Below are 288358 nucleotides of genomic sequence, written 5' to 3'. Positions count from 1 at the left end.
CCGAGTGAGTCAACCAACAACCTTTCCATTCCCTGTCCTTATATTTATTTACCTTAGGCTGTAGAATCATGCCAGATGTTAGTCATGTCTCCGTCTGGAATGTATACAGAGAGACATACAGCACTCAGAACTCCTAAATTCTAGACCACCTGTTTACACAGGCAGTCCTGTAAAATGAGCGGTGATGCCCAAATCCCGCTGTTTACTCCTTCTCCCCACTGTGGCCCTTCCAAGGGAATGATTCACATGAGGATCTGCAGCCAATGGGAATAGCACGGGGTCAGGAGAGCTAGAGATAGCAATCTTCCCCAGCCCCACGAGATGCCAGGATGCCCCCATCGACACCGAGTTAGAGGATGTGGCTTAGGAAAGGTGCCCCCACCTCACACTCTTTGTCTGTAGAGGAGACTTGAAGTCCACCTGGCCAGCTGGGAGGCAGAACTGTGCAAGGGACCCAGATCTAAGCCACTGATGTTCTTGACTCCCAAGGCAGGAAGGCAGAGGAGGAGTGAGGCGAGCGGAGCCTGCCCACCTCTACTGACCCATATTGTCTGACTCAGTGTGGGCTTCTGTAACAAATACCATAGGCTGGGTGGCTTAAACAACAGAAATTTGCTTCTCATAGTTCTGGAAGCTGGGTCAAGGTGCCAACAGTCAGTTCCTGGTGAGGGCCCTATTCCTGGCATGCAGATAGATGCCCTCTTTCTGTATGCTCACAGGGCAGAGAGAGAGAGGACACGTGCTCTCTCTTCCCATACGAGCACTAATCCCATCATGAAAATTTCACCCTCATGACCTAATTAATGCCCAAAGACCCCATGTCCAAACACAATCATATTGAAGATGAAGTGTTCAACGTGGAAATCTGCGGGGACACAAACATGCTACCCTTAATACCTCATCATATGACAAATGTGTTCAAAGATAGTTGGGATCTGACCCAGTAGGTGATCCCTCTCCAGTTAAAGATGAGCTAGCGAGGGAACAGAGAGGGAGAATACTTCCTTTCTCCCACTCCCAGCCCTTGACATTTCCAATGAGGAGACAGAAACAGAACTTACTGCCTCCATGGATGAAGAGAGAAATGTGGGGAAAGGAAGAGAGAGGTTAACCTTTCCTGGTGGCCCCTATACTCCTCTGATTCTGGTCTCTTGCCACCCACTGGGCTCAACAACAGCTTGTCAGAAGGCTACTACTGAACTTCCTTACAGGTGAGTCCACATCACTATATCAGACCAGACCTGCTCCCACCTGAGGGGTAACTGTTTCACTGTCCTCAGAACCTTTTGAAATAAGTCAAAACAAGGTATTAATTAAGTCTATGTCCAAATAATACCCCAAGTCAAAAGTTTATTCATTTTCTCTTTCTTTGCCATGTCCTTCAGCATACATTGGGATAGGCAGTATACTGGATGCACTGTGCCCTGCTTCACACCCTCTCAGCCCACCTCTTAGTCACCCTCTGTGGCATCTCTCTCCCTCCACAGATACATCACATTTATTGTTTTTTTTTTGTTGTTGTTATTTTGTTTTGTTTTTTTGCCACAGGGCTAAGGTGTGGGTGCCTGGCATTCACCTTTGCTTCAACCTGGAAGTGCAGATGAGTTAACATCCCCAGGAGGAAATCTTGACCCATAGGGAATGAAAGCTGATGCATAATACCCCCTATCCATCTATTCAGCAGACAATCCTGAGGCCCATTCTAATGGCTTCTCAGAAGAATCTAGTTAGATCAAATTCTAATTACCCATAATGGTGAGCAACTTAGTAATCTCACCTGTATTGGTTTTCCCTCTTTCTCTGGTTCACTCTACTCTGTTATCTATTATTGCTACCTGGGATCACATCTCTGATCTAACTATTTGCATACAAGCCTTGTCTTAGCTCTGTTTTCTGAGAGGGACTCAGGTTAAGATGTATAGTGATGTCAAATAATCATAATACAATAAAGAGTGTTCCAAATTTGAGTAATATGAACCTTCTCTTACTATTCTCCTCTGGGAAACAAAATCCAAATAAAATATTCTTCACTTTATAAATTAAAAAGCAAAGAAATGTCTGAAATTCTCTTTTCTCTGTTGTTGTTGCATGGAAGACTCACTTAGGGAAGAGTGTGAATTTCTTCTTTAGCAAGTTTATTCTAAACCATCATCCAGTAGGATGGGTATGATTTTGTTAACAACTCCAGAGTTGAATTAATCCAACATTCTGCTGTAGTTACTTCATATTTCCTTTAAGTAGAAAAATAAAATATAACAGATATAGCCAGAGGACACTCATTCTTTCCTCTGCATTCCTTCCCTCTCCACAAGTAACCCATTTCTGAAGTTGTTGTGAATTCTACCCATAAGTAAATAGTTTATATGTAAACGATAGGAAGAATATCAGTGAAAGGTTTTTGCAGGAAACAGGATGATGAGACATTATTAAGTGTTTGCTTTTCCTAGGTTTCAAAGAGTCCAAAATAACAAATATGAAAACAATACTATAAATGTTGACTATTTCATTACTACAAATATTAAAATTCAGTATGAATACTGAATATTTCAAAATGTGAAACCATGGGACAAATACTAAACCCTCATGATTTATAACTAAATTTGTACTGTGCAGCAACACCATTTCTCCCAAGAAATGATAGTCCTTTATTGTTTTGCCAGATATGAATACTAGCAGAGACCTATGATTATTAGAAGAAACAGGATAGAAGTGAAATGAAAGAATAAAAAGAATCTTGATTTGAGCCTCCCTTGGAGGTCAGTTGTTCACAATAAAACTCAGAGGGAAGAAATATACCATCAAGAGGTTGGTTTTGGATACTATGCCCCCTAGATCCTTCCAGAACAAAAAATTATGCCCTCTCTTTCAGATAGTGCCATGTGGAACAGAATTTGAGGCTACTTTCTACCAACTTTTTGACGTAGCCAAAATCTCATACATTAGCATTCTGTAGCTCTTTCAGAACTGAGGTTTGTTTTTGCTTTTGTTATCTAACACTGACTCTGTATTTTGGTTAAGAAATATTACAAATCAACCAACCAACCAAGATAAAACATGTCAGCAAGAACTATGTCAATCCAACAATGCCATATGAACTGTACATAAACTCTAAATTTTGTGAAATGAATCTTAACTAGAATGAAAAGTCTGTCTCCCTAAGACTCTCATACCAAGCTTGGCCAAGAAGATATAACTGTGATATACATTTACATACTTAATGGTAGACCACTAAAGCATATGAAGCAAAAACTGACAGAATTGAAGGAAGAAATAGACAGTTCTACAGTAATAGTTGGAAACTTCAAAATCACACTCTCAATAATGGATAGAATGACAAAAAAGATAAAGAAGGAAATAGAAGACTTGAATAACACAGTCAACTAGCTGTAACAGATATACACAGAACAATCTATTCAACAACAACAGCATACACATTCTTCCCAAGTGCACACGGAACATTTTCTGGGATATGCCATATGTTAGGCCACAGATTAAGTATAAATAAATTTAAAAATTGGACAGTTTGATCCACTTACATTTAAAGTAATTACTGTTAAGTGAGGACTTCTGTCATTTTGAGATTTGAGATATCATGCAAAATATATTCTCCGATGTCAAAATGATGAAGTTAGAAATCAGTAACAGAAGTAAATTGGAAAATTCACAAATTTGTGAAAATTAAACACCACACTCTTAAACAACAAATAGGTAAAAAAGAAATCACCAAAGAAATTAGAAAATACTTAAGCTAATAAATATATCCATCACCTCTCATACTTATTTCTTTGTGGTGACATTTAAAATCCACTATTTTCAAAATTTTGAAATATATGATACATTATTATTAAAGTATGGTTACCATCCTGTGCAGTAGATCACCAGAATGTATTTCTCCTGTCTATTATCATTTGTTAATTAAAAATAAACTTTTAAAGAAGAAAATACTTAGAGACAAATAGAAACAAAAATACAACATAACAAAACTTATGCAATGTAGTGAAACCAGTGCTAAGATAAATTTGTAGAATACCACCCTGCTCTCTTCTGATTACTGTTAACAAACAATGTCTTTTTCCATCCTCCACTTTCAAACAATTTGTGTCTGTGGATCTGAAGTGAGTCTCTTGTAGATCATGTATAGTTGAATCATGTTTTTCCCCCTAATTTTGCCAATCTGTCTTTTGATTGGACAGTTTAATCCATTTACATTTAAAGTAATTACCGTTAAGTGGGGACTTCTGTCATTTTGAGATTTATTTTCTATATGCCTTTTTTTCCATCATTTACTATATTATAATCTTAAAACTACAAAGCTTTAATTTAAAAAATGAAAGAAGACATAAGTATATCCATGGGATATACTTAAGTATATTCATGGATTAAAAGACTTAATGTTCTTAAGATGTCAATAATGTTGTTAAGATGTCCATACTACCCGAAGTGATCTACACAGTCAATGTATTCCCTATCAAAATCTCAATGACGTTTCTGAGGAAGTAGAAAAAACCATCCTAAAAGTTGTATGAAATCTCAGGGGACCTTTAATAGCCAAAGCAATCTTGAAAAAGCAGAACAAAGCTGGAAGACTCACAGTTCCTGATTTCAAAACTTGCTACAAAGCTATAATACTCAAAACAGTGTGGTACTGGCATAAAAACCAATGGAATTGAATAGACAGCCCTGAAATAAACCCTGTTTGTATGGTCAAATGATTTTTGACAAGGGTGCCAAGATGATTCAATGGGGAAAGGACAGTCTTTTCAACAAATGTTGCTGTGAAACTGGGTATCCACATGAAAAAGAATAAAGTTAGACCCTCACCTAACACCATATACAAAAATTAGCTCAGAGTGGATCAAAGACCTAAATGTAAGACCAAAACTACAAAAATCTTAGAATAAAACATCAGGAAATCTTTATAATATTGAATTCTGTAATGATTTCTTGGATATGACACCAAAGGCACAGGCAGCAAAAGTAAAAGAAACAAATTGAACTTCATGAAAGTTAGAAGTTTGTGCATCAAAAGACAATATCAACAGAGTAAAAACGCAACCAACAGAGTGGAAGCAAATAATTGCAAATATATCTGATAAGGGATTATTACCCAGAATATATAGAGAACTCGTAAAACTCACCAATAAAAAAACAAATAGATTTAAAAATGAGCAAAGGGCTTAAGTAGACATATCAGCAGTAAGCACATAGAAAGATGTTCAATATCACAAATTATAAGGGAAATGGAAATCAAAACTACAATAGGTTACCACCTCACACCCATTAGGATGGCTACCATTAAAACAACAACAACAACAACAAAAAATAACAAGTGTCAACAAGGATGTGGAGAAACTGGAACCCTTGTGCATTGTTGATGGGAAAGTGAAATGATACAGCTGCTGTGGAAAAGAGTGAGACAGTTCCTTAAAAATTAAAAATAGAATTACCATATGGTTTAGCAATTCCACTTCTGGGGATACACCCAAAAGAATTGAAAGCAGCGTATTTAAGAGGTATTTGTACACCCATGTTCATAGTAGCATTATTCACAATAACTGAAACATGGAAGCAACCCAAGTGTCCAATTATGGATGAATGAATAAGCAAAATATAGTATATGCATACGATGGATTATTATTTAGCCTTAAAGAGGAGGGGAATTATGACACATGCTACAAAATGGATGAACAACATGTCCATGGTGGACATTCTGCTAAGTTAACTAAGCCAATCACAGAACGACAAATACTGTATAACTCCACTTATACGAGATACTTAGTCAAAATTAGACACAGAAAGTAGAATGGCGGTTTTCAGGGCTTGAGGGGATAAGAGAATGGAGAGTTGTTTAATGGGAATAGAGCTTTAGCTTTACAAGATGAAAAGAGTTATGATGATGGAAGGTGGTGATGATTGCACAGTGTTATTAATATATTTAATACCACTGAAATGTGAACTTCAAAATTTTTAAGATGCTAAATCTTATGTGTATTTTACCACAAAAACATGAAAAAGTAGACATGCTAAGGAAAAAGAAAAAAAATAGTATAGTTATTTTGGAAAACAGCTTGGCAACTCTTAAAGTTAAAACACACTTACCAGATGACCCAGTAGTGAATATCTATTCATCAAAGTTATATTCATAATTGCCCCAAACTGGAATCAAAGTGTCCCTCAACTGGTAAATAAATTCTGATACATCCATATGACTGAATACTGGGTAACAATCAAAGGAATGAATTCTTGATACATTCATTCCTTTGAGAAGAATCTCAAAGGCATTATGCTAAGTGCAAGAAGCCAGAATTGAAAGGCTACAAATCTGATTCCATTTATATGATATTCAGGAAAAGGCAAAACCATAAGGACAAAACAGATCAGTAGTTGCTAGCCCTGGGGATGGGGAGAGGGGATTGAGCAGAAATGGGCTTGAGAGAAATTGAAATATTTCTATGGAGGAATATTTCTATGGCAATAGAAATACTCTATATCTTGACCATTGGTAGTGGTTAGTCAACTGTACACATTTGTCAAAACACATAGATTTACTGTTTTTTTAAAGTGGTAAAATGTACAAAAAAAGAGTAGTGATGAAAACAGTAACATAAATACGGCAGTTCAGAAGAAAGTCATAAATGTAAACTGTGGGCAGAACTTCATTGCTGGCTGCAAAATATGAAGCTATATATGGGCTGGATGAAGATAATTTAAATTGTGATAATGCTCTACAAGTGTAAACAGGAATAAAAATGCTCAGTATGATTTTTATTAGACATTCCAGAAAGTGGCCTATTGTAAAATATTTTCAACTACTGGCGTGAAGCCATTCAAGTTTGAGGTTGTTTTCCAACAAAGCACAGTGACTTTTCTTAAAAATTAATGACTTTTGAGGTTCTAGGAAACAAATAGTAAACAATTATTTGGGGTGTAAAATACATTTTGAAGTTACAGACAGAGAAGAAACTAAAAGCAGGGGGGTATTATCCAAAGCTGCAGTCTTGTAGCAACACAGATGCTGTTTTCTCAATTCCTGAGATTCTTGCACAATCAGTCACAAAGTCAAGGCATTTCGCTTAGAGAGAAATCTGAGATTTCTGTTAGCAAAATTCTTTGATCAAATGACACCATCTGGTGTTGCATGATATCAGTGGTGGATACCAGTTAGAGTTTTGTTTTACAACTCGACAAAGCCTGTGATACGCGGAGCATCAGTTGGCTCCTGGTTGCTGTGTAGGAGGGAGAAGTCCAGGAAGACTGCTGGTTCTGTTCCCACTGAAAGCCAGAGGCTGTGCAAGTCTTGATGTGGCCTGAAAATTGTACATGGCCACAGTACTGAGAGTAGAGTCGATATTGGTCTGCAGCAAGGGAGGTACAGATTTATTAATACAGGAGGGGAACCCTGGATGGCCAACCCACACGCTCCTGAGTTCATTCAGCCTCTGGCTCCTAATTCGGTGTTGGATAAACAAGGGTGAAAATGGAAAAAAAAAAATCAAAGTCCAGCTACTGAATGTAATATCAGCACAACCGTCTGAAGAAATAAGCAGAGAACGTCAGAATCTGCTTTCTTATGCTAAATTACAATGATCTTTCAAGAAGAAAATTGTCAACAGGAATTTTTGAAATGAGAGATATTTAAAACCCCATTTGCATTACCCTAGTTGTGCCCACTCAAATCATTCTAGGATTTCAAGCGGCTTGATCAGATAAAATGGTGTATTTAAGCAATATCTAATGTCTTGGATATCCAGAATCTAAAACTGTGGGTAGGGCCTTTTTTTTTTGAGATGGAGTTTCACTCTTGTTGCCCAGGCTGGAGTGCAATGGCATGATCTCGGCTCACTGCAACCTCTGCCTCCTGGGTTCAAGCGATTCTCCTGCCTCAGTCTCCTGAGTAGCTGGGATTACAGGTGCATGCCACCGTGCCTGGCTGCTTTTTTATATTTTTAGTCGAAACAGAGTTTCACCATGGTAGCCAGGCTGGTCTTGATCCCCTGACCTTCTCCGTTCTCCTTAGCCTCCCAAAGTGCTGGGATTACAGGTGTGAGCTACCATGCCCGGCCAGGGTAGGGCTATTTTTAAAATAAGATACCAAGGTTTGTTAAGGAAAGCCACCTGTGGGCAGATGGTTGGAATGCTGATAGTTTGACTCTTCTTTGCTTGGGTGCTTTACTGGTCAGAGAGCAAAATTAATGAATAATCATTAAACACTCAAAACGACGTCCAAATGCTGCAACCAAAATGAAGAAATACTCCCCAGAAACAAATGTATCTGTTGAGTGGATGTGAAATTATTGCAAAAGTAATACATGTTCTTTGGAAGTGTTTTAAGCAGAATATAAAATATAAATTAAATCCCTTCCCCAACCCCCAACCACTCTCCTGAGATAACCATTCTTAATAGTTTCAAATGTTCCATTCATGCTTTTCTTCCGTGCATATGCAGATACTCACATACACAAACTCTCACACACAGGCATGAAAACCAGATGTCAGATGAAGAAATTTTTCCTTTGGGATTCAAATAAAATTGGCTGGGGCCTCTTCCCACATGTGTTGGGAAGTCCATGTTCCTCCCAGCCAGTCTGGGAGTTTGGTGAGAAAGGGGGATGGACACCATGTTTCCTTCTGCTTCTAGGCTTCAGTTTTCACCTAATTAGTTCAGGGAATGACTGCTTTGTTATCCCAAATATTTTAATATTTCTCTTAATCCTCAGGTGCAAAAGTTTGAGTTAATTACTCTTTGGTTTATGGACCACCATTATAAGTGGTCTATGCTGGGTCCTCAGTCTTTCTGTCTGTCTGTCTGTCTATCTATCTATCTATCTATCTATCTATCTATCTATCTATCTATCCATCCATCCGCTTATTTAATCTGTCTACCTGTCTACCCATTTTTTTCCTGTCTACCCATTTGTCCATCCATCCACCCATCCCTTTTGCTTCACTAAAAAATTTATCTTATTCTCCTGCCCTGTTTGTTAAGCTATTCTGTTTTCCCTAATCTGCATCCTCTAGATTATGTGTGTTATTCTACAATGTGTAATTGTGCATTGCAAGTGCATTTTTAATTTACACAAATGTTATTGTGTCAAATATCTCACAGCTCTTTCCCCTTGGTTTCCACTCACCCTTGTCACTGAAACAGCACCCAGATTAGCAGATGTGCTAGTTATCAGACAACTGAGGAATTGCATATCCTGTTGCTTAGCCCTCTCTCTTCTTCAAAGACTTTAGCATCTACTATTTTGAGGTCCCCCCCGGGTTCTCTACAAAAGTTCTGTACCCTCTCCTGCACTTGGACTCACATGTACTGCATAGTTGATAGTGTATATTTAAAGTCTCATTCATGCTGTGCTAAACAATGGCCTATACAGGCCCCTTTTTGACATTGGTGAGAAGTAGTGATGGGTGTCTGGAAGGTTTCCTATCCACTTACTCTCTGTCCCAATCTCTGTAAGTGGAAGGGGCACTGTCCGAATAACTGAGGCAATCCTAAGCAAAAAGAACAAATCTGGAGGCAACATATTACCTGACTTCAAACTATACTACAGGGATACAGTAAATAAAACAGCATGGCACTGGGACAAAAACAGACACATAGATCAATGGAACAGAGTAGAGAGTCCAGAAATAAGGCCACACACCTATGACTAACTGATCTTTGACAAAGCTGACAAAAACAAACAATGAGTAAAGGACTCCCTATTCAATAAATGGTGCTGGAATAGCTGGCCATATGCAGAAGATTGAAGCTGGACCCCTTCCTTATACCATATACAAAAATTAACTCAAGGGGATTAAAGACTTAAACGTAAAATCCAAAACTATAAAAACCCTCAAAGACAAACAAGGTAATAACATTCTGGACTTAGGAACAGGCAAAGATTTCATGATGAAAAACCATCAAAAGCAATTGCAACAAAAGCAAAAACGGACAAATGGGATCTAATTAAACTTAAGAGCTTCTACACAGCAAAAGAAACTATTAACAGAGTAAACAGAAAATCTAACGAATGAGAGAAAATATATGTAAGCAACACATCTGACAAAGGTCTAATATCCAGCACCTATAAGGAACTTAAACAAATTTACAAAAAAACAAACAACCCTATAAAAAAGTAAGCAAAGGACATGAACAGACACTTTCAAAAGAAGACATACATGTGGCCAATAAGTATATGAAAAAAAGCTCAATATCACTGATCATTAGAGAAATACAAATCAAAACCACAATAAGATACCATCTCACATCACTCAGAGTGGCTATTATTAAAAGTCAAAAAAATAACAGATGCTTGTGAGGTTGCAGAGAAAAAATAACACTTATACACTGTTAGTGGGAGTGTAAATTAGTTCAACCATTGTGAAAGGCAGTGCAATGATTCCCCAAAGAGTTAAAACAGAAACCCCATTCGACCCAGCCATCCCATTACTAAGTATATACCCAGAGGAATATAAATCATTTTACCATAAAAATACATGCATGTGGATATTCATTGCAGCACTATTCACAATAGCAAATACATGGAATCAGCTGAAATGCCCATCAATGACAGACTGGATAAAGAAAATTTGGTACGTATACACCATGGAATACTATGCAGCCATGAAAAAGAATGAAATCGTGTCTTTTGCGGGTATGTGGATGGATAAAGAGGCCATTATCCTTAGCAAACTAACACAGGAAAAGAAAACTAAATATTGGATGTTCTCACTTATAAGTGGGAGCTAAATGATGAGAACTCATGGACACAAAGAGGAGAACAACAGACACTGGGGCCTACTGGAGGGCGGAGGGTGGGAGGAAGAAGAGGAGCAGAAAATGTAACTACTGGGTACTAGGCTTAGTACCTGGGTGATGAAATAATCTGTACAACAGACCCATGTGTTGTGAGTTTACCTACATAACAAACCTGCACATGCACTCCTAAACCTAAAATAAAAGTGTTTTAAAAAAATGAAATTTATCTCCCTACAGATTTGGATGTTGTTGCTGTTACTAAAAGGAATGAGTGGCTACAGACAAGTTTTCACATTAAATAACAATGTCTCTCTCTGTTCTACCTACATATAGACATATTCATTTTTTCACAAAAATGAAATGTATAGTTTATGTGCATTCTGTTTCTGAATATATTTAGAATTACAAAACCCTCAAACCCAGTAGGGAGTACTGATGGGAAGTAGGGAGCACTTAAGTGCTGAAAGTATCCTCTCATATGGAAATAATATCAATTACCAATAGCGCATCCTTAGACGAAATGAAGAAGTAATCAGCAGACACCTGTGCAAAGATATTTATGACATCATTACAGTGGATATTTGTTACTGAGGCTATTCAACATCTAACCACCACATATTTTGGGGGAAATCTTAAGATAGTGGCAGGCAGGACTCCACCTTGCACCCAGACAGCAAATGAATGCAGCGAATCAGGTGGCTTCACTTGGAACTTTGCATTGTGAGCCGTTCTGGCCACAACAACAAAAGGTCGCTGCAGCAAGGCCAAGCCAAACATGGTGGTGCCCACTGCCCCCAGCCCCATGCAAGTACATATCCCCTATTGAGATGCTGGCAGTGGTAAACCTCTCCTGGTTTCTGCCTGAGTCTGGTTCTGCAGATCTTTATAGGATATCAGAGCTGCCTGATAGCCTTTCATTTTGCCAGAGTGGGTTTCTAACGTAACTCCTCCAAGCACAAACTTTGGAAAACTGGATTAAAAGAGCAAAAGGCATCTGATTAGCCAGGAGATAAAATGATGAGAAGAGAATAAAAACAGGAGTTAAAAGTCTCTAAAAGCGAGATTCTGGTTCCCAGACCATGAGCAATCACTTGGTGAACGTCAGGACTTAACATAAGGAGGTAAAGATGAGACGGTAATCAGAAAGTGGCAACAGCAGGACACATCCAAGTCAGAAGAAAGAGGCCTTCTGAGAGCGTAAGAGCAGATGGTGTGAAGAGTGTGTGCCTCCAAGGAGGTCAGAGCTCAGGAGAGAGCTTGGGCTGTGGGCAGAGAAAGGAGAGAGTCCTTAACTGCCATGTAGACATCCCCATGGCACAAGATAGAGGGTGTGGATAATTCAACTCTCACATCAACCTCCGAACATCCAGATCGAGAGATAAATGTCCAGAGAGAGGCTGTAAGGGAGTGGAAACAGTACCCACCAGACATTTGCTGGAGCCTTGGAGATTATGTCAGGGAACCGCAGCTCTGCCTGAATTCTGACCAAAAAGTCCATTAAACGGGTTTACAAAACTTAGAGAAAGAACAAAATGAAAAATCATTGACCCATATACTCAACTTAACCTTTTTGTTTTCTTTTACCTTATTTTTTGTTAGGATGTAATTCTAGGAGCCATGTCTTTTTGCAGAGTTTATGTATCTGTAGACGGCTTCACAATGAAAATATTTCTTACAATTATCAGAAATATTTAGGTAGCTCTTGACTATTTTTGTGCCATTTAGAAAAGAAAAGGAATCACTGGACTCTCTGATACTGTCAAGAGGTCAGGTATTAGATAACTGGTAGAGATGAGTGAGCTCTCAAAGGAAACTAAGCAAGATCAGCCACCAGGACTAGAGGAAAATGAGGGCGTGTTGTGGAAGTCCTGAGAAAAGTGTACTCAGAAGAATGGGAGCCACCATCTGGAATGGTGCTGAAAGGCCGGCCACCAGGAGGCTTAGCACAGGGCTGCTGAATTTAGTGGCTGGGAGTCATTGGTGTTTCGGGTCTGCAGCCACTTGGACAGAATGGTGCAGATGGATACAGGTTCTAGGATGTTAAGGAGTGAATGGAAGGACGTCTGGAAGCAAGGTAGCTCAGCCTGATGTGTTCTCCTCCACTATTGCACACAAGGATTTTGGATCAGGAGAAGAAAATGCTCATAATAAATGCACAGCCATGCTTAAAAGCAAGAAGGGGCAGTGTCCGATGCCCCAAATGTAAAGAGGGCTCAAAGCTAAGATGACACTGTACAGCCAATGCTGGGGCAGTGTGACTAAGTGGCTTGAGCACTGTGCTTGAGTTTTCATGCCCATACAGGGCAGGAGACAGGACTGTGGGTGCATTCCAGCTGGGGAGACAGGAGTGATATACCTGCATGAAGCAGGGGCCCTTGAATGGCTGTTCTTATGTAAGAAGGGACCTAGAAAAACTTAGCTCCCTATGGAGAGGGCAAGGAAGACTGCTCTCCAGTGGAGGAAATCTGTCCCTCTGGGAAATCACCTCAAATGCTGAGCCTAGAAATGAACAGAATAATGGGTCTGGGCCCAGTGAATCCTCTTAGATCCTGAAGCAAATAACATCCTGTGCCAGGAAAGCTTCCTAGCTGGGGACTCAGAGATGCAGCCACATCCACCGACCATGAACTCACAATTAATAATACAAAATACATAAGGAAATTCACCACCAAGGATGGATCAGTACCTGTGATGAATGGTTAAGAAATAAAAATCACAGGACAACCTATTAAAGATGACCCAAAATGGCATATTTATAAACATTACAGAGATAAAAGAAGACACACAAATCATAAAGGAAAAGCTGGTAGTTTATAAAAGAAGTCAAATAATAAACCTGCTGAAGTTGAAAAACATAGTCATTCAAGAGAAAATTCAATGAGAAGATTAAGCTATAGACTAGAAAAAGGGGAGCAAACAAAGATTTAAGGAAATCATTCCAAATGTAGCACAGAGAGAGGGGGAGGTGGAGTCGATGAAAGTGTGAAAGTATAAGAGAAGCGAAGACTTAAATGAGAACAATCACACACACACGTGCTGTGCTCGATAAAGGCATGAAGGGAAGCACAAATGTGGAGGTAGAAAGGGGAAAGGCAGATCCCATCCATCCCACAGCAGTCAGGAAAGGGATGAGCGGAAGAGGGAAGTTAGGAACCCAAAAACCAGATGATAGGATTAAACGGGATCAGTGTCCATAAACATGGATCAAATTCACTTTTAAAAGAGGCTCATACTGATTTCGACATTAAAACACAGCACGAGAAAAGAAATACACAGGCCAATCTCACTTTCAACAATTTTATGGGAAGTTATCTCAAACAGAAAGAGAACAGACTATCCATGTCTTCTGAACTGTTCCAGAAACCAGACGGAGTGGGAACATGTTCTAACTCATTTTATAAGTTAGGTCACTGAAATCAGATGAGTATGATACAAAAGAAATTATCTCACTTATGAACATGAAAACAAAAACTCTAAATGACACATTAGTAAACCAAATCCAGCAATGTGTTTAAAAGATTTTTTAAAGTATAATTAAGTGATATGTATACCAATAATACAAGGGTAGTGAAACATTACAAAATTATTAATATCATTCACTACATTATCAGATGAAATGAGAGGATCATATGATCAACTCAATATATATAGAAAATACATTTAGTAAAACTTATCACCAGGAATACAAGAAAATTTCCTTAACCTGGTCAAGGCTTTAGGAGATCACAAGAAACCCCATATTAAATAGTGAGGCTATGGAAATACTCTCTTTAATTCCCTTAAATGTCAGAGACAAAAAAAACATTAACCTATTGTCTCAGTTTCTATTTATCACTTTACTGTAAGTTCCAGACACTGAAATAGCAAAAGAAAAATTAAATAAGAGGTAAAGAAATTGAAAAAGAAGAAACCAAATTGTCATTATTGGCAGAAGAAATAATAACTGACATATGAAATCAAAAGATTCTATGTACTATTATTCTTAAAAGATGAATTCAGCAAGCTCTGGGATAGCAGATCAATATTCAAAAAGCAACAACATTCCTGCACACCAGAAAAGACAAATCACAGAATGTAACAAAGTTAAATACTGATTGCACTCACGGTAACATAAAGTTCAAAAGCTTCAAGGAATAAGTAAAAATAAAAGCTGTTTGGCAAGAAAATAATAAAATTGCATTGGAGGATATAAAACATGCCTTAAATAAATGGTGAGAGGGAGAGAAAACCAGAGAAGGAGAAAAACTATATTCACGGATAGGAAGATTCAAATTATCTCCCAGATTAGTGTGTAAATTTAATGCTAGGGCAATACAACTCTTAACAGGGTTTTTAATAAATGTGACAAGTTGATTATAAAGTTTGCATGAAAAAGTAAATAGGCCGGGCATGGTGGCTCACGCCTGTAATCCCAGCACTTTGGGAGGCCAAGGCAGGTGGATCACCTGAGGTCAGGAGTTCAAGACCAGCCTGGCCAACATGGTGAAACCTGTCTCTACTAAAAATATAAAAAATTACCTGGGCATAGTGGCAGGTGCCTGTAATCCTAGCTACTTGGGAGACTGAGGCAGGAGAACCACTTGAACCTGGGAGGCAGAGGTTGCAGTGAGCCGATGTCATGCCATTGCACTCCAGCCTGGGCAACGAGAGCGAAATTCCGTCTCCCCCCACCAAAAAAAAAAGTAAATAGCCCCAAATGGCCAAGCTATTTAGAAAAGAATGCGAAGAAAGGACTCACCCAAATATTGAGACCTAGTATAAAGCTCTAATATTTCAAACAGTGAGTTTCTGACTCCAGTAAATATAAATATTGCTGATGGAGCAGAACCAAGAGCCAAGAAAGATACCCACACACACACAGGAACTTAGATATGACCACGATGGTATTTGAAGATCAGTGAGAGAGGAACAGAAAGTTTAGAAAATAGAGTAAGGACAATTAGATCAAAGACTTAAATGTAAATCGTATAACTTGAAAACTTTTAGAAGAGACTAAAAGAAAATATTGTAACTTTAGAGCAAAAGAACATTTCTTAAAGAAAACACACATGGAGAAAAAGAAACATAAATCTGACTAACTAGAAATTGAAAACTTCTTCACAACAAGGAAATGCCAAAGTTAAGTCACTGTTTAAGGGAAGCTACATAAAACATTTATGATCTAATCAAAGATTAGTGTTTGGATTCTATAAAGAAATCCTTCAGGCCAGGTGCAGTGGCTCACACCTGTAATCCCAGCACTTTGGGAGGCCGAGGTGGGCAGATCACGAGGTCAGGAGATTGAGACCATCCTGGCTAACACAGTGAAACCCCATCTCTACTAAAAATACAAAAAATCAGCCAGGCGTGGTGGCGGGCACCTGTAGTCCCAGCTACTCGGGAGGCTGATGCAGGAGAATGGCATGAACCTGGGAGGCAGAGCTTGCAGTGAGCCGAGATCACACCATTACACTCCAGCCTGGGCAACAGAGGGAGACTCCGTCAAAAAAAAAAAAAAAAAAAAAGAAATCCTTCAAAATAGGTATAGATGGATAGGTGGATAGATAGATAGAAATAGATATACTGAAAGATAAACACTCTAATAGAAAAACAGACAAAAAGCATCAGTAGTCAGTTGATAGCAGAATATACCAACATGGCTAACAATCTTTTGAAAAGATATGCAGCCTCACAAGTTGTTAATTAAAACAAGCTGAGATACTACTTCTCATCTTTCCAGATGGCCAAATTTTAAGACGGGGCACTAAAAAAAAACAGAACAATCAAACAAAACTAGTTTTGCAAAGGTTTTCGACTAGTTCTCAAATATCATCAGACCCACAAATACTGTATGTGGCCTTAGTGTACCCGCCGCTGAAATTGTTGAATAGGATGCCCTGGATCTACCACTGCTCCTGTTTTTACTCCTTCCCTGACATGCCCTGTCCCTCCCTGAAGCCCCACAACTACCAGCCTAGGTTCTCAAAACAAAGCTTTTAAAAAAAATATCATGCCCTGTTGGGGGCAGGTACTAACTTGTTCCATTTTGGGACAACCACCCTTCTCCAGATGAGGACAGATGACCTTCCAGGTGGCATGGTCACAGGCAGAAGGGCTCTCCAGTAACCTCATTCAAAGGAATGTCTAGAGTGGGGGTTTCAGACCCTAGCACCACCCGTGAAGCAGATCTTTGAAAGACAGGAGATTCTTTGGGAAAACCTCTTAAATCGCACACCTAAGCTGAGGGCTGTCATGGAGCCTGGCCTCCCTCCTCTGGCAGCTGCTGTCCACGTCGCAGAGCCACAGAAGGTCTAGGCATCACCAGGCTCCCATCCCAGCTCCCATTGTTCATTAGTAAGGGACTCCTGGGTGTCCTGCCCACCTTCCTTCCTAAAGCTCCCATTACAGAGGGAGAAGACGTTTTTGGCTTTTCAATCTAACTTTGCTTCTTTCCTGCTCCTGCCCTGCCAGATGCTGTCATCCCTCTGGACACATCACGCCTCTCCTCCAGATCCTAGCCTCTTGGGGGAGGTCTTTCATCATTTGGACACACTGAGGAGGCTCCAGAAGGAAACAGTGTGCAGCATTTGGACCCTGCGGTGAAGTTGCTGGGTCAAAGCTGGATCTGCCGTTTCCCGATTCCTCCTGATGACTTCTCATGTGATGTTGGCTGGATATTCATCGTTTATTTGTTCCAAGTTTCTGTACTAAACTATATGGGCCAGTTCTCAATTAAAATCAGCCGTCATGTGGCATGTCTTCTTCCAGTTTTCACAGAACCTAGGGATGGGCCACCACAGGGGTGTGGGAAAGTGGTACAAAGGTGTCTGTGATTAGTCTCCATCGGGAACCTCCCTCAGGAGCCCATATCCTTTCCTCCAAACCTCTCTCTTCACTCAACAAATGACTCTAACTTAGTCCTCATTTTGGTTGTTTACAAAACAGTCTGATAGAAGAGAATATAAAATGAAGGAACTAACGATCATCCATAATTCAAAATAATCAAAGGAAAACGTTTTAAATCTTTTGGAGCATTTTTCTTTCTCTGTGGGAACTGTCCCACAGCGTGTATGAGAACTGCACCTCACATTTCTCTTTATGAGCCTGAAGTTCTCCTCTACACCCCTAGGCTCCCCACACCACAGCCCCCTCCGCATCACAGCTATTGGCTTAGCCTCTGGGCCTCACTGCTGGCCTTGGCCCGTGGTGGCACCGGTCAGGACCTTGGATCTAGGCCCCACCAAGGCTTGACCAGGGGCCTCCCGCCAGCCTCAGCAACCTGTGCCAGCCTTTCCCTAGTCAGCATGGAGTTCTTTATTTTGTCTCCCAAAGGGGAAGCCATGTCTCTCCATCTCCTTCCAGCCCACACTCTGAGGGAACCTTGCCAAGGCCGCACAGAAGTGGTCTGGAGGATCTTGAGGGCCTGTGGATAATCAGGATTGGGCCCAAACACCTGGACTCTGCTCTCAGGAGGAGTTCTCTAGCCACTCCCAAGGAGTCCAGGTGGCCAGGCCTGGCTGCTTGTATCTACTTCCTCTTCCAGCCATCTTTGCCTTGCCCCACCCTGGTCTTGGCTGTACACCCTGAGTGCATGCAGACAGCATTCTCCTCCTCCCTCACTCCCCTGGGACTCCCCAGCACCTTGTAAGGCCTCTGTGACTTTCTTACACAGGTCGGGTCATCAAGAAACACCTGAGAATTTAGAATGAGGCTTTGTTAAATTTGGACTTTTCTGGACAGGCACAGTGGCTCATGCCTGTAATCCCAGCACCTTGGGAAGCCAAGGCAGGACTGCTTGTGCCCAGGAATTCGAGACCAGCCTGGGCAATATGGTAAGACCCTGTCTCTACAAAAAACACAAAAATATTGAGTGTAGTGGTGCACACCTCTAGTTCTAGCTACTTGGGAGGCTGAGGCAGGAGGATCACTTGAGCCTTGGAGGTCGAGGCTGCAGTGAGCTTTAATGGTTCCACTGCACTCCAGCCTGGGCAACACAGTGAGATCCTGTCTCAAAAACAAAACAAAACAAATTGGGCTTTTCTCAAAACAACAAAAGCTGTGAAGAAGGGCACCTTGAAAGAACTCCAGTCCTATTATCTAGCATTTTTCTCTTTAAAAAATAATAAAAAAAAATAGGCAGCCGTCTTGTACTCAGAAAGCCCCGGGGGCCTGGCCTCACTTCCTGCTCCCAGCTGCAAGCGCTACTCTGTCCTCATTTATCTCTTTGCTCTTGCATTAGAGAGAATTGTCTTCATCGCCTTTTCCAAGGTGGCCACATACTTCTGTGTGCCCAGTTTCCACCAACTGGGTGAGTCTTATGACTAAAGCCCAGTGATGTCCAGAGTGGAGGCAGGAAGCCCTTCAGGGTGGCCCCACAGAAAAATAATTTGTAATTTCCTCTGGAGCCTTTCAAAGGGACAACCCCAGAACCCGGTCCACTTTCTTGCTAATGAACACGATGTACCTCTGGTCTGATTCATCTGCGCTGAGGAAGTCTGAGCCTCTGAGAGGATGCTGCTGTCATACCCAATTTGGGGCTCACTCAAGAGCCCTTTGAGAGGGTAGATCTTGTTGACCTAAAAGGAAGAGGTTGAGGTATAAAATGTCATTGAGAGTTGACTTGAGCCAAAGCGGGGACAGCTGCCAGGGAAACTCAATCACAAATGACCTTGGATGAGAGCTTCACGAGGCCTTTGTTACAAGCAGGTTTCTAAAGACAAAAAAAAGTGGGGGGGTGGACAGGAAGTGGCCTGATGCAAAGTCATTTGTCTGACATTATCATTGGCTTACAGAAATCACACCGATGAGTTGATTGGCTATCCACTGTTCAGCTATAGCGTGTGGGTTGTAGTGTCTGGTGCAGCATTATTAGGTTAATTTACAGCCACCTGTGGCAGTGCCAAGCAGTTTCAAGAGGCGAAGACATAGCTCCAAGTGGGGAGTAGGACATGATTGCTGTCTCATCTTAATGTCTCTCTGGGTCTGATAATTTAAGAGGACTCTCACTCCTCAGATAAAAGTTCTTTTCTTTTCTCATTCACTTCCCAAGGTTAATTGTAAGAATGCTGTGAGGATTATTTATTTTCCCAATCTTCAATTACAATTCTATAATCTTCAGTTAGACTTTCCAAAAGTCTAGATTTCCACATTTAAGAGTCATCTTTCTATCCATGTTTACTTACGTGGATGATATTGTAAATGCTGTTTTGAATACAAAAGACACTGCGTGCACGTTATGTCCATCGGGGTGCTAATAAATGTTTAATAACCAGCTCTCCAGGAAAAATGGAAAAAAGACCCACCTGATCTGTAGTGTTTGCCAATTTCCATGGTGTAAATACTTCCACCGTGGCTGATTTTAAGCTACCAATGTGTATCATTGACACAGAGTTGGGAAGAGACACACCATATCACACCATTATATAGTATTTCAGCGTTCAGATTTAATACATAAATAATAGACAGGGATGTGTCCTGAGAAATGCATTTTAGGTAATTTCATCATGGTGTGAACACTAGAGTGTACTTACACAAACCTAGGTGGAATAGCCCAGGGTCTGCAACCCTGGGGTTGGTACCAGTCTGTGGCCTGTTAGGAACTGGGCCGCACAGCAGGAGGTGAGCAGGGGGTGAGCGACATTACCTCTTGGGCTCTACCACCTGTCAGATCAGCAGCAGCGTTAGATTCTCATAGGGGCATGAACCCTATTGTGAACTGCGCATACAATGGATCTGGGTCGTGCACTCCTTATGGGAATCGAATGCCTGATGCTCTGAGGTGAAACAGTTTCATCCCAAAAGCATTGCCCCACACCTGCCCTGGGCCTTGGAAAAATTGTTTTTCACAAAATCGGTCCCTGGTGCCAAAAAGTGGTGTAGCCCACAGCGTACCCAGGCTATCTATTGCTCCTACACTGCAAAGCCCTACAGCATGTTACTGCACTGAATACTGTCGGCAACTGTAGCTCCGTGCCCTGTGTGTGTTTATCTAAACATATCCAAATGTGGAAAAAGTACCATAAAAATATGGTATAGAAGATAAAAAATGGTATACACTTACCATGAGTGGAGCTTGCAGGACTGGACATTGCCCTGGGTGAGTGAGTGAGTGAGGGGCTGGTGAATGGGAGGGCCTTGGGGATGACTGTACACTACTGTAGATTTTAACCCAACCACTGTGCACTTAGGTTAAATTAATTTAAAAAATACAGTCATTGTGCTACAATGTTACAATGGCTCTGATATATAAAAAAAAAAAGGCAGCCTTCTTGTACTCAGAAAGCCCCGGGGGGCCTGGCAATAGAAATGTTTTAGTTCCACTATAATCTATGGGACCACCTCCGTATATATGGTCTGTCACTGTGTGGCACGTGACTGTGAATTGTGCCAAGTCAAGCAATGAACAGCCCCGTGGAAAAGCAGAGCATGGTGTGAGAGCGCATTTATGCAAAGGCAGCTCAGTGTTCTCTGCCACAGGTGCAGGCAGCCTTGGAGGGTCAGAGGAGGGAGGAACGCCACAATTCAGCAGGACTGCAGATCCTGGAGCCACCAGCCCTCTGTTCAGATCCTGGCCCTGCCACTCAGTAGCTGAGTGATCACGGCCCGCTCACTTATCCTTTCTGATCTTCAGTCTCCTCACTTGTAAGTGGGGATAGCGAGCCTGCCCATCGCCGAGGGCTGTTGTAGGACCGGAGGTGACAATATGTGCAAAGTACAGGCACAGACCTGGCAGTGGCTCCCGAGGGAGGTGGCATCCTTCCCTCTCTAAGGAGGGCACGGGGTCTGGGAACGCTAGGAAGCCTGTTCCAGGTTGGAGGAACCTTGTGCTCCTCTGCCCTGGGCTGAGTGGGCACTTAGCCCTTCTGCTGCGTTCAGCAGTGACAGCACTCGCATCTCTGTGGCCATCGCCACCGGAAGAAGCTGGGACGTGTGCGGCATACGGCCGTTTGGGAACTGCGGTCGGTGAGCTGCTGGGGATGCGATGCCTGACGCGACCCCGCTTCAGAGCGTGGACTCCGAGGGCAGAGCCCTGGAAGCTGATGAGCGGCCGGGCCAGAGCTGTGACCTTGCTTCCTTCATGTGTGAAATGGGTCTGCAAGGCGCCCTCTTCTAGGGGCTGTGCTGAGGACCAGGAGTTACTCCGTGTCCCTGATTTGCAGGGACCTTGTCCCCTAAGCTGTGCTCAATCAGCCTTCTTCAGTGTTAGCGGCAGCAGGAAAGCTGTCATCTCACTGCGGGCACAGGGAGCCCTTGGACACAGTCTGAGCAACGTCCTGGGGGAAGAGAGGACTGAAAAAACTGAACGTCCAGTGAGAAACTGTTCCCTGGACAGAAATGTGAAAAACAGCGCTGGCAGCACAGCCTGTGACTCACCGGCGTGTGCCCCCACACTGCAGCTGGGCCAGCGCGGGGCCGTCCTGATTCATGTTTTCCGTGGTTATCCGGGGAAATGGAAACCGTCTGGACGCGGCACCCACTCGCACGCCGGCGCTCACGCTGCGCTGATCAGCTTGGAAGTGCGGAAGGGCCTCCTCCCAGCCTCCTCCCCTACCTGCAGCCGCAGACGCTGGAGTGGGGAGGTGGCTGTCTTCACACCCCAGACCCACTGCCCAGGGCATGCTTCCCCGTAGGAAGCAAAACAAAGACCCGGTTCCCTGTCTGTGGGCAGGGGCAGGGGCCACTTTGAGGTCTTTTCTTATTTTTTGTTCCCTTGGGTAGTTCCCTCTGCACACAAACCACCGCGTGCTCTTGATGACTGAGCGCATGCCCTCAGTGAGGCATCCTAGGGCTGATGTGGTAAGGACGGTTAGGAGCCTACTCTAATGACATCTGAATTTCATGAAAGGGGGAGGGAGGGGACATCACAGTGCCGTGCTTGTGAAGTCACTGAGTGTCTTTTATCTTTGGAAAATTGTTCTCTGGGACATGCAGCTGGTGGCTAAAGTTTTCATTTTTCTGTGTCTGCAGATGTGCACAGAAGTTTCCAGTTAAGTTCCAGTTAGGCCCTAACCTGCATTAGGAAAAAAAGGAAAAAAGAATGTGTTTGCATGGCCTACAGAAGTGCTCAGTATGACCTGAAGCCGAATCACAGGCACTTTTCTCATTAGCTCCTGGGGCTGCGTCCCCTGGGCTTGTGTTCTGATCCTCTGGGCTGGCTGTGTGACCTTAGGGAACTTCCTTGCTTCTCTGAGCCTCGGTTTCCTTCATGGTAAAATGGGGAGGGTAATGATGCCTCCTGAGGTTGCTGGAAAGACTGACTGAGACAGTCCTCAGAAAGCACTTCACAGGGGCCAGCCCAGGGTAAAGGCACAGGAAACGCCACCCACCGCGCAAATCCATTGCTGTTGAGTCCTGGGGGGACTTTCTTGCCTGTGCTGGCTGTGAGGCAGCCTGTGCGCTACCCCCTCCAACAGCCACACAGTGAGTTTTATTTTCGAATTGCATTGCTAATCCCTGAGGGGAAACACAAAGGCTAAGCAATAAGGCAGGTGTGTGAAACTCTCATTGCCATAAGAAACCTCCAGCATTCTCCCCGTCTTTGTGCACAGCCTGAACTGTTCAAGTCACACTTCCTGGCTGCACTGTGGGCTTCTGTTCAGCCCCAGGATAGAGTTCCTCATACCTCCCCGCTCTTCTGACTCCTTCAGGCTGGCCCATCCCGAGGAAGGCGACCCTTCTCTTTTGCTTGCCACTTTCTCATGACCTTGAGCAGACAGCCCCTCTTGCTAGGATCCCGCTGTCTGGGTACATGGAGATACTGTGATCTGAGCCAGGGTCCCTGTCTCTCAAATGGCAGATGAGGACTCTGATGGGCATGTCAAGAGGCTGGGGTAGAGTGTGGGTCTGCAAGTCCCATTGCCTGGGGCACCTGTGTGGGGAACAGAAACCCAGGGACACATGATTGGCAGCTAGTGGAGGGAGGATGGAGCTGAGGGACTGATGGGGAGAGGCCAGATGTGAGCGGATATAGGGAGGAGCCAGGACCTGAGGCCAGATGAAGCTGGGAAGACCCAAAGTTTCTGAGAAAGTGGTCAACACCATGCACAGCAGAGAAGTCACAGGAAGAAATTGGAATGAAAATGTGAATTTGCAATTAGGAGGCCATGAAGAAAGGAGCTTCCGTGTGTGGAATTGTGGGTTGAAAGTCAGAGTCAATAAATGGCAGAAGCAGAGGCAAGAGTGCCCTGCTCCTTCTAGAAATCTGGTGGCAGAGGGAAGGAAGAGAGGTAGCGATTTTAAAATCAGGTGCACTGGCGGGTACCTGTAATCCAAACTATTTGGGAGGCTGAGGCTGGAGGACTGCTTGAGCCCAAGCGTTCGAGTCCAGCTTGGGCAACATAGTGAGACCCCATCTCTTAAAAAAAATAAATAAAAGGTAGTAACTCTGAGTGCAGGGACCAGGGTTTTCTGTTTGTTTTGGGTGGTGGGAGACTGAACGTTTTGGAAATTTGGTGGAAAGAACCAGGTGAGAAAGGGGCTAATTGACCCAACATGGTCCAGGGCCAATCCTTTACTTAGGGACTGTTTATAATGATGTGTAGCTGCTCTGAGGACTGGAAAACGCCTCTTTGGCAAAGAGCTTGCCTGTCAGGAGGGGATTTGCCACTGGAAGGGAAAAGGAAATCAGATCAATACAGTCTTTTCACGAGACGACCCTTCATGTGGAGACCTTGGCCCTTTAAAGTTTGAAATACATGTCCCCACATCCTCAGCACCTTTTTCTAGCTGCCACAACAGGCCACCTGCAGCCACCTCCCTGTGTTTCAAGGATGCCATCGTGTGGAAGGCGAAGGGAACAGCAAATATAAGACCCCTTTTATTCAAGGCAATTCACTTCTCGAAGACTAACCACACTAACCACCTTGCCTGACATTTGTATGTCTCCAGAGAACTTTCACAATTTTTTTTTTCATTTGATCATTACAACAACCCTGTTTTTACAGTCCAGTAAACAAACTCAGAGAGGTTAATTGACTTACTGAAGGTCACACAGCAGAGGGAAGGCATGGTCAATTGCCTCACTCCAAGTTCTCTTCTATCTTCACTGGGTCACTCTAGGCAATGTCATTCAACAGATATTCTACAGCCATGTTTTTCCAAATTTGCCCAACCTTTAGCTCTGGAACCCTGTAGACACATTTGCTTGGGTATGTAGACCTGTAGATGAGTATTCCTGAGATAAATTTCACAAGGCAGCACTTACCTGTATCAAATGTGGTGCCTCTAATTATTCTATTATTCTATTCTATCACATTTTTATAAAAATGCTATTTATGATCCATCAAATTGCTCTCATGACCCATTAGCAGTCAAGACCTATGGTTTGAAAGGCTGAATAATGACCCCCCAGCCAATGATGACTACATCCTAATCCCAGAATCTGAATGTCACCTTACATGGAAGAAAGACTTTGCAGATGTGATTAAGTCTCTTGAAATGAAGAGATTGTCCTAGAATATCTAAATGGGCCCTATGTCATCACAGTGTCCTTATAAAGGGGGAAGCCAGAGGGTCAGAGTCAGAGGGAAAATGGGACCACTGGAGCAGACATTGGAGTGATGCTCTTTGAAGATGAAGAAGGGGCCATAAGCCAAGGAACACAGGTGGCCCCCAGAAGCTGGAAAAGGCAAGGAAATGAATCCTCCCTAGAGCCCCCGGAAGAAATCAATCCTGTCGACACCTGGACTTCAGCCCAGTCAAACTGTTATCGGAAAGGGGTCCGGATCCAGACCCCCAGAGAGGGTTCTTGGATCTCACTCAAGAAAGAATTCAGGGCAAGTCCACAAAGTAAAATGAAATCAAGTTTATTAAGAAAGTAAGGGAATAAAAGAATGTCTACTCCCTAGACAGAGCAGGGCATTCCTGAAAGCAACAGGAGGAAGGCACCCACCTTAGGTACAGTGCTTATTTATACACAAGACAACAAAGTCAAGGAAATTATGGGGGGATGTGCTCTACTATGAGAGCTTGTGACAAAGGATTGTTCGTCTTTGTGTAACTATTGTCATCTGCAAGAATCTATATTAATATCTTTAAAGTAAACTTATTCTTTTTTTTATTATACTTTAAGTTTTAGGGTACATGTGCACAACGTGCAGGTTAGTTACATATGTATACATGTGCCATGTTGGTGTGCTGCACCCAGTAAATCATCATTTAACATTAGGTATATCTCCAAATGCTATCCCCCCCACCCCAACCCCTAAAGTAAACTTATTCTTAAACTAAGAATGCTTTTGTACTTAAGATATCGGGCCACTGGGGCAGTTCCTGGGTCTGTGAAGTCCTGGGTCTGCTGGGTAAACATTATTAACTTGTTCCCTTAACCATAAACATCCTGTGGCTAAGAATCCCTAACTTCCTGGGAGTGCGGCAGAACAGATCTCAGCCTCAAGCGGATCTCGGCCTCATTTCACCCAGCCCCTCTTCAAGATGGAGTCGTTCTGGTTCAATGCCTCTGACAAAACTAGTTTTGGACTTTGGGCCAGCAGAACAAGTGATTCGATCTGTGTTATTTTCGGCCACCAAGTTTGTGGTAATTTGTTGCAGCAGCCCCAGGAAACTAATGTGGATGTTGTCTCAGCATGACTATTAGAGGCGTTACCCTGGCACCCTGAGGGGCATATGGCCCGCAGACCTGGGATGTTTGTTTGTGGCCTTCACGTTCTTTTAAAGTCTCTGTTGAATTATTGGCCACCATTTAAAAATCATGATGTTTCATGTGTAAATCAGAATTTTTGGCTTGTCTTTGTCTATCCAAGGCCCATGTTTCCACATGGCAGCGTCTGGCTTTGACCGGTCAGAACCTTCTTCTAAATCCTCTTCTCTTCCAATTCACTTCAAGAATGAATTTGAATTCTGGTAATATGTCACATGCACAGAATTTAGAGACACCGGGCAGTTCTACAAGGTTTGAATGAAAACTAAGTATCCAATCACCCAAACCTTTGAATACTTCTATTCTTCAATTTCCATATAATTTGCTCACTTTGGTATCTTGTGGGTAACAACACTAGACATCATCTTTCCACCGAGTGTCTAGAATGAAAGATAAGGGTTTAGCTCTCTGAGTCCCACCCCAACTCCATTTCCTTTCTCATCTTCCCAATGGGATTCAGTCACAAGATTTGGACTTTAGAAAGTCTTTGCAGGGTAGTTAGAAAGGAGGGCATGGAGGCACACCAAGGTCAGGCCCAAGGTCTCAGAGTCTGTGGGCAGTGGGGAGCCTCGGGCCCTGGGGCTGGGGACTAATTCACAAGGCCATGTTGCATCTGACTGAGAAAAGGGATAGACCAGGAGAAGGTAGAGAAAAACTGGGTAGACATTTAAGGGAGGACAAAAAAGGAGGAGCCAGCGAAGGGAGTATTTTCAGGAGGGTGAGCTATGGAAAGGTGGGGCAGGCAGGCTGTGAGCAGAGAACTGTGGAGATTCAAAGGATCTGTGAGCCTGGGGAGAAGGTTCTTAGGAGGGTGGAATCCTCTGGGAGCCTACAGGTTGCTGGCACAGAATATGAGCAATCTCAGTGCTCCCAAATAAGTTGTGTAGGGTCCTGAAATGAGCCACATCCGGGGGTGAGGGTGCGGTGGAAAGAAAAAAGAGAAGAGCTAGTGATTCCAGCCTGGGAGCCCTCTCAGTTCTGGAGAATCCCTGGGAGTCCAGCCAGGTCTCCCAGCTCTTCCTTGAAAGAAGGCGCCCACCCACCGTGGAGGGTGGCAGTTGCAGCCTCTCTGCCCTGCCCTGTCCACCCTGCTCTGAAGCTCGGACTCCCCCTAGCACCAGGCTGGAGCACTCAGGGACAGCCACTCTCCCTGGCAGCTGCTGCTGCATGGCTTTTGTGCCCTGAAAGCAGGTTAATTACCTGTAACAAAAGCGTGTGCTCTGAAGCTCACAGCAACAAGCTTTCTGGGTAACTTTCTGCCTGTCGTTGTAATTAAAGATGCAGGAGTCACTGGGCTACATGTTCAAACTGGAACTGGGGACAGAAGAGCAAGGCAAACCCTGTAGAACCCAAGAGTGTCTAATTGCACTCCCCACCCCCACCAGTTGAGTTTCAGTGGAAGAGAGGTGATTATGGAAGGTGGAATGGAGAGATGAGAATGGGCCTTATGCTACAAGGTTGTCCAGACAGAGTCAGTTCCTGGTGGTGCCGCTCACTGGCTCTGTGGCCTCCCGCAAGTACCTTCCCGTCTCCTGGACTCAGCCTACTCATGTACAAAATGGGAGTCATAAGCACTGCCTACCAGGCGGTTGTGAGAATAAAAGAAAAATACTGTGCTTTGGACGAGGGCTCTTTAGGTTGCAAGCTAACTCAGGAACCCGGGGAATCTCCCCCACATGCACGGACACAGCCCAAGACTGCTGGGTCCTGGCGCATGGATCTGGAGTTACCTGTCCATTTGTCCATCTGGTTCTCACGCAACATGGTCATGGCCTCTTTTCTCCAGCCTCTCTTCCATTCTCCTCTTTTTCCCAGACGACCCTTATACCCCCATATCCCTGGTTTTCTCAGGATCAGAAGTACCTGGCCTGGGCCTCTAGGCCTGGACTCACAGCCCTTTCCTGAGGTGCCCATGATCCAGTCTCATACCCCAGGTTTCTCTAATTCACATTTAAAGGGAAGCACTTGTTGGCCAGCTCAGGCCTAGGAGCCGGGACAGGGTCAGGTCACTGGCCTATCCATGGATGGGCTGCCCTTGCCCCAGTGTCTACCCTGTGTTCAGTCATTTGCAGGAGCCCTATTGGGGTCTCTAACCCTGGGAGGAGAGGCTATGGACAAGTGAGGCATCCCTGGCAGGGGCCACATGCAGGTTGGATGGTGACCACAGCCCTGAGACATGGATATGTGAAAGTGTTACTCCTCTTCCTCCCAGCCAGTCACAGGACTCCCAGGATGGGAGAAGGATTTCCTTTCCAATTGGCTCAGCTTTCCTGGGAAGGTTTTCAGTCTGTCCCCTGAGTTTCCTGCCCCAACACACACTGCCTAAATACATTTTCTAAAGTTCCTCTTAGAGAACTAGTCTGGGAAACACAGGCCACACAATGGTGGTGGAGAAGACATTTGCTCTGAAATTAGGAAGTGCTCTGGAAACAATACCAAATAAAACCAAACAGAAACATCTTCCTGCATAGACCTGCATTGACAGCCTGCCTGAATGGGCTCTCAGGAGAAGGTGAGCGCTGCCTTGAAGGAGTCATTCTTGGGGTGGGGGGTATTTCTCTTGCTCCCTCCCCCTCTCACAGTGAGGAGCAGCCGGGTAAGGCATGGGCATGCATGTGTGTGCACACACACACAAGCGCACACACATACACACACACACAAACATGGCCCTCTTAGAGATGCCAGCAAAGGGTGGGGCCCAGCACCCAGCCCCACTGCTCACTGCAGAAGCCATGCTGTGGCTCAGTCTGATTCAGACATTCTAACCCACTGTCCCCAGACACCTCAGAGTCTTACCCACACCAGCCCACACACTCTCTCTCTTCTCAAGAATTTCCACACCCACCTCAGCAAACACTCAGAGCAAATCTGCCTACTTTCCAGTGCTCTCATAAATCAACTTGTTCTTTCAAAACGGTGAGGACAAGAAGAGGAGCTAAATGCATGTATTTATGTTGAGAGAAGAGGAGTGACACTTGCTACCTTCTTGCTCCTCAACTCTGTTTGTTTGTTTAAGTCAGACTTGCCCAGAAGTCAGTGTCAGCTACTAAGGAACACTCTTTTCCATTTCTCTTACCCTGTCAGACACTGGAGGCCTAGTAATAAGCTCAAATGCTTCTACCTGAGTCTCCCCATGCAGTCTGAGAAGGCTCTTCTGTTCCCATAGAGTCATGGTGGGCTGGTGACCAGCCCATGGAAGTTGGTGTGGAGGATGGGGAACACATGGAAGCAGCTCAAGAAAGATGAAATCTGCACAGTCCCTTCCTCCACAAGTCAGTGAACTCAATGATTTATTCCACTTATATTTATTCTGGAACTTTCCTACAATGCCAACTACTATTAAATAGCCATTCAGCTTAGCCGATTAACAAATAATAATAATATTAATAGAAATGTGAAAAGTGGCCTCAACAGGAGCCAGGGCACAGACTTACAGGTGCTGCTGTCAGAGAAGTGAGCTCCCCACCCTGACCCTGTGCCTCTGCTCAATGTCAAACCCTCAGAAAGGATAACGTGATTGGACCCCGGGTGTGGCAGGAAGTGCAGATGGCACACAGGGACAGTCTCTCCAGGAGCACATGGCATAGGAGAGCTTCCCAAAGGAAAAGTAGGGAGCTGTTAACAAAAGAAAGGGTATGGGTTGCAGGAAGCGCAAGTGTGCTCCCAGGAAGGCCTTCCTGTGTGTGTGGGAGGAGTACATGCTGGCTGGCCTGGCTGAACCCACCCATCTGCACAAAGGAACATCTGATCAGGAAGATTGAGACCTTGCTTCACTGCACATGGGATTAAGGTAATGGCTGGTAGAGCTGGGCTGCCTCATGAGCTGAGACACTTCCCTGCCCCTCACGTACCTCACAGCAGAACTGCAGATGTCATAACCCATGGGGCTTAGCACTGTGCCAGGTTCATAGTAAATGTTTTCACTGACATCAGCTGTTGATGACAATAAAGCCTTAGTACAAAGTAGACTTTTGTTCATTTCTCTTTAGTGGATAGGGAGTCTGCTTTCCTTTCTGCAGTCAGTTTGGTGGAGCAAAGTGGTTTCCAGAGATGGACTATAAAGGAGACAAGATCTGTAAGGAGATAGGAGGCTCAGCCTGCTCCTTGGGACCACCAGCGGGTCCTGATTAGTGGTCTTGGGAGAAGAATAGCCAGAAGCCCTACACTGAGGTGAGAGAGGAGAATCTGCAGGAATAGAGTTTAGGGCCTTGGACTTTGGAGCCAGGCTACTGTACTTAGTGGTGAGAGTGAGCAAATCACTAATATCTAGAAGATTCAGCTCCCTCTTCATCAATGAGAGATAACAATAGCGGCTTCCTCTTAAGGTTGTACAGTTTTAATGTAAGAATGATCCAGAGGGCAACATGGTGCAGTGCTTCTTGGGCTGAAATTTCATGGAGCACTGATTTATCATCCCTCTCCTCTGTGGCCCTGTAATCAGTTGGTAATATAGACCCCTCTCTAATATTTCCAATGCTCTAACATGTACATTAATAAGGCTGAGAAGAAGGACAGTAAAGAGTCTTTTAAGTTATATTTAACCCAGTATTCCCCATAGTTCCTTAGGACCCCATAGGTCCTTAACCAAGGACCTCTTGAACTCTTAGAGAAAAACATAGGGGAAAATCTTCATGACATAGGATTTGGCAATGATTACTTGAATATGACATCAAAAGCACAGACCAAAAAATAAAAATAAAAATAATTTGGATTTTATCAAAATTGAAATCTTTAGTGTAACAAAGGACAATTGCAACAGAGTGAAAAGGATAGTTTTGCTGGATACAGAATTCTTAGTTGACAGGCTTTATTTGTGTGTCAATCTTTTGGACCTGTCATCCCATTATCCTGTGGTCTCCATTGTTTCAAATGAGAAATCTGCTGATAATCTTATAATTTTTCTACACATGATGAGTCAGTTTTCTCTTTCTGTTTTCAAGATTTTCTCTTTGACACTGGCATTCAAAAGTTTGACTATATGTCTAGTTGGGGAACTTTGTGTTTATCTTACTTGAAGTTCATTGAGCCTCTCTAGGTAGATTAAGGTTTTTCATCAAATTAGAAAGCTTTAGACCATTATTTCTTCAAATATTTTTCTGTACCTTTCTCTCTCTCCTTTTCTTGTAGAATTCCCATTGTGTGTATGTTAGTACACTTGATGGTGTCCCACAGGTCACTGAGACTCTGTTCATTTTTCTTTATTACTTTTTATTGGATAATTTCTATTGATCCATCTTCAAGTTTGGTGATTCTTTCTTCTTATATTATCTCATCTCTGCTGTTGAGCTCCCCTAGTACATTTTTAATATTAGATACTGACATTTCCAACTCTATAATTTCTATGTACCTCTTTTCAAAAATTTCTGTCTCTTTATTGATAATCTGTATTTGATGAGTCATTGTCATCATACTTTCCTTTAATTCTTTAAATATGGTTTACTTTAAATTACTTGAACATATGTATAATAGCTGTTTTGAGGTCCTTGTCTGCTAACTCCAACACCTGGGCACCTCAAGAGATAGTTTCTACTGACTGCTTTTTATCTTATATGTGCAACACATTTTTCTGTTTCTTTGCAACTCGCATATTTTTGTGGAAAACTGGGTATTTTAAATAATATATTGTAGCAATTTTGGATTCTGGTTTTCCCACAATCTTGGGTATTGTTCTTGGTACTGTCTTTGTTTTTTTGTTTAGTGGTTTTCCTGGACTAATCCTTTAGTTTGTCTCCCCATGAATGTGGCTGCTAATGTCTCTGCTCAATTTTTTAAAAATTATTGTTGTTGTTTTTATTTTGAAGCCTGACTTCCTCAGAGTCATCCCTTGTTCAGCAGAGCACAGTGATCGTGTAATTATTGGTCAGAGTTTGCGCTCAAACATCTTGATCCAGTAAGCTTTCCAACCTTTGCTGACAGATCTGTTTATGGGTTTGAGATGCACTCAAAGTTCAGGCAGTTTACCTGTTTTCTTGGTTGTTACTTTCCTCAGGACCATCTCATGTTCTGTCTGTATGTGTTCCAGCTTCTTGTTCAACCAAGGATGTGTAGATAGCTAGGGCCCTCTCTGTTCTTTCCTGAACATGCTCATACCTTTGCACATGTGCACACTCTTCCATACTTTCAGGTATATGGAAAAGCTTATCAAAGTCCACTATGAATATCTCATGATTTGGACCTCCTTGTTAAATTTCTGGCTAGTCTGCCAGTCTTGGTTGCTCCAAGCAGTATCTAAACTTTGAGCTAGCCATGACATTTCCTTTCTTGTTCATTTGCCACTGAGATTTCTACTTATTTTCAGCAACACAACTGAGCATGGGGTCTTTCTGTGCACAGCTTTTAACCAAATAAGCCACCTCTAGCAGGTGAGGTGCTGGTTTTTAAGGTATGCTTTCCCTGGTAGAATTACTGCATTGACTAAGCTGGGGGATGGGAAAATGAAGTAGCCCCAGGCTTAAAAATACCACACACTATTTTTCTTACCTGAGGTTCAGTAGTTTATCTTGAGTAAATGCTTCTCAATTTGTTGTATGGCTTTGGTCAATTTTCAGTCCTGAGATGGTTGTTTTTGATAATTTTGTCCAGTTTTAGTATTACTTTTTGGGGAGAGGATTTGACAGTCTCCTCATTCTGCCATTCTGGAAATGGAGAAGCTGACAAATCTGAAAATTACTGAGCACACTGGCAAATCTCTTAATTGTAGATTTATTTTAAAACATTTCATATAGATTCAGTTGCATACCCAAGTTGTATAACAATTATTGAAACACCAGGACTTAGAAAAATTGTTATTAATATTAGAAAAACTTCTCTTTACATCCTGAAAAATTTATTAGTTCAATGGCTCTCAATCTCCATTGTTTAATCTCTCTCAGACTTTAATCCCTAACTTTAAAAGTGGGTCTGGGGAAGATGGGAGTGCAGAATACTATTACGGTAAAAATTACATGCAATATTTATGCAAATGTGTTTTGAAAATTGAAATATTCTATACAAGTGTTACTGTCTTAAATGTGTTGGGGGCTATGCTTGGTGCTGAGGAATCAGAGTGGACAATACAGAGATAGTCTCTGACCTCATGGAGTTGACTGCCTGGTAGGGCAACCGGACAGTAATTATGTATGTTGGAATTTGAATACAACCATAAACAATAACTCGTTCTTCTCCTTTAAAATTTAAGAGATAAGGCACAGGTGTCAGATGGAAATAAAAAAATATGTTTTATTATTGATAAAACTGGAAAGGCTGACTCAATCTGTGCCCACAATAGGGATCCCTAATATGTACTCCTACTATCCCCCTCAAATGCTCCCATTCAGCCAACTCAGGAAGAGCTGGTGAAGGGTGAGTAGAGGAGGAGAATGCCCATAGGAGGAGATGCCCCAAAGACAGGAATACTGTTGGGGTCTGAACTGCTTGGATGCATTTTTTTTTTCAATCCATCTCTCCTCAGACTATTGGAAGTGAGAGGAGAAGATTCCGTTAAGAGGGTGCCTGAGAAACTGCAAAGCTTAACGGTTAAGCAGAGGAGGGAGGAGTCTGTCTAAAAGGCAAACCAAGAGTGTTTAGTTCCAGAAGCCTAGATAAGAGATGGTTTCTACACACAAGAGTGTAGTCAGTAGTGCAGACTGCCACAGAGAGACCCAGCATGATGGGAAGGACCACAGGTGTCCACTGGATTGACTGAGGACAACAGTGGGAGCAATTCCAGTGAAGTTATGTAGGCAAATACTAGATTGAAGTGAACTGAGGAAGGAGTGAGATATGAGAACGTGGGGACTGTAAGTGAAGACAATTGTTTGGGGCAAGTTTATCTGTGAAGGGAGCAGGAAGACAGGACAGTACCTGCAGGGAATCAGATGGGAGTGGTGGGGGGTACAGCCTGTGTAGAGGATTATTTGTACTGGTGTTGGTGGTAGTTTTGATTGGTGTTGTTGATGGGGATTTCTTAGGTGCTTTTAAATATGGGAATGGCATGAACTGTTGAAAAGGGGAAAATACAAGCAAAATGTCAAAGACAGATAGCGGTGGGGGTCGACATGTTAGTGGTCCTTGGAATGAAGAAGTGGGATGGGATCCAGAGCAGGCAAAGAGGAGCTAGCCGCAGTCAGAAGAGGGACCACTCTTTCATTGTAATGGGGAAAAGGAAGAGGAGATTTTAAAAAAGACACAAGGGGGAGTGCCGATTTGGTGGTGCAAAGGTGAGAGTGCTCCATGTGACGGTTCCTATTTTCTCTGAGAAGGATGCAAGGTCATACGTTGAGAGTAAGGGGTTGAACAGGGTCAGAGGATGGAGTAGACTGGAGACCATAAAGCCAAGTGAGGGAGATTCCCTCCAGACACTCTAAAGTCTGTGCTTCCACCTCTGTTCTTCTTTAAAACCACATATCATGGGTACCTATGACACTGATTTTCACAGCCAGTTTTTTTAAGTGCAAGAATTTTGCAATATGATATAAATTTGATGAATCATTGAATAGTTCTTTGTGTTCTGTTCTCATGCTCCATCACTAACCCAGCCAAGATTTTCATTAAAAAAAAATTTCCAGACGTTGTTTATCAATCCAGGAGCTTGGCAAGAAAGGTCCACCTCTGTTCACACATGGGACAGACAAGACCAGTTTCTGACTGCCAGTAACTTTTACAAAAGGTGGGTATGAAGCTTCTCTCTCAAATTCTAATAATAATAAGAACAATAATGTGTCAGATTTTATGTTCCAAGGACACATATTTGTACTCACATGTATTTATCCCATTTCATCCCTCCCAATGGGATGTGGGGTCTAGTTTCCCCCACTCAAATCTGGGCAGGGACTGTGATTGCCTGACCAATGGAGTATGGCAGAAGCTTGATGTTCCTGCTGGTTCTCTCTCTCTCTTTCTCTCTCTGGGTGTCAGGATGCTCACCTTTGGAACCAAGACACTATTATGTGAGGAAGCCCAAGCCACATGGAGAGACCCACACGGAGGAACAAGGCCTTTGCCAACAGGCAGCACCAATTAGCTAACTATACAAATGAGCCACCTTGAAGGTGACTCCTCCAGCCCCACTCTAGCCTTCGATGACTGCAATCCTGGCTGACATTTTACTGAACCTTCCTCAGAAAGCTCAGGCCAGAGCCACCCAGCCAAGGTGCCTGGGATTCCTGATCCACAAGAAACCATTTGTGGTAATAGTTATACTTTGTTGTTCTAAGCCCCTATGTTTTGGGGTAAGTCACTAGGATTTGTTTTGTAGCATCAGATAACTGAAATGAATGATAATAACAAATTTAACAAATACTATTTAAACATCTACCTCTGCCTGGGTTCTCAGTGCCTAGCACTGAATCTAGGGGAACCAGTTTGAAGTAGTAATCCTGAAATCACTAAGCTACGGTGCCTTACACACATCACATGTAATCCTCACAAAAATCTTATGCAGTAGGTGCTGAGATTAGACCTATTTTAACAGATGAGGAAACTGAGGTCCAGAAGTCACACAGCTGGTAAGTGGCTGGCCTGGCACAAGAACGGATGCATTGCTATCTCTGAGTCACATCTAAGATGATCTTCAGGATCTAAAGATATCCTTTCCCATTCCTCAGACTTCTTACCACAATCTGTCCCAGCTCAGGATACATACAGGTGAAGGATGGCATGTCACCAACTAAGGGGGATTATCCTATGAGCTTCTGGATAACTTGCCACCTTTGCCCTTGCCCTGTCAACTAACTGCCCCACTGCCAGTCCACCTCAATGTTGCTGTGCCTTTGAGGGTGTTGTCTGTGTCTGAATTAAGAAGGTAGACTGTGGGAAGAAGAAGACAGCTCCTATAGGGAGCATCATGCATTAGGAAACAGAACACAGCTCTCAGGGTCCCCCATTGGTGATTTGTGCTTTAGCTGATGTAAGCTGAGCCACTCAGAGCACCCATGGCTTCCACCCACCCATGTGCTAAACCCCACTGCCCTTTCCAAAATTGTTCCACAGCCCCATGCCCTTAGGAGCCTAGCATTCCAAGCTTGAGGCTCTTTGGGGCCTCCACTTTCTTCCCAGGAGGGGTTTTCCAATACATGCCCAATATGCACGAGTTGGTACATCCTTCCTTCCATCCAACCCATCTATGCAGTATGTTGAAGACACTTTCTGAAGTTTCTTGCCTGTGGAGATCAACCTTCTCTGTTTCCCAGCACTAATTCACTTTTCAGCACTCTTCCTACATTTGTTCATTTTCCATGGGAATTTTGGAGAGAGAAAGTTTGACTTATGGGCTTGCCATCTTGAACCATGAATTGTAGATTTTTAATGGTAAAAGTATCTCCTCTGATGAGTAAGTTAATTTGGGATGGAGACCAGGGTTTTGGGCAGCCTGGCACAGAGAAGAGAAGCTGGGAGCGGCCCTGCCCAGGGCCTTTCTGACCTCACACCAATTTTCCACTTGGCTGCAAAGTAGCAGCTCTCCCAAGAGAACATGAGGACCTGGGGGCAAAGACTTGGGGTGTGGCCATGGTTGGAAACTCTAGCTCTCTAGATGGTTTTGCCTTTCACTGTGGTTAGAAAGGATACATAAATAAAGAGTACTAAGTATTCTATGTCTTGAAGATGCAATTTTCCCGCCCACAGCTAAGGGCTACTAGCCAACAGCAGTTCCCTGAAACCAAGGAAAAGATGGCCTGTGGGAACATGAGTCAGTGGCCTTGGCCTTGGGGAGGGCTCCAGTTAGGATCACTCAGCCTGTTCTCCCTCCCACCTCAATCTACTGGAACCTGCGTGTCAGGAAACCCATGATGATACAGCATTTATGGAAGAGCACGTAGGTCTCTAAGGAACTACAGTGACATTCTGGGAGTCATGGTCTGCTCTGGGAAGTTTCAATGTGAATGAGACCAGTCTCAGGCTCAATCCCTACACCAGCCAGTTCACTCTTCCCTGATCTGTGACCGAAGGCTGTACTGTATCCCCACCCCAACGGCCATGTGCTACTGGCCTAATCATCTGTTGCCTCCCCCAGCCCATGGTCTTCTCAACCATGCAAGGAGACCCCATCACCACTGGGGCCAGCTCAAAGAGGCAGAGTAGGTCTGGCCTCCATAGCCCTCTGGCTTAAAGAGGAGTAGGATCACTGGAGGTCTTGCTAATGACCATTTTGGACAAATGACTTGTTTGTAGGCCTTGAAGCTGAGCCCATACTCTGGCCCGTCTCTCAGAACTAGGAATTCCAGAGCCTGTCCAAGGAGTCCTAGAGGCCTCTACTGTGGACCATCCCCTACAAGTCAGGCTTCTCCCAGGTCCACTTGGAGTGGTGGGCTGCACCTGGGACCTGCTCTGGTCTTGCCTGTGGCCCCAACCCAGCCCTGTCCTCTTACACTCAGCTCCCAATCTGAGATGAACTTCTCAACCAGTATCTCCACTGTTGCTCCCTCAGCTAATAGCATCCTTGGCTGTCCACACTCAGCACTAACTTGACATTGTGCAGCTGCCTGACCTTCTGGACTAGACCTTCCCTGGTTTTTATAAATCAAAGAGCATCTTTCGGTAAAGGGATGATGGTGAACATTTATAAATGTCCCACAGACACAGGCCATCAATAGCAATGACGGCAGTGGGAGGGCAGCCCAGCTCCTGCGGGTTTCCACCGAACAGGAAAACAGGCTCAGGATCGTCAGATGCTCACAGTATTTCAAGAGCCATGAGAAATCTGGAATTTTCTGTGAAGTCTCCTGCTTTTTAGTTGTTAATTCATTAATATTTTAAAACACGGTGAGAGGCCCAGGCGTGGTGGCTCACACCTGTAATCCCAACACTTTGGGAGGCCGAGGCCAGTGGATTACCTGAGGCCAGGAGTTCAAGACCAGCCTGACCAACATGATGAAACCCTGTCTCTACTAAAAATACAAAAAAATTAGCTGAGCATGGTGGTGCACACCTGTAATCCTAGCTACTCAGGAGGCTGAGGCAGGAGAATCACTTGAATCCAGGAGGCCGAGGTTGCAGTGCGCCGAGATCGCACCATTGCACTGCAGCCTGGGCGACAGAGCGAGACTCAAAAAACAAAACAAAACACGGTGAGAGCCAACCAAAACATATCTGCGAACCTAACCCAGGACCACCATTTGTGACCTCTACTAGGAGTACAGCCATTTGTTTAGTAATACTAATGAAAGGGATGATGTTAATAATAAAAGGTACTGAGTGTTCACCATGGGCCAGACATTATTCTAAGTGTCTTATATGGGTATCTGTTTTCAACCTCACTACAATATTATGAGGTCTATAGAAACTATTATCATCATATTTTGTTCCAAAAAAATAGTGACAAGTAACCTGAAAAAGGCTAAGGAATGTGTCCAAATTCAGACACCTAAAAAATGTCAGGACTGGACCCAGCCCCAGCAGCGCATGGGGCCACGACCAAAGCACCATGCCTCATTCCTCACGAGCACAGGAAGGAATGGGGAGGGGGTTTGTTTTAAGGGCTAGGATATATTTTTTTCAAAAACACTGCTATAAAATACACAAAAATGCAAACTGGCCCCTCTAGACAGGTAGGACTCTAAGTAACTTCTTTCTTCTCTTTTGTTTCCAAATATTCCTTTATATTTTTTAAACAAATGTGGTAGGATTATTAGTAAAGGCCTGCATAAGCCCTGGTCTGTCTCTGTGTCCCCCGACCCTGGGAGGAAGGTCACCCTCTCAGCTGAGTTCCCCAACTCCTTGGTGATACAACCTTGCAGTGAGGAACAAGCACTGTGGGTTTTAGTCCCATTGACTGTGTGTGTGCACGTGCATGTGCCTTTGTGTGTGTGTGTGCATGTGCCTTTGTGCGTGTGTGTGCATATGTGAGCGTGTGTGCATATGCGTGCATGTGTGTGCGTGTGCATGTGCGTGCATATGTGCATGTGTGTGCGTATGTGTGCATGTGTGTGGGATCATGTGTGCGTGGGTGCATGTTTGTGTGTGCATACGTGTGTGCGTGTGTACATGTGTTTGCACGTGTGCATGTGTTCATATATGTGCATGTGTGCATGTGTGCATATGGGTTGCATGTGTGTGCATATGTGTACGTGTGTGCATGTGTGCATGTGCACGTGCATGTGTGTGTATGTGCATGTGCACGTGCATGTGTGTGTATGTGCATGTGCACGTGCATGTGTATTGGGTGTGCATGGGGGCTGGATATGCAGATGTGTATTTTGGAAAGGTGTTCCAGATAATTCTGCTAGCCAGATGGCATTTTGGCTGAGAACAATTATTTTAAAAGTAAATATTAAATCTAATCTTTAATACCCCTAAGACATCTATTCTTACAAGAAATGAAAAACCTTATTTTATTCACTCTGTTATCAAAGTAGTTTGGGCTCCTTCAAGAAGATTTACAAGATACAAAATGTAGAAGGAAAAGAAAAATACACAAAACACCATAACATAACTACTATTTATACTTTGGTTCTTTCTCCCTTGGTCTTTTATGTATTCATAAATAACTGTGTGTGTGTGTGTGTGTGTTGTCCAAATGTACAACTAACCTAGTATCTTCCTTTTAAAATTTAATATATCATAAGTGCTTTTCCATGTTGCTAATATTATTTATTGGGAAAATTGTTTAATGACTCTATAATATTCTATCAAGTGCATTTGTAATAATTTTTCACCTTTCCTATGATTGACTATTTCAGGGTTTTTCTACTCAAGTTGATTATTATAAAAATGGCAAAATAAATCTTTGCCTATTTTTTCATATTTTTTGTTTAGTTTTCAGAATAGATTCCAAGAGAAGAAATTAATGAGTGAAAGCATATGAACATTTTTCATCTCATAAAACGTGCTGCAAAATGTATTTCCAAAAAAGTTGAAGAGATTTCTTTTCCCTCCAACAATGTATGAAGGTGCCTATTGTATATACCCTCACTAGCTTTGGGCAATCTCACCTAAGCACAGCGGGGAGAAAAGAAAAAACAAGCTGCTATTTTAAAACTATTCCACACAACAAGATGTACGGTGTGATGGTACTATCCATCCACATATTTCAACAGGAAATCTCCTTCCCAAGCCCAAGGTTTATAGTTGTTTAATCAGGTGAACTGAAGCAAATCAAAGAAACAAAAAACCTAAGGTTCACTGATAGTTGAGCCATCCTAAATCCTGTGGATTAGGACAGCTTTCCCTCAGCATGACGAATCCTTTCCCTTCCTTAGAGCTGTGTCTGAGGCTGGCACTGAGCCGCAGGCACAGGGGCAGGTGGCCGTCTGCTGGGCTCTCAGGCCACGGCCTGCGGTCGATGGGCAACCCCAGCCTGGGGGCAGCCTGTCACTGGGACCAGGCCCCACTCAGCTCCCATGAGCTGCATGAGATTTGTCAAGTGTACTTTGTACTCTGGACCTAGAGTGGCAGGAACGCAAGAAAGTGGGGAAGAGGGGCAGGAGGGGTGGCACTACCGGACTCTGACTACAGTGGACAGAGGTAAAACGCAGCTTCGGTAAAGGCACTGGAGCATGTCTCGCCTTTCCCACACAGGCAGAATGTTGAGGGGTCCAAGGCAGAACACACAGTGACAAATGGACCTCAGGGTCAAAGGGGAGGGCCGAGTAGCAGTGACGCCCTGGCAGCAGCGAATGCACCTAGTGCCCAGGCCTTGGACTCTAAACAACGATCTCCAGTGAAAGGAGCCAGGGCTCCTGGGAGAAATGGCTGACACCAGGGCTGACACTGGGAATGAGCAAGATTAGCCAGGAATATTTTGTGGTGCTAGAGAGTAAGAAAGGGAACCAAAAATGACAGGGCCATGCCAGAACAGGGGCCAACCAGAAGGCTCCCCCAGTGACTGAGCCTGGGATACGCAGAGCAACAAAATGTATAATGATGGCAACAGATGACAGTTCCTAGAATCTAGAAAACACCCCTGAGTCCACATGGATACGAAGAATAACTGAATAAATAAACAGGAGGGGAAGTTCAGCTCTAACTTCCAGTAGAATTCTAGTAGAAAGAATGATGGAAATAGAAAAATCATTACTCGGCAAACACCGTAGTACTCATTATTGCAGGCAAAGGTCGTTTGATGGATGCTAAACTTAGTGAGTGAAAGACTGATGAAGAACAGAGTATTTATACAGCCTCTAAGTATCCCCCAACCAGATACTTACTGATTACAAAGGGAAGAACAGAAACTTTACAGTGGAGAAACCTAGCGGACACCACTTGAACCAAATCGAGTTACCATTACTGGTAATAAGACATATTGACCTCACGTACCCACCAAGCACAATGCACTGAGAAGGGCACAGCGTTGCTCCTGGGGTACCCTTGGCAAAAATGCATAATTTCAGCGTCACAAAGAAAATATCCGCAAAATAACAGATGGGCTTTCATCATTGGTGTGAAGATTATAAAAGGCAAAGACTGAGAACTGTCCCAGATTAGAGAGGACCAGGGAGATCTGACAACTAAACGTGGGCTTCTGGATTGGATCTGGGACCAGCAAAAGGCCACAGGAAGGACACTGATGAAATCGGAATGAGGCCTACAGATTAGTTAACAGTGTTTTATCAGCTTTAATCTCATGTTAATAATTGAACTATTGGTTATCTTGGTATTAACATTTGGGGAAGCTGGCAGAAGAGTATAATACAATTTTTGTACTACTTTTGTAATTGTAAGTCTAAAATTATTTCAAAATAAAAAGCCAAAAAGGAAAACAAAAAGTGATAGAAGCAATTAATTGCTGCCACAACCAAATACTGTGTTTAGCTTTACTTCTTCCCCTCCCTTTTACAAGATACTATTTTTTTCAATAAATTATGTATTAAAGACATTTTAACATCGAAAACCATCAAAGACATCACTCCTCACAAGGCTATGGCCTACAGAAACTGGCTGTTTTCCTTTCTCTCCATGTCTATCTTGAAGAGGCGACAGGTTTTTAAGGCATATTTTGGACGGGCATTTAAGGAAGTCCTGTGCCCTCTCAGGGCCCCGGTGGGCAGCATTATAGTGGTCAGTCGGTTTTTCTGACTGCCAAGATCTTTTACCTGCTTAACAAATAATGTGCTTATTTGTTCCTTCGTTTTTAACTTTGTATAAAAATCACAAATTCCAAATTATCTCCACCTGTAAAAAGAATTAACTATCTCCTTTTTTTTTCAGAAATTTCTTCACTTGTTTTGTTTTGCATCAATCAATTAACGTTCTATCTGTCTATACACATGGTTCTTTTTCTTCCTCAAAAATGTCATTGGAACAAACAATATTGACTGCATAATGGTTCAAAAACACAGAAAAGCACAAAGAAGAAAATTAAAATCCCCTGTACTGTTTCCCCTGGAGACATCCATAGCAATACTTTATTGAAAACGTATTCCCACGTCATTAATCTAAAACGTGACTTTAATGGCTGCATATTGTTCCATTTTACAGATTGACAACTTGACTTACTCAAACTTCTATTGCTGAACATTTAAATTGTTAGAAATCTTTTCCTACTACAGATAACATTCTAAAATGACTGTTTCTGGTTTGTAGATATTTTCACATCTCTATTTAGATGGAGTCTTATAGTTGTAATTATAGTATTAATAAATATTTACTTGTTTAGGATATCGACACCCTTCAGAAAGATGGTCTTTTTTGAGTCTTCATTCTTGGTACCTTCACCAAATTAATTACTATTTTAAATCCTTGTCAAATTTATTTGCTATGGCTATGTTATTTAACAATTTACCAAGCACCCTTTATTGAATAGTATTTCTTTTCTCCACTAATTTAAACTATTATTTCTGTCTTGTCCTAAATACATATGTGTACTTGATTTTAGATTTTTCTCTTCATTTTCTCTTGTTTTTTTTTTGCACCAGTATCACTATATTTTAATCAGTAGACCTTTGATATATATAGTTCAGTATTTGACAATGCCAATATCCCCTCATTATAATTTGAGAAAATATCACTTTCTTGACTATTTTTATCTTTTCTTTCCTAAAGATAAATACTGACATGATTTTGTAGTTTCAGTTTTTTTCCACTGGGAATCTGCTTTTGTTAATCACTTTGAGAAAACTGATATGTTAACAATACTTTGTCCTTCCTCAGGTCACGTGGGTTGGTCCCTTCCTTAAAAACTAACAAAATGGAGTTTATTTTAAAATCTCGGGAGTAAACTTAGCTTGAAGAGACTACATTTTTCTCGGGGTAAACTTAGCTTGGAGGGACTACATTTTTCTCGGGGTAAACTTAGCTTGGAGGGACTACATTTTAGTGGTGAGCCTTAGAACTAATAGTCATCTAAAGTCAACAGGATTAACTAGAGAAAGGTCAAACTGAGCTAATTATATAAATCTTTGACACGCTGTATTGATTAAAAAAGAACTTAAGCTAGCATTTATAGGCACACTTAGGAAAGTTAGTCTAGAATCTCACAAGAGTGTGCAATCAAGACATTTTCAGAGATTTGTCTTTGAGTTCCTACAGCTGAATTAGGAGCTGGTCAATTAGTTCTCCCAGCTGAAGGTCAGCTTCAGTGTCACGAACAATTAAGCCAGGGCTGTTGGACCACTTGAGTAAAATATGAAGTACAGACAATTTGAGAATGAGCTAATAAGGGAGAAGCTCCAACTGGCTATGGGTTTTATCATAAGATGAAGCAATGAGCAAAAGTCTAGATGTCAAGTTGGATTTTAATTGCATTTAGTCCCTAATCTCTGAATTTACTGTTTGGCATACACTTAAAACTACAGATGATTTCTATCACTGAGTTTCCACTTAATTTTCTTGCTCATTTACACTCTCTAGGGGTGCTGCAGATTACTGTGGTTCAGTTAATGGGGACAAATTTCTGTTCAACTGCAGCCCCAGGCCTGAGGCAACCTCAGCCTACAATAACCACCTGTAGAGAAAGGTGGGGAGGGTGCCTCAAGTGGAACACAGCAAATCTGTTGTGTCAGCTGCAGCTGAAGTCTGCCCCAACCAGGTCAGCTGGCAGTGGGAGATAAAGGCTCATCACCCCAGCTGGCTACAGAAGTCCAGGGCCAATGGCAACCAGAGAGGAAACTGCTCTGGCACAAGACTTCCAAGTCCTTGCTCCTGCTGACTAATTGCAGTTCCCACCTTGCACATCAAATTGCATTAAATATACCAAAAAGAGAGGTCAAGAATTTTTGAAGCTGCTTATTCTTTTACCTGAGATGAATTTCCCTTTGTAAGGCTAAAAGAAGCATTGAAAACTCATCAGTTTTGGCAAATGGAACGATGGCAAACAGCCCATTCGGGAAATTTGAACCTGTGTGAAACAGAGCTCTTTCAAGAAACAAAAGAAAACTTACAGAAAAGAAATCAAGGTTAAGAAATTTGAACTGTATATTCTAAATGAGATTTGAGGAGATAATATTCTTTCTTCATGACTGTTGCACTGATGCAATCTGAAAAAAAGAGAATTCTTAAAGTATTACATACCCAACTAAACTACCAATAAAGGAGGAAGGCAAAATAAAGACCTGTTAGCAGTCAAAAAATCAGAATATTGTCTTCTATATGTAAATCATGAGAAGAGAAAAATGTGGTTAGCAAAAATTCCTGCAAAAAAAAAAAAGAGGAAGCTAGGGAAAAGGAAGATATCAAATTCAAGAATCAATGGAGATAAATCAAAAATGCAATGAAAAGAAACTCCAGCATATAAGCATTAAGATGAACGACATATGAAGAGTAAAAAAACAACCCACAGGGTGGGAAAGGATATTTGCATTCCATATATCTGACAAAAAAATATTATCTAGAACTTATGTAGAGCTCTGAAGAATCAATAATAATAAAATGCTAGAAACCAATCCAAAAGTAAAATGGGCAAGAGATTTTACAAAAGAGAGTGTCCAATGGCAATAAACATTTGAAAAGATGCTCCAATTTATTAGCTGTTAGAGTGGTGCGAATGAAAATCATTGTGATGTTACACTGTACATCCCTCAGAATGAATAAAATTTAAAAAACAAAATAGACAATACTAAATGTTGACAAGGATGTAGACCAAGTGTAACTTTCATCCACTGCTCATGAGAATGTAGATTGGTAAACCCACTTTGGAAAACTTCCATAGTAGGATGGCAACCCTTAGATCAAGGATTTGGAATCCCAGATCTGGCCTCTTCCTGCTGTTTAACAGAAATGTATTCTGGTGCTCTGTGCCTTGGGAACAGCTCTGTGAGAAGTTTGGCTTAGTGTCAGTCGGGTTCTTGGGAGGAAAAAGATGGCACACACAGGCTCTGCCTCCCTGGCAGCCCCATATGGGCCAAGCCTACAGCTGAAATCCCATTCCATGTCCTTGGCCTTTGTCCTTCTCGCCACCACTCAGGGAATTTGCGTTTCCTGTAGAGTTGCAACGTCAGTCTCTACTGGACTGGAGGTTCTGCTTCCACTAGAGGGCACTGTAAGAGTTCCACCCAAGTTGAGGCTCCCGTCATTTTGGGTTCCTCATGCCAGCCAACCAACAGACAAAGAAAGGAACTGCCCTAGTGATATTTTGAGCCAGATAATTCTTTGTGGCAGGTTCTGTCCTGCACACTCAACAGCATCCCTGGCCTCTACCCTCTAGATGCCAGTAGCACCCTCCACCTCCAACTGGGACAACCTAAAATGTCTCCAGAAATTGCTAAATGTCCCTTGGAGGACAAAATTGCTTCTAGTTGAGAACCACTGATTTAAAGACATTGTCCTCAATGGTGGAGAGATCACAAGGCTTTGGACAAATAAACTCTAGTTATGATATTGCAGAGTTTCGTTGGATCTGTTCTATAATAAGGGGCTGAGCAACAGTGAGGGCAGGCAAAATGAGGATTTCAGATCGACCTTCCCATAACTGCTTCCATAGCCCAAGGCTATTTCACCAGATAAGCTTCGGGTCATGCCTTAGTGCTAAAGGTAGTTTTTCCTGTAAAATTTATGAAAAAGATAAAGCTATATATTTTCTTAATACTTTAAATATATTTGAAACCACTTGGTATTAGGGAAAGAGAATGTACTCGAATCTGACAGGGGGAGTTTAGAATCCTGGCTGCACTGTTCCCCAGCTGTGTGAGGTCGAGTTCCTGACTTCTAGGGGTGGGGACAGGGGTGGAGGCAGCTTCCTCCGCCTGTAAAAGAATACCTAAGCAGTGGGCTTCTTGGAGGACTCAGTGACAGAACACTTGGAAGCATTCAGTAATGCCTTCACTAAACACCTTTCCCTAGTTTAGGGTGTGGGGTTTCTTCTTGCCCTCTGTTCTTCATTTTGTGTGTCCATCTCTCTGCCTTACCATGGTAGATGAGAAACATAACCTCCCAGGCAATGAAATCATTAGTCCTCCTGACCAAGGCAGAAATGACAGCTTCACCCAACTGGAAAATAGAACTTGAGACTTTTATAAACATCTCCGGAATTAGCAAGGAATAACCCCTGACAAACAAGTAGGTGTGGTCCCCTGAAAAAAAGACGGTTTTGTGGAGTCTCACAACCCACTCGGACCAGGCTGGCAGAGGAGGCAGGGCTGAAGGTGGGGAGGGGAGCAGGGCCAAGGTGACCACTGATTCTGCAGAACTGATGGAAATTGGGAGCCGGGTGAAACAGTCTTGTTTCAAAGCCTCTCCCTGAGAAAGCAGTTTGGGAGAAGGTAAAGGAAACAGAAGGAAGCATGTGTGTGTACATACACACATGTACACATGCACACAGACATACACGCACACAGACTCTCACAAAGACACACACATGCTAACACATCTGTTCATACTCTCACACGTGCACACAGGCACCCATACTCTTACACTCATGTACGTAGGCTCTTACACATAAATTCTCACTGATTTTCATGCACACTTGCTCACGCAGATGCTTTGACACCCATATACATGCATACATATCTGCACACATAAATGCACATATGCACACACACACTCATATGCACACATACACCCATCACTCTCACAAACTCATGCACTCATATCACACAAGCATGTTCACTCACACACATCACAGATTCACATGCACTCACATACTTGCGCACACATCACACACAGACATGCATTCACACACATCACATGCACACTCAGAATCATACTCACAGACTCACACTCGTGCATTTGCTCACACATCACATGCACACTTAGACTCACATGCACTCACGCACTCACAAACATCACATGCACACTCAGACTTACAAGCACACACTGACATTCGCACATATGCACAGACTCATGCACTCACACACACTTGCATATCACATGCACACGCAGACTCACATTCACTCACTTGTTCACATATCACGTGCACACTCAGACACATGCACACAATTACACTCACATCATATGCACACTCACAGACTCACATGCACTCACACTGGCCCACACACATCACATGCACACTCAGACTCATGTGTCTTCACACACTTGCTTACACTCACAAACATCACATGCACACTCAGGAAATCACACAAACACATCACATGCACACAGACTCACATGCACTCACAAACTAGCTTACACACAAACATTGCATGCACAGACTCACAAGCACTCACTGACACTTGCACATCACATGCACACTCAGACTCACATGGGCTCCCACACACTTGCACATCACAGGCACATGCAGACTCACGTGCACACACACTCTCATTCACACAAATCACAGGCACACACATGTGCTCACACAATTACACTCACATCACATGCACACTCAGACTCACATGCATTCACAATCACTGACACATCACATGCACATTCACTCATGCACTTGCTTACATTCACAAACCACTCACGTTCACGAACATGCACTCAGAAACTTGCTTACACTTACATCACACTCAGACTCACATGCACTCATTTAAACTCACACAACACATGCACACTCAGACGTAGATGCAGTCACACACACATTACATACACACGAACACTCATGCACTCACACACTTGCTCACACACACTGAAACATTCACTTACACATCACACTGAGACTCACATGCACTTGCTCACACACATCACATGCACACTGACTCATGTACTCAAACTTGCTTACACTCACACATCACCTGCAGACTCGTGCACTCATGCTCACTTACACACACGCCACACACAATTCACACTTGCTCACACATATCACATGCAGTCACAGACTCACGTGCGGTCACAGAATTACTCATGCACATTACATGCACAGACTCACATGCACTCACACACTCACTAAAACATCACACAGGCATTCACTCACACAATCACATGCACACACAGACTCATGCACTCACACACACACTGCATGCACAGACACATGCACTCACTGTCGCTTACACTCACACACCATAGACTCATGCACTCACAGACACATCACATGCACACCCACATGCACTCACACACTCGCTTACATATATCACATGCACACTCACACACACACTCAGATGCACATGCACTCACAGTCATACACACACATCACATGCACACTGACATGCACTCACCCACTCATACACATCACACACACTGACTCACATGTGCTCACAAACTTATATATACATCACATCCACACTCAGACACATGCACTCGCTAGCTCACACACATCACAGACCCACATGTACTCACACACACACAGATCACATTGACTCACATGCACTCACATGCTTGCTCACACATATCACATGCACACTCAGATGCACATACACTCACACTTGTTTACACACAATCACACTCACTCATGCACTCACACACATCGCATGCACTCACACACATAAATTACTTGCACACTCACACATGCACTCACAGACATCACATGCACATTCAGACATGCATGCACTCACATCACACCCAAATACATCACACACACTCAGACTCATGCACTCACACTCGCTTACCCTCACATCACATGCACAGACACATGCACTTGGAAACTTGCTTACACTCACATCACACACACTCGGACTCACATGCACTCACACTTGCACATCACATGCAGACTCATGCGCTTACACACATCACACAGACTCGCACTCAGTCACATCACACAGACACATGCACTCAAAAACTTGCTTACACACATCACATGCACACTCACAGACTCGTACTCATGCTTGCTTACACGTACAAACCACATGCACTCACACATGCTCTCACACATCACAGACACATGCACTCACAAATTTGCTTACACTCACGAAAATCACACGCACTCAGACTCCCATGCACTCACATGCATCACATGCACACTCAGACACATGCACTCACGCATCACATGCACAGACACATGCACTCATGCTCACACATCACCTGCACACTCACATACTCATGCACTCACAAACTCACACGTGCATCACACACATGCATTCACAAACTTCCTCACACACCACATGCACACTCAGACTCACATGCACTCACACATTCGCTCACACACAATCACACCCACTCAGATTCACATATACTCACATTTGTTCACACATGCCATGCACACACATGCACTCGCACTTATCACACACACGCTCATATATTCACACTCACCTCACATGCACCCTCATGCTCACTCTCACAAATATACACGCACTCACACACTTGCTCAGAGACTCGCACTCACAAATTTGCTTACACTCGCAAATGTCACACACTCATGCACTCACATCACACATGTGCTCACAAACTTGCTTACACCCACACATGCATACTCACACACATTTGTTCACACAAATCACAGACTCATGCACTCATACTTGCTCACACACATCACACTCACAGGCTCACATGCACTCACACACAATCACACGCACACTCACAGACTCACATGCACTCACTCGCTTACAGCCTCCTCAGCTTTCATCCCTGAGGACGCCACCCCTGCTGCCCTGTGACTCAGAGGCTCACAAGGAAGAGGCACCACATGACGGATCTGGCAAGGTCCCTCCCCCTCCCGCCACCCCATGCTGAATGAATCACAGCCTCCTGTTTATTTAACCACTTCAAGAAGCTGGGTTTCTTCCAGGGGCTTTCTTAGGCAGCAGGGGGCATGCAGGGGAAAGGGGTGGAAAGAAAGCAGGGTCCTCTCTACTAGTGATGTAGAGAGGGGAATGCAGGGAGGTTGTGCAAGGAGCGTCCGTGGGGAGCTGGTGTCCCCATGTTGTGCGTGGGCCTTGGGCATACAGGGCCCATGTCGCAGCCCTCAGGGTCCCGATGGGGCCTCCTACATCCAGGACTGGAGAGGGGCTGCCACTTACACAGGAGTGTGAGGCTGCACTAGACTAGGGTCCTGGCCCCAAAGAAAACAAGAAACTGGTTCAAGCCTGTTGCCAACACAAACCCTTTATCTGCCCTAAAAGTGAAGCTGAGGCCACGAGGCTTTCAGGTGGGCTTCAGCAGCCCCCAATGCTGATTCACACCTGCACCAGGTCTGCTGAGGGGGCTGCTGTCCCAGAGAGGGTGCGGCTTCGGGTTGTGCTTTAGTGCACAGACAGCAAGGGTACAACAGGAAGAAAAGACGCTGTAGGGAGAGAAAGAAGACAGGGTAGGGAAAGAAGATTTGATTCATGATTTCTGCCATGCAGTCAGTGCTTCCATACACAGATGTGTGCACACGTATATGTAAGTAGGTCTTGATTTATTTGAATATGAGCACATTTAGAATTTGGATGACACCAGAGTGGCTCAAGGCTTGCACTCCAAACTGGAAAGAAACAAATCTTTTTTTGTGCTAGAAAAATTTAGCCAATTAAACAAAAACACCAGTTCTATCTTTTTTTCTTGTAACGCTGAGGAAATCCATTTTGAGACTTGGGCATTTTTAATTTTCAATTTTCCCAAGTGCAGCAAATTTCTTTTCAGGGATTGACATTAAGGATATGTGGAGTGTCAAAATTCACATATGCAATGGTTCTTCAATTCTATTATGAAGTTAGAAAACAGATGAAGTACTTAGTGCCCCTCCCAATATTTGTCTAGACCAAGCTAGACACAAAAAATGACAACAAAATAATTCAATTAACCAATACTTTTGAACAATGGAAAAATCTTCAGTTATTTGTGTTTTTAATTACAGGACGGATTTGTAAATGCCAAAGGTTCTGAATGTATTTTGAAGTTAATTCAATGATTAGTTTCTCCAATAAAACTTTTGCTCCCCTGGCAGACAGGAGCACAAGGAGAAAGAGGACCCTCGCCTTAGGGGTGACAAATGCTGGCCTCTATGCACAGCCATTTGCTCTCATTGTCCCTGAGTTCTGGTTTCTCTTACCAATGTTTGCACATCTGAGTTACAGAGAGAAAGAAAGGAAAGCGCTGTAGCAGGAGCCGGGCTGTGATTTAGGCAGATCATATTCAGGTTGGTGTTAGCCAAATTCCATAACACGCAGACCCCTGGAGATAGGAAAAGGAGCACAGATTCCCTGAACAACTGATTCAACACACCAGCTCTGTTTGTAAAGCATTTCTATGCCCATAAACAGACCTGTGGATCCAGCATCCCAGCACTTTTACTTAGATGGAAAAAGTCTATGCTCTCATTCCAAGCAGGCACCTCCCTTCTTTCCTGTCCTCTGAGAAGACACACAGACAAGGGTGCTGGGGTAACAGTACAGGAGAGGTCGGAGTGTGCATGGCTGGCACGTAACCGTCAGTGACTCTGAAAGGATATCTCCTGTCCGAGCCTTCAGCCTTGCCAATGTGCATGGGGCAAGCCCAGGGACTCTGCCAGCCCCTGGTGAGGGTCTGTGGAGACAGGGCCAAGAAACGGCTAGAATAGCCTCTCAGCCTGGCTGCTGAGCCTTGGTACGAGCAAATGTAAGGGGCGTGTGGCTGGTCCTGTCAGGTCAGCAGCCAGGGGACTCCAGGAGCCTTCCACAGCCAGGCCAAGCACCTGCCCAAAGTAGAAGACAGAACAGCCTGCAAGTCTCCTCAGCAGGCAGAAAAGTTGCTCATGGGCCTCATAGCAAAAGAGAAGATGCTCACCAAATGTGCTGTTTTGGCTGAAGATATGAAAGCAAACCCAGTGTACCTTTGGAGGGAGAATATAGCTTCATGTAAATAGCCAGTAGCTTTCTAAATGTGCTCTCCAGAGCTCTGGGTTTCCTGAAAGTCCAGGAACGAGGCAGGAGCTTGGAGGAAATGTTCTTTGGTTTTCTATGCATGCATTGGTCTCTGAAGGGGCAGAGCGGCTCTGTGGCGCTGGACCCAAGACCTTTGGACCGTGGGTGGGGAGCGCCTGAAAAACAATAGCACGGAGCTGGGCAGAGCTCCCCTGGCCCAGCCGCTGTCTCAGGCTGAACATCTGAGACCTTGTGAAATGTTTGTAGGTAGCCAGATGGCCTTTGAAAGGATCTGGAGAAAAGGTCCCTTACATCAGTGTAAGGTAAATTCTGGGATGTATTTTTCTACCATTATCCCTGAACTCTCAACAAAATTGTATTAAAATATGTAGACTGGTTTCTGCTGTACTATGTTGGATTTGGGAAACAGGAGACGAGGTAGATCAATGTATCTGCCAAGGCCAGGGTGACGGCAGGACCAATGTCACTGAGAGAGCACAGCTTCACAGAGGAGCACGGTTTCATGTCAGGACAGCAGGGCAGCAGGTGATGCTCCAGACACCACTGGGAGACCTCTGTTAGGGGTGCTGTGCTTACAGCAGGCTGGCTTAGTTAGAGCAGTTCAAGGTAGCTCTGGCAGCAAGAGTGATCTGTTATATACAAAATGCGTAGAGATGGAAGGGCAATTAAGATTAAGATGATGGCAGGCAAGACAGTTCAGATAGTGATTCTTTTGCTTTAAAGACATTGAAAACAATGGGTTTCCTTTCTAGATATCTTTCTTCCTACTCTAAGTTAAACACCAAAGAACAAATTCAACTGGAGAAGTGCGCCATCAAAGCATGCCTGTCTCTTTTCAGACGTCTGGAACTGGTTGGGGAATCAGGGCTCTGGGGGAGTATGGATGGAAAATCATGCGAGGAGTCATCGGGTGTCTGAGGCTGTTTTTCTAAAACCATAAAGACTTGGGTTCCCAAAGATGGTTTTGGAAGTTGAAGTATAAACCAGCCAAGGCTGTTAGAAGCCATGCTTCAGAGACTAGAAGACACTGTAATTTTTCTGCAACATTTTATAAACACATGCACATTGATTTTTAGGTCTGTCATACACACAGCGGGAGTCAGAGGACCTGATGTCCCCACACCAGAAGGCCAACTCTTCCCACTCTGAATGTCCCCGCATTCTCAGGAACAAACCTGCAGCAATGACCCCGAATGGTTTATCTCAGAGGTTTATTTTGGAACCTGAAGACCAGAAACTAGTTCAGTCCCTGCTCATCTTTCTCGCCCCGAAACCCTCTCCAGAGGAAGAAGAGCCCCCACTCATGTCATCCCCGCACACTGAGGGAGGCTGGGTTGGACCCATCCCTCTAAGATCCACTCCACCCGTGTGGACTCCTCCAGGAATATTCTTCACAAGAGCAGTAGCTGCTCCTGGGAGTGCATTTTCTCTCAGATGTACCAGTGAGGGTCACCTGCATGAGTGGAAGCAAGACCATGAGATGCAGAGGAGGCAACCAAAGGGCTGCCCTTTTTCTGCACTGGCTCCCTGGGCAGCCTGTGGTGCAGCCCTGCCCTCAGCGGCAGCTCTGAGACATCGGACATTGCCTCTGTCACTTTCCAGAGTCCAGACTGATTATAGTTCAGGACTTCTCCCTTCTCTCCAATGCAAACAACACACAGAAAAAACGAACGGACTTGCTAGTAAGTAAGAAGGAGGGGCACAGATGTAGCTCCCAGAATCAAAGAAAGGGATCTGCATGAGCTTCCAGTGCTGCTGTAACAGCTACTACAAATGCAGTAGCTTGACAATATCACATTTATTTGCTTAAAGTTCTAAAGGGCAGAATTCAAAAATGAATCTCACTGGGCTAAAGTCAAGGTGTCAGCAGGGACATTTCCTTCTGGAGGCTTCAGGGGAGAATCAGCTTCTTTATCTAGCATGGTTTCGAGAGGATGCCTGCATTCCTTGGCCCATGGCCCCTTTTCTGTCTTCGAAGTGCATTGCTCTGACCTCTACTCCGCTCCCATCATCACGTGGCATTCTCATTTCTCTCTACCTCTTCCTGCCACCTCTCATAAAGAACTCTGTGATTATGCAGATGACCCATCTGGATAGCCCAGGGTCTTCCTTTTTTTAAGACCCTATCCTAGTCCATTTGTGCTACTGTAACAAAATGCCACAAACTAGGTAATTTATAAATAATAGAAATGTATTTCTCACAGTTCTGAAGACTGGGAAGTCCAAGATCAAGGTGCTGGCAGATTCAGTGTCTGGTAAGAACTTCCTCTTTGCTTCTAAGATGGCATCTTGCTTCTGTATTCTCACTTGGCAGATGGTGGAAGGGAAAGAGGGACAAACACTGTGTCCTCAAGTGGCAGAAGAGATGGAAAGGCACTTTTGTAAGGGCATCAACCCATTCATGAGGGGCTCTGCTCCATGACTTAATCACCTCCTAAAGACCCCATCTGTTAATGTTGTCACATTGGTGATTAAGCTTCAACATATGACTGTTGAGGGGGCACATTCAGACCATGGCAGATCCTTAACTTAATCACATCTGTAAAGTCTGTTTTGCCATGTAAGGTCTCATAGTTATAGGTTCCAGGATTAGGATGGCGACATCTTGGTGGGCCACTGTTCAGTTAACCATAGGTTCCAAGGTCAGAGATTTCAGGGACTGGACTCAGACACAGATCTCAGAGTCCCTGTTGGCAGGGGTCCCTCTCTTTGTCCCCAGTTTGCTGTTTCTCTGTGCGCGTTCATGATTTACACAGTTCTTGTACCCATTTCAGATTCTCCTGGTCTCATCTGTCCTTGCCGCCAAGATGGATTATCTGCAGGAACTTGGACCAACTTCACGGAACCTTCCTTATGTTCTGTTCATACTGCCCAGACCTGCCCTGGCTTCCCTGTTGCTCCTGAGGCAGAAGAGGCCTTTGGACTCACTCGGCCCCACATCTGTACAGTCCAGAGATGCTGGGGGAATTAACACCACAAAAGGTTGACTTTAGATCAATGTGAGACAAGTATTTCAACTATGATTGCGTATTTGTCAGTGCCTCTTTGTAATTCTGTGAGTTTTTTCCTTCATTTATTTGATAATATACTGTATAATAATGCACATTTTAAATTCTCATGTCTTCCTGGTTAACATTTTTATTTAGTCCTAATGTCATGGGCTTCTTTGCTGGGGATTATGGTGTCAGCATCCTTTTAGGGATCATTTTTCTGCCTATCACAACTATGATTAACTTTTTGCCAACAATTTTGAGAATATAGGTGAAGTGTGTATTTTCTTGGGAAAAATCTGGTTGCTTATTTTAATTGGTAATACAGTAACACTTCCTTTTTGTTGATTCTTGATCTGGGATGTAAACATTTCTTCTTTCAGTGTTCAAATTTTCTTGTCATTTCATGTTATGTGTTTCTGTTGTAAAGTGTATATATATTTGAATTTTGTTTTATCATCCAATATGAGAGTCTGTTTTGTGAGTTTAGTTTCTTTATATTTATTGAGTGCTCATTAGCTTTGATTACTTGATACTTCCTTAAGTTGTGATTTCTAATGGCCATGTTTCTTCTTCCACATTTTTTGTTTCCTTCTTTTTTCCTTTTACTCCCTTAATGGTTTCAGAGTCACACACATTCTCTTGTCTACTGTATTATGTTCAGTATATTTGGTTCCTCTCTCTGCAGAGCTTCTGCTTCAGGAGGATTAGACTTACTGGCTCTATTGAGCCAGCCATAGCTGACTTTCTCTGGCCAATGAAACATATGTGAAAGTGACGGTGTCACTTCCAAAGAGAAGCAACAAGAGCCAGCACGTGGCTCCCCAGGTCTCTTCTCCCTCTGCTGAGTGGCACAGAGAGGCTGCTGGGTGGCCGGCATCCTAGAGTGATGCTGACAGAGAAGACGGCCTCTGCTGACCCCCAGTGGACAGGCAGCAGAAGCGTAAAAGAAACATTTGCTAGTAGTGTAAAGCACCAAGATCTGCAGGCCATTTGTTAGCGCAGCGTGGCTTAGCTTATCCTGACTAGTATGGTAGTTCCGATAAGCAAGTAGGAGGATTTTAAATGCCTTTATTTCACAACCATCTTAGATTGCTAGTTTAGACCGCTAAACTTTTAAATATAATTCAAGTGCTCTACAATGACTTTTCTGCTTCTAATAAATGTTTGACTATATTAAAATTGTTTATCAAAAATAAATTTGAAACTGTTCAATAAAAAGAGATTGATAGTTTAGATAAGGGTAGGGTTCTAGATTTACAGTGATTTTCATTCATCCTGAATCTCAAATACCTTTCCAATAGCTACCACTAATATTAACTGTTATGATTACTTATTGGCTGCTTCCTAAGAACCCATCACTTTGCTAAGAGCTCCACATGTTTTCTCATTTAATCCTCACAACAACCCAATTTAGCAATTGAGGAAACTATGACTTAGTGGCAGTTAAGGAACATATATATGAGCACAGCTAGTCAATATTAATAGCAGAGCAAGAACTCAAAGTGAGGGATGCCTGATTTCAAAATTGTGTGCCATGCTGTTGTACCAATAAGCCCCTTCCATGGTACTCCACTGAAGAACAATGTGTGCCAATGCAAAGCAAATCTAGATCACAGTTTTTATTTCTATGATCACTCATCAAATATATACTTGCCTCTGTCTCCCATTATGAGTGGAGTCTACTTCCCTGCCCTGTGGGTTTTTCCCTTGTTCCTGTGCTTACACAGAGCATGGGATGTCAGCAGTCTTGTGAGGGGAGGATTGGCACAGGGCTGTGAGGTTTAGCTTGCCCTCCAGTGCATGGCTGATCCACTGGGAGAAGAATGTGGCCAGACAGCTGTGGAGCAAAACTGAACCCAGAATAGAGCTCAGAGTCAAGTCCCCCTGAAGGTTAGGCTGAAGTTGAGCCATCCATATCCTGCCCCATCAGCCAAGCCGTGGCTCTTGTGCTCACCCATGAGCAAGAGAATACAGCTTTTTGTTGTAAGCCATTGAGTTTTGCCTCCTTTACAAATGTTATTTTAATTTTTTAAGTAGCACAGTAATGATTATTCCTGTTCCCAAAATATTTTGTCACATCCTAGATTACTTCTTTAGAAAGATGACTAAGAGAAAAATTACTGGGCCCAGTGAATGGGATTCTTGAGGCATTTAATATGCTCCTTTCATCTGAACGTTTGATACTAAGGATTTCAAGATGTCTCTGTTTTCTTTCTGAAACTTCATGTCTAAGTGATCATTATTATCCATGGCCTCAGGCTCAAGGAAGCTCTCTGATTTCTTTCCTCTGTGTCAGCTGGTGAGAGAGCTAAGACCACTAAGGTCACTGGCTTTGCCTTGATGCATCCACCATGGCACTGCGGGAACCTAGGCAAGCAAACACCTCACTTACGCCATTTACAAAATGGAGACACCCAGCCCCATAGTTTTGCGAGGACGAAGTCACATATATTGAGAACACAGCAGTGTACTAAACTAAAATAAAGAACTTAATTCAAGCAATACATACACAGGCAAAAAATCACCAGCTCTCAGAGTTGGAGTCTCTCTTCCCCTTCTGATGACAAAAGGACTAATGACCACAACCTACTGGTGCACCTGGCATATTCACACCTGACTCCCAGCAGCTGCTGTCAGGGTGGACGTGAAGGCCAAAGGCTGGGGCTGAGCAATTTAGCATGTGGTTCTTTGAGAAATCTCACAAAAGCTTCTTTTATCACTTGAGGACACATCACCATCATCACCATCAGAAATGACCATTAGTTTTCATTAATGGCATTAATATATTAATATATTTCCCCACTTGCTTTACAAAAAATATGGAAGGTAGTTACCAAAAAACATTCAGGAGAAAGAGAATTAAGTACAAGAGCTGGGTGTGTGGGCAGTAAGTAGAGGGAAAGGGGAGCTGGCAAGTTGAACAAGAAGGAAAATGAATGCCACGTGCCTGTGAACAGCTGCTGGGCTCTGTATTCAGTTTGAGCTCTCTACAAGCCAAGGCAAAATGATGGAAGTAACCAATTGTAAGATACACAGTATCCACAAGGCCCTCTCTTGACACCCATATCAGAGAGCAATTTCTCACTTAAAACATTACTTGGTGATACAGGGCACAACCCTTTCCATATTTCAACAGAATACACAAGTCGTTTTCTCTGCCTCCTTCTCATACTGCCGCCCCAGAGGCACAGGCCCCAAGCAAGTGCACAGTGAGGGTTGAAATGGAGAGACTGTAAATCCTCAGAGCTGCTGCCCCAAGCATCAGGGTGCTCAAGAATCACTGGGGTCTTGTTAAATGCAGATTTGATTCAGTGTGTCTGGACTGGGGCTTCCAGGCGATGCCCAACTTGTGGTCCAGGAAGCACACTTTGAGAATATTTTTCACAACTGAACCTTTCATAAAACCTGGATACAGAATGTTTGGGGTTAATTTTCTGATGAGAGCTGGGTGCTCTCACATTCTATGCGGCAGTCAAAGGCAGGGCCACATGGTTTGAATGTGCAGGGCCAACCTAACGGTCTCTGATGATATTAACAGGCTGGACCAGGGCTGGAGCTTGCAGCTAAAGCCACTGCACTTCTCCAAGCAGAGGGGCCATGGCGCTGCTCACCCCCCAGCCATTCCCTTATGCCAACACTGCAGGTAACCGGCTTTTATTCTTAGTCGATGTCCAGGATAATTTTGTTAGGTTTTGTACATTTTAATTTTTGCTTAAATTTAGCATACATGTGGATTTGATCATTTAAACTGGTGAGTGACAAGTGTGTGACAAGCCCCTAAAATAACGCCTTGGCTGGGTCTTTTAAATAATTTTTGTTCTCTTCATCCTCACAAAATAACTAATGGGTACTACGCTTAATACCTGGGTGATGAAATAATCTGTATAAGAAACCCACATGACACAAGCTTACCTATGTAACAAACCTGTACATGTACCCCTCAACTTAAAATAAACGTTAAAAATTGTTCTTAATTATTAGGAATTCAGCCTCTAATTCCCCATAGATTTTCTTCCTTGCCAAGTCTTAGTAAACTTATCCATTCCACTCATATGACAAAAGAACTGACGACTCAAGGGCCAAACAAACTATTTAAAAAGCAAGAACATGAAGAAAACCTTTTTTTCAAAAATATCTAATAACTCAAGAGCACTTCTTTGGCCCTTAGAAAAGACTTATTTAAGCCTTTGCAGGGACTGCGTTTCAGCCAGCAGTGATGGTGATCGGACATTCAAGGAATGAAATGGTAGGAATGACCCTACACACCAAGTGAGTTATGGCAGCACATTGTAAACAACAAGACACCGGGTGACAGCGAGGAGTGAGAATCAAGCAGATGTTTGGCTCTGGCTAAGCACATGCTTTACACATCTCAACTCAAGAGGGTTTTCAAACACAGCATCAACCCCATGTGTTTGGTTTTCCTTGTCAGAGCCCTTCTGCTATCTTGAGGAAGGGATGGGTGGAAATACAGAAAAGCTGCCCTGAACAGATTCCTGCATCTACATCCACAGCTCCAGTCACATGAAAGACACCAGACGCAGCATCAAAACATTTAGCCAAGATAATGTTCACAATGTAAGATAATGTTGAAAACTAAAGCTTCCTAATCTTTTGAAGTTGGTCCATATCAAATTGCCTCAGGCAAAGTTAAAGCAGTTGAGGCCACACTTCCATATTTCCATTTACATTCTTTGTGTTTTATGACAGAAATACATTGAAAATCTTGTTCACCAGTCTGCTAAAAATCAGGGTTATAAGGGGAGGCATCCAACAGGCTTAAGGCTCCCAAATGGATTTGGAATTTTTTGGACCTTACTCGATTGACCTCATTCACTGCCCAACCTCACAAACAACCTAATTCAGTTTTCAAATCATGTTATTTAACCGACACAGGATAGCCATGAAGAGGTTCTTATTACCTTATGCATTATTATGCATTGGGCATTTTGCCCTTTGTCCTGAATTGCTCTTCTTAGAGAGCAGGTGCAGGTGCACAATTAGGAGAATATTATTCAATCAAAACTGTTTTTGGCAATTCCTCTCATCATGTGACTCACAGGTTAAAAATGGTCCAGTTCCTCCTTCATTTAGAATGAAATCTTTTCCTGCAGCTCCACCCAGGAGAAAAAATCATGATTCACATTCAGGATGCACATATGCTGGTCAGGTGGGTGCACACAACATGCTCATTCAAGTCCACTCATTTCTTAAAAAGATGTCCAAAGACTCCTGGCTTCCCACTATCTCAATCGACCCAGGAGAATGTCATCAATCATTTACATGAATAAAATGTCCACCCTGGTTTTAGCTTGTCTTTAGATATTTGGATAAAACTACGCAATCTTTTCCACTAATTTTGAAAGCTTCCTTTAGAGAAGCAACAAATTCAGAGGAAAGTTACTACTTTGCTCAACCACAAATGTGACGCAGATTACTCAAAAGTTATTGACTCTAGCAAAACCGCAAACCCTTACCTTCCTCCAACTGCAGTGATAGCAAGGGTTCTCAGGTGAGAGGAAATCCAGGCATGGCATTTGTTAACAAGGAGGTGCTTACTCCACTTCATAGGCTGCTCAGCTAAGAGGCAATAGATGCCTTTCTTCCCTCTGCTTTTCAATGCAGAGTTTAATTGTGGGTTGTTGTAAAAATCCCCCAGACACACTAAAAGCTAGAAGACTCCTGGAAAACTGCTAATCTCTCCAGGAGGTGTATTTGCCCTTGCTGCTATCATTTGGGTGGATGGGGGCAGAGGGGATGGATGCTATCAGGTGAAATTCTGTTCTTCCTGCTTTTGCTATAAAAGGTGGAGACAGGTAAGGGGAAGGGAGTCCTGGTAACTGTCCTAACATAACCAGTGCCTGAACATTCCTTCAAAACAGCCTTGATCAGTGGTTATTGAACTTGGCTTCAACGGTATCTGACTGATGGGATCCTCACGCTATCTGAGACCATCTAGACCATCACCAACTGATACGCACAAGTCGTGTGGCTACTGAGCACTTGGAATGTGGAAGTCCAAATTGGGCTGTGCCACAAATGTAAAATACACATGGGATTTCAAAGATGTAGTATAAAGAAAATAATGTAAACTATCTCATTAATATTTTTGTATTGATGACATGTTGAACTAATAATATTTTTGATTGGCTAAATAAGATTGTTGTTAAAATTAATTTTATCTGTTTTTCTTTTTCACCTTTTTACTGTGGCATCCAGAAAATTTAAAGTTACATATGTGAGGTGTGTCTTCTAACTCTATTAGACAGTGCTGGTCTAGGCAGTTAAATAGCTCTTCTTTGTGTTGAGTCAAAACTGGTCTTTCTAACCTTCTTGATTTTGCCTTCTGAAGCAATAAACAAAATTCTTCCACATGATGGTCAGTCCAATATCTGAAGACAATCATCATCCCCACCCATCTTTTCTTCTCATGCTGAATAGCCTTTCCTTTTGCAAACATTCCTTCTATGACATGTGTTAAAAATTATTTATCCAAAACTTGGAAAATGTCAAAATGATTGTTGTTATCTTTCTGAACGATTTCTTTAATAAGCCCAGTTGACCCTCATTGAGCTCTCTCAGGGAGTGTAACTTTGATTTTACAGGGCTGTAAAACATCTGGTTCCTTATCAGTTATGGATAGTTGCTCTGAGTTTAACTTGCAGAAAGTAGAGAGTGAGAAATGTTCTTATAACCTGAGATGAAAGGCAAAAATTCTGCAAATAGATTTCTGGGAATTATGTGAGGACATTAAACTGAGCTTCTTCTCATGCTCCTGCATCTAGCTGTTGGGGACCTAACTCCATATTGGTTGTGGCTCAGTTTAGTGCATATTACACCTCTTGGAAGAAAGCATCCCAACCCGTCATGCTAGTACAATTGCTGAGCCTTGAATAGGCCATTCCATCATTCTATTAAGCTAGATACTTCTGTGTAAGGAGAACTTAAAACCAATGAAATGGTCATGCACCCATTGTCACATCTCCCTGTTCATAAAATGGGTCTCTTGGACTGACGTGATGCTCTGTAGGATTTATTGTTAATAGATGAGACTTTTGTATGTTCTTAGAAGGTGGTGCTGGAGAAGGCACTCACAGTGCATGTAAGGCAAACCCATACTTGGAGTAGGTGCCATTTCCAGTAAGGATGTGACGCTGTTCTTCCCATGGTAGAAGGGGCCAATATAACCAACTAATGGTATCTTCAGTGCTGCCAAGTGGTATCTAGTTTCTTTCTGGAACAGTCATAGTTGACGGCTTCACATCACTCTGCACTGACTCCAGGTCCACAGAGGAAGAAGCAAGATCAGCCTTGGTGATGGAGAACTCACGTTGCCTGGCCCATGTGTAAACCCCATTCCTGCTACGATTATGACTCTATTTATGGACACATTGTGCCAACACAGGGATGAGTGAAGACAGCCTGGCCCACAGGCAAAAGACAAGTTAACTTGTCCACTTGATACATGACTTTTTCCGGTCTGGTAAGTGTTCTCTGGTGGGCATTAATGTGAAACACATAGATTTACTTACTGTGTGCCCACTCCTACAAGTCCATTCGTGATCTCTTTCCCAGACCTCTTTGTCTCCAATTTTCTGATCTTTCTCCTTTCAGGCCTCTGATCCACAAGCCTAGCCACTTGCCACTGTCTTATACCTAATGCTAAATGACGAGTTAATGGGTGCAGCACACCAGCATGGCACATGTATACATATGTAACTAACCTGCACATTGTGCACATGTACCCTAAAACTTAAAGTATAATAATAATAATAATAAAAAGAAACAGATGCAAAAAAAAAGACAAAAAAATAAATAAATAAAGTTCATTCTGCTGGCTGCTGCTATCTCTGTTCAAAGTGAATGGCCAAATGCACGGCTCAAAAATCTGTCCACTTGGAGTATTTCCCCTCACTGCTATCCTTTATGTCCACCACTGAGTGGGCTTGAAATATGGCAGCAGTGCATTTTTAGGCTTGTATCAACATGTCAAGCTGACCTGTTTGTGAATCAGGCCTGGGTTTTTGCTTCCTCCATCAGCAAGTCAGAAGAAACCTCCGATAAAACTATACATGTGAATTGAGAGAGAGGTGTTGGTACAACAGAGGTAAGAGCTATGAAAGTCTAGGTCACCTGATTAGCTATTTGTAATTGTACGTGCTTGGACCTGCCATCAAATTTACCATTTTCACCGACCAATAAATTTCTGCTGTACCCACAGACTTTTAAATCTGAAAATAGGCAGTTATAGCCCACCCATTGAAATCCTAATTTTGTTTTTCTTTTGGAGAAATTCTAGTTAATTCTTTTTCATATATGCCAGGCATGTTTTGATGTCTCTTGCTCACTCTTCATATTTTAATGTCTTGACTTTTAAAAATATTTTTAAAAATTATTTAAACATACACTTAAATAGTTTCGTAAAATAAACATGTTGTTAAACATGCTTTAACATACTTAAACATATAAAACATTTTCATTTTATAATTATAATTTCACACCCAATGTCTTTGAGGCTTTAATTCTATGGCTTTTAATTTATGCTGATTCCTATTCATAATGGCTTATTATGCACTGTTTAGTTTTGGATTGTGAACTCATCTTTCTTGGAACCCTATCTATGGCAATTCATTCAGGCATTGAGCTAAATACATTGCCAGGTATTTGCTTTTGTTTCCAGACAACCTTCTGAAGACAGACTTGTGTACTCACATCCCCTTCCCATTACTTCTTACTTGCTCCCCTACTGCAGAATCTTCTAGAGTGGAAGGATTTTTCTCTAGTTCATCTTTCCAGGGCATTATCTTTAAGATGTCCTACTGTATGTGAGTTGAATGATCTTACTTGCCTCATCAAACATAAGGTTTTGTCTCCTGCGCCCTTCATATCAGTGGCCCCAAATAACAGAGGTTCTAGGCCATCAAGATTGGTGGCTCCAGTGCTAGAGTATAGTTGTTTCTGGCCTTTGAGAATGTCCCAATTTTACTGTCAGCTCATCGATGTATATTTAAAAATAACTTTAATACTTTAAATAGCATTTTAGTTGTTCTAGACTGGGAGGTTTTCTCCAGACATTTAATTAACTATATTAGCAGAAATAGATGTTAACCTTATATTTTAGCATGCACATTTAACTTAAAGTTTAAAATTAATTTGTATCTTTTCCCCTACATGAACATTTCAAAGATTTAGGATTAACATACTGGACAATAATAGTTACAAGTTTGGAGGCATCTTATTTTTAAATGGTTCTAATTTAATAACTCTCAATCAAGGGTAGGGACGATGAAAATCTTCAGAAGACTTTTTCAAGTGTTACTACATGTAATGAATGTGTCGTATATGTTAATAATATGAAGGCCAAACAATGTTGAGAATTAAGTGTTCTCATTGATGAAATCATCTTCTTATAAAATTGGCTCTAGTGTTTATTACTGACCTATACATCCAACAAAAATATATATAAAATATATACAAAACTATATATATGTATATATTCCAAATTTAGTTTATGTTCTTAAAAGGAAACTTTCTTTTATAACCACAGTAAAATCAACAAAATCAGGAAAATCAGTGTACTATAAAATGATCTCATCCAAAGGCTGGAAAACTTTCTACATAGGGTCAGGTCAAATAGTAAATATCTTAGCCTTTAAAGAACATACAGTTTTTGTTACAACTACTGAATTCCACTGTTGTAGTGTGCAAGTAGCTACAGATGATGCATAAATCAATGGGTGTGGCTGTGTTCCAAAAACACATTTGTAAAAATAAGCATTGACCTGGTTTGGTCCCACAAGCTATAGTTTGCCAACTCCTGATCTAATCTACAGAATTAATTCTGATTTTGCTAATTTTCCAATCATGTGCATTATAGCATTGCATTGAGTTGTGCCTCTTTAGTTTCTTTTGATCTGGATAGTTTTTCAATCTTTCTTTGTATTTCATGAAATTGACATTCCTGAAGAATGCAAGATAGTTGTTTTTGTAAATTATCCCTCATTTTGGGTTTGTGTGATGCTTCTTCATTATTAGATTCAGGATTTACATTTTGGACATGGATACCACAGAACTGATGTGTTCTCTTCAGTGGTTTGTAGCAGAAAGCACATGATGCTGAAGTGACTCATTACTGGTAAAGTTAACTTGGTTAAAAGGGTCATCCACTAAAATTTTAGTATATTCTTCTTTAGAAAATACTTGTGGGAAGGGAGTTTGGGTCTGTAAATATTCTTAATTCCCAAGCTTTAACCCACTAGTTTAACGTCCATTGATGAACCTTTCCTGTATTAATTATTATCATTATGTTTCCCAGTGGTGATATTACAAGTTCATTCATTCTACATCTGTTAGTTGGAACTGTCCTTCAGTGCTATTTATTTGTTTATATCCATATGGAATAATGAATTCTTATGTAATTGAACAGGTTATAATCCTTAACTATCATTTATTTTGATGCTCAATCTGTCCCTAATTTGGCCAGACAGATCCCCTTTCAAGCTGGCTCTAGTGTCCTGTTAGCATGTCTTCCAATTCTTTAAGTTCCTCCTTGCTTTCTGGCACAAGCTGTTTTAAGCGGTTCTCTACTTACAGACCTGAAACCAACTATTTCTCCAAGGAGTCCTGTGTCCTTTTAAAGAAATAGCCTTGGTTTCATTGATTTTCTTTATTAATTGTAAGGTTTTTATGTTGCTTATTTCTGTTCGCTTCTTTTCATTTATCTGGGGCTTAATTTGCTCTTCTTTTTCTAAGTTCTTAAGATAGAAGCTTAGATAACTGATTCTAGATTTTATTTTAATAAAATAAGCATTTTAAAACATGAATTTCACTCCAAGTAGGGCTTTAATCCCACAAATTTTGTTATGGCTGTTTTGATTTTCATTCATTTCAAAATATTTCCTCGTTATCCTTGTAATTTCTTCTTTCACCCATGGGTTATTTAGAAGTACATTTTAAAATTATCAAATATTTGGGGATTTTAAATATATCTTCTGCTATTGATTTCCAATTTAATCCTGTTACAATCAGAGAACACATAATGCATGATTTCTAACCTTTTAAATGTATTGAAACTTGCTCTGTGGCCCAGCATATGGTTTATCTTTGTGAATGTGTTATTCCGCTGTTGTTGGGTGGAGTGTCAATTAGGTTTGCATGGTAATAGTGTTGATCATGTCCTCTATATCCTTATGTATTTTCTAATGTTCTGTTAATTACTGAAAAAGAAGTATTAAAATATCCAACTGTAATTGTGGCTTTGTTGGTTTCTCTTTTCAGTTCTATCAGCTTTAGATTCATGTATATTTGAAGCTCTGTTGTTGGGGGCTTATACATTCCGGATTATTATGTCTTCCTGATAAACAGACCACTTTATCATTTTGAAAGGTCTCTCTTTATCCTTTGTAACATTCCTTATTCCAATATTGACTTCATCTGATATCAACATAGCCACTCCATATTTCTTCTGTTTATAGTGTTTCCATGACATATAATTTCATTTATTTTACTTGTAACCTCTTTTTAAGTATAATAGGTTTCTTGTACACAGAATATAATTGGGTCTTGCATTTTTAGTCAGTATGACAACCTCTTTTTGGTTAGAGCGTTTGTAATTATTCATATGATAGTTTTAAATCTCTCATCATGCTATTTGTTTTCTGTTTGTTTCATCTTAGTTCCTTTCCCCCTAATTTCTTGCCTTATTTTGAATGGAATGTTTTTTAAATTATTATTTCATCTATATCCACTATTGGACTTATTTGTTATATCTATGTTTTCTTTATTGGTAGTTATTCAAGAGCAGTGAGGTCCAGTAGAATTTTCAGTAATGATGGAAATGTTCTATATTTATGCTCTCAAATATGGTAGCTACATGTGACTACTGAGCATTTGATATGTAGTTGGTGCCACTGAAAAAGTGAATAATTAATTTTATTTCATTTTCATTAATTAAAATTTAAATTTAGTCAGTTGTGGCTAGTGGCCACCATATTGGACATTTCACGCTAGGCTTCAATATCTTTTCCTTATTATAATTTAACTTTACTGTATTTTACCACTTACTATATAAGACCATTACAAAAGTATATATCCATTTCCCTCTTCAATTCTTTGCACTATTGTTGTCATATATTTTACCTTTACATATTAAAAATCCTACATTATTTTTGCTTCAAATAGCTATCTTTTAAAGCAATGAAAAAATAAAGACATTTTACCCACATATTTACTATTTCTGATGTTCTTTATACCTTCACATAGATCTAAATGTATCTGATATGATTTTATTTCAGTTGGAAGAACTTCCTTTAACATGTATTTCAGTGCAGATCTCTTGTTGATGAACTCTTTAAGTTTTCATTTGTCAAAAAAAAAAAGCTGTTTTTTTCCTTTGACCTTAATTTTTCAGGACATTTTTACTGGCTTTAGAATTCTAGTTTGACAGTTGTTTTCTTTTAGGCCTTTAAAGATGTCATTCCATTATCTCATTGCTGTAAATTCTTATCTTTCTTTTTATGTAATGTGTCTCCACCTACTCTAAGATACAGCAACTGCTTTAAAATTTAAAAAAAATTTTTTCTTTATTGGTTGTCCAGCAATTTTATGATGTATTTTGTACAACATATGTGTGTGTTTATTCTAGTTAGCGTTGATTGAACTTCTTAGATCTGTGAGATTATGTACTATTCATCAAATTTTTGGCTAATTCTTCAAAAAGCTTTACTTCATCTTAGCTTGTGGGGACTCTAATCACACTTGCATTAGACCTCTTGATATTAATCCACTCATTTTTAATTCTTTCTTTTCCTCTAAACTTCCTTTTAGATATATCCTGTTCCTTATAATTCATTGATATTTTCTTCTGTAGGGTCTATTCTGACATTAAAACAATCCAGAGAAATTTTCATTTCAGATCTTGTATTTTTTTAATCTGTAAAAGTTTCACCTTGGTCTTTTATATCTCTTCTATTTCTCTACTCATTGTGTTTATGTTTTCCTTTATATCCTTAAACACTTAAAGTATATTTATCATATCTGTTTTATCATCTCTGTTTGCTATTTCCATCATTCCCTTCATTTCTGTGTCTGTTTCTAGTAAGTGATTTTTCTCCTAGTTATAACATTTTTCTTATTCACATAATGTCTAATAATTTTTTATTGGTTGTTGAGCATTGTGAGGTTAGGTTGTAGAGTGCTGAATTTTGAAGTATGTCTTCAAAGAGTGTTGTACTTTTTCTGGCAACCAATTATGTAATTTGTGGATGTAGCTGTTTTGAAGCTCTTTTAAACTTTTGTAGAGAAGATCTATATTTACCTTTAATTTAGGGCTAATTTAGCCCCACTACTAAGGTGTGGCCCTTCTGGAGTCTCTAGTGAACACTCCATTTAGTCAATGAGGTCTTCTTACTATAGATGAAGGGATCTTGAATGATTTCTAGCTCTTTGTTAATTTTTTTTCTCATAGTTTTCCAGTAATTGTTCTTTCCTTGGAAGCTATTCTTGCCCACCTCATGGGATTTCACCCTACACATGAGCAGACTGGTACTCAACCAAAGACTCAAGCAGATGTCTATGCAAATATATACAACTATTTCTCTGACTAGTCCCCCACCCTTTGTCAAACTCCACCCTACAAATTTTAGCTCCCTCAGCCTTTTGAATCTATGCTCTTCAATTAGTAAGATTGCCAGGCTCTATTTGAGCTCCACTTTGCTGAGCTGCAGTGTTATTTGCCCCTAGGCAGAAAGCATAGTAGACTTTAAGGCTTACCTTCTTTGTTCCTCCTCTCTCCAGAATTACATCTAGTATTTCCAGTTGTCTGATGTCGGAAAATAATCATTTCCTATACTGCATGCATTTTTTAAATTTACGATGGGAGGATAATTCTGAATCCTATTAGTCTGTCAAAGCCAAAGTGGAAGTCCCTAATTCCTTTTAGTGGAAAATGCTTCTAGAAGCAAGGATCTGAGGGTTAGGTGTGCTTTTTGCTACACAGTCATCATTTTTGTGGTGATAGCACATAACATTGCTCTCTTTACATTTTTCAAGAATACAATATACCTTGCTGTACAACAGAGCTCTTGATATTTATTCCTTCTATCTAATTGTAATTATGCATCCTTTGACCAACATGTCCCCAGACTACCTTAACCTAACTTCCCCAGGCTCTGGTAACTGCCATTTTACTCTCTACTTCTATGAGATCACCATTTTTAGATTCCACATATGAACAAAATTATGAGGTATTTGTCTTCCTGTGCTTGTTATTTCACTTAACTTGATGTCTACCAGGTTCATCCATGTTGTCATAAATTTCAGTTTTTATGGCTGAATAGTATTCCATTCCACATATATACCACATTTTATTTATCCATGCATCCATTGATGGACACTTAGGTTGATTCCATATCTTGGCTATTGTGAACAATGCTGTGATCAACAAGAAGGGCAGATTTTTTTTAACATACTGATTTCATCTCCTTTGGATATGAACATACATACTATTTTACATAAAGCTGTACCATTTTACACTCCCACTAACTGTTTTTAAGCATTCACTCTTCTCCTCATCCTCATCAACACTTGTTAGCTTTTGTCTTTTTGATAATGGTCATTTTAATTGGGGTGAGGTGACATCATTTTGTGGTTTTGATTTGCATTTCCCTGATAATTTGATAATTAGTGATGCTGAGTATTTTTTCATACATCTGTTGGACCTTGTATGTCTTCTTTGAGAAATGTTTATTCAGATCCTTTGCCCATTTTTTAAATGGGCTATTTGTTTTTTGTTAAGATCTTTGCATATTTTGAATATTAGCCACTTGTCATATGTATAGTTTATAAGTATTTTCTCCCATTTCTACAGGTTGTCTCTGAACTCTGTTGATTGTATCCTTTGCTATACAGAAGCTTTTTAGTTTGATGTAAGCCCATTTGTCTATTTTTGCTTTCATTGCCTGTGCTTTTAAGGTCTTATCCAAAACATCCTTGCACAGACCAATGTCATAAGGAATTTCCCCTGTGTTTTCTTCTAATAGTTTCATAATTTTAGATCTGACATGTAAGTCTTTAATCCATTTTTTATTTTTTATACAGTGGAGATAAGGGTCTCATTTCATCTTCCACATGTGAATATCCAGTTTTCCCAACACCACTTATTGAAGAGAATGTCCATTCTCCAAGGTGTGTTCTTAGAATCTTTGCCAAAAATCAGTTGGCTGGTCTCTCTGTTCTGTGTGTCTGTTTTTATGCCAGTACTATGAGTTTTTGGCTATTACAGCTTTGTAATATACTTTGAAATCAGATAGTGTGATGCCTCCAGCTTTTTTTGTTTTTTTCTGTCAAGATTGCTTTGGCTATTTAAGGTCTATTGTGGTTCCATATCAATTTTTGGATTCATTTTTCTATTTCTGTGAAGAATGTCATTGGTATTTTGACAGGGATTGCACTGAGTCTGTAGGTCACTTTGGGTAGTATGAACAATTCAACAATATTAGTTATTCCAATTCATTAAACACAGTATATCTTTCATATATTTGTGTCTTCTTCAATTTCTTTAATCAACGTTCTGTAGTTTTTATTGTAGAGGTCTTTCACTTCCTTGGTTAAATTTATTCCTAAGCATTTTTGTAGCTATTATAAGTGGGATTGCTTTCTTGACTTCTTTTTCAGATGGCTCACTAATAGTGTACAGAAATACTACTGATTTTTGTATGTTGATTTTGTATCATGTGACTTTACTGAATTTGTTAGTTCTAACAGTTTTTTTAAGTGAAATATTTAGAGTTTTCTATATATGAGATCATGTCATCTGCAAACAGGGACAACTTAATTTCCTTCTTTCCGATTTTGGTGCCTTTATTGCTTTCTCTTGCCTAATTACTCTGGCTAGGATTTCCAGTATTACGATGAATAGAAGTAGTGAAAGTAGGTATCTTTGTCTTCTTCTAGATCTTAGAGGAAACGTTTTCAACTTTTCCCATTCAGTATGCTGTTAGCTGTAGGTTTGTGGTATATGACCTTTATTGTGATGAGGTACATTCTTCTATACCTAATTTGTTGAGAGTTTTTATCATGAAGGAATGTTAAATTTTGTCATGCTTTTTCTGCATCTATTGAAATGATCATATAGATTTTGACCTTCATTCTTTTAATGTGATGTATCATATTTATTGATTTGCATATGTTAAACCATCTTTGCATCTCTCTTGCATGAATCTTACTTGATCATGATCTTTACAATGTGCTTTTGAATTTGGTTTGCTAGTATTTTGTTGGGAATTTTTGCATCAGTGTTCATCAGCATATTGACCTGTAGTTTTCTTTTTTTATTGTATCCTTGTCTGATTTTGGTATCAGGGCAATGCTGGCCTTAATAGAATGAGTTTGAAAGAAATTTTTCCTCTTCAATTGTGTGAAATAGTTTGAGTACAATTGATACTAATTTTTGTTTAAATGTTTGGTAGAATTCAGCAGCAAATGCTCCTTAGTTTTGCCAGGTGACAGGATCACAAATATTAACTCAGTGTATTTTTCATTTGCATTTATCTTATTTTATTGTAAATGAAGTTGAACATCTTTTTCTATGTTTAAGGACCACTTCTGTATAGTGTGTGTGTGTGTGTGTGTGTGTTTGTGTGACTTATCTGTTAAAATCTTTTGTCATTTTTTCCCATTGGTTTTTGTTTTTTAATTCCCTCAGTTTTTGACTTCTTTTTATATTAGAAATATTACTAGCCCTTTATGTTGTAAACATTTTCTCTCAGTTGCTAGATTTCTATTTAAATTGCTTGTATTTTTGGCCATGCAAAATTTATTTTTATTTAGTCAAATGTATTCTTTTAAAATTTATTTTTTAATTGACAATAATTATACATATTCATGAGGTACACAGTGATGCTTTAATACATATAATGTATGATAATCAGATCAGGGTAATTAGTATCTCCATCATCACACACATTTATCATTTCTTTGTATTGGGAACATTTAATAAACTCCTTCTAGCTATCTGAAACTATGCAATATGTTTTGTTAACTATAGTCATCCTACAGTGATACAGAACACTAGAATTTATTCTTTCTATCTAGCTGTAATTTTGTGTCCTTTTATAAATATCTCCTTATATCTCCCTTTCCCTTACCCTTCCCAGCCTCTAGTATCCTCTGTTACTTTTTTACTTCTATAAGATCTTTTTTTTTTTTTTTTTTTTTTAGCTTCCACAGAGGAGTGAGAATATAGAGTGATTAACTTTCTGTTCCTGGTTTATTTCACATAACATAATGTCCTTCAGTTCCATCCATGTTGCTGTGAATAACAGGATTTCATTCTTTGTTGTGGCTGAATAATATTCCATAGTACACTATACCACATTTTCTGTTGTTGAACACCTAGGTTGATTCCATATATTTGCTATTATGAACAATGCTGCAATAAACATGGGGGTGCAGATGTCTCTCCAATGTAATAATTTCCTTTCCTTTGGATAAATATCCAGTAGTGGAATTGCTGAATCATATGGTAGTTCTATTTTAGTTTTTTGAGGGACCTCTATACTGTTCTCCACAGAGGTTGCACTAGTTTGCATTCCTGCCAACAGTGTATAAGAGTTCCCTTTTCTCTGCATTCTCACCAGCATTTTTATTTTTTACCTTTTTGATATGAGCCATCCCAACTGGGGTGAGATGATAACTCCCTGTGGTTTTGATTTGCATTTCCTTGAAGATTATTGATGGCCAACATTTTGTTTTATTTATCTGTTGGACATATTTAAATCTTTTTGAGAAATGTCTGTTCAGATTATTTGACCATTTTAAAATCAGATTGTTTTCTTGATATTGAGATGTTTCAGTTTCCTGTATATTCTGGATATTAATCTCCTGTCAAGACGACTAGTTTGCAAATATTTTTCCCATTCTGTGGGTTGTCTTTTCACCCCACTGCTTTCTTTGCTGTATAACAGCATTTTAGTTAGATATAATCCCATTTGTTTATTTTTGCTTTTGATGCCTGTGCTTTTGAGGTGTTACTCATTTTTCCCAGACTTATATCCTAGGTTTTACTCTCCTAGACCAATATCCTGAAGTGTTTTCCCTCAAGTTTTCTTTGCCTAGTTTTGTCATTTTGGGTCTTACATTTAGGTTCTTAATCCATTTTGAGTTGATTTTTACGTAGGGTGAGAGGTGCGGGTCTAGTTTCAGCCTTTTGCATACGGATATCTAGTTTACACAGCACCATTTTTAAAAGAGACTATCCTTTTCCTAAAGAGTGTTGTTGGCACATTTGTCAAAAATCAGTTGGTTACAGATATTTGGATTAATTTCTGTGTTCGCTATTCTGTTCCATTGCTCTATATGTCTATTTTTATGCCAGTATAATGCTGTTTTGGTTACTACAGCTTTGCAGGATATTTTGACATCTGGTAGTGTGATACCTCCAGCTTTGTTCTCTTTGCTCAGGATTGTTTTGGCTATTTGAGGTATTTTGTGATTCTATACAAACTTTAGGATTAATTAAATCCAGATTGGGAGCCAGAGAAGCCTTTCCTTTGCCTAGGTTAAAGAGGAATTCACCCATTTTTCTTCTAGTACTGGTATGGTTTCATTTTTGTTTGTTTTAACATTTTCTTCAAATTTTATTTTTTATTTTCTTCATCTTTTAGGTTAAGGGGTACATCTGCGATAAATAGTTATTATGATTAATATAGGCTAATTTAATCTTTGCTTGTATGGTCAATGTTTTTACCATTTATCCTAAGTTTGGAAGAATATTCTCCTATGTTTTCCTTAAAGTGTTAATAATTTTATGTCTATAATGCATTGGAGTTAAAAAAAACCTGTATTATTCTGAGAGATATCTAATTAAATAGCACAATTTATTAAAATAAATAATCTTGTCCCTCCCTGCTCCCTGTATTGCAATGTTACCTTTGACAACAAAGGTCAATTCTGGTGTGACTTTATTTGGGGTCTGTTTGGATCTTTCTATATTCCCCTGGTCCCTTTGTTTATCCTACATATGTCTTCACTAATGTAGCTTTAAAAGTCTTGATCTCTGGTGATGTAAGTCATCTAACGTCCTTTGTAAAGATTGCCTTGGCTATTTGTGGTCTCTTATAGTCATCAATAAATTTTGAATTCAGCTTGTCAGCCTCCCAAGTAGCTGGGACTACAGGCGCACGCCAGCATGCCTGGCTAATTTTGTATTTTTTCTTTTATTAGAGATGGGGTTTCGCCATGTTGGCGGGGCTGGTCTTGAACTCCAGGCCTCAGATGATCCACCCACCTCGGCCTCCCAAAGTGCTGGGATTACAGGCGTGAGCCACCACACCCAGCCCTATTACCAACTTTTTTGCTTTTTCACTACTGCTGTGTATAATTTGTGTTTTCTCCTTATTATTCTTGCTAGAGACTTAACAATTTTCTTCCTTTTCAAAGCCCCAATCTGTGGTTTTGTTGACTTATTTCTATTGTATTTTTATTTACTATTTCATTGATTTTTGGTCTTTATGTTTCCCTCCAACTTTATTTGTATTTGATTTGTGATTATTGGTTTTCAGCCTCTTTTCTAGTAATTGCTTTTAAGTCTATACATTATCTCCAATCTTAGCCTTGGATGAAGTCCTTAAATATTTCTAATTTATGTTTTCTTTTGTGTCTCTTAGGTAACTGAGAAGTATACTACATCATTTCTTTCTTTGAGAGATGTGGTCTTACTCTGTTATCCAGGCTGGAGTGCAGCGGCATAATCATGGCCCACTGCAGCTTTGACCTCCCAAGCTCAAGCGATCCGCCTGCCTCAGCCTCTCAAGTAGCAAGGACCACAGACATGCACCACCATGCCCAGCTGACTTTTTAAAATTATACTTTTGTAGAGACAGGGGTCTATGTTGCCCAGGATGGTCTTGAATTCCTGGGCTCGAGCGATCTTCCTGCCTCAGCCTCACAAAGTGCTGGGATTACAGGTGTGAGCCACTATGCCCAGACAACTACATAATTCCTAAGCAGTTAAGAGATTTCCTAGTAATCTCTATGGCTTTATTGATTTCTAGCTTAATCCCACTGTTTTCAGAGAAGGCACTCATTTAGATTTCTACTCTTTGTAATGTATTAGGGCTTTATGGTCCTTTATGTGTTCAATTTTGGTAAATGGTTTATACAGCATAAAATGAAATTATATTTTGTCATTGTTGGTTAGTGTTTTATGTATCCCAATTAGATCAAGTCTGTCACCTTTGCTATGTTCTTCGTGATATTGTCTGTTCATGCCATCAGCTAATGAGAGGTGTATTATGTCTTCCAGTATGATTATAGATGACTCTTTTCTCCTTTTAGTTCGGTAAACTTCCACTTGATTATATTTTGAATATAAAATTAGAATTGCTACATATTCCTGTTGCCTTTTGGACTGATCTCTGTAGAATGATGGACATCCAAAAATGTCTATATTTGAATCTGTAGAATCTCAGGTTATATGAGAAAAGGAAATTAAGATAGCAGACAGAACTAGATTGCTAATCAGCTCACCTCAAAATAGACTGATTATCCTGAGTTTCCAGGTGGGCCCAATATAATTACAAGGGTCCTTCAAAGTGGAAAAAAGGAGGCAGAAGAGAGAACCAGAGAGCGAGCAGTGTGAAAATAACTCTACCCAATGTTGCTGGCTTTGAAGGTGGAGAAAGAGGGGCATGAGCCAAGAAATGTGGGCAGCCTCTAGAAGCTGGAAAGGGCAAGGTAAGCTTGTCCCCTAGAGCCTACAGAAAAATATGCAGCCCTATTGACATAAGCCCAGTGAGACCCATTTCAGATTTCTGGACTGCAGAACTGTAAGATAATACATCTGTGTTGTTTTAAGCCATTAAGTTTGCGGTAATCTGTTACAGAAGGAAACTATATGCAACCTTTTTCATTAAAAATTACTTTCTATCTCTAATAATGCTTCTTGCCTTGAGATCTACTTTGCCTAATACAATCACCCTTCGATATTCACAGGGGATATACTTGGCTTCAAGACTGCCAAGTATACAAAATCTGTAGATCAGAGTCCTTTATATAACATAGTATTTGCAAATAACCTATACACATTCTCTCATATACTTTAGATTTAATACCTAATACAATGCAATGTATAATTGTTATGCTGTATTTTTTTAGAAAAATTTCAAATATTTTTGAGCCACAGTTGATTGAATCACAGATGTAGAACCCACAGATATGGAGGGCCAACTCTTACTATCAAAGATGCACCAAGTTTCTTTTGGTTAGTATTTGCAATGGTATATCTTTTTCCAACTTTTAAATGTAAGAACACGGAAATATTAAAAGAGGATCTTTTGTATATAGCAGTTAGGATTTTATTTTTCTTTCAACATGTTAAAAATGCCATTTCACTGTCTGGCTTTACCACTACTTCTTTGAAGATAATGTCCCCCGCGGTCCTCCCTCTGTGCTTTTAATATACTCTCTTTGTCTCTGGTTTTCAGTAGTTTTACTACTGTTGTCTGGGTGTGGTTTTCTTTGCATTTATCCTCTGTGGGGGTTTTCTGAGCTTTTTGAATCTGTGGATTGATTTCTTTCATCAGTTTCAGAAAATTCTGGGCTGGTACTTCTATTTTTCCACTCTATATTCTCGCTCTTCCTTGGATTCCAATTAGATAAATGGTAGATCGCTATGCTGTGTACCACGTCTCCAACCCAATTGCCAGTTAAGTTCCACTGTTTCATTTCTGTACTTCAGCTTAATATTTTATATTGACCTGTCTTCCAGGAGCAGTTTTACTAATATTCTACTTCTGGTTTATATTCATAAGCAAACACCTTCCCCCACCCAACAACCTTGTTTAATGGAGCACTGACATAGCAAAACTCCAGGAAAACGGAACTGTTTCTCAAAGGTTTTTGACTTGCTTTTTGGTCTCCTACCCTACGCAGCTTAAAAGTTCACCAAATGTTTTGAAGGGTAAACAGTGTGGTTTAGCCCTCTCAAGTCTCCATTGTTATCACCCCAGCCCTTTCAAAGTGCCCAAATTCCACAGGTGGTTAGGTTATTCAGCAGCAGGCCCCTCACCAGGCAAAGCGTGAATCTTGCTGTGCCCTGTGGAATCAGCAAACACCTGCCACCGACCCCGCAAAGAGCTGCTGCAGATGACCTCATTGCAGTACTCTCAAATCTTAGCTCCACATTCCTCATTCATTTAGGGGCTGATGCCTCTCAAGGGATAAATGTGGGTATTCACCTATTACAGTTACTGACACAATTCTGAGTTGGCCTCAAGGTACTTCAACCCAGGAACAGACATTTTCATACTTACTACCACCCCCTGACTTTTTGTCATTTATTTTTCAAGCAAACTCACTAATCCTGTTAAATTTCCCACATTCTGGAACTGGCTGTTTCTTAGTGGGATGTTTAACTTGTTCCATTAATTCTCACATTTTATGTAAAGTAGCAGATCTAAACCTTTAAAAATATACATATGTACATGTATATATTTATATACTATATATGCATATACGTATTACATATATACGTATATATATACACATATATGTATACAAAATTAAATTCAGGTGCTTTCAGTCTGATTCATGTATTACACACTTCCCTTTGATTTGACTAGGTCCCCGATCCCCGCCCCAAGGCAGAATAGCATAGGTATGTAAAGATATGTAGACAGATCACTTCTGTTGATCTCCAGGAACAAGAGACAGGGAACCAGGAAAAGTAAAACAAGGAATGAGGAAAAAACAATTGAAGGCTGCATTAGAGAGCTTATGACCACGGGACACCACAGCTCAATTTTTTGGGGGTTCTTTTTGAGGATCTAGATACAGAACACATTGGAAATAGTCTGCCCTGAGACAAGGAAGAGAGTGTTTATTCACCATGTCATGTTCACAACTGCTGATGGGCTGCCCAATCAGGTTTGTGTGGGCATCCTGATAGTAGTGCTAGGGTAAGTCCCAGAGCAAATTTTAGAGATATCCAATGTATCTGAAGCAGGGTGCTGTCAGGCTACACTTGTACACAGATGGCTGGCTCAGCAATAGCCAGAGCACAAAGACAGGCTGATGGATGTACTGGACATATTTCATGCTCAATCTCATTTTCTTACCCTGTGGTCTCAACAGCATTGATATATATTTCCATGATCCCTTCTTTGTTTCATTAAGGGCTGCAAGTACCGTTTTTCTAACTTTTATCTTTATTAGGTGGAATTTTCCAGCATGAGCTTTTTGACTACCCTACAGGTTCAATTTTGTTGCTTTAGAGATTGGTAGCATATCAATTTGTCCTGAAAACTGATAATAAAGGGAAGTGAAATCAAGCACTTATCCTGCCTTTCTTGTACAGTGATGAGGTTAAGAGTTAAAAATAGACACATATACAAATATTTCATGCTCAAACTGTCTTTTTTACATGGCCTGTAGAAATCCCTTCAAGTTGGCTTGTATAACCCTTTGACAGAATCCCAAGTCTTTAAGAGCCTCCTTGAATCCTGGACATCTTGTACCAGATATGAACTTGTACACTTACTGCCCTGGACCTATTAGCTGTTTTGCAAATAAGTTCTTATTCCTTTCAATTGCAAATGAAAATGAAAGAACACCACCTGGGTACTAGTGGTGCTCATTGTTACTGAACTGTAATTACTCTAGACCTTTTCATGTAGACAGGAGTGGAAAATATTTACTGTTTACAAAGAAAAATAAAGCATATAATGAGGTTTCCATGTCAAATTTAAGATTACCGGGGTCTAGTGTTACATGATTATTAATTTAATCTATAATATACTTTTAATAAAGATATAAAGATTTTGTGAAATTAATCATGAAAAACCACATTCACTAGTCTAAGATTTTTTTCTGTCCTTAGTGTATATCCTGACAATGTAAAATTGAAATATTGTGTTTGATCACTTGAGATTATTTTTTCTCTATGTAGTAGTTCACTGTCCTCTCCTTCCTCTTTAGGGAACTATTTTATTCATTTTGTATATATCCCCCAATTGCTTATTTTGAAATATAAGGAAATATGTACATATATATAATTGTAATCATTCTCCTTTTGTTACCCTCAAAATAACCATATAAACTACATGTGCTATGTTCTCACTCTGGAGATCATTCCAGTTTAGTATAGAGATCTTCACTCCTTTTACACCTGCGTAGTCTACACTGCTGTTTATTCAAACAATCCCCCATTAATGAATATTTGGATTGACTCTAATCTGCTTTTAAAAAATAACCATGGATACAATTTGTACTTAATACCTGGAAGTTAAAAAAACTGGCACTGTCATTCTCTTGATCACTCTCCTGATCCTCTGACTTCTTGAATTCCCATTTCCTCAACTGTAAAACAAGGAATTATAATATGACTTACCTATCCAGGTTAAATAAAATTGCAATTCAAAAAGTATTCCCATATATGCTAAGAAAAACTGAAATAGCCACTAAAATGCATTCAAAATAAATAAATTATATAATTATCACTACACAGATTCACCATACAGCTCATTTCTACTTAAGAGATTCATATAGACACAATGACAAAATAGATTGTGTCCACAGAAAGATCAAGACAGTGAAATTCCAGAAACTATCTTAGATGAAATAATTGAAGAATTCAGTTAAATATTTATTGAACAAATGCAGAATAAATGAACTAAGGGCTGTTATAACCTTATGTTACAACAAACAACTTCAAATATTCAGAGGGCTGTCACACAGAGAATGAAAGATTTGCTCAGTATTTCTCCAAAGGGCAGAACTTGAGCCAAGGGATAAATATAAGCAACCAATGGGCTGCAGGATAGTTGTACAAAGTGTATCATGTATCTTCATAGCTTCTTTGCCCATATAATGCATTCCACACTTAAGTTTCTCCTTCTAAAAGGAGACAGCACAAGTTAATATGTCTCATGAATGTCTTAAATAAGTTGCATTTTCATGGCAAGCCCTCCACTGCCAGCAATGGATATACTCACACTATTGGAAAAAATCTAAAGTTAACAAACTGGTTTAGTATGGAAATGGTCTATTTGTTCCTCAGCTATGTTTCTGTATCTTACATTAGTGGCTCTCAGGAGGTGGGGGGTGAAAAGAGAGCATGTTCTCCAAAGAGGGTGAATCATAATCCCCAGTGATTCAGATACTGTGCCTGGGGACAATCTTTCTTCAAGTCCAAATGAATCATTATAATTATCAACCAATGGTACATACAAGAGTATGGCATGTGCTGGGACAGAGAAAAGACAGTTGACAAACACTATTCTACATGAAACAGGAAATCTTATTTTATGAGTCACTAGAAAACAAACTAACTGTAATACTGAGAGGCTCTATCCAGATTATTAAATATTACAAAATGAGAACTGTTTCAACAACTATTCAGCATAATGTTTAAGGACAAAATGTATATAGTATATTTTATATTCTATATGTATTTTATCACATACTCAGTAAGGAATGCTGAGGTGCTTAAGCCATCCAATAAATTGAAAATACAAACTTTACATTTCTACATTTGTCAGTATACAGGATTCTGAAGACGAATCTTGAACTCAGAGTGATAAATCAGTTTTCAAGGAAAGCCACATAATCCGTCAGTCTGGCTAACTGCTGTTCATTGGGTATTGGGGGAACTGGAGCAGGCTCTGTATGTTAAAGAAACAAACACACTTCAAGTTACATACCATGGTAACAAAGCTTTGGCCCCAACACCTACCTCCCCTAATGCCTTCAATTTTTAACAGTAAGTTAACTTTCTTAGATTTGTCCTGGTTTTAGACAAAATCTTACATCATAGAGGCTTGGACATTTTTGAAAAGCAAGCCAAGAAGTCTCAACTTTTATGAGTATGGTTTTACCTAACTGCTAGTAAAGGCATGTCTCATGTTGTTGTTACTGAAGTATTCTATGTAAAGGTTAAAGACACTTTTATCATGCAACATCTCTTTTAAAAGATCACAGCTCTTCTTGAAAACATCCTTACCCATGCAACATTAAATTCAAGAAATAGAGTGCTTCCCATGCCCCAGACATCACTGAAGAATATTAAATTGTCAATAAACCAAAAAAAAAAAAAAAAAAAAAAAAAAAAGAAAACCCACAAAGAACCTCAAGGAATTTACATTCCAACATTTAAATTACTACACGTCAGCCTGGGGATGCCTTCTGAATAACAGTACTGGTGAACAGCTCTGGCAGGCCTCCCTGACATGAGAATAAGAAGGCTCTGCAGCTGGCCCAGAGGAGGCCACCGCCTCAAGGCAAGCTCTGGGGGAGCCCAGTTTCACTCTTGTAACCAGATGTATTACTACACATTTATGAAATTTAACCTCTGTTTACAAGGTAAGAAATAGATACACTCACACACACATATATGTATATACTACAAAAAAGAAATTAGGAACAATGAGACATTAAAAAATGTGCATATGAAAATACATACCTGATAAGGGAATAAACTTGTTAAAGGAAACATCCAGGGCCCCTGCAACTAAATTAAAAAAAAAAAAATGTACAGCTCAATTTACAGAAGTCATTGTAAAGATCTTTCATAGAACATGCTATTTTCAGCACAACATGCATTTATGGCCATTTATTTCTCAAACAGGGATAACAACTGTGCTCTATTATAAGTCTTTATTATATTACTCTTCCCCCACTATCTCACTTGACTGGGATCATGTCTTCTCACTCTTTGTAACTCAAAGGGCTGAGCACATTGAGAATCCTTTACTGTATGTTCAGCAATGTCTAAACGTAGGCATTCCGAGTAGGTGGAAGGAAATCTGGGCTGACGTGGATGAAGGTGGGTTTATGGAAGTGGGCATTAAGCTTGGCTCTAAAGACCTGGCAGAAAAGACACTCCTGGTCAGCAGGAGGAAGAGAAACTATCAGGCGGGAATGAGTGTGGCTCACTTCCAACAGGAAGACTGACGGGCTGGGAATTCAGATAAAGACAATGAGGGCAGGTCATAGAAATTAAGGCCTTAAAAGGAGGGCTAGAGAAGTTAACTCTGTGAAAGTGGAAGCCACAGGAAAAGTGCCTGTATGACTTGAGTGCAAACAGAAAAGGGGGGCAGTTGAATATTTAAACTTTTTTTTAATACAGACAACAGCTTGGATATGAAGGATAAGCTCAGTTACAAATGGCTCCATAAAAGGATGGAGATTAATATTTAGTAAAAACTAAGGTGTAAGGACCATGAAACACCTACATAAAATCATTTATATACAGGAAATACATTTTTAAGAGTTTAAACTAGGTGATCCTTTCTACCCCGTCTACTACGCTTTATTTAAAATGAGTAATTTCCATTGTGTTAGTATAGCAGAATTTTATATCCAATTATCAAAAACCAAAGACTGAAAACCTGAAGCAGTCTTAGAAGAGTCCAGTGCTGCGTAAATGGGTGAAAGCTCCACCTACCTGGCTTTCTGGGCAGAACCATTCTTGTGGTGGAATCAGCTTGCCATCCTTGTTCTAATATGCCTAAAAAAGTATATTACACATAAAGATCCGGAAAGAATAAAACACCCCACAAAATCCACAACTTGTCCATGACATTAGTTGTACAGAAGACCTGATGTGTTTAGTATAACCCGTCATATGCATTTTTACTAGAAAGGTATATTACAAAGAGCATGGAAACATTATTGAAATATTTCTGAAACAGGTATCAAAGCCTCATTTTACTCTATTAGGTTGCTATAATCATTAAAAGATGGTTAGTTTTCTGTCAAGAATATATTATAGTATTAACCTAATCAGTATTATTTAAAACAAACATAAGGAAAACTAATATGGTGCCTTTTGTGACCATCTTATCAGTAATAACAAAGATGGCAATACTAAAAACAGCTTCCATATACAGAAGGTTTACCTGTAGGTACCAGACTACGTGCTTTTATAGGGATGATTTTATGTAATCACCACAACTCTATGAAGTGGGATATAGGGCCATCGTTTGGCAGGTATGGAAAATAAAGTTGAGGGAAATTCAAGTGATTTGTCCTAAGTCACATAGCCACTAGCATCAGGGACGGGTGGTACCAGCATTCACATCCAGGTGGTCAGCTGAGAATATGAGCTCTGAAGCATGTTATATATAGAAAATAAATGATGGACCAATTTTAAGAGCCAAAAGAAATAAATGTTTGTATGAGTAAATAAAAGTAATAACTTAGAACTTTCATTAACCTATCTTCATGTATCTACAACTATGCTAGGCCCTGGAAATTTAGGATGTAGTGCGTGATGGTGCTCATATTTTAGCTGGAGAATCAAAAATGTCAATCATGGCAAAACAATGCAACAAGGTGTATAGAATATATATATATATTTTTGATATGGAATCTCACTGTGTTGCCCAGGCTAGAGTGCAGTGGCACAGTCTCAGCTCACTGCAACCTCCACCTCCTGGGTTCATGCGATTCTCCTGCCTCAGCCTCCTGAGTAGTTGGGATTACAGGTGCCTGCCACCACAACTGGCTAATTTTTTGTATTTTTAGTAGAGATGGGGTTTCACCATGTTGGCCAGGCTGGTCGCGAACTCCTGACCTTGTCATGATCCACCCGCCTCGGCCTCCCAAAGTGCTGGGATTACAGGTGTGAGCCACTACACCTGGCCAGGTGTATACAATATTCTATAACAACGAGCAACAGGAAGGATTAGTCTGGGCATCAGCTGAGAAATGAAAATGCGAAGTTACATTTGGAGAGACCAGCAGGTATGAGTGGGGAGCAAGCAAGCGCCTAGGCTATGGGTCAGAAATGGCAGGGAAAATGGGCTGAAAAGGGACTTGGGGATGCTGCTGCCTTTATCAAATAAGGGGAAATAAGGATTTCCAAATATGAGTAAAGAGACCAATTAAGACATATTTTTGTAACCAACTGTGTGGATAGTCACACATTTGCTTGCTATAGAACTATTAATATGCTTGACTGCAGGGTGCCTGCTGGGTGTTCCACAACACCTGTTTCATATCACCTCTCAAAAAACACAGCCTGGACTCCAAAAGCATATTCTGTTCCAAGTGTTTCAGAGGAGACTGTGAACCTACAATTCACCCTTCTATTTTCCATTTTCCTTATAAGTAAAAAGTAAGCCAAAATTACCTTTCACAGCCTCTTCTACAGGAAGTCCAACAAAGGCTGCAAAATCATCGGCGATGATTGAAGTATATGCTTGAGAGACCAGGGCAAAGGCGCGTCTCCTTGTTGCATCTATTGTGGGAGTGGTGGGTTGGCAGAGAGTGAACCAGGGAGCAGCATTTTCAAAGCACATTGTTAAATCATACCACTGTCCTTGTTCAGTTTTCATAAGCAAGGCCAGATGAACCCAAAGATTTCTGTGCTTATAGATACAAATATATATGCCCAGTATGTAAGGGGGGTTCAAATATTGCTGGAAAAAAATACATTTCTTACTCTTCCTCTTGGATGAAAAATCTCAGATAATGAAAATTACAAAGATGGAAAAAGGTTACTAAACACAAGGCTCTAACCCTAAGAAAATGCAGTATGTTTATGCAATGGGGATATAAATTTTACTTATCTTATTTCATTTACAAATGCTGGAATCAAAGGAGCAGAAAACTGATTTGCGTAATCAGCTGTCCTTTTCAAAAACATCTCTAATACAGGACCACACCTGGGAGTTACAGAACAAATCTTGTAACTGGAGCATTCTTCCAAGTCTGCATCAAACTCTTGACTGAATTAAGGTTCAAAATCCTAAATTCCCACCTTGAAAGAATGACTCTAAGAAGGGACTGCCAAACAATACCAGCAACGAAAACTTTCCTGAAAGTGGCATTTAGGATTGTCCCCAGGCTTCCATACCCAATTAAATAAACTCAGGAGTACGATAGAGTTGAGCACTGTGAAACCAGTTGGCCTTTCTCCCTGGGCATTGCTCTTTGGTAATGCAAGAGCTCCTCCACCTGGTGGTCAACATGCTTAGGAAATATTCTGGATTTTACTTTCCATATTTAATAGGCCAGTGTACATATGTAAAACAAACACCCTAACATATTTAAAATCTTCTCTCCATTCCTGGGACACTGTCAAACTACACCAATTCCCCCAGATACCCTTTGTGCCAAACTAGTCCACTGGCTCTCAGACAAGTCTTACACCTTCTCCCCCTGGGGCTTTTGGTTTATGCTATCCCGTGGCCTGAAATGCCCTCCTGTCTGCTCTCTACCATTCCTAAGTCTGTTTATAATTCATTACGATCTCTGCCCTTCTCTAAACTCAGCAGTATTGTTTACACTTCTACTTTAACAAGCAACTTTCCACTACGGCAGACACTGTTCCACCTACCCCCTTCTTTTCAATTATATTCCAAACTTCTCGACAGGAAGGGGTATCTCTTATCCTCACAGTCCCCCAAACACCTAGCATCTGCAGTGAAATATATGCCAAATACATGCTTGTTGATGGCATCACGAGGACCAAAATGGGGCACGACTCTAACACTTAGGCTTTGTTTTCTCAGATTCCTTAAAAACTGCCGACACTCCCATCCCTTCCCTTCATCTGAGCCCGACATCCTCTCCAGCTTTCACTCAGCCACTGTCTGCTCTTCCTTCTGTGGCTTTACACTTATTATTGTAGGTTCCTTCCTTCCTTCAACCAGCCTGTAACCTAACAGACTTTACAACACCAAGAAACGTTTTCTATTAAGGCTGCATACATTCAATGGAAAAGAACTGAGCCAACAATGGAAAAGAGCCAACAATGGAAAGTATACTTTTTTTTTTTAGAGAAGTAAAAGTATACACCATAAAACTATATTCATTTGGTAAGTCAACTGTATTTCAAAAACATTTACTTCAGTTCAAATATTCTGGTCATATTTTCAGATTGGGGAATAAAACAGGAATACAGTAAGAATGGAGGAGATAAAAGGGAGAGAAAAGTAAAAAGATATCACTGGAAAAGGAAAGAAAAACATGTGATGGGAGAAGTGAGTTGACGAAGCAAAAATAAAGGCTAAGTGTTCTCTGTCTCAGAAGCTGCAATATCCACTTGGCACGAATCACATCTACATTCCGACTAGTCACTCTGTGATCCTCAAGTTGTGAAATCTGTAACCTCAGGCCCTAGAATGACACGCTGGAAGGTGGAATAAATTGAGCCAGCACCTAATATCTGTGGCAGTAGTTGATGGAACACATTTTTGGTGAAAACAAATGCTAACAGAATGCAAACTCAGTTGTTCAACAAATACTCAAGTGCTGCTCATCCATCACTGCCAGTGCTGGAGACAGAAGGGAAGATGAGCTAGTCACTCCCATCCTTTCGAATCCTCTTCTGTCTTTCCCAGCCATGCTGTGTGCCAGGGAGGTTGGCCGCCAATGCCTGTTGCACCTGAGCTCTCTTGCTTTGGCGAATTGGGGCTCTATCAGGTCAGAGGCTGGGAAAGAAGGTCAGGGAATTCACTTCCTATGCCCTTTCCCTGCCTTGCTCCAGCTGACCTTCTGTATCCATCCTGTGGGGCAGCCCCAGTAACACTGGCCCCTCGCCTTGCCCTTTCAAGCCTCAGATGAGAATGGCTACTGTCTACCTAGTTTCTAAGTACTTCCTCAGCCCTTGTTTCCTGCAAAAATAGTTTTCACTAGCTTCTCTTAAGTCATTTTCAGTTTTCTAATAGGACTGTGCCTAATTTAGAATAGAATGGAAAGAGATCTAAGAAAGTGATTGTTCTCAACTAGAAAATAAGTTTCTAATAAGTTAAGAAGCAAAATGTTAAATTCATCAGTAAGACCAATCTGTTAAGAGACTATCCTGACCTGGCTGCATTTTACAAAGGAACCCACAGCACCATTCATGAATCTGGAGATTTCTAAAAGTCTCAGGATGTGTTCAGGAATACTGTAGTGCTTTAGAATAAGGTACGTGTTTATATATTAACTCATTTACAACCCGAAAAAGTACTATTTCTAATCACATTTCACAAATGAGGAAAATAAGACACTGAGGAGTCACCCTAGTAAGTGACAGAATCAGAATTTGAACTCCGGAAGCAAGGACCCGGAGCTTAAACTCCCACATGGTACGCTATATAGCCTTTCCTGGGTCTACTGAACTGCTTGCCAGAATTCTCAATCTCATGGAATTCAGTGAGAGGCGGCTCCGGGAAGGAATAAAACTACGGACCTGACGGTGCACAACAGAATGCTTGCTGAACGAGTAAGGAGTTCCCAAGCCCAGTCCTGCCAATCAACCCGCTGTAAAACACTGGGAAAAGGCACATGGCCTGTGACCGCCCCACCACAATCACAAGGCTGAATCACAAGGATACTATGGAAGTCCACTATAACGCTAATTCCTCAGGGCTTATATGAAGAGGTTTCCGGTGCTACTTTCTGAAACTGCCCCTGCTGTACCTGTGCAATCTTCTTCCACACTCCTCCCTTCCCATCTATCTGCCTTCCTTAGGACTCTGCTCATTTCATTCACATTTAAAGTAGCTGCCTCCTGTTTTGCCACTTACATTGTTATGTTTTATGCTGCTAAGAATTTTACCATTCCAAGGGAATTATGTGCATTTCAGAAACAATCTCTGCTGTCTGCTGCCCTGTAAAGCTGATATCCCTTAGCAGAGTGATGAACAGTTATTAAAAAAAATTCCTGCTCACTGACTTCCTCCACAGCAGGAAGGCATACAGTGAAGGTGGATATTAACTATGGAAGTAAGGGTAACAATAAGAAATAACAGTACATAACAACATAAAACAAGATTATATAATTTTATAAAGAGTGAACCAGGAGGACTGGAAGCAAATGCTAGGGGTGAGAGATTGTAGAGAGGCAGGGAATGAGATTTTATTGTGGGATCAGTGCTCTGTCACACCAGGCTTGTAATCTTTCAAAGCAATTAAAACCACATTTGAGCATCTATGTATTAAACTGATTAGTTATAAAATCCAGAAGCTTAAGACAACACCTATCAAAGGCTGAGGCTGACAAAATTCAAAGAGCAGTCTCTATTTTCACATCTCTACAAACCCATACCTTAAACTTATTAGAATATTACAAGATCTCATTTTAATAGCAAAAAAAACTCTTAAAACTGACGAGCAATTTCTGTCTAGAATTAAGAAACAACAAAAGCACAGCAGCCAATGTAATCTCAAGCAACAAAAAATGAAGAAGCATGATTAGGGCAAATCTAAAAAATTCTGAAAACTGCTCTTTTCACCTATCAAAAGTATCTACTTAAACACACACCACTGATTTATTACTTCAACACTGCAGCACTTAGGGACTAAGTCTCATCTAATTTCATTTTTAACCACAAAGAAACACTACCTCTAAGTGCTTCCATAATTGGCTGGACCGTCTCAGACCACTGGTGAGCGTTGATTGTTGTATAGATCCCAGGGAAATCTCTCTGCCAGATTCTTTGTCCTACTGACCAAATTCCCCCAAGTTCAGAATTTGCCTGCAATAAATATTATTGCCTTAGAGGGTATTCACTCTGTAAATGCACCAATGATTGTATCTTAAAACAAAATACCAGAAATGATATAAAAACTTGTTAGCTACATCATTAAAACCTAATTCAACATTTACTTTAAAAGATGCAATTACTTTTTCAGCCCAATCACTATCAAAAGGTTTTTAAACACTATGAGCAGTAAGGTAAAATTTATCTGTAGGGCTGATATAAATTTATTACAATAGCAAATTAAGGCATGAGAAAGTAGTCAAAAAACATTTCAGAATTAAGCCTGGGGACTAATTAGCTTAAGGATTGTTTTTAAAGATGTTGTATTTGTATTTCATAGATATATTATGAATATATATTTAGGTCAAAAGTAATAGCAAAACGGTTAACAATATAGACTCTCAATCTAAGATGTCATACATTGTAGCCTCTCTAAGGATTGAGTTTCCACTAATGCCATTGAAACTTATGTGCATGATTTATAGTACTTCTTTATTTAGCCAAAGAAGCTGAGGAATATTCCAATCTTACTTAACAGAACAGAATGTATGAGGGAAAAAAAAAGAGTAAAAATACTAATCCGATCTCTTGATGAATATCAATAAACAAAAGTTTAGATGAATTCTTGGTAATATCCCGAGAATGTTAAAAATTTCACTTGACACTCATGTTAGACACATGGAATCATTTGACATTAAAATTTTACCTCATTCCACTTTGGAAGAACCTTTTCACAGGCTATTTCTTCTAATCTCCCAACCAAAATAAGAAATTTAAAATCCTAATTAACAAAAATAATCTTATTGCTGTCAATCATTCTTAGAGTATTCTTGTAAACGATGGCAGTTTCAAAATAAGTACCATTATAGGAAGCAACATAAACCAGCTGAAAATCACCTCAGCTGCCTCCGCCACCTCCAGGATCTTCCTTCATCTAAACTGGCTCAGCTGTTTAACTAGGGAAGCTGCACATAAAAGCGTCTCAAGAAATCTAATCAGTAGGAACTGAGCAGAAATTCTACACCATCCCAGCAAAATTCAAATTTCTGATTAGAGGACTCTGAAGATTTATTTCGAATCCTTAATACCAATCTGATGACTATTACTAGGACGTCAGATAGAAAACATAAGCTTATAAAAGGTTGCCATTTAAGGGAATGTCATTACACTAAAGCAGTAAAATAGGTTTAAAGGATACTTACAGATTTTATAGCAGGTGGTATTCTTTTCCAAAGATATCTTGCATTATTCCTAATTTACGCCACCACAAAGAAGAATAATCAATTAAAAACATAATCATCTCAGTAAATGTTAAAAACTACCAGGTCCCAAGCCAAACATACAGAAGTATACTTCACATAACACAAAGTAAAATTTAGTTTTATATGAATTTGTTTTGGGGAAACAATAGTGGTTTTCCAGATAAAAAGGACATGAAATATTTTTACCAAAGTAATATTTTGCCATTTCTAGTGAATTTTTTAAAAATAATAATCCATATCCTAAATTTAGGCAACAGCACACTAAAAACACGAGGATTTATAGACGGCCCAAATTATTTATTAGGATATAAAAGTAAACAAATTTATGTACTACCAAGGCTCTAGCATTCCCTGACAATAAGCCTGGTACACAACACTTCTCTCCCAATTACAGCCCCTCCTACCAGTGGGACACAGCTTCTGAGGCAGGAGTTTTTATGGGTTTGGAGGCTTGAACTACAACAAACATATAAGGACAGTTTTACAAAACAAAAACAAAAACCTTACATATGTGTAATAAAAATTTCAATTTAGTTTTTAAAAAGATATAAAAGGAAGGTTTTGGAAGAATTTAAAATAAAATGTTATCAGGAATCATCAGTGAGTCACAGAACTATAGGAGACTTTTTTTTTTTTTTTTTTTTTTTGCAGTTTTGCTTTCCTTTTGAGACAGGGTCTCACTTTCGTTGCCCAGGCTAGAGTGCAGTGGCGCAATCTTGGCTCACTGCAGCCTCGACTTTCTGGGCTCAGGTGATTCTCCCCACCTCAGCCTCCCAGGTAGCTGGGATTAGAGGCACACGCAACCATGCCCAGCTAATTTTTTGTATTTTTAGGACAGACGGGGTTTCACTATATTCCCCAGGCTGGTCTCAAACTCCTGGACTCAAGCCATCCACTTGCCTTGGCCTCCCAGAGTGCTGGGATTACAGGCGTGTGCCACGGCGCCCGGCCTAGAGTAGTTATGCTTTCTGACTTTTCCATGTGAACGTGAAATAGGAATAATTAAAAACAAAACAAACTTAAAAAATCTCATACATGTTTGTAACGAATTCCTCTTGGCTGCAATCTTCTCTTTTCACTTCTTTTGTTTTATTGATTATATATGAAGTTAAGTAAATAGAGGTCATAAAAGTTTTTTAAAAAGACAAAAAGGTTAAATGAATTTACTGACGTAATTTGACATAACAAATTGAAATGTTTTCTAGAAAGTATACGTAAGACAATGACGACCTAATCATAATTCATTAACCTATGATTCAATAGGAAATAGACGTTAACAATTACTGTAATAAAAAAGGTAGCTCGTTGTGCCTATGTTTAGTGGTGCTACTTCAGTGCAGAAATATTTCCATATAACTTTGAGAAACCTGTTGCTCTTGGCTTTAGGTTAAACATACTTACATGTCATTATGGAGCAAATATAAAGCTAGAAGCTGACCATACACTGGGGGTGTAGCAATTCCTCCAGGGGCCTAGAAGGCCAAAAATGAAAACAAAACAAAACAACACAAAATTTTAAAAACCTCATTTACCCTGTAACTTTCATTTTTAAAATAATATTTTATAAATGCTAATTTTAAAAGTAAGCCTTTTTAGTCTAAGACTATAAGTAATCTTATAGTCCCTATTATAGATTTAGAAACAGCTTAGAGAAGTATCAAACACGAAAATTCTGAGTATTAAGTTTATATTCGTCATCAGCTTTGATTTATCTCCCTTTGGGCTTCAGTTTCTTTATACATTCAAGAATATGTAAGTGGATCCCCTTCCCCAGTTCTCAAATTCCCATTAAATGATCTTACTATTATAAGAAACAAATTCGACAGATTCCTGAAGCATTCTGATTCTGCCCATTACATCAAGCGTCCTGAATAAGAGACAGAAAATCACCACAGCTGCGTTGCAAAGACAATTCTTTCCATTTTAACTCAACTGGAAAGTATCTATTATCTATTAGTGAGCTGCCGCTTCTGGATGTTGTCTCCTTTATTTAATTTTAACACTAATGATATAAACCCTTTTTAAGTGTCTAAGAAAAACATTAACTTTAACAGCTGCATAACTTTCATCTGTCTTACTGAAGACAAAATGGCAAGCTTACTTGATAACATTACAAGAAAGGCTTTGTGAGTTAAAAAAAAGGTTACAACGGTCACATTTTTCTTGGTGTGTGTGTGAGTTGCGGTGTGTGTGTTAGTGTGTGTGTGTATACCAAGATCTTTAATAAAACCCACATTACTACCCTCTCCCAACCCGATACTGGGAAGGAAAGATGCCTAATTAATATGAGCTCATCGGTAGGTGCTGGAGCAAAGACGCACAGGGTTTTCGGGCTCACAAACTGAAGACACATAACAAAAAGGTCCCGGCGAGTTCGGGGAGACCGGGCCCGGTCGGAGCAGGCTGCGGCGGTCAGGGATCCACACGTCCACCTCCCGCGCCCGCCCCGTGAGCTCCCAAAGCCCGCGAGCCTCAGACCCCGTTACCCTGGAAACTGGTGCCGCCCCGGGGCCTAAGACTACTCCGCAGTTTCTCCCAGCGCGACGCAAAGGGTTACCTCGAGCTCCTGGTTCTCGCACTGATCCAGCAACTTTTTGAAACTAAAGGCGCTTTCCGCCATCACCGCCACTGGCATCTTCGCGGCCGGCCTCGCCGCTGCACCTTCCGGACAGCCAAACCCCAGCCTGTCCCTCAGGCGTCGCGCCCGCGATGACGTTGAAAGCCGCCGTTGCCGCCGAGCGCCCCTGCGTACCAGACCGTCAGTTCCGGGGCGCCGTCAGACTCGCCGCGGCCGGGATAGGGCGCCGCCGTTCTGGCCGGCTCTCTCGGTGCTCTGGAGGACCTGGCCGGCTTCGCGGGAAGCTGTACTCAGAGCGCGCGGCCGCCCTCTGGCAGGGAGGAGTTCGTTGCACTTTTGAGGGTTCTTCAGGAAGACATCCAATACATAGAAAACAAGTAACAGCAACAGTAACGAATTTTTAAATATTAAAATTGCTGGGGAACACGACGGATCCTGCAGCTGCTCGGCTGTCCTGGTCGTCAGTGACGCTAGGGCTCCGCACCGTACCCTGCATACCGTAGGTGCTCACGAAACGTTCCTGAGTTCCCTGCTCTGAGGAAACAAGCTTAAAAACTCAGAATCTAAGGTGTGAGTCTCCCACACCTGCTTGTTGGGCAGCGTCCCCCGCCCGGGCTCGCCCTGCACGCCCCACCCCGGAGCCACGCTTCTCCAGCCGGGACCCCTGCCTCCTTCCAGGCTATTCTCGGAACCGCAGCCAGAGGGAATTTTTTTTTCTTTCCTGAAACGTAGAGCAGATCTGGTTACTCTTCTGCACAACGCCCTAAAATCTAGGGCCCTTCCCATCCCTCAGAATTTACATCTAATTCTCAGCTCCCCTCCGGCTTGCTGTAGCCATCCTGGCTTTTGTTTAGCACAGCACTTATTGTTAGCGACATTATATTGTATATTATTTATTAACATATTTGTGTTTTACATCCCTCACTAGACCCCCAGGAAAGAGGCTTTGATGTGTTGCCTGCTGCAAGGCTGGCTGCATAATTTGTGGAGCTCAGAGAAAAGTGCGGAGCTTCCTTGTTCAAAAAACAGAAAGAAAGTGCCTCTGAGGTCATAAAATATAAAACTTCATTCCAAGAAAAATTTAGATTTAAATTGTTAGCATGAAGTGCACCATCCGTCTTTACGATGTGCAATACCAGTTTTAAATACTGATATAAGTGCACTGATCTCGTATGTGGAATCACAGAAATTATGCAATTTGTACTTCATAGCTTATACATGCATATAGATTTTGTTTTTACCAGAACCACGCTGGTAAAAACAGATGCTGCACAAAGTGAACTTGCCAGTTTTCATCGCACTTTATGTGCACGAATTCTACCTCTACTCTCGACCTGGGACTCACCGATGCGTAAGGAAGGACTGAAAAGCAAAAGAACTATGGACTGGCCTTTTGGCATGATCAGGTGTCTAATATAAAGAAGTGCATGAATAAGAAAATATATGATATGTGTGATGGTTAATACTGACTGTCAACTTGATTGGATTGAAGGATGCAAAGTATTGATCCTGGGTGTGTCTGTGAGGGTGTTGCCAAAGGAGATTAACATTTGAGTCAGTGGGCTGGGAAAGGCCGACCCACTGTTAATCTAGATGGACACCATCTAATCAGATGCCAGTGCAGCTAGAAATGTAAAGCAGACAGAAAAATGCGAAAGGAGAGACTGGCCTAGCCTCCAGCCTCCATCTTTCTCCCACGCTGGATGCTTCCTGCCCTCGAACATCGAACTCCAAGTTCTTCAGTTTGGGATCTGGACTGGCTCTCCTTGCTCCTCAGCTTGAAGACTGCCCATTGTGGGACTTGTGATCATGTGAGTTAATACTTAATAAACTCCTCTCTCTCTCTCTCTCTCTCTCTCTATGTATCCTATTAGTTCTGTCCCTCTAAAGAACCATGACTCATACAATATGGTTTCTTCATGCTTCTTAAGACACCATTGCCTTCTTTCTGCCTTCGAAACAAGTTTACTCTCTTAAGGGGAAAAGTGTGGCCTTTCGGGGTGTCAGCACCCAGCTCCCTCAGTTGTAGATACAGCACGAGTACCTTGTGCTCACTTTGAGTCTTGCTGGCCTCGCAACATCAGGGGTCCACAGGGAATTCAGTGTGCGTGGTGCATTATGAATGCTGTATGGAACATCAGTGGCCACACGTAGAGGCCCGTTTCCCTGGCTCATGCTCCATTGTCTTAATGGACCTCACTTACAAGCCACAAGTTTACAGATAAAATTATTAAGCATTTCAAGACAGAAACAGCCATCCTTGATTTTTTTTTTTTTTGGCGTAATCCACAACATCTCTGTGTGGAAATGATTGTTTAGTAATTCCCTGAATGAAATGTAAAGAAAAAAAAAACACTAGTGTGTTCCTCAAGGAACTGCCAACATTAAATAGAAGGGCACATAAGTAGTTAGCAGAACTAGAGAGATCTTGGAGTAATAAAGCAACAGAGTTTCATCCACGGCTGCAAGGAAGAGAAGCACTGAGGGCAGTATGATTCTAAGATCACTTGACAGAACTATGAGGAGCAGGATTTTGAAGCTTGTAATAATGGTCTCTAACCCTTTTCGGGCAAAGAAATATTCAATAGAAGCCCTGCTTGGCTATTTGATCATTTAAAGGGAAAACTATAATGTGAACGCTTTGGCAGGTGCTTTGGGCCTCTAAGAGGTGGAAACCTACAAAGGTGGCTGTTTGCTGAATAGGAAATCCCGGTGAGGCTTTCGATACATATCACAGGTTAGAGGTGGAGATGGGGTGTCACTTAAAGGACTAAGCTGTTCTTTGGAAGGCCAGTACAGGAATTTGGGAGTTGGAGCCTGGGTGCCAGAGAGGGTAGGAGGAGAGTCCTTGGGGGGCAGAGAGGAGTCTCTGGGAGCAGTTGGGGTCTAAGGTGAGACCCTGGCCTGGACACTGGGAACTCCAAGTGGCAGTGAAGCACTGAAGCGTCTTCAGGGCTGTGATGGTTGACATTCAGTTTTAAGTTGTCACTGTACTGTGCTGGAGCCACCTTTCCCCTCAGACTTTTGATAGTAAATGAGAGAAGTGAAGGGGTACAGGAAAGGGCAGTGTGGTGTAAAAGGCTGTCATCTCCGGAGGTGCGACTCAGAAGAGGGATCGAGACTGGGAAGAAGCAAGAAAGTCAATGAGAGGCACCCACAAGGACCCTCTGTTCCTGGAGATGCTGGCGTTGGAGTGGGAAGGACTGCGTTTCTCTCTGCTCTTGCAATGAGGGATGGGGTCAGCGTGCTGAAGGGAATCATGCACTCCGGAGGCTGTAGGATGGGGGTCTCAGACCCATTACCACACCTGGTCTTCCCCTTATGCAAGCTGGCCCTTTTTCCATAACTTCTCTGGGAGAAGCACAGTGATTGAGGAGGTTGGAAATTGTACTAGGATGGCTGATGCAGTTTGGATGTTTGTCCCCTCCAAATCTCGGGTTGAAATGTGATCCCCAGTGTTGGAGGAGGGCCTCATGGGAGGTGATTGGATCATGGAGATGGATCTTTCACGAATTGCTTAATGCCATCCACTTGGTGATGAGTGAGTTTTCACTCTAGCAGTTCACGTGATATCTGGTTGTTTAAAAGAGCACGATATCTCCTCCCTCTGTCTTGTTCCCTGTCTTGCCATGTGGCATGCCTGCTCCCCCTTCACCTTCCACCATAATTGGAAATTTACTGAGGTTTCCCAGAAGCAGAAGCCGGCACTATGCCTCCTATACAGCCAACAGAATCATGAGCCAAAATAGACCTGTTTTCTCCATAAATTACCCAGTCTCAAGTATTTCTTTATAGTAACGCAAAAATGGACTAACACAATGGCTAACTCAAAACTCTGAAATTTGACGTTTTTTGGTCCTATTTTCTTCCCTTTCAAAGTCTTCTTCTCCATTTGCTCCTGGGAACTATAGAGTCATTTATTATGAATAAGGTCCCTGAAGAAGTGATGTCACAAGGGCCTCAGGTGTGCTCCCGCCAGTTTCACACTGGTTGCCCATTTGCTTCGGGATCACAGTTTCCATGGCTGGATCTAGGGCCACATGATCTGTCTGATTCATGTCATGAAGAAACCACAGCAAGCATTCATCAAGTGGCCCATCTCCCTTCCTGGGGCTCTTTGGCCCATGAACCTGCTCTTGAAGCTCTGGGATGTGGATGAGTCGGCCAGTGTGGGAGAAAGAGTGGGAGAGGAGAATGGACGATGAGCCCGGGTCACCTCTGTGCCCACAACACTCCCATTGTGTCGGTCTGGATTGTAGCAGGAAACATATGGAATACTCAGTGTATTCATCTGTTTTCACACTGCTATAAAGAAATACCCAAGACTGGGTAATTTATAAAGGAAAGACGTTTGATTGACTCACAGTTCTACATGGCTGAGGAGGCCTCAGGAAACTTACAATCATGGCAGAAGGGGAATCAGGTACATCTTACATGGAGGCAGGTGAGAGAAGAGCAAAGGAGGAATTCTCAAACACTTATAAAACCGTCAGATCTCGGCCGGGCGCGGTGGCTCACGCCTGTAATCCCAGCACTTTGGGAGGCCAAGGTGGGCGGATCATGAGGTCAGGAGATCGAGACCATCCTGGCTAACACAATGAAATCCAAAAAAATACAAAATTGGCTGGGTGTGGTGGCACACACCTGTAGTCCCAGCTACTCGGGAGGCTGAGGCAGGAGAATCCCTGGAACCTGGGAGGTAAAGGTTGCAGTGAGCCAAGATCGCACCACTGCACTCCAGCCTGGGCAACAGAGTGAGACTCCATCTCAAAAACAAACACACACACACACAGAAAACCCCCGAAACCGTCAGATCTCATAAGAACTCACTATCATGAGAACAGCATGGGAGGAACTGCCCCCATGATCCAATCACCTCCCTCCCTTGACACATGGGGATTACAATTCGAGATGAGATTTGGGTGGGGACACAGAGCCAAACCATATCTCAGATTGGGCAATTTGAGGAAAATTTAATAAAATGGCTATTTACAAAGGTATTGGCAAGATACTGGAAAACTACAAAGGGTAGTACCCCAGGTCTCACAATAGTTGACATCATTACCACCCCTAGAGTTTAAAAAGTGCACGAAGGGGAGTTCCACTTCTGTGGACACACTTCCCACTGAAACAACCATAGCTGGAGAAAATTTCTAAGAAAACTTAAAAGTTTCTGGAAATTATCTTAAAGGTATATAAAAAATGAAAAAAAAAATTTATTCAATAAAATCTATCACAACTTGGTAAGAACAGAGAGAGTGTGTGGCATTTGAGCCATAATCTGCTCTTTCCAGCCCCGCACCTAGCTCAGCTTCATAGAAGCTCCACTGTGGGTGGATGTGGTCAAGAAGATGGGGCTCACTCTCCCTTCCTCTATCAAACAAGGGATAAGGTGTCTCACAAGAAGGTGAAGGTTGCAAGCATTTCTCATCCACTCCAACTCCAAGTTTAACGCTAAATTCCAGCTAACTGTGGCCAAGAGGCAGGAGGCTCCCTTCCTCCACCAAGCTCCCACTCATGGATGGAGACTATACACTAGGCATAACAGGTCTGGAATACAGGGGTCCTAATTGCCCTCACTCCAGCTTGCTTTCTGGGGTAAACATATATTCTGTGTCCAGTAGAAAAGCTGAGAAGATCAGAGGCTACCATTCCTGCCATGTGCCAGAGTAATGGCTCTGGCATCCAAAAACCAATCAGTGTAATAAGCCATATCAACAGAATAATGGATCAAAACACACGTTCATCTCAATAGATGCAGAATACATATATAAAACAAAATCCAACCTCCTTTTATAATAAAAACACTTACTGAACTAGGGAGAGAAGGGAACATCTTCAAACTGATAAAAGACACCTATGTAAAACCTGCAGTTAACATTACATTTAATGGTCAATGACTGATGGCTTTTCTCTATGATCAGGAAGAAGACAAGAATGTCTGCTTTTGCCATTTTTATTTAACAGTGTACTACAGGTTCTAGCCAGTGCAATTAGGGAAGAAAAATAAATGGAAAGCATCCAAATTGGAAAGGAAGTAGTAAAGCTATATCTATTAAAGATGACATGATCTTGTATATAAGAAATTCACCAAAAAAGAAAAAAAAAACAGGTAGAACTAATTGTGAAAGGAAGATAAATCTTGGTATCCTAAACTTACTAAGCCAAAGGGAAAAGTCAGGCTGGGAAGTGGGTCATGCAAGCCTGCCTCCCATTTTGGTTCCTAAATAAGATGGCTACACACGTGAAAAGCTACACACCTCCCCTGTGGGCCCCAAGATCTTTACCCTAAAGCATTTATGTTAAAGTTCACCATGGCAATGTAAATTAATAGCTTATCTTCACAGGTGCGGGGACATAGGGCATAACTCAAAGCTATCCCTCTGCCCACCTGAAACAAATGCATATCTGATTTTTTCCTCTCCCCATCCTCTGTGTTATCTTAAGTAAAAATGCATATTCACAGAGCCAAAGACATGAATGACTCTTTTCCTCCCCCCCAACATGAAAATTGTGCATTTCTCAATATCCCACGCTTTCCCCTTTAAACATTGAAGCTCTCAAAATCATCTCTCGAAAAAGGCATAGACCTGTCTCCCAGGCACACCCTTAACTTTGGCAAATACACCTCCTTAAAATGATTGAGACTTGCTTTGGTCATTTTCCTTGACTGACATAGTATTGGGTCCAGCGAGGTTGCAGGATACAAAATCAACATGCAAATATCAATTTTATTTCTGTATATTAGCAATGAATAAGCCAAATACGAAATTAAGAAAACAATTTCACCTGTTATATTAGTCCATTCTCACACTACTATTAATGTAAAGAACTACCCAAAACTGGGTAATTTATAAAGGAAAGAGGTTTAAGTGACTTAGTTCTGCACACCTGGGAGACCTCAGGAAACTTACAATCATGGTGGAAGGTGAAAAGGAAGCGCAGACCTTCACACGGCAGCGGGAAAGAGACAGCAAGAGCAAGAGCAGGGAAAACTGCCTCTAAAACCATCAGATGGCTGGGCACAGTGGCTCACACCTGTAATCCCAGCACTTTGGGAGGCTGAGGCCGGCAGATCACCTGAGGTCAGGAGTTCAAGAACATCCTGGCCAACATGGCGAAACCCCTGTCTCTACTAAAAATACAAAAAAATTAGCTGGGCGTGGTGGCACGCGCCTGTATTCCCAGCTACTCGGGAGGCTGAGGCACCAGAATCACTTGAACCCGTGAGGCAGAGGTTGCAGTGAGCCAAGATCATGCCCCTGCACTCCAGCCTGGGCAACAGAGTGAGACTTCTTCTCAAAAAACAAACAAATAAAACAACAACAGCAAAGGAAAAACCATCAGATACCTTGAGAACTCACTCACTATCACAAGAACAGCATGGAGGTAACTGCCCCCATGATTCAGTTACCTCCCCCAGGTCCCTCCCATGACACATGGGGATAATGGGAACTACAACTCAAGATGAGATTTGGGTGGGGAACACAGCCAAACCATATCACCTGTAATAGTATGAAAAAGAATAAAATACTTAGAAATAAATATAATAAAAAGTGTAAAACTTAAACTCTGAAAACTACTCAACAATGTTGAAGAAAATTAAAGACCTAGGTAAATGGAAGACATCCCTTGTTCATGGATTGGGAGACTTTATATTATGATTGCAATACTAAAATTGACAAGCTGATCCTAAAATTCATATACAAACTTAAGGAATGCAGAATACCCCAAACTAATCTTGAAAACAAAGAACTATGAGGATTCATACTTTCTGATATCAAAACCTACTGTTAAGCTACAATAATAAACATTAGATAGACATTTCAGTAAATGGATAATAAGAGTAGACATAAAGATCAATTAAATAGAATTGAGGATGCAGAAATGAGCCCTTGCATTGACAGTCAATTGATTTTCAACCAGGGTATCAAGACCATTCAGTGGGGGAAAGAACAGTCTTCTCAACAAATGATGGTTGAACAACTGTATAGCCACATGCAGAAAAATGAAGTTGGACCTCTATCTCAGACCACCTACAAAAATTAACTCAAAATAGATCTAAGACGTAAGTGTGAGAGCTAAGACTATAGAAAAAAATAGGATAAATCTTTATGTCCAGGCATTGGGCACTGATTTCTTAGATATGACACCAAAAGCACAAGGAACAAAAGAAAAAAATCGATAAATTGGACATTATCATAATTAAACTTTTGTTCTTTGAAAGACACCAACAAAAAGTGAAAGGAACCAAGAATTGAAGAATATTTTTACAAGTCACATGCCAGATAAAAGACTTGAATTTAAAATATATTGATAATTCTTGAAACTCAAAAATAAAAAGGCAAATAACCTGATGTTAAGATGGAGTAAGGATTTGCTCAGACGTCTCTCCAAAGAAGACAGATGTCCAAAACACACGTGAAAAGATGTTCTACGTCATTAGTCATCAGGCAAATGCAAATCAAAATCACAGTGTGATAGCACTTCACACCTACTTGGGTGGTTATAATAAAAAGGCAGCAGCAAGTGTTGGTGAGGATTTGGAGAAACTAGAGCCCTTATGCTCTGCTGAAGGACTATACCATGGTGCTGCTTTGGAAAACAGTCTGGTAACTCCTCAAAAGTCTTCATAGAGTTGCCATATGTCCACTCGTAGGTGTATTCTGTAGGTATATTCCACTTTCATTCCAAGAGAAAGGAAAACGTATATCCCCACAAACGCTTGTAAGTGAATGTTCATAGCAAGCTTAATTCATAATAGCCAACAAGAAGAAAAAAACCAAATGTTCATCAACTGGCGATTGAATAAATAAAATGTGGTATATCGATGCAACAAAATATTACTCACCCGTAATGAGTAATGCTGTGCTGATACATTCTACAATATGGTTACATCTTGAAAACATATATTAAGTGAAAGAAGATAGATGCACAAAGCCCGTATTGTATGATTTTATTTACATGAAGTGTCCAGGATAGCAAGTGCATAGAGAGAAGCAGATTGGTGGTTGCCATGGGCTGGGATGTTTGGGGGAAATAGGAAATTACTGCTAATGGATCTGGGGTTTCTTTTTGGGGTGATGAAAATATTATTATTGTTTTACAGTCTCACTCTGTTGCCCAGGCTGGAGTGCAGTGGCACTATCTCGGCTCACTGCAACCTCCACCTCCCAGGTTCAAGTGATTCTTGTGGCTCAGCCTCCCAAGTAGCTGGGATTATAGGCATGCACCACCATGCCTGGCTAATTTTTTGTATTTTTAGTAGAGACAGGGTTTCGCCATGTTGCCCAGGCTGATCTGTAACTCCTGAGCTCAGGCAATCCGCCCACCTCAGCCTCCTAAAGTGATGAAAATATTTTAAACTTCTATTGTGGTGATGTTTGTACAATTGTAAGCTTTCAGTGGGTGAATTTTTGTAAGGCAATTGGAGGGAATATTTAGTAGAGCCCAGTAAAGACTGCTTGGCTGGGACTCTGATCTTTCACTGAAGGGCCAGCCAGGCAGTGAGGGAGTGAGGAATCAATACTCAGAGGACCTTCCTACCCTCTCTCCCTCTGACCTCCTGCGGGGTATCCCCATTGGCTGAGCCCAGCCAGAAGCCGAGGGCAGGAAGTCTGCAGCAGTTGCTTATACAGCTGGCCTTCTGAGGCATAATGGGGAGGAGAGCATGGAGAGTGGATGGGAGGGACAAATGGAAGACACTCAGCGCACCTAGTCTGGTGACTGTGTGGTTGGGGCCCCAGTGATGGTAGAGTGGCCTCTGTGCTGCAGGGCATGTGTCACCAAGCCCTGGAAGCCCCAGGCAGGAAGGTCACCTACAGAAGAGAGGAATGTGACATTAGCCCCTGCCAAACCCACAAGAAGAAAAGTCAACACAGATCATTTGCAGCCATGAAGTGTATCAGGTTTAGAGTCCAGCCAGGCAGGCAGGCAAGAGGTGGAGAGTTCATGGGTATCAGTGAGAAAGATTTCCAGATGGTTCACCTGGCTGGAGGCCGCAGGACCTGAGGCTAGAAGATGGGCCCCAGGCGATGACGATGGCTCTGCCAAAAAGGGTCTGTGTCAGAGTTGCTGGAAAGCAGCTGCAGAAATAGGCCAGCCCTGAGCCAGCCCTCCTTGTGGCCAGGAGTCCTGGGCTTTCTGCTTAGGGTGGAAGCCAACCCTGCCCCACAGCATGAGTGGCTGCCTCTTGGAGCAGGGGTCACTGGGGTGAGAAGAACAGATAGGGAAAGGATGGGATACATTTATTATTATTATTATTCCTGAGGCATTGAACATTCAGCAGACTAGAGGAGATTACTAATTCTGATGAGTTGTCCTCTGGAGGAACTGGAGTTTGGGGGATGCTGCCATAGGACCATTGCCGTTGGACATTGATGTCCATGACCAGCGAATTTTCCAATGGATCTCTTGGCAACGTCATCCCCAGTGGCAGTAGATGCTACCCGTTTGGAAAGCCAGGTAGCAATACACAATGAGGGCAATGAAACAGACAGCCTGGGACTTAGTGTTCTGGCTCTGGGAAGTTATCCTGAGGAAGTTATTAAAAAGAGAAAATAAGCTACAGCTAAAAATGGGACAGCAGCATAAAGTACAATAGCTATTCAATTCATAAATATGAAGTCTATGTAAAAGTAGTGTTTCTGAAATAACTTTGAAAAAACATGAAAAATAATATTGTGTATACCTCTTGGTTATTATATATCATAACCCAGACTAGATTTTTGGGGAAATGTTGAAAGGAAACATGCAAATGAACATTACGATAAGCTTAAAGAGCTAGATTATGGGTGAAAAGTATCTCCTTACAATATTATAAAATCAATGAAGATTTTGTTCTTCTAATCTTAGACAACTTTAACAATTCAAACTTTAAAAATAGGACACTTTTCTTTCTTTTTTTTCTCCTCCTTTTTACTAATGCTTGTGTTGGCAAGTGAATAATAAAAGAGAACATTTTTGCAAAACTTCAGAAGGGCCCTGGAGCTAAGGGCAGATACATGTTAGGGGAAATTTGGAGGAATAAAGAAAAGCTGTGAAAAATGATGGCCGTGGTAGAGGCAAAGGCAAAGGGGTTATAAATAAAGCATGGAGGAAGAGCACAGGCAGGCAGCGACCTGAGAGCAGAGCGATGGTGCTTCTAGAGCAGGGTGGCTTCCAGGCACATGACATCACTGAAGGCCGCTCTCACACTCATTAGCTGTTTCCTGAGTCAGGACATATGTCGTGGCTAACGGCGTGAGTGGAAATATAGAACAGGTCATTATGCTTTTGATTTCTGGTTTTATTTTAATTCTGTGATCTCAATGAAGCTTGCTGTATTATGAGGACTGCACATAGCAGGCGTTCCATAAATGTTTGTTGAATGAATGCTAAGTGTGCTCACTTTTCTTTACTTTATTCCCTGAGCACAGGATCTCACCTTGCTTTTACCTTCCTTGTTTTCCATCCACTCTTGCTCTTTTCCTTTTGCCTTCTATGACTCAAGCAGTGGGATCCTGTATGATTCTGTTCTCACACTGCTATAAATACCCAAGACTGGGTGGTTTATTTAAAAAAAGAGGTTTAATTGGCTCACAGTTCCACAGGCTGTAGAGGAAGCATGATTCTGGCATCAGCTTGGCTTCTGGGGAAGCCTTAGGAAACTTACAATCATGGCCGAAGGCAAAGGGGGAACAGGTGTCTCTCATGGTGGGAGCAGGAGCAAGAGAGAGTGAAGAGATGCCACACGCTTTTAAACACCCAGATCTCAGGAGAACTCACTCACTATCGCGAGAACACCACCAAGGCAATGGTGCTAAACCATTCATGAGAAATCCACCCCTGTGATCCAACCACCTCCCACCAGGCCCCACTTCCAACACTGGGGATTACAATCAGACATGAGATTTGGCGGGACAGATCCAAAGCATATCAGATGGGCAGATGCTTTCAGCTCCCATGGCAATTCTGACAGAGGACAAAAGCATGTCCAGATGCTACTCTCCCCTCATAACTTGCTCTCCCAGATCTCAGTTCAGGGGCCGGGCCAGGAGAGCCAGGGACAGGACAGCCATGTTGACCTCCAAGGAGTCCCCTTCTCTCTTTATAGTTGCCCTCCCCAGTATCATCTGTCTGCCTGAGACATCTGTTTTCTGTCCTGCAATACTTCCTGCTTGTTTATGCTGATTACTTCTATCTTCCACATTCTTCCATGCCCACAGAATCACTCAGAACCCTATCCATTCCCACTGGGTTCAGGCTCTAGTACTCTTATCTCGTTTTCTCGGATTTTCTCCTGTTGTGTTAGGTCATTTCCTCCATGCCCAGCCTTTTGGCATAGTTTTCTTGTGTGCAGGCAGCTCTCTTCTAGTCAATCACAGCCGACTTTCCTGTGGAGCCTGGGCATGGCTTCAGAGTCCTCCCAACAAATAACTTCAGCCTGCTTCTACCAAGTGATCAGAGTGGGCGTGCAAGAAGAAACTTGTCGGCATTTCTGTGCTAAAATGAAGGCTGCTACCAAATTATTTGCCCCACATTTCTTGTGGTTGCCACGTCCCGTGTGCTTGATCAGGGGCCCTAATCCTGAGCATTGCCCGTCCCTCCCGTCTCCTGCCTTCTGCTTGCTCAGAGCTCTCCAACTCCAAGTACACTTTGCACCCAAGCCCGTCTGTATCACAGTGACCCCCCAAGCCTAATCCAGTTCTTATACTAGCGACACACATTGATTTCAAAGCTTGGAGCATCTCAGTGTAGCCTTATGTCAGAGTCACCAAAGTCACCTTAGGTTATTGCGAGCCTCCCGCCAGTGGACTTTTCCCACAGTGCCTAGCCCAGCCACCTTGAAAACAGTATGTGATCAGTAAGCTTTCTCAAAGGGATGACTTACACTTTCTTAGAAAAACTAGGCTTTGGAGTTGCTTAATGGAAAGTCAATATTCAGTGAGAAAAGAAACATAACAATGTTGGGAATCAAAAAGAATTAATCATGTATTTTGAGGGAACCAAGCAGAGACGGTCATGTTTTTCCTAGGCAGTTAATAGCAATGCGTTTGAGAGCCCAGGCTTGAGAATCCTGGCACTGACCGCGTGACCTTGAGCAAGGCCATAGCCCCTCTCCGAGTCTATACCTGCACCTGTAAAACTATGGTTAACAGACAGGCTGCAAGGTAAGGCTGTCTTAAGCATTGCGTTATATTATTCTTGGCTCAGGACATGGGCAAATAAAGGGTGATTTTTGTTAATTATAGGAATGCTAGGTTGGGATGTCCCATGACCTTATTCACACAGGGTTTTAAGACATGTCTTTTTTACCTTTGATAGTGGAAATCAAGCATTATACTTAACTTGAGGGAATGCAGTCTTGGGAAATAATTTCCAATGTTCTTCCCTCCCAAGTAGAGGTGAGAGGGTAAAGCCAGACATGGGTGTCTGGAGATCTTCGGTGCAATCTCAGTCTTTCCCACCAGGGGGCGCTGTGGCACCATGCAGGATCCTTAATTTCCCACTGGCTGAGGGAACGCGGACAGGCCTTGGGTTGGGCCTAACTTTTCCTCCTCTCTTTATTTTTCCTTTCCCCAAAAATTACTTTTTAAGTGGCAGTCCCTTTAAGTGTGCTTTCAGGGAGTCCCTTTCCAGGTGCTGTATGTTTGTCTAAGTCTTGACAGGCTTCCTCGCGCTGCATCCCCTTCTTGGCTCCATCCTGAATCAGGTGGTCCAAGCCGAGTGGACCTCATCCTTGTCCGTGAGGCTGGGAGAAAGGTCGTGATCAGCCTGAAGCATCCATGGAAAAACTGGATGAAGTTCCCGGGAGAGTAGGAGGGGAAGGTATCAGGAAGGCTTTCCTCTGGGCACCCCTAGGTCTTTGCGCTAGGAAGGGCGTTCTGCAGGGAGCATAGTCCGGTCCCTACAGAAACGCCAGGCGCTTCTACTGCAGGTTCCCGGGGAAACAGACTTTTTGTTCATCATAACTTTCCACAGCGTTCATGGCCTTCTCATAGGGGTGTGTGAGCCCCAGGGGTACTGAGTCCCTGGCCTCTATAGAGAACTTCCATGGCCATAGGAGGGGCCGACAGGAACCAGCTTGAGGCTGTTGCATGTCCTGGGAGGTACCTGTCTGATAAGAGTTGAGGATGCTTTTTAAACGGATTCGGCTGGATTTGAATGACCATTTATTAAGCTACCTCATTTGATTCATCTGCAATACTCATGACACCAAATGAAGAACCGAGGTTCAGAGAAGTCAGATAACTAACCCAAGGTCACACAACTCTCAGGGACTTAAACTCAGGGCTCTCTGACTCCAAAGCCCATGTTCTCAGCAGCACTGCACAGATTGAGGAGGCCCCCCACAGCACCAATGAGTGTTCACCCCAGTTATGTCCAAACTCCTGGGGATCAGTGCCAGAGACAGCCTGGAAATGGCTTTATACCCAGTCACAGCAGAATATCTGAGGCCACACTGTGAATCCATGTTCTTCCTGATAACCCTTTCAATTTTAAATGGCCTCCACACTGGGATCCACTCTGCCTACTTCCCCATTCCAAGTTCTACTCATTCCCACCCATGTCTGTTCTTCTCTTTCCAGGAGCCATTTTCTTATTAAGCACCTACTGAGTGCCAGACACTTCACTAAGTGCTGGGATACAGCGGCAAATACACTCAGCCCTCACGCTAGAGTGAACCATATTGCCTTGAGGAATTCCTTTAGTTCTCTTGGGGTTTTCTAGAATTTACTAGTCTATTTCTTTATCAATTAAGATTGCATATCAATCCCAAAACTTAGCAGATTAATACAACAGACATGGGTTATCTTATGCTTTTTGTGGCTCAGGAATCCTTGTGTAGCTTAGTTGTGTTCTCTCTATCAGGGTCACTCATGAGGCTGTGATTAAGGTGTTGTCTGGGGCTGTGGTCTCATCTCAAGGCTCAACTGGGGAAGGATCCCTTTCCTAGATCACTTATATGGTTGTTGGTAGGATTCATTGTACCCTTCCCCAGCAGGATTTCTGCTGATATTCTAGGGGAAGGGTACACAAAATGTTGCTGATGAAAAAGAGTCAAACTGTGTAAAATATTTGAAGCAATTTATTCTGAGCCAAATGTGAGGAATCATGACCTGTGACACAGCCCCAGGAGGTCCTGAAAACATGGGCCCAAAGTGGTTGGGTTTTATACATTTTAGAAAAACATAAGATATCAATCAGTACAGGTAAGATATGCATTTGTTTGGTCTGGAAAGGTGGGACAGCTCAAAGCATGGTGGGGGTGTGCTTATAGGTCATAGATAGATGAAAAGATTTTCTGATTGGCAATTGGTTATTATATTATCTAAAGACCTGGAATCAATAGAAAGCAGTATCCAGGTTAAGATAAGGAGCTGTGGAGATCAAGGTTCTTATTATGGAGAATAGATGGTATATGTCTCTTATTAGGCCTTAAAAGGTCCAAACTCTTAGTTAATTCTCTCCTGGATCGGGAAAAGATCTGAAAAGGGGAGACGATTCTGTATAGAGTGTAGATTTTCCCCACATGAAACAGCTTTCCAGGGCTATTAAAAATATGTCAAAGGAATATATTTTGGGGTAAAATGCTTTGATTTCTTTCAGTGCCTGCTGTTTGTCATGTGATGGTATATTAGAGTCAGGTTATCTTATTGCTACAAAGAGTCTGTTTTGTCCATCTTTCTTTTTTTTTTTTTTGAGATGGAGTCTCGATCTGTCGCCCAGGCTGTAGTGCAGTGGCACAATCTCGGCTTACTGCAAGCTCCGCCTCCCGGGTTCATGCCATTCTCTTGCCTCAACCTCCCAAGTAGCTGGGACTACAGGCACCTGCCATCACGCCCAGCTAATTTTGCTTTTGTATTTTTAGTAGAGATGGGGTTTCACTGTGTTAGCCAGGATGGTCTTGATCTCCTGACCTCATGATCCACCTGCCTCGGCCTCCCAAAGTGCTGGGATTACAGGTATGAGCCACCACACCCAGCCCCTGTTTTGTCCATCTTAACATTCCTGTTTTAATGTTAATGCTGGCTAGTTGTGCCTGAATTCCAAAGGGAGGAGAATATAATTTGGCATGTCTGAACCCCCCTTCCCATTATGGCCTGAACCAGTTATTCAGGTTTACTTTGGTATGCCCTTAGCTGAGATGTGGATTCAATTCAGTCAGTTGGGGGGCTTAGAATTTTAGTTTTGGTTTACCAAGGTTTCAGCTGTGGTATATGGGTCATCATTGTCTTACTCTTTGAACTTTTTTGTGTATCTTTTAATATTTCATAATGAATGTTTTAAAATGAAAGTATTTTAAAAATAAACCTTATGGTATTTGTGCATGACTAGACAGACACATCAGTGGAATAGAATAGAAAGTCTAGAAATAACTCAAGTACATATGGAAATTTAATGTATGATAAAGATAACATTTCAAGTGCTGGAAAAGTGATTGGATTTTTGATAAATGACACAGAGAAAATTAAATAAACATATCTCACATGATACACAATAAACTCTAAATGAATTAGAAATGTAAGTGTAAAAGATGACATCAAACAAGCACTCGGAGGCAACATGAGTGAATTCACCTATGGGGAAAAGCTTTTTCATTATGACTCAAAATCCAGATGAGATGCCAAGAAAGAAAAAACAAACAAAATTGGACATATAAACATTGCAAAGAAATTTATTGTCTTAGTTCATTTTCTGTTGTCTATAATGGAATACCTGAAACTGGGTAGTTTTTAAAGAAAAGAAATTTATTTCTTACAGTTATGGAGGCTGAGAAGTCAAAGGTCAAGGGGCTGCATCTTGTGAGGGCCTTCTTACTGTTGGGGACTCTCTGCAGAGGCCCAAGTTGGGGCAGGACATCACATAGTGATGGGGCTGAGTGTGCTAGCTCAGGTTTTTCCTCTTCTTCTTGTAAAGTCACCATTTACCCATTAATCCATGAATGGATCAATGTATTTAAGAAGGAAGAGCCTTAATGACCTAATCATCTTTTAAAGGTCCCACTTCTCAATACTGCCATATTAGGGATTAAGTTTCAATATGAGTTTGGAAAGGACAAATATTCAAACCATAGCACCTATGTATACAAAAAAAATTGCCATAGCTACTGTTTTTAAAAACATAGTGGAAAGTAGCTGCAATGTATATCAGAGACACTGGGTTAATTGCACTAATAAATAAAGAATTCTTAAAGATTGGGGAAAGACAAGTGAGGAACTGCCATACTGATGATAGTATAGTTTTTGAAACTCTCTGAATTCCCCCATAAGAATAGACAGAAAACTAGATAGAGAATCAGAAAGCCATGGATGACATAAACAATAAAGCTAGGTCACAAGGCATTCTTAGGAACATCAAAATATAAGCAGATGGGAATAAACCATTAACAGCCTGAAGACTTGTAAGTTTGTGTGTTTGTGCAAGAAATAACATAAGAAAGCAACAGGACTGAGAAGGGGAGAACCCCAAGGTAGCCAAAAGGTTTTCACCATAAAGCATAGAAAGATGATTTGAGCACAGCAGCTGAAGCTGAGAGGGGCATTGCCAACTTTAGTAGCAATGCTTGCAGTTGTCGCTGCTAAAGTTTGAAGGGACCAGAGCTGTCTAGACCCTGTTGACCCTCAAAATTATTCACAAGGGCTTTCTTCCAGGACAGGGCCCCATGCCCAGAAGAAACATCTAGGGGTGGAATAAACAGTTTGAAGAAAAGGGGCAGTTGAGAAACAGGAAAGAGAAGGTTCAGATACGGCTGGAAGAAGGAAACAGCCAGGAAATTTCTAAAGCCAAGCTGCATGTTTTTAAAACACACCACAAAAATACACAGCAGAGGGAGCTCTGTGGAGTCAGAAAAGCTGGCGAGCCATGATTCTTTCTAAATGATCAAGGAAACAACATCACATAAAAATGAACAACAGAAAGAGATTAATAGAAAATCCCATACAGATTCTATATAAAAAATTGAGGAAAATAGACCAAAAACCCACTAGAAAGATGGGCAAACACATGAACAGATTATCCCCCACCAGTGTACAAATGAATACATAAGAAAAAATGTTCATCTTTATCCATAACATAAAAGACTGAGATATTGGTTTTCACACATCAGATTGGCAAAAATTCAAAAGCTTGACCACAAGCTGCATTACTGTGGCTATGGGGACAAAGCTGCTCCGTTTCATCCTTGGGGGAGAGCAACATGGTACTATTCCATGAAGGGGAACTTGACACCATATAACCACCATATGCATGCCTTTCCTGTAAGAGGTTGAAGAGTGTTTCCCCCTAAATTCATGCTCACCTGGAACCTGTGAATGTAACCTCATTTAGTTATAGGGTCTTTGCAGAAGTAATCAAGTTAAGATGAAGTCATACTGAATTAGGGTGGATATTAAGCCCAATATGACTGGTGTTGTAAGAATTGAAAAACAGACACAGACACACAGGGAGATGTTCATGTGATGATAGGGGCAGAGGATGGAGTGATGTGTCTACAAGCCAAGGCATGCCAGGGATTGCTGGCAACACCAGAAACTGGAACAGGCAAGGAAGGATTCTTCCCTGTAAACTTCCTGGAGAGTACAACCTGGCTGACTCCTTGATTTTGGAATTCTAGCCTCCAGAGCTGTGAGAGAGTAAGTTTCTGTTATTTTTAACCACAAAGCTTGTGGCGCTCTGTTACGGCCGCCTCAGGTGACAGATACATTTATCCTTTGGCCCAACAATCCTCTTCTACAAAATAGCATTCACAATTGGATTCACTAAGGCATTATATATAATTGAAAACAGCCTAAATGCTGAGCCATAGAAGATTGGCTGAACTATGGCACATTCTCTCAATAGAGTGCTATATAGCTTTAAAAAGGAGTGAATACTATCATCATCAGCTGTGAAAAATTGACTCCAAAGATGGTGCCCTATGCACGTGCAGCCAATCACATCAAGAGCCTGAGATGACCTTGCATTTTACGTTGCCCAGTAGAACATAGAAGTGAATTCAGTTCTTTAAGAAAACTAGTCTCTAAAAGGACTGACAACTTCTACCTTCTCTCTCAGATATTATATGAAAGATGAGGAAAGATATGGAATATGGCCAGTGCATCTGTAGGGGTGGAGAGAAAGCATTCCTTCCACCCTCTCTGAAGTTTCACTGAAATGACTGACAATAGACAGATTCATAGGAGAAAAATGGCTTACACATTTATTAAGGTGCATATGGCCATGGGAGTCCTACCAATAGGAGACTCAAAGAAGGGCCAGATGGTTGAGGCTTGTATATCCTCTTCATAGGAGACAGGGAAGTGGGGGACTGTAGGAAATTTTAGAGGGGTAGTAAATGATTTCTAAGGAAAATGAGTGAGCCCAAAGAATAGATAATAGCCTGGGACAAAGTTCCTCTGAGTTCTGGGGCAGGTGGCAGGAGGGTGAGGGGCAGAACTACACTGTGAACAAAGGTTGTCTTCTTATGCAGGTAAAGTCTCCCAGGTAATCTCTTGGAGCTGTCCTCAGACGAATAGGTGAAAAGTCTGTCTGGCATGGTGATGATTCCCAGTCTTTTCTCTTCTCCAGTAGTTAATCTTTCCTGGTTATTTGATGAGATTCCTAGGAAGAGTGTCTTAAGACAATTACATCTCTAGCCAGGTGCAGTGGTAAAACTTAGATAGAGAAATTGCAGAAAGAGTCCTTGCTGGTACTTCAGGAAAGAAAGAGGATCAGATAGACTAGACAGGGGGTTGAAAGGAGACTGGAGAAAGACCTTAGTTCTAAAGCTTATTTTTGAGGCCTTTTAATTTCCTTTAACTCAAAAACCCTCAGCATACCAAAGTGCCATATTTTGGGGTACTGTTTTCTGAGCCTCAACTCACGCAAGAATGTCTTGAGGTATCATGGTCAAGGACATTGAAATAATGGTCTCTTTGGCAAGTGTAACCCTGAGGGAAGACAGAAAAGCCCCTGACTCTCCTGGCCAGGGGTAAGGAATGTGGTGGGGGCCTTTAAGATCATGTAAGTCCTGGCAGGGCATGGTGGCTCATGCCTATAATCCGAGCACTTTGGGAGGCCAAGGTGGGAGGATCATGAGGTCAGGAGACTGAGACCATCCTGGCCAACATGGTGAAACCCTGTCTCTTCTAAAAATACAAAAATTAGCTGGGCATGGTGGTGCGTGCCTGTAGTCCCAGCTACTTAGGAGGCTGAGGCAGGAGAATCGCTTGAACCCAGGAGGTGGAAGCTGCAGTGAGCTGAGATCACACCACTGCCCTCCAGCCTGGGTGACAGAGCAAGACTCCACCTCAAAAAAAACAAAACAAAAAACATCATGTAAGTCCTTCATTCCCACTCTGTACCACCCACAATGACCTTCTGGTTGGAAGTTGGTTCTCAGGAGGCCATCCACAGGCAGGAATGGACTGGTGGGAGGTGTCTGGTTAATCTGAGAACTGACCTGTGTCTTCAGCTGCCACCGTCTGCTGAGGTTCTGTCCAGAGGCTCTCTGGAGGGCCCTGTCACACCCAGCCCTCCCACCTGTGAAGTCAAGGTGCATTTCGTTTTCCTTCCCAGAAGGCTCAAATCCACATGATTTGAATTCTTTGAAGAGTTCAATCATTGGTGAACATAATTTGGGTGGATAGTAAAACGTTGTACCCTTGCCCAAAGGAAGAGGAAAGTGCTCATGTTTTTACAAACATAATAATTTCCTTTTGGAGCTACTTATTTTGCAATAGTCTATAAGCAGAACTTTGTGGTAAATGACTTTTCTGATATCCACCAGCAAATCCTGTGGCCCACTCACACACATGCCAGCTTAGATGACTGTTGATACAATGTTTTCACTTCCCTATCAAGGGGACAAACCAGGGTGAAGTTCTGAAATTTGAGATGATTGATAACATAGCTCTGGTAAAACAGATGGTCTTCATTGGAATATGATACTGATATTAATTATGGGATTGGAAAATAAAGTTCTTTACAGAAAGTGAGTAGGCCAAAGTGGCATTATGCATACAATTATAGGATTTTGATGATTTTGCTGTTTTGTTAAATAGCAATCTCACTGCAGAATTTAAATGTAATTGCTCCTATCATAGAGCCCTGTTCTCCTAAAGGGAGGTCAGTTGCTGGTTGTGTAATAAGGATTCTGGTTGGCCTTTGTGGCAGGTTCCTCAAAAGAACCTCTAAACTTTAGGATTACCTCGCCCGGTAATCTAATCTGCTTTCTTTCTGTCAGTGGAGCTGGAAGGAACCGAGAGGCTGGTGAGACATTAGCCCGGCCTTGAAGACATCGGCTCCACCGAGCAGCAAGCAGGCCCCAGTGGTCTCTGCTCTGCCTGGAGGGGGACAAGGGTGGGGATGCATTTTGGGGCTGAAGTTTACACCCCAGTGCTTCCCTGAGAAGCCCCGATGCTATGGGCCAAGATAGGGTCCCGGCTGCAGGCAGGCTTCCTGCGTGGGCTCACGTGAAGTCACACAGCTGGTGTCTCATTGTCCATTGTTGACCCAGTTTCCTCGAGGTTGGCTCCCTCTCAGACAGGCCCTCCGCCCGGTACTGCGGCAGCGATAGCCTCGCATCTTCTCAGGCTAGTCCAGCAGGAAGGGGGGAGACTCTCTTTTTGGGGAGTCCCAGCCCCGGCAGTGTCATGTGCCCACGTGGACCAATCACTGTGGTGACGGTAGTGAGATGCTCTGATTGGCTTGTACCCAGGTCATGTAATCGACCCAGCCCAGAGTCCCCGGGCTTAGAGGCAGGGCGGAGTGCTTTCCCAACTTAAGTGTGGATGGAGTTATCAGGCGAATCCGTCGTAGGCGTCAAGATCAGCGGATGACAACCAACATTTGTAGAGTGGTCACTGCCTGCAGTAGGGATAATGATGTCCAACCTCCAAGCTGTTGAGCGAGTTCAATGAATTAATACATGTAAAGTAGTTAGAACAGTGCCTGGTGCACAGCAAGCTCTCAGCGAATGTCCACTGTTGGCCACGCAGCAGTCTCAGCTCCTCTTGCACCATATTACTTCATCCTTACGGCAGCCCCATCAAGTGAGTGCTGTTTTCTCCACTTTACAAATGAGGAAACCAAGGCTCAGAGGGGTTAGGTAACTTACCTGAGGTCACACAGCTAGTGAGAGATGGAGTCAAGATTTCAACCAGGACAGTTTGACCTCAGAGTGTGGGTGCTTAATCCTTCCACAATGCTACTGCAAGAGGGATGCCTGTTCTGTATACATGCCCGTTCTGTATATTAGAGCCAATGGCAGTAGGCTGGACGGAAGTGTATTTAAAGCACCCCATAATATAATAGTATAAATAGGATTCTCCCAGTGGTCAATTTTCATCCTGGTTTTAATCTGGAAACCCTTTAAAACTACATTAATGCTTTTCAGATACAATTCTGAAACATGAGGACTAGCAATACCTGTCATCCCAGCAGCCAGAAAGAGTTAATGTAGCTTCCAAGGCTTTGTAACTTACAACGAGGGAGGAACTTACATGCTGGGAAAGTGTAATTCAGTGAATAATGGGAATCTGGATTAATTCCCAAATAAAGTTGTTATCATAAGAATTTATGAAGAGGGAAAAAAGACATTTAGCAGAATCTCCAGGGGCAGATATTAGACATGAAAATCAAACTTTGCAGTGCTTTAAATGTTATTTATCACGTCTTTTTCTTTTCTGCGTCCGGCGTCTGGAGCCCCAGGCCTGTGATCATATTGTTTTAAATGGACAGGATCACAAGTGGCTGCTCTCACGTGGAAGTAAGGGCAGGGAAAGACAAATGAGGCACAGATGAGACACGAATGTGTTCTGTGTTTGTGAACACAGAACACAGGATGTAGGTGGTATGCCCAGCTCAAGTTCAGCACTGAAAACCCTTTTCTGGGAGCTTAACGTCAGGATTTTTTCATTAAGTCAATCAGAGGATACTGGGAAGTTAAACAAAGTAGTCCTTTCCCCCCTTTATCTACTTGTATCCCAGGATCAGTGGGGCTTAACTGTGTGTGAATTGGGGTGATGAGGTGTCAGCTTTTGTTCATCCCCTGCAGGGGTCCTGGTCAACTTCTAGGAGAAACCTTCAGCCAAGGGACATGGGGAGCTGCTTCCCATCTAAACAGAAGCCAAGCCAAAACAACTGCCATTGTGAGCTCAGCCGGGGTCAGCGTGTGCCATGCTGTCATTGCGTGGGGTTTCAGGGAGGCCCCTAATGACACCAGTAATTCCTTCCAGCAGGTTGCAAATCCTGAGATTCCTTCAAAACTAGTCCATTGGAGGCCAGGCGTGGTGACTCATGCCTGTAATCCCAACACTTTGGGAGGCTGAGGTGGGTGGGTCACATGAGGCCAGGAGCTTGAGACCAGCCTCACCAACAAGGCGAAACCAGGTCTCTACTAAAAGTACAAAAATTAGTGGGACATGGTGGTGCAAGTCTGTAATCCCAGGGAACCCAGGGAACTAAGTTCAGCCAGCAACCTAGCAGAGCAGGGACGGGCCTTCCCCAGAGCTCCAGGAATGGATGCAACTTGCCAATACTTAGATTTTAGTCCAATGAGATCTGTACTGAACTACCGACCTGCAGAACAGATCACAGACTTATGCTGTTTTAATCCACAACGTTTATGGCAATTAGTTACAGCAATCAAAGGTTCACACTGGGGTACAGAGGAATGCTGTGCCTGCCTCAAAGTGGCCCCATAGCCTGAGCCCTGTGGTGAGAGGGCTTTGGGCAGAGCATGATGGAGCAGTTTTTGGCTGTGCCCAGGTTCCCAGGTATGATGCCCAGTGGGTGACAGGACGTTTCGCCTACCTTGGTACAGAGCGCAGCCTGGCCACAGCAAGGACAGGTGCTCAACACCATAGGGGTCCTCAGGAGTCTGCCCCGAATGTTCTCCCAGAGGGCATCTGCAGCCATGGTGGAAGGGGGTGCAGCCCTCCTCAGCTCTGTGACCAGCAGGTGGTAACAAAGAGAGCTCAAGAAAAGATGCTCAGAGATACACAAATCTAACTGTGGGCCTTGGCAGGGCAGCTTTGCTGCTGCTTTACATGGAAGGAGTTAGAAGCTAGTAGAACTTGAGTATCTACAGCAAGCTGATCATGTTAGGGAAATTCAAGATAAACAAGCACACTTTCAACCTCTGTGAGCCTTGGTATCCTCATCTGTACAATGGGAAAAATAATAGTTCCCAAAGAGTTATTATGAGAATGAATTAAACACCATGAGCCCAGGTGCCTGCCTATACCCGGTGCATGGAGCCACTTTGTTCCGGTTCCTTCCTCCATCTCCCCGTCTTGTCTCTGACTGTGGTTTATTCTGGGATGACACCCCGCCTGTACCTGTTTGCTTCAGACCTTGGCAGGGCTTATCATGGCACTTCACGAGGCACCTTTGTTTGCCCAACGTGGAGCTATGCCAGCATCTGCAGTTGCCTTGGCTGAGATGCCTCCACTGCTCCCTGGTGCAGGATGGGTCCTCACGTGGAGGGATGCGGAGTTTCCCCGTGGGTGGGGCAGCGCTTTCCGTGCTCCAGGTGTTTGTGGTTGAAGTCGACTGTGATTATAGACTAGGGGTGGTGGGCTGCTGGGAGGGTTCCTGTTCTGGGGATTGCCCAGACCCACTACGTTATGCCGAAAAAATCCCAGCAAGTTGCTGAAGGGGGGTGTAGGAGTGAGGAGAGAGAGATTTTGAGCAAAATGGGCATGTGGAGGGACTGTGTGTGTGGGCGCTGTGTAGGGCAACGGTCCCCCGGGGGTGGCCCCAGACAGACCGTGTGGGTGGCACATCAGCTGTAATGGGACACCTGGGCCTTGGGCTCAGGCCAGCAACTTAATGTTCAGTCTTAATTCCAGAAAGTGGGACGAGCCTACTGGGGCAAGCCTGAGATGGGTCTGAGCCCTCGAGTGGGAAGGGTCTGGTAGGGTGGGAAGAAGGCAGGATGGGCTTGGGAGGAGAGGCCAGCCCGAGTGTGATAACCAGGTTTCAGCAAGCACGGGGACCCTGACATTGTGTTCTTGGGAAATGCAAAAGGCAGACCACAAGGTGGTGCTCACTACAAAAGAATTCCAGGACCAGGCAAAACCCGGAGAGTGCCAGCTTTTTATTCACCCCGGATTTTCGAAAACAGCAATATGGACAAAAGATATTTGAGGCTCTCCTGGGCATGCTTTCCCTTTTCTTCTTTTATGTTGTTTTTCTAGTTTGTTTCAGGCAATCTCGCCCTGCATTATTGGAAAGTCTTGTTCAGAACAGTTGGTGTCTTCACAGTGACCGCAAGCACTAATGAATACACACACACACACACACACACACCCTGTAATAGGTGGCTTTCTAGATCGATACCCCCACCCCAGGGCACTGAGAGGGGTAAAGTCAGAGCCGGGCAGGCTGTCCTTCAGGATGTGACCCTGTGATTTTGTCCTCTTCCTGAAATTCTCAGGATAGGGAGGATTTCAGTTTGATGCAAATACTCTATTTCTATAACACATATTTTTGCTTTTTTGTACCACACAATCCTCCATCGTCTCTCACTTTCCCCACACACTATTACATGTGTCATTAACTCTCAAGGTCCTGCCAAGACAAGCAGCTCCCCTTTGGCTGTTGAGAGCGATATGGGACTCACCCTGCCCAGCGCATTGCCGTGAGGTGAAGCCCGGGGGGCGGGGGCAGAGGTGTGCTGGGAAGGAGCCCAGACCTTGTTAACTTTGCATACAAGAGTGTTTTGTATCCGTGTGGAAACTCACATAAGCAGCAACTTATCATAGTTTTTTCCTTCTTATGTCTCTTGGTGTATTGTATATGTGTGAATGTGTGTAAATAAAATGTTAATTTCAGTGCAGTCTGAGATACCCTCACTGAATCCTGCCCACCTCTCCCAGCCAGGCTGATTCAAGGGGGCCCTGCCCCACATCCTTCCTGCTCTACCGGCCATCGCGACACCACCTTCCATGAGCTCCATTTCCAGGACTGGCCCATCTGGGCATCACAGTCCCAACCACAATGCGTGTTTGGTCCTTGGGGCTTCCTGGATAACTTGGAGCTTTGTGAGAACTCCAAAAGGATTTCTTCTGAAGAACCAAACCCATGTTTCATAGGCGACACGCAGTTTGCTCCTTTCAACATGCACACAAAACACACATGCATGAAACAGCAAATGAGAGCAGCCTCGGCATGATCTGAGAGTCTGCCAGTCCCTTCCTCACCAGAGCAGGGCTCAAAACCATACTCCTCAAATCCTCGGTTTCTGGGGTGCAGCCCTCAGGGACAGCTTGGGGCTGAGGCCAGAACACAGTCGGCAGGGCCCAGAGCTTCTCCCCTGACCCCACCTGGCACGTGGCTCAGAGCCAGTGGGGCTGGCCAAGGGTTGCTTTTCCAGTATGGTTTGCTCATTTTCTTTTGCTGCTCTTGTTCTCGCTCTCACCTGCACTCTCTGCTCTGTCCCTGCTCCTCAAGGGTTTCAAGATCAAGATGCTTATTGTCGAGAACTGTCTTCCTTTCAAAAATGGCTTACTGTTCTGGCCTCCAAATGCAGGATTTTAGCTACACTGCCACATCATTCAACATTTAAAAAACAAAACAAAAATAGTTCACATTATTATAATTTTTCCATTTGCTAATGGGCAAATGAGGAGAGTCGAAAGTGCAACTGCCTGCAGAACACCTTGACAAAATCTGCAGAGAAAAGGTTTCATTTCTGTTTTTAGGCAGGAACTAGAAAATGCTGTGCCTCATGACTCCTGTAGACGCTCCTTCACCACTGAGCTGGGCTTCGCTTTATAGTGGGCTCATGGGCTCCATTTAAAATATTAACCCTCAGCAGAAACTCAAATTTCAGGTGGATTTAGAGTTTCCTACGGCTGTTGCTTCACATGTCATCTGGAGAAGGCCCCCTGTGCAGTCTTTGCAACTTTCCACAGATAAAGGTGAAAATAATGCAAGAGGAAAACAGATGACGGCCTTTCCCTAAGGCAGAAACTGGGAAGAAGGGAAGCCTGAGAGGAGCAAAAGGACCTGATGCCATGAATGGCCTCAGTGTGAAATGCGGAGGGCCTCAGTTTGTGTCCCAGCACAGAGACTCTCTACACAAGGTTTTGTTCTTGTGTGTGTTTTTAACTTTTCTCCCATCCCCTGACGGAGACACCTGTGCCTGAGCTTCAGGGGAACTCGGCAGCGCCCATGCTCCATTCCTTGGATGCTTCTGTGAGTTGAGCAGAAAGACTTTCTTCTCATTTCTATCAATCACCTTTCTTTGCTCTCAGCCCACTCACTTCCCCATCTTCTACACCTCACGGAAGCAGGAAGGAGGGGCTGCCGAGGACCCCAGGAATGCAGCCCCAGGAGTCACCATGCAGATGAAGAAGGGAGGCGCCCTCATATTCGGGCAGCCTGGGAACTGGGATGTGTTCCATGCAGTGACAGCTCCCTGCACTCTGAAGCCATGACAGCGGAGGAGGCAAGGCAAGACCCCTCCTGCAGAACAGCCACCTGCAGGGGAGATCTGGCGAGGAGTAAGAATCGGGTAGATTTACGCCAGGTCCCCTAAGAGCGGTGCAAAGAAATGGATCAAATAGGCAAGCATTTCATCAGGGAAAATGCCTAAGAGAAATGCGGGGGGAAGCTGGGTGCAACTGGAATAGCCTTCAGACTGTGGTGTGAGTCTGACCCCGGTGAAGGAAAGAGGAGGGATGGCTGCGAGGAGGTGGCCCCAGGAAAGTTCTGCAAAGCCACCGGGCATCCTCAACCCTGAACCAGAGGACTCAGCCCAGCCTCTCCCCAGAGTGGACCTGCCCTGCCTTGCTCAGACACTGGCTGGGAGCAGCCTGTGAGAAACGTGACTGCATGCAAATATTTAACAATCAACAAGCCACAGCTGAGGAAACATGGCCACACAACCGTATTAGTCCGTTCTCGCACTGTTACAGAAAAATACCTGAGACTGGGTAGTGTATGAAGGAAAGAGGTTGAATTGGCTCACAGTTCCACAGGCTGTACCGGAAGCATGGCAACATCTACTTCTGGGGTGACCTCTGGGAGTTTTTACTCATGGTGGGGGCAATGAGGGAGCAGGCATTTCACCTGGCAGGAGCAGGAGGAAGAGAGAGGGGGGAGGTACCACACATTTTTTTTTTTTTTTTTGAAAAGAAGACTTGCTCTTTTGCCCAGGCTGGAGTGCAGTGGCATGATCTCACCTCACTGCAACCATTGCCTCCTGGATTCAAGCGATTCTCCTGCCTCAGCCTTCCGAGTAGCTGGGATTACAGGCACGTGCCACTACGCCCGGCTAATTCTTTTATTTTTAATAGAGATGGGGTTTCATCATGTTGGCTAGGCTAGTTTCGAACTCCTGACCACAAGTGATCCACCCACCTCGGCCTCCCAAAGTGTTGGGATTACAGGTGTGAGCCACTGCTCCCAGCCTGCACACTTTTATACAACCAGATCTTGTGAAAACTCTGTCACTATACAGTACCAAGGGGAGATGGTGGTAAACCATTCATGAGAACTCTGCCTCCATGATCCAGTCATCTCCCCCAGGTCCTCCCTGACACTGGGGATTACAGTTCAACATGAGATTTGGGAAGGGACACGAGGCAAATCATATCAACAACCATTTGGAAAGTCATATGCAATGGGAGAGAGAAATCATGGGAAATAATATAAAATGAATTCTTTTCAGCAATGAAATCTGCTGACATCAAGATAAATACATATATACATGCATATATATACACACACATATATTTAATATGAAGTCTGCTTCAAACTCAAACAATAGAGAGATGGATTTATGCATATCTGAAAATGAGCACTATACCTCTATTAAATAGGTAATATTGAAAAATACCCGATGGCATAGAATAATGTTCTGAAATGAAAATAACAGGTGAAAAGCAGTAAATACAAAGTAAAATGTCATGTTTCATAAAACTTCTTACCAGTGGTCCTCTCTGTGTGATGGGATTACAGATGATTTTTGCTTTTTACTATTTTCTTACAAAAAGATCATATGTCGTTTTGTACCTTCAAGAGATTTTAAGAGCACCATCGCATGGGTCTGGCTCTCCTGGTATGTCAAGGTGCCTGCCTCTCATCCGTGGGGTTGCAGGTCGGCACTGCTGGGGGAGTGGAGAGTCTATGCTCCTTCTGTACGCTGCTGCCTCTGCTGCAATGAAGTTTATGAGGGAGCCTCCAGCCACTGGGGACTGGGGTCTTATTGTCCCTCTGCTCCTCCTCTAGGCAGAACTGAGTGCCCCCGGAATTGACATCTCCCGGGGATGGGATTGAGAGTGCCGGGAGGCAGGATACGCCAGCCTGAGTTCACAGCCCTTGCTGGCCCCTCTGGGTAGGGGCTGAGCTGGGCTTCATGTTATCCACCTCGGGGGTCAACCAGTGCTGCCCTCAGCATGGTTTGCAGCAGTCCCCTTCTGCTTGTCAAATCTCCAATAGCCCCCTCCCTCTGCAGGCTGCCCAGCACCAGAAAACACGCTGGGCAGGTTCTCCCAGGTTGTACTCCAGGCTGAGTACAGATGCATGTGGCGTCCCCACTGCCAGCACTGTTAATTAAGCCATGTCCAAGGACCCACAACACCACACAACACCTAGGTATTAAGCAGACCCATTGGAATGTAGCTCCAGTGAATGCATTCCCGTCCTGTTACATGACTCCGTGAGGTTCTATACGCAAAGACCCTAATCTGTTAACTACTCTTTGGGGCTATAACGTAATCTCCCTGCCAGTGATCTGGATTTTTTAAAAAATGGATTATTCATCTCTAAGGTTTTTGGCCCCTGTCTTTTCTGACCATAGGGGAAAAAGTCTGGCAGAAGCAAGCCTCGGCTGGCCATGTGCACCTCATTCCATGCCATTCCAACCGTTGCTGTGCTCCCAGGCTTATATAAGAAGAACCAGTTTTCCCACTTCATGATTTTGCAGCTTAATGGGATGGATATGGTATGGCTTACTTAGAGGCCTAGTCTCATTTTGACAGTCTTTTGTGCACTTTACATATTCCAGGCACTTTCATTATTACTGGAAAAGTGAAAGTGGACATTGGCAATGGGTTGGCCTCCGCAAAAGCCATGAGAATCAAACTGTATAAACCAAGCTAGGAATGCCCAGCCAAGTTTATTCTAAAGCATTACCTCATATTGCTGGACAGCTGTCTTTTGGCTAAAATTGGGGGAAATGTCAATTCAATTCCTATTTTAGGGGTCAGAGTTATAGAACATTAATGAAAGCACTGAGCTGTACTTACCGTATCCATCACCAGGAAGAGAATAATTTAGCTTCTAGACAGGCACAATCGCAGACGTACACAGAGGCTGGAAGACAGTGCACACCATTGAGATACGTGTCTCATCCAGCCAGCCACATGCAGCCGGAAGCAGGCCACCGCCTGGGTGTCCCTTGTGTCCTGTCCTCCTCCCTCTTCTCTCTGGTCCCCACATTCCTTCCAGAGTTTCTCATACATGGATCGCTCCCAGGCTCCCTTCCACTGGGGGCCAGAGGTTCTCACAGAGCACAGAGAAGGAGACCATTGGCCCCTGGGACCATCAGGGGAATGATCTAGAAGTCAAGCAAATGTTCTAGCCCTTCAGGGTCTTCAAGGTGAGTCACTTGGGGTGAACCAAACATTTCTTACGCACACAATGGCTCTCTCATAATGATGAGGCTGCATTCTGCTTGCCAAGTCTCCCTTTCTTTACTCTTTGTTACTGAAGATCTTCCTACCAGGAATGAGAGAGTGAAGGGAACAAAAGTTTAGCTTAGAAAACAAGTCCATTCATCCACCTCATATCCCCACTGTGATTGCACGCACCACCCCCATCTCTAGCCTCATTTTTTTCTCAGCCGACTTGTACCCGACTGTTCTAGGGAGATTACAGGGGAAGAAGGCTGAGGTAGAGAGCAGGGCCTCTATACCTTTAAGCTCAGAGATACAGAGCATATGAAGATATGGGAATTCAGAAAAGTTCCGTCCAACAGAAATGTAGTGTAAATCACATAGTAACTTTGAGTTTTCCATTAGCTGTATTAAAAACAGAAAATATAAAACAGGCAAAATTAATTTAAATACTATAACTTATTTAACCCAATATATCCAAAATGTTATCATTTTGTCATGTTACCAATTACATGATGAGCTTATTAATGATATCTTTTATAGTTTTCGTACCAAATCTTTAGTGTGTATTTTCTACTTACTTTACATCTCAAGGCAGATGCTAAATTTTCATCAGAACTACTTGATCTGTATTTAAATTTCATAAGATTTGCAGTTAAAAACTCAGATTCACACACCTAAGTGTCTCCAAAGATACTTCAATTTGGTTTTCCAATAACTGAATCAAGTCCCAGTTTTAATTTACAATTAAAGTAAAATAAAAATTAAAAATTTAGTTTCTCAGTTGCACTAGTCACACTTTAAATACTCAGTAGTCACGGGTGGTTAGTGGCTGCCACATTGAGCATGTGGATTCAGAATCTACGTGTATTTTGTTTCCAAAGATTGTAAAGTAACAGCAGCAGCAGCAGCAGCAGCAGCACTTGAGTATGATACCAACAAACAGGAAGTGTCAGGAAGACGCCTCGCAGAACTGTCAGCCTGTGGAGTTGTTTCCCCAAGAGAGTTTGGAGTTAGAAAGAGGTATCCAAATCTGGGAGGTTCAATTCCTAAAGTTCTTTGTCCCAGAACTGCTACCTTAAATTGCATAGGTCCTACGACAAGCTCAGCTTTCCCACTCACTGCTCCATCAGCTCCTAACTCACTTTAGATTGCATGACCTCTGAGGGCAGCAACCATTTTTGACCTCTGATGCTGTGGGTAACTTGCCCATATTGCTTTCGGGTCATTAAACTTCTTGCACAATTTGAATTTTTATATGAAAATTGGGGTAGACAAGAAAGCTTTCTGGCAGAGCAGATAACTCTCTTGGAGTTAACCATGCCTGCTCTTGTTCATTCAACATGTATGTGTTTGTAACGGAAAACCAAGAGGTACTAGAAGTACCTCTTTCATGCAGAAATAGTTCACTCCTGAATACTGATACAACAGTTTTCCCACCGGTCCTGCCTCAGTTGCTGTCAAAATGAATCAGTCCTCAATAACTGTTATAAGTGTGTTCAAGGCCCTCTTTGCTTTAAGGTGTTGGTTATTGATGGTAGAGAGAGGGTTGAGAACTGAGGTGCTACAACTGCTCCCTAGTGAGAGGTATACTATCTGCTCAGGTTGGGCAGACAGTGTGAGTCATTTCCAAGTTACCTTTTCTGCCTCCAGTGTGTGTATGTGTGTGTGTGTTTAAGGAGGGTATGATATGCCCTAAGAAAGCCCCACATGCCAGCAGTTCCATTGATAATCCAATACCCCCAAGTTAGCAACTATCTCCCCACAATGTCCTTCCCCGAGAGCAGATGACAGCACTCGTCACTCATCCAAACTCCTGAGAATCTCCTGGGATCCAGAGGGTGATGGTTTTTTCTCCAATTCCTTCCTGTTTTATGTGCCAATTCCCACGACAGCACAGCAAGGTGATGAGAGACCCCAATAAAAGCTTGTGCTTTCTCATCCTTCAAAAATCATGCCTTATATTTTTAATTTTGAGGCCAAGCATAATTTTGACTCTAATTGGTTTCAGGCTTCAATCAGTGACATGACTCATTATCAGGATCCTTGAGTGCAAACCCACAATCCCATCCCCTAGCCCCAGGCTTCCTTTTCCAGCATCCGTGGGAATCCTTTTGTCCTTGATCTTTCCTGTAAGGTATTTTGAAGACTTTGATCTGTTAACTCCTCAGCCATCTCTCTCCCCTAATTTTCATTTTTTTCCTGCAATGAACCTTTAGTCTTTTGCAAAATTCCCTTTCCTTCATGGGTGTAACCCTCTGGGCCGGGGAGAGTCCTGGGGCCCCTTCAGCATTTATTGTCATAGGTGCCAGCTATCTCCGTTTGCGCTCAGATTTTTAAATAAACACACAGGGTGCTCAGGTCGATTTGAATTTCAGATAAACAATGAATAAATATTTGTATAACTGAGTACCAAATATCGCATGAAGCATAGTTATGCTAAAATTTTTTCATTGTTTATCGGATATTCAAATGTAACTGGGCATTTGTGTTTGATCTGGCAACCTCCCTCTTCGAATTGATCCCTGCCCTTCCCTACTCTGATCACCATCACATGAGATGCCCCCTCTCAGCTCCCTTGCCCTTCAGATCCTGGAATGAATTTGGTTGAGACTGGTGGGCCAGAGGCCAGGAAGAGCCAGGCTGCATCTCCTCTCTGTTCTTCTTGTGGAGTCCCCAGCCACAGCTGAGTATCTCCATGGCTCTGACTCTGTCTGAATTTTCCTGCCTCTGTTGCAGTTTCCACTGGGTGGTCTGGATCCCCGGGTGCTGCCAGGATGCTCCTCCCTGTACATGCCCAGCACTGAGATGGTGGCAGCAGCTGCCCACTTTGCTAGTCTTCGCATTGTCTGCTCTCCCCTGTTTAGAGATTCCACTTGCCCAGTACCTTAATAAGCAATTTCCTGTATTAGATTTCATCTATTTGAAATACATAGTGTGGCTGCTATTTCCCTGAATAGCCCTTGATTGAAAATGGCTTTGCTGTTTATTTCTCCAGTTCTCAGAGCCCCCTCATCTTTCTTCCTTCAGCCTGTCAAACACTGTCTTTGCCTATTTCCTCTCTTGTTTTCTCCTCAACTGCCTTTGCCTGTAAAGACGGATCTGTCGTAGGCCATGCACAAATAATGTGTTATTAGTATTAAACTGCCAAAAGTTCCTTCTTTGTAAATATCTAAGATGCAAGCCTGTGAAACAATGACACCATCCCTCACCTGCAGTCCAATATTGTCATCAGAAAAGTTTAGTCACGGTTCTTGAGGAGAAAAGGAAGAGCTGGGATGGGAGTGAATCCATCTGGCTCTGTTTTCACCGTGCAGTGTGCATCCGATCAGCTTGTGTGAAACAAGAAAGGCTGCACTGTCCTGCTGCAGCGCAATGAGTGGGGCTAACGTTCAGTCTTGGACTCCTGTTCCTTCCCAGAGAGGGGCATCCACATATCTGCTCCTCACCAATCCACGACTATAAAATGAAACCACATTTTCAGTTAATAATGAGATGTTAATGTCCTGAGAGATCCCTAATAATTTAATTGTCAAAAAAAGCCCCTCTCAAATTATTTCCAAGTAACATTGACAAGTATCGGAGACAGCTGCCCTGTGTGTTCAGGAGTGGGCTCTGTGATCATCTGTCGAGTCTCCTGGTCATGCCATTCTGCTGCCTCTGCCTCAGTGACTCTCCCGAGGACATGGCTCTACAGGGCCCAGCTGGGATCTGCCGTGGGTGCACAGTGTCCTCCATGGCCTGCTTTGACTGTGGAATGCACTTGCCCTTAATTCTCCAAAGTATAGCAATGATCAGCCTGTAGTTTTAAAATTGTGTGGAAATTTGTGAGTTAATGGAAGGGAAACATATTACAAGAAATGCATATGTTACCTTCAGAGCCCGCCGGCTGAAGGCTTCCTCTCCCTGTTCCGCATGGCAGGAGCCTGTGGACTCCATTGGTGAATTTTCAAAACATCTGTTTACCTCTGAGTCCAAACCAGACTGGCAAAAGCTCCTACAAAAAAGTTATGCAATTCCTTACTTTTTGTCCCTAGATTGTCCTCTTCCTGTCACATGTGACACTGGGACCACTCACTCTCATCAAGAGAAACATGACACTTCTCACAGGGGTGTAGACTAGCCCCCCATGATAATCATGCAATAGCCCTAACATCAATTCATGCACTGGGGTGTTCGTGAATTAATATTAAATAATATTACACAATGGACAGCAAGGGAATTCAATTCCTTCTTATATCACCCTGAGAGTGGAGCCTACAAATCCTCCTGAGTCTTTGAGGTTCTCTATTCCTGTTATCCTTGAACAAGAAAATGTGCACATGTACACGCACACACACACACCACTAATTTCCCTGAAAACACAAGAATGAGCAATAATAGATATGCACAGGTCAGTCTAAATGAGTATTTATCAAAACAGATTTTTCTATTTTGCAGATGAGAATTTAGAACTCTGCCTACATTAAAAAAAAAATCTCCAATAACCACCCACAACAATCTAACTCCTTAGAATTATATTATTGGATATTTCCTTCTTAGAAGAGGGTTTTCTTTTTCCCGAGGAAGACACCTCTGTGAACTGTTTAATTATGCAAATATGAGCAAGGATGGTGAGCAGGGCGGTGAGCCTGAAAGGCAAATTCAAATATCTATTCTCCACAGTAGAAGCTGCTAATAACCTAAATAACAGATATTTTAAATTAAGAAATAATTGGGAGACATAAAAATATATAGTGAGTATTCTTTTAGTCAACTATTAGCTCTAAGTAATGCTAATATACTAACATTTTTACACGTTTGTTTGATGTTTTTATTTTAAATAAGACATTATAGATAAAGTTCAAACCCCATTTTATTATTCCCTGGTCCTCTCCTCCAATTTTCTCTTTCCTGATGCATCATCTCCCTTACATTGGCTTAGGTGTTTCTCATACATATGTTTATGTTTCTCTGTATAAAACTGGTATACAGGATACCTTTGCATGTTTTGAAATTATGTAAACAGTTTCAGACAGAATACACTTTTCTTCAAATTGGATTATTTTTACTCAATATTTAATGTCAAGGTCTGTGTTACTGCATATAATCCTAATTATTAATCTAGTTCATTTATGAAAGCTGCAATATTCTATCAAATGCACTTGCTTTTCCAGACAAAATGAAGTGATGGGGATTTTATTTACCTTCTACCCTGAAACAATCAAAACACAGACAAAATATGTGATATAATGTTTTCAAGTCACTGGACATCAAACAATGAAGGGCAGTGAACCCTCTGAGATAGCAAATGAACAATAATGAGGCCTCCAATTGCTCAGTCTGTCTTCCTTGATAGTGTTTCCAGGCTCCTGTTCAGAGAAGGGGGAACCCAGGCAGAGCTCAGTGGAGTCCCTGAGTTGGGGAGACACAACTGAGAGTATAGAGAAATCCCAGAGGCAGGAGCTCACAGGACAGAATGCCAGCAAGGAGAGTACTGCACAGGAAGAATGACCAGGAGGCATACAGAGGGTGCAGAGGGTCACCACTGAGGGTTCCAGTGAGTACTTATGATCACATGAAAACCTCCCAAGTTTGGGGAAGGAACTACTCAAAAAGACTGGAAGTAACTGGAGCTGACCAAGGCCTGAGAACAGTGCCTGTTTCTATTAGCCAGACTGAAGAACTTCATGATTCACAGGACATTTGGTTTGAATACACAGAGAGCCTTCCCTTAATCAGTGGAGAATAAGTAGAAATAGACTCAGCATTGTTATGGTCCTACCTAGAAAATCTTAAAAGCCAGACTCAAAAGGATCAATCTATTTCCAGTAACTTAATTGCATCCCAGAATAAAGCTCAATAATATTGAAAGGACTACAGCAACTTTCAGCACCCAACACCAGGCATTCAGGGAAGCAGAAGAATATAACCCTTAATGGAGAGGTCAGTCCATCAAAATTGACCCAGAACTGGCACCAATGTTAAAATTAGCACACAAGGACATTAAAATATCAGTATAATAACTGTATTCTATATGTTCAAAAAGTTAAATAGAAGCATGGGAGATATAAAAATGACACAAGACAAACTCCTAGAGATGAAAAAAATACAATGTATAAGACAAAAAATAAATTATAGGATTAGCAACATATTAGACACTGCAGAAGAAAAGCTTGGTAAATTTTAAGATCTAGTAATAGAAACTATCTAAAATGAAACAAAGAGGGAAAAGTACAGAAAAAAGACTCCAGAACATCAATAAGCTGTCAATCATGTCAGGTGTTTAATATATATGTAATTGGAATCACCAAAGGGAAGGGGCCAGGAAAAATATTTATATAGATAATGGCCAAAATTTTCCAAATTTGATGATCTGTGCTATAGATCCAATAAGCACAGAGAACCTTAAGTATAAGAAGATGTGAAGAAAACTACACGAAAGCACATACTAACCAAATTGGCTAAAACCAATGACTAAGAGAACATCTTAAAAGCAGTCATACAAAAAAGACAAAAGGAAAAGACAGACAAAATAAAGAGGAGGGAAGATAAGGGTGACGGCAGATTTCTCAGAAGAAACAATGCAAGTGAGAAGCCATTGGAGCTGCATTTTAAAAGTACTGAAAGAAAAAAATTGCCAATCTTGAATTCTGTTCCCAGTGAAAATATTTTTCAAAAACAAAGATGAATAAAGACTTTTTTCAGATTGGAAAAGCAATTCCATCAAGTGAATATATTATAATTTTTCTATTGATGGGCATTTAGGTGGTTTTTGTTGTTGTTTGTTGGACAGCACTAGAATGAGCATCATACACACATTACCTTTTGTTCACATGAGAGTTTTTCTAGAATACGCATCCAAAGGGAGAATTGTTGGGTAACAAGACATGTGCATCTTCCGTTTTTGCCAAGGTACATACCAAGTGCCTGGAGAGTATGAGCACTGGTATTGTCAGATTAAAATGTTTACTTTTCTAATGGGCCTGTTTCTGGATGTTCTATTCTGTTGCACTGGTCTGTTTGTCTATCATGGGGCTAATATTAGGCTGTTTAAATTGTATAGTTTCACAATAGCAATTGCACAAGACCCTCTGCATCAGTTTGCTAGGGCTGCCATTATAAACCCTATTGTAGTAGGGCTGCCATAAATAACAAATTTTTAAACAGCAGACATCTATTTTCTCACACTTTTGGAGGCTAGAAGTTCAAGATCAAGGTGTTGGCTGGGTTGGCTTTTTTCTGAGGGCCATGAGGGTAGGATCTGTTCCAGGCCTCTCTTCTTAGCTTGTAGATGGCCTTCTCCCTGTGTCTTTACATCCTCTCCTCTCTGTATATGTCCGTTTGTGAATTCCTCTTCTTATAATATTCATTAATATTGGATTAGCCCCACCCCATCATGACCACAATTTTAACTTAACTTCTGCAAAGACCCTATCTCCAAATGCAGTTACATTCTGAGGTACTAGGGGTTAGAACTTCAACATAGGAAATTCGAGGGAATGCAATTCAGCCCATAACACCCTCTCTCTTAGTTTTTCATCGAAAGTGAATTTTAGAATCAGTTTCTCAAGTTTCACAAAGAAAAGCCCACCAGGACTGTAAGTGAGAATTGCATTGGATTGATTAGGGGAGAAATGACGTATTTGTGACATTGTGCCTTCCCTTTCATAAACATGCAGGTCTGTCATTTGTTCAGGGATTCTTTTATGCTTTTCAGTAAAGTTTAAATTCTACTCCTAATGGCCGTGCATTAATTTCTTCCCCCTGGCTTACTACCATAGACCTTCCATCCCTGGGGGGTTCACACAACCTTTTTGAGAAGCTCTTGTATTCAAACTTCTGGCTCCTGTATAAATTTTTCTATCCTTATTTCTCACGACTCACTGCCTCAAACTCTTCACTTCAGCAACAGCAAAATTCTTGAGGTTTCTCAAACATACCACGTTAAATCACACCTCTATGCTTTTTCATGTTCCCTCTGCCATTCATCTATCTATTACCTATTAAAAGATGAGGTACATTAAAGACTCAGCCTAGACAAAACCTCCTCCAGGAATTCAACCTCAGCCCAGACCACCACCCAATCAATACAGTTAGGTAGCTTTCTTCTCTGCTCTTCTAGCATATGACTGCAGTGCCACAGCATTTTCTAAATGTCTTTATAATGCTAGAGACATTTAGAAATGGGGTTGTATCTTATTCAAATTTAGATACCATCAAATAGTAGCACAGTGCCTGGAATATAAGAAATGATTCCAAATATTGCTAGAATAAGTGGATAAAATAAACCAGAATAGCAATTGGTTAATTTTTTCATGAGTGATATTTCCTTGTTAGAGATTGCTAGCTGGAACCTCCTTCTCAGGATTAGTGGACTTGGGAATGAGAGTGATATGGAAGTTGGGAAGTGAACATGGATTCAGGAAAAATCTCGGTGGACATGATGAACACTGAAAACCCGTCTCCACTTCTTAATAGAAAGCAGCTAATGAGTGGCCCCAGTGTTGGTGTCTGCCTTATTTAACATCTCTCGTTCTTGGAAAGTCTTGGATAAAGGCCGTCGGGTCCGTCGACTTCTCCATTGCCTCACAGTTTCTTTGAGACTCAAGAGCAGCCTTTGTAACTGTGGTCACGATCTCTGTTGCTGCGTTGCTGAGATTACAAACAGCCCCTGAGGAACGACACCATGGATGTTCCCGGGAGGACCGAGGCCTGATTTCTAGACCCTCTCTTTCCCCAAGCCTCAGGATTTTCTCTCCGTCCAAATTCTTGGGGGAAGGAAGCACCTCCCTCTTGTCCTCAGGTACTGACTCCACTTAACAAGAAATATGCAGTGTATTCCCAGGCCTTTTTCTCTGAAATTAGTGAGCTGACTGAGGGTTTCAAAACACCCCCAAGAGGCCACATGGTAAAGGTGACTCTTCAAACATGTTTTAAGTTCCTGGCTTTTGATGGCTTTTATCTCCTCAAAAGTAAGTGAGAGCTTTAGACAGAGCTGTGAGGACTATTCAGTAAGTGTGAGCATATGAGCTGGGGACAGGCTTCTTGCGGAGAGCTTTTCTGTCTCATATCATCCATGCTGCGGCCTTGCTTCCTCTACAGGTGGAGGAATTTGGAGGGGATGTTGACCTCCAGTAATGTCTCCTAGACGTTCTTGTGTAAACCAAATGCTCCAGGCGCTCTCCCCTCGAGTTCAGTCTTGCAGGACACTGGACCCTGGAGATTTGCCATGCTTGCTGTTGGGACAGTGATGCTATGGAGATAGCCTCCCTTTGCCCTGTCCTCTGCATAACTGAGAGGTCTCCCTTTCTACCTGCTCGAAAGGCTGTGGGACTCAGGTATAGCACTCAGATGAGAGTCTTCCAGGAGGGGAAAGGATGTTCTAGAAAATGCACCATCTTTGTGGGGAGCATCCGCTCTCCCCTTGCTTCCCCTCTCCTGTTGGTAACAGTCTTCCTGTTTTCCTTAGGAAACTACCCTTGGCCTGCCCTTTGCAGCAGGCTGTTTTTGTGGACATCCTCATCAATCCCCCTCCTCCTGAATAGCTCCTCCCAGGTCATGCTTGAATTGCTCCTCATGGAGGTCCCTTCTGGGGATGGTGAAAGGCTACTCGCCTGTTCCAAAGAACTTCTCCTAGCCCCACCATCTGGGGAGGATTTAGTCTCTGTTTGTGGTTTTCACGAGTCAATGCAAGTATTCTAGGAATGGCTGGCAGCACCTCGTCATTAACTTCTTGGGATAGACTTCCATAATGCCTCTGTCATCTGACATCCTTGGGGGCATATTGCTTCACATGAGAAAAACTACAAGATCATTGCACCGAATTTTTTCAGAAAAAACTTTGCCACATCATAATCTTCTAGGAAACTTTGAAATGGAACATAGCGGAAACAAAGCCTGATCTAGCTTGTTCTTAGGAGTCATGATGGTCCTTCTGCAAATCAGGTCTCTGCTCAGTGTTGTAATGTTATATACCAAAGTTCTTTGGCCCAGGGAGCTTCAGTGGGAATTCTTATGAATGTTTTCCTTTGTGCTTTTGAAACTTCTTTTTCTACCCGACAGCAATTGGCATTTCTTGCCAATGTGAGTATTTCCCTTCTCAGAGGCTGTTGCCTGCTGCCAGGTAAGCAAAGATGTCTGAGTCACCCTGAAGGCAGAGGGGGTAACAGTGGTGTGAAGAGAGCCAAGGTGGCTCTAGGAAGTTTGAGAGAGAGGGCAGGAGATCCACAAAACATCATCTCCAGCCAGACTAACCTATTTTCCCAAATGTTAGTTCAATAATTGAACACACAAATGAAAGAGAACACAGTACAGTTTTCTAAGAGGAAGCAGATCTTCCTGGAGTTCTCAAGTCACATTAGCACAAATTTCCTTTATGCAAGTTATATAAATTGTGTGTGTTTCCTTGGTCGGCTTCTTAACAGCATCATTCGAATAATGAACATTGAAAAAAATGCCAAGAAAACTGTGTAAGCATCATATTGTCAGATTTCTTTGGGAAAATATATTGAACCAAAAACGTTACTTTGATTATTTCTTTGAAAGGGCAGGTTGTTAGGTTTTCAGATTTTTTTCCTATAAAAGTTGGTTCACTTTCATCTTCTTGTAAAGGAGCTAAACATATCCCAGGAAAAAGAAAGTACACAATTGTAGGGTGTCTGATATCAGGGATGCTTATTTGACATTATTATAAAGTAAACATTGAGTTCTGGCATGCCAGGTGAGGCCAGGCTTCCTTTCCACCCTCTATGTCCTAGTTTATGTCACTCTGTCTTTTCTAAGAAACCGATACCCATTATCTCCCTCCCTGCCATTCAAGTCGCTTTTCTTTGACATCAAAGATTCCTCTGTGATTTCCTTTCTTGGCTGTGCTGCTGACAGTGGAGAATGTGGACTCAGCAGCAGGGAAATCTGAAGTCTTTAAACATTATAAATTCCCCTTTGGATGTACGCAGTGATTTTTTGGCAAGTACTGCATTTCCTGTGCCTTTGTAAAAGAAAGGAAAATTAAAAAATAAATGACAAATGTCAAAGTAATTAGGTCATCCAATCACAATCCAAATGTTTACATTTGCATGATTACGGCAGCAACATGGGAGCATCCAGGTGATGCTTTGAAGTACAATTGAATAAATGATATGTCACGGTAAAAGTAAATATTTTAAATCACTATTATGTTATCAGATTAATCACCCTACAACTGCAGCGAGATAAACGGAGACGGAAGCATGTAATGTGCATTCATTTGGAATGTCTCCAGCAACCTCCACAGTGTTCCATGGGGCAGTTGATGAGGCACTCTAGGTTTTGATGAGAATGTGCCATCTGTTGCTACATGACCTAAATCCTCTATTGGAGTCAGTCCTCACTGAGCATTAGTGTAGTGACTTAATCATCTGTACGGCCCGCACTGTCCAGGCATTCTTGTATAGACCATATCAAAAAGTGGTTCCTTCACTGAAAAAGTAGAAATAAAGACAATAATTAAAATAAATTTCAACTGTACTGTACGTGGCCACGTACGTGGAGTGATTTAATGAACAAGTAACTTCAAATTGAGATGACTGATCATGCGTGCAGACAGACTGAATGGGGTTCTTCCTTGGACCGCTGGCAATGCCTCCAGCCTAGCCTGGATCAGACGCTGGGAATTCCAAATCTCATTTCAGTTTTATCGTCATCGCCAGCTTAACATGGACAATGGGCTATTTCACAGTACTTTACATACATTATCTCATTGATTTCTTAACCCAGGTTGGGACTGTGTGTTACATTCTTCAATGCCATCTCTATTCCTGGGACTCTCCCCACTTTGTAATTATACATGCACTTTTGAAATTAGTTAATTGATATCTCTTTTCCCCTAGTAGGTGGGAAGCTCCATGCAGGCAGGAATCAGTCTGCATTACAATTAGCATCTGATCATGAGTAAGATGCATGCATACCCAGGTATTCTGCAGTTCTTTAATTGGAAAACGAGAAATAAGGACGTTGATCGAAAGTAACTACATTGCATATGGATGACAGTATATATACAGAGATTTATTAGACAAGTAACTTAGAGGTGATTGCTGAAACACGCATATGGCAGGGACTGGGGTTCTTGCTTGGAACCAGGACCCAAGCACAGTTCCTGGTACCCCATAAAAGGTATTCAATAAATGTCAGTGAGTGAATGTCAATATTCACAATAACACAGTGAGTCAGGAGATAGTATTCCAAGTGTGTATAAAAGGAAACTGAGGCTTAAACAAGGTAGGCTCTGTGTTCAGTAATGAAGCTGGAACCAAAGCCAGGTCTGCAGGGCTGCAGAGTTCTGTGTGGGTGACCGCCACACTAACTGCCTTTGGCATCCTCCTCTCCTATGACCACACTCTCTTCCTGTTGGGTCCAGAGTCATCACTGCCCATTGCAGGAACTCATCGCCGTTCAGCTTACATTAAATCAGTATTTCTCATGTGCAGCCGCATCCCATGGGTGCTAATTGGGAGGATTTTATATGACAGATGGATACATTTTTTTTATTTTTAGTTATATATTTAATTTGAATTTGAGAAATATAAATGGAGCATTAAATCAGTTTTTTCCCATGGATATTACTGCCTAGGACGGGAAAAAGTATTTAAATTTTCAAATGAGTCAACCTAAAGAAAAACATTAAGTGATTAATATGATAGGGGAGACACATGGACAAGGCACACCTCATAAATTGTGGGAATGTTATGTAAGTTTCACCCGAAGTGGAAAACATTCTCTTTGATCTATTTCTCCCTCTTGTCAAAATTTCGTCTCACCTGCTTCAGACAATGTTGACAGTCTTCTGATGGCAAAGGAGGGACACTCCTTTTTGAGAAGGAAAATCCACTGCCTTATCTGTCTGACAATAGGAAGGCATATATTTCTGTCCCATGGAGAAATCCCAGACTTTCCAGGGGAAGAGTTTGCTTTGAGAGGTTCTATTTGCAAACCAATCCCAAAGACAAAGCAGCTCCCTGCTTGCTATCTTTCCTGCTTTCTTTGCAAAAAGTTCCTGCTGCCCTGGAGTCGGAGGATGAAAGGGAGTTTCTCCTCCTGGGGTAGGAATGGGCTATTGCTCCTTTGTAGCAGAGATGAGGGCCAGGTCTGGGACAGGACTGGATTCATCAGTGGCTTAAGAGCCAGCAACCTTGTCTTAGGTACACTTAAATCTTTCCCCACAAAATACATGCAAAGCATGTATCTTAGTATTTAAAAATGCTAACTGAATGAGAAATGAGTGAATAGTTCTTTTATTTTTCCCTCAAAGAAGCATGCTTTTAGACTGATAATATATTCTTTAATAATTTGAAAACAGAGCTGACCTTCGTGCCCAGATAGTACGAGTATGTGTCCTTGTACTTTCACACTGGAATATGAAATTTGGGAAACCAAGAGACATACCATTTTTTCTTACATGTTTAGCAGGTGCTCAGGAAGTATGTGTGGACTTTTGTCATGGGTTGAATAGTGTCCCTCGCAAAGTTCACGTCCACATGGAACCCGTGAATGTCACCGCTGTGGTTTGAATGATTCTGTCAAAACTTAATCCCCAATGCAACAATACAAAGAAATAGGGTCTTTAGGAGGTGAGTGGAAGTCGATGGCCTTATAAAAGGCTTGACTGAGGGAGCTCACCCCTTTTTGCCCCTCCTGCCCCTTCCACCATGTGAGGGCGCCGAGGCTGCATTATCTGTGAGGAATGGACTCTCCCCAGACGCTGGACCTGCCAGCATCTTCACCTTGGACTTTCCAGCAAAGACTAGAAGAAATAAGTTTCTGTTTTTTCTACATGACCCAGTTTCAGATATTTTTTAGAGCAGCACAACCGGACTAACACAGTGACCTTAGTTGGAAATCGGGTCATTGCAGATATGATCAGGTTAAAGACACACAGGGAGGGGCCACCGTGCGAAGATGGGGGCGGAGACTGAAGTGACCTGGCCGCCAGCCAGGCAACACCAAGGACTGCCAAACGACTGGACTGTGTCGCTTAAGAAATTAATTCTGTGGAAATTTCACATCCGTCGGCAAGTTCTCCATGAGAATTTTGTATCGTGTTTTCCATTCTGATGAAAACTTAAAAAATGATCACAGGCCTTCTTGGAATTATCAGGACAACGACTTTTGTCATGTTATTTCAAGGCCACACTTACGTTTGCCTCCACTTCAGTGCCCTGTGGTTTCAAAACATGTATCAGGTCCTAACAGCAGCATCCTTCCCTGTTTCACATTGTGTCAAGTTGAATTCTTTAACCAGCTGTGAGGGCAAAATTTCTCCTAGATCATTGGTAGAGCATTTTTATAGACTTCACTTTCTTAAGTCACTTAGTAAGGAAAGACTTTGATTTGACAGAATTTAAAAGACCTAGTATTGCAAACTGATGCTTTCTTTAATTGTCTTGGATTAATAGGAGCAGAAGCATACTTAATGTTAAAGAGATACTACTGCATCAACAAGGCCAAATGAAGTCATGTTTTACCTAAGCAATAAAGGTAGCAGAGGTTAGACAGAAAAGCATGCTGGGTGAACTGAGACCTCCTCCCACACCGGCTGTGGAGCCAAGAGGACCTGGGCCTCCGCTGTCAGCCCAACATGCTCCCCTCCCAGGGATGTGTCCGCCAGATCCCAACATCATATACTTCCTCAGAAGCAATTGCAACAGTCAGTTCGCAGTCAGTGTAGCAGGAGATGGCCCACAAAGAAGTTCTCATTCAATGACATATTTTTATTTTTCATGATTGCATTTTGGAATATATTTTAAAATGATTGGCCTGTCAACATAATGGATTGGCAGTTAAAAATAACCAGGAGAATATGTAAAAAATAAAAAGGGTAAATTATGACAATGATAATGTTGGTGATGCCAACAGTGGTCCACCAAGCTGAACATAAAAACACGTTCCAGGTAGTGACAAGTCAACAGAAAGCCACCAACACATCGTTTTCTAATATTCAACTCAGAACTAGCAATTTTGTTTTAGCAAAATAATGCAATCTGTCATATCAAATGAATATGGATGATTTAAATTCTATTAGTTTTTAAGTTAGGGCCTTTCTTTTGTTCCCCCTGTAAATGTACATTGCTAGTGAATAAGGGCTTTATAACTAGTTTTATATTTGTACATATTTAAATAACGTTATGATGAAAGAATTTCTCAACCATGGGAATTCGTGAGAATCATTTTCCTTTCAAAGGAAATCACTCAAAGTGGAGTAGTGTAGCCTTAATAGCATTGTAGCCTTTTCTACGTTTTATTTTCATGTTTTGAAAAATCACATTTTCAGTGTCTATATATCATTCTAAAGGTGTCCATTGTGAAAAATAATTGTCACATACAGAGAAGTCGCTCATAACTCCACTACCCACACCATTTTAACACCTCTTTTTTAGGGGATTTCTATAAATATTTAATTATGCAAAAACGATGTGAAACTATGAACCTTCTTTTACCATCTGCTCTTAACACTTAGTTGATATCCATGCCAATCATAGGGTGTTAAAATGAGAATTTTCTGTCTCAGCGTTTTAGCTGAGAACACCACAACAAACCCGAGAATACATTTCCTAAGGTAGAGGAGAGAACAGATCACTGGAGTGACATGATGTGACATGAAGTGTCTTTTCCCAGCATTATCCTGGGCCAGAACCTGTGTGATATGAGGCCAGGTCGGGGGGCAAAGAGGGTGAGCTGGCTCCTGGAGGGAGAGTTGTCAGCGTGCTGTCTGCCCCTCCCTCCTGCCTGGGACAGAGGGGATGCTTCCTGCACACCTGGAGCCCGGTGAGTGAGGCTTCCATGGGGCCTGCCGGGAAACTTGACCCCCTCCTCCAGAATCTGGGGTGCAGGAGGCGTGGCTCACACTGGAGAGGCCTCAAGGCCTGAAGCTGCATTAGGTGCCTCTGAAGAGGCGGAGCTCAGAAGCTGTGGGCAAAGATGAATGTGCCCGGAACTTCATCAGTACCCGAAAGGGTTTGAGCCGACTCCAAAAGATGACACTTCCTACCTGTATGTAGATAGATTAAACATATGCACACACACCACGAAGTTGATAAAGAAGGAAGGATGGTTAGAGAGGAAAGGAGGGTACTAGGGGGAGGTGTCTATGAAGGAAATTCAAGTTTGCCCCTCTCCTCTGAGGTCATAAATTGAAAGTCTGTTGATCCAAGGAAATGCCTGAGATATTAGGTGTAAGTGATGGGCTGAACGCCATCTTAGCAGGCATGATTAGTAGGATCATCTTGACAGAGTCGGCCTTTCATGGGTCAGTCTTCTTTGTCAAAAAATAGCATTGAGGCCAGGCACGGTGGCTCACGCCTGTAATCCCAGCACTTTGGGAGGCCAAGGTGGGTGAGTCACCTGAGGTCAGGAGTTTGAGACCAGCCTTGCCAACATGATGAATCCCTGTCTCTACTGAAAATACAAAAGTTAGCCGGGTGTGGTATGACCTGCCTGTAATCCCAGCTACTTGGTAGGCTGAGGCAGGAGAATCGCTTGAACTCAGGGGGCAGAGGTTGCAGTGAGCTGAGATCTCAGCCCTGCACTCCAGCCTGGGCGACAGAGCGAGACTCCGTCTCAGGAAAAAAAAAAAAAAGCACTGAGAAAGCAGTCACATGAGAAGGCTCTTTTCCTTCTCTGATCAGTTGTCCCAGGAAGAAATTCTCTTGGGCTCTGGCCACACGGTGATTTCCTATCAATAAACACAAGCATGTCTAAACAATTTTACTTCAAATTTAAAAACATAACCTTACCACTGTCAGAGGCATATAATAAAATTTCAACTTGTTGCTACTTCTAAATGCCCCTTGCCTTCTCATTTTTCTATGAACCTATGTCTATTGCAAGGCTGTTCTTTTTTTTATTTCCTGGAAATAGAGAAAGAGAAGTGTCTAGCTACAAAATACAAAAATGCAGGTGGTTGTTTTCCTAATGTTAGTATTCTTCGGATGGATTAATAAGAGGAGCAGTTTTGGAACCTGACATGCATAATTTTTCACCTGTTTAAGCATCGTGGCTTTGGGAGCTTGGCACTGCTTGACGCTGAGTCAGCCAGCATCCTAGGGGTTGATGGGGTGGACTCCCCAGTTCTTTGACACAGGTGAAATTGTGCATTTGGAGGTGCTGACATGCCATCAGGTGAATGCTTTAAACTTCATCAGTAATTTTTAAAGACATGATTAAAAATGGGGGTATAAATAGCATCCAGCACCCCCAAGGCGACAAAGCATTCCATGAAGGGAGTTCTTACTTCTTGCAGGTCTGCTGTTTTGTTCTGTTTTGTCTTTTCCATTAATTAAAATCAAGGTAGTCTCTAGAGCTCAGAATTGAGCGAAAGGTTGGAATTTAGAAGGTCAGATGCCCTGGGGTGGATAAGTCGGCCTTTCTGGGTTTGGGAGACGATTCTCTGAATTCTTGCTTAGAACTCTGCTCTCAGATGTCTCAAGGGCCTTGCGGAAGGGAGGTCCATGGGGCTCCCACCAGGAGGAGGGGGTTCTGGGCCTAGGTGAACCCCCTCAAATGGGTGCCCATGAGGCTGCAAGAATCAGCTTTGCAACTTCAGGAAACCTTTGCTAGCAGTAATGGACAAAGTGAGGAGGTCATGTCAGACTTATTTGCTTCCCGAGAGTCTACAAAGTCAGTTCCATGTGGTTGAAAGAGGAAACTCGTACATGTACAGTGCAGTGACTGGGTTCGAATTCAGACCTACAGAAGTCTAAATCCTGGCTTCATTGCTCTCACTATGTGACTCTGGACCGTCAGTTCCCTTATCTGTAGAATGGGAATAGCAACCCTCCTAGGGCTGTCCTGCACATCAAATGCAGTGCAGCTGCTAGCATGAAACATGCCCTCCGCTGTGACAAGCATCTGCTGAGAGTCATTGCTGCGGACACTAGCTGAAATAAAGAACAGGGTCAAACCCAGCAGGGGACACCACCACTATTGTGAAATCATTCTAGGACCTGGCACAGGATGTAGGGTTTTGTTTTGTTTTGTTTTTTGTTTTTGAGACAGAGTCTTTCCCTGTCGCCCAGGCCGGAATGCAGTGGCATGGTCTCGGCTCACTGCAACCTCCGCCTCCTGGGTTCAAGCAATTCTCCTGCCTTAGCCTCCCAAGTAGCTGGGATTACAGGCGTGCACCACCACGTCCGGCTAATTTTTGTATTTTTAGTAGAGATGGGGTTTCACCATGTTGGTCAGGCTGGTCTCGAACCCCTTACCTCAGGTGATCCGCCCATTTCGGCTTCCCAAAGTGCTGGGACTACAGATGTGAGCCACTGCACTTGGCCAGGATGTAGGTTTTGATAAGTGCTATACTGTGAAATCGTTTAACATATTGGATTTGGAAGAGAAATGATTCATGCAGTAAAATGGATCTAAAATATCTTTTATAAGAAAAAAGCTAAGGAATGCAAAGTCTGCTTCACTGTTTCCTGGAGGGGACTGGTATTTAGCATTTTGTTGTAAATTAATGATTCTGTTAAGATAAATGTTCACACTGGATGTCACATTTCCAATCATAGTTAGTGACAGAAGATTTTGTGTAAAAAGTACCTTCCATAGGGTGGAGGAAAAAAGACATAATGATGTTAAATAAAATTGAAAAAAGAAAAAAATGAATATTCTAAGGAAACAATGAGAAAAAATAATGAAGAAAAAAATGAATATTCTAAGGAAACAATGAGAAAAAACAATGAGAAAAAAAAATAAGGGATAAAAAGGCTTGTACGGAGGATACAATACAGTTACATAAGTAAACCTTACCCAAGTATCTTAAAGGCCATGGTCTCAGAATCTCATTACTCCACAAAGGGCATTACTAAAAAATTATTGTCAGAAATATCTTAGCAAACCAGTGCAGTTAGAGAAAAAACCAACTTACTGTATACTGAACACATCCAAACTGTAAATGAGCCATTACTTAGAGTTTGGATTGAACTCAAGTTCATTAGGCTTAAATGACCTTGGCAAACTTATAAAAATTACCATCAACTTTGAACAATTATTAGATGCCTAATTGCACAAGGCGGTGGATTCCTGATTTAAATAGGTCCAATTAGGAAACATGCGAAGAGGAGCCGCTCATGTGGAAAGTGAGACCCTCCCGAGGGTGGAGTCCCTGACACTTTGCAGAAAGAGCTGTGGGGGCAGCAGGGCAGGGCGGAGGTATCAGGAAAAGTTGAGAACAAGCTCGGAGGGCCGGCTGGGAAGCTGACTGTGGGTCTCTCTGGAGTCTGTCTCCCTTTGCTTATGCTAAATTATTTTGGAATTCTGGGCTTTCCTCTCTTTATGTTTTGTTTATTTATTTAAAAGAACAAAGGAAAAACAGAGCTAGAGATGTCAAGCAGAAGTCCATTCTTTCTCAGGGTGACAAATTGCCTTCACTTTCCTCCTCTCCTAGCAACATAACCCCATGACTGTTTCTTTTTGATTTCCTTAGGAAAACAATCTTTCACTTTTTATATTTCAGGGTTTTTTTTCAAGACAGAGTCTTGCTCTGTCGTCCAGGCTGGAGTGTAGTGGCGCCATCTCGGCTCACTGCAGCCTCCACTTCCCGGGTACAAGTGATTCCCGTGCCTCAGCCTCCTGAGTAGCTGGGATTACAGACATGTGCCACCACGCCCAGCTAATTTTTGCATTTTTAGTAGAGTTGGGGTTTCACCAGGTGTCCCAGGCTGGTCTCAAACTCCTAGCCTCAAGTGATCCACCTGTCTTAGCCTCCCAAAGTATTGGGATTACAGGCGTGAGCCACCATGCCCGTCTGGAAACAATCTTTAGCTTGCTAGAATTTAATTCTGTTTTAGACCCCATATGAAGCCCCTCTTGTGATCATCCTAATGTTCTCATTATGTATTTCTCATTAAACAGGTATATCCTATGCTTTGGCTTGAATGTTTTTCCCCTCCCAAACTTATATTTGAAAATATTAATTGAAAACAAGCTTGTAGATCAGGCTGGTCCTCTCAACCATCCTTTAGCATTGGGAGTACTGACAATATCATTCCCATTTCCTCCACCCCCAGCACAACAGACATAATGGCAGTGATCAAATGCTTGCTCAGGGCCACTGGGGTAGTGTACTAGGGTGAGGACGTGGGTGGGGCCAGGTCCCTGGATTCTACCACCTGTGCTGCTTCTCCTCTGACCCGCCCCATCTTCTCCAGGACACCAAGGGATTTGTGTTGCTGCTTTAATTGCTTAAAAAAAAAAAAAAACCTGGATGGCTGCAACATGTATAGGTCCCCATTAGTTCATTCTTAAAACAAAAATAGGCTCTAGAATTAATTGCAATATAGTTGGCCTTTTAATCCCTCACAAAATAAATGCATTTTGACTCAAATAAAGCAATTTATTTATGCATCATTGAAAACGTAGATGAGAGCAGTGGATTTCAAACTTCTTTAGCAGCCCAACTTTTGTACACACCTAAATACATGGATAAAGGCATACACAAATTAGATAGACTGATGAAAATGGCCTGTATTGAGAAAAGGGGAGGGGCTGGGTCCATACTTCTACCTATCTGTTTGGTTCTCCACTGTCACACCCTGGTGGAGAAGCCACTGCCTCACTCTAGTTGAGTTTTCCCACCAGGGTTATATAAGGCTGAAACCAAGCTCGACAGAGTTGCAACAATGCACAAATGGTGAAATGGTGAGGTCTGTAACACACACACATGCACATAGACACACGCATGCGTGCACACACGCACACGTCTTGATATTTATGGGTCTTGAATATCAAAGGTTGTGATGAATTTAGCAATGCTCTTAAATGAGTTGATATAAAATGTCAGTGCCGATTCCTTCTTTCAGATGTGTTCGATCTTGTCATACTTGTATAGAGATAGCCAAAATTAGGCACTAAAATCACTTCCATGTGTTTTCCCTCTTCCTGCCTGTGTTTGGAATTCCCACATACGTCATCTCTGTGCCTTCTAGAACTAAGACCCCCATGAAGAGTACTTGACTGTCCACCCATTTGAGGGCAGCTTTATTCAGAGGCCAACATAGAGAGTTAGAGGACAGATAAAGTAGTCCCTCAGAGTGACTACAATGCCTTCAGAAGTCGTTTTTCCCACAACCCTTGTGCTTTAATTAAAAGTGAGCAGCAAAGTTGCCAGTGCAGCATTAGGAACATAGTATGAAGTGAATGCAGAGAGTGAACTTATTGTAGTGTTGCTGGATTTTTAGAACAGGGGAAGCTAAACATGAAGTGAGTTTCATATCAGGGAAGAAACTTGACCAAAGAAAATTCCTAGTTAATTGCTTGCTATTTGCACTGTCTCTTAATGTCTTGCAACTGAGCTTTTGTTTCGTATGTCTTTGTAAACTTCTGATGATAAATATCTCCATTAGAATATATTGTATTCTCCTAAAGACTCCAAATTATGGAGAAGTTGTTCTAAATTTTATACAGCACACAGATCCCTTTGAGGTTAGCCATTTGGGAGCCTTCTGCATGATAATAGGTGCAGTTTGATTGAAAAATACCTACTGTCAAAAGCATATGTGAGGTCATAACTTGTTGATCTCAAAGTCCTGTGAGGACACATTTACATAACAGTCAAGCCTTGGTACGCAAGACTGTTAGTTAGTATGCAGGAGGCACTTGGCGCCTACAATGACTGCGAGACTCCTTGAAGAAGGATGGGGCTTGGAGTGTCCCCCAGGGGTCTGCTGCCCACAAATCAGGAACCATTGCTCCAGGAAACAGAAATTCTAGAATGTCTGGTTTCAGAGTTAATTTTCCATTAAGAGAGAGAATTTAATCTTCTGATGTTACCATACCCGTTTATTCATCATCATAACAATATGACCAAAGAAGTAAATATTGCTGCAAATCTCTTCTACTAGATTGATATGATACAGTTAAAATATGTTACCATTAAAAATGGCAATTACACAGTAGGCAGGCCAGATAGGAAGCTTCGGAAAGCTGATGCATTTTAAGCCTATAGCAGTTTACTAAGAACAAAAAGTTCACATAATTATTCTAAAAGTGGACATAATTTTGTTTCTTGCTTTGAACTTCCATAGGAGCCGTAGCTAGGATGTTGACTCAGGGTTCTATGAAGTGTTTTGGAGAAAAGTTAACAAAGTAGGAACAGGGTGCCTGTATCTGATTATCTGAATCAATTTTGGTACAGAGCTTAAAAAAGAGGGGAAATAGGCAACCAAAACCTCCACTGGGCTTTGTCAGGAGCGTCATCAGCCATGTATGGTTGGCATCTACAGAGAGAAACTCAATACAGGCACCCCCGGGGCCAACTGAGAGGGGCTCCTCCTGCTTTAGATGTGCAGCTGGGGAGGACGCTTTGTGTTCATTCATTCCACTCATTCAGCAGTCATTTGGGGTTACAGCAGTGAACACATCCAAGTTCCTGCCCTCGTGCCACCTAAGTTCTAGTGACGTGTGGGGGGGATGCGGATATACAGCAAGCAAGTAAACAAGTTAGTGTAGATTCCACATCGTGCTGTGTGTAGACTTCACATGGCATCATGTGTAGACCCCACATGGTGGTGTGTGTAGACCCCACATGGTGTTGTGTGTATACCCCATATAGTGTTGTGTGTGGACTCCACATGGTATTGTGTGTAGACTATATATGGTGTTCTGTGTAGACCCCACACAGTGTTGTGTGTATACCCCATATAGTGTTGTGTGTAGACTCCACATGGTGTTGTGTGTAGACTCCACATGGTGTTATGTGTAGACTCCACCTGGTGTTGTGTGTATACCCGACACAGTGTTGTGTGTGGACCCCTCAAGGTGTTGTATGTAGTGTGTGCACTCCACATGGCATTGGTGCATGGAGAAAGGAAGCAGAGCAAGGAGAAGGTGACTTGGCACAGGCTGGTCCTAGGCACCTCCTGAGAAGGTGGCATTTGAGGAGAGACCTGTGTTGAGTAAAGGAGTAAGCCATGCAGCTCTGCAAGGGAGGGGAGTTTCAGGAAGGGGCTGCGCCATGTGCAAAGGCCCTGAGCTGGGAGCTCGGGGGCCCGCAGGATGGAGCAGAGTGAGGGGAGTGGAGGGAGGTGAGTTAGAACGTGGGGTCAGAGGGGTCTCTGGGCCATGGTAACAAGCTTTCTGAGTGACATGGGGAGCCAGGAGAAGCTTTTAAATAGGAAACGATCTGACCTTTGTTTCAATAACATCACTTGGGCTGGAGGGGTGCACATGCTGTGTCCATGGCACTCACACAGCAAGACTTTCACTCTGTCTGGGAGGGAATTCAGACCATCCCTTTACAGAGTCATAGACATACCTCCAGCAACTCCTGCATCTCCTTTTCCCAGCTCAGAATCCATCCACGGGACTGCTGCCCTGGGGCCAGGACATGGAACAAGAGCCACCTCCCCTGCTGGCGGTGTGTGTGTGAGGGGGCCCTGCCAGCGAATTAAACCCAGGCTCAGCCTCTGGCTTTTGACTCCCTCCCTCCTTCCTCTTTCCCCATACCATGAGAAAATACAGCATAGGGGTTAAGAGAATGAGCCCAGGAGCCACGCTGCTCGAGTTTAAATTCCAACTCCACGAACGCTAGCCTGGCAAGTTACTTCATCTCTCACTGCTACAGTCTCCTCATCTGTGCGAGGGGTTTGATGCTATTCGCACTTCCCTCACAGGATTGTTAGGAGTTCAATGTGTCATCATATGCCCAGCATGGAGAAGACTACCTGGCTCACAAGAGTGCCACATGAGTGAATGCCACATGAGTGAGTGACATGGGAGGGAGTGCCACAGGAATGAGTGCCACATGAGTGAGTGCCACCTGGGTCTCAGTTCCTGCCTTTGTTGTTAATGTCAGCATCTCTGCCACAGGGATGGCTTTGCTTGGGTCTCCCTGCAATACTGCAGCCATCTCTGTGGGCCTAGGGTGAGGAGCCGGCCTTCTCTGTGGCCTAGGGTGAGGGCTGGCCTTCTCTGTGGGCCCAGGGTGTGGGCTGGCCTTCTCTGTGGGCCCAGGGTGTGGGCTAGCCTTCTCTGTGGGCCCAGGGTGAGGAGCCGGCCTTCTCTGTGGCCTAGGGTGAGGAGCCAGCCTTCTCTGTGGGCCCAGGGTGAGGGCTGGCCTTCTCTGTGGCCTAGGGTGAGGGCTGGCCTTCTCTGTGGGCCCAGGGTGTGGGCTGGCCTTCTCTGTGGGCCCAGGGTGAGGAGCCGGCCTTCTCTGTGGCCTAGGGTGAGGAGCCGGCCTTCTCTGTGGCCTAGGGTGAGGAGCCGGCCTTCTCTGTGGGCTCAGGGTGTGGACTGGCCTTCTCTGTGGGCCTAGCGTGAGGAGCTGGCCTTCTCTGTGGCCTAGGGTGAGGAGCCGGCCTTCTCTGTGGGCCCAGGGTGTGGGCTGGCCTTCTCTGTGGGCCTAGGGTGAGGAGCTGGCCTTCTCTGTGGCCTAGTGTGAGGAGCCGACCTTCTCTGTGGGCTCAGGGTGTGGACTGGCCTTCTCTGTGGGCCCAGGGTGAGGGCTGGCCTTCTCTGTGGCCTAGGGTGAGGGCTGGCCTTCTCTGTGGGCCCAGGGTGTGGGCTGGCCTTCTCTGTGGGCCTAGGGTGAGGAGCTGGCCTTCTCTGTGGCCTAGGGTGAGGAGCCGGCCTTCTCTGTGGCCTAGGGTGAGGAGCCGGCCTTCTCTGTGGGCTCAGGGTGTGGACTGGCCTTCTCTGTGGGCCCAGGGTGAGGGCTGGCCTTCTCTGTGGGCCCAGGGTGTGGGCTGGCCTTCTCTGTGGCCTAGGGTGAGGGCTGGCCTTCTCTGTGGGCCCAGGGTGTGGGCTGGCCTTCTCTGTGGGCCCAGGGTGAGGAGCCGGCCTTCTCTGTGGCCTAGGGTGAGGAGCCAGCCTTCTCTGTGGGCCCAGGGTGAGGGCTGGCCTTCTCTGTGGCCTAGGGTGAGGGCTGGCCTTCTCTGTGGGCCCAGGGTGAGGGCTGGCCTTCTCTTCGGGCCTGGGACCCTGCCCAGCTCCTGCAGCCACTTCCCTGGGAGCCCCGCTTGGGGCCATGGGCTGCTGCCAGGCCTCCATCACCTCGAAGCAGACCTTGAAGAAATCACTGAGCCGGCCCAGCCCTGCTTCTTGGGTGTCTGACTGCCCCTGGGGAGCCCTGCGGCAACAACCTCCTGGCTAGGTACCTGGCACTACCTGTTCCACTGAGGGGTCAGCCACTCCGGACCCTGAGCCTCGTGCCCTCCTGCACCGGCTTGACTTTTGTGATTGCTGTATTGTTTTGACCAGGACAGCCCCCCAAGGGCCCTCCCTGGACTGGTCCAGATGGGGACCTGAGTGTCCCCACGCCTTTTCAGCACACCCCAAATGCCACTTTGTTTTCCTCCATGCTGAAGGCTGGCATGCCTCCTTTTCCTGGGTTTCAAGATACCTGATGAAGTCTTCAGAAAACTTGGTTATCGAATAGCATGTCTACTTCTTAGATGTTATTACCTTTTTGACCACCTGTGACATACTTTTACCTGATAATGGCTAGTCTAAATTCTGCACCTTAAACTATGGACTCTGGGCTCACCATGCACCCTGCGCCCCCCAGCTCCCTCCCTCACCCTCAAATCCCCTAGGTCCTCTCAGGGCCTCCTGTTCTCCCAGCCTTTCCTGTTCCCTCCTCCCTCCCAGCACATCCCAGCGCCCCTGCCTCCATTAACCCCAGGCCCTGCCTATATAAGAAATACCTGTTTAAAAAACAGCTTTATTGAGCTGTTTTTAAAATTGATATACAAACCTGCACTTATTTAATGTACACAGTTCGAGGAGTTTGATATGTTCATATCCATTGAGACCATCACCACAATCAAGATAATAAATGTACCTATTGCCTCCACAAATTTCTTTGTGTCTCCCCATTTTTTACTGTGTTAAGAGCACGAAGCATGTGATCTATTCTCTTAACACATTTTTAAGTGCACAAAGGAGATATAACCTTAAACCAGGGGCTTACATCTTGGCTTGGGTCCCGTAGGATGGAATTACCTTATGCCAAAGTCTACTGTAAAACTTTACCATGAGAAGCGGACACAGTTGGCTTTCAGAAGAAGAGCTTTAGCAAGCTTTCAGAGCATTGGGGTGCAAGGACTCATTAGACCATGCACTACTGTGTCATTTTAACAGGCCTTTGTAAAATAACTTTTGCTCTGAGTCTTGAAGCAGCAAATGACTTTTAATCACATTGGAGAATTACGAAACAATCAAAATTGGTGCCTGAGCCATTTAAGCATCCATTGGCACAAGTGGTATTTACTGAGCATCTCTGGGCTGCCAGGCAGTGGGAAGTGCAAGGGACAAGGTGTTGTTCCTATGCTGTCGAGGGACTCACATTTTCCTAGGGGAGAGACCCAGGTAGACAAGGAAGCAAGGCTTTAACCGGAGTGTCAACAAAATGCCATGAGGGCCCAGAGGATGGGTGAGCACTGGAGCTTGGCTTGGACAGGGAGGAGGGTTTACTTCAGGGAAAGGAGTGGGGTGGGGTGAAGTGGGGGTGAGACTGATGTTACAAGGCGTCGTCATGGCTTTCCTTCAAAGGCTGCAGAAACAGGCGTAGAACTCTGTGATATACAGCTGAAATTTGCCACGTATCTGCTTTGTCCTTGTCTGTTCAGAAGATCAGGGTTTCGGCCAGGCACGGCGGCTCACGCCTATAATCCCAGCAGTTTGGGATGCTGAAGTGGGCAGATCACTTGAGGCCAGGAGTTCAAGACCAGCCTGGTCAACACAGTGAAACCCCATCTCTACCAAAAATACACAAATTAGCCAGATGTGGTGGTGCACACCTATAATCCCAGCTACTCAAGAGGCTAAGGCAGGAAAATCACTTGAACCCAGGAGGCAGGAGTTGCAGTGAGCCAAGATCATGTGACTGCACTCCATCCTGGGCAACAGAGTGAGACTCCATCTCAAAAAAAAAAAAAAAAAAAAACAGCCAGGTTTTAAGGGCTTCTTAGTCTGAGGTACAGGGAATACTGACTGTCATAAAACTCCACAAATTATATGCAGAAGTTTTCATGCATGTACATTTTCCTGGAGATTCCATACTTCAGTTTTTAAGGAGTGTGTGTCCCTAAAAGCACATAACTATTGTATCTGTGCAAGGCTGCTCCCCTCTGCCTGGGAAGCCATCTGTGGTGGTGCTGGTTGTCCCTGGACTACTACCCAGAGACCCGGGCCTTGTTGTTTGACCTTGGGAATGTTAAATCCCCATGCACCATTTTGTCCAAACAGCTCCCATTCTAGGCACCTAGAAAATATTGGTTGAAATGAACTGACTGCTTATCTAAGTTGTATTTTCATTTCTTCAACATACCCTGTATGACCAGTAAGAGCATCTTTACCCAACTCAATAACTGCCCCACTGGCATAAACGAGAAGGCGGGAGGCCTCCATGTGAAACCAGCAGGAAGTCTCCATGTTCCTGGTTGAGGTGCACCTCCCAACTCAACTAGAAAATGAACTTTTCTGGTAATCTTTGGGGAGTGACTAGTTCCCTCACACCTCACCAATAATGGAAAGCTGGAAAAGACTCATTGGAATAGACGCTTCCAAAAGACATCAGCAGAGTTTCTGAAAAGGCAGTAAAAGGGAAAGAAACAAAGAAATGAACATTGTTGATTACAAGGAAATTATTCTTGACATTTCACATAGCATAAAAAAAGAGGACCGTGCACAATAAATTAAACAATCTTCAGGCTCCCATTGCAAAGGGTCACTTTCAAATAACTTTCATTCCAGCTGTGTGTCTTTGGGCGAGTTCGTTAAATCTTCTTTTGGCCTCAACTTTCCCATCTTTGAGAGGTCAAGTCTCACATGGCTATGGTGAAAATCAAATGAGGTGAAGGATGTTGAAAGGACTTAGTAAAAGATCCAGTCTACACAAATCGGAGCTTCCATGGCCGTCATTAATACTGACCATCTTTGATAACTTTGCTGCAACCTATCTTGAAATCACTTGAGATGATAGTACTGCCTTCATGTCACCCACCGGCCACCAGGTGGACTCAGCTGCCCTGGCTTGGTGGCTACATATCCAATTTCTCACTGCTTCCTAAGTGTCCTCCCGTCTCTAAGCCGCACCTTCAGAAGGGGAGAATGCCTTTCCTGTAGAGGAAGACTGTTCCTCAGTCAGGTGGTCAGATGCAGTCCCCTTACCCTGTAACCTCTCTCCTCCCCTGTGTTTCAGGGCTCACTCATGGAGCTCATGGAAGTGGGCAGATGGCAGGTAGGGTAGAGGTTGGGGGTCGGGAGCTTTCCTCCTTCCCTAGGGCTCTGGCACAACTTCTCCTGTTCACCCCTTTCATGGAAGAGACATTTCCCCTGAAGTTCTACCCTTGAGTCTCCTGTCTCTTAACTCATGGTCTCCTGGGCAGTCTCATCTACTCTGTGACTCCGGCTCTTGCCCCCTAGGCCACTCTAAATGCCACCTCCTCATGTGCCCAGGGCTCCGAGGGAGTGCACGGTGCACAGCAGCCTCTCAGCAAATACCCCTGAAATGAATGCACCCTGGGCTTCCCATGCCTCCTTCTTGTCCCTGGACACACTGCACTCCCCCGTGAGCTCCCTCAGATCCTTCCTCCCTTCCTTGCCCTCCCCAACTCCATGTCTCCCACCAGGGTTAACTCTGTCCTTGCCAAGCCCGATCCTGTGGGCCGTCACTCCATCCTCTTTCGTGTTCCTCCCTTCAGTTTCTTTTTCCTCTGGTGACTTCTCGGCACCGATACGCTGCTCATCCATTCCTGGGCCCCCTGCTCTCGGGCCGCTCGGTACTTCTGGTAGACACAGCCCACCTGGTCTCCATTCCCAATGGGGACATCTGCGGCTGCTCAGTATCTCCCATACCCTGTTCATCTCTCTCCTCCAAACGACCTGGCCTCCTGGCCTCCTTCTTAGTAAGTTAATGAAATTTCTCTCGCCACTCTTCCCTTCTTCCTTTGGGAACAGAGCGTGCATCTCCTTCTTCACTCAGGTGAGTCCCTCTGTCTGGCTCTGAATTCCATCCAATAGATCCAGGCTCTGGGGCTCCCAGTCATCCCCTCCTCCCGGTGTCTGTTGCTTCTTCTGTCACTGCCTCCTTCCCTTCAGCCTGTCCACCTGCTCTGTGGTTTCAGGTATTTGCACACACACTACAGCCAAAGGCACACACCTTTCTGGGACCCGGTTTAGTGTCAGGAAACCACCTTATCTCTTTGTGCTGCTTTCCATTGATTCAATGCATGTAAAGTGTTTAGAATAGATGATGGATATTAGTGAGCGACTATCATCATCATTGTAATTTTTGTAGCAAACATTCTTAAATGTTTGTCCAAGTTCACCACCTCCATTTCCTCCTCCTCCAAAAGCCCCTGAAATCTCAGAAGCCACAGCCTAGCTTTGATTCTGCCACACCCTGAAAGTATTCTGACTAAGATAATCACTGGCATCCCAGTCACCAAATCTAAAGGAGGATTTTGGCCCTCGTCATACTCTACCTCCCCATCAGCTTCAGATCCAGCTGGAGCCTCTCTCTTTTTTCCCTGAAATGCTCTCCACCTTCCTCAGATTGGGCAGCCCGTACCCACAGCTGACCCCACCCCCAAGCACAGCTGAGGCTCCTCCTCATCTCTCTGACCTTGAAAGTCAAGGTAATCCTTGGTCATCGTTGGAGTCATCAGGGCTCAGTCCTCTGAGCCCCTCTCTTTTCTGTCCTCACTCACCCCTATGGGACCTCATGCTGTTTCCTGGCTTTAGATATCATCTATATCCTGACCACTGGCAAATATACTCGCTGGCCCTGGCCTTCCCCTTGAATTCCAGACTGGTGCACCTGAGCTTCTCCTTGACATCTGCTGCTCTCGGACATTCAGTGGGCATCTGAAGCTCACCATGTTTGAATCAGACTTCTGATGTTTCCACCAAACCTGTTCTTCACATCTGTCTCCAATTTCAGTGAATTCTTCAATTGCTTAAGATTGGAGCGAACGTTCATTCCTCTCTACTTCTTACACCCCACATGAAACTACCTAGCAGATTATGTTGGTTGGCTTGAGAATCAGGTCACATTCTCCCCCCTATACTAACCCACCCTGCTCCAAGCCCCTATCAGCTTCTCCCAGCTCCCCACAATAGCCTTTTAATGATCCTCCTGCATCAGATCTAGCTCCCCTGCCCTCTCCCCTCTGCACTGCTATAGCCTTCTGTCAACATCAGTAAAATTAATATCAGTTTTGTCAGTTAAGTCAGCCACAGGGATCCTGTTACAATCAGATCATGTCATTCCTCTGAGCAAAACTCCCCCCTGGCCTCCAGCTCACTCCATCCAGACCAAAGTCCTCATGACGTGCGAGGCTGTGAGTGGCCCTGTCATCCTGACTCATCTCTTACTTCTCTTCCCCATTCCTTCTGTTCAAGCCAACTGCCCTATGCACTATGCCCTGAACACGCGACACACCCCTGCTTTGTGTCTGTGCACATTCCGTTCCTTCTGTTCCCGAAGGTATTTGCATGGCTCCCTCCCTGACTTCCTTCGACCCTTCATTCACACCTTCTTAGTGCATCCTTCTCTGGCCAGGGACACTATGATTTCACCCCTCCTCCCTTCACTACATAGCCACTTCTCCTCTTTGCTTTAAATATTCTTATACTAACACTTAATAGCTAACATTCTACATGTTTTATTATTTATCTTGTATATTGTTGGTCTCCCCAGTGTCTTACTAGAATAGAAGCTTCATGATGCAGGGTTTTTTTCGACAGCTTTCCCACCCCAGAAATAGAAACAGAGCCCAACCCATAGTTGGAACTCAATAAATAGCTATACAATCAATAAGTGAAGATTCTTTTTAAAACCTTTTTCATATGCCCATCTTCTGCTCCATAGACATTGGTGTCCCCTTATCTCATTGATATTTTCTTTAGGGTATTTTATCCATGCCCTGGGCTTCACCTGGAATGACACCATGTGATGGAGAGCAATATTGTCCCATAGCTTTTATTTCTTCCTGAAACCACACCCTTTTCAATACAACTTTGAAGCAGAAGCAGAATATACATTCTCCAGCCAACTGAAGATGGACTCAACTATGTGATTTGCTTTGGGAGTCTTAACAAACATGTGGAGCCTGAGTCCAGCCAAGCTTAGCAGCAATGAGCAGAGCCCCCACAGCTGACCATCTCACATGCTTCTGAGTTTGGGGAGGTAGTTTGTTATGCAGCAGTAGCTGACTGATACATATTTTAGTAACCCTCAAGTTCATTCCTGAGTCTAAGTCTCTATCCTGAGTTCAAGGTCCAAGTTCCACTTTTTAACTGCCTCCTGGACATGGGTCCTGAACATCTTGCAGGGATTTAGCAGGTGTCTTTCTCATCTTCCACCCCATTCCCAGCCAGCTCTGAATTAGCCAGGACACTTTAAATTATCAGGCAATTAATTGGCTCATTAAACTGGAAAGCCCAGTGGCAGGATAGACTTTGGGTCAGCAAATCCAGTGGCTCCATGCTGCCATCAGGGATCCAATTTGTTCCTGTCTGGCTGCTTGGCCTTCTATTGTGTTGGTTTCATTCCAAGGCTGGCTGCCTTCTTGGACCTAGGCTGGCTGCTGTTGCAGCCTGGGCTTCTTTAGACACACACAATAGCCGGGAGGAGGTCTTCCCACAACTCTCAAGCTCAAATCTAGAGCTTTATGCTGGTTGGATCACCCTTGAAGTGAGCAGTGTGGCCAGGGGAATATCATTTGCTGAATGGCTCAGAACTGTGCTATTTGAACCACATCAGGTGGATGGCGTCTGGCTCCTTGACAGAGACCTGTGGTGGGGTGGGGACCTGTAGAACTGGCATGGAGTCCATTGCCCCAAAGAACTCAGTTACTGAACAATGGGAGAGGAAGAAAGGATGTCAAGGAGACCCTGGCATCTGCCACATGTCCCTTCTGTAATTCCAATATTTATATGCCGTCTAGTGGTTGTTTTGTTTGGTGTTTTCCTAGCTCCTGGTCACTCTCTTGGTCACCAGGTCTAGGACTCTCTAGATACTCTCATATCTTTTTCTTTCTCTCTCCATTCTCACTGCCACTGCCTGTGTCAGTCCCCCATATCTCAATTACAATGAATAACTTATTGCAAAATGCTAATATGATATTATAGGAACATCAAGCAATACTGCTAAGTAAAAAGAAAAAGAGTGAATATCACCCACACTACCCAGAAATCACAGTTCACATTTCGATATTTGTCCATTTGAATTATATTCTTCAAAGATTTTAATCAAACTGTATGACTGGGTTTAGAACAGCAGCCTGGTCTGGACTGTGCATGGAGTTAGGTGATTCCACACTTTCGAGAACCCTTTCTGGGTTTTGAGCTGGCAAATCCATCCATGTGCTTGTGGGTATTTGGGGACATTGAAGCGGATGCACAGCCATTTTTTTTTTTTTTTAATTTAAAGGAGGCTCAGGAGCTCAATAGGAAGTGCTGAAGCTTGGCCACAGAGATGTAGAGATGTGTCTGACCTGGAAGAGTTGGTGGGAAGGGGATAGAAGACAAACTGCCGAAGGATAGAGTGATTCCTGAGAGAAAAATCACATGAGTAAGAAGGCTGGTGGGGGGAGGTGTGAGGAAGCAGGGACATTTCAGGTATAGTGTGGGGGTACACTGGAACCTTTTCTGACCCAGTTTTCATTTTCCTTGAGGAAACAACTTCATGTCCTGAAAGTGCAAAACTGAAAGGGTTCTTTTGGTAAGGTCCCCAACTCCCAACCCCTTCTCCCAGAGGAGACCCAATGGAGGAAAGAAATCAAACGAAAACATGTAACGATGAAAGCATTATCTGACCGGATGGAGAGAAAGATGAGAACCCAAGGTTGCCAGCAGCCACTGAGATGCGACTAGTTGACGGTGGCAGCAGAGGGTGGCAGAGGTACTACTATTACCATGAGCACTAGCGGGCAGATGGGGAGAAGGTAGGAAGTGCCGCAGATGGGCTGTCAAAGGTGGCTTCTCCAGCTCTAGGTGGACAGCTCTCTTCAACTGTGTCACCTCAAGTGGGAAGATAGTCCAGAGGGCCCAGTGATAAACAGCTAACATGATAACATGAGCCTTTCTTTCTTTCTTTCTCTCTCTTTTTCTTTCCTTCCTTCCTTCCTTCTTTCTTTCCTTCTTTCTTTCTTTCTCTTTCTCCTTCCTTCCCTCCCTCCCTCCCTCCCTTCCTTCCTTCCTTTCTTTCTTTTTTTTCCTTCTTTTTCTTTTATTTGAGACGAAACCTCACTCTGTTGCCCAGGCTGGAGTGCAGTGGCATGATCTCAGCTCACTGCAACCTCTGCCTCCTGAGTTCAAGTGATTCTCCTGCCTCAGCCTCCTGAGTAGCTGGGATTACAGGCATGCACCACCACACCTGTCGAATTTTTGTACTTTTAGTAGAGATGGGTTTCACTATGTTGGTCAGGCTGGTCTCGAACTCCTGACCTCAGGCGATCCATCCACCTCGGCCTCCCAAAGTGCTGGGATTACAGGTGTGAGCCACCATGTCTGGCCCTAACATAAGCATTTCTAACAAACATAAAATAAAGATAGTCAACCCCCCAAATTCATACTCAATATACTGTCATACAAACTGAATCTTTTCAATTTAAAAGTGTTGAGAATATTTTATAGTCAATTTGAAACTTGAATAGAGAAGTTAGTGACCACGTGGTTCATATAATTTCGTATTTCTCGGTCCTTTCCTGTTGTAAAGAGCCGTGACCCTTTACGCCAGCTCCACGCTGGTGATATATAGCACTCAATGAAACCAACACCTTATTGAACCATCAAATATGTCAAAAGGAAATTTAGAACAAGTGGCAGGAAAAGCTTCATAGCAGGAAAATCTTATGGGAACATAAAATTATTTCCCAAGGAAGTTGTTAAAAATCCATTATGCGAGCCATTTATAAATGTGTTATTTATCAACATCTTGCAAAAAAAAAAGTGAGACAGCACATTACCAGCAAAATTCTTATACTGGCAAGCTAGACCACATGCCTCAATAGCACCTTTTTTCAAGTCCACTGATGATTTAATTTATAGCATTCCTTTTTTTCACGTGATAAAGAATGTTATTTGCTTGCAATATGATATGTCATACCAAAATGAAACAGTTGCTTTCTGAGAATGAATATGGAAAGATATTTTTTGTTATCCCTCATAGCTCTCAATTCGTAAATCAGTGCAAAATACATGTGAAAAATCTGTGCAACTTCAAATAAATGTAATTTTTTAATAGTCAGATTAGTTATGCGAATATGTCCTCAGATGACACAAAATTGATTTATTGCTGATTAACATGATGTATTAATATTAACGGGGTTATTAGTACATATTAATTTAAAATGACCCAAGGGAAAGTTGGTTGGGAAGGAAGGCATCATAGGGAAAGCCTCTGGTTGGGAAGGACAATGGAGAAGGATGAGGTGGAAGAAATGGTGAGCAGAGGGCAAGTACAGTCCAGGATTGGGAGGGAGTGGGTTTAGGGCATTTCATATAATAAAGATTCGTACTCAAGGCTGAATGAAGATGGTACCACTGAAGACCACTGGCAGAGCTCTTTTAAAAATCTAAAATATGGCTGGATGCAGTGGCTCACGCCTATAATCCCAGCACTTTGAGAGGTGGGTGGATCACAAGGTCAGGAGTTCAAGACCAGCCTGGCCAAGATGGTGAAACCTCGTCTCTACTAAAAAATACAAAAATTAGCCGGGCATGGTAGTGGGCACCTGTAATCCCAGCTACTCGGGAGGCTGAGGCAGAGAATTACTTGAACCCGGGAGGTGGAGGTTGCAGTGAGCCGAGATCACGCCACTGCTCTCCAGCCTGGGCGACAGAGTGAGTCTCCATCTCAAAAAAAAAAAAAAAGAAAAAGAAAAAAAACCTACAATATGATTTTTAATGTGAGATCCCACCATAGAGGAGAAATTAATTGGAAAAAATTCATTCATATGAGCCACCCTGATCTATGCTTCAGGGATATCTCTATACATGCCTAAGGCCTAAATAACACAATGCACTTTTAGACATCAAAGTCTGAGAAAAAAAAATGGTGTGTGGAGCCCACAAGATATCAACTACCAAGTTTCTAATTTACAGAGCAGCCTGAAAGGATCAGAGAACATTCTGTAACCATGTCTGAAGTGACCACTGTAAAGTTCTTCAAGCTATGGAAAATATTGAAGTCAAATATTTACAGTACTGAAGGGCCCACATGCAATGGAAAATAACCCCCAAATTGAGAACATCTGGGGGAAAAGTCTAACGAGAGCCAAGCAATGAAAGCAGCAATTAAGATGCAGAATGCATTTGTGGAAGGCTCATGAAGAAGGGAGCCTTTTTTTATTTTTCTTTTTCTTTTTTGTTCTGTTTTTTAGGTAATGAGGCTACCTTCCTGTGGTGAGCTTCAGGGAAGTGATTTGATTCTGTCTGACTGAGTTTACAAGCTGCCAAACGAAAAAATTGCTACTTCCCATTTCATGAAATACAGTAATTACTGATGTATAGAACTTGTAGAGGATCTTAGACATTAAAACACTGGAGAAGTAAAACATATGCATATATAATTATCTAGGATCAATCAATTGAGGAATGTTTTATCTGGGTTATAGAAAAACAAGAAAGGGAGACAATTTAAAGAGAAGAAGAAAAGTATTGGCTTTGTTGTAGTCAAGTCCTGGATCCATGTGTTACTTATCATTATTTTAGGCCAGTTGCCTAAACCTCTCCCAGCCTCAGTTTGCACATCTTTAAAATGGGACTCTGATAAAGATTCATTGACAGAATTGCCAGGCATCGTGGCTCATGCCTGTAATCCCAGCACTTTGGGAGGTCAAGGCGGGTGGATCACTTGAAGCCAGGGGTTTGAGACCAGCCTGGTCAAACGTGGTGAAATCTCATCTCTACTAATATTCAAAAATCAGCCAGGCTTGGTGGCTCATGCCTGTAATCCCAGTACTTTGGGAGGCCATGGCAGGTGGATCACTTGAGTCCAGGGGTTTGAAACCAGCCTGGTCAACACGGGTGAAATCTCATCTCTACTAATATACAAAGATTAGCCAGGCTTGGTGGAACGTGCCTGTAATCCCAGCTACTCTGGAGGCTGAAGCATAAGAATCGCTTGAACTTGGGAGGTGGAGGTTTCAGTGAGCAGAGATTGCACCACTGCCCTCCAGCCTGGGTGACAGAGCAAGACTGTCAAAAAAAAAAAAAAAAAACAAAAAAGATTCATTGACAGAATGCAGACGAGGCACACAGCCTTACACCTGGCCTATAGAAAGTGCAGACCACCTGGTGTTTGCCATTACTATTATTGTCGTTGTGTTGTTGTTATTGTTGTAAGTGTTGTTATTACATTTTTACTTAGGGAAGCAAGGTGTCAGAAGGAGGTTAAGATTCTATCAAACAATAGTGGCCTAATGAAAAGGACTTATAAATTTTTAAGGGTTGAAACTCTCTTGGAAGCCACATAAAATAATGGGGTGAAGTGTTTTTTTTCCTTTGATGAGAACAGTTGCATGAATGCACAGGAATGCCCCTGGGGTATGTTAAGATGCTCTCATGTTGAATGTACTTGGGGGGGGGGGCGGGGAAATTAATAAAACCCAATATGAATGAACAAGGCCTCACTCCCCAAGTTTCCTCTAATCTGATATTTATAATAGGACATCATACAAGGGTAGATTCTCACAGCTGCTGTCTGGCTTAATACAAATGGTTTTGAAGTCTTGGATGCCCTTGGACGTGTGTTATTTATACTGTGCATGGTATACTCATTTAGCATTTCCACCTTGAAAACCTCCTGTTACTTAGGCATCGAGAAAACTTTGAAGTTAAGAAAGTTATAAACTTCAAAAGATTGTTATTGGTTGAGTGTACAGGATTATGGTAGGGAATCAGAAGAGGACAAAAGAATCCAGTGGTATTCAAATCATGTTAGAGACCATTTGATGTCTGCCTGCTGTTTAGGGGCTGAATAGCAAATTGCAAAGAACTCCTAATCATAGGTATGGTCTAAGTGCCTATTAGAATACCTTGAGCAGTTAACAGTAGCAGCAAAAGTCTATTAAAAAAAAAGTCAGAAACATCCAAATTTGTTGTTGGTCAAACAGGTTGGCTTAGTTACTGGCATTGTCAATGACACCAGTGGCTAAAAAACCATGATATATAATGATACGATAGAATACATATAATCATCCTTTCAGAACTGCAAGGGATGGAAGGAGATACCGTGTCTGTTCAATGCCTGATGCAAAGCTAATGATTAATTCAAGTTCTTTTTGTTTTTCCTCTTCTTCCCTTCCCAGAAAACCAAATAAGTGTCCCAATGACATTTTGCCATGGATGTTCCCACTGTTGGAATTACTGTCAACGATACGTGTTTAGTGGGTGAGGACCCAGTTTTCTTCCTGACCTGTAGGAGGGATGGAGGAAGATGGCTCTGGGTGCGGGCAGACATGTGATGGTCAAACCCTGAGGAGGAGGAACATTCTATGCCTGGGACTGCATCAAAGCCCCTGAGTTACCAGTGATTGTGCATTCCTCTGGAATCCCTCTTTTTCCTGAACCCCAGGTCTTAGAATGGCTGCTCATAATCTAGAACAGGGTGGGACAATCAATAACACATTTGCACCTCATAGGCCTGAAGATGTAAGTTCAGGGCCCCGTGTTGAGAAGAATTGTAAAGCTCAGTTGGAAAGCAAGCCATGATCAATTAGTGATGCCATTTAGAACTGGGTTTTCATCCACTAAACAAGTAACATTGACAGCAATTCCAACAGTGGAAACATCCATGGCAAAATGTCACTGGGACCCTTATTTGGTTTTCTGGGAAAGGAAGAAGAGGAAAAATAAAAAGAACTTGAATTAGTCACCTGCTTTGCATCAGACATTGAACAGGCACTTTCAGACATGGTATCTCCTTCCCTGCCTTGCAGTAATCAATTATGGAGAAATCAATTAGTGATGTCTGCCACTGGCTAGGGCTAAAGGAAGGCAGCACACGCCAGCTTGTGAGAATTCCTTTCCATAGTGCAAGATTTGGTTCAAATACCATCTTACAACCATATCCCAAGATTTAGAATTAAAGCAATATATGAGCTAAAGGGTAATGAGATCATCCCTATCATTGTTTCTATAATTTAGGCAGTTAATTTACTATACTACCTTATATTATAATTTTTTCTTATTCTTACCACCAGATTATAAGCTCCTTGAAGGCAGGCACTTCTTCTAAATCATCCTTACGTAACCATGATTCCCCCTCCCTCTCTCTCACTTCCAACTCTAATGCATGCATTCAGGCTTTCTTCTGGTGACACATTCAAAAAATGTTTGCTGAGCCCCTATTAGGGACTAGAAGTGACAACAAGAGGACAAGGCTCAGCTCCGTGGACCTTGCGGCTCGGCATAAGGCAGGTGCCCAGAAGTTCTGCTGCTAAATCTGCCTGCTGGACTCATGGCATCCTACTCCTAAGGCCTGGCCAGTGGTGACTTGGGCTGTGGCCGAAGCTGAGTGAGCATTAGGGACCAGCACTGGGTGTAGAGCAGCCTTCCGTGGCAGGGCCTTAGTGAGAGGAACTCAGAAGAGATGCTAGCAGAAGGTGGGAGGTGATTGAAATGCCAGAGATTCAGGGGGTCCCAGGGACTAGTTTGCTAGCAGAGGTGGTTGCATTTTCTCAAATTTCTACAAGTTTCTGGAGTAAGCTTGGAAAGCCAGGCAGCTTCTGATGAGTAAGCAGAGGCTGCCACCACACAATGTGGGGACTGTAACTCCCGCCGGTCAGCGCAGAGGGAATGCCCGTCTGTCCTGGGGTGCAATGATCAAAGGCTTCCTTCATGGAATTCTCCCCCTGCATTCCTGCTTTCTTGTGAGAATTAGTTAGACATTTCACCTTAACTTCACTTATCGGAAAAATTGAAAGGATAAGACTAAATTATTTTGTATCTATTGAGCTAATGTTTGCATTTCTAACTTCCTAAACCGTCTTACCTAGGCTGCTTGAAAGAAGTGTGTCCTAGACTTAGAATAATGTTTAATTTTTAGGAGATGCCATTCTCTTTCCATGGAAGGTCAGTAATTCCAAAGAAGTCAATATCACATTATCCAGTCCTTCTGTTAACATTTTGATTGCTTTCTTTGTCAGAGCCTTCTTGTCTCAATGGTGAAAGGTATAAACGTTTCAACAGCTGTGGAAGAAATGTTTATTACCCTTCAGTTAGGCAAAGAGATCCGTCTTCCCCAAAACAATGCTTGGGGTTAAAGACTTGCCTCCCCTTTGCAATTTAGTTTGCACCTTTATTTCTGAGAATGACTTCAATTCAGGCAGTTGATAAATCAAGGATCTGACTACAAGAAAACCCCCTCCTTCTTGTCCTCTGTGGGCAAAAAGGATGGTGTTCTGGTTTGCGGTGGTTGTTTTGGGAATGAGTGTTGTTTGATTTTCCTGTAGAGGTTTCTCAAAGAAGCTGACTTGATTTTTCCAGGTGCCCCAGTCTGTTACATCACTCCTAGGCATCAAGAACAGCTCAAAACCTCTATGCTGCTGGAGATGGCAAGTTAGGGTAGAAATCCCCCTGGTAGAAAATCAAATAGCTTCAGGTTCCTTGAGGTTCTCACCTTTTGCCTCAATCTTCTTTACCTGTTAGTTCCTTCCAGTATGGGAAAACCCCTGGAGACACTGCAATGCCAGTGGCACCAGGAGACCCCATGTGAGGGCCATTCTCATTAGGAGCAGTCAGACCCCCATGGCAGTGCCACTTTCATCCCGTATCCCATGCTTGGAATCCTTCCAGTCTCCCCAGTGTCAGTGGGACAAAGTGGAAACACTAGAGTCCTCCCTGGGAAGGCACAAGTGACTCCAGCCAAGTGCTCTCTCTCCCACCTTCCAGCCTCTCTGGTAGACACGTCCTGTTCCTGGCGACCTCGGGCATCTGGGCTTTCCATGTTCTGTGCTGGCAATGGCCTCCAGTGGCCTCCGGGGCCCTGCCCTGTGAACATCTCTGACTATGACCCACACTGCAGAGTCCAGCCTCTGTCACACACTGAATGGCCCAACCACCTGTACACACACTTTTTCTCCACCTCCCTAAGGACTATGACCCACACTGCAGAGCCCAGCCTCTGTCACACGCTGAATGGCCCAACCACCTGTGCACACACTTTTTCTGCACCTCCCTAAGTTAATTATTATGTACTCCATAAAGGGATCTTGGAGATCATGTAGTCTGACACCCCATTTAATAGGCAAGAATATCGAGACTTAACAGGCAAAAGAGTTAATTCACATAGAACCCAAGGGTCCTGGTGTATACTTGAGCAGTACATACACTAAAATTGGAACAATGCAGAGAAGATGAGCACGGCCCCTGCACAGGATAACATACAAATTCATGAAGCATTCCATCTTTTTATGTTTATTCCAATAATGTTCATGATAGCAAAGTCAGGAAATCAACCTAAGTGTCCATTAATAGATGAGTGGATAAAGAATATGCCGGGCCGGGCACAGTGGCTCACGCCTGTAATCCCAGCACTTTGGGAGGCTGAGGCAGGTGGATCACCTGAGGTCAGGAGTTTGAGATCAGCCCGGCCAACATGGCGGAACTCCTTCTAAAAATAGAAAGAAAATTAGCCGGGTGTGGTGGTGCACACCTGTAGTCCCAGCTACTTGGGAAGCCGAGGCATGAGAATGGCGTGAACCCGGAAGTGGAGGTTGCAGCGAGCTGAGATTGCACCACTGCACTCCAGCCTGGGTGACAGAGCGAGACTGTCTCAAAAAAAAAAAAAAAAAAAAAAAAAGGAAAAAGAAAAAGAATATGTGGTGTATATATTCAGCCATAAAAGAGAATGGAATCATGTGTTTTGCAGCAACATGGATGGAACTGGAGGCCATTCTCCTAAGTGAAATAACTCAGAAACAGAAAGTCAAATATCATATGTTCTCACTTAGAAGTGGGAGCTAAACAGTGGGTCCACATGGACATACAGGAGAATCCTTGGAGACTTCAGAAGGTGGGGAGGATGGGAAGTTGGTAGGGGCTGAAAAATTACCTGTTGGGACCAGTGTTCATTATTTGGGCGGTGGGTACACTAAAAGCCTAGACGTCACCACTATGCAACGTAGACATGTAACAGAACTACCTTCCTACCCCCGGGATCCATAAGAATAAAAAAAATACAGTGGGGAAAAAAAGAGCCCCAGGGTCATTTCTACTACACTGCATTGTCTTTTATTTTGTTGTCTTATCAGCCTTTTTTTTTTTTTTTTTTTTTTGAGATGAAGTCTCACTCTGTTGCCCAGGCTGGAGTGCAGTGGGGTGATCTTGGCTCACTGCAACCTCCGCCTCCCAGGCTCAAGCGATTCTCCTGCCTCAGCCTCCTGAGTACCTGGGATTATAGGCGCATGCCACTACCCTGCCACTAATTTTTATATTTTTAGTGGAGACAGAGTTTCACTGTGTTGACCAGGCTGGTCTTGAACTCCTGACTTCAAATGATCCACCCACCTCATCCTCCCAAAGTGCTGGGATTACCTGCATGAGACACCACACCCGGCCCTCTTATCAGCTTTTGTTGCCCATCTGTGAATCTGTCTGATTTCTCCAACCAGATTCTCAGCCCTTTGAGAATAACTATGTCTTGTTTCCTTTGTGCTACTACTTATTTCCTTTGTAACAGTCAGCAGAGCCTGCAAAGAAAGATCCTCTGGCTGAATTGATGGATAACAGCTGTGTGCTTTATAAAACAGCAAATCACCAGGACACCCATCTTGGAGACTGTTGTGACACTCAGAACAGGGGCTGTTGAGCTGCTGATACCAGAAAGCAAATCGTGCCTTATCATAGAGCAGACCTGCTGGACAGAGATGGAGCGGTCACTTGGTCCAGTGTTGTAATTGTTCAGTGCAGACGCCGAAGCCCAGCATGCTGAGGTCATACAGGTATCTGGTACTGAAACCGGAATTGGAACAATGTCCTGCCCTGCGTTTGTCACTTCAATGCCCCCCAGTTTTCCTGGACAAAGGTTTGCATGAATAGGAGCTGAGGGAGGTAAGGAGGAAGGAAGAGAAGCTGCTGCACTGAACAGAAGTCAAGGTGCTGTGCCTCTGCCTGTGTTCCTGCAGCAGGACCCAGCAACCGAGGCCGAGGAGGCTCCCAAACTTCTCCAGTGTCTTTCCCAAGCTTCTGCTCTTCTTTCTCTTTTCAGCTAACCTCCAGGCTCTCTATCTTTTTGTCCTTAGGCTATAGTCTCTGATTAAGATATACTCGCTTCCCGCTTAATGGAACTCATCACATCAGGTCCTACCAGTCCCCAGAACTCCCTTTTCAATTACAGAAAACGGCCCGCTGATCTTGGAAAGGGCTGGCAGGCGAGGGACCCTCCTCAGACTCATGATTCTTTTGGTCCTGCTTTTCCAAAACTGCTCCCGTTTCTGTCTCTGCCTTCTGTCTCTGTCAAACAACCACTGTCAACAGTTCTTTAAACCAAAAATCATTGCTCAGGAAGCAAATTTGTTTGCGGGAAGAATGACAGTCTGTCGCCGTGCAGAGGGTGGCGTTCATTATGGTGCTTGAAGGAGTTCACAGGTTAGGCCAGACAACGCCCAGCGCGTTCATCAGGCAGCTTGAGCACGGGTTGTCTTCCGCCTTCTTGCTGGTTTGACATCGTGGGTAAAACCTGGTCATTTTTCCAGAAGGATTCTGAAGAGATTGTGTAAATTGAAGAAATGGCTTGCTCTTGTTAGGAAAGCAAAGCCAACTTTTGAGATATTCAGGGAATGTGAGGTCTAGTGGACTCTTTTACTGCCAAGTTTCTTATCATGAGAAACCGCTCTCAGCTCCTTAGTGGAAGGAAATGAAATGTATGCAAAGCATTATCGGCTTACTCAGATAACTGCACCAGCGTAAACCAGGTTGTGACTAATTTGCAAACTTAGTGCAGGGAAGGTCCTTAGACGTGATTCTGGAATTGCCAACCCTATGAGCTTCCACAGATGCCATGGGCCACTTTTAGAGCCCACGGATTCAGCATGTGGCTGTTGGGAACAGGCTTTGCTATGAAAATCAGTGATGGCTTATAATGCCTCTAACTGCCATATATGTTTTCACAGGATTATTATTTATGATCTCAAATAATATTTCCATCTGATTAGCAGTGAAACAAACCAGGATGTGAGGAAATGGGAACTTAATTAAAGGTTGCTGCCCAGTCAGGGTGGCATTCCAGACCATGGATCCTGTTATGTAGGAGGGACGCCCAAATTCGCCCAGAGCATGCCTCCCTTCCTCTTCTCATGCAGCCTCTAACTCGGGGTGTCTCTTGCAATGCCACTTAGAATAGTTTCGCCGAAGATGTAGGTGATTAATCAAGGCCCCGGGTGTCACAATGGCCCATTGTCCCAGAAGGCATTCCTTTGGCCGGCTTCTGACCTTTTCTCTTGGGGCAAGTGTGCATTTTCCCAAACTCTTAATGGACAAGAACTCACAGACAATGGCCCTGCATGTAACTTTCATTTGCAGGATGGAACAGGGAATGTTCGGGTTGCTGGAAGGAGGGAAAAGGGCATGCATTAACTCAATCTTTGTATTCTCATCAAAAAACAGACACGTATTTTGAAGAGGACAGCTTTCCACTCGGTTTTTTATATTTAAAAGAATCAATTGTTCATAAGCCCATCGTGATAATATTAAAGGAAATTAAAATAAAAGACTCACTCACAGTCCTACCACTCTGACACTCTGGAAATCTAATTATTTCCGTTTACCGTGTTTCCCTCTAATCTTGTCCATATACAAAGTTTTTACTCAGTTGTCATCAAAGCTCCCCTGGCTTTTAAAAGAATTACATTGTGATGGAGATATCTCTTTTAGATAGTTACGTACCATTATTAAAGATTCAAAATATCATTAATTTCCGTCAAGCTCTATTATGTTTATCATCTATCACTGTGTCAGCACACTAATCACTTCCTCAGCTGCCTCAGGACTGCAGCTTAACTATTTACTTTTAATAGAAATCGGACCACTGCAGCCTTTCTCTGCACCAACAAAGACATGCCATTTCATGAGCTGTTGATCCCTTGAAGCAAGTGAAGTCCTTTAACGGTCTCCTACATGGTCGAGATTTTTTTTAGATGATGAAAATGAAAGGTCAGAGAAGTCTGTGGAAACAAAGAGACTCATCCCTATTCTCCTGTAGTCCCTGGATGATGAGCAATTGTGGACAGCAGCCAGCCTTTACACAGTAGTGTGGAGAATTCTGCAGGAGGGATGCTTCTTCCAACCCTGTGTCCCCAGGCTTGGCTGACAGCTGCCCAGGCAGCTGAGATGAGGGAATTGGCTCAGGTTACCCTGAAGGTGCAAGCTTGGACCCTGGCTCTTTCTACATGCACGGTCCTATCCCTGTAAGAAAGCATGAGAATAGGGGCTTTGGAATCAGATACTCTGGGTTCAAGTTCAGACTTTCACATTTACTTAATATGTGATATCAGGTAAGTTATGTGACCTTCCTCATTCTTGTTTCTTCATGTTTGAAATAGAAATTATATTGCTCATTCATTCAATAGATATTGATTGAGCACAGTTCTAGATACTGGGAATATAACGGAGTTTACAGATGAGGAATGGGGAGGGGGTACAGATGCTGATCTAATTGTCATCCTGTGAACTGCAAGTGCATTCATTAAGGAACAGAATACCATGCTATGAGAGCCCGTTAAGAGGGAACTTGAACTTGTTAGGCACGTCAGAGAATGAGTTCACCAGCTGGGGACTGGAGGGAACAGCATTCCCATTACAGGGAACAGAAAGTAGATAGTCTCTATACTAAGAGGAAGCATTGTCACCAAAGGTTCCACAGAAGTAGGGGGGCCAAGAAGCACAGGGGCCAATGGAGATGTGGCGAAGGGGTAGGAGCCGTGGTCCCTGTTAAGAATTCCCTCCCTGTGATGGTGAATTTTAGATGTCGACTGCGTTAAGGGTTGCCCAGCTAGCTGGTTAAGTGTCATTTCTGGATATGCCTGTGAAGGTGTTTGCAGAAGAGATTGGTGTTTTAATCAGTAACTGAGTAAGGAAGGTCCACCTTCACCCAATGTAGGTGGTCACCATCCAATGGGTTGAGGGCTCAGATAGAGCAAAACACACACACACACACACACACACACACAACGCAAAGGAAAGAAGAATCTCCTCTCTCTTTTGGAGCTGGGACAACCTTCTTCTCCTGCTCTCCTGCTCTTGGACATCAGAATTCCAGGCTCTCCAGCCTTCACACTTCAGGATTTTCACCAGTGGCCCTGGTTCTAAGGTGGTTGGCCTCAGACTGAGAGTTACCCTTACCTCAACAGCCGACTGATTCTCAGGCCTTCAGACTTAGATTGAGCTATGCTCCTGGCTTTCCTGGTTCCCAAGCTGGCAGAAGGCCTATTGTGGAACCTCTCAGCCTCCATAATTGTGTGAGCCAAGTCCCCTATTAAATACCTTCTCATATATCTATTTTTGTATCTGTCTATGTGTCAATCAATCTATCTACCCATCTATCTATTTATCCATCTATTTATCTTTTCTGCCCTAACACATCCCCTAAGAGCAAAGAGAAGCCATGGAGGGTGTAGCAGTGCCTGCTATAATGAGACACGGGCACTGAAATGTCTCTCTCACTGCAGCATAAAGCTGGTATTCCCGGTGAGTTGGAGCAGATGCAGGAAGACCAATGGGTCTCCAGGGAATTCACCTGGTTTCCTCTCTATTCGAATCTGGCAGCTGGCTTAGTTCTTGGGATAGCGTTAGTGCTGAATAAATATTTGTTTCAGTGAATGAATGATCTAAACTGATGATTGTGGAGATGGGGAGACTTAGACGGATTTTAGGCATACTTAGGAGAGAAGGTTGACATTTGTTGCTGCCTGGTCTGGGGAGGTCACCATCCAGGCACCCTTGCTGATTGTGGTTGGGACTCCATGTCTGGGTTCAACTTCACAGTGACCTCAGCCGGGACGACTGGAGCCCGTTGGCTCTGCCCATGGTTTCCATATAGAAGATTAAATTTTCTCTCGTATTTCCCTCCTGGCCTTTTATTTCTGCCTCCCGCATTCCCCAGTGTTCCCCAGTTGTATCCTAGTCAATTTAGAATTAACACCCAGTAATGAAAAAAACAAAAAACAAAAAACCCAGAAGTGGCATGTTGTTTAAATTCCATATCCCTCTGCCTGATATGTTTAACCTTAATATTGTATAAGTTCATTCCTAAGACCATGAACTCTTTCTTAATGAATTGTCGTATATTTCATGGACAATGTAAACCACGCAGTACGTATTCATTGCTGAGTAATGATATATTCAGCCTTGCAGGTTCATCCTCAGTCAATATCTCGGACCATTCTGTAAGCATCATTGTCTCCAGAATATTCAGTTTGAGCCTTTGCTCAGTCTCCAAAACGTTCTCCGTTGTTGGCTACATTCCAGAAAACACATTTGCCCCACATAATAACAATAATAATAACAATAACAATAATAACATCAGCAGCAGCTGAAAACTCTGTAGTGCTTCCCATATGCCAGGCACTGTTCTGAGTGCTTATTTCACAGAAACATGCCTTCTACACTAATCCTCCTGCAAGGTTATTGAGTTGTACGAAAGAATTATCTCAAGAGGGCTTTACAAAACACATCCATACTATGTACAAACACTATATATTTGATAAGACACTATCAATAGAAAATGAGCCTAAACACTGTTTACTTAAATATATGTTTAAAGTCCTTCTGTTTGGTTTGTAATATTAAAGTGTTTTTTCTATAAATGGTACATTCCTTCATTTAAAAATTAAAACACTTAGGGCTGGGCATGGTGGCTCACGCCTGTAATCCCAGCACTTTGGGAGGCCGAGGCAGGCGGATCATAAGGTCAAGAGATCGAGACCATCCTGGCCAACATGGTGAAACCCCATCTCTACTAAAAATACAAAAAATTAGCCAGGCATGGTGGCACGTGCCTGTAATCCCAGCTACTTGTGAGGCTGAGGCAGAAGAATCGCTTGAACCCGGGAGGCAGAGGTTGCAGTGAGCCGAGATCGTGCCATTGCACTCCAGCCTGGGCAAAAACAGCGAAAGTCCGTCTCAAAAAATAATAATAATAAATAAATAAAACATTTACAGTAAAGGATTCTATAATATTTTCTGTTTTGAGGAGCCTGAACTCAGGTGGAGATGCACAGGCAATGGACCTAGCCCCGAAGCCTGGTGGCATCTCAGGGCTGTCCCATCCGACCAACGAAGATGAAGGAATGTGTGATAAAGCTGAAGACTGTTAAGGATTTCACAGTGTTTCCACTCTTTACTTTTAACTGTGCTATAAAAATTCATTTCCCTACTGGAACTTGGCTCTGCAGGTTTAAGTTTGAAAGGCTAAAGTCACATCAAGCCATATTTCTCCCCAAGTGGAAAATAATAGACTACTTGATGTAGAGTGGATCTATGATGAAGAATGAGAGTGTGAGAAGAAAAGAAACTCTTTTAAGCAAATGAAAGTAAGACTTTGGTTTTTATTTGGAATTCCTAGAGCACTCTTTTGATGTTTAAAAATTGCCTGCCAAAATCTCGTGGTTTATATGCAGGTAATGGACATCTTCACTCTGGTTTTGACATTTAAGAGGGTCTCGTCCTAAAAGGCAGAATCTTAATAGAAACACACTTTGGGTTAAAAAAATAAAATATGGGAATCCACTGTTTTCTTACTTAAAGTAGTTAAGATATCTGGCAATTCCCATTAGTTCTGAGCACCAACCGCTACACCCTCCTCCACCCCAGCCACACACACATCCCAAGGGCCAGAGATGTTGAATCTAACTACTTCTTCTCTACTCTAATGGGTGGGGGGATCGGGTAGGCATTTGTTCACCTTGGGTCTGTGTTCACATACTTGATTCATTTTATATTATAGTGTACACTTGCCTGAGTTTCTACATGGTCTTTTAACTGTTTTGTTCAGTGCGTTCAACGTGATTCAATCACATTGAAGTACCAGAATTTGCTCATCTATTTCTTTGTTATTCAACATTTGAGTTGTTCCTATTTTTTTCTCTAACAGATATCACGGCAACAATTAATTTTTAAATATAAATTATAGCTTCTTTTTTTTTTTTTTTTTAAGATGGAATCTCACACTGTCTCCCAGGCTGGAGTGCAGTGGCACTGTCTTGGCTCACTGCAACCTCTGCCTCCCAGGATCAAGCAACTCTCCTGCCTCAGCCTCTCCAAGTAGCTGGGACTACAGGCACATGCCACCACATCCAGCTAATTTTTGTATTTTTAGTAGAGACGGGGTTTCACCATGTTGGCCAGGCCGGTCTCTAACTCCTGACCTCAGATGACCCACCTGCCTTGGCCTCCCAAAGTGCTGGGATTACAGGCGTGACCACCATGCCCGGCCAATTATAGCTTCTATTTAATTATTTCTTTAATCATTCCTGCTAGATAAATTTCTAAATGTGGGAAAACAAGGTTAAAAAATTTAGTTGCCAAAGCACAGTGATCTAAAAAAGTTTGTATTAATGTACAATGCTATCAACTGTGTATTACATACACACAGATGCACGCACACATCTGTGTATATATTAGTTTTATCCCAACTTCACCACCAACAGATGTTATTATTTAAACTATTTTCTGATTTAAGTTTTAAAAGTTCACATATGCTGTTATGTTAATTTTTATCTTATGTTATTTTATATTTCATTTTACGTTATTTTTATCTTTATGTTTATTCAAGTGCTGGTTTATTATTTTTATCTGCTTATATGTGGATATTTTTTGTAGTTGGCCTTGACTCATTTTTTTTATGAAGGTCTTAAGTCTTTCCAAATATGCATGAGTATTTTCAAAGGTTATTATCAATATTAATCATATTTGTTGACATAATTCAGGTAAATATTTTATCTTACATGTCTCCTCCTCCATTTTAGTCTAGTTCTTTTTATTTTAATCAGTGCAGTCAAAATTTTCAACATTGCATTGCCCATCAGTCTGCTTTACATTTCCTTGAATTTTGAAAAAAAAATTTATTATTTCTTCAAAGGTAGGATATTTTCTGCTGATTTTTCTCTACAAATATATTTGTAATGATGAAACAATCTCCTTTATTCAGGGATTATGGTGTAAAGTATGGATATAAATTAGGTTTTCTCCAAATTGCTCCCTGATTATCCCAACATTATTTATATTACAATTCCTTATCCTTTTGTTTTGAGAAGATTGCATAATAATATATTATTCTGGGTCTATTCTGCCATGCCTATTCCATCCTTTCATCTTTATTTTCATTTCTTTGCAATTCTACTTGGCATTTTATTGCCATGGGAGCTAATATTATGTTTTTTAAAAAGGCTAAGGTTTATTTTCTTCTACTTGGAATATTTGTTAACATACCCACACAGGGAAGACTATGTGTTTTGTGGAACACAAAACTTACACCGTATGAGTGCCCTCTTAAGAAAAACAAGACAAAATAATTAATACAAAACTTCCAAGCTCCCTCTGTGAAAGACAGAGAGCAAATGAGGGGCCCTGAAACCTCTGTGTCCTTAGCTTCGTGGCAAATTCACCTCTATTTTATTTTTGCTGAATGAATTTAACAATATTTGGCTGAGTTATTTTAAAAAAAGGTCTTTATTTATATTTCAGTTGGAATCACGTTATATCTGTGAAATAGAACACGATGTTTCTCTACTTTATTTGTCTTCTTTTTATACTCCTGATAACACATTCTAATTTCGCTCATTCATCCAGCAGCAATTTATTGAGTACCTCTTCAATAACTTTGCAAGGATTTTTTTTTTATTTTATTTTTTATTTTTTTTTATTTTTTATTTTTGAGATGAAACCCCACTCTGTTGCCCAAGCTGGAGTGCAGTGGCACGGTTTTGGCTCACTGCAACCTCCACCTCCTGGGTTCAAACAACTCTCCTGCCTTAGCCCCGCTGAGTAGCTGGGATTACAGGCACACGCCACCATGCCCAGCTAATTTCTGTATTTTTAGTAGAGACGGGGTTTCGTTATGTTGGCCAAACTGCTCACGAACTCCTGACCTTGTGATCCGTCCGCCTCGGCCTCCCAAAGTGCTGGGATTACAGACGTGAGCCACCGCGCCCAGCCGCGAGGTTTTTAATAATGATGATATGCAATTCTGTTTATTATGATTTCAGATTCTTGAATGTTTTATAAATGGGATCTTGAATTTCACAATGGTTTTGTTTGTTTCATATAATTAATGACTTTGCTACTCTTTGTATATTTTTCTTATATACAGAGGGGTCTTCTTCTTCAGAGGGTTTTTTTTTAAATTATGTTTATGTTTTCAGTAAGTTTGTCTTTTAGACTTTTTGGGGGTGGAGTCCAGTCATCTTAAACTAATCATATTTTTAAAAATCTAAGTGTCTCTGCTTTTCCACAGTTCCCCATTACCCGTTTTGAAAATTTTTAAAAACTATATTTTTAATTGTTATAACAAAAAAAGTAACATAAAATTTGCCATCTTACCATTTTTAAGCATATAGTTCAGTAGCATTAAGCGTTTCTGCGATATTGTTGTGCAACAGATCTCCAGAACTTGTGCGTCTTGCAGAACTGAAACTCTGTCCCCATTAAACAACCCCTCCCCATCCCTTCAGCCCCTGGTAGCCACCACTCTGCTCCTGTCTTCATGAATTGGACTGCTCTAGGGACCCCATGTAAGTGGAATCATACAGCATTTCTGTTTTGTGACTGGCTTATTTCACTGAGTGTGATGTCCTCAGGGTTTATCCACGTTGTAGCAGGGGTCTGGATCTCCTTCCTTTTTAAGGCTGGATAATATTCCCCTCCATGTGTGTATATTGTATTTTGTTTATCAACCTGTTGCTGCATCCCCATTGCCCTTTGATGGACCCCGACTCTTCTCCCTGCACAGCCCAGTCTCCTCTCTCCTGGCTTCATCCTGGTTTGTCCTCCACTGTCTAGTGCTGCATCCTCACTGCTTTCTTCCTGTCCCTCAGAAGATGCCAAGTGTGTTCCTACTCCAGGAACTTTGCTAGCACTTTCCCTCCACCCTTGATGTTCTTCCCCCAACTTTCAAAGGGCTGGCTCCTCTCAGCATTCAGGTCTCATTTCCAATATCACTTCCTCACAGAGGCCTGTTTACTACTTAAATAGAGGCTCAATCTCTGCCGCTTTCTGCCATGCTACCTTTAAAACCCGTATTCATTACGTTTACCATGACCTGCCATTCACCTGCTTATTTATTCCTGCAAACCTTGTTTCTGTCCCTCCATAGGTGTATTAATCTGTTCTCACATTGCTGTAAAGAACTACCTGACACTGAGTAATTTGTGAAGAGAAGAGGTTTAACTGACTCACAGTCCCACAGGCTGTACAGGAAGCATGGCTGGAAGGCCTCAGGAAACTTAAAATCATGGCCAAAGGCAAAGGGGAAGCCATCACGTCTTCACATGTTGGAGCCGGAGGAAGAGAGCAAAGGGGGAAGTGCCACACACTTTTGTTAAGCTTGTTCTCGTGAGCACTCACTATCATGAGAATAGCAAGGTGGAAATCCGCCCCCAGGATCACCTTCCACCAGGCCCCTCCCTTAACATTGGGAATTACAATTCAACATGAAATTTGCGGGGGGACGCAGAGCAAAACCATATTAGAAGATAAACTCCATGTGGGTCAGAAGATTACCTAACTAACCACTGCCTCCCCATGCTTAGAGCATCTGGCAGCAACTTATTAAGTATCTCTCCAATGAATTCATTCACCATTATTTATTTTTCTCTTGTGTTATTGCATTGCGGGGTACTTAAAAATATAGGAAAGTAATGGGATTGGTGGTTATCTTTGTTTCATTTTTGAACTTGAGGAAGTCTTTAGATTGCTTCACTCTTATTATGTACGTGATTATTATTATGAATAGTTATGCATATTATGAATTATATTATGAATCTTATTATGAATGAATGAAGAGCATTTAAACATTTTAAGGAGGGTTTCTTAAAACAATTTTGCTAGAAATCTATGATGAATGATACTAATTCTGCCTCAGCGTCTATATGATATGTTATTCTTTGTTTGTCTATCTAAGCCTAAGACAAACCAGCCCCCACAGGAAGGCCTGGATTAGAGATCTTCACTCTGAAATAATGGCATGCTGGAGTGTTCTCAGTGGGATCAGTTGTCCGGCGCTGTGTTAGACAAATTAACTGCTTTGTTTAAAATGAGTCACCCTTGCATTAAATGACTCCCTAAAATTATTTTGATATTGATTGCAACAATTAAAACTGACAGTATCTCTTTGACTGCAAAACAGGGGTGCATAAAGCCTGGACCATTTGGAGATGCTGAAATACGGCACTTCATGCATCTGGCCTCTTTGTTTACAACTGTTTGCCACTGACAGCAGTTAAATTATCTCAGCAATGTCTTTCCCAGACATATGCAGACATCCTATGTGGCAGGACCCTGCCCCATCAGAACAAGAAGGCCTGCATTGGAAATCTTCACTTGTAACACCAAGGCCTGGGGCTGTGCTCAGCTCTGCCCACTGCCTCGGGCTTCCTGGGTCTCCTTTCCAAAATCCTGCTATTTGGAGGAGGCAGCACACTGTGATGGGAGCGGTGTCTGCCTCTAAGTCAGTTTAGAGTAGCTGGGCATCCTGCTAGCTGTACGGCCCTGGGCAACTCATTTACCATCTTCGTACCGCCGTCATGGTATATAGGTCTTGACAATGCTAACCCATGCTTATCAGGGAGGTGGAGAGTATCCAACATGGGAGTAGAGTACCTGAGCCAGAGGCGGTGTTCTGCAAACAAGAACTATTCTTATCATCATCAGAATCCTTCCTTGCCACTCTTCCAGTTTTTACCAATTAATTACCCTGGTAAAAATACACCTCTCTCTCTCATCTTCTTTCTCTCCTCTGTCTGTTTCTTTTTTTTTTTTTCTAATGTTCTTGCAGCTGAACAGATTTTTTTATTTTTCAGTCTAATCATAGCAGCGCCCATTTGAATCCATATTGAAGCTATTGTTTCAAAACATTAGCCTGGCCCACAGATTGAATTTCAGATTTGGAACCCTTCTGTCACACAAAGCTTTTGATGAAATCAGTTGACTCTTTCTGGAATTATTCTGAAACAGACCGAAAAGTGAACATGAAATGTCAAGTCATTGGACTGAAACTGAAATCTCATTTTAGTCAATGAAACCAGATGTCATGGCTATCCTGGAAAACCTTGATAAGCTGAACACATAGCGGAGCCTTGGTTACATCTCAAAGAAGGAACCCATGATGAGAAAAGCCAGTCTAAGTGATGGCACACTCCAGCAGCAGCCTGTGCAGGGGAAAACCATGGTGTTTAATCCTGGGAATTCACACTTGGTGATGAGCCCGGAGGATGTCTAACCCAGAGCCATGGTGTATGAGGCTGCAAGGGCTACCATAACTCAGTTCCATTGACTGGGTTGCTTAAACCACAGATATTTACTGTCTCTCGGTTCTGGAGGCTGGAAGTCTGAGATCACTGTGTCTGTAGGCTTGGTTCCTTCTGAGACCTCTCTCCTTGGCTTGTAGACAGTCATCTCCTCCACGTACCTTCACGTGGTCTTCTTTCTGTTGAGTCTCTGTCCTAATCACTTCTTCCTATCAAGAGACTGGTCATGTAAATTAGGACTTACATGAATGACCTCATTTTAACCTAATTGCCTCTTTAAATAACCTGTCTCCAAATATGGTCACATTCTGAGGTACTGAGGATTAAGACTTCAGCAGATGAATTTGGGGAGGGCACAGTTCTGCCTATGACACATGGATTTCCTTGTCTCTCCTGGTGCTCCGTGGCCTGTTTGGTTTCTTGCAAGTTCTCTAACCTACAGAATTAAGTGACCTCTGGCTCGTAATGTGTTAATCAAATGGCCAATTGCCCTGATATTATAGTGGGGATGATTCAGTACTTTTCCCAAACTTTGAATCATTAGTGCATGAGACTTCACATTCTTAAGTTCTTTTCCTTTTTTTTGAGGCAGAGTCTTGCTCCTTTGCCCAGGCTGGAGCACATTGGCACGATTTCAGCTCATTACAACCTCTGCCTCCCAGGTTCAAGTGATTCTCGTGCTTCAGCCTCCCCAGCAGCTGGGATTACAAGCATGTGCCACCATGCCTAGCTAATTTTTGTATTTTTTAGTAGAGATGGGTTTCACTATGTTGGCCAGGCTGGTCTTGAACTCTTGGCCTCAAGTGATCCACCTGCTTCAGCCTCCCAAAGTGCTGGGATTACAGGTGTGAGCCACTGCACCCGTCCGGTTCTTTTCCTTTTCTTTCATTAATAATTACTTTAGGTAGTCTGTAATTTGAATTTACTTATTTTTCAAGGGAGTGTTTCTGAAACACAAGTTTGAGAACTAAATGTTTCTATATTTTGTATAATGTTTTATGGTTTATTAACACATTTTAAATACATATGTTTTGGACTCTGAAAAATAATGCAAACCTTGCCACTTCTGTATCTGTATTGATTTCAATTTCCTGGATTGAAGTGACAATAACATGGAGGGAGTTTTTTTTTTTTTCATTTTTCACATAGACCCAGATGACGTTGAGCAGGTAGCCCAATTTAACCTTTTGTTTTTTGAATGAAGCTAATAAGATTAAATGTTGGAAAACAAAAGATATTACATTTATTTAATAACAATGCAGGTCTAAAAATCCAGGCCAGTATTAAAAGCTGAGCAAAGAAAAACAACAGGAAAGTCAGGTGGATAAAATTGGCCAACACAGCTATAGACTCCAAAAGAGAGGACCTTGATTTGGAGCAACTAGAAAATGCCACCCTCTGAAAGAGAAGCTCACAGTGACCAATAGAAAATTAATGAGCTCAGGCACCTGTATATATACACCAGGAACTGAGTCATTTGCCAGCGTGCTCAGAGGTTCAGTAGTGTTTCCGGCGGTGTGTGCTGGAGAAGGTCACTTCTGTAAGGTAATACAGGGATTGAGGGTGCCTGAGTATGCAGACCTCTGTATATTGTTCCCCTTTCTTAGAGAGCTGAAATGCTCAATAATGCTTTAAATGCCCTGAGAGGCCCTACAAGGAAAACAAGCAAATCCAGGTTAATTTTATTTAACCTAGTGTTTTCTACAAGGGGTTTGACTCTAGGCCTCTCATTGTAGGACCACATTCACAGGAGGTTAGCGTAAGCCTCTCACATGCATTATCTCATTGAATTCCCTTACAGCGCTACACAATTTGCCACTGTTAGTACCCACATGTGATGAATAATGAAACAGAATCTAACAGCGATGAAATAAACTAACCTCAGGGAACAGTGAGTGCTGGAACCTGGGCTGACTCCCTGCAGCCTGCACAGAGGCTGTGTCCCACACACTCCCCACCCAGGCACACCAGCAGGCTCTTCTGAGCTGCCGCAGGAGCTGCCCAGTTCCCATGAGAGGTCCATCCCCTAGGTGGAGATAGAGAAACTGGGCATTCAGAGCCCAACAGCTCTCAAGTACTGTTCCTCTTAAGGCCACCCCCCAACCCCTCATCCTCTGGTTGGTGCTCACCAGTGGGTCAATGGTAGAAATTTTGTTTTCCAGATTGGTTTATCGACTTTGAGAGAAGAGTGTGCTTTGCAGACTGGCCTCTGTGAATGCATCATCCTCCTCACAATCTGAGCAGGGCTTCACAAGGTCACAAGGGAAGCACTAACTGTGGACATTCAGGAAGGGTCGTACTTCATCGTGGGGGCTGTCTTGTGCACTGGGGATGCTTGCGAGCATCCCTGGCCTCCACCTACCAGAAGCCAGTAGCACCCCTCACCCTCCCCAACAGGTTGTGGTGACCAAAAATGTCTCCAGCCATTGCCAATGTCCCCTGGGGGGCAGAATTGCCTGGTGAGAATGACTTGAGTTAGAGCATTATGTTAATTCACACCCCCCATCCATTTGCATGTCTGTGAGCATGAATCAGGCCGCAGGAGCACCCCCCGGTCTTGGGTAAATAGAGAAACTTGGGATTCTGAAATTGCACAGTATTAGGCTGTTCTTGCATTGCTATAAAAAATGCCTGAGACTGGATAATTTATAGAGAAAAGAGGTTTAATTGGCTCATGGTTCCTCAGGCTGTACAGGAAGCATGATACTGGCATCTGCTCAGTTTCTGGGGAAGCCTCAGGAAACTTACAATCGTGGTGGAAGGTGAAGCGGGAGTACACATGTCACACATCACATGGCAAAAGCAGGAGCACTTTTAAATGACCAGATTTTGCAAGAACTCACTCACTATCATGAGGATAGCACCAACGGAATGGCACTAAACTATTCGTGAGAAATCCACCCCATGATCCAGTCACCTCTCACCAGGCCCCACCTCCAGCACTGGGGATTACAATTCAACATGAGATTTAGACAAGGACAGAACCAAACCCCATCACATAGGAAGCTGAAACTTAGCGACTGAACCCCAGGGCACCTGGATCAGTCAGTGCCCCAGGAGGAACCAGAAGGCCCACTAGGACTGGGGAACTGAGGTAAGCCTAAGGATAATCAAGATAGCGCCAGCGGAGTTGAGGGACATCAACAAAGAATGATGCAGCATGCTGGGCTCAGCTCAGCTGGAAGTGATTGTCATCCCTGCACTTGCAGGGGCAGATGAGTAAGCAGTTTCCCGAACCTGGAGAGTTGTATGGAAAGACTGCCCAAACCAAGCTGTAGCCCTTAGGACAGAGACACAGCCTTCTGGAGCAACCTGGCATGGAGTGCCGGGGAGAAATGACTCCCTTCATACTCTTCCTCCTTCCTGTTTTTTGCTGTCTTCCTCCATTGGCCAAGGTGATAGAAAGCCAAAAGACAAGAGAGTGGTGAATGTGGAATACTCGCTCTCATTCTAGATCAGTTTTCTCCAAATTACTCACAAGCCATCCCAGCATCATTTATTATGTGACTCTTTTCCCCAAATGGAGTGCCTATTTATTGTCTAATGAATTGTTATATAAAACAGTCTTATTTTTATTGATTCTGTTATGCTACTCTATATATCTTTTAAAAAACGAGCTCCTCATTATTTCAATTATTTGCTTTGTGACATGGTTTAATATCTAATGGAGCTAGCTGGACTAATTTTGCTGCCAAACTACAGTTTACCATTCCCCCTTCCTCCTTCTTTGTTTATTTTCCCATTGTGTGTCTTAAATGACTAACAGCCAAAACCTTTCTGATTGCAGTGGGCAGATTGCCTGAACCTTACTATAAATTTAGTACTCTTTAACACTTATCCAGGTTTTCTTTGATTTGCTTTCCTTTTCATTAAAAACAAAACATTCTTGAAAATTATTCCTCGGCATGTTTGCTAGAATGGTTTGGATGTTTGCATTTCTCTCCTTTCCAAATGGAAAATTCTATAAAACTAAAAAACAAGCATACCACACCCTTCCTTTTTTTAGACCAGTATTTCCAACAGTAGCCTCAGCTTTGTTTTGGTCTCCAGTTCTGTCCTAAGTCTCGTTTGAGCAGTGTTGCCTTCTTGAGACCTGATGCTTCACCCGGACATGCACCATTTGTTCAGTGTAAATGTTTTGTTTTTAATGAGAAAAATTTAGACTCAATATCTGCAAGGAAAAGTAAGATTTTGGTATCCAACATTACTACTAATCCTTTGGGATGTGTAAAATGCATGACATCTGGGTACAATAAACAATAATATGGTCTAATAATGTTTTCATTGCTCAGCATCCTTTTAATAAGCTGTCCACAGGTTTTTTAAAAAATGGCTTAAACAAATAATAACAAGGAAATTTCAGAACCACAGACATCATTAGCTTGTATTTCCTGAGAGTGATTCTGCAGAGTGAAATAGGGACATACACAGGTGAGATAAAATTTCTGGTTGAGAGAGACATTTATCATAGCACACGGGGAAATGCCTAATGAGTTACACGAAAGCAAAACATCCAGACTCTTGCAATTTTGATTTCTGCTGCATCTTGAAGCAGGCGCTGTGGACTGAAGGAAGGGTCATGATGATTAAGCTCCAACTGGAGCCAGTGGAACAATGTAAAAAATTTACCCTTCAATTTGGTTAACTTTCCTTTTTTTTTTTTTTTAAGTACCTTTTGGTTTCACACAGCTTTAAAATGTACTAAATAACACTAGCAAGAATTCCACCAATGCAGCAATGAGACAAGACCATAATTTATTTGGGAAATTGACCAAAACAAAAATACATTACTGAAAAAGGTGACGAATGGCTTCCCCTTTCTCTTTCTCTGTTGGCGGAGTGATTCTGTGATTCTGTGTACTTGGCTCCAGCAGGGAAAACAAGCGTTGATAAATTAGGTGTTGCAAGCACCCTCCTGCCAGGTTAGCAGGAGGGACCTGTGGCATGCTTTCCCTCACTGGCTGTCACGCTCTCTCTCTCCTTGGGGACATCAGGAAGCTGTCCAGAAAAATAATTGCTTGACATGGTGGGTGGGTCAGGACCCATTCCAAGCGACCTAGAAGAAAGAATAAAATATTACATTCAAATATCTGTCTAGCAAACATGCCTGTATTTTGTATTTTCCATAATTCCACCATGCAAACAAGTCAGTTGATGTATTACCTTCGAACAGTGTAAGTGTTAAGGGGAATAAAAAGTAGAAATGTGTGGTCTCTTCCTTAAAGAGGTACAAGTAACAGAACATTTCTAATTTAAAATTAGCCAGTAATATGAGACATTGTTCGTGTTTATATGTGAATTAAATACTACAAAGAATATGACCTACTGGGGATACATCCCCCAAGCAGATCAGAGGACAGGCTCTGTGGCAACTCTGAAAGGAACCTGGCTCCAGGGGTCAGGAGCCTCTCAAGATCCTCAGCTGAGGGCTCAGGAACTAACACATCTCTCCACTGGAACACCCAGCAAACTGGAAATTGTGAGATATCTGAACAGCATCCATGGTTTTAAAGAAGGGACCAACCTGTACAAATACCTCCCCATGCTGACAGCCTGCCTCAGGAGCACAAGATAACTCTGAAATAACCAATTCACATTCTCAAAGAGATTTGAGGACATTCTTTAGAGAGAAAAGGGAGTAGTATAAACTGGGAAGGATGCTTCGTAAGTTTTGTTTTGTTTCTAATCAAGTAGTCAATAGTAGATTGGCTCCTCCAGAAAACTGAGCATTTATTACTTTTATAATCAGAAAAAAAGTGAAACGATTTGCATTTTGGATTTTAAGAAGAAAAGCATACAATTAGATACATCTCTGTGAAGATTTCAAAATTCCAGAAATACAGGCAACCTGCTGAAACAAAACAAAACAAAACAAAACAAAACAGGCATTTCACTTCTTTGCAGCAAGATATATCAGTCACAGTGGACCCGCAGCTTCTGAGTGTTGAGGGGACATCTGTGGCCCCAGCATCCAATCTTGCCAAGTATCGTCCCTTCCTGTGGCCACAATCACAACGATCTCAGGAAGGGCCCCTTCCCCCACTGTGAAAGTTGCCAGGAAAGATCTCCTGAGAACTGAGCAATGATCAAAATGTGGAAGGTAATAACAGGGAAGATTTGTATAAAATAAACCACATGAAATGGACATGAAGGAGTAAGTAAACATTGATAACAAGTTTATAAAACTCAATGCCTCAAGGCGGGCAGATCACCTGAGGTCAGGATTTCGAGACCAGCCTGGCCAACATGGCAAATCCCTGTGTCTACTAAAAGTACAAGAATTAGCTGGGTGTGGTGGCACGTGCCTGTAATCCCAGCTACTCAGAAGGCTGAGGCAGGAGAATCACTTAAACGTGGGAGGTGGAGGTTGCAGTGAGCCGAGATAGCGCCACTGCACTCCAGCCTGGGCAACAAAGGCGAGGCTCCGTCTCAAAAAATAATAATAATAATACTAAAAAGAAATGATCTGTAATGTAAAAATAGTTTAACGATGATCATCTGCATTTTAAATTCTCACTGACTTTACCAACAGCTTGGAAGGGAGATAGAGCAAAAGAAAAAAAAACAATATAACATGCTACATGCTTTCATCCTACGTGAGAAAGGTAAAAGACCAATAACATGCTACATGTTAACATCTCATCCTACATAAGAAAGCTAAAGGATGCAGTTTATACAAATGTTGATTTATATATATATATATGTATATGTATGCAAATCAAACTTAAGCATTACTGTTGTTAGTGAAGTAAACAGAAAATGCACAAATCATCAAGAAAAAAGAGAACAAGTACTGCCTGGCAATATGGCAAAAGGTAGGGAAGGAAATACATTGGAAGCATGAGGGAAACATAAATAAACATCATAAATTAAGATGACAGAATTAAGACCAAGCAAATCAGTTAATATGGCAAAGTAAATGTTTAAACTCTTCTGTTAAAAGACAAACTCTTAGACTGAATAAAAGCAAATATAAACTTTTATATTCCTCTGAATGATCCTTTTAAAATCTAAGCATCCCTATAAAGGCAGGTTCTTGGAAAAAGAATTTCCTGGAAGTGCATGGTCTTCTGACACCTAAAGGACAGAGAGAAAATGAGCAAAAGGCCATGAATTCATCCATCTGCTTTCACTCAGCCAGCATCTCCTGAATGACCCTGGACACTGCTTGGGTTGTGTAGAATACAAAGGTGAGCAAGACACTACGTCTGCTCTCGGGAGGTGCCATTCTGGAGAGGAGCACAGACATGGGAAGAGGTGGTGACCCCATGAAGGACACATGCCGTGAGGGGAAGAATGGCAAGCACAGGGCCAGCCTCCCCCACCTCGAGCCAAGAAATCAGTTTGAAGCAGGATAGGGTCATTATATAATTGGTCATTTGTGTCTGTGGCTCTCATAGAAAAACTCAGATTAAATAACTAATCATGCCCACACACTCAAAATGTACCCCATTTTGTGTACATTTCAGTTGTTAATATTTTTTTTCAGCCGAGGTCACTTCCCTGCGTAGACGCACAGAGCCTGATTCTCCTGCACAGCTCTCCCGAGTGGGTGATGCTTGGGAACTGGTTGAACAGAAAAAGGCGCTGAGCTGCACAAGGGAACTTGTCCTACAGCAGCAGAGGAGTCAGAAGATGAAAATAAGGATCTAGGAAATCACTGCACAGAGCAGGGAATTTAAGCATTACCCTGTCGGGGGCGGAGGTGGTCGTTGGAAGCGTGCAATTACTTTCAACTATTTTTATAACTGGTTAGCCGTCATGCCAGATCTGAGGCTTTCTTTAGTCAATGGCAGGGTTTTTACTAATTCTGTACATTTTCAGAGGCCTCAGAGACAATGTGAGACGATTGCAGCTTCTAACGTGTCTCACATCTGTGCAAGTGACTTAGCTTATTCCAGTTGGGGACTGGCTTAGGTTGGGCTCCCCCAGAAGCAGACCCCCAAACCAAGATGTGAGTGCAAGTCATGTATTTTAGAGGTGATCCTAGAGAGCCATGGCAAGTGAGTCGGGAAAGGGGCGGGGGGGGGGGGTGGGAAACCAAGGCAGGGAGTTCTTGTAAGCAGGTCACCCCCACCCCCCGAGGGCATTCGGGCTCATCCACTACATTCTGCTGGGGGAAGAGGAAGCTGGGTATTCACCCACTCGCTGCCTTCCATCATAGTTGAGAGCAGCCCTGGGATATTAACTCCCCAGCTTGGTCAGCCATGCCTGGCCCTGCAGCCATTGAACTCTTTTCATGCAGCAGGCACAGGGGTTTGAAGGTCACAAGCCATGGGCATGTGTATGAATGGAGAGTACCTAGGTGATGCTGGTGGGGTGCTGGCAGCATCCATTAAACAGCTGTGCCTCCACTCTTGCTATCCTCTGCTACTGCTTATCATTTCACATCTTTGTTAAATTAATGCTTGTATATATTTTTTAATTTTTAAAGATACTTTTATGTTGCTCAGGCTGGTCTCAAACTCCTGACTTCAAGTGATCCTCCTGTCTCAGCCTCCCCAAATGCTGGAATTACAGGCATGAGCCACTGCACCTGGCCAGTGCCTTGTGTCTTATTTCTGCTAAACTGCTGTGGCTTCACTCTATTACACTTTCCCTCCCTCCTTCCTTCCCCCTACTTTTTTCTTTCCTGCCTGCAAACATTTAATGAATGACCGCTCATTTCAGGCCCTGGTGATGAAAGATGACTGGACCTTTATGTGCACAGATTCTTCATGACACTCTATTGGCAAGGCTAGGAGACAGGCATGCATGAAATACTGTGGAACATGGAGCTAGTGTCTTCTAGCTTGAAAGTAACTGCCAGGGAACTGGATGAAGTGACTCCTGAAAAGGCAGTGCAAAAATGTGCGTCAAGCTCAGAGCATGCAAGGTGCTGGTTGAATGTGACGTTTGATTATGATAGCAGGTGACAGGTGGGCTGATGTGTTATGAGGAGTCTCTGCTGCTCCAAGTTCCCATCACTTTCCCAGCAAAGAAGTGAGGAGATGAATGACCTCCGCTGTTGAGGATGGAGGAGGCCACAGTACATGCTCTATTGATGCATTTTCCAGGTGGAATTCGGGTCATAGCGTAAACAGTTTGTGAAAGCTTGAAGGAAGACATATGACAGACGACATGATCTTCAAACAAAGTAAGGCCACTGTCACCTCTCCTTAAATCCCATCCTTCCCAGAGATTGTTCCCTGAGTGTCTAATGTGTACATAACATATCATTCAGCCAGATGTTCAAGCCAACCTTTTGTGGACCTCTCTGTCATCCCTTGAACTCAAACTTCACTGTATATAATGAACCCTGGGGAGCCTATTATAATGATATTCCTAGGCCCTGTTCCAAACCTACTGAATCAGAATCTCCGCTGGTGATCCCAGTAGTCTCAAGTTTAGGCACTTCTTATGCAGCCAACTGTGCTTTCTCTGGGTTAGAGGAATGATACACACTCATTCATCCATCTATTTATGTATCTGCCCATCCATCCACCCATCCATTTATCCACCCATCCACCCATCCATCCATTTATCCATCCATCTCTCCATCCATCCATCCATTTGACCATTTATCTATCCATTATCCATCCCCATCTGTCCATAAATTCATCCATTCATCTATCCATTTATTCATTTAAAAATATTCACTGAGGACCTGCTATGTGCAACGCACAGTGCTAGGCAGTGGAGCTTCTGAACAAAACAGACAATAACTCCTGCCATCAGAAATGTCACTTTCTTGGGAGGGAGGCAGACAAGAAAGTGCCAGATAGGTCAGGTGTGTGGTATGTCAAGAGTAGTAAGTGTTATGGGAAACCTAAAGCAGGGGAGAGGGATGTGGAATGTAAAGGGGCAGCTGAAATTTTAACAACAGTGGTTGGAAAAAGTTCCTCTGAGAAGGTGACATTGCATTGAAGACTTAAGGCAAGACAGCCCACCATCAACATGCTCACTGGGGAGAGAATTCCCCACAGAGGGACCAGCTACATCTGGCAAGGCTCTAGAAATAGAGAGAAAGCCAGCACACCTGAGCTGGGTGAGTCAGAGGTGAGGGTTGGGTGTGAGGTCAGAGAGGTAGGGAGAAGCTGAGGCCACTGGGGGACTTTGGGTTTTTTCCTGGTTGACATGAGAAGCTCTTGGAGGAACTGGAGCCATGGAGTCCCATGATCTGATTCATGTTTTAACAGGATCTCTCGGGGCGCTGTGTTTAGAATAAACAGAAAGGTAGGGAGGTAGATTTAGGTAGCCTGGTTGGGAGGCAACCACAATGAAGTTCTAAGACCAGCAGAGAGTGTTCAATTTTTTTTTTTTCTTTTTTTTTGCTTTAACAAAAGGATTTTCATTCCGAAATGGATGTGACAAATAAGCAATAAAACATACGAAAAATACAAAATATACTCCAGGTAGAAGATGCTGGGTCTATTAGTCCATTCTCATGCTGCTATGAAGAAATACCCAAGACTGGGTAATTTATACAAGAAAGAGGTTTAATTGACTCACATTTCTGCAGGGTCGGGGAGGCCTCAGGAAGCTTAAAATCATGGTGGAAGGGGAAGCTAACATCCTTCTTCACATGGCATCAGCAAGGAGAAGGGCAGAGTGAAGTGGGAGAAAAGCTCCTTATAAAACCATCAGATCTCTTGAGAACTTACTCACTATCATGAGAAGAGCATGGCAGCTACCACCCCCATGATTCAGTTACCTCCCACCAGGTCCCTCCCATGACACATGGGGATTATAGGAACTACAACTCGAGATGAGATTTGGGTAGGGACACAGCCAAACCATACCACTGGGTATCACAAGGCCACCCCAGGCTGACTGTGCACCCCACAATCCTAAGGGCACCGTTGCACACATGTTGGAGCTGTGCATGCAATGGCCCTGCTTGGGCTGGGGAATTAGCAGGAAATGAGGGGAAAGGGCTGGGACTCTGAATATGTTTGGAAGGTAAAGCCAACAGGCTGTCTAGCAAGATCCCTTTCACCGTGGAAACGGAATCATCTTTTGTCATTTTCCTCATGTGGGTCCCCTCTGCACAGCAGGTTCAGGGTAGGACTTTCATTTGGATTCTCAAGAACCAGCAGAAAGTCACCGAGTGCTGCCCTGTTTTTGTCATCAGTCATCAATCTCCCAAAAGCCTAGGGAAGACAATGTGGAGAATGAGCCCAGATGTATCTTTGGAGACAAGGTGCCCATTAATAGAATGTCATATTTAGTCAATGACATTGTAGGAATTTGTAAGTGTTTTCTGAAGGGAAAAACATTTTGTCTTTGATGGATTTTCTGTTTTACAGACATAATTAATCACATGTCTTAAGAAATCAATTTCTTTAATAGCAAAAATAATCTGTTTTGCCAACTGGAAACACCACTTTCATTTAAGAAACACTCTCCACCAGTTGATTGTACTTCTTGGCGCCGGAAGCAAGGATGCTGTCTGTGTGCTCAGATTATAATGATTTACTGAAGAAATATGAAGTTCTCAGACCAGCAGGGAGTGTTCAAATGCTTGTGCTTTAACAAAAGAATTCTCATTCATAAATACATGTCACAAATAAGTAACAAAATACAAATATACAATACACAAAATATACAATTGTATATTTTGTACAAAACAACTGTTTTCAAACTTCTGAGGAATAGACATTTTCTGAAGACTGTTGTGTGATAATCTAGAATCAAAGAATTTGAACTCATAGGCAGATGTTAACCTAGTCCTCTTCCCCTGCCCCCGTGTTAGGACCCCTCTTCAATGTCCTCAGGAGATGGGCTTCTATGCCCTCTCCCAGCATGTCAGGGGAGGAAGAGGCTGACACACTGCCTGCTGCTTCCTATCTGAATATGGGAAAGCTGGCTGCGGGAAAGCTCTGCTTATTGCAGATCTACCCTCTTGCCATTTCCCCATTGGTGCTGGTTAGGTCTTCTGGAATTACAGTTCTTTTCTCAAAAAAGGTGAAGCTGGCTATCAAGTCAGTACTAAAAAATCACTTTTCTGAGCCCCCACTTTCCTAATTCCATCAGCTGCAACAGGAATCCAATCTTGGTGATTTCTTTTTGTTGTTGTTGTTGTTGTTGTTGTTGTTGTTAAGATGGAGTCTCGCTCTGTCACCCAGGCTGGAGTGCAGTGGTGCGATCTCAGCTCACTGCAACTTCCACCTCCAGGGTTCAAGCGATTCTCCTGCCTCAGCCTCCCAAGTAGCTGGGATTACAGATGTGTGTCACCACACCCAGCTAATTTTTGTATTTTTTTTTAGTAGAGATGGGGTTTCACATGTTGGACAGGTTGGTCTCAAACTCCCGACCTCAGGTGATCCACCCACCTCGGCCTCCCAAAGTGCTGGGATTATAGGTGTGGGGCACCATGCCCGGCCTCAAAAAGGTGAAGGTGGTTATCAAGTCAGTACTAAGAATTCACTTTGCTGAGCCCACACTTTCCCCATTCCATCAGCTGCAACAGGAATCTAGTTTTGGTGATTTCTTAAAGCCACTTGAACCAAGGCACAGCATCCTAAAGTCGCATGGCCCCCACAGAGCTCACCACGTGCTTTCCATATCTACCCCAGGTTTCCAGAGGGAACGAGGGCTGGCACTTACTAAGAGTCACCTCCTTCTCGCCCTGGGGTTGGAGTGGGGTCACCTTAGGGGAAGAAGTCCTACTTCTCTGAAAACAGCGAAGGAACTAACACTCGGCTCACCCCGACTCAGCTGCGCAGGCTCTGTTGGAAGAGAAAACCCAGCATCCCTAATCCATCAGGGTCTGGAAGAAATCTCGCAAGAGAGAATGACTTGATTTTAAAATTCTGACTGCCTTTGTCATCCTCCTGCCAGGCCTGACCTTTTGCAGATATGCTTTTAATTAAGCAAGGGTTTTGCTTAGCCTCTTCCCGCCTTCTTCAGTTTCCAGCGACTGTGCCAGATTGTTCAGTCAACTTCTTAAATTAACACGAGGGCTGCTGGTGCATTGGGGGCTTCGACAGGAGGCACCAGTGCCTGCCTTTCTGTGCTTGTCACAGCCGCTTCTCTGCAGACTGAGGTCCAGGGCGCTGGGGTGACAGACAGCACGCAGCCACACCGGCCGGTCACAGGGAGGACCTTGCTGTGTGCTGCACATATTTGTGACCTGACCAATGACTGGCAGGCTGCATCCTGGACTGAACCTAGAAGACACGCCTCTGGGGTGAAGAGGGGTCAACAAAGCAGCTCGTGTTCCCTGCTCCAAAGGACGCAGCTGCAGGGTGTTTTGGTCATGGAGAATTGCTACCGTCCCCAACTCAGAACTTGGAACAGACTGTCTCGTCTCCAAAATACAAAATAAAAAAAAAAAGATCAACAGGAACCCAAAGAGAGGTGAGGAAAAGTGCAGTTGTGCAACAAGCCCGCTGTTCTTGCCATGAGGAAATGCTGAAGTCACTTAGAACTGATGACTGAAATGATTGTGGCAAGTGCTTTCTTGCCACACTGGGTAAGGTGGCATTTCCCTATTAAAGTCCCTTACCATTTTCTAAGGGGTGCAGTTTAAGGACGTCTTTCCGTAAAATACCCAATTGTACTAAAGCTTCCTTTTGGAGAGAACTGACCATGCTTTTCTCCAAAGTAAATATTGAATGTGACAGTGGGAGAAAATCACTCATTTCAAATTGTTATTGACACGCTCTGATAAACACTCGGCAAGCAAGAATCCGGTTTGAGATCCAGACACCCAAAGTCCTAGGCTGATCACTGTGTTCATCTCTAACATGTGTACCTGCAAACAGCAGTCTGTTACATGGGTTTCCTTGGAACTAGGAAGGCTGGCATCCTTCCAAAGGGCCACTGGCTCTAAGGTCCAGCTGCCCACTTGGTTCCAAAACCTTCTCTTGTGTCTAGAATGTTGGGAGATATCATGGCCTTCTTATGCCCATTGGCCAGCCCATTGGTTTAGAATGCACTTAACAAACAGAAATACAGACATGTTTGCTTCTAAGGTTTTAGGAATGAAATTCCCTTTAGAGCTCACCTGAAATGGAGTGTTAAGTGCCTCCTTGCAGAAGGGTTGGTCCTACATTTGTCCTGTTGTGATGCATGCATTTGACACACAGCAAACTCCTAGGATCCTAGAATGTCACACCAGCAAGGACCTAAGACATCACGCTTCTTCTGATGACAAACCTACAGCCCAGGGTGTTATGTGACCGGCTCAAGGACTCACAACAAGTTGACCTCAAAGCTGCGCCCGGGCTCCTGGGCTGATAAGCCCACACCCCCCATCCTGCCCTCCCAGGATCCTCCAGACCCTTTAAGAGGAGGAGACGCTGACCTGGGCATTTGGAGAGACACAGTCTTCCTGAACTCGGGGTGGGAGGGGTAAGGGCAGTCACTGGGTCACTGACCCTCTTTACAGTCTCAGGAATTGTACCTATTTAGGGTCCCTCAGTTTTGCAGCCAATGCCAAGGCAGGTGAGGAAAACAGTCCCTGCCTGCTGTGTGTTGCTGGGACACTTTTCCGCAGATGTCACCTTCGCTCTCCTTACTCACCTAATGCTGACAATGGCACCCGTGGACCAGGCCTTCTTCCCACACCTCCTGAAATGCTCATTTATCAGTGTAAACTCCCTTTGAAGCACCTCAAGGAAATTCCCCCTTCAAGGGCGGGTGAATGGCAGCCCGAGCAGCCTATTGTATACGGTATTGTCAGACTGAAATACAAAGAACTATCGCCCAATGAGTGGTATTAAACCTGCATGGGGTAGTGCCAATGGGAATTGGAATTCCAGCCCCTTATCTTCCAGAAGAATTCCTCAGACTCCATGGAAGGCCATTGTGCCACAAAGCAGTTCACTACTGCTGCTTCCCTTGAAGGGCTGTGTCTCAGTGCAAGATGCAAAGAAGTCAAGTGGACGGGGAAGCATGTTGTCCAGCGTCGGTCACCTCACCTGCCCAGGTGGGTACTCTCTTCTGCAGCTGTCCCCATGGCTTCTCCACATGAAGGTGGACACCCAGGCAGTGTTCCAGCGTTCACAGAGGCCACTGGCTCAGGAACAGTGCCCCAATTCATCTCCACCAAGCAGGAAGGACAAAGATCTACTTGCATCCTAAAATAGCATACTTTCAGATTTTAGGAGCACTTTTCTATGGGAAATACTGAAAATGGACTTTTGAACCTCTAGGAGAGGAAGAGAGAGAACAAGTCAGGCTGAGAAACGTGGTTCCCAGCAAGCAGCAGCCCGCCTGAACGCCCACGCCTACACGTGGGGTGGGCTTCTGGTGGAAGACTGTGGGAACCAAGACTAAATAAATGCTACGTGCCCTCAATGCTTCTAAAACACAAGGCTGGCAACAATACAAAATACAAGCTGAAAAGAAAAACAAACAGGTAGCCCTGCCAGCTGGGCATTGCCCCAGGTGTCTGAATAATTTTGTGATTGAATCAGGCACCTGGCTGTAGCACTGTAGTTTATTCCTCCTCACCTAAAGTGACATACTTATGAGAATGTCGCCTTAGTGTCTGGGCTTCTTCAAAAACAAAGGTAAATAGAAGAGTCAAGAATGGAACAGGTCATGTGGGATTTGCTCAGGACTGTTTGCTTTTGCCCATGGAAACTACAGTGGCCTCAAGAAGCAGTTGAGTGTGTTGTACAACCCTCAGTTGCTTCGGTCTCAACAGGGAAAATACTGACCTGGGTAAGCACACCTTGGGTTTTGTTTTTTTTTTTTAACTGAATCAATTTCTTAGAAAAATGAAGTCTCCATAGCATTTGTTTTCCATTTTTAAGTTGTTGTAAGAGCAATGGAGTGAAATGGAGATGGAACTGCCTCCCAGTGCCTGCGATCTTCCCCCACCTGCATCCTTCATCTGTCTCCGTATCATTCCCCCTTTATCACACTCTGACCCCCTTTCTGATCACAATCTTTAGTTATACTATCATTACTCACCTCCCAGACAGACTCTGTAGATTTCAAATGTCAAAATCAAGGAATTCCCCACATGATCATTTAATCAGGAAAAGAGAGAAACGTAAATGAAGTACAGCTCACATTTTCCACACCCTCTGCACCCTCTGTGGATGCTAGACTTCAGCCAAGTCCCCTTCCTAACCATGTGTGCTGCTTGTTGAACTATAAACTAAAAGGTTTGTTTCCAGGGTTATGTTACTGTTGGCTGATAGCATATCATTTCAAGGGGGTCCATTTTTCTCAGCGCGGCTCAAATCACTTTGGCAAGTTTAATCTTGTCTAACAGCTTTGCTATTTACTGCTGGAATTTCTGTATCTTAAGAGCACCCTGGGAATTTAGCTTAGTGGCTAAAAGATTGACTTATAGCTCCAAACCAGGTGGAAATCGGGATGCACTGAAAATATACACAAGGATATGTTGCAGAATTATCTCCGCTCTGAGAGCATTCCCATGGGCGCGGAATTAATTTCTGGTTTTTAAACTGTGCAAAAGTTACTGTATGAATCTAGAGATTTAGAGCATTCCTCAGGTTGAAAGTGGAGAGCTAGGCTGGGGAAGGAGTGGGGACTGGGACACACACAGACCTGGAATCTGTGATTTACTAGTCCTGTGATCTTGGGTGTGTTCCTTGATCTCTTTGAGCTTTCTTCTCCTCATTTGCGCAAGGGGTTAATAAATCCCCCGTGGAGAGTTGTCCTGGGGATCTAGTGAAGCAATGCTCTGGGGATACATATTTGTAAGTTTCTATCTCTATTTAGAGGACTCGCCATCCCCTCCTCTATCTAAATCACTCTTGACTTCTCTCCATTTACAAAATCTGTTTTAAATGTCAGAGAGCCTGAGACTTATGAGGACCATCAGAGTAATAGTGACCCAGTCTTTGTAGATGGGACCAATGTTGATCAAGCTTTTTCACAAATTTGTTTCATCCCACTCTTCCAAGCATCCTAGGAAGAGATCATTCTTACTTCTGTTATCTAGATGAAGAAGCCATGCTACATAATTGAAGATTAGCAAAGCAGGGACCTAATAATCATAAGATAACAACAATGGCAACGATGACAAGGTTGATGATGATGATGACAGCTAACCTTCACTGAGGGCTTCCTTGTACCCGATATTCTATTAAGTGGCCCAACGTAGAGTTACTCATTTAATACTCACAACACCTTATTTGATAGGACTATTATGATCCCTATTTTATGGATGAGATTATCATGTTTCAGAGATATCCAAGGTCACCAAACAAGTGAGAAGCAGAACAGGATTCGAATCCCATCTTTTTACTCCATCCCCATATCAAACCATGGTCTAATTATCTTTCTACTGTCTCAAGTGATAGATGACATTAGAGAAGAAAGGTTACCTTTGTAGAAAATAAAATCATTAGCAAGATTTTTAAAGGAAGAAACAGTAAGATCACTCAGCAAATACTTTGGGTGTCTATTAAGATTAGGTGCTGCATTGGGCATTGGGAAGCCCTTGAAATCACCCAGGTGAGAGATGGCAGTAGCCAGGTGTATCAGATACTTTCAGTTGTTCCTCTTCTATTTCCCGCTTTCAGCTACTTGGTCTGTATCAGCCACTGCTCTAACCAACTTTCCATGGAGTACAATGAATCACACAGGCACAACAAAAAATTCATCCAGAATATATACAGAATCCATACAAAATAAAGACAAAATAATCAGATTTCAAAATGGACAAAATATTTGAAAAGTCATTAAGCAAAAGAGGAAATCCAAATGTCCAATAAACTTATATAAAGATGCTCAATTTCATTAGTTATTTTGGAAATTCTCGTTAAAACCAAAATGCAGTGCTCCTACATACCCATCAAAATGGCTACAGTGAAAAGAGTGGAAGGGGTTTGGAGCTACAAAAACATTCATACACTACTAACAGAAGGATAAACTCACACAGTCACTTTGGAAAATTGTTTGGCTGTATCCACCAAAAACACATGTGTGCCTTATGATTCAGCAATTCTGCTCCTGGGTGTATACCAACAGTAATACATGGATATGTTCACCAAGAGGAATGTTCATTGTGACACTATTTGTAATAGTCCCAAATTGGAAGCTTGACAAAAGCCCATGAATAGAAGAGTAGATAAATAAAATATGTTAGCATCATGCAATTGATTATCACACAGCAATGAAAATGAACATTATACACAGTAGTATGGAGAAACTCACAAACATAATGTTGGCCAAAAGAAACCATCAATAGAAGCAATTCATTCCAGCACTACAAAGTTTTAAAATATCTTTAAAAATTAATGAATGTTATTAGCAGTCAGGGCAGTGGGTCTTCTGGGTTGGGGAGAAGTAGGGAGTGCCTGAAAAAGGGTCTCTAGATGGGGCTTCTGGGGTGTTGGTAATGCTTTGTTTCTTGATCTAAATGCTGAGTACCTGGTTGTATTAGTCCATTCTCATACTGCTGATAAAGACATACCTGAGACTGGGCAATTTACAAAAGAAAGAGACTTAATGGACTCACAGTTCCACGTGGCTGGGGAGGTCTCACAATCATGGTGGAATGTTAACAACACATCTCACATGGTGGCAGACAAGAGAAGAGAGCTTGTGCAGGGAAACTCCCCTTTTGAAAACCATCAGATCTCATGAGATTTATTCACTATCAAGAGAAAAGCATGGGAAAGACCTGCCCCCGTGATTCAATTATCTCCCACTGGGTCCCTCCTACAACACATGGAAATTCAAGATGGGATTTAACAATTTTTTAATCAATAAAATGCTAATGCAACTGATATTGATTAGTGTGTTGCATTTGGCCACTCTTTGTGATACACTTACTCAAGTAGCCCAAAAGTACAATAGCTCCTGGCATTCTTGATCATATGTAGCCCCCTCCTACACTGTCTCCAGACTTGGCCATGTGACCAGCTTCAACAAATGGGACACCAGCAAGTGTGGTGTAAGTGGAGGTTTAATAAGCTTTTGCACACTGAGTTTGTTTTCTTGGAATGCCCCTTCTTGGAACCTGGCCACCATGCTGTGAGGAAGCCCAAGCAGCCATCTGGAAATGCCTATGTAAAGTTCCCACCTCTTATGTGCGGATAAGCATGCCAACCTTGTGAACTGTAGAGGTGATTAAGTGAGTTAATATACATAGGTGGACACACAGTGAAAGGCAGGCCCTAGCTGCTGACCTTGACCAAAAAGATTTCATTTCATTTCTACAAACTCATACATTTCCTTCTTCCACACTGCTCAAAGTTTGCCTTTTCTAGGAAGCTATTTGGTACTTCTTAATCCTGCTCTATCAGTCTGCACAGCCTGCACAATTCAACACAGGAGTATTTGGTCTGTGCTCTGGGGCTGGGCAATACTTTAACTAGTGAGTCATTGCATTGTATGGCACTGAGAAGCAGTTGTACCCTTATCTCATCTGGGCTTCACCACAGTGCTATATGAATTAGGCAGAGTAGACACTATCATGTCCATTTCAAAGATGACAGAACTGACGCATGGAGGGCTGCCGTTCCCTGGCTGGCCCTATGAGAGGAGTGGTGGGATCTGGAGCTGGGCCTTCCCCTTCTCCAGCTGTCTTGTACCCCAAGGAAGGATCTGGTGCTTCATCTCCTTGGAATCTCCTCTCAGGCATCTGCTCTTCCTGGACCCACCAAGACACTCCAGTGCTCTCACCAAAGCTGAACAGGACTTTGCTCAATAAAGCTTCTCGATTATGATACTAGTAATGCAGCATTGATAACGGATAGATAGGACACTCTGCTGTGAATCAGAGGGATGGGTTGTCTCCACATTCACTGAAGAAGGTGCTTCATCATCTGCGCAGGTATCAATCCTTAAGCACAGCCTGAATGCCACCTGCTGTTGCTGCTTCCGCTGACTGCTGCCTACTGGCCACTGGTTCTGTGGGCTCTGTGGTACAGAGATGGAAACATCCTTTCTCCACTGGGGCGTCTCATTGTGACCAGGACTAAGACAGGGAAACAACCAGAGGATAGTGGGATCAGAGCTGTTGACGGCACACACAGGATGCTGTGCAAATCCACAGATGAGAAGCTGGGTGAACTATGTGATGATGTTCATCTTCATTTTGCCTTCCAAGATCCCCCAAGAGAAGGAAGCAAGGATACACCTAGCAAGATCCATAGATGCTCTCCAAAACATGTTTATCTCACCTACTTTTCCATTCCCATTGAGGTGGTCCAGGCCCAAGGCCTGTAACCCCCAGCCAGAGTGCGGTGCCCTCCCCAGCCTGGCTGCCTCCTCCAGCCCTGCACTTCCCCTGCACTGGCACATGGCTGCCAGCCTGGCCTCCAGCACAGTCTACTCTTCCCACAGCTTCCTCCACAGCCTGTCACAGCTCCTGCAGCCTTCAGCAGCGTTTCCCTACTTTTTTCTCACTGCAAAGCTACATTTGGCCCCAAAGTGTCTTGGCAACATGACCTCACAGGGAACAGAGGCAGCTGAAACAGATTTGTTTCTTTGATCAGGCTTTAGCCTAAGCTTGATGTAGTCAGGAAAACCCTCTCTGGGCTGGTGGCCTGGGGCCACATGGGCACTGCACTGTCTTCCTTCAAACTATGGGTGCTCACATGGGGGAACATTCCAGGCATTTGCTTCCCATGTTAAACAGGACCCTCTACAAAGGCAATGGTGGTGTCTATCCTGTTCACCATGATAGGCTGCATTGAGCAGAGGATGGGGCCCGTGGCTGGTGTTTCCTAGGGGGCAGCTATCCAGCTACTGGTTCCAAGATGATTCTCTGCATTTGGAGGTCTCTGTCCAGGACATTCAGGCTCCCCTGTGTCAGATTTTATGCTAGAAGCAAAAGGAAATTCAAACAGGTTTGAAATGACAGGTTGGTGGCTTATAGGTTGGTGGAGGAGACAGACTTTATTAACAAGAGCTTCAAGTCTGGGCTCCTGTGTGCCCCTGCAGAGCACGAGGCCATCTCTCATGCTGGGGTGCCTCTCTACCACCATTGCCCCATGCAGCAACTCCTTCACTGGCATTTTCTGTGACTATTCTGAGTAAGTTTGTTGAAGCTAGTATTTGTTGAACACTCATCTGAGTCAGACACTGTACAGGCAGTTTCATGCCCGATCCATACAAGAGCTCCAGGTCAGAGGAAAGAAGGTGAGAGTTGGAGATGTGAAGTCACTTGTCTAACTAATGTCCAGCAGAGAGAAAATGGGAGAGGCTGCAATGGAGAAAGGTCTGTGTGATGCTGCGACCAAATATGCTTCAGTTACAGAGAACAGAGTCATGCTTGCCAGTTTAGAAAGGGATTTACCTCTGTTACAAAATTGATAACAGAATCATTGAGGAGCTGAAGAATGATCCTAGGTGAGCCTCCAGGACCAACTATGACGCCACGGAAGTAGGCTGTTAAGGAAACTGCCTGTCGAGTGGGGCCCCCAAGATGTCATTGCTGCCTCCAGAATGCTGCCCTCCACCCACTGAACTCAGTTCTGAATGCAAGTCTTGAACAGTGTTTCTAATTGGCATGAGATCAATTGCAACCAGAATCTTGGCTATAAGGATATCTGGGAAGTAGTGTTTTTAGCTCTCTAGCCTCTGTAGAGCAAAAAGGCACATTCAATAGAGTCGGAGAAAAGAAATCTTGGGCAAGGTAAGTCAGAGGTAGCCTCAAATATCAGTCCAACATTAAATGGTGATTGTGTGTGTGTGTGTGTGTGTGTCTGGTGTGGTGTGAGTTTGGGTGGGGTGGGGGTGATCGTGTGTGTGCACTCTCTCTACCCTCCTTCCATGCATATGCATCCAGGAGAAAGGGGTCCACCTTCTCTCCTTCTGGCGCATGCCCCCGTATTTCATCTTATCTAAAGATCTTTGTATCCTGCCAACCTTCTGACTGTGGGGGCCACTGCTCACTGCCTATCCCGAAGGCATTCTCTACTTCCTGACTTCAAACACCCAATATACACTCTCCCTTTTTCCTTGTGACAGAAGGCCAGTGTATCTCAGAATGTGTCCAGGACCTCTTGCAGCTCAGGATAGACTTACAAAATAGTTCTGGCCAAGAAAATTTAAGTAGAAGTTTAAAAGGTGAAACTTATAGAAAAGCTATTGCTTTCCTAATTCAAAGGGACCGTTGGCTTGCATTTCCTTTTGATTTTTGTCCTTTCCTATTCGTTCTTACTACCTGGAAATGTAACATGTTGCCTAGAGGTGGAGCACCCATCCAGTGAGGCTGTGAGGAAGGCCTTATACCAAGAATAGGAGAAAGCTAGAAGGAGCCCATACCTCTGACTGCCCTCGACTGCCCACGCAAGAACTCATGCTGGAAAAACAAAGCCCTGTTTAGGTTAGCTCGTGTGTGTTTAATTTTCTGTTTTTCTGATACCGATGAACCCCAAAGAGTCTTCCCTGAACTCAATGTTTGTATACTTAGTTCCATGGCCTAATGGAATTTCAGGGTCAAAACAGGGTTTAGAGATCACTTAGCTACAGTCATATACTGCCTTGTAGATTATTAGCATTCAATGTATATGTGTCTAGTCTACATGGTTAGTATTAAGCTCTCTGAGGATGGAAATTACATGCACATTTAAACGTTTGTGTTAAAAATGTTTCTCAAAACCTTGCTGATGAATGAATCCACAGAACCCTTGGCAATGTTTCTGGAGAACTTATTTTTGAAAGTACAAGGAGTATATGAAAAATTTGGGGAGGATAGAAAGAAAAAGAAAAATCCTATGGAAAGGTTAAATTTTGAAACTCTTTCTTGAATTGTTAAAATAAAATCCTTAGCCAAATTAAATTTAACAGAGTTTATTTTATTTTATTTTATTTTTAAGACGGAGTTTTGCTCTTGTCACCCAGGCTGGAGTGCAGTGGTGTGATCTCGGCTCACCGCAACCTCTGCCTCCCAAGTTCGAGGATTCTCCTGGCCCAGCCTCCCAATTAGCTGGGATTACAAGCGTGCACCACCACCTCTGGCTAATACTTTGTCTTTTTAGTACAGACTGGGTTTCACCACGTGGGCGAGGCTGGTCTCGATCTCCTGGCCTCAAGTGATCCTCCCACCTCAGCCTCCCAAAGTGCGGCGGTTACAGGCACGAGCTACAGCGCCCGGCCTAAATTTAACAGAGTTTAATTGAGCAAAGAATGATTCATAAATCAGGTAGCCTCCAGAGCCAGAGTAGGCTCAGAGAGTCCAGCACAGCTAGGTGGTGGAAGATGATTTATAGACAGAACAAAGGAAAGTGATGTACAGAAGATGGAAGTGAGGTACAGAACTGGCCAGATTGGTTAAAGCTCAGCATTTGCCTTATTTGAACACAGTCCAAACAGTTGACCACCATAGATTGGGCAAAACTCAGTGATTGGCACAAGAGTAGGTTACAGTCTGTTTGCACTTCCATTTAGGTTATAGCTCACGATGTACAGATAAACCTTAGGCCAAACTTAAAATATTGGCTGGTGACATTACTTTTAATGGCAAAAACTGCAATTACTTTTGCACCAACTTTTGCACCAATAGGTAAGGAGGCAGTTTTAGGCTAAAGTCAATTTAACAGATTTATTCTGAAAACTTGCTTTATCTGTTGCCACATAAAAAACAACCTCCAGGCTGGGCGTGGTGGCTCACGCCTGTAATCCCAGCACTTTGGGAGGCCGAGGCGGGCAGATCACTTGGGGTGGGGAGTTCGAGACCAGCCTGACCAACATGCAGAAACCCCATTGCTACTAAAAAATACAAAATTAGCCAGGTGCAGTGGCGCATGCCTGTAATCCCAGCTACTCAGGCTGAGGCAGGAGAATCACTTGAACCCGGGGGGGCGGAGGTTGTGGTGAGCCAAGATCACGCCATTGCACTCCAGCCCAGATAACAAGAGCGAAACTCCATCTCAAAAACAAAACAAAATAAAAAATCAATCTCAAAATGTAGCAGATTCAAACAACCATGGTTTTATTTGTTCTTGATTTTCTGGGGCTAGAATTTGGGATGATGTTTCTTCTGCTTCACGCAGGTTGGCTGGGATAATTCACTCGGCTGCATTCAGCTGGTGCCTGGGCTTGGCTGGGAGGCCAAGAAGGCTTCACTCCCAAGCCCGCCCGTGTGTGCTCCTGCTTCTGCCAACTTCTATTGGTCAAAAAGGTTGCAGGACCTGCCTGAATTCAAGGGAAGGGGAAATAGACTCTTCTTAAGGAGAGACAGCAAAGCCACAATACAAAAGAACATGTGTGATGGCAGAGAGTGCTGTCACCATCTCTGGAGACAAATCTACCACTCTAACTTTCACTTCTTTACAAGCTGAGATTACCCTGCAAATTGGAATTTTTATATGTGAGGAAAAATTAATATTTATAGGATCCCTACCATATGCTGAGTGCTGTGCTAACTACTTTCACGTAGAATTTCTCCTTTGCTGTGACCTATATTTTCTGTAGACCTAATCTCTGGGTTCATTTGAACCATCTGCTGATGGAAAGGCAGTAACTCATAGCTGGTCCGTCCATAAAGGAGGATGCATGACAATTCCGACAGGTGGAACCTCTCTAGCTTCCTTCCACACACAAGAACAACCCTAAACTTGTTCTCTTTGTCCCTGGGGATCACGGGATACCGACTTGCATTCCTAAAACAGCTCATATCACACTGTTGTTCATTTGGCCTCCCAGGGGATAGAGGCTTATCTCTTTACAGATTCTGTTATTATTGAAAAGAAATCATTTCTATGACTCTGGGTATCCAACTAAAACTTGTACAAACAGAAGATATTGGATGGGCAGCTCCCTGGCAACTCCCTCCTATTCAACTGTAATACGCCCTCCTCCAGCTATTCAGAAACTACAAACTAAGGCGGTAGCCCCATGATGTCTGTATAAGAACTGATGACAGGCACACCCAGAGGCTTACAGGGTGTTTGTACTGAACATCAGCCCTGAGGGACCTTCCTGTTTTATCCCTTTTGAAACTCTTGACTGTGCTTCAAAAGTAAAGAATAAAACAATAACCTGCCTGTGTACCACAGGGCAACTCTACTGCAGTAAAAACGGCAGAGGCAGGAAAATTGCATCCACCAGAAATTAACCTGCAGTCAGAGGAGAGTTGTGACATCAGCAGAGTTGGTGTCTCTGGAGTCAAAAGGGAAAGTTCTGGGACCTTCTAGCAGGGAGGTTGTGGAAAAGGCAGGAGCGGCCCCAGATTTCTAATAGGGGCAATTTGCTTTTAAATGTTGTAGACACTTTAAGAGTAGTGTAGGGATTTCAAACGTTTATTAGGCAAATGAGGAAAGAGAGGCCCAAGTGGGTGAGGCAACTTGACCAGGGTCAGTGAGCTGGAGTGTGGCAGAGCAGCTTCTGGACCCCAAGTTTCCTCATCTCCAGCCCAGCCCTCTTTCCAAATACACCCTTCCTCCAACCCTGACTTTTCTGCCCAACTAATCTTTACCAAGTGACCCTGAAGTGGTGAAGGGGAAAATTCCACTTGGTCAGAGCATGGAGAACAAGGAGGAGCGGGAAGGGAAGGGACAAGGTCAGGGGTTTCTGAAGGATCTTTAGGCAGCCTCAAGCTGGAAGGTGTGTGTGGTGGGCAGGGGAGGTCTCTCTAACACCTCCTACCTCTCCTGACAGCAATAGAGGAGGCAAGGAGTCATTCCTGGCCAGATCGAGGGAGGCCTGCAGCAGCCGGGCCTTCAGGGATGCAGCCGTGTCTAGTGGTTGGAATCTGGTCTCCCATCAAACTCACACAGAAAGACAGAAAAGTCTCCTTGACTGTGAGGTCCTGGTGAGGACACATCTGTGTGAACTTGAGCAACCCAGGGAAGAGGAAGTCAGTGGAAAATAGTGCCTGGAAGACAAAGAGAAGAGAATAGAGGCCAGTCGTTAGTCACAATTATTGCAAAAGATCATTGTTCATCTGAAATCACCTCCCTCTTAAATGCAGGTTGGGGCATTTATGAGTGAATTTGTACGTGTGAATATTGCAAAAATAGACAGCTAAGGGCAGAATTCCCCTTGGCCTTGTCTTTGGGACTGTGCGTTAGCAGAAGAGAAAAGAAACAAAAGAGAGCCACGATTGGTTTGTAACTCAAAGGATAAAGGCTAGAGTGGATGGATACCTCATTCTCCATGGTGTGCTTGTTTCACACTGCATGGCTGTATCAAAACATTCACATACCCCATAAATATATACACGCACTATGTACCCACAAAAATTAAAAACTAAAAATGAAAAGGAGAACAACAAAACCCCAAAGAGAGCTACTTCCTCTGCATTAGAAATACATAGGAAACTCAGTGTCAAGAGAGAGTGAGGAGAGGGAAAGCGGAGGAGGAAAGAACAGGAAGGAGATCCCGAGACACACACTCAAGCTTTGGGGTTAGCTGAAGGGCTTTTTAACTAAAGGAAGATCTGACATTAAGATGCCAGGAATGCTGGCACAGACCCCTTTCTGGCTCCTAAATATTCAGTAGGATCTGTGCTGCTCCTACCAGCCTTGAGGATTTTTTTAAAGGGTAGGTTAGGTGGGGTGGACAGAAGGGAAAGAGGTAGAGTCTCACTCTGGCTAAACTTGGCGAGAGGGAGAGAGGGTCTGCTGGACAGTAAGACGCTTCTTCAACTGGATTGATTCAGTGGACTCAGGGCTTGGCTTGGGAGCTCCTAGGAATGACCCATCGTTTGAGGAGCTCACTCGTTGGGGAGGGAAGTTCAAGTCAATGTCATCTCCATCCTAAGAGCCGAGGAACCCCAAATGATGTATTGTTTTGTAGATTGATATGGTTCATTTAGTAATGATAGTTCTAGAACTTTCTACCCATCTTTTGGTGGTCCTGAGGTCCAGGGCTGTGCTTACAGAGACCTTAGCCTGGACAAGTCTTGCTGGATAGACACTCCTTGCACCAAGAGGCAGGAATTCTATATTAATTCTGTTCTAAACAGCCTTGTGCCTGGAGTGCCTTTGTAACCACCCAGCAGGTTCTTCCTGCCTGCTGTACAAAGAAAATCTACTCACTGAGATTGGTACAGATCCCATGAGTGGAGGAACACCAGGGTTCTTCATCTCACATTGAATTAGATAAAATGACATGGACACACATGGAGTGGTTTTAAGGAGCAGAGAGTTTAATAGGCAAGAATGAAGGAAGAAGCTCCCCCATACAGAGACAGAGGGAGGGGTGCTCCAAAGCCGAGAGAGGAAACCCTGTGTGCAGCGGAAATGTGTCTGCTTATGTGAGGAAGCTGGAGAAGGTGGTGCCTGATTTGCATAGGGCTCAGGGGATTGGTTTGACCAGGTAGGTCACTCACGTAGCCCGTGAAAAAACTGGTCCTCCTGCTCTAGCCTTTTAATATGCAAATACAGGGTGCCGTGATGTTCTACACGTGTGGGCATAAAAGGGGGCGGCCATGCTGTCAGGCACATGTGGGGGCAAGGGCAAGAAGAAGAGAGGGGGAATCTCCATGTTTGGGGGTACCCAGTTTCTAATGGCCTGCATTTGCATATCAAAGGTTGCCAGCCCAGCTCTAAGACCAGGGGCTTTCCTGCCAGACAAGAAAACTTTTCTGGAACTGCTTTAAAAGAAACAAAAACTTTCCAAGGACCCCTTTTCCTCTCTATCTGCCTAAAATAATTTCTTAATAACTCCTATAATAAGATCACAGCATTGCAGTAAAGAAAGAGTTTAATCGATGTGAGGCCAGCCCGGCCACCCCACATGGGAGATGGAGTTATTACTCAAATCAGTCTCCATGAAGGCTTGGAGGCTAGGGATTTTTCAAAGATAGTTTGGTGGGCAGGGGGCTGGAGTAGGGGGCAGGCTGATTAGTTGGGTTGGAGATGCAGTCATAGGGAATAGAAGCTGTCCTTTTGTGCTGAGTCAGTTCCTGGGTGAGGGCCATAGGATTGGTTGGCAGGTCCAGGTGGGGGCCATCAGGGTGTCAGAAATGCAAAAACCTAAAAAGACATCTCAAAAGGCCAATCATGGGTTCTGCAATAGTGATGTTATCTGCAAGAGTAATTGGGGAAGTTGCAAGTCTTATAACCTTTGGAATAATGGCTGGTAATTATTTAGAATTCAAGCCCTTCTCATCCTCCTAACTTGGTGGTCTTTCATTAGTTTTACAAGAACTGATGAGACCTAGAACTAATGAAACCAAGAACCCTAACCCTAAGTTGAGTTTAGGGGAAGGGCTATCATTATTTAAACTGGAAACCAAATTTCTCCCAAATTACTTTGGCCCACGCCCAAGAATGAGCAAAGACATCCAGCCAGTGAGGCTAGAGGCAAGATGGAGTCGGGCATGTCATATTTCTCTCACTGGCATAATTTTGCAAAGGTGGTTTCACCTTCCCCACTCCCAGCATTTTCTCTGTCGCTCCCCTCCCTCCCCGCAGACCCTTATGTAATTTTGTTGTGAAGTTTCCGAAATCCTACCGTCAGCTGAAGAATGACAAGGTTCATGCATTTGGAAAGGAGAGCTTTATTTCTCATAAAGGGTTGTATCCTGCAGGGTGGCCCTTCTGATAGGCTGGGAAGCAGAGCCTCCGGCCAGAAGCTGGAAACAGGCACTTTGAGGGTGGAGAAAATAAGACAGGAATTTATGCTGAAGCAGGTGGCCAAATATACATATTCAATAAGTATAAGAGGAGTCATGAATATTTATGAAATATTTATCCCCTGGCTGCCCCTTGCTGAAAAGACTGGGAGAGTGAGCATTTAGCTCTTTCAGTCTCCTCTTGGAGTCAGGAAAAAGAGAAGTGATTTGGGAATGGACGTTAGGTTTGCCAAACCAGAGTCCACTATCCCTTCCCAGATTGATCCCAAGGCACTGTGGCCATATGGCCAAGATCAGAAGGAAACAGACAGAGATTCAAATGCATACATGCACAAGCTCACACACATGTGACAACACAACCTCTCAACCATGAAGCAAGTTTAAAAGAAAAAGGGTTCTTTTCCTTTACCACCCTCAGCTTGCTTTCTGATTTGGGAAAAAGCCACAACCTCTCAACTTGGAGGTTTTCCAGCCCATTACCCAAATAGAAAAGAATAATGCTATGAAAATAAAGCCAGGTGGACGTGGCAAGGTGGGCACCAGGGGCCAAACCTATGATCTTCTATTGATTCGGAAACAAACCTCAGAGTGTGGCGTGAAGAATAGTCATGGTAATGAAATAATAGCTGTGTTGTAAGAATGCAAAGTTGGATGCTAACATTTGTCTGAGATCATGAAGAAGAGGAATGGGAAGTTCATGACATCTGTGAAGTTAGTGACTAAGGCTGTATGGTAAGGAAAGACCTTGGGGATTTCAGTGAAATTCTGAATTCAAAGAGCATGATGAATGTGGGGTGGGGCTGTGTGAGGCAGACAGCAGAGAAACCTGAGAGCAGATGAGGCTGGGAGGAGGAACTGCCCCCGGTCAGGAGGAGGGAGGGGCCGGCTCGGGGAATTCTGTGGGCAGAGTCCAGGGATCTGCTGGTTACAGTCGTGATGGATATGCCGTGACCTTCGTACCAGGAGGGGCTGAGCTGGGGCAGTGCACAGGCAGCGGCTTCCTCAGTGACCCCAGAACTTGGAATAAAGGCAGTGGTTTCCAGGAGAGGTTGGTGGTGAAGCCAAACTAGGAGAAGTTCTAGGAGAGTGAGAAAAGCCAGGTCGGTCTCCAAACATACAGCACCCCCAATGCACAGAGATGTTGCCCTCAAAGACCCTTGTCCTGCTGTGAAATGCCTTGCACCCTCCAGGGCTGCTGGCTGAGTGCTGAGGGAAGTGTCCCAAAGAAGGGAAATGTCAAGAAAAGAGGGTCCCGGGGAAGCCTCCATTGTTGTTTGGCAAATGGCCCATCCTTTGGGGGACAAAGGGATGAAATAAGGGAAGCAGCAACAGGTCAGGCCCACAGCCTCCTGCTCGGCTCACCCTGAGCCAGCCTTGGTGATAAGAAGGCAGAGGTGGCAATGGTGTCTGATGCATCTGACCCCACAGACATGCGGTCGAGGTGGTCCCGAGGCCCCTGGAGGCCCCACCATGTGGAGTTGGGAAAGAAAACGGGCAGGAGGCAGATGTTTTTGACTCAGGACTGGGTTTTGTCAGCCTCGGCGTGAGCCCATCCTGGGCTGGTGGGCTGGCAAAAAAGAAACCGGGTTTTGAGGCAAGAGCTAACTCCAGGACCTCAACGTTGGAACACAAAAAGCCTCTTCCTAGCTGGTAACGCTCAGCCCTCATTTCCTGCCACCACACACATTCTGCCCCAAGAAACTCACGTTATAGGAAAGAATGCTTTCGGGCAGTATCGGGGAGAGGATGGGGGGCGGATCGGCTGAAACGCGAGCATGAGTTGGAATCACAGGTGCAGAGTTTGTGCCCCTTCCTCCTGAGAACGCCTCTGTCCCTGGACTCAGCCCCCTGCCCTGGCTCCTGGTTGCTCAGGGCTCCGTCCATAATCTAACACAAAATAATGGGCTCTTTTAAATGGCCTTATCCATATGTTTATTTTACAAGATACTTTCTGAGCAAAACTTAGCTGTACAGCTTTTATATCAAGTTGACCTCCCCACTTCTCACTCGAGGGCACCGAAGTGAAGTAACTGCGTGGTGACTGATGCAAGACGCTGCTCAGACGTGGGCTACTTCCTCAAGGAGTAGTCCATGCAGGGAGCGAGGAGATTTTGTTACATCTGCCCAAATGAAAACATTCATCGTCACCCAATTCTGGGCCTCTTCTGCCAGATGTGCTGATCTGTCTCCCACATTATCCATCTGCTTAGCTGATGGCAGCCCACGCTCACTCCAGAGCACAGAGTTTTGTGTCCTAAATGATGGGGAGCAGGCATGGAGGTGAGCTTATCCATCATCAAACACACCGCCACACTTCCAGTCCTGTGATAGTCAGCCCTGGGGCTTGGCAGATAAAAGGTTTGTAAGTGTAGGAACTTTTAGCGGCAACAACAACAAAATGAGGAAAAAGCTGTAAATAGAAAATGGAGTTCCGAGTCGGAGCCCAGGCAGCCAGGAGCTGCAGCCTGCCGGATTAGGTCCTATGAGCAGCTGCCCCGGGGTTTGGAAGTCAGTCTCCCCTTCCAGAAAGAGAGTGTAAGAACATACATGTGGAAACTCTCCTTTTGCTAACTCGGGTTTGACTTTTAAGTCACCAGGTGTAAAGGTGATGGTATGCTTTTGTGAGATTTCAGAACCTAGTGGGTAGTGGGTCATTGGAGATGCTGATTGCTCTTTCTTCTAAGTGCCAAATGACCTGCTGGGAGTGTGTGCTGGTCAGTCTGATGTGCACCAACGTGGGCAGACCTGTCCAGGGTGGGTTTGCTCTCAGGCTACAATGACTGCTCCAGCCCCAGCCTTTGCATCCTACTCAGTCCTGTGCCAGGTACTGGGAATACACAGAAAAGTAAGAAAAAGTTTCTGTCTTCCAGAAGCTCAGTTTGGAGGAGTGTTTTGCAATCTTTTATGTGCGCTGGAATCCCCTGGGGATCTTGTTCAAATGCAGAATCTGATTCATTAGGCCTATTAGGTCTGAGATTGTGAATTGTGAACAAGCTCCCAGGTGATGCTGATGATGCTGGTCCGTGGACCACAATTTGAGTAGCCAAGGTTAGAGCAATGGTTCTGAAGGGTGGTCCCCAAGAAGCAGCTGCAGCCAAGAGCTCCATATTAGAAATACGAATTCTCAGGTATCTCCCAAGACCTACAAAATCAGAATCTCTGGGAGTGTGGCCCACCAATCTGTGCTTTAATCAGCCCTTTGGTGATTCAGATGTGCCAGCTCACCACCTGGTTACAGTAGTGATTAGTTTAGCTGGACTAAAAAGGGAGGTGGCCTGAACTAGTATCTGAGCTGGCTCTTAAGGACACATAGGAGAAACCAGGCAGACAGAGAAGGCTGTGCAAAGGCCTGGAGAGGAAGTTGGAGGTGTCTGGAGAGAGACAGCCCAGGAAAGAGGCTGAGAATCACCCAGAAAACCCTTGAAGGCCACTATTTGCAGACGCAGAGCTTTGCTCAGCCATTGGCCCTTCGAGGTTGAGCCTCGCAGGGAGTCCGCCTCCCACCTCCCCACGCTCAGCTGTGGTTAAGCTGGTTCACCTTCCTGAAGAGAAAGGCTACTGATACTGAAAACGATTTCCAGTCTGATAAAATCGAGATGGCGCCCAGAACTCACTTTTCACTCCAGGAGAGTCAAGGCTGTGGAGACCTAGTAATTATTGATTCCTATAGGAGCCGAGGCAGGAAAGAACGAAATTGGAGAGAGTGACGGGGAGAAAGGTGAGGGGTGGGGGGGAGCGCCTGAGGACCTCGTCTGTGGTTAGCATTCTAAGTGTAGTTGTAAAGAACGGAGGATGGTTCCTGTTGACATTTGTGGTTTCTGTCGGCCTGAATCTTTTAGACATTTTTCACCAAATTATCCCCAACGGTGGTGCATGTGTGTGTGTGATCCCAGGAGCTGGAGGAGTGGCTGGGGGGCAGCCAGCGAGAAGCTGAAGTTGTCTCAATTTTGTCTTTAAAAATGTGTGTGTCTGTATTTTTGTTTTAATATAAGCAATGGCTCAATGCTTAGTGAAATAAATAATTCTGCGATCCTAGGGTTTCATCCCAGGCAGTGTGCATCTCGTCCTCTGAAAAGCAGAGGGGCAGGCTTTAGAAAGGCATTGTCTTCTAGGGAGGTGGAATTTCCATGGAGGGGACATTTTAGAGGAAGAACTATTAATAAATCAGCCATCTGTGTGGTGAGCACACAGGGCTTGGGGTGAAGGGAGGGTGCTTGGGGTGTCCTTTGACATGAGGCTGTGGCAAGCAGCTCTTTTTAGTTAGTGTCCCAACAAGTCCCAACTCATAGTCCCACCCAGGAAGGGTGGGCGGGAGGCCCAAGGCAGGTGGAAAGCAGGTAAGGCAGGCACAGCTACGGGAGCCACAGCTGGTGCTCAGACACACACTCAAACCCACGCTAGCCTAAGAGCACGCTCAGGGCCTCTGGAGGGGCTGCGGTGCTGGAAGGGGGCTCTGTTACTTGAGAATTGAGCAGTAAGATGAACTCTCTGAATTCAGTTCTCAGGGCACGTCTCCTCTGCCCGAGCCTGGAGCCAAATCAGGGAGGGTGGGCTCCTGGGGAATGTACTAGGTTAACTCATTAGAAGGCCCCAGAAGACACATCGGACTCAAGCCCAGTATTTTGCAAATGTGCACATTTGGTCAGAAGGATCAGGCAGGAAGAGTGGGCAACTCTGCTCCAATCTGTAAGAAAATGGCATTCATCCAGGGGTTTCCACTGGCAGAGCCACCTCGTGTTTGTACTCTGGTGTCAGCATCTCCTCCTTCCTAAACCCTTCCCCCAATCAGGTTCTGCAGTAACACAGCAGCGCCAGATGCACCTTATTTCTAAAGCCCCATAAATGTCTAAAAGGTGGGGCATAGAAACTGATTTTCAAAACGTTCTTCTTTGCAAGCAGAATTGTAGGTAAGCACCAATACCTGGGAGAGATAAGAGGAACTTTCTGATGCTGCAGGGCAGTGGGCCCCTTCCACCACGCAGAGTCAGGCACAGTGGCAGCCCTAGTCTGTCTTTACCAGGACAAATGGGCACTGTGGGATGGGAAGGCCCATAGGAGTGGGGAGGTGGTTCAGGACATGCAGTTGACATGGGTGAGGCTGACTCACCCGGAGGGGTCCCAGTTCCAGGAAGGGTGCCCAGCCCAGGAGTGAAGGCACTGGAGCCCTCCGGAACCAGGTCTGGATCCCTGACCCCCAGGCCAGCCTTGCTTCGGGTGGACAGATGCCCTTCAGGAGCTGCCCAAATGCTGACGGCCAGGCTTTGGAAGGACACAGATTTCCAGAGCAAACCTTCCTCCTTCTGACCCTCTCAACCCTGGGCTCAAGGAGAGGTCTTCTGTCACTAAAAACGTATGTTCATTTAAAACAGATGGGGACTTTGGACTTTCTGGAAATGGATTTATAGGTTTCCGTTTGGCCCCACCTCTCTGAAAGCCAGGCTCCAGTGGGGTCACCCATCTTCCTTCCTGGGAGGGGCCTGAGGCCCTGGGGGTTACATTTTAACAGAAACAGGGTGAGCATTTAACAACGCACTTCCTGACCTTGGTGACGTTCAGCAGAGCACAGGGAGCAGAAAAGTGTTTGATCAAAACTTGTCCTATTGCTGCATCGTCACTGAAACTGATGGAACACAGGTTCTGAACCTAAAAAAAAAAAAAAAAATCAGAGGCAAAGTCCCTCACCACAGGTTCCTATGTTTCCAGGTCGTTACTGCTGAAGAAGGCTGATTGCCTTTGTGGTTCCCACACTTTAGCCTGCGTTAGAATCGTCTGTGGGACTTGTTAACACAAGGCCCCCCCGCCCTCAGAGTTTCTGATTCAGAGGGTCTGGGGTGGGCCTGAGAATCTGCATTGCTAACAAATTCCCAGATGAGGTGGAGTGATGCTCCAGCGACCACAGTGAGAACCACAACTCTACAGCCAGCGTTCCAGCACACCGTGCCCCATGCTGCCATTTTCTTACTGGATCACGTTTACATCACTCTTTCCCAAGACAACATTTCTCTTATGCAGCGCAGGCAGACTGGGAGGCGGGGGCTGGTTCTGCAGGCCAGTGTTGTTCCTGAGCCCACATCCTAAAATGGGAATCGGCATCTCAGACAGGCTCCAGCTCTGTCCAAATGCTCCAAGATGCCTCATGAGAGCACTGTCCAACACTGGTCAACCAGGCTGTGCCATTCACACCTCCTATGCCAGTTGGAAATGCCATTGAGATGAGCATCAGCCAGGAGGAGAGAGGCCATCGTCCAGCCGTCAGAAGTGTGTGAGCCAGAGGAACTCCATCTTGAATAGGAGCTGGTACAATGAGGCTGAAACCTACTGGGCTGCATTCCCAGATGGTTACGGCATTCTAAGTCACAGGATGAGATAGGAGGTCAGCACAAAACACAGGTCATAAAGACCTTGATGATAAAACAGGTTGCAGTAAAGAAGCTGGCCCAAACCCATCAAAACTAAGATAGTGATAAGAGTGACCTCTGGTTGGCTCACTGCTACACTCTCAGCAGCGCATGATAGTTTACAAATGTCGTGGCAATGACAGGAAGTTACCCTATATGGTCTAAAAAGGGGAGGCATGAATAATCCGCCCCTTGTTTGGCATATCATCAAGAAATAACCATAAAAATGGGCAACCAGCAGCCTTCGGGGCTGCTCTGTCTATGAAGTAGCCATTCTTTTATTCCTTAACTTTCTTAATAAACTTGCTTTCACTTTACTGTATGGACTTGCCCTGAATTCTTTCTTGCTGGAGATCCAAGAACCCTCTCTTGGGGTCTGGATCGAGACCGCCTTTCCTGCAACACAGCCACCAAAAATTCCAAGCTCAGGGGCCATCAGCCCCACCCCTCCAAGCACAGGTCCACACAAGCAACATCACTCCTCTTACACGTGGGAGGAGCATCTTGGAACAAACTCCAGGCAGAGAGGGCGTGCATCTCAGAAATAGTGTTTTGATTTTCTCCAATAAAGAGGCAAAACATTTTTTTGAAATTATCAGATGGAATTGATTATTAAAATAGAATGAACATTGAATTATTTTTCCCCAAAACCAGTGAATGGTGACTTGAAGGGTAGGTTAGTAATAATTCACCCTACTTACAAGTCATAGTATGAGTTGAATTTCTTTATGTCACTGCTTTTGCTTTAATTGGTGGCCATCTCTCTAGGGGCCTGACCAACCATTAACCAATATTCCTGATGTCCTGTGATAGCAAATGTTGATGGGAATTTGAAGGATGGTCAATCATCATCTGCTGTCTAGTTTTTTGTTTTTTGTTTTTTGTTTTTTTTAAGTTTGTTAACTGTTTTTTTAACAGTCTCAGACAGAGCATTTTATCCTAAAAAAATGGGGAGCAGGTACCAGATGTGACCAGCCTCAGCTCTGGAGGAACCCCAGAGAAAGAGACGGATGTCTATCTGTTCCTGACCCCCAAGGTCCCTCAGGATCTGCTGGGAGGGGTTAGTTGTGAGATGTAGCCCCAAGACTGCACAACTTAACCTGTGAAAGCATTTATTTAGAATTGAGCATTTGCATTTTGGGAGATGACTGCAAACACAGCTGTTTTCTTTTTTATGCAATTAAGATTGAGGCATCCTTAGTGACAATGGGTACCAGAGTGGATGCCTATTGAAGCCACCCCTCCAATTGTAAAAAGGTATCCTCAGTGAGGAGGTGGTACTCACCTTCCTCTTGACTGCAAGCATTGACCTAAAAGTTCTGTCGGATCACAAAGGCCCAACTTATGGGGAAACAGTAAGATACAATGGCCTCTGAACTGTGAAAGACTTTTCTTTCTAGCCTCTTTTTAGAGATGCATTTAAAGGCAGCTTTGTGGGATCCAGCATTCATTCATTCATTCATTCATTCATTCAAATGCAATGTTTATTGAGTTGCTACTGTATGCAGATCCTCACTGGGATCTGTGCTGAGCTTGAACAATGGGCTGCTTTCACATTCCAAGATCTCCCTTCACAATCCCCACAGGAAATACGAATATTCCACATTTGGGGTCTTTTCTTTTCTCTGGGAGTGCTGGGATCATGCTGTCAGTGTGTCTCCCATCTAGGTGGCTGCGTCTCAAACTTCTGTGATCCTTTTTTAAGATGTAAGAACAGGTGTTGTTTGTACAGCATTTGTGCCCGCTGGCAATGAGTCCTCATCAGCAGGTTACCTTGGGAAGGGGAGGATGCCAGGTCAAAAACACGGCCTCAGGTGCAGCCATCCCTGCAAGACAGTTCTCTCCAACCAGCATGGCTAACCGATGAGCCAGAGACACAGGGGTTGAAGGGGTCCAGCCTCTCCTACACTCCTAACAACGCTCTCTTTTTCCTAAGAACTTGAAGATGGAGCAAGAGATGCACAGGTGGCAGGGAAGGGACTGGGATGAACCGTACACCCACTGCCTGTGCAGTTTTTCTTAAATTAAACCTTTTATTTTGAGATAATGGAAGATTCCCATGCAATTGTAAGAAGTACTGTAGAGAGAGCCGAGGTACTCTTCGCCCAGTTTCCCCGCGTGGTATCATCTTGCATACCTATCCTACAGTGTCACAGCCAGGTAATTCCCCCATGCAGTTTTGTCTAGCAGACGTGATGAGCTTTCCTGAAGGCCTTTGTCCTGCCATACTTCTGGTTCCTATGGGCCTAACCCCTTCCTGTTCCTGGGTTTTCCTGCCAAGCTCAGATCTTTAATTCTTTTCTATTTCCCTACTTTTCCACTATGGATTCATTCTGGAAATTATAATGCTTAGTGACCACAAAAAAAGTTAAGCCAATGAGCCAGAAAACCCTCGGTTGCCTTATACTTTTAATATAAGACATAGTTCTGAAATTTTACTGGTCTTTTGCAGGTCATACTATCTTGCATTTGATAGGAACAATTTTATGGATAATTTCAGAGCTTATAGTCCAATAAAGATAGGGCAAAACATTTTAAGTTGCTTTTCAAATCCGTGATAAAGTGACAGTCAAGAAGAGCTGTACTGATGGTGTTGTATTGAACTTCTTGGGGTGGCCCTAGAGGAAGTCAAATAACATTACCCTGAGCCATCTGCTCAGTTTGATTCTCAGAAGATCTTCTTCAGTCTTGCTCAGACTGTGCTAAGAACAAACAGGGTGACTTTATTTTCTATCATACATATGCTGTCCAGAAGGATGGATGCCTTGTCCTGCCCCGTGATACCGACAGGCAGAGAGAGCCGTGCTGCTTGCCACATGTTTTGGAATCTCTTCCCCCAGCTGCAAGTGTTTCATAACATCTATTGACCTCTTCTGAGAATAAACACCCACTAGAGTTGGCTACGTCTCCTCTGAAAGAGGTATCCACCCCACGGTATAATCCCACTTCAACAATAGGCTGTGCACAAACTCTGCAGTGTGCTTGAGGCATTTGTTGCCTGAGCCACATTAAGCCCAATGGGTTTTAATAGATCAATGTACACTGATGTGTCCCAAATAGAGGTGTGCCAGCCTCACACCCTGAAGGGGAGGAAGGTGCTGGACATCAAAAGAACCTACACGTGGCTGTCAAAGTGCACACTTCCTTCTATTTGTTGCAGAGATAGCTGAACAGATTTTTCCTACCATACCTTGCATTTCAAACCAGCTCTTGACATGGCTGAAAGATAAAGTGCATGAAAGGAAAGACAATGAATCTGAACTCTCACTCTGCTGTCATGAATGATGTCACACTAGCCTAAGAGCACGCTCAGGGCCACTGGAAGTGGGGGAGCTCAGGAAGGCGAGCGCAGAGGGGAGCAGCCTGGGTCCATCCCACATGTCCCAGAGGCACAGGAGGACACCAACTGTGCAGGGGTCAGAGGCCAGGGAGCCCATCAGAGTGAGGTGATGTGCTGGGGCGGGCCTCGCCTTAGCTGAGAATGCAGATGGGAATTAAGATGCATTGTGGCAATACAAAGAAAACATAAATGTGGCCCTGGACCCAGGGAAGATGACACTCACAGCCCCCTATGCAGGTCGAATACAGGTGGCATTGGGCTTCCAGACCTGGCCCCAAGGAAGGCAGAGAGAAAAGTCATCACCCAGCGTCCCTGGGGGTGCTGAAACAAGGAGACTTCACCCTGGCCCTCGTGGGTCAAAGGCCCTTGAGATGGAGATGTGCTTGTGGGCACTGAGCCGGGCTAACATCAGAGGCCTGTGTGTGCTGGGGTTTCCCTTCCCAAGGGGCACTCTCAGGTTTGAACCGAAAATCTCAGGAATCCTACAATAAAATAGTGCTGCTCTCAGACTACCCAGACAGTTTAGTCAGGATCTTCTAGCACATTTGTCTTGAGGGTTCGTGTAAGGTTTGATGACTCTCTTGCTTACAGGACAAGTTAGGATCCTGTAAATAAATAAATATATATATATATGCCTATGCAGCTTTGCGGCCAATAACGGAGAAGTTCTCTTCTGACCTCAGGAATTGTTATGGGCTGAACTGTGTCCCCTCCAAAATTCACATGTTGAAGTCCTAACTCCTCAATACTTTGGAATGTGGCTGTGTTTGGGGATAGGGTCTTTACAGGAATAACTAAGCTAAAACGAGGCTGTTAGGATGGGCCCTAATCCAATGGGACTGGTGTGCTTATAAGAGGAGATGGGGACATGAACACACAAAGGAAAGGCCATATGAAGCCACAGGAAGAAGGTGGCATCTACAAGCCAAGAAGAGAGGCCTCAGGAGAAACCAGCCCTGCTAATGCCTTGCTCTCAGACTTCCAGCCTCCAGAATTGTGAGAAAATCAGTGTCTGTTGTGTAAGCCACCCAGTCTGCGGAATCTGGTGATGACAGCCTAGCAAACTGATACAGGAGTGGTCTCTTGTTCCCAAGTTTGGGCTGGGAGAAGCTTTGTGAGCCTCAGAAAACCCAACCCAACGGTTTTTGATATTGACCTCAATTCTTCATATTTAAAACCCCTCTCTCCCAGCAGTCATAGCATCCACTGGACTGACCCGTGATGAAGTGTCCTTCTCCTGTGATCTGTGCCGTCTGTTCTAGAACCAGAACCCAGACACTTCAGGGGCAACTGAGCAGACCACCTCCTGCTCCTCCTAGGTGCTGGAAAATGGTATAGTGACAGCAAAGAGTTATTACCCCCGATCATGCAAAGGCTGTTCCCACAATAGTTTATTCAGGTTTTGGCTTTCGGTTAGTAGATGACAATGTGAAGAGTGAGTGCAAGACATTAATATACCCGGTTAAAAAAACTATAAAATAAAAATCACTGTATTGGCTGGGCATGGTGGCTCACACCTGTAATCCCAGCACTTTGGGAGGCTGAGGCAGGCGGATCATGAGGTCAGGAGTTTGAGACCAGCCTGACCAACATGGTGAAGCCTCGTCTCTACTAAAACTACAAAAATCAGCTGGGCATGGTGGCACATGCCTGTAATCCCAGCTACTCAGGGGCTGAGGCAGGTTCTCGCTTGAACCTGGGAGGCTGATGTTGCAGTGAGCTGAGATCGCATCACTGCACTCCAGCCTGGGCAAGAGAGCGAGGCTCCATCTCAAAAAAAAAAAAAAAATTACTGTCTCATCGAATGGAAATATCCTATAGTGCATTGAACCTTTGGCCAGAGAAAGTCTTTAGGGCTTTTGAGTACCTGTTTAAAAGGCCTGGATAGCCAGCAAAGCTTTGGACCTACAGACTCTGATGTCAAGTAGAAAAGAAGGCTCAGGGAATTATTCCCTGAGCTGGTCTAAGAGCCTCCGATGGCCAACCCTCCCACCATCCCCAGGTCACGAGCCAGGTGGAATTCTGACAGGGCACACCTTAGTCTTTGTGAGACAAAAAGAAACTGCTTTTTTACTTTACTGTTTGGTAATTCTAAAAGAAAAATATACTAATGACCCAAGGGAACCTTAAAGAGAATATATTCACATCAAATGCTTTTTTGTGTGTGTATTTCTTTCCAGTTATTGTTCAAGTGTATTCATAATTGTATAGTCAGCGTAATGGAATAATACACTATTTCTTATCCTTTTTCCTGTCTTTATTTTAAATCATTACTCTTCGGACGAAACCCAGGAATTATTTTATTGGGTCAACAAGTATAAGCATATTGCTAAATTTCCACTAAGAAATTCCACTTAGCATATTGCTAAGTTTCCACCACCAGAAGGGTCATCTTATCAGTGGAACCACATTCTCATCTCACTAAGTAATTAAATTTTTAAGTCCTATTTTTTAGAAGTGAAAATTTATTCTTAATTTTTTAAGAATTTTCATGTAAAAATTCTTAAAAGGACAAAAATACTCTTCCAAATTTGTTTGGTAATTGTAGGTCCTTCTGTACAAATTATTTATCACATCCTTTCCCTATTTGCCTACTGAGATTTTGATATTTTTCTTACCAGTTGAAATGAGTATTCTATATTCATACCGACTTTTTCAGATTGGTGAAGTGGTTCTCCCAGTCTGTTATTTTTTCTTTTTTCTTTTAATGTTAGTTATAAAATGTTGATGTTGTTAAATCTGTTGAACATTTCATTGACTTTTGTCTTTTACTTCTGTCTTCAGAAAGTCCTCTCCCTTGGGTGGTTCTGGTGAACACCCCCGCCACCGCCCGGGTCAGGGCTCCCCCACTATCTTCCTCTTCACTTCCTTGCTACACCTGCTGGGCTGGGCCCCTTTCCTTATCCTTTGGCCAAGGTTGTCCAATTTAGCGAATAAAATGATAAGATAGTCAGTTACATTTGGATGCCAGATAAATAGCAAATAACTTTTAGAACAAGCATGCCCCCTGCAATATTTGAGACATACACTAAATAAATAATAATAATAACGTTGCTTATTGGCATTCAAATGTAACTGGGTGTCCTGTATTTTATCTGGCAACTCTATCATTGGGTCCCATCTTCCACCGAGTCGAGTGGAGTCTTTCTAGGCACAGATTCAACATGACTTCCCAATCCCCCAGTGGGCAAGCGGTTTGCACAGGACACAGTGGGCGAGGCTCCTGAGTGGTTCGCCCGCCCCAGCCGCATGGGCGGGTCCGCACACCAGGCCTGGGTCTACCGTGGCGCTGTGGGGACGAGGGCCTCACTGGTGCAATCTGCAGTTTCAGCATCTGTAGAGTCAGCTCAGGCTGCCGTAATGAAGCACTGTAGACTGGGTGGCTCCAACAACAGACATTTATTCTCTCCAGGATTCTGCAGGCTGCAAGTCTGAGATCAAGAATGCGACAGGGTGGGTTTCTCTCGAGGCCTCTCTCCTGGGTTTGTAGATGGCCGACCTCCCCGTGTCTTCACATGATCATCCCTCTCCACCTGTGTCCAAATTTCCTCTTAGTGGATCCAGCCCAATGGCCTAATTTAACTTTAGTTCCCTCTTTGAATGCCTTGTCTACAAATACAGTTGCATGGGAGGTATTAGCTTAGGCCTTCAGCACGTGAATTTTGAGGGGACACTCTTTAGCCCATGGCAGCGTCTTCCACTCCTGCAGTTATTGGTCCCCTTGTTCTCCCACTTGACAGCACTGTGTGTCTGCGGCCTCTGAGATCTCACTTTCCCTCTGCGATTGGAGCTGCACACACGACCCTGATGGTTCTCTGGACATCCTGACTTCACCAAGACCTTCTCCCCCAGGCTCGACTCCAGCTGTCCTTGGTGGAGCTTCCATGGGTGGGGACCTGTCCACTGTGGATAGATTACCCAACAGTGGCCAACACCCTGTTGCACTTCCAAATTGGACCAGTGCCTGGAAACTTCTGCTCCTCTGCCTCAGCCTACCAGGCCTGCCTGATCCCACCCGCTGTCTGAATCACTCTAGAATTGGCCTCTGGGCCTTTGGTTCCCGGGTCTTGGACCCCTGGCCGTCTTCCCCAGGCTCTGCCCACACACAGGCCACTCACCTCCACAGTGTCTGATGCCCCCACCTTCTCCTCCTTCTCCGCAGGCCTGTTTTTCCTGGAACCAGCAGGACTCCCATCCAGGTCCACTCAAGTTGTGACACTGCTTGGCTTACTGTAAGCTTTTCTGCTTTTTAGTTTTTAAAATAGTTTGATTTACTCCATCTAGATCTTACTTTGTCAGATGACCTGGGGTGTGGGTTTAACTCATCGAGATACACTTCTGCATTTTACAAGTCGTTATAAGGACATATGTCATTTATTAAATATCTCTTTCCTTCTCCATGGCTTTCCTGATGCCTGTTCAGTAACATATAGCATTCCCTACCTGTAATCTATGCTGTAAGGAGGTCATAGCCTCTAGCCACATGTGGCTATTAAATATGTGGATAGTACAAATTTCAAAACTTGATACAAAAAAAGAATGTAAAGTATTGTGTGAATATTAAATCATTTTTTCAAGGCCTGGCGCCATGGCTTTACAACTATAAATCCCAGCACTTTGGGAGGCCAAGGTGGAAAGATTGCTGGAGCTCAGGAGTTTGAGACCAGCCTGGGTCTGGCAAAACCTTGTCTCTGCCAAAAATACAAAAATTACCTGGGTGTGATGGTGTGTGCCTGTGGACCCATACTCGGGAGGCTGAAGGGGGAGGATCACTTGAGCTCAAGAAGTCAAGGCTGCAGTGAACCATGATCGCGCCACTGCACTCCAGCATGGGTGACAGAGTAAGACCTTGTCTCAAAAAATAAAATAAATAATTTTTTCAATTGATCACATGTTAAAATGATGTCATTTTGATATATTAGGTTAAATCAAATGTATTATTAAAATTATTTATTTTTACTGTTGTTAAATGCAGCTACTAGAAAATGTCAAGTTCCACATGTGACTGTCTGTATTTCTGTATATGATTGTCTTTAGCTCAAGGTTTCTTCATTGCATTCCTTTAGTCTCTCTCTGTCATATTTTAAGCCAATATTCTAAGGTTTTAATGAATGTTCTTCTTAAAATATATTTTAATATCTGCTGGGACTGCAAACTTCTTCCCTCTTACTCTTATTTTTCAAGCAATGTTTTTGGAAGTCTATGTCAATTGTTCTTTCAGGTGAATTTCAAAATTATTTTTGCCAAATTCATAAAAAGTCTATTTGGACTATTCATCTGTACATCTAGAAATAGTTTTCCTTTCTCAAATGGATGTCTTTTATGACTTCCTATAGACCTTGGAGGTTTTATTTACATTCTGCACATTTTCTCAAAATCACTTCTATGTTTATAATATTTTTGATACTATTGTGAATAAGATCAATACTCAGGTGCTATTGATTTTTCCATATTTGTCTTTTAAAGTCACTTAAGCTGCTTTGAAATAATTGTATATTTTCAATTATTGTTATCTGTGAAGAGTATTTTTCTCCTTTTACTGTATGCATTCATTTTATTTGGTTTCCTCTATAGTTACAATGTTACAATGACCAAGGCCCCCAAACCTTAATAAATAATTATGGTGGTAGTGGGCATTGTTCCTGAAAATAATTTGCTAATATTACTTTTTGGAATATTTACTCTTAAACTTGGCAATGCTTTTTCTTGGCTTTGACTGCCTTCAAGGACAGCCATTAGAGAGGCATTTTCCCTTTCCAAGTAAAATAAGCAGTCTAGAAAACAGAATTTCCTTCTGGCCTTTTGCAACCCACCCACTATAAAAATAAAACAAAACCATTATGTTTTTGGTTTTGAAGCATATTTTCGTAGGGTGACATGCCAGATTACAAACAATCCATAACGCTTTGCAAAAATGTCAGTGGATAGAAGAGCAGTTAGGTCTTCTTTTCTCTGGAATCAAGCTCAAGAAATGTGAGTTAGGGTCAAGCTTTGTGTTAGGGTTAGATTCAGAGGTAGGGTTAAGCCTAGAAAAACCTGGTTTCAAAGTATTCTTGTATTGCATTTCAATTTTAAAACTCTCTGGAAAACAAAACCACAAACACACTTTTAAATAACTTGAATTAAAGATGAAGTTAAATTGACATTACGAATGCCTTAGAAATGAAGGATGATGAGAGACGTATATATCCAAGTCCGTTAGATGGAGATTCAGAGAAAAACATGGCCTTAAATTCATGTATTAGAAATTACAAACAAATGGAAAATAAATGAACTAAGCTACCAAAAAAATTAAATAAAATCCCATGTAACAAATGTTTTAAGTTAGTCCTCAAAACATCATTTAGAGGTGTCTTATGTTTTGCATTAACAGATAAAGAAGCTACTAGGATACTTTTTAGAGAAAATGACAGGCTTAGAATTTTCATAGGATAAGCTACAGGAGCAAGCAGCTATCTCTAGCTCTTACACAAAGACAAAAGATGGAAATACTGTTGAGTTTGCCATTAGCCAGGACTAACGTGACTCCTGGCTCCTCTAGACAGAGGGACTGCTGACCCTGCACATGCAGGGCTGGGGGTAGCTGGATACTGTCCCATTCCTGGGCCTTGGGGAAGTGCATCCTGGTTATGTCTGGAGCTGAAGCAGACAAAACTGGGTGATGAGAAGCATCTTCCTTGTTCTTCAAGGCTTTGTCTGATGAAGATCCAGTGTGGAATCTTTGGCTTAGTCTGGGATTTCCGGGCTGTGAAAGTTCTGGATATGTCTCCATCCTGAGAAGCATGCTCAGCGTGGCTTGTCATAGACACCGTACACTCTGAAACTGACAAGACATTTTCAGATGCAGCCTCCCTTAAGGGAGTGTCCCTGGGACGGCATTCTGTTCCATAAAATAGTGACCCTCTTCCTTGGCTAACGGTCTCTAGGAATTGATATAGTGGAAGGGACATCTTGGTAGGGACCGATTCCAGGAAGATTCTTCTTCTCCCAGCACTCTGCATCATTCTTGCCATTCCTTAAACTGCCCTCCAAGATCCAGCCCCCACCCCAAGTGGATCTCTGTTTTTTACATAGTAGCTCCAGCAGGGCCAAGATGCAGCCCCTCAGGGACTGGTGGATGGATGCATGGGAGCTCTGTGAATGGGGATCTGGGCATGTGAAATGCTGAAACTGAGTTAGGAGAGATTGGTTTGCTGGAGATAATGGCTGTGAAAGGAAAAGGGAGGAGGGAGGATGGAATGGGAGGGGCCATCACGCAGTGGTGGACCTGACAGAGCCTCCACCTCCCCAACAGTAAGCTTGGAGTGAAGCTTCCTTGTTCAAAGACTCCCGTGTCAGGTGGAGGTGGCCAGGAAGTCTTGCTCAGTCACCAACTGAAGCCACCCCAAGAATAATATGATCTTAGCTTCAAAGCTGAGGGTGATTTATGAGCTGTAATCTTCATTTGGAGGCTGTTGGCTAACCACACTCCTCACAGCGTGAAGGGGAATCTGAGCTCCCCACACACCTCTGTGCCTGCCACACCCAGTGTGGACTATTGATTACCTCTCTGTAGTCTTGTCAGACACAGATAATATCTTGCTTCTACTGTCGTCAAGCCAAGCTAATCCACAGTTCTAGTAGGAAGATTCCTAACCTCTTAGCACGTTATCTATACTGGGATCCAGTTCCATTTTGAAACAAGAAACCCTATCACTTGCCCCTTTTTGACTCACCACTTAGTGGGGTGATGCTGTGGGAAGACCCCTCTTTCTGACCTCTGGGGCATCCCAGCTGTGTGGGGCCCTCAAGCAGGGCAAAAGCTGTTTCACGGAAGTCTGGGTTTCCTCACCCATTGGGAGTTAAGATTTAATTATCTTTAGAGTAAACCTCCTTCCACCACACTAGGCTGGGAAGAAGTGATAATGCGTTATCTCTTCTGCTAAGCCCTTTTTAAACACGGGCATCATTCAGCTGATCCGAGACAAGATAGAAGAGGGACACTTGGAAAATGGTAATGAATCCAAACAAGAATTCTTGGATGAATCATTTCTGCTCTGGTTTGTATTAGCTACGCAATTAAAGGGTTTACACAAGGGGACCCTCAAAGGGGAATTCTTTAACCACATGAAAGGCGGAAAGGTCGACTCCTAAGAGAAGGCATTCCTGAGCTTTTCTTGGCTATTTTTCCCAGACCTTGGAAAAGGCCTGTGCTTTTCAAAGAAGAGGTCACTTGGAGGGAAGACAATCAGAGGCAGGCTGCAGGGGACAGTCCTTCCCAAAGCAAACGGCTTCCTCCTTTTCCCAGTCCTTGAAGCTCAAATCTGCCTTTCGCAGAGCAGAGGGAACGGGGAGACACATGGTCGTTCTGAGAGGACTACAGTGAGAAAGGATGACCCAGGGTGTTACTGGTGGTGAATCCACGTGGTCTGGAGCAATGTCAATTCTTGCCTCCTCAGAAGAAAGAATTTGACTAAAGGGGCATAAGGCAGAAGGAGAGACTGAGGCAAGTTTTAGAGCAGGAGTGAAAGTTTATTAGAAAGCTTTAGAGCAGGAAGGAAAGGGAGGAAAGTACTCTTGGAAGAGGGCCAAGCGGGTGACTTGAGAGATCAAGTGCACTGTTGATCTTTGACTTGGGGTTTTATACGTTGGCATGCTTCTGGGGTCTTGCATCCCTTCTCCCCTGATTCTTCCCTTGGGGTGGGCTGTCTGCATGCACAGTGGCCTGCCAGCACTTGGGAGGGAGCATGCACAGTGTGTTCACTGGAGTTGTGCGCATGCTCACTTGAGACGCTCTTCCCTTACCAGTCAAATGTCCCCGGAAGGTCATAGACCAGTTAACTCCACCATTTTGCCTCTTAAGGCGCATGGTTGAGCCCACTCGCCCAACTCTTGAGATATTATCAAGAAGCTGCTGATCACCAGTTTCCGGTGTTTTTGTCTGTTAGGAGACTGTCTTTCCCTGGCATTGGCTGTGAGAAATTATTATTTTAGAGAGACAGCATAACAACTGCCTATCCATCACCTGAAGGTTGCCTGACATTCCTGGTGTGTGTGTGGAGGGCAGCCGTCTCCTGCCCTGCTCATGCCTAACTCCCCACTGGAACAGGGAAACTCCCCAGGTCTCCCTGTCCTCTGGGACCAGGTAAGACTGCCAATTCCGAACATGGTGGCAGGAGCTTGCTTACTCCATCCAGGTTCTAGGCACAGCCTCAGAAGAAGGAGGGAAAGATGTCCCCCACCACCCAAGCTGGGGGCACTCCAAGACAGTCCTTCTGCACCCCAGCCCTGCTGCTAAGCTCCTGCACCTGCTGCTTCCACCTCTAAGATGTTCTCATCTCACATGGACCCTGAGGGGTTGGGGTAGGACCAAGGAGAGGAGAAAGCTCCAGAGCCCCTCAAGGTCAAGTCTACCCTTTTCATGTTTCTCCTCCAGGATTTCATACAGTGCCCAGCACAAAGTAGATGTCCAGTGTGTATATCTTAAAAGGACCCTTAGAAGGTTCTCGGAGAAGAAAAAGGTCCTTTTGTGATCTTCCTTTTCTTAAGGTGACAAACTCCAAATTCATGCTGTAAAAAGCCTGAAACCAAACAACCATGTCTCCTTTTTCCTTTGCATACTTAAGAGGTGAAATGAACTGCAGGGTGGCCTCCCAGGACCTGCCATCCCAACCTCCTTGTGTCAATTCAGCAGCTGTGGAGTTTTGGGAAGAGCAACTCCATCCCCAATTCCTTGACTGGGCAAGCCTATTCCCGGTACAGTGGATAGGGCAGGTCAATTAGGCCTTGGCTAATCAGAGCCTGCCTTTCTCTGGGATATGGGGTTGGTTCAGGAGTGTTCCAATTGACTCAAATCTTATGGAGGTGAATGAGGACACGTGTAGACTTGGTGACTGCTGCCATCTTCCAATCGTGGATGTCGGAGGTGGCAAGTACAGAGAGATGGGCAGGGCTGAGAAAATGGCAAAGAAATAGAGACAGAGTTAAGATCAAATATTGCCTAAATGTCACACCCATCTCTGTTTTCTTTTTTTTAGGTGCCATGATAAATAAGCCAGTTTGAGTCACTTGGTCTAATATCGAGACCACGAACATATTGATCACAGAATGTGTTAGGTAAGCGTGTTGTTGACTGAAGTGTAAGTAAGGTGCTCACCTTAAATGCATGTGCCAACATCAGCATCTTCAGAAGAGTCTCTTTCCCTTTGGGACATCGAGGTGACTGACAGTTAAACAAGCCGTATTTGGAGTAGGTGTACAATCAGCCTCCTTCCAGTTCTCCTTGGCACTTTCCAGTTCACAAAGGACAGTTAGGGCTTCACTCCTTTTTGGTTTTTTTGAGACAGGGTCTCACTCTGTCACCCAGGCTAGAGTACAGTGGTGAGATCACCCCTCACTGCAACCTCCGTCTCCTGGGCTCAAGTGATCCTCCCACCTCAGCCTCCCAAGTAGCTGGTACCACAGGTGCATGCCACCACACCTGGCTGATTTTTGTATTTTGTGTAGAGGGGGGTATTGCCCTATCACCTAGGCTGGAAGGCTGTTAAGAGGAGAACTGAGCAATGAGGATCCCATCCTGGACTTCGCAGACTTGCTGTGCTTTTGAATGCTTCTCTCACGGTCAGAGCCTGCACTGGAAAAGATGGCATTTGGGACAACACACCTGGCTGCTGCCCCAGGAAGAAAGTAGTGAACACTGGAGGACTGTCAGCCCTGTCAGTTTCTGGAAATGTGTCCTGAGTTTAAGTTCTGGTTTCAGATTATGAGGAGCAAAATTACTGAGTAGGCCTCCTCCTAGAACAGGAAGCTCTTCCCGCCGTGGGCCAGTGGCTCTGACATATCACAGAGCCTGCTCTGATGAAGGCAGCAGGAATGATTTCAAAACAAGCAAAACCAAAGAAAACTGTTTGACAATGGAAGTAATAGAGGCTCATTTTAGAAAACATAGACATAAAGAAAAAAAGAAGAATCTTCCATAACCCACATATTATAACTACTTACATACCTTCCAGGCTTTATTTCTCTTTTTTAAAAAACAAATGTTAAAGTGGAATTTACCTATAAAAAAGATACAGGTCCTAAGAGCACAGCTTGGCTTGATCAATTTTCTCAAGTTGAATGCACCTGTGCAATTAGTGCCAGGCTGAACACACAGCCCCAGCAGCGCCTGGAAGCTTTTCCAAGCCTCCTTATTGTCACCCCTCCCTCCCCAGGGGTAGCTGCGATCACTGTAGCTTTGGTCTGAACTATATATAAATGCAATCATGCCACGTTATGTTTCTGAGACTCACCCACACCCTGGCAAGCCATTGCAGTTTGTTTATTCTCAGTGTTCTACAAGCAGCAGTCCCCAAGCTTTTTGGCACCAGGGACCAGTCTCATGGAGGACGATTTTTCCACAGACCAGGTGGGGATGGTTTCGGAATGATTCAAGCACATTCCATTTATTGTGCACTTTATTTCTATTACTGTTGCATTGTAATATATAATGAAATAATTATATAACTCACCATAATGTAGAATCAGTGGGAACCCTGAGCTTGTTTTCCCCCATCTAGATGGTTTCATCTGGGGGTGGGGGGATGAAAGACAGTGACAGATTATCAGGTATTAGATTCTCATAAGAAGCTTGCAACCTGGATTCTTCGCATGCTTAGTTCACAGTAGGGTTCACGCTCCTATGAGAATCTAATGCTGCCACAGAACTGACAGGAGGCAGAGCTCAGATGGTAATGCTCACTTGCCCACTGCTCACCTCCTGCTGTGCAGCCCTGTTCCTTACAGGCCATGGACTGATACCACACAACTATTTGGCCATAGCTACAAAAGCTGATTACAGGTGTAATTACAAATTACATCACTATTACATAGCCTACAAAGAGGTTTAATTGGACTTATAGGTCCACATGACTAGGGAAGCTTCACAATCATGGCGGAAGGCAAGGAGGAGCAAGTCACATCTTACATGGAGGGCAGCAGGCAAAGAGAGAGCTTGTGCGGGGAGACTCATTTTTCAAAACCATCAGATCTTGTGAGACTTATTCACTATCATGAGAACAGTGTGGGAATTACAAATTACATAGCTATGTAGTTACAAATTACATAGCTATGTAGTTACAAATTACATAGCTAATTACACCTGTAATCAACTTTTGTAGCTGTGGCCAAATAGTTTTCCCAAGTGGTTGCACCAATTTACACTCCCACCTACAGTACATGATCCTGCTGGCAGCTCAATCTACATTCTTATTAACTGCATTAGTCCATTTTCACGTTGCTGATAAAGACATACCTGAGACTGGGCAATTTACAAAAGAAAGAGGTTTAATTGGACTCACAGTGTGTGACTGGGGAAGCCTCACAATCATGGTGGGAGGCAAGGAGGAGCAAGTCACGTCTTATGTGGATGGCAGCAGGCAAAGAGAGAGTTTGTGCAGGGAGACTACCATTTTTCAAAACCATCAGATCTTGTGAGACTTATTCACTCTCATGGAACAGCATGGGAAAGACCTGCCCCCACAATTCAATTACCTCGCACCAGGTCCCTCCCACAACACATGGGAATTCAAGATGAGATTTGGGTGGGGACACAGCCAAACCATATCATCGACCCTTTATTTTTCCCCATCTTTTTCATTTTAGCCATTCTTTTCATGTGTGTTAGACATTTGGATAGCCTCATTTGTGAAATGTCTCATTTTTTCTACTAGGCTTTTCATCTCTTTATTGATCTAAAACATTTTTAATATATTAGACATATGTATTGCAAATCTCTTCTTCTACTGTGGAAGTGGCTTGCATTTCTATTCATTTCAGACTGTTTTAATGCTATCTTATTTCTTTCTTTATGATTCAGCACTCTTTGTGTCCTGCTTAAGAACTCTTTGTCTATTTCATGTTCATTAAAATGTGATTTTTTTCTACAGTCTTCATTATTTTTCCTTTAACATTTAAATTTATAATAAATCTGGGTGTGATTTTTATACAGTGCATTTTTCTTCCCAAGATATCCAATTGTGTCAGCATCTTTCCAGTCTTTTGCTAAAAATATTTATACAATGTTATAATATGTTATGAATATATATGCATGTTTACTTATTAAGAAATATTAAATTCATATAGAATATTTTAATATTTCATTTAAAATTAATATTGACTAATTGTCAGTGAAATCTACCAAAACATTATTTTTAATATCTGTATTATATCCCATTTTATGGAATTTAGCCATCCAAATGCTATTAGACATTAAAATTGTTGCCAGATTTTCACACGTAAGAAACCATCCCAACTACTCAGAAGGCTGAGGTAGGAGAATTGTGTGAACCCAGGAGGTGGAGGTTGCAGTGAGCTGAGATCACACCATCGCACTCCAGCCTGGGCAATAAGAGTGAAACTCCATTACAAAAAAAAAAAAAAAAAGAAAGAAAGAAAGAAAAAAGAAAAAAAAAACACCATTGTAAAAAGCTAGGTATAAATATTTCAGTGAGTGTACTCAGGATAGATTCCTAGAAGAATTGATCCAAACGAACATCATAAGGCCTCTGATCATAATTGCCAAATTGCTTTCTGAGAGGTTTGTTAAAACGTAGAATTCTATAAAAACTGAGACTACTTTTCTTTCCCCATGTCACCACGGATTTTCTAACATTAATGATTATCATTAAAATCTTTAGACAATTATATAGAAAATAAATTACATGTTGATGTGGAATTCGGTTTTCTTTCAAAATTAAATTGAAACGCTTTATGTTAACCATTTTTATTTCATCTGCAGAGAACAGTCTGTTTAATCATTACCTTTTACATTAAACACATTACTGTTCTTTTTATTGCTTTGTCTGAGCTTTATATAAAAGGTAGAAATCAGTCATGTTTAATATAGATTATTCCCAAATACACTGATTGTCTTTAAAAGTTGCCAATTTATATAGGAGTTTCATATTTTTATGTAGCTGAGCCTCTCAATCTTCATTTTATTATTTCTTCCATTACTTTTAATCTTAAATAGCTTGGATCAAGTATTGACTTCTATGGAACATTTTTGCATTTCATTCCTTTTTCTATCTGAACTTATTCTGCTACTTTGATGTAAGATATGGATGAATCTAAATTACATCTTCTCCCCATCCCCAGATACCTAGCTAGTTTTCCCAGCAGCTATTAGTATTTCCCAGTAGCCCAGGAATGCTGTGAATAACGCTGTGTCTTCTTAGCTGCTGCTGCTGCTAAGAATTCCTCTTAGGTGCAGAACCAACATTGGGAGAGTCCCCTGAGAATTGTCGTGTAAAAGATGAGCCACTGGAACGCAGCTCAACCCTGCAACAGAGGCCCCAGAGGAGGCAAGAGCTGCTCCGCCATTCCAATGAAGGAATCTACTGCTTTTGGGGAAAGTTAGGGAGAATGAGGAAGACGTGGTGGTGGTGGTGGGGGTGGGGGCGGGGAGGCGGTGGTAAAGAGGAAGAATGGAAGAGTCAGAGACATGAAAAGACGCTGGACAAGCAGAAGCGTCAGTGAAGCTTGCTGGTGTTGGGGCAGTTACGTGGACAGCGCGGGTCAATGTTTGCAGGTGTTACTCAGTTCTTACTGCAATTCCTTACATTTTGGCTATGAAAACCCCTTCTGTCACACTTCTGTTTCCCCAGACTCCAGACTGTGCTCAAAAGGACTTTGCCTGAGTTTGCTTGTGTTTTGTGAGGCTCCGAGACGTGCAGCATTCACATGTGTGCTGTGTGCACACAGAGCAGAAGCCGGGATGTGGGGGCTGCGGAGTTGTCCTTTGGGCTTGTAGGGGCCTTGGGCAGGGCTCAGGCTGTCGCAGGCCAGGGACTTCATCATGAGGCGGAGCTAAGCCTGGCCCACATCCGGATTCATTTTGCTGGCCTTGTTGCTTTGCCATTCATTTTGGTTTCTTCCTTTATCACCAGGGCTGATATTTTGAGTTCTATTGGAAGTCTAAATATTGAGGCTTCTTGTATTAAAAATGCAGTCAGTTCTCTGTCTCTCTCTCTCTTTTTACTGTCTTCATCGTTTTTAGGTGCACATTTTAGTGTCATTAAGAACATTTACATTTTTGTGCAACCACACCACCCGATATCCAGAAATTTTTCATCTTCTCAAACTGAGACTCTGCACCCATTAAACACTAACTCCCGATTTACCCCTCTCCCCAGCCCCTTGAAACCACCATTCTACTTAATATCTCTATGAATTTGACTACTCTAGGGACCTCATATAAGTGGAATCATACAATATTCATATATTTGTGACTGGATTATTTCATTTGGCGTAATGTCCTCAAGGTTTATCCATGTTGCAGCATGTGTCAGAATTTCATTTATTTATTTATTTATTTATTTACTTACTTACTTACTGAGACGGAGTCTTGCTCCATCTCCCAGGCTGGAGTGCAGTGGCACAATCTTGGCTCACTGCAACCTCTGCCTCCCAGGTTCAAGCAATTCTCCTGCCTCAGCCTCCCAAGTAGCTGGGACTACAGGCGTGCATCACCATGCCCAGCTAATTTTTGTACTTTTAGTAAAGATGGGATTTCACCATATTGGCCAGGCTGGTCTCGAACTCCTGACCTCAGGTGATCTTCCCGACTTGGCCTCCCAGAGTACTGGTATTACAGGCATGAACCAATGCACCTGGCTTCATTCCTTTCCATTTTAATACTTAATAATATTCCACTGTGTGGAAAGACCCCATGTCGTCCATCCATTCATCCATCCAGGGACACGTGGGTTGCTTCCAGCTTTTCTCTATTATAAATAACGCTGCTATCAGACCGCTCTTTGTATCCTTAAAATCAAAACAGCAGCCCACACTGGGGGGCTCATGGGGAGAAAACCACATGGCACTCCATAGTGTGGAGTCTGTCCCGTGACTCTCAAGCCCTTGGGTCTCCTTCGAAAAGATGGACCTAGTCCCAGCGTGGGGGTCATTATGGAAGAGCACGATGACACAAAGGAATGCCGTGACTTGATACAGCCCCTCATCCCACCAGCACAGGAGGAGGCGAGAGGAGCCTGACCTGCCCTGCCCTCCTGCCTTAAAGCCGCACCCTGGCCTGGGTGAGCCCTAACCTAATCCTTTCACTCAGTTATTTCCAGAAATGTGAGGGCCCAGCTGACCCAGTCCCTCTCTTTGTATCTAGATTTTCTTTTTTCAGTGGGCTCCAAAGAGAGATAATTTTCCTAAAACACAGTACAGTGATGGTAGGAGAGACCGCCTACCCGAGCCAGGTGGCTTCCTTTCTCTCGGGTGCTTTCAGTGGAAAGGGGCCCACCTTGTGTTTTGTGAACATAGAATCCTCTAAGATTGTGGAAGTTAGCCTCTGAGATACAGAGCTTATTATACATGAGTCCTTCATTATTCTGGGTATATCAGACACAAATATAAATGAGAATCCCTGCCCTGGAGGAGATCACTGTGCACCACTGGGGAAACACACACAGTGAAATGATCAGTGTACATTGTGATAAAACCCCAGATGGAGTCACAAATAGCTTTGTACATGGTACAGCTTGGGCCTTTTGGCTGTAGTTTCAGAAAAGGGTATGACAAGGAACGTTACCTTAACAACTAGCCTCGTTTTCAAGATGAGCACATGAGGCCCAAGGAGATGAATTGATGATCTAAAAACATAAGCTGAGTCATGGCAGACCCAGGGCCAGAATGCAGGCATCACTCCAGGTCTAGTCTCACCTGAACTAGGTGGCCCACTTCTGGGCTCCAGCTTAAAGGTGGTCTTGGGCTTGCTGGGTTTTGAAAAGAGAGGCTGAGCTGTGGAATTTCAGTTAGAAATCCCATTCTTCCTCTATCTCATTCCCTGCTGAAATGACACACTGTTTTAGACTCACCCTTCCTGAAGCATGTGAATTTTATCTCACATCCTGCGGGACAATAGCTGGAGTGTGGCTGCAAGATTACCACATGGTCAGTTTCCATAAACAACATCCATCAGCCTTGCTCCATCCTGCCATGTGGGGTTAGCACCAGCTGACCCCAGGGAAATTTGCTTATCAATCTGGGCTTGTAACATTCAACAGACAGGACTGTAGTTACATTCAGAAGTGTTCTTGCTCCGTGGGAATGTGCTCTGGTTTCTCACTGTGCCTGCGTCCTGTCTGAGGCCTTCCGATGGACATATGTGCTTCTACCTGCCTGGCATCCCTTCCCACTTCTCCTAGTAATAGGACCTTGATGTTCCTTTAGGGACCCACCATCTCCCATTTCCACCACCACTCTGAATGCATCCAACATCCAAAACCGGGAACAGGGCCCAGACCAGACCAATTAGATTCTCTTGAACATTTGAACATCAAACTGAGTGGTTCAAGGTCAGAAATTGGCTGGGGCTTGTTTACTGTGAGAACTGAGCCCTAAAGAGACCACCTGGCTACACATTAGTTCTTGCACCCAGAGCCCCCTCCAGCTGCTTGGTTCTTAGCTGTCTTTCTATTTTGTGACATATTCTATATTTTTTTCTATATAATACTATTTTGCTTCAGTTAGCCAGAGTCTACATCTGTTGTTTGCAACTGCAGAACCCTGACTGACCAAGGTTGAAACTGAGTAGGCAGATGAAGGGCTCCAGATGAGCGTCAACCAGGAAGGAGTGAAGGGAGAAGTTAAAGGGAGAGGAGTCGGCAATGGTGATGAAACCTCAGTCCAATGCCAGTGAGGAGCCCTAGACAGAATAGATCTCAAAGACATAAAGAAGAGGTAGACAGGAGGGAATGGTTGTATGGCTTGTAAATGGAGCTCTGTCAAGGGATGGAGAGATTGAGTTATCAGTGGAAAGGTTCCTGGAGATGAGGGGTCGTGGAAATATGAGGCCCAGGAATTAAGGGCTCTGCCATCCTGCAGTTCAAAATCCCTAAGGAAGATGCTGGGAGAGGAAAACGATGACCCAGAAAGTGGAACTGTGGGAATTTGCCCAAAGTGGACCCTTGGCAGTCCTCATACAGTTACCACATGTGGACTAGATTAGGACATCTTTGAACTCACTTTCTCCAAGGGGTTTACTCTCCTGCACTTCGGTCCACGTGGATAAGACTGCCCAGGGTACATGTCCAACTGGGAATTTACGTGGCCGCAAGTACTGAGGGCAGATGTGTGCTCTGACTAGGAGGGTACTTTTCGGAACAGAGTTCCTTGTGACCTCTCTCCTCCTCCCAGGATGAGGTAGGCCAGGCAGGCACATGCAAAGTCCTCACAGACTCATTTCCTCCCCCGTATCCCCAGGGCTGAGCTATAGCTGGCTACAACGCAATTTGGCTTTATAATGAATGAAGTTCATATCCCAAGTGACAAGGCCTTTCCTAGCCCTGCTCTCTGGTGAAGTGTCCAGGGTTCTAAACGCTGACATCCATCCTTTCTTTCCTGCTTCCTGCCGTGGGCCCTTTTCCCACAGCTGGGTTGGAAACTGTCCTGGCTCCCCAGGCACCCTGGGCAGGCTGGAGCTCCCCTTGCTTTGATTAATCCCCTGCCAAGGAATGACCCTAGCCCAGACCTTCAACCTCAGGTTCTGTTCCTCAATGGGCAATAATACCTCTTTACTCTGGACTGCTGCCACCTACAGTATGTGAAATGGGGTTTTCCAACAATTATTTTAAAGGCAGTCCAGGAGAAATGCCAGTGAACCAGAAGTGTGGTTAAACTTACAGGAGAAATAGGTTTCTAACCATTTCTGGGTCATCGACCCCTTTGAAAATACTGTGGAAGCTGTGAACACTTAAAAAAATCACACAAATTGTTCCCCACAATTTCAGGGGGTTCCTGGAATCTCCTAATTGCACACGTTGACTGTATCCAAGGTTCAGAGCCACCTTCAGACCCATGAAGTCCCCCACCCTGTCCCCAGGGTTTCAAATGTGTCCCACCTCTCCTGCAGGAGGTGGCCAGAGTGTGCACCCACCTGCTGGACTCCAGAGTGTGCACCCACGTGCCGGGCCCCAGAGTGTGCACCCACCTGCTGGACTCCAGAGTGTGCACCCACGTGCCGGGCCCCAGAGTGTGCACCTGTGTGCTGGACTCCAGAGTGTGCACCCATGTGCTGGGCTCCGGAGGCTGCCCCCAGATCCCCGAGTCTGTAATGTTTCAATGAAAGAGATTGAGGATCCCAAAGAGCTGTGAATGTCACGTGGGAATCATAGCAGATGGCGAGGGGGCCACTCTCCTATGTCACTTATCACCTCTAAGTGGGACCTCATATCCAGCCCCTGGCAGTCCCAGCCCCTGGCCCCGAGAAGAGCCCTCTACAGGCCTGTGGTGGCAGCCGTAGCCCGGGTGTGGGCTGGGACTGGGGCAGACCTGAATTTGAGCAAGAAGCTCCTCACAACTCTGACAAGTCCCCATCCTCTCACGTAAAGGAAAATGATCCTGAGCTGGAGGAGCCCTGGGACTCCAGCCTAGCACCATCATGCCCCAGAATCAATGACAGAGAAGAAGCATCCTTGGGCAGGGGCTCCAGGAATGCCTGGTCTCCCAAGAGGGTGGGCACTGGAGCATGGGGCGGGTTTGTTAGGAGCCCACCTGCCAGCATCAAGTCTCTGCTGGCTCCTAATGTGGCTGCCAGTCACTCCTACAACCAGGAGATGGCTTGGGGTCAAGTCTGGGCTCTTCCAGGGACACAAGCCAGTGACCCATCTTCCACTCATCTCTCTGTTGCAGAACACCATATTTCCCACTGGAGCCGGGGCCCTGTAGTCCCCACTGAGCCAACCAGCCCCTACCTGCTCACTCCCAGCCCTCACAAACCCAGCACATCCTACGCTCACACCTCTGTCCCTTTCTCTTCATAACCCAGTACAACAATCAGCACGTGGAATTCTTACCTGCAGGACTTCTGTTCATACCTGTTCAGCTTCCATACCATCCCCTCCCCCAGCCCACACCAAGCAGGCAGGGGGCAGAGCCAGTTAGAGGAACCTGGGAGTGACTTCTGGCTCTTTCCTCTCTGCCTCACTCCCCTTTCCAACTTATCCTGCACACCGCTGCCTCATGATATTGTACAGTGCAAATCAAGACCTGCCACTCTGGCTCAAAACCTTCCCCTGGCCAGACCCCTCTCTCCCACCACTACCCAGTTAATGTCTGAATGCCTTGAGCCAGCTTACAAGGCATCCATGAAATTGACCTTGTCCCACTGTCAGCACATCTGTCCTGCCCTCCTGTGACTCCCGGAGTCTTTGCTGCAGCCACCTCAAACCAGCTGTGTGTCCTGAGCATATTATTCTAGAATCCCATTCTCTTATCCTCTGTTCCTCCCCACCGTTCGGTAATCCTCCATCCATCCTCAGTCTCCCCTGGAGGGTGGCCACTGATTGGGCCCCTTCTCTGACTCACCCACGTAAGAGCAGGTGCTTCTGACTCTTGGCTGTCTGAGTGTCATCTCCAGGGGAGCCCTTTCATCCTGATGCTTGGCACTGGGAACCATCTGCTTTAAACTACAATATCATCTCATCTTTGAGATTGAATCTTTTCATTTTAGTGTCAAGAGGCACATTGTCCATGCCTAAAGTGCTCAACAAATGTTGGACAACTAGCTAATTAATTAATGGAAGTCATAGGAGTCTCTGGAGCAGGAAGGTGTGTAGGAAGGCACACAAGCTTGTAAGTCATGCCTCCATCTGGGTTGAGACTACTCTAACTCAAGTGTGACTTTGGGCTCGTTGTTTAACTTATCTGAGCCTCCATCTCTTCACGTGCTCAATGAATGAAGAACCTGCCTTACTTTGAGGTTCAAATGTGACAATGAGGTGCCCAGAACACTATTACATAGTGAATCAGTGTATGCACACGTGTCCTACTTGTGCACACACACACGTACGCACACAAATGTGCCTGCACACACAGGCACACACAATCATGCATACGCACATATGTGCACATGCATGCACACACGTGTCATGCACACAGATGCACATAGAGACTTGAACAGAACATGCACAGACACAGATGCACACATGTACATACATACATGCACAGAGACACACATATGTGCATGTACGCACACAGACACACTAAAGGTACATTGAATACACTTATTGGCTACTGAATAAATGGTAAAATCAATAGTTGACTAAAACTGAGGTTGAAGCATCCAGGGTTTAATAATAAAAAGAGTAAAATGGAAATATTTTTAAGCTTCTGTTTATGTTTACTTATCATTATTATTTTCTTAAATTTTGGAGATCAAAACTTTAAAGTTTGACAGTATAGTGCAGGAACAGTGATTTCTCAGTACTATCGGCTCTCCTGCTATGCATTTGCAATACGAAATAGAGAAATATGAGGCCCCCTAAAATACTTTGTTTCCTTAACCAACCTCAGCTGAAAGTGGGTGGGTGAGTAAGACCTGTTTTCTTCATCTTCTCGATGCTGTTGATGCATATGTTAAGATCATGATTTGGGGGTTTTCCCTTCTATTCATTATTTGAGACGGCAAACTGTTGATATTTTGCTTTTAAGATGTGACAAATTATCAACAGGATTTTCCCTTGAAAGACGTATAGCCTAAATGGAGTTAAACAAGAAAAAGTTAAATACAGGTATTTAGATTATGTTTACTTTGATGAATACCAATACCCAAATAGTTCTACAAAGATTAGAACTATGATATAATAATCTCTGGTATCCTGCCTGTATTCCTATCTAAGATTTTTATGAATACTTTTGCCAGGTCTCACTCTGTCACCCAAACTGGAGTGCAGTGGCACGATCTCGGTTCACCACAACCTCCACTTACCAGGCTCAAGCGATTCTTCTGCCTCTGCCTCCCGAGTAGCTGGGATTACAGGCACACACCACTACCATCCAGCTAATTTTTGTATTTTTAGTAGAGACGAGGGTTTCACCATGTTGGCCAGGCTGGTCTTGAACTCCTGATCTCAAATGATCCACCCGCCTTGGCCTTCCAATCAAAAGGCTTTAAAACAAAGTTATTATTAACATTTTCTAACACATATGATCTTTTTATGCATTACTTGCCAGTCTATTTCCTTATTTAACTATAGGAAACATTTTAGTAATAAGTTTTATGTATAAAATTCATAGATTTCAAATGGTCATTTATTCTAGAATTTTACTCATGCAATATGAATAAATATGCATTTATATTTCCATGGCCTGAAAGAATTTCAAAATATAAAGTACTCAAGGTGACTTTTATTCCAGGTTACATGTAGAATGGTTATCTGTGTTTAGAAGGGAATGAACATATATTAGCAAAAGTCCTATGATACGCCTTGTCAATTTTATTACTGTTGTTACACTGATCAGATAGGAAAGTAACCTGCGGGGTCACCCGATCCTTGATCTGTAGGCTGCCAGGAAAGCCAAAAAGGACGTTGAAATGGGCTTCCAGCTGACTGCCCTTCTGAAGGGCAAGGCTGAAGCCAAAGCTGAGTGCGGAGTCTGTCCCTGAGATGAATTCCAGTGCATCCTGTATGCATGTGTGTAATCATGTAGCAGAAACAAAAGCTCTGTGGAACAATTCTTATTCTTTATGTATAAAGTATATGTATATACACAACACATACATAAACACATATGTACGTACACATGCATACACACACATACATGCACACTGTTTATCTGTCCATTGCACTGTATTCTATCCAATGTTTTATTCCACTAAACTAATGCTGGCCACCACCTTCTAAGTTGTTTCACAACCTACAGTTTGACAAGCATTGAAGGATACTTCTTAAATTCCACTTCCCTTGTGCCTTAATGCACCCCATAAAGGAGAAGGAAAAGGCCCCACCGCTATGGCAAGCCCCACAAGAGGGTAGGGCTCCTCCATCATTTTCATTGACAGCTTCCTCCCAGGCACTTTGCTGAGTGTGTATTTTGTGGGAGGCTCCAGGAATGTGAAGACCTAAGTCCTGACTTCATGAATCCCATACTCTAAGGACTGGGGGAATCACTAACAGCTACTCCCATTGCAGCATGGTAACGCCATTTTTAGCATAAACGTGACACATTAGAGGGGCACAGAGAAGGCTATCTCTTCTGCCTTAGGGGCTAATGATGTTATCCCTGAGAAGGCGAAATCTGAGCTGAGCCTTAATGGGTAGAGGAGTCCCAGGCAGCCAGGAGGGAAGAGCCAGGGGGAATTGGAATGGAAATGGGAGCAGAAGGTGGGGCTGGATAAAGTAGACTCTCAGTGCAGAGATTTCTAAGCTGCTTGAGTCTCTGGAACCCTGGAATCATTTCTCTCCTTTCATCAGGAAGGGGGTACAATAGGGATGGGGTGCACCTCTCCCAGGGCTGGGAGCCTGCATTCGAAGCAGGCTTGTGAGGTGCTCCTTGAGGCTCTGCAGAGTCCAAGTTAAGAGACTGAGCTGGTGGGAGCTCCACTCTGACTCGCTTACCTCCCTTCTCAGTGGAGTAAGCCCCAGTGAGCCATGAGCTCCCCATGAGCAGAGGCCTCTTTGGGGACTGTCCCAGCAGGGACTCTGAGAATGCTCACCTTCCCCAATAACCACATGAGGGAGTCCCTTCTGCTTGCTGGGTGACACTGAGTCCAGGGACAAGCCACCACATGAGGGGTCCCTTCTGGTTGCTGGGTGACACTAAGCCCAGGGACAAACCTCTTTAGGGCTGTCAGTTCTCTGTCTCTTTGTCCCTAATCGTAAGACAGAGTCCCCAGGTGCTACCCAGGGCCCGTGACAGTGCCAGTAAAACCAATGAGAAGTTCCCCGAGAAGCAAAACATATGATCATGAGTTGAAGAAAAGCCCGCCCATCCTTAAAGAAGGAGCACGTGCCTGCAGGGCCATCAGCAGGAATATTATTGGGAGTAATGGGAGTGAACTGCTGGGTCCGGCAGCCTGGACCCCCACCCTGGTCCTTCTGTGGGCTCCCTGCAGCCCCCACCAGACCCACCTCCTCAGCCAGAACACAAAGAAAGGCTGTTTTCCATGGGCCTTGACCTCATCCCAGACACCAGCCCCTCCCGCCTGCCCTGCCAGCCGCATCCTGAGATGACACAGGAGGGGCTTTGCCAAGGCTGCACTGGAATCATTTGTTAATGGCTACACGTGCAGCATATCAGCAAGGAAATGACCCATTAATCACTAGAACATTTTCCCCAAACAAATCTATCAAAGGAGCAGAACGTGTATATATTGTCCCGTTTGCCAGGCCTAGCTCAGCTGCTCCTGGTGCCGAGCAGATGGCTTAGGTGAGTGACAGTGTTTCCCACATCACGTGACTGTTGAAAACAGCCCAGATGGCAGTATTTATGACCGGCGCCCGTGATGATTAGACAACCCAATCCACCCACACTGAAAGGTGTGATCCACATGAGTAATGATGTGCTTGCTAGTAGGCATGGTTCTTTGGGGTATGGTGATATCACACTTAAGGATTCCTCCTACCCAGTGTCATGGGGGCTGGGAAGAGGAGGGTGAAGACTTCTGGTTTCAGGACAACATTTAATGGAGAGAGATGCTCCCTCTGGGACATCTTTGTACTTACTTCAAAAATGTAATTCAAATCCATAGCTCTGTGTCTAAAATTTATCTCATCTACATATTCTCCTCTCCATGGCCACCTCCCAGGTCTAAACCTCTCGCCAGGTGCAGTGTTGGTGCCTGTCTTCTGTCTTGACTCACTGAAGTCTCTCCACATCACAGTAGCCAGAGAGTGCATGAGCAAGGCACCCAATGCAACAAGCCTTCAGTGAGGCCAGGGGATGCCAGGATGCAATGCAGACTGTGACCCAAGAATCTAACGTGCAAATGTATGGCACGGCCTTGCCGAAGGGTGCAGGGTGCTGACCCTAGTGACTTTGCAAATGAGTGGAGTCTGTAAGACCACAGTCAAAGAGAGCTGCTCACAAGCACTCTGCTTTAGATGGTAGCGATGTTTCTTATGGGGTTAGGGGTTAGCAGCTCTGCACCACCATACATGGTTATAGAATGGGACACTTAAGTAAATGGGTGCAGAATGTCAGGAGCCAGGTTTCTTCCCATTGCAGTGGGAGATTAGAGATAAGCAAGGGGAGGAAGCTGGAATGATTTGTGTGATACGGAATTAGAGCTGGAAACATCAAACTCATGTTTAGCCTCATATAGATACAGATGGATCAATGGAGAAATAAGTATAGGTATGCATATATGTACACATACATTTCTAAGCGCTTTTGGCTGCAAGGGCCTAGAAGCAATGACATCCCAGTGGTATCAAGCATGCCTCGCACCCACATCTTGGTTTCTAATATCACTTTCCAGTAAAAGGAATCAGGGCTCCCTGGGAGAATTGACCGATTCTAGGGCTGGGGCAGGAAATAAACCTGTTGAGCCTGGAGTATCCTGTAGTCAGAAAGTAAGGAAAGGCTCAAAAAAGACAACTTGTGAATACTGAATAATAGTGTGTCCTTGTTGGTTAGTTGGTTGTGACAAATGCATGATTCCAATGTAAGATATTAACAGTAGAGGAAATGGGTTCAGGGTAGATGGGAACCCTTGGTACTATCTTTGCAATGTTTCTGTAAATCTAAAACTATTCTAAAATAAAACGCTTGATTTTTAAGAAGTCTCAAATGACACTCCTTGCCTTTCTCTAAAACCGCATCCACTCTCTCACCCTTGATCACTTTGCTCCCACCACAGTGGCCACCTTTCCTTTGCACCTGCCTTTATCATCCCATGTCTCCTGTGCTTCCAGGACTTTCTGTGTGCTGCTCCCTCTGGCCAAAATGTGCTTCCTTCTGTGCCTGGCTCCTCCCACATCAGGGCTTAGCTGAAATTTCTCTCTCTCTCTGGGGATGGGTTCCTAGCCAGCCTTGCCAAAGTGGTTTCCTCCCACTGTCCAATGCCGCCACCACACCCACACCACACACATACACACACACCCACACATGCACACTCTCTCCTGGTCCTCTTTCACACAACCTTGTTTATATTTTTCACTGCGTTTCCATTGTGTTTCATAATCCAGCTCATGTGTCTCCCCAGGAAGAGTTTCTGATCCGTGAAGAAGATGTGTTCCAACCATCACTGACTGCCTAACATCTAGTTCAGTGCCTGGCACACAGTAGGTGCTTAGTATATATTTGCTGGAATAAATAGATGAGGGTATTAGTTAATTAACTTTAAGCCAGGCACGGTCGCTCGTGTCTGTAATCCTAGCACTTTGGGAGGCCGAAGTGGGCAGATCACTTAAGGCCAGGAGTTTGGGACCAGCCTGACCAACATGGCGAAACCCCATCTCTACTAAAAATACAAAAATTAGCCAGGCATGATGGCGCATGGCCTATAATCCCAGCTACTCAGGAGGCTGAGGCAGGAGAATTGCTTGAACCCAGGAGGCAAATGTTGCAGTGAGCCAAGATCCCACCACTGTACTCCATCCTGGGTGACAGAGTGAGACTCTGTCTCAAAAAAAAATAATAATAATTAACTTTATGCTATGACAGTCAGTTCCACATGAAACTGTGTATCACATGCTCTCTTCATAGGCAGGTGATAAAGGCAGGTGCAATGGAAAGGTGGCCACTGTGGTGGGAGCAAAGTGATCAAGGGTGAGAGAGTGGATGCGGTTATAGAGAAAGGCAAGTGAGGACAATACCCACGCCCTGCTGGCGTCATGAGGCTTTGGGGCAGCATGTTTGGCACCTGTCTGACTCCAGGCAGGACATGATCTCTGCTATCAGGGATTAGCAAACCTGAAATTGTCATGTGATCAAAATGCACACTGACAGCACACAGAGAAACAGAACTTTTCACACTTCACTGAAATAAGTCCCGTATTTTTTCCCAGAAGCTTAAAATCAAATAAAAACCTCCAGTACACTAAGCGTATGGCAACGTGATATAGCCCAACCGCCATGTCACTATTGTGTCGTGGTCAAAATGAAAGAGATGTGGGATACGAAGGGTGTAAATTAAAGGCAACAAATGAAAACAAGAGTTTGAAGGGCATCATATGATCAAATAATATAAAAAATGGGCTTTTATTAAGCAATAGATTTGTAAATGGCAGTAAAATATGTCAATTTGAGTCTGCTCTGCTTCCACATGAAAATCCATTGAAAAAAAGAACGAAGCTCATGTAGCATTGGGATTCAAAGTGGATTCTCCATTGCTGCATTGCAGAGTCTATGATGTTGCTTGAAAAATAATGACATCAACAAGGACACCAAGCCCTCCACCTGGGTAGACAGCCCAGTACTTTACATGGGCAAAATTTCACCTTTAAGTTTATATTCTATGCAAATGTTGAAACATAGGGACTTTTCATATGTCCTTACTTTAGGATTGGCTTGGATTCTGGTTAGGTTCGCCTTCAGAAGAGTGCAGGAAGGAGCCCTCCTGGAAAAGTGTCGTCTCCCACCGGACAATAAAGCTGCCTGGCTCCCGTCCTGGGAGAAGGACAAGCTCCGAGTTTTGGGAGGAAACCCTGGGGGTGGCCAGCAGCTCTGCCCCTCTCTGGTTGGTCCTTTGGAGGAGTAGATGCTTCAGTGGCTCAGAGGGAAGTGTCTGTTTCTTCCCCGTGCACCCTCGGGAGGAGGCCAAGTGGATCAGGCAGGGGCACATCTTGGCTCCAAACTTCCCAGAATCATTTCCACAAAACTCCTGGGGGAGAGGAACCAGGCTAGGGGCCTGCATGGGCTTTCCATACCCTAGCCCTGCCTCTTGTCATTCCCAGATGAGGAAGATGGGCAAAGTCTTCTGGAATGGATCAGTCTCCCATCCTGGGTGTTTGATTCTGCCCACCAGGTAACAGAGGCACCCGGAGGTGGTGCTGAAGTGGGCCAGGCACCTCAGCTCCTGCAGGGGCCCCTTATTCCTCACCAGACCCCGTGCTCCCTGCTGTCAGGGACAGATACTCCCTAATTCCTGTGAAATGAAATGGGAGTGCTCACAAGTTAGCTACCTTGGGGAGGTCCCAGCGTCACTGTGTCAATGGTGCTTTGCTGCCTGTCAGGTGTATTGGAAAGTCAGATTACACTGCTTTCAAAAAATGCTTCAACAGAAACTGCACCTGGAATGTGATTGGATATATGTCAGTCAGCAGCAGGTTGAACCATGTTTGCTGTGAAGATGTCCTTCCTGCTGCCAGCGTTCAGTTCTCCCTTCCCCAGCGCCACTGCACTCAGCGGACGACGTCTTGTCCACTAGGGCATCCTCCTCAGGCCTTTGCAGGTGTCTGTGCCAATGGGGACTCCTGGGCACTGAAGACCCACTTGTGAGCCCTGCAGCCACCTGCCAAGTGCAGAAACTCTGGCCCTCTCAAACACTCACCCAAGGATGCCTGGGAGCCCAGTGTTGTCCAAGCATGGTTGCTAAGAGTTCCTGCAGGTACTTCTGCTCTGGTGTGCAGCGCTGAGATCCACTGCCAGGAAGACCTAAAGCCCAGAACCTTGTGGCTGCTGTGGGGAAGACGCTGCCACCTCCAGTGCTGCTGGCTGCAGGAGCTCCTCAAAGAGCCCTGCTGTCCTCAAGTCCCCAAAGCTGCACTGTGTTCTCAGAGGAAATGGGGAGGATGCCCTCTCCACTCAGCCACTCTTGTCCATGGGCTGTACTGCCCGTCTGACAGGGACCCTCCTCCTTCCCACAGCCTCTCTCCATGGGACTCCCAGAGCAGGGTACATTTCTGTACCCCTTCCCCCCACCAGCATGCATGCAAGAGATGCTTTCCTCTTCATCCTTAGCCAGCCCCCGAAACCTCCTCCATGACATTCTGCATCCATACTGTGTGGTGTGAGACTCACTCTGCTCCACACTACATTAGTTGAGGGCAGGGACAGTCTCTGCTGCTCTCAAGCCTAGCACAGTGCTGGCTCAGAGAAGGGTCTTCGTCAATCTCAGTTAAGGCACAACTAACTGGACATGTCCTGGGCTGGACCCACGATCTTCCCCTGCAGCCTCCTTTTCTTCTGGTCTCCAGCTAAGACAAATGCACCGCCATCCCTGAGTTACCCAAACCAGAAATCCGGGAGTGATTCCAGATCCCTACCTCATTGCGCTGGAGCTCTCTGTTCACGCGTCTGTCTGCCCTCTCAGGCTCTGGGATTCTCAAGTGCAGAGACTGAGTTGTATATCTCTGTATTTCTATTATTTCACACACATCTGGCACTTGATAGGTGATGAACCAAGGTTTTGCACTGAGTGACTGGGGAGTTGAATGAAGACTTCATGTGTGAAGTCACGCTCTGCACTCCTGGAGGGCACGTCTCTGCACCATTCATCTGATTCTTAGAAGAGTCTCTCTAGGCATATTTTAAGTCATTTCAAGACAAGAACCCCTGCTCCATGGAATCTCTTGTCACCACTTTCACACACACAGCCCCTTATGTGTTGAGAAGAAGGGATGGTGGACCACTCACCACACTGAGTAGTCTACAGCTGGGGAGGAGAGAGCTGCATGTGTACTGTGTAACCGTTCATGGATTCTGCACAGATCTGGAGTGCAGGAGGCCACACAGTGAACCTTCCACAATTGAAGACCAAACCATGAGCCACCAAAACGTGTATCATGTGAGTCATTTTATGCATTTCTCTAAAATATATTTGACAAGCTTTATTTATTTATACCAAAAAATAACCAAAATGGGCCACATCAGGAGACTGTCCAGGAATTCTCTATGTGCACACATGACTCTGAGTAGAAGCCTGTTCTTAGATCTACTGACTGGCCAGCTTAGAGGTATCTTTGGAACTGTGGGCTGGAGAAAGGGTCCTAAAGGAGGGGCCGGTGGGTGAGAAGAGGGAAGGGACATCTAGGGGAATATATGTGTGTGTGGGTTCCCCAGGAGGCCCCAGCCTTATCCCAGGAGTCTACTTATGCTTGGACTAAGAATCTGTTCCCCCATCCCGAGTGTCTAAAGCATCTGGTAGACATAAAACATCGTGATTTCCAGGGGATAGCTGAGACAGCTGGTTCAGAAAGGGGCCAGGAAAGCTGGGCTGATGCCCGAGCTAATTTCTAAACAGATCATTAATTTACCCAAGAAATATTTATTGACCAGAAAATGACTACTTGGAGAATGTCTAGGTCTTTGAAATTTCCTCATATATCTATTTTGTCACCCTCTCTGTTTTCTTTTTCTTTCTTTTTTTTTTTTTCTGGCCCCAAACCCTCATAAAACCCTTGAAGAGAAAAGGTCCTTGAGTTTGCAGCTAGTCTGAGGGCTAAAAAGATGGCAAGGTGGCAGCTGTGTTTGGATGGCCTATTCCTGGCTTCTGTGGGAGAGAAACCTTTTCCCAAAACTCTGATTTCATCTCCTTTCGCCCCTCCGCCTTGGAAAGGCCATGCTGGTATTAACCAAAAGGGACCCTTGGAGCCTCAGAACTCTCTCAACTTTCTTCCTGCCTCTACACATACCTGCATGAGCACACAACGGCACCCCAGGAAGTTGGATGGCCAAGGAGGGAAAAGTGGGCTTGGGGACTCCCGGGATCAGACCTCGGGGGTCCCCAATTCAGATGAAATGAACTGTTTTATTATGACAGAATTCCACAGAGTTCTACAAGGTTAGAGCAGAGTAATGGCCGCAAACCATATGTCGTTTCATTTCCTAACTTTTCTGTGTCTGCCCTCAGCTGTTTCTGATGATCCTATAAGGTGGCAGCCTCTCGTGTTTCTCTTCCCTGGCCCCTTTGTGACTTGATCCTTTTGATTTATTATTCCCTCTCTTCCTTTTAGTGTTTAACAGCAGAACCTGCAATTTTGCTCTGGGTTAGGAAACTAAACAACTGAACTTTGTTACAATTTGCCTTAAAATAAAATAGGCTGTGGCTGATATCCAGCAAGTAAAGCCTGTGGGCTTTGTGACATTGATTCTGGCTGTCTGGAGTCCTGATGTGTTCCCTCTACTTTCATTCCTAGGATCCAGATAAGTGAGGCCATAGGAGCGCAGACTCTGGATAATGGAGGCCAGGCAAGGTATTTCTAGACTGTCAGGAAAATGGAGACACTGTCGCTTCCAGGAAATACAGGCACGTAAGGCAATGTACAGCTGGAACATCTGGCCTTATAAAACTAAAAATAACACCCCATAAAATATTTTACTCATTTATTTTGACAACTGGAACACACTTTCCATTACTCATGACTCTAAGTCTCCCTGGTGCAAGATTCCTGCCATTATGTGCTATGGGATCAACATCGCCTTGGTCACATAGATTCGCCACTGTCCCTTCCTCCTGGTTTCCCGATGGTCAGGAACTCTGACTCTGCTCAAGGTACAGCTTCAGCTTAAAAGGCCCTTCCCCTTCCTGTGTTTATTGCAATCCTATTTCTTCCTTGAGACTCCCTCCCAGAGGCTACTCTCTCTTCTTTGAGACTCACTCCCCGAGGCTACTCTCTCTTCCTTGAGGCTCCCCCTACCCGAGGCTACTCTCTCTTCTTTGAGACTCCCCCATCTACCCCGAGGCTACTCTCTCTTCTTTGAGACTCCCCCCACCCCAAGGCTACTCTCTCTTCTTTGAGACTCCCCCCCTCCCCCAGGCTACTCTCTCTTCTTTGAGACTCCCCCCACCCCGAGGCTACTCTCTTTTCTTTGAGACTCCCCCCCTACCCCGAGGCTACTCTCTCTTCTTTAAGACTCCCCCCGCCCCCAGGCTACTCTCTCTTCTTTGAGACTCCCCCCATCCCTGAAGCTACTCTCTCTTCTTTGAGACTCCCCCCCTACACCGAGGCTACTCTCTCTTCTTTGAGACTCCCCCCACCCCCAGGCTACTCTCTTCTTTAAGACTCCCCCCACCCGAGGCTACTCTCTCTTCTTTGAGACTCCCTCCCCGAGGCTACTCTCAGGCTACTTCATGAGCTCTTATATAGGAAGATGCTGCCATCTTGTTTGCCACTTTCCACCCTTTTTCCTTGGTCATTTATTCAGTTGAGTCAATGCCCCATATTCACAGAAAACATTCACACTGGGTGTTTGTCTCCCACTTCGCTCCAAGACTCACCCTTATTCTGGATGATTTGGATGTCCCTTGTCCTTGAACAGATGGCCATTGTTCTTTAAGCTTCTCAACCCATTGGCACGTTCTTTCACTTCACTTTGGGCATTTGGTATCAAGGCCCTATTTTGGACATGTCCCTGTAATTTATCTACTTCTAAAATCTTAAATTCCTCTGCCCTAGGAGTTCTCTGACTACAATCTCCCATCATCCCAGCTCTTTCTTTCTCTGATCTCTTTCCTTCTGTTCGAGACTCAGAAAAATCTCCAAGAAGTTGTTCCTTTGGTCATCTCACAATAGACCTGCTCCCCTCTCTCTCACTTTCACTATTCTGATAATATTCAGCCCAGATTTGGGCTGCCACAACATTCATATTCTTGCACAGATCCTCAAGTTATTCTCTTCCTTGTCTTTGTCCTTCTATTTCTCCCTTCCAGGAAAGCTCAGTGATGATTCTCCCTGCTCTACATAGCACTGTGGAGCTTCCAGATTCAACCCATACTTCAGAGCTGCCTGGCCATCCCTCTGTGTGGTCCTTGGTGGCAGCCTCTTCTCATATTCTGCAGAAATCTAGGACAGCTTTCTCAAACTTTTACCCTTTTTCCCAAACTCTGATTTCGTCTCCTTTTGCCCCTCAGTTTGGAAAGGCCATGCTGATAAACAAAAAAGGACCCTTGGAGTCTCAGAACTCTCTCAACTTTCTTCCTGCTTCTACACATACCTGCATGAACACACAACCTTGCATCCTTGCTTCCTTCTCTCCAGTCACGAAATAATAGGTTGACTCCTGAAGGAATTACCCTCCGCACCTGTTCTGGATCTCATTCCTTTCCTGTCTCTAGGGATCTGCACTCATCAGTCATACTCACTCCATCCTCAGTCCAAAATCATAACTACTGAGTCTTTTTATTCAGTATTTGAATATTCTCAAGACTCTTTTATCTTTAAAATAATCTTACAGGTGAATTCTTACTTCACCTGTCAGTGGATAGACTTGGACCTTTATATCTTCTTCAAGCCTTTACATTCCAGTGCTTAACAGTCACACATTCACCCATTTTTCTGTTTATCCATTTAGCCACCTCTCCATTCAAACAAGTAAGTTTTAATATCTCTACTATGCCTGGAAACAACTGGAAACATGTTTATACAATAATGTTCATCACAGCATTATTAATTATAATAAAATTAAGCAAACTGCCAGAATGTCTGAAAATGGAATGGCTAAATACAATAGGGTAAAAATCAGATTTTTAAAGGCATTTAATGATACAGGGGAGAATTCAAGCTACAGCAAATAGTAAATGACAAAGCAGGACAGAACAATTTATGCAGTGAAATCCATACTTGTGCTAAAGAGAACATAAACATATAATTAGAAGAAAAGATTCCAAAAAGGTCTTATCTACGATTATGAAAATCTTAATTTTTTAATATACTTTAAGTTCTGGGGTACATGTGCAGAACGTGCAGGTTTGTTATATAAGTATACATGTGCCATGGTGGTTTGCTGCACCCATCAATCCATCATCTACATTAGGTATTTCTCTTAATGCTATCCCTCCCCTAGCCCCCCACCCCCTGACAGGCCCCAATGTGTGACATTCCCCTCCCTGTGTCCATGTGATCTCATTGTTCAACTCCCACTTATGAGTGAGAACATGCAGTGTTTGGTTTTCTGTTCTTGTGTTAGTCTGCTGAGAATGGTGGTTTCCAGCTTCATCCATCTCCCTGCAAAGAACATGAACTCATCCTTTTTATGGCTGCATAGTATTCCATGGTGTATATATGCCACATTTTCTTTATCCAGTCTATCACTGATGGGCATTTGGGTTGGTTCCAAGTCTTTGCTATTGTGAACAGTGCCACAATAAACATATGTATGCATGTGTCTTTATAGTAGCATGACTTATAATCCTTTGGGTATATACACAGTAATGGGATTGCTAGGTCTAATGGTATTTCTAGTTCTAGATCCTTGAGGAATCACCACACTGTCTTCCACAATGGTTGAACTAATATACACCCCCAACAGTGTAAAAGTGTTCCTGTTTCTCCACATCTTCTCCAGCATCTGTTGCTTCCTGACTTTTTAATGATCGCCATTCTAACTGGCATGAGATGGTATCTCATTGTGGTTTTGATTTGCATTTCTCTAATGACCAGTGATGATGAGCAGAAAATCTTAATTGTTTTTAAAAGTTTTAGTTTGAAAACTTCAATGATCATATATTTATAATGAACAATAAATATTAACTAGTTCTAAATATTGACTGAAAGAAGGTACAGCTTCAGTTGGAAACAACAGTAATAGTAGCAAACACATATTTACTACACAATGTTTACTATGAGGCAATGCATAGTAAGATTAACTCGTTTAAACCTTACAGCAATCCTGTGGTGTGAGAATCATCAATAGCTCCATCTTAGAGATGAGGAAACGGAAGCTTATAGAGACTACACACCTGGCTTTTGGTCATGCTGGAGGTGTGACTGTCAGGATCCAGGTCACTGCTCTGTATGTATAATTTTTTGGTATTATATTTGTTCAAAAATATTATATGTAAATATATTTTTTTCATGTTGTTAATTATGTTTTTTGGGTTTTTTTGTTTTTGTTTTTTGACTTTTCTGTTGAGACAGAGTTTTATCCTGTCACCCAGGCTGGAGTGCAGTGGCACGATCTCTGCTCACTGCAACCTCCACCTTCAAGGTTCAAGCAATTCTCGTGCCTCAGCCTCCCAAGTAGCTGGGACCACAGGTGCGTGCCACCACGCCTGGCTAATTTTTTTTTTTTTTTTTTTTTTTTTTTTAGTAGAGATGGGGTTTTGCCATGTTGGCTGGGTTGGTCTTGATTTCCTGACCTCAGGTGATCCACCTACCTTGGCCTCCGAAAGTGCTGGGATTACAGGCATGAGCCACTGCACCTGGCCAGGTTTTTTGTTAGAAAGATATTTTAAATTTTTATGTGCTCACATTTATTGATTTGCTCCCTTGTGATTTGTTCAGGAACTTAGGCACTTACGTCTTTGACTATCCAAAGACGTAAAAATTACCATCTATTTGTGTGCATGTAAATCTTCAAGATCATTAATTTGTTTTTAATCTATTAGAAATAAGATACTAAGTAAAGAATGATAAATAAGTTCCAGTTAGATGCTAACTCCAGTTGATTGGTAGTGGCCATCCTGAATGTGGTGTTGAGAAAGATTCTGAAGGGGTCGCATATTTTTTTAAATCTAGATTTTTCCCTCCCAGATAACTAGCCAATGGTCCAAGCACCATTTAATTAATTAATTAATATTCAATGAAATTTGTTTTGCTTATCAAGTTATATTGGCATTGTTACTGACAAAGCTGGTTTCCCAAAACTAGAGTCTTTTCCTGTTCAGTGTCGTGAAGCTGACACATGAAACTGAAAGTGAGTATCAAGCAGGGCAGGCTTTTTATTCCATGGCCATGGGATGGAGAAGCAGGAGCATGGCTCACAAAGCAACTTCTCCACTAGTGAGGGTGAGGAGGTTAAAATACAGAGTTCCTCTAACGAAGGGGTTGGATATTAAAAGCCAGGGGAGGAATATTCATGCCTTTTCTGGAAACGGGCAATGAACTTCCTGGAACTGGAGTGCTGCCTTCATTTTTCCCTTTTATGCCTCTTGCAGTCATTGTCATGGTGACTGGCAACTGTCATGGCACTGGTGAGGGTGTCATTTAGCATGGAAATGAGATTATAATGAAGCCCGAGGTCGTTTTGAAGTCCTGTGGTCAGCTATCTTGGTTCTAACCAGCCTCCGCTGGTCTGTTTACAAAGGAAAACTTTTTGTCACAGGCATCCTGTTTCTTAAAGATCAGCAGAGTTAGGGCAGGGTAGAGCTTTAGCTCTGTCACACAGGCATTACACTGGGTGACAGCGTGTCTATTTAAACGGGGGTCTAATTTCAACTATAGTTTTGTTTTTGTTTTTAGTGCTAGAGGACTTTCCTATATGTCCACTCCAGATTGTATTTTCCCTGAAATTCATTCTGTGGCTTGATTTGTTGATTTTTGCTCTTGTAGCTTAGAGAGTTTGGGAGACCACTTTAAAAACCCTCCCTAGCAGCCTGACCCAGGAGAAGCTCACTTGTTCATTCATTCAGAAAATAATAAATGCAAAGAGATAAGACAGGCATGGCTATTTTATTTTCAGAGTTGAATAAAAAATGGAACAGTGGGACAAACTACTTTTAATTCTTATTATCCAAGCTATTTGAGTGTGGTGGGACTTCTATATGTAGCCAGACTGGTTGAGCTACTGATTACCGTTGTGGACTCATGGCAACCCCAGACTTACGTGTGTCGTGGACCAACTACGTGTTAAAATCCCCTCTGGACATGTAGAATCAATTATCATTGCCTTACTCTTATTGATATGGTTTACAAATGGTTATTGGAATAGAAATGGTATTTAGAGTTCTAGCCACAATGTCCAGCTTTAATAAAAAAAGTTAGGAAGCCCCCCACCACCAAAGACACACAGACTGCAAGAAAAAACAACCCATTTAGGGGACACAAAGCAACTAATAGTCTGGACTCAAATAATACAGTTTTTAGGACTGTGATATAGAGACTTAAAAATAGTTGATTAATATGTTTGATAATCTAATAAAAAAGCAGATCATGTGTGTGCACAGATAGAAAATTTTATTGGAAAGATGAAAACTACAAGAAAAGGTTTAATAGAAATATCATAAATTAAAAAACAAAACCAAAACCATGTTAGTGGAAATGAAATAAATGATGTCTTTGACAGGCTCATTAGTAGATTTGACATAGCTGAGAAAAGAATCAGTGAAGCTGAAGATAGGGCCATATAAATTACCCAAGTTGAAACACAAAGAGAAAAATAAAAGAAGAGGGAAAGAAAGACATAGAGAGAGAAAGAAAACCAGAGAGAGAAACAGAGAGAAAGAACATCTGAGACCGAGACCGATGGAAGAATCACATTTTTTTAAACATGATTACAACTGGATTCCCAGAAAGAGAAGAAAGACGGAGAGAAGAAATACTTGGAAAGATAATAGCCACGAATTTTCCAAAAATAATAAAATACGTCTAAGCACAGACCAAAGAAACTCAGAGAATCCCAAGCAGGGTAATTTTCAAGAAAACACATCTAGGTATATTATAATCACACTTCTCAAAATCAAGTAGAAATAGAAAGTCAGAGGCAGTCAGACAAAAAAAGGACATAAAACATACAGAAAAATAAAGATAAGAATTACAACCAACCTCTCAACAAAAACTATGCAAACCGTAAGTCAATGGAGCAGTATTTTTAAAGTACTGAAAAAAACACAACTGTTAACCCAGAGCTCTATATCCAGTGAAATTTTTTTTTTGTCAAAAATAAAGGTGAAATGGAGACTTCTTCAGAAAAGACAAATAGAGAGAAGGTATTACCCAAAGACCTGGAATAACACATGGAATGTTAGAGTTCTTCAAGCAGAAGGAATATGATACCCAACAGAAACCAGTATCTATAGAAAGAAAAGCTAAGCTCCATAAATAGTAAAAATGAGGAAAAGAGCCAATAATGCCTAAATAATAAGCCCTTAAAAGTTTGTGTATGTTCTACTGTATAGATCTTGTCAGATATCCAGCCAAGACAAGTAATATAAAAGAAGGATGCATGGCCCCAGGAACATATTAAGCATTCAAAGCTTCCAATTATTTAAGCCTTTCCCTAGATTACAGAAGATCACAGAAAATCTAGACTATGCACATCAAACTGAATCTCTTTGGAAAAGCCTTTTCTATCAAAATTGTTTTATCTCACCCCCAAAAGTGTTTATTTTTGCTTGAAAAATTACTATCAGTATTCAGACTCAGGGCCGTAATGATTGTCTCTTATTTTCAGTAATAAATTATTATAATCAAAGGGGCTTTTAAAATTTTCCACCTGAGAAAATTGAAGCCCATGGATGTAAAGAATTGTGGAGAAGCTGAAACAGCACAGGTTTGGAGCCAGCTGAACTTGATTTCCAACACTGACTTTAAGATCTTTGGCCTTCCATAGGTTATTTAACCACTGTGACTTGTTAGCTGCCTTATCTGTAAAAAGAGCAATACGTAGAATACATTCCTAATAGAACAGCTTGGATAATTATAAAAGGTGCTCAATAAAAGATATGATGATAAAACTGATAACAATGAAAATATTTTTATGGCTCTGTGATCTATCTTTTTTAGCAATGTAACCTGGGAATTTCACTTAATCACTCTGTGCTTCTGAAAATAACAACTCTTTATGAGGTTATTGTGAGGTTAAGTGAGTTAATGATTATGTTTAAAACTGTATTTTACAAAATAGTAAGTGCCTTTTGTTATTATTACTACTTCGGGAATACAAATTTTAGTGGCAATCTGAATTACAGATTTTGTGGACTGAAAATTTACAAACTGGAAATATGCTGTGACAATATGTCAACAGCTTAAGGACCTTAGATGCTCTTTTGATAACTTCTTTAGTAGCCCTACTATCTTTCATGCTGATCTTAGGGAAGGTTCATTTTACTGATAAACCTTACAACCCATATTTTAAACTATGACAAAAGGATTGTGAACAGAGAATTGTCTGCCTCTAAGTACAAAAAAAGAAAGAAAGAACTTGAATGTTAGAATGATGTAAGCATGAGAAAACAGTCCCTTGAAAATGAAAATACTAACAAATGAATAGACAACATAATGTTTGGCTAAATGAAAGGAAACAAAGTAATTAAACACACTCACACCACACACAAAAAATATGAGAAAAGAAAGGGAAAGGAAATGTCATTTAGAGGAAAATGATACCTTGACCTCTCACTCATTTTTAAATGCTCTTATCCTAACATAAACAAAACACAAAAGAGAGGGGAAAAAAATACTTTTGAAAACCTTGTGGCCAAACCAATTTTAGTCTCTATTTTCAGCAGGCTTAATTTAAAACTCAACCACACTGTAGAGAATGGTTAAAACCTAAAGGAAACCCTGTAATTTAAAAACTTAAATGGAAACAAACACCCCCCAATGAGTGAGTGTCTCATTTGGCAGAAAACATTTAGTGCAGATTACCAAAATACCCATTCGACATTTCAGGGCAATATTACATTTTTCCTTTTTTGAAACTGAAATGTCTCTATACAGGAGCTATCACGTTATCTTTCATAGGAAGTAACATACTCAAGGTGATTCGTAGTAGACACGCCCATGTGCTAGACAGTCATCACCATCATTCTCCCAGAGCTGTGAGATGTGCGCCAGCACTAGAGTGACACCCGAAACCGTCACTCGCACCCATGGGCTGTACCTGGGAAAAGTCAAGGGGGCTAGTCCTCAAGAGCCCAGGCTAGGGACAGGCACAGTGGTGGGTCACGCCTGTAATCCCAGCACTTTGGGAGGCCGAGGTGGAAGGATCCTTTGAGGCCAGGAGTTTGAGATCAGCCTGGGCAACATTGCAGGACCCTGTTTCTACAAAAAATAAATAAATGAGCCAAGCATGGTGGTGTCCTATAGTCCCAGCTAGTCGGGAGGCTGAGGTGGGAGAATAAGTTGAGCCCAGGAGTTCAAGACTGCAGTGAACTATGTTTGCACCACTGCACTCCAGCCTGGGCAACAGAGCAAGACTCTATCTCTAAAACAAACAGAAAGAAAGAGCCTAGGTTAGGAAGCTGTAGTACCTGGCTTTGCATTTAGCTCCTTCATGCATGCTGGCTAATCTTGGGCAAGTTATTTAAACTCTGTATGCCTAGGTTTCCCTACCTTTAAAATAGTGATGATGAAGGCAATGACGCCTGGACGTGGTGGCTCATGCCTGTAATCCCAGCACTTTGGGAGGCCAAAGTGGGTGGATCACCTGAGGTCAGGAGCTTGAGACCAGCCTGGCCAACATGGCGAAACCCCATCTCTGCTGAAAATAGAAAAATTTGCCGGGCATAGTGGCAGGCTCCTGTAATTCCAGCTCTGAGGCAGGAGAATCGCTTGAACCCTGGAGGCAGAGGTTGCAGTGAGCCGAGATCATGCCACTCCACTCCAGCCTAGGCAATGAGAATGAAATGATAGAAAGAAAGAAAGAGAGAGAGAGAAAGAGAGAGAGAAAGAAAGAAAGAAAGAAAAAAAGAAAGAAAGAAAGAAAGAAGGAAAGAAGGAAGGAAAGAAGACGATGATGGTGATGGTGATATGTACTTCGAGAGCTGAGGTGAAGATTACGTGAGTTGATGTGTGTACATACTTAGAACGATGCTTATGCCTTCTGTATAAGTATTAGTTCTTATTGTTATCAAAACATGTCTAAATATTAATGTGAATTTGTTGTTTTAAGTGAGAATTTTCTGTCAGCTCAGTAGCAGTGGGTGAGAGTCAAGAATTACTCTCTCTTGGATTAATCAGAAATTGGCTTTGGCTGGTCCTGCCTTCATATCTAATTTACAAATCTAATTCACACAAACATCATTGAAATGAAAACCCAAATCCTAACTCCACATAAAAATACACACTTCATACTTCAAAACCAAGTATAACAAAAGGAGTGTGTTCTCCGTCTGACTAAAAAATACTTTTATACATAGTCTACTCTTTCTTACCATATGAACAAAATTGTGATGCAAATTAGGCCTTTTAATTCCAAATCCAAATTTATGAGGCAAACCTGGTGAATGTTTTACGAGACAAATGGTTACTATTGGAATAATTGACCTAGTCTTTCAGCGTAAGAGCTTAATATGCATTATAAAATTTTTAGAAACTACAGCAACCCGTGTACTTGCTAATCTTATTTATTAACTATGAAAATGTCTCCAAGCAATATAGTCATGTATTCCAAATTAACAACAGGTGATTGTTAAATATATTACTTTCCCATTTTAATGTTTCCCCTAATTGTCTAACACTTCTCTTAATTAAATATGCATTTGGTTAAATAGTGTATCAATAATATATTTAACTTGTTCATCATGAAATGCCATAAATTAATTTTTCTTAAAGTATTTTATGGTACCCCTTGCACGTACAACAGTTCCTTCCAAAAGGTGAAGGTTAGGTTTCTTAAGACATTTCTCATTAGAGAATTGTTGATTGTGGAATTACAGATTCTAGGTAGAACATTGTGTTGGAAGAACTTTATTACTGCTGAACCAATGGAAGTCCTACAGATAGGGTTTTTTAAAAATTGTGATCACTAAAATAGGACCAAAAATACAGCATACTAAATAAATAAATTAATAATAGTGGAGATGTATTAAATTGTAGCCATTGATACAGTTACATTAATTTCCTTTTAACTCTGATACCAAGTTGTCCACCCAACATCATGACAATGATAGAAGAGAGGAAGGAGGAAGGGAGGGAGGGAGGTGGTCACTGTTGAAAAGAGAAAGCCACCCTTGGACTTTTCCCCAGAAATCCACACACCTGTCCTTAATTTTATTCCAAATGCTCAATTTGTACTTAAATCTGTAGTGACCTCAGGGCCGTCTGGTAAGTTTGAAGGAAGTAAGCTTTCCTGAAGCTCTTTCTCCACACATCCGAAGGAAGTGGAAAGTGAGCAATCTTTCTTTGAAGGGATTTTGTCCTCACAGGGATGCGGCAAACCACTACAGTTTTGTCTGAAGTTCAAGCTTTATTCATGAAAAACATTGATTTTACTGCCTTCTCAGTAAGGTTTTAATAGTGACGTTTTCTCCAAGTTTGGATGTAAATGAAAATGATTTGATGATTCATTGAACTTTCCAGGGTCCTCCTCAGGTAACCCCAGGCCTAGGTAGATTTTGTAAATGGGGGGAGAGTAACTAGCAAGATCAAAGCTAATTTTGACTGATTTTTGGTCAGGCTGAATAAATAGTTTCAATGCACTACAGCTTTCACATATTCTCTGACCAAGTTTCTTCATTTAGGGACTCTCTCAGGCACAAAGGTTTGACCGATAGGTCATGCCAACAGAGGAGAAATCTCTCCAACCTTCCTCTCCATCCACTGGCAAACAGTGCCATTAACAGCTGCTTTGAAAGCCATGGCATGCCAGAATCACCCTTGGTGACCACCAGCAGGGCCAGGTTGAAAGCAGTGCTTGTGGCAACAGCTTGGAAACTTCAGTGGTTGCAGGGGAAAGAGTGAGGGCCTGCCAAGGCCTGGCCAGGAGGAGGAAGCCTTGGTTGCGATGGCTCTTCAAGAGAGACAGGTGATGCCACATGGGAGGTTATCAGCGAGGCACCTTCCAGACCTGAGTCAGCCTCCTGAGCCGGCAAGAACCCCGTTTTCAGTGCCCCTGCGAAAATTCTTCTTTATTATTATTTATTTATTTATTTATTTTTGAGACGGAGTCTTGCTCAGTTGCCCAGGCTGGAGTGTACTCGCATGATCTCAGCTCACTGCAACCTCTGTCTCCCAGGTTCAAGTGATTCTCCTGCCTCAGCTGCTGGAGTAGCTGGGATTACAGGTGTGCGCTGCCATGCCTGGCTAAGTTTAGTATTTTTAGTAGAGATGGGTTTCTGCCGTGTTGGCCAGGCTGGCCTTGAACTCCTGAATGCAAGTGATCCACCCGCCTCAGCCTCCCAAAGTGCTGGGATTACAGGCCTGAGCCACCGTGCCCTGCCGAAAAATCATCTACTCAGGGCTCTACTTATACCCTTCGTGCTCAAAGCAGGTAGTGCCTACAGAAGCGAAGGCTGTACCAGCAATTTACATGAAATATACATATGTTGCTACTCTCATCCACTTTATAAAAATCTTAAACAAAAGCCAAATAGGTGAGGATTTAAATAGGTACATTTCACAAGATTTGTGATTTCATAAATGCTCATCTTTATATACATTTGTATGAGTTTAATGTCATCTAGAGCATTTTTTTTGTTTTAAGCAATAGCTTAGAGATCATTAAAGCCAGAAGAAAAAGGCAATCTAAGTCATCAGAAGGAAAATTTATTTTCAACTAGCATTAGAGAAAGATTTCCCCCTTCGCTGTACTCTGTTTATTAAATCAGATGCCTACCTCCCTTGATTTCCCCTAATCCACTGCCTAGAGCCCTCAGCTTTATGGGGCATCTCATAGATTCCTGTCGGCACTTCATGTAATTGGTATTTTCTGAGGGTTGTTGACTATCCACAGCTGGCGTTCTGGCTGAAGATACGAAACATGCTGTCAAAGGTGGAGCGAACATCTATGGAGCTTCTGCTCTATGCCATGCACTGTGCTTGAAGTTTGCTTTTGGGTGGAATCTACCATTGTCACTGCCAATAACAACCATATACCCTTTCCAGTGGAAGCATTAGTAGTAGACAAGGATTCTTTATTTACAAGCTCTAATAATACAAAGATTGAGCCTATCTGAAATGTCAGGTTGCATCTCTCAATAAATATCTGGATGCCTTTTTTAGTAGGTCGATGCAACTAAACGCCACTTCCCAGCACTCACTGAGCACTCACATGCCAGGTACATGCAATTCTCACCAAACCCCATGGACAAAGCTCTCTTGCCTCCACTTGACAGATGAAGAAACAGACTGGAGAGGTTCAGTGAATTAGCTGCTGTTTCACAGCTAGGAAGAGGCAAAACTGGCATTTGAACCTTTTTAACTTCAAAGCCCCTCCCATGATGACTGAAGCTATAAGGGCTCCTTGAAAGAGAGAGAGAGAGACAGAGAGAGAGAGACAGAGATTTAATCATCAGAGATTGTAAAAATAAGAAAATTTTTTGTGAAACTGGAAGCGTTTTGATAAAATTGGAAAATAAGATTTTCTTCCCTGTCTTCCCATGGCCATCCTGCCAGCCATCGCCTAGCGCTGTCTCTATCCCCAGTTGATATGAAAGGAAGTGCTGGGAAGGGAGGTGCATGGTCCCTTTAAATGATACAGAAGGGCTGGGCAGGTGCAGTGGCTCACGCCTGTAATCCCAGCACTTTGGAAGACCAAGGTGGGCGTATCACTTGAGATCAGGAGTTGGCCAGCCTGGCCAACATGGTGAAACCCCCTCTCTACGAAAAATACAAAAATTAGCTGGATGTGGTGGCTCGTGCCTGTGATCCCAGCTACCCAGGAGGCTGAGGCAGGAGAATGGCTTGAACCTGGGAGGCGGAGGTTGCAGTGAGCTGAGACTGTGCCACTGCACTCCAGCCTGGGCAACAGAGTGAGACTCCGTCTCAAAATAAATAAATAAATAAATAAATAAATAAATAAATAAATAAATAAATAAAAATAAAAATAAATGAATAAATAAATAAATGATATGGAAGGGGGAAGGGAAGTGCTGGGTAGAGGAGGGAGTGGTCCTTGGCTAGGGCTCCCTCCCCAGGCCTGTGCCCCCGGGTTTAGATGAAGACTGGCAATTTTGTTTTCCTGTCCAAATGCTGCATTTCCCAAGACCCCCCTGGCTGCCACACCCCCATCTTGTGCCTATAAAAACCCTGAGACCCTAGCAGGCAGACACGCAAGCAGCTGCACGTCGAGAGGAACACATCAGCAGAACACACGAGTGGCTGGACATCAACAGCACACCGACAGGCACCGGCAGAACGACACAGAGTTTGGCTGGAGCAGTCAGAGAAGGGGTGGGCCACCAAGTGTCCCGATTCCGGGGGAAAACCATCTCCCTTCTGGCTCCACCATCTGCTGAGAACTACTGCCACTCCATAAAACCTTGCACCCATTCTCCAAGCGCACGTGTGATCCAATTCTTCCAGTACACCAAGGCAAGAACCCCAGGATACAGAAAGCCCACTGTCCTTGCCATAAGGCAGGGGTCTAATTGAGCTGACTAACACGAGATCCCTATGGATGGCTAAACTAAAAGAGCACCCTGTAACACACGCCCACTGGGGCTTCAGCTGTAAACATTCACCCCTAGTCACTGCCGTCGGGTTGGAGCCCCACAGCCTGCCCTGTCTCTATGCTCTCCTAGAGGTCTGAGCAGCGAGGCACTGAAGCAGCAAGTCACACCGCCATCACACACCCTGCGAGCTGGACGGGGAAACCTTTCCTGTTTCACAATCATAGCAACAGAAAGAAAGCCCTTGCTTGGGCTGCTCTCCACCACTTAGAGGTCTCTTGAACACTCTTCCCACTTTGACTTCTTTCCTCTGTGCCCTTTTCTCTAATTCATAAGCACTGATCAGCTAATAAGCTGTCCCTCTCAAACAACATATTCTATTTCCAGTAGGCTTTTCTGGAGCCATTATTCCTTAATCCAAAGACATTACTGGAACATCAGATATCTCCTGAAGTGTGTTGTTTCAGTATGATGTGCATTTTGGTTAGCCTGGCCATTCAGTCTCTGCAATTCATTGCAATGAATTGCTTGTCTCAGTCACCTAAGCTGGCGGGAATAATTGTATGTCTCTAGGGAGATGGTAGCTCCCTATCTTTTCCCACCATCTTCTAGAAGAGTTCAGAGGAGAAGATATATCTTACTTATCACAAGGCTACTAAACTTATAAGTAGCCAACACTTTGTACAGAAAACACCCCAGATGTTTCCAAGTGAATCTTGGGAAGTGAGCATTTAGGAGGCTCTGTTTGATCTACGAACACTCATAATACTTTGACTTTCTCTGACCCTATAAATAATACAGCTCTGGTAGATAAGCCGAACAACCCTGGGAAAAGCTCTCGAGGTCTTCGTGGGAGCTTTGAAAGGACGCGGGGCAGCACGGCTTCCTTTCCTACAGCCATTGTGCTCCTGGGGCTCTCCCGTTGATATCTGCCACTACAAACAAGCTGAGTTTCCTGGAAAAAAATGTCAAGCTCCCTGTAGAAGAGGTCCGAAGCAGGGTTCTTCACTGTGCTGTCTTTCTATGTACTGTTTGGTTTGTCTTCTAGAATAACAGAAGTTCAAGAGGAAAGGACAGTGAGAGACCATGACTAAAGAATTACTCCGTGAACAACTCAGGAGGACCAGCTATGATTTCACTCTCATTCAAAAAAGAGAAATAATATTTCTTTCAGCTGCTACCCATAAAATATTTTTGAATGTGTGTACAATGTTCATGCTGTAATGGCTGCTCTATCATGAAGGATGTGTTGACACCTCGTGGGTGGCTTTTCACAATCCCCTTGGACACAGATTGGGGGATTGACGGCCCCATCCCCTCATTTTCCACACCAAGGGGCAGTTGGGATATGCGTAAAATCTCGTTCTCTAGTTAGGACCTGTTGCTATAAATCTAGCATCAAGAGTATCACTATTTTCTAAACACTTTGCCAGACAGCCTTCGGAGTATAGTTTTCTGAAATTTATAAAGCATAACTCATACACACACCTAGTGACCATGTTCTGAAGGTATATTTAACTCCTGCATGAGGGAACAGGCAGGATGAAAGTGGGTTCTAAGGAAGAGACTAGCATATACGATCAACGGGGAAAAATGAAGAGTAAGCTTGAAACCGCCTTTGCAAAAATTATAACCGAGGAGATTATGACAGTGAAGGAGATCAGACCTAACCGACCCCATCTTGCTTGTAACCTTTAAGCTGTCCTTGTTCATTCCTGGGTGTAGGCCGAACTAACTTTGGGAAGGAATTTGTTCATGGTTTGACTCTGAAACAAAAAAATTGATAATAGCCCTTTCCCGAAAAGACCGCCTTCTTGCCTGGGGACCAGTCTGCCTTTGCAGGACTAACAAATTAACTACGAGATTAGAAATTACAGTTTAGGGGTCCTGCAGCCTCTGACTCCAAGAGTCTGACCCTCCCCACATTGCTTCTGGGGATAACATCACTATTATAAAACCTAAGATCAGTGCTTGAGATATTTTGCAGACCCTGCACTGGATGGATCAGCTGACACCACCCAGACCCGTAATCTGGATCAACCAGTTCTGCCATCCCACCCAGGAACAGAAGATGCAAGAAAAACTCACTTTGACCCTCTATGATTCCATCTCCAACCTGACCAATCAGTACTCCCCACTTCCCAAGCCCCTGCCTGCCAAATTATCTTTAAAAACTCTGATCCCCGAATGCTTGGAGAGGCTGATTTGAGTAACAACACAACTCTGGTCTCCTGCACAGCCAGTTCTGTGTGAATTACTCTTCGTCCACTGCAATTCCCCTGTGTTGATAAATTGGCTCTGTCGAGGCAGTGGGCAAGGTGAACCCACTGGGCAGTTACAAGACTGCAAAGTTAGAAACAAAACTGGCAATGCCCCATGGGTCAAAAATAATCAATTAATTCATAACATTTGACTTGATTAAGTTTTCTACTGGACAGAAACAATTTGCAACTTATCCTTCCTCTACATTGTTTGACTGCCATGTCAATTGTAAGTATTAGATCAAATTTTAAAATAATTATTTTAGAGCTTCAGATGCACCTTACATGGGCTTGTTAGATTGTTAGACACTGCTTAGTGACATTGAAAGAGCCCACAATACTTTTTTTGCCTTATTTCTAAGTTGTGGGTATCCTTTTCTTAACACTTCTTTTCTGTGATTCTATGCAAGACAATCGTTGATGAAATGGGATTTTCTGGATGGGAAGTCCGTGTACTTTACTGAAACCTCTTTCTACAGTTCTGTCTTTCAAGTGGGATTCTGTGAGCTGACTCATGACAGCTGAGCATCATCGGAGATTGGCTTCAATGGTCCTCAATGTGCAGAACGTAAATAGCAATTTCTACCATCATTCAATAGCATTTGTGGGTCCTTTTATATGGAGTATATAAAAGTATTTGCAGGTCTTGGTTTATCTGTCCCCCCGTGACATACCTATAGAACAGGTATTTTCATCCCAGCTACTTATTATAAATATTTAATAAGTAGGCTAATGGTTTGGAATTCTATTTCTCTATTTGCATGAGTCAAATAACAGACCAAATTCTTTCAAAAAGAGGAGATGTTAACATACCAAAAGAAACTGAAACAAGAGCATTGAACCCACGGTGCCCTTCAGAAACACCTGCCAACAATGGGGCAGAGTGTCCAGCTGCCTGGACAGTGTGTGCAGGGGCGGGGCCCTTCCTGTTCACAATGGCTTTGCCTGGCAGTTAAAATGCAAATGGAGGGCAGACTGAGAGTGCATCACCCTCTCACATCTCAGAGTCTAAAAGGCGGCCTTTCAGTGCCTTCTGTTCAAATTGCAAATGCTCTTCCTTTATCCCCCAAGGCCTGGGAGACAGTTCTGAATAATTCTTCCCCAACAAATTGGCTTTCCTCTTCCCAGCAACAAAAGCCCTTATTGGTTTTAAAAGTGCAAAGAACAAATTTTATTCAAGGGTCTTAAGGCAGAAGAAGGTTCACAGAAACTACAAGGGCAGTTCCAGAGCCTCCACGTACGACCGTGTCCCTATAACGACTGGTCCTTATAAGAGGCCAGCAACAGTATCTTATTTTCCTGTACAGGCCTGGGATTCCCAGTAATTTCTTTACATTGGCTTTGTAAGCACAATTACTCAGAGTTTCCGAGAATTGGGACATTTCCAAGAAATTGCCCAATGGGTCAGTGGAGTGCTGTCAAATGAGATGGACCATCTTAAAATCAAAACGTGGGTGGTTTCTGCTCATTGCTGAGCATTTCACTTCCATTCTGAAAAGTCTAAGAACGTCACTCCAGGAGATACAATGTCAAGGGCTCCCGCCACTCTTCATCATTGCCCAAGTCATAAGAATCATCCCCCAAATTCCTTCTATTTCTCCAAGGTAGGGTAACCCAGGGCTGGGTAAGCCTGTTAGGGCAGGTCAGGTTGGCACATACAGAGGACAGACAGACAGACAGACAGCGCCAGGGGACCAGCGGCACTGTGTGCTCATCACCACCCTCAGGGATTCAAGGGCCTTGTCCTGGTACCTGGGTCACCTTCTGAAATAAGTGCTACTGAGGTTCATGGCCAAGACCCTTCCAGGAAATTCAGAAGGAGGTTGGCTTCAGTGGGAAAGTAGTCTGTGACCCAGAAGGTGTTTATTCAACAAGGTGCAAGCTGACAACATGTTTCTTTGCTCTGGACACTGGAATTAAACTCCTAAGAGACCCTATTCTTTTCTGATGACTGCTTCTTTGGAAATGGTACAGCTTGGATTTTCAGGGCAAGAAACTCAGGTTTTCTTTGCTCGCTGAACTGAATAACAAAAGAAACAGACATGGGGACCTGCCTGCAGCCTAAAGTTGGTTGTCAAAAGAAATAATTAGAAGAGAAAAGTGCTTCTTCAATTTTTAACCATCCAACTGATCCCACGTGTCCAGCTCTTCCCTAGGCAGGGGAGATCACAAGGACTTTATTACCTGTGCTCTCAGGGTAATGAGGCTTTTGTCCTGCTCACCCACAGCCTCCCGTGGTCAGGTCAAGGCCCCACCTCTTCAGCTTCTCACTTACCACTCCCTCGGCTGCAGTCCTGCCCTGGGTAGGAGGAGTTGTATAGGATGGGCCAACTGTCTTGTTTTGCTTTGTGCACACACCTGGCCAAGGTGGTGGTCTGCTTTCTGCTCAGGGTCTCATGAGTGTTCCATGAACTCACACCCATCAATCTCTGGCCATCAAGACTCAAACAAGCCCCTCAGGTTGGCAGAGATTGGGGAACCGACCTCATGTCATCCCCCCCATTTTCCATATTACCTCCAGTTGAGAATTTTAGCCCCCATGATCAGATGGGTGAGAAATAGCCCGTCTTCATTTTCTTCAAATTAGCCTGACTCTGACTCCACAGGTCCCACCCACCAGGCAGGAGAGGACTGAGCCTCATGGCTACTGGCCCTTCCCCATCTTTTGAGGCTTCCTCTTGCGCCCTCCGGAGAAGGGCCTTAGACATTCCACCATTATGTGTGTGGTCTGGCAGCTTTCTGCCCTATGCTCCTGTGGAGCTGGGAGCCTTGAACAAGACAGAGTGTCTGATGCCGAGACCTCAGCCTTTTAAATGTACTCACGGGTGCTGAGGAGGCCTGGCCTCCTCCTGGGGATGCAGACAGGGAGCGAGATGCAGGTAACCCCTGCCCACAGGCTCCGTGAACCTCAGATCTGTTCTCAATCCAAGAAACACAATTCCACTTCCCCTTCACCTCTCTCACTCCGGGAAACTTTGCACTACCTTTTCAATGGGCTTAAAAGAGTGGAGGAAAAATTGTCTTCAGACAACTTTAAACAGTTTTAAAACAGAAAATTTACTTACAGGGACTCCCTAGATGTTAGAAGAAAGCTCTAGGTAGCTGCAGGTAGCTAGGAAGTAGGAAGAGCCCACCTCTTCTTGGAATGGGGAAGAACACACATGAACTCTTATCTCATGAAATCCAATAGTCAACTACAACATGGTTTGTGTGAGTGAAAAGACCCCAGAATAAGACCACCTGGGTGAGCCTGTGCCTGGTGGTCTCAAAGCATCCCCCTCCTCCCATCCACCCCTGCTCTGCCCTGTATCATGGGGGGTCTGGCCTCTGCAGGCTATGAGCCCCGGGTTCCTGTGTCTCTGGCTTCTGACTGGGTTGGACCAATGGGAAGCCTGGAGGGACATGGGTGTGTACAGGAGTCTGGGTGGGCTCCTTGACTCTGTTTGTTGGGCTGTCTTGCCTGGAGGCTCTTTCCTTCTACAAGCCAGCTCCTGCCACAGAGACCCACCCTGGTTCCAGCTTCCCTTCAGTGAGTCTGATTCCTGGGCTCTGATAACTGCCTCCTTCCTTGTGCATCTGAGAGGTGGTAGCCACTTCCTGATGCTGTGGACACCAGGGTTGCCTCAATGTCCCTTGTCTGACGTTTTGGCTCTTCTACCATCTAGGAAGTCCTTGTAATTAAATTTTCTCTCTTATAAAACTTAGGATGACTGTTTATCCTCACTGGGTCCTGACTTAGTCACTTACTACTGTGTGGTTGTGGTCAAGCTTCTTTCTCCTGCTATGTTCTGTTTCCTCATCTGGAAAGTGGGATAATAATGGGTTCTTCCTTAGAGAACTCACCCCAGAGTGAGTTAAATAAGATAATACTCAGAGTTTGTTACTTGGAACTCACACAGTCAGTGGTAGTTTTTGGAGTCTGTACCAGAGGGTCCTGAGGTGTGGGCTGAGGGTGATCTTTGGTGGTGCCTGTTCACTGGATTCAACAACTGCCAATCATAGAGTGAGGAAGTTGTCCACTTTTCAGGTGGTTCTGTTTTTTTCTGTCTCTCTTCTTCTGGATACAATAAAAGCTGCTCTCTGTTCCTAGTATGTCTTTAGAACGTGGAGTCTCCATGACCATGGGAGAAAGAGCAGGTCTCAGACTGAGGAAGTAGGACCCAACATCATTGTTCTGTTTACATGGAATTTGCTTTTACAGCCAAATTCTACTGATGGCAAATGATACAGTTTTCCATTTCTGGAGGTGATAAAAAGTTCTTTTAATAATGAATTCATTTAAGTTTTTGGGGTTTTTTTTGTTTTTTTTTTTTAAAAAAGATCGACTTGGAAAAACAGAAGTAAAAGAGTGCAGTTGGGAGGAGCTTGATGACCTGAGCTTAGAAGGCCTTTCCTGCAGACGTGCTCTGGGGCTAGTGGGTTGAATCAGGACACAGAACAACAAAGACAGTTTCTGCCTTCAAGGAGTGCATGGTTCTCAGCCAAATTCAACAGGAATAATATGACAGAACATAATTAAATAGCAAGTAATTTGTTACAGATGCAAATTCTGCAAAAGTTCAAAGACGCATGGGCCAACGGGGTCAGGAGAAGGCGGGATGGAGGAGGCGACTTAACAGGAGAGATTCCCGGTGGTGGGCACAGGTGCAGAGAAACAGGGACCTGGATTAGGGGAGCAAAGGAGAGCTAGCGTGACGGTGTGGCAAAAATGGGTTTTGAGTTTCTGGAGTAGAGATCCAGGTCGGTGTCAGAGGTGCTGGGGGTTCTGGGAAGGAAAATGATGACAAGTTGAGGACAGGAAACGTGGAGTTCTGCATCATTAAGCGTCAGTTTCACGGGATGCTGTAGTCCTCGCAGAATCGTTTTTGGCTGTGGTGTGCAGGAGGGGTCTGCGGCTGAGCCACTGCAGAAGGACTAGCCAGCTGGGAGGCTGGGAGGCAGATGCTGTAACCCTGGTATGACCCTGTCCCTGCAGAGAGAGAGCCAGGGAAGGGGCCAGGTGAGCAGGGCCAGGGGGCAGCAGCACCATCATCCAGGGCACTCAGGGGTTAAAGCCTCATCTGGGGACACAGTGAGGAGCTGATCTGGGAAGGAAGAGGCTGCATAGTTCATATCAGACCATACACACACACACACACACACACACACACACACACACACCAGAGATCCAACTCTTCCTACAGTTTCTCACCAAGAAAGGTCATGGCTGGGTTGAAGAAAGTGAGGCAGGAGTGTTTTCCTTGCAAGGAACATTTGTGTGAAGAGGTCTCTCCCAAGGGTGCTCATATCAGGCAAAAGGTTCTGTCTGTGGGATTCCTGATCCATCTGATCTCCGTCCTGCAGGAGCCTTGCTCTTCCTCATGGAGACGCGTTTGCATCTAGAGGGAAAATTGTGAGTAAAAGCCATGACTACAAAATGCACATGTGGATTCCACCGTGGAAAAGTGGGGAGCCCGGGGCCGGGCACAGCACCCGAAATGAAGGTGTGTCACAGGACAGTCGCATGCTCAGGCTGCCTCAACAGAGAAATAGGTGAAGGAGAGCATTTCTCTTTCCACAACTGACAAGAATTCTGTCTTAACGTGAACTGTTTTTGTTGTTGTTGTTGTTGTTGTTTATTTGAGACGGAATCTCACTGCGACACTCAGGCTGGAGTGCAATGGCACGATATCGGCTCACCGCAACCTCTGCTTCACTTCCCAGGTTCAAGCAATTCTCCTGCCTCAGCCTCCCAAGTAGCTGGGATTACAGGTGTGCACCACCACATCTGGCTAATTTTTGTATTTTTAGTAGAGATGGGGTTTCACCGCATTGACCAGGCTAGTTTCAAACTCCTGATCTCAAGTGATCTGCCCACCTCAGCCTCCCAAAATACTGGAATTACAGGCGTGAGCCACCGCGCCCTGCCTGTTTTCCTTTGTAGTTTTAAATTTGGTAGTCAGGATTTTATATTTTGCTGCAAATGACATGAGAAAATTCAAAGAATCACATAAAATCACGCTCTCCTCTGCCTGCTGTCACTTGCCATCTATCAGTGGCACCAATCTTCAGCGGTGGCCATAACTAAATAGCCCATGCTCCTCAGTGGGGCCACACACGTGCAATGCAGTTACAATGTGTAACACGAATACACAACATTTACAGAACAAATTTTCCTCTTTTCCAGAAACTATAAACATTGAAAGGAATGCTGGGGCCTCCAAAATCTGCGATTACATTTCTCGTAAATGGCAACTCATTGTCATCCTGCAGACATGGATTAAACCACAGGATGGAGTCTGAACCGGGAACACTTGCAGGTTAACAGTAACAACATCCACTCCAACAGAATCACCCCCGTCACAGTGAGCAATGAGCAAAAACATGGCTCAGAAACAGTTTCCCCAGATGTTCAATAAAGGACATTTAAATGAGACATTTACCATCTGGTTAATAACATAGCATTGAGTGGGACTTGGTAACAATATCCCAATACGTAAGCTTTTAAAATCAGTTCTTTTCCCTGAGCATAAAACTGCTTCTCCATCTGCCCTATGAAAACAGGCGATAAATAAATGTTTGTTCAACCTCATTCCTGTCAAAGTCATTGTTCTTTAGGGGGAAATATATATATATATATGTATATAAGTGTGTGTGTATATATGTATATGTGTGTGTGTATATATGTATATATTTGTGTGTGTGTGTGTGTATGTATGTGTGTATATATATATATATATATATATATATATATATATATATATATACTGTCTCCACTGTGGGTTAAACGAAACTATCTGCAACATGTGCAATGATCGGCCTTTGCCACAGCACATGGGAGACAGGAAGTCAGAGCTGCCAACAAATCCCCACCTTGTTAATTTTATCAGAGCCACGGATAATCTGAAAACAGGAAAGATGCTATAAATGGTGGTTCTGTTTGTGGATCCATCTTGCAGTCGGTTTTACCAGCATCTACCCAGCCAGAGGGCAGGAGAGGGCAGGGCTTGAGATATCTCTAAATTCCTCTTTTCCTTTGCTTTCTAAGTCCTCATCCTGCTGGGCTTGCAGCCTGTCTTGGGGTCCCTTCAGCCTCCCCCCATTCCACCCTGTAGGCCAAGTGGTGCTGAGCCTTCCAGTATGGGCTGTGGTCACTCTCGGGCCACTACACATCCAAGGTCTGCAGCCTCGAGAGGGTCCTCTACACAGCTCATCCACCCTTCCCGCTCCACACAGGCCCTTGCACCAGTGGATCAGAGTGGATGAGCAAGGTGACGTGGAACATGCATGTGAAGTGCTGTGAGCAGGGCCCAGCACCCAGCGTTCACACCAGGGATGAGGAGGGGGAAGGGGACTCCTGCAGTCACCCTGAGATGACAGGCGCAGACGGGATGGTTTTGGGCAAACAGGGCCTGTGGTCACTCCCTGTGTAAGCACTGGCTATTATTGCAATTATCCACCTCATCTCCCTCAAATCTCCTGCCCATCCCTGCCCCATCCTGCTGTGCATTGAGCATGGACTCCACCTCCTGGGGGAATCAGAAGCCGAGACTGGCGGGGCCCCACACATGCCTGCCGCGGCCTACACTACCTGCTCCCTGTGTGAGGGGTTCCTCCTCCCCCGATGCCCTGCTCTCTCTCCAGTTGCCACCAGCACCCCATGCAGGTCCCTGCAGCCTTGTCTGGGGTAGGATTGGGAGATGGACGGGCACAGGGCCACTCACAGGATGGGAGCTTTGGGCTGTGACTAAGCTTCTGCCGGTGTCTGCTCCCTAAACTGCACAGGGAGGACAAGGGTGGGACCTGCCTGGCGGAGGGAGGGTTCAAGTATCTGGAGGAGCACGTGGCTGCAGTGAAGCTGCCGGCAGCACCATCTCCTCCCTGGGAGCACCTCTGGGTTCTGGCTCGTCCCCCACATCCCTGGCTCAGGGTATTTTATTTCCTCCTCTCCACTACTCTATGCTATAAGTACCGCGAATTATCTAAGAAACGGTGCAGAGTAGCTCCTCCACTCCTGACTCTGGGCTTGGTGCTGGGGATACAATCGGGGCTGAATCATCCACAATTCCTGATCTTGGGGGCGTCCATGTGGCAAACGAACAGACGGGAAGTGGGTGGGCAGGCATCTAATCTCCTGAGGACAAGAGGGGACGTGTGGGACAGTGGGTCCAGAGAGGGCTTCCAAGGGGGAGGTGATCAACTGCAAGGCAAGGAGAAGCAGCAAAACTTTTCCAGGAGGATTCAGCAGCAAATGCACAGAAGCCTGGATGGTAAGGATCCCTGCCCACTCAAGGGGAAGGGAAGGATAGAGAGGCAAAGGCTGAGTGAGCCCGTGGGAGCAGGGAGAAAGCAGCCCTCTGTGTCTTCAGTGGAGGCTCCGACAGCTGCAGAGTGTCAGGAGGTGGACACAGAGGAGCACTGAAGCCCACCACAGTGGACTGTTCTGAGTCGTGCTGGAGAGGTGGCTGAAGGGCAGCTGCTGTGCGGCTGGAAGGAAGGCGGCCACACTCCTTGGCTGGACTGGCCAGTCTTGGACAAAAGCACCATAACCATGGCTATGATGGACCTTGGCCATCTGGAGCCAACCTTAGGGAGGGTGGGAGCACGAGAACGCATGGCCGGGCTCCGTTACTCACCAACCCCAGAGCTCCAAGAGCTTGATCCAACCTAGAAAAATAAAGGGAGTGGCGTGTCTTACTCCCGTGTCGCATGGCACACTCTGACCCGGCTCCGCTCCTCTCACCCGATGTTTGTGCTCACCTGTGGTCACACCACCCCATCCCTGGGTTTCTTCCATCTCCTAGTGGCTCCCCCAAATCCTGCCAATCCTATGAGGCCAGTTCACCTTGCTTACAAAATCTTCTCAGCCTCTACAGCCACACTGGCTTCTCTAGTCTTTGAGACTGTGGTTCACACCATGTTAACATTAATCCCAAAATGCATCATCCCCATGTCCAGGTATCCAGCATGTGTGTTCTCATTTCTACTGAGAATGTAACCGCAGACGGGGCCTCAGACAGTGTAGGAACTCAAAAAATGTGGGTGTGATTTTCAGAGGCCACAGTGTAATGATCCACTATATACTTTTATGGACAGAAGAGAACCGTCTGCAAAACACTGGTAATTCTTTTAAACTGCATTCATTCATTCACACTCTCATTCATTTATTCATTCCACCCGTATATTTTACAGTCTATTATGCTCCAGTCATCACATGCAAGATGTTTTTCATAAGAAGATGACTTTTAAACTGAAAAGAAGTATTAAGGATGTATTGGGGCTTTTTTAAGTGGACGGTATTTTGAAATGCTGTCCTCTGTATCTAATTTCTTAGTACCCTCAGACTATACATCTAAGCCAGCCAAAGTTCTGTGACTGACCAGCATGGCACAGAACATGGCACAGAACATGGCACAGTGTGGGCTGCACAGCTGCCAGCTTGCCACGAAGCAGCTCCCACTGGGCTGCTTTGTTTGTTTGTTTTGAGACGGAGTCTCACTCTGTTGCCCAGGCTGGAGTGCAGTGGTGCAATCTCGGCTCAGTGCAACTTCCGCCTCCCAGGTTCAAGCAATTCTCCTGCCTCAGCCTCCCGAGTAGCTGGGATTACAGGCTCCTGCCACCATGCCCAGCTAATTTTTGTATTTTTAGTAAAGACGAGGTTTCAACATGTTGGTCAGGCCAGTCTCAAACTCCTGACCTCAGGTGATCCACCCGGCTCGGCTTCCCAAAATGCTGGGATTACAGGAGTGAACCACCGCACCCAGCCAGAGCTTTGAGGATGTTAAGGGAGGAATCAGGGAAGTCAAGCCCAGAGTTATCTCCATTCTAAAAAGGAAACAGCAGGATTCAGTAAAACCTTAGGAAGTCCTTACAATAAACAAGCTCCATCCTGTCAAATACAAATCCCCTTCTGAATAAAATATTTCTTCCCCTTGTCCCCCAACCCCACCTCTCCGCGTCTCCCTAAACAATTTCCCTCCTCCGCATTTTATGTGAGCATAAAACACCACTGCTGGCCACAGGCTTCCCCATCATGCATGCACCTCCCCACTGGCTTCATATAAATATTTAATATTCTTTGTTTAGGATCTGCCAATTGTGTATCCTACAGTCATTCAGAGTATGTTCTGATTAATATATAGTTTGTCAATAGTGCCTGTTGCAAAGGGTAACTTTGGGTCCTAAAAGATCCAGCCCCTTTCATACACTTAACTTTTATTTTCTACAGTAAACAAAACTTTACTGTAGAAAATACAAAAACTGTAGATAAGCAAAGGAAACAATTATCTACAATCCCAATAGTCTAGAGCAAATCAGTGTTAGGGAAACTCTGGAAGACTATTCAACAGAATGCAACTGTCTAAAATGCAGTTCTTTTTTTTTGTTTTGTTTTGTTTTGTTTTTTTGAGACAGAGTCTCGCTCTGTCACCCAGGCTGGAGTGCAGTGGCATAATCTTGGCTCACTGCAACCTCTGCCTCCCAGGTTCAGGCAATTCTCCTGCCTCAGCCTCCTGAGTAGCTGGGACTACAAGCGTGCGCTGCAATGCCCAGCTAATTTTTGTATTTTTAGTAGAGACAGGATTTCGCCATGTTAGCCAGGCTGGTCTTGAACTCCTGACCTCAGGTGATCCGCCGGCATTAGCCTCCCAAAGTGCTGGAATTACAGGCATGAGCCACTTCGCCCAGATGCAAAATGCAGTTCTTACAAAGGATGTCAGCTCATGCCGGTTCATACTACTTAGCGTGCACGCTCCTTTTTTAACCAGGAGTCATAATCCTCTCACAAAATTTCCGTTCCTATTTGCTGAATCCTTGGAATAAAGGTCTAAAAGGAGGAACTCTGGGTCCGGATGTGTGCCACTTTAAATGGATTTTGCTACAGATTGTCAAATCGCCCTCCAGGACTTTATTCCAATTAACACCCTTGTCAGCTGTGAGCCCTCCGATTTCCTTCTGTTTGCCTCACACTCAGCTCATCCTCCGTGGTCTTTCCAGGCAGATGTAAGAAATGATACCTTATTGTTTTCATTTTCCCTCTTTTTTGTTAAATGCCAGTTTATGTCTGGAGAAGACTTTTCTAAGGCAAATCCATGTAAAGAAGGGGTCAGGTTAAAAACTGATGGAAATGGCAGCGGTTCCTTCATGAGTTTACGAACACACACGACAGATTGCTTGCCGTATTCCGGGCAGGACCCTCTCCTTGCCCCCAAAACTTAGACATCAGTGTTGAGCTTAGACCAACAGACCAGGGCTGAGTGTTTTCTCTACAAGGCATTTGCAAAGCCATTTATTTCTGTTCCGAAATTGTGAATTGAAAAACAATACCTTGGCCAGTTCGCTGACTGCAGCAGTCTTAATGGGGTGCCCACTCTGTTCCGGGCGCTTTTCTTTCCTTTTTTTTCTTTTCTCTTTTCTTTTTCTTTTTCTTTTTTCTTTTCTTTTTCATTTTCTTTCATTTCTTTTTTCTTTTTCTTTCTTTTTCTTTTTTCTTTTCTTTTTCTTTTTTTTTTTTTTTTTTGAGACAGAATCTCGCACTATTGCCCAGGCTGGAGTACAGTGGCACGATCTCAGCTCACTGCAACCTCCATCTCCCGGGTTCAAGCGATTCTCCTGCCTCAGCCTCCCATGTAGCTGGGACTACAGGCACATGCCACCACGCCCCGCTAATTTTTATATTTTTGGTGAAGATGGGGTTCCACCATGTTTACCAGGATGGTCTCAATCTCTTGACCTCGTGATCTGCCCACTTCAGCCTCCCAAAGTGCTGGGGTTACAGGCGTGAGCCACCGTGCCTGTCCCCAGGGGCTTTTCTATCGATTACAATCTAATTGGGGTTGAAGGGTGAGAAGCAAGTAAGCAGATCAACAAAGAGAAAATACAAACACCTAACAGTGAAAAGTACTGGGGTAGTTGGAACTGGGGATGTTTGTTTTCTTGTCAAGCAAAGGGTGGTTTTCAATGAATTTACTGAGCTGATGAGTGAACTCAGTAAATATTTACAGAATATCTACTTATGTGCCAGGGGCAAAAATGAACAAGACTTGGCCTCTTACCTAAAAAGAGTTCTAATTTGAGGTATAGAGAATGGGGAGAAAATAGAAATTGAAGAATTACTTTTGCATGTCTTACTGAACAGTAATTTATGCTTCTCAGGCTGCTCCCTCAGGGTCCCACACTCCCATCCTCTCATGACTCTGTGTGGCAACCAAGGTAGACACGGTCTCCACTTTGCAAAGAAAGATGGGGCTCCTGGGAGGTGAGCCTCGCCCAGGGTCACAGCGTTGGTGAATCACCCAGCTGGTGTGCACAGAAGACCTTCTGACGCCAAAGCTCGTGTTCTGGCCATTATCCCCTCCCACTTGGAATGGAGTGAAGAACTGGGAGAAGAAAAGGCATTGTGGAGAGGGAAGGAGAGGTGACGCAGCCATTCGGTTGATTTCACAAACTGAATCTGATATTCAAGACTGTCTGCATAAGGCCAAAACAACCAGTCAATGTATCCAACAGTCTGCCGTGTCCTGGGGAAATAGTCATTAAATCCATGATCTGGTGTTGAGTGCTCAAGCCTGGCTCGCACTTGCGTGCTTTGCTTTTTTTTTTCGTTTTCATCTGGTTCCACTGATGCTTGGGGTGACTGGGCTTCAGGTCGGCACGTCTGGGGAGGACCTAACACCATGGCCCGTCTTCTGCACAGGACAAAGATCTGATTTATTAATTATGCTCTTCCCTGAAGGAACAGAAACAAGGGCATCTTAGAAGGCAAAGAACAATCCTGTTGCTAAAATGATGAAGCCCGTGGAGAAGAAGTTGAAGCCAGAGTGTGAGAGAGCAGAAACATGCAGTTTTGCAATCCTGAGCGGGAAGTCCTCACCTCCCCGCGAGCGTCTCAGCCTGATGCCAAATGGATTTTCCTCCAGACATGCTGGGATCGACGTCAGCTTCTGTTTCAAATGCCCCCGAGTGTGCCAAGGCTCTTTTTCTTTCTGTTAGCAAGTTTATCGTGGAGACCACACGTGCTTCTCGTGGGCCCCTAGAGCAGTGCCCTGGATTCCCAGATCCATCCGAAGTTACCAGTGAAGACGACAGGCAGATAAACAGCAGATTGCACCTCTTGCTAGCATCTCTCTGTATCTGGTCTTCATAAGAGAGTGGGGATGAGGGACGGAGGGAAGCGGAGCAGAGAAAAAGTCAGGAGGGAGCAGCAGAGCGAAGGGGAGGGGAGAAGAGATGTCCTCCAAAGAGTCGCGGCTTCAGCCCAGGCTTGCCCACCTTTCACATGGGGTAACCCCAGGTTCTGTACACAAGATCTCTATGTTCACCCGTTTCAAGCTTATAGATACTTGAACAGTGTTTGTTTTCTATACCACTTTATCCACAAAGAAGGCCACCCTCAAATTCAGGCTCTCCTCCGAGCAACTATTAAAGGATCCATTTGATGAGGGGGTGACATGTACAATTTATGATTTGTTATCATGTTCAACTAAAGAAATACTGTGGCCTTTGCTTTGTTTGAATGAAATTAAGTGAAATCAGCTGGTCCACAGACACTGTGCCAATGGCATCTGAGATGGAAGGGCCACGGGGACCAGGAATGAACCTCAGCCCTCCTGTAACTCTCCCGACAGAAAGAATGGGCTTAGGTGTTCACAGAGCAGGGAGAGTGTGCTCTGAGACAATATTGGGCAGAAAGTACAGAGATTTCTTGTTACCCCATCTCCCTACACACACACACACACACACACACACACACACACACACACACACACACACATTCCCCTGCTATCAAAATCCCCACCAGAGTGGGACACTTACTACAATCAATGGACCTCCATTAACACCTTACTATCACCCCAGTCCACAGTGCACACTGGGGCTCATTCTTGGTGTTGTACATTCTATGAGTTTAGACAAATGTAGGATAGCAGGTGTCCGCCATGATAGCATCATACTGAGTATTTTCACTGCCCTAAACCTCCTCTGTGCTCCATCTGTTCATCCCTCCTTCCCCACCAACCTTTGCAAACCACTCATCTTTTTCCTGTCTCCGTGGTTTCACCTTTGCCAGAATGTCACATAATTGGAATCGCACAGTCTGCAGTCTTTTCAGACTGGCTTCTTTCACTGAGTAACATGCCTCACCTCTAAATGGCTTGAAAGCTCATTTCTTTTTCGTGCTGAATAATATTCCATTGCCTGATCGTGCCACAGTTTACTTATTGATTCATCTACTGAAGGACGTCTTGGTTGCTTCTGTTGGAAGTTTTTAGGGAGGGGACTGAAATTCTTTAATATGGGCTTGGGTGATCTATTTGTAGTTATCTTCAAACCTCCTCTTAAGACTCTTTCTTACAGTGTTATTCTCCCAATATGTTTAGAATAATTATGAATTCTATCACATATGACCATAATATAATTATATATAATATAGTGTTTTATAAAACATCAGACATAAAATCCCATGTGCACAGTGGTTACTAGCATAAAATCTGCAGAGAGCGGATAAATCCTGGAGGGTACATAGAACCTGAACATGGTCACTTGTGTGAGGTGTAGAATCACAGGGGATGTTTGCCTCTCAAAATTGTTTCCACATTTTCCTGTACACATAATTTCAAACTGACATAAATAAATAAGAGGAATCTCCAGGTCTGAAGGTTGATGGCTACATCTGTAAGGTCTCTATCTAGCCCTGTAACTTATGTAGCGAGAACTTGCCTGGGGTACCAAATAACAAGTACTCACCTCATTTTCTTCACCTAAGAAAATACTATCCCAAAAATTTATGCTGCATATTTGGGAAATACAGGACCCTCCATTTGTACAACTGGTTGAAAACTGCTGACGGGAGAATGTGAATGTCACCATAGCAACCAGCATGGAATGGCCTTCTGATGCCCATGCCTGCTGCTTCCCCTGGGTGCCCAATTCTATTCTGTGGACTGTGCTCTGGAGACACGCTTATTAAAGAGACGAGCAGATGTTGAAGTTCAAGTGTGATGAGAGGAACAGAAGCACAGAGTTCAGGAGCCATCTCTCCCTGGAGCCTGATTTTGAACATGCCCATTTGTGTAGACGTCTGTGGTTTCCAAAATGCCCACGTGCACACTCAGTTATGTGACCTTCACACAAATTCATTATGATGCACGGGGACTCCGATTTGTAGAGGAGGAAATTGAGATGACTCAGGAATATTAGGTGCTCTGTTGAGGTTCTCAGAACCAATGAGAAGAGCTTGGGAGGGAGCCCTGGCTTCTGAGAACCAGCTTGCTGCCCCTTCTTGCCTACCTGACTAGCCACACCATCTCCCCCCTTGCACTCCGAAGAACTGCCACCACCTCACAGGTAGAGCCTGCACACCCAGACGGGCATCTGCTGGAGACTTACCAATGAGGGTGGCTCATTTAGTGTGCAAATTCGTAGATGTAGTGCAAAGCAAAAGACAATACACAGCTAAAGGAAAGCTTATCAATAGTTTTAGTGCAAGGCTAATTGGAATAAATCATCTATTTCAAGTTGAAAATTCCTTTGAAGTTGAAAATTCCTTTGAAGGATTAATTTTAAGAAACTTATTACGGTATAAAATTTAGTAAACAAATCAGAAGTATACAGCTTGATGAGTCTTCATACAGTGAATACACACATTTACCTACCACGCCAGATCAAATAGTACAACATTGTTGGCCTCAGAAAAGCCCTTCCCATGCCCTTCTCAGTCACCACTCCCTTCCTCTCCCCACAGGAGCTGCTGTCCTGGCTTCTGACATCATAGGGTTTTTTGTTGTTGTTTGGTTTTGGTTTTCTTTGGCCTATTTTAAACTTTGTGCAAACGGAACCTATATTCATTTTTGCGACTTATTTCTCTTTGTCAGTATTATGTTTGTGATATTCATTCATGTTGTTGCATAATCAGTGGTTTCTCTTTTCATTGAGATACGGTTTCCCATTGTGTGTAGGTGTGTGTATGTTTGTGTGTGCTGAAATGTATTCATCTATGCTACTAGCTATATTTGACTTTCAAAATTGCTTCCACATTTTCCTGTACATATAATTTGGAATGGACATAAGTAGATAAGAGGACTCTACATCTCTGAAGTGGATGGCTTTGTCTGTAAGGTCTCTATCTGGCCCTTAACCTACATCATGAGAGCTTGCCAGGGTACCAAATAACAAGTCCTCATCTCATTTTATTCACCTGAGAAAATACTCTCCAGGAACTCTATGTTGTATATTTGGAAAGTAGATACTACAGACAGTGGACATGTAGGTCTCTAGTTGTTAATACTATGAATAGTGCCATGAATAAGCTTGTATGTGCCTAGGGCACATGCGTTCATGTCTAGCTGGGTAGATCGGTGGGGTAGGAGAGCCGGGGCTGTGGTCAACACACCATGCTGAGCCAGTAATCAGGAAAGAGGTGAGGAGACATGGAGCAGGCAAGGGCAAGAGGAGGAGCAGTCGAGGCAAAGGAAAACGTCTTTGCATCTTTGGGTCGGCTCTCCCTGCTCCTACTTTCCCTGCGCTTCCATACTGAGTTAAACTCTGCAAGTCACTCCCCATTTAATCAGCACAAACAGCCCCCAAATCTCAGTGGTGTACACAACAGCAGCTTGTTTTTCCCCTCCTGTTACGTGTCCAGCATGGTCAGTAGTGACACTGTCTATCTCAATCTCTCAGGAACCCTGATTGAAGGAGGAGCTACCTTGATCACCATGACAAGGCAGGGTCCACAGCCACGCCTAGCCTACATGGGAGCAGGGAAGTGGAGCCCTGCCATGTGCTCTGGCGAAGGAGAAGGTTTGTTAATAGCTGTAATAACTATCATGTCCCTAACACCTGAGGGCAGAATTAACGAGCTCCAAGAGCATTTTGTACCCATGGCTACTCTAAACACTTCCCGTATTGAATTGCCCTCCTGGAGGTCCCTGACACTAAATTCCTGAGAGCAGAGGCGGAGTATCTATCTGCAACTCTCTCTAACCACAGGACCCAGCAGAGGCACAGAGCAGGTGCTGAGATGTGCTGAAAAAAGAAACTTTTTTTACCTACTGAAACGTTTCCTTATCTGATATTTTTACAATGTGTATTTATAAGTCAAATAAATTAGTCCTTCCTCTCCTGGTTTTCCTGAAAAAATAGACATCTTTTAGGAAATTACTATGACTCCAGGAATCCCAGAGTAACTACAGAAGACTCATCGCATGTAACTGGACAGATGGCCAGGAGAGTTAGGAAATAAAAATATTATCAGCAGCAAACCTGCTGTCAGCTTGCTAACTGGAGAAAGGTTACGCTGAACAGGTGAGCAGGAATGTCTCAGCCTCTTCCCGGGCTTCAGATCCCTGCACCGTGCTCACTTTATTTCCAGAAACACTCTGAGTGTGCCGTCCTCAGTTACTGGGATAGCGTTTGCGTAACTCTTTATACAAATGTATACTCAACTTTGTATTTTAATAAAACTTTGTCTTTGCTAAAATACAAAGGCTAAATGTCCATCTTCCTTAAAAAGTATAAGGACATCCTGGAGGTGTTAAGACCTCCATAATTTTCCTTCTTGGTTTACTGTTTTCATAGCCAGAAAGAGCAGATGGGAGCGATTAATGAATTCCATTAACAACGGTAAATTTTTAACAAGGAAACCTCCCTTCCCCTCAATCCACTCCCTTAATCTCCTTATCAAATTAGTACCTTTATTTTCACAACAAAAATGGTATTCCTCCCCGGTAGTTCATTTGTAGTTCAAGCCCTGGTGGGATTCTAATTTACTCCTTACTGCTCGTCAAGAAGAATCTGAACGTCACGTGATGCATTTGCACAGCTACTTATCTGGGCCATATGTGTTCATGGAGATGAAATTGACAATTGTGTGACCCAACAATGTTTCGGATGCCTTTATTTGTTTGCATATATATATATATATATATATATATATATATATGATATATATATGAGACATATATATATATGAGATATATATGAGACATATATATATGAGATATATATGAGACATATATATATGAGATATATATGAGACATATATATGAGATATATATGAGACATATATATATATGAGACATATATATATAGGAGATATATATATATATATCTCCTACAAAAACATTTTCTTTTCTTCAGTTCTTCCAAATTGCTGTGCAGTACAAAGGCTGGATTCAGAGGGGTGAATTCTAAATTACTTTCGCCATCTGGCACTAGAGTCACTGAAAAGAAACCGGACCAGAAGGAGTCTGATTCTGTTGGCCACAGGTCACACGACCTGAAGCCTGGGCTGCTCAGTCTCCGCAAGCTGGATGGGGCTCCCCAGAGTGGGCAAGGGGTCTGCAGAGGTTGCTCTCTACCCTCTCTCCATATATTTAGCCTTGCATTTTAAAATCACTATCAAAGTAATATATGTACATGTACAAAGACGGGAAAATACAGAAACTATGCCAAACATCCAGAAGTTAGTGCATTTAACATTTAGGTATATTTTCTTCTACACATTTATTTTCTCTCTGTCTCTATCTCTCTCTCTCTCTCTCCCTCCATTCCCTCTATATGCTTGTATATTTAGTCATACACAAAAAATAGGAGATAAACTATAATACTGTGTTGAAATTCACTTTTTAAGCTTAACAATATATCCCAAACATTTTCCTATAAAACTGAATCTTTTCTGAAAAACTTATTTGAACATTTGAGTAGTATTCCATCATGATGTAGATGGATTATTTAAATACATTACTATCATTGAGCATACAGAGATTCCCTATATTTTACTTTTACAACTTAAGAAACAACATACATCCTTGTATGTAAACATTTGTGCACATCTCTGATCTTAGCTGAGGATAATTTACTTAAAGTGGAATTATAATTTAGAGTCTATTTTCCAATATTCAGATGTGCTCTAGATAATCTGTACTGCTTTACGTTCTGCCAGCAGTAAAGCAGTGTTGACTTCCCCGAACACTCGTCAATAAGGGGCCTTGTCATTTTAATTAAATCTTTGACAATGTAGTTTGTATAAAATGGTGTTTCGTTGTCGTAATTTGCATTTCTTTGATTCCTAGTATAGGTGAAACTTCTTTTTTTTTTTTTTTTTTTTTTTTTTGAGACGGAGTCTCGCTCTGTTGCCCAGGCTGGAGAGCAGTGGCGCGATCTCCGCTCACTGCAAGCTCCGCCTCCCGGGTTCACGCCATTCTCCTGCCTCAGCCTCCCGAGTAGCTGGGACCACAGGCGCCCGCCACCACGCCCGGCTAATTTTTTGTATTTTTATTAGAGACGGGGTTTCACCATGTTAGCCAGGATGGTCTCGATCTCCTGACCTCATCATCCGCCCACCTCTGCCTCCCAAAGTGCTGGGATTACAGGCGTGAGCCACCGCGCCTGGCCCGAAACTTCTTAATAATTATTTTTTTAATTACAAAGGTAATACATGATACTTGTAAAATTTACAAATATTAAAATCTTTGAACTGGAATATTCAGCTATTAAGTAAACATTTTCTATGGTCTCACAGTCGGTCCTAAATTAATCAGAGTTTAATAACATGCGGCACCCTCTTTCAGGTATCTTTTACCCCAGAATATATTATCTGAGTTCTTCCTTCTAAATCTGAGTTGATTAAGCCCTTTCTCCCTAAACAGAGACAAATTTCTCCCCAAGAGGAATGCAGGTGCCAGTTGTCAATGTATTGGTTATGTCATTCAACTCTGTTTTCAGTTTCTACTCTGAATATTATTTCTTCTCAAAGGATTGCTGTCACTCATACAGTTGAAATTTCTGTCCTCATCCTGTTCTCCATGTAGACATATTAAGACTTAAATTTTCAGAAGAATTACTGTGTACTATTTTATAAATATGGCAGAATTTATCCATTTTCCCAGGTATGGACATTTTGGGTTTTTTTCTAATATTCCTTTTTATAAATAATGCTTTAATAAAAGTCCTGATATGTGAGATTTTCTGTGGACTATCTCCTGAATTAGTAAAATGTAGCATTATAGGGTATTGCCATCATCAGCTTCACCAGAAGAGACAAACTGTCTTCCAATAAATTGTCCCATTTACACGTCCCCCTCCTCGTTCCCCAACCTCTAAACACAGGGCAGAAGAGTCATCTTTCCTCCACATCTTTACCAACATTGGCCATTGCCCTGTTCTTTCTCCTACAAATCTTAAAGCTTTACTTTTTAACCTAAATATACATGGACCAGCTTCTGAGCCCTCAAAGCCGTATCCTTGGTCTCTGTTTATCTCGTGTGTTGATGTCATCCTGTTCTAATTACTGTAATCTTATAAAGCCGGGATAAATGGTCAGGCAGTCTCCCCGGCCAACATCCTTCTTTAGGACATAGCTTCACTATCGTTAGAACTTTACCCTTTCGTAAGGATTTTATGATAAAGATTAATGTCAAGTTTTATTAACAACCCTGCAGGATTTTGACTAGAATTGTATGGACTTTATCATAAGTTAAATCAGAGAGACTTGATATTGTTTTAAGGTTGGCTTCCCACTTGTAAATCCAGAACAAATTTCCACTTATTTAGTCATTTTCAAATTGTGTTATAATTTTCTCAATAAAAAATCAGGCTTGCATCATGTTAGATACATTCCCAGATACTTGTAAGTTTTGCTTTATGGTTGGCAGAAACCTTTATAATTACATTTTCTAATTCATTGTTGCTGGAAATAATATCTGTGTTTCTTTCTGATTCTTGTCTCTGTATATTTTATTTCATTTGGAATTTTTTTAAGGCGGGGATTCTTTTCTTTGACTGATACTTTCTAGAATTTTAATATAATATTTATCAATTAAAACAATGGTAATAGACAACTTTTTTGTTCAAAAAACAAAACAATGCTTCTAATGTTTCACCACCCAAACGAGATGATGTCTAATTTTGTTGAGCCTTTTTAAAATCAAGTTAAGATTATTTGCTTATTGGTTTCCTAAGAGTTATTTGATCACATATGAGTATTAAATTTAATTGAATTTTTTTCCTGTATCTACTGAGATGACCATATGTTTTCTTCATAAATCTGTCAACAGAGTGAATTATGTTAATAGGTTTTCACATATTAAGTTATCAGTGCTCCTCATTCTTTTTGGTCAAAATGAAATACTTTCTATTTCTTTCTCTTGTATCTTTTGTTTTCTGTTCAGTGTTTTTTCAGAATGTGATAGTTTCAAAGCTATATAATTTGTCCTTACTTCTCATAGTGACTAATTTTATAATAACACGGATAGATAGCATTACATTTTCTTTTCAAAACTTCAGGAACAAAATTTTAAAATGAAAGAATTCTACCAAAGTTCTATATCAAAACAGTGGAGGAAAGACTAGATGATTTGACGTTGGTACTACTTCTTCCTTTTGTTTCTAAACCCAGGAATTTTAGTTTCTGTATATTAGATAGTATTTTAAAATTTTACTTCCCAATCTTTTCCTTCAAATGATTGACTTCACAGCATTGCATAAGTAGAATTATCGAGTTGTTTACCCTCAGTTCCGCATGTCAGTGCTCACCGCCAGCCCTGTCATAATACCTTCCCTTTGTCTGAAGTCTTCATTTGCAATCACTTCAAATATGGCTTACTAGTTTTTTCAGAAGGGATTCATTGACCTTTTTATTATGATTTTTTGTTGAATTTATACATGAAGAAAAACTTCACTGGGTACAAACATTAGGACTCTCATGTTCTCCTAAAGCTACCGTGAAATTTGCTTCTGCGTTAGAGCTGTGTCGAGGACAAGTCTAAGTTCCATGTTGCTCTGCATTTTTCCTCCTTTAGGCCATGTGCCTTTTCTTCTGCCTGAAAGCTTGTAGTATTCTTTCTTAATCCTTAGAGTTAAATATTTCTAGCAAGACATACCTTAGGATTTATTTTTGTTACTAAAATTTTCCAGGAATATGATGTGGCCTTTCAAGCAGCAGATTGAATTCTTTGCTTGAGCATGATTTCTTCTCTGGTCCTTCTGAATGTGCTTGCCCTTCTCTTCCACTTGTTCTGTTCCTGATGTTACAGGCACCCACTGTCTACATGTTAGCTCTCGGTGGCCTGTGTTCTTCTTCTCACATCTTTTTAATTTCATTTATCTCTTTTTTTATTTCTTTACTTTGTGCAAATATTAGCTTCACAGTGAAGAATGTGGGTTTGACAACAGATAAACCAGGGCTCAGTTCTGGCTGTGCACTTACTTTCTCTTTGATCTTGGGTGAGAGGATTAAACTTCAGAGCACAGACGTCCATCTGTATCCTGAGAATTACCTCATCAGACTGTGTTAAAGAAAGAGTCAGATAACGTTGTTATAATAGATCACTCCATATCAAAGAGTAAGGAATCATTAATAGATTAACTCATGTCATATTATCAATATTCAACTATTTTGTAAACTACGAAATGATGTTTTCCTATGGCTCAACCTAATACATTTTAGTTATTACAGCATTGTTTCTATTATTATTATATCTTAGTGCCTGTCCCTTACGCTATTATTCAGCTACTGCTATGCTATTTCTATTCCTTAATATTTTAATGCATTTATTGCTTCCCCTTATTAATGTTTTGGTCCTCATTTTTCCCCTAAATTATGCATTTTTGCTATGTTGTTCTATGCTTTTTATAGACCCTTTATTCGTAACCAGACAGTGGCTTTCCTTGGGACCGTCTGATTTGACTGGGCATTTCCCTGATACAACTTGCAGTGAAGGCACATGCAGTAACAGCTTATGTCCTACAGCACAGGGTTTCTCAACTGCAGAACCACTGACATTTGGGCCAGATAATTCTTTGTTATGGAGTGTGTCCTGCTCACTATGGGATCTCAGGCCTCTACCTTCTAGATGCCAGTAGGACCTTCCTCCCCTACTAGTAATAATATAGCATAAGACATTTGAAATAGTATTCTACTGCTAAAATTTTATTCTAGATATTCTTGCACTGTGTGCAAAAAATGGTCATAGTAAATATAATTTTAAAAATAAAATATGAGAAGTAGAAAAGTGAAAAAAACTACATGTTCATAACTAAATTAAAGTATTTGTATCCAAAAAATTATGCAACCGTGAAAAACAATAAATTATAAGTAATGACATGAAAAAAAGTTTTCAATTGTTATGCTTCTTCTTGTGTAGATGATACTGCCATTTGTGGAGAACATTCTGGAAGAATACACTTAATCTGGAAATGACAGACTGAGGATCTGGGTGTCTACAATGAGAGAGAAACTTAACTTTTTCTGTATATACCTTGGAATTAATTGAGTTTGTTTTTATTATGTGCATTTATTATATGCATAATTCCTTCAAATTAACAAAGTAATTAAAATAAATTAAAAGTCATACTAGAAGAAATGTAAAACATACTAGAACAAAAAAGAATAACCACTGAAGAGGATACTGCCAAGGACATGGTAGATAGGCTTGAAGATTTGTACAAAATGAAAATAGACAAGAACAGGGATAATTATAATAAAAGAATAGAACACATGTTAAAGCATTCAAAGATCTTTTTCTTAAAGCTTACCTGACATAAAAATAGCCCTGAATCTGTATACGAAATAGGCATCATGTTTCAGGAAAAGTCAATGCTGAGAGATCAACAGACATAACCCACTGAAGTTATTTAATTAGATTTCAGGAATAAAGAAAACAAGGATGATAATAGTCACATTATACAGCCTTTACAATGTGCTGCTAGGCAGTTGTGTGTGTGTGTGTGTGTGTGTGTGTGTGTGTGTGTGTGTGTGTAAAATGCAGTTCATATAATGACAAAGAACCTTATGGGAATTGCATAAGTGTCCCTGGCCACAGTAGTGTTCTTCTAAGGGAGATATTCATGGTGGCTTCCTCCTTCCCCACTAGAACACTCCCATGGCTGGAGGCCTACAAGTTTGTCAAGGAAAAGGAAAGCATTACCAATTCTTTTCATGCAATCACATCGCTCTACAAAAGCAAAGGCAACATGTAGACACTCTCAAACACAAGCAGACTTAGAAGCTACAGCATCCATGAGCTGCTGGTGCAAAGCCCTGCTAACCAAATGATGAATCCAAATAAGCAACTCAAGAACGGAAAAGTCATGGAATATTAACTCTTGGCAAACACCGCATATATTTAACGTAGAGTCAGGACGAGGCTGTTCTGGGAATTTTTGCTGCAGAATCCATCGTAGAGATTATACAACTTTAAAACGAACAAGTAGTAATGCAGCTACTAAAACCTGGTGGGTAGGTGAGACCCAGGGGGACGGAGGGTGGGTGCACCCATTTCATCATCTTTCGTAGCAGCAAATTAACAGGCACTGTGACAAGTTCCAACATGCAACTGAAACGGTGCTGTCATTCTAACCTATTCATTGTTTATTCTACCTCCCCCCCCTTTCTGATGTTCTAGGGGTCTTTTAGAATCCAATTGGTTTTCTCAGAGTGAGGGAGCAAAGAAGCATTTGTTTGAAATTCAGCAGTTCCTTAAAATTAAATTTGATGCATTTTTGACAAATACTTATCATATGATCCAGTTTTTATAAAATTACTTCTATCCATCTGTAAGTATATTGGTCTATCTATCATGGCATTTCTAAAATTATGCTCAACCAATTTTATTTTTTTAAAGTAATTGTTTGGATCATCTATATGAAGATGTATATCACTTTGTTTTCAAAACACTGAAGTCATTTCCCCCAAACTTAGTAAAGTGAAAACTCCTTCCCGCTCCCAATCTCCCCAGCAAAGATTTAATAATTATCATCATTTTCTCATCTATTCTCCTAGAAAAATGTTAATCTGCAGCTGTTCTCTGTACACAATGGTATCACACTCTACATACTGCTCTGTAACTTGCTTTCCCCCCAAAGACGGAAACTTGTCAGTTTTCCAGGACTTCCCCTTTGCCTTAACATGTCAGCTTCATTATGTGGAGAGCACTGGTGTCCCACAGGTATTTCAGTCATTTCTGTCCCGTGTATTCAGCTCAACAATCCTATCTATTCATGCTCCGGTGCAAAGTGCTCTGACTTTCTGGAATAACTCAACATTTTAATAACCGGGCAGCACAGGCCTTATCAGTCTTCCTTTCCACAATCCCCCGATCATTCCCATACACTTTTTCCCACATGAGACTTAATATCATTTTGTAAAATTCCAAAGTATCCTGTTGGTATTTTACTTAATATTTCATGAACTATATAGTCTAATTTAGGGTAATTTATTTCTTTACACAGTTGAGCCTCCCCTTCCGAGGACAAGAAGTTATCTCATTTACTTACAGAAAATACTCCTCATAGGGTTTATGTCTCTCAGCAGAATACAATATTTCCCTCACATTTGTCCTGCAGTTGTTTTATAAAGTTTATTACTGGCTATTCAAATGTTATTGCTATTCAGATGGGTATGCTCCTTCTGTTATACTTTCTAAATGTTTATTTTTTTCAGATAAAGGAAAGCTATTGATTTTGCATAGTAATTTTAAGACCACCTAACTGAATTCTCCTATTGATTCTAATAATGTTTTCGCTTGATTTACTTTGTGTTTCTAGACACGCACTAATGCCATCTTCAAATGATCTCTTATCTAATTGCATTGGCTGGTATTTCCAAAACCATATTAAATAACAACAGTGAACATAGGCATCCTTTTCATTGTCTTGACTTTAACTTGAATGGCTTTATTGTGTCACAGTGAAGCATGACAATGATTTTTGTTTTGAGATTTTTTAAGGACCACATTAGAGAACTGCAACAGAATCTCATATCACATGGATTGTTTGTTTAGTGCATGTGTAGGTGAAATTAATTAAGATAGGTTGGATTTTAGCCAAGGAGCTCTTTGGCATTTATTAATTGATCATATTATCTTCCTTTTTTGATTTATTCAATGGATGTTGAATTAATTAATAGATTCAGATGCCTAGTTGGTTGTGGTTTATGTGCTTGCTTTTATATTCTTGCAGAGGGAAGTCTGTGCCTGTCCAGGGTTGGGCAGAGATGGATTCTGAAGTTGTTGTAGATCTCAGACTAGTTCTCTGAAAGTCAGATGGAGGAAAGGGAAGAAATTTTAAATTGCTTGTAGTTTTTCTCTGCCAGCTTGTTACTGTGCAGAGGGGTGTTCAGGATGTGGGGGCAAGGAAGCTGGGGGCCACCTGGGGGCTGTGCGTCTGTGTATTTTGGCAGCCATAGCCCCCCTGTTTGTTTATGTGTTTGTTTGTTTGTTTGTTTGGCTTGTTGGCCAAGGCCCTCAAGTGAAATTGTCTCAGAGGAGTCTCTACATGGTGTGGCCCCACTCTTCTTTCCATCCTTGATCACCAGGTTAGATGCTGGCACGGAGACCTTTCTCTGCCCATCTGTATTAGTCCGTTCTCACATTGCCAGTAAAGACATATCTGAGACTGGGTAATTTATAAAGAAAGTTTAACTGACTCACAGTTCTGCAGGGCTGGGCAGGCCTCAGGAAACTTATAATCATGGAGGAAGGGGAAGCAAACACATCCTTCTTCACATAGCGGCAGCAAGGAAAAGTGCTGAGCAAAAGGGGAAAAGTCCCTTATAAA

General features: G+C 43.3%; 1 protein-coding gene, 1 long non-coding RNA gene and 1 other non-coding gene across 5 annotated transcripts; 2 read left to right on the top strand and 1 right to left on the bottom strand.

The window, feature by feature from the left end:
* Positions 1-79996: 79996 nt before the first annotated feature.
* Positions 79997-93447, bottom strand: COPS8 (COP9 signalosome subunit 8). 2 transcript variants are annotated; one of them, XM_003813109.7, is made up of 8 exons: positions 92667-93447; positions 91511-91581; positions 90050-90098; positions 88709-88841; positions 84506-84613; positions 82817-82879; positions 81833-81880; positions 79997-81035 (listed from the first exon to the last, which is right to left on the bottom strand). In XM_003813109.7, the coding sequence occupies exons 1-8, from the start codon at positions 92742-92744 to the stop codon at positions 80956-80958; spliced, it is 630 nt and encodes a 209-aa protein (XP_003813157.1). In that variant the 5' UTR covers positions 92745-93447; the 3' UTR covers positions 79997-80955. The 2 variants fall into 2 exon arrangements, with proteins under 2 accessions (XP_003813157.1, XP_034811316.1); XM_034955425.3 differs by lacking the exon at positions 92667-93447 and adding an exon at positions 91912-91976.
* LOC129397320 (uncharacterized) lies at positions 92871-229866 on the top strand. Of its 2 annotated transcripts, XR_008624615.2 has the most exons (3): positions 92928-94498; positions 219048-219117; positions 224902-229866. It is a non-coding gene; the product is annotated as an uncharacterized LOC129397320 (long non-coding RNA). The 2 variants fall into 2 exon arrangements; XR_010109425.1 differs by lacking the exon at positions 219048-219117 and having other exon boundaries at positions 92871-94498.
* LOC112439115 (U6 spliceosomal RNA) lies at positions 163552-163653 on the top strand. The gene has a single exon (XR_003027421.1). It is a non-coding gene; the product is annotated as a U6 spliceosomal RNA (small nuclear RNA).
* Positions 229867-288358: the final 58492 nt, after the last annotated feature.

Source organism: Pan paniscus, chromosome 13 (genome assembly GCF_029289425.2).
Source record: "Pan paniscus chromosome 13, NHGRI_mPanPan1-v2.0_pri, whole genome shotgun sequence".
NCBI classification, from domain to species: domain Eukaryota; kingdom Metazoa; phylum Chordata; class Mammalia; order Primates; family Hominidae; genus Pan; species Pan paniscus.
Note: the sequence above shows the minus strand (reverse complement) of the source record. Positions and strands in the feature narration are given on the sequence as shown.

Excerpts from the sequence above, each read along its gene's own strand:
- COPS8 (XM_003813109.7), bottom strand. The coding sequence starts at position 92,744 with ATGCCAGTGGCGGTGATGGCGGAAAGCGCCTTTAGTTTCAAAAAGTTG. Across the intron at positions 81,881-82,816 it reads GGTTCTGCCCAGAAAGCCAG|TTGCAGGGGCCCTGGATGTT; the intron begins GTAGGTGGAGCT and ends TTTTTAATTTAG. Across the intron at positions 81,036-81,832 it reads CAAGTTTATTCCCTTATCAG|AGCCTGCTCCAGTTCCCCCA; the intron begins GTATGTATTTTC and ends TTTAACATACAG.